The following is a 288,358-nucleotide window of genomic DNA, read 5'->3' as shown; positions in this document are numbered from 1 at the left end:
TATGAGCCGGGCATGGTAGCCCATACTTATTTCAGCACTCAAGGGGCAGAAGCAAGTGGATCTTTATGAGTTCGAGGTCAACTTGGGTCAGCATAGTGAGTTCCAGAGTTCAAGGCTAATCATATAATGGGACTGTCTAAACTGGAACAAAACGTAAGAGGAAAGACAGAAAGACAGAGTAGGGATATGAGATATATGATACCCGTTTGTGCCATTTGTGAAAATTAATCCAAATAGCACGCGTTTGAGCAGTGCCGTCACCATTTACTAGATAACCAAGGAAAAGCAACATCCACGTGTGACATTGATGGTGTTAAGCAGCGTGAATCCTGTCTCTCTGTGAGGCCCTCTTTGCTAGACTCTTCTGCTCACTGACATACTGGCCTGGATGATGATGCTAAAAGGCCGGTCTCCCCTGCCCTTTCAGAAAGAACCCTTTGAACCGTTTCCATTTCCTTTCACGGTAATTTCCCACACTGGATGGCTGAAGTCACATCTTGGGTTCTTCCTAACAGTTTTCAATTCTTCACATACTTTTGTCCCTTTCATTTCCCCCACCCCCACCCCCATGTTCCTAACTTCCACTTTCAAAGGAGTCAGTGCCTTTTATATCTTCCCAAATAGTTCTTTCCTGTTAGCACCCCATCCCCCGGAACCCCGCACCCCACCCCGCTCTGAATCCTTCTTTATCGGCTTACCATGTTCTTGTGTATATATAACACAGGCACTAAAACTCTTTTTATTCCAGATTTTTACTGCAGCTTTTACTTTTAAGATTAAGGCTCTAAACCCAATGAATATTTCATGCGGAACACGTCTCAGATCTCTGAGGTAGATGTAATAACCAAGAGGAAAGCTGTAATAAAATAAATTCAGTAAACATAACCAGGCAGTACATATTAAGAGGGCCGAATTTATGACGGCTTGGTGAGTCAGAATGTTCCTAAAGAAGCATTGCAGCTTCCCTTTGTCTTACCTTTCTTAATCTCTGTTTTGCTGTCCTGTTCAGTGCTACCCTTGGCTGCTAACCTCGGCAGGCTTCTCTTCTGAACCTGTGAGCATCTCTTTGTCCATTTATCTTTATTAACTTGAGTAGTTCTTATTTACTTTGACTGTTATTCCCCTTCCCGGTTTCCAGGCCAACATCCCCCTAACCCCTCCTCCTCCCCTTCTTTACGGGCTTCCCCTCCCCATCCTCCCCCCATTGCCACCCTCCCCCCAACAATCACGTTCACTGGGGGTTCAGTCTTAGCAGGACCCAGGGCTTCCCCTTCCACTGGTGCTCTTACTAGGATATTCATTGCTACCTATGAGGTTGGAGCCCAGGGTCAGTCCATGTATAGTCTTTGGTCCATTTTTAATACTTTTCTCTTACTTTATCACTTACAGACTAGAGTTTAAGTAGTGCTCCGCCCTGTTTCTCTCCGATATGTCCTTTTTTTTTTAAACAGCTTCTAGCCTCATGGCAGCTAGAAATCCCCCTAAAATATGGCTTCCTTTCCGTCCTCGTAGCAGAGCCTTCTGTGGGAAGTGTGACTAAATTTCCTACGCTTCCCTTTTCACCAACACAAAGTAGACTAAAAGGATTCCAGGCATGGACTTGTGGGGCTTCCATGAGTGACTGGCACTTTCATAGCAAGAAGCTCCCAGTCACCATTTTAAAGAAAGTTTGGTCATTCACCTGTCTGGCGCCTTTCAGCTCGTACATCTTGTCGTGTCTAACTTAACCATCTTTTCCTATTCTCTCTCTCTCTCTCTCTCTCTCTCTCTCTCTCTCTCTCTCTCTCTCTCTCTCTCTCTCTGTTTCGTTGTTATTGCCCTTGTTGTTGCTTTGATTTCTGTAGGTTTTCATTTTTTTATTATTTTCTTTTATGTGTATGGGCGTTTTGTCTACATGTGTGCCTGGGGACCATGAAAGTCAGAAAGGAGGTCAAATCCCCCCTGGAGCTGGAGTTACAGATGGTTGTGAGCACCATGTGAGTTCTGGGAATCCAACCTAGGTCTTTCATGGAAAACAAAACAAAAAAACAAAAAACAAACAAACAAACAAACAAACAAAAAAACCACTGGGCCATCTTTCCAGCTCCTGGTTTTATAGATTTTTAAGACAGTATCTCACTATCTCACTATCTAATCCAGGGCTGCTTAAACTACCACAATGCAGTCCAAGCTGACTGATACTCATAATCTTCTTGACTCCCTCCTCCAGCTGCTTCAATTTTAGGCATACCGTTTCCTTGAAATATAGACCACCAAGGAGCTGAATCCAATGCAATCCCATTAGGGTCTCTTTATTCATGGTTGAGCTTGGGTTCCGGGACAACTCTGACACAGCAGGAAGGTGGAGACCTGAACTTAGTTTTAGACAAGCATTTATAGACGCAAGAAGTGGGTATCTAGCTTACTAAACATCGGATTGGGCAGCCATTGTGACCTTTAACACAATTGGCTGGTGCTGGCAGTCAAACCATAAATGTAACTTCCACTTTCCTTCTGATTGGTGGTTGTTAGGAAGTGAAGTGTCAAGGGCAGGCTTGTAACCAGGGGGCACAGATTTGTTGCAGGAATAACCTGGAGACAGGTCCTAGACACTGGTCTTGTTGGAGGGTAACTCAGAAACTGGTGCTAGGTAACAGCTTGTTAGTTTACTTGAGTTCAAACTCGTCAGTTTCTTAAAGATGGTGGTCTGAACCCAAAAAAAATTTCTTCTCTCAATGGTTTGCCACCTTCTTCTAAATGTTTGTAACTGCATCTTCACTAAGGTTGCTGTTGCTATGGAAACAAAACAACAAAACAAAACAAAACAACCGAACAAAAAGCACCATGACCAAGCAAAAAGAGTGGTGGCAGAAAGGGTTTATTTTACTTTGTAGATTACCGTCATGAAAAGAAGTCAGAATAGAAAATCAAGGCAGAAGCCTGGATACAGAAACTGAAGTAAGCCCATAGAGGAAAGGCTCGCACTCCATGGACTGACCAGCTGTTTTATACCATCCAGGACCATGTGCCTAGGAGCACAGTTCCTACAGAGGTCTGGACACTACAGTATCAATCATTAATCAAGAAAATGCCTCTACAGACTTGCACGAAGTGTAAGCTGATGGGGCCATTTTCACAATTGGGGTTTCCTCTTCCCAAATGGCTCTAGCTTGTGTCAAGATGGCCAACACTACCAAGCACTCTCTGTGTTCCTTACTAAGAGTTACTTCTTCAGTGTCGGTTTTCATCATTGGTTGGGAGATAACATCTGGAATTCTGCTTGTCATACCGAAAGTCTAGAAAGGTTTGACCTTGTAAAGAATTGCCTTTTCCCCCCTACTATGCCCTTTACTCATTAGTTACTTGGTTATTTAATCATTTATTTATTTTTAATTAATTAATTAATTAATTTATATTGTGGTGCTAAGGCAGAACTCAAGGCTTTTTGAGAGCTTGGCAATCACACAACCTTTGAGCTACATCCCTAGCCCTTATATCATTTGTTTCTTTGTTTACTGAGACAGGTTCTCACTAACTTTAGGACACTATGTAGCCATGCTGGTCTTGAACTAGAGATCCTCCTAAAATGAATCTGCTAATATTGTTCTCCACAGGAACTCTACAAAATCCACAGCTCCCAATACACACCTAAATTATTACCCATAACTGCATATTTGATACTCCAGAGCTGCTGTTCTAGAGTGCCACGTAGGCAATTATTTATTTGATATCCTACTACCTAAAATCACTGCCTTTTATATCCCATTTTGAATTAGTATGGTATGGCCTGAAATATTATGTGGGAGTAGATTATAAACTCTGTAACATTTATATTTGTCCATATATATCCCCTTATATAATTTTTTCAAATAGAAAATTTTTCATAAAAGTTTAAAATGTTTTTGCAAAAAGAAATTCTTAAGAATTGAATTTATCAATACTAATAAAAAGTCCATTCAATGGTAAAGATACATTTTGCTTGGAAGCAATCAAATACTTAATTTAAAACAGGAGAGCATTCTGCCATTTCAATGACTGTTCTGTGCGCACATGCATCAGTTTGAATTAAGTTAACGTTAAAGAAATGAATGGGAAACAGTATATTAACATGCCCAATATTCAGGAACTGTAGCTGTGCAGACAGTTCAGCTCCTTTGAGAATAGCCTGTCTATTTTTAATGTATTTGCTTCCTTTTCTCACAGATTACTCATGCTGAAATAATGTAAATGAAAAAAATGCATCATCACAAGTGCTGTATTGAGCTGATTTGTGAATTTTTTAAGTGATTTTTCAAGTTATTTTGCTAGATTTTTACTTCTATTATACTGAAATTGTACTTTGCATGACATTAACAAAGTGCCTTGTACGTATACACTAAACACATGCATGTCACTGACATGTCGCACTTTTGATTCCACTATGCCTGCCTCCCAAACAGGCCTGTTCACACGGTTCTAGACAAGAAGCCTTATGTGGCTCTGTGTCTTGCATGGTCCTTTTCTCCCAAGCTGAAGTTTCCGTGACTAGTAAGATACTGCGTGTCACATTCATTCATTCCCCTAATTCTATAGAGAGAATTCACCCTCTTGACCAAGGTGAAATGGGGAAGTTCTAAACAAAATTCTATGTATACAAAAATTCCTAGTTACATAGGAAAAAGGAGAGTGTATCTAAAATGAGTAACATAGGACAAAAAATGCACACAGAATAAATACAAAGTTAATTTCATTTATAAATTTTCTTTAATAAATTAAAAGGTTACTATATAAATAGTACTTTCCTTTCCTTAGTGTTATTCAACATTTTTCTATTTCCTTTATTTTACAACACCAACTTAATATATTAAAGTGTGTAAAAATGAGGTTTTTTTATTTCCCTAGTTATAAAAACATGGAACCCCTACAGTTATTCTATTCTGTTACTCTATTCCTCATGTCATATGTCAAGTGTGGGTTGAAGAGAACCTTTCTGTGTTGTGGCTGGGTTACATTCCAAGTAGTTTAGGATTAGCTAATGGATTTTAGTAGGTTGGATACTGTAGGCTCCTACAGTTAATTATTGCAATAATAAGCAGGAGTCTTTACATTACACTGCTAGATGGTCAGTTCAACCTAAGAGATCCCTGTCCTAGGGACTCTGCTAGTTCCTCAAAACTTTCTATAGTAGAATAAGCTAATATTAGCATATTACTCCACTCTCCCACTCTTCAGTATGATCGTCTGGACAATAAAGTGTCTAGGACAAAAATATAATTCCATATCTAATGACAAAAATAATAGAAAACAGCAAACATCGGTCCTTAGTAACTCTCAACATCAACGGACTCAATTCCCTCAATAAAAAGACACAGAGTAACAGACCAGATATGTAAACCCAACCCAGCTCTTTGCTGCATATGGGAAACACCTCAGTGACAAAGACAGACACTTCCTCAGAGTAAAAGGCAAGGGGAAATTTTTTCCAAGCAAATGGCCTCAAGAAACAAGCTGGAGTAGCCATTCTACTATCAAATAAAATAGACTTTCAAACAAAAGTTATCAAAAAAAGATAAGGAAGGACTCTTCATACTCATCAAAGGAAAAATCTTCCTAGATGAACTCTCAGTTCTGAGTATCTATGGGCCAAATGCAAGAACCCAGATGTCTTTTAACAGACAAATAAATACAGAAAATGTGGTACATCTACACAATGGAGTACTACTCAGCTATCAAAAACAATGACTTCATGAAATTCATAGGCAAATGGATGGAAGTAGAAAATATCATCCTGAGTGACATAACTCGGTCACAAAAGAACCCATATGGTCTGCACTCACTGATAAGTGGATATTAGCCCAAAAGTTCAGAATACCCAAGAAACAATTCACAGACCATATGAAACTCAAGAAGACAGAAGACCAAAATATGGATGCTTCAGTTCTTCTTAGAAGTGGAAACAAAACACTCACAGGAGGAAATAAAGACACAAAGTGTAGAACAGGTACCTGGGGATTCATCCCATATGCAACCTCCAAACCCAGTCACTATTCTTGATGCCAAGAAGTGTTTGCTGACAGAAGCCTGATGTGGATTTCTCCTGAGAGGCTTTGCCAGAGCCTTACAGATACAGATGAGGATGGTTACAGCTAACCATAGGGACCCCAATAGAGGAGTCAAAGAAAGGACTGAAGGAGCTGAAGGGGTTTCCAACCCTATAGGAAGAACAATATCAACCAACCAAACCCCCCCACCCCCAGAGCTCCCAGGGAGTAAACCACCAACCAATGTGTACACTTGGAGGGACCCATGGCTCCAGCCACATATGTAGCAGAGGACAGAATTGTCTTGCATCAATAGGAGAAGCCCTTGGTCCTGTGAAGGCTTGTTTCTGCACTGCAGTGTAATGCCAGGTCATTGTAGTAGGAGTAGGTGGGTGGGAGTGGGAGCATCTTTATGGAAGAAGGGGAAGGGGGAATGGATGAGGGGGGAAATGGGATAATATTTGAAATGTAAATACATAAAATCCAATTTTTAAAAAGTACAAAGAAAATTGCCTAGGACCCCAGATCCAATATCTAGTACTCCAGATCATTCTCAAACAAACCATAGGATATTCACTCCACAATACTGGTTTTCTCCCCACTCCCTCCTACCCCCCAACAATATTTTGACTAAGCAGGCTAAATTCATTCAACAGTTTGTTTCCTCATTTCTGGTGGTTATAATAGCAATCTGAAGACAATCCAGACTATCTTCATTCTGGACAAAAAATATTTAAGTGTTGTTTTTTTCCATTTTAGGAGAAATGTGTGTGTATGATTTAACAATGCTTTCTTGTAGCTTTAGCCCAAAGTATGTGTGCTATGGAAAGTACGTAAATATATTCTGAAATTATTATCGTGTCATATCTCACATTACCTAATGACAAGGATTAATGCCCCCAAAACTAATTTTTGAAACAAAGAATTAAAAGTAGCCTTCCTTCTAGCCAATCCTTACCAAAGTGTGTCCAGAGGAACCTCCAGATATGTAACAGTGTGAAAGAGGAGGAATCCTGCCAGCGCATTGAGGGCTTAATTTGTCAAAACTTCTTAAATTATCTTCACATAGTGTGCTTTCCAAGGAAACTTAAGAACATGGAGTGGGAAGGGAAATTCAAAGCAGGTTTCTTGCTACTATATAAATTTAGTCACATATAAAGATGTAGTCTTGGACGCAAATGAGATTTATATGTGCACGTTCCTTCTTGTTACTCTGTCGCCTTGATGGATGTCAGAAAGCTGCATTTTTTCAGGTAGGTTGCAATTTCTTCATAACGTGAGCACACACTGTGATTATGTGCAGCAGGGTCAACAGTTAAAGTGCTGAATGGCCATTTTGAATGCTGCCAGCAACTCTATTGTCCTTTTCTGCCTGGGATTCAGGTGCCGGTAGTCTGCTGTAATTATTCCTTGACATTTGGAATGGGCTGGGTTTTAGGTTCTTTATTTTTAACGGCTGATCATCCAAAGACCACACCAGTGATAATTTCAAACATCTTAGGAGCCCTGTTTCTATCTACACGTTTGATCTCCTATAATTATAGGTTAATACTCTATTTAGGCCTTGGCAACTGTAGTTGGAGGCCTTCACAGATATACGTGACACATTTTACCCAACAGCTCAGCTCTAGAAATGCAAGGTTAATAATGATAAATGGTGAGCTACAAGACAGTTTAAGGGATAACAAGGTGCTGAGTAAAATTAAGGTGGAAAGAGAGGCACCAACTAAAACCAATGGGACTTTTCTGAATTAAGCACCACTGAATAAACAAAAATGAATTTTCTATTGGCTATTTTATTTATATTTCAAATGTTATCTCCCTTCCCAGTTTCCCCTCCCCCCACCCACCCACTCCTACCTCACTGCCCCGGCATTCCTCTATGCTGGGGCATTGAGCTTTCACTGGACCATTGATGCCAGATAAGGCCATCCTTTGCTACAAATGCAGCATGAGCCCTGGCTCACTCCATGTCCTCTTTGGCTGGTGGTTTAGTCCTTAGGAGCTCTAAAATGAATGTTTAAGAAGCATATTGAAAATCACAAAAGTAAGTGTTATTGACATAACTTCCTTCAGCTCCTCTTCCCCCAAAGGCATTTGATTTTTTTTCTGAGTTTGCAAATGACTCCTTTCTGCTAAGAATAAAGGAAGGAAAGGATCTTTCTCCCACATAAATACCACCAATGTTGTTTTATGTAAGCAACGGTCCCAGAGGATATTTTTGAGGATGATTTGGCTGATTTTCTTTCATAACTGGTTAGAGGAGATGATCTTCCAGTTAAGTGTTAATATGGAAATCCTGAAAGGGTCTGTGCTTCTTGTGTCTCCTCTTGGGCTTTTTCCTTCTATTTTGTCAGTTCTAATGTGTTAGGGTTTTTTTATCCTGTTACATTTTATTTTATTTTTTATCTTATCTTATTATTATCCTTTAGAAGCGTTTTCGTTTTCTAATGAGAGGCAAGAAAGGGATGGATCTGCTCTGGAGGGGAAGTGAGAGGAACTGTGAGGAATGAAGGGAGAGAAACTGTAGCCAGTATATATTTTGTGAAAATAAGTATATAAATCTATTTTCGATGAAAGGAAAAGCAATACAGAAGCAGTGTGGGAAGACAGATATTTGGTTTTTGATATAAAGATTTCTCAGAGACAAAGGCATCTGATGAATAAGAGCCATGTGCTCTTCTGCTCTCTGCTGTCTGGATGAAGTCACCACACATACCACTTTAGTCCGTAGTGCAAAGTTCGTCTAGATTCCAATGGCCCCAGCCTTAATAGCGTAAGTTTTATTCTGGTGATTCTGACAGCACAATTAAAAGAGGTGCCCTTCATAGAACTCTCTGTAGGACAAAAATTTAGATGACAGGAAAATGCCTAGAAAGAGAAAGGATGGTTCTAACAGGGACAACTCATTGTATCAGGTACCTTTCATGGCTATGAATAGTTTTTATACAAGCTCACAGATATAGATTAAGAGCACATGCACTTTGCCATCAACTCAGTAGTATGCTTTGGTCAATAGAAGCTGATTTGGTCAATAGAAGTTTCCATTTCTAATTACAGAGCCATATGGGAATTCAGCTATAGGCATAGTACTCCTCATTGGTGCATAAGATCTGTCAGTCTTGTACAGACTAGGATCTGGACAAGGACTAAATGTCATAGCCAGAAATCCATCTGTTTAGATTCATACGTTAGACCTGCAATAATGTTGGAACTTGGTGACACATGTAGGCTCCTCTGACTTGGACTTTTGTAAATCAACTTGCCAGCGTCCTGTAGATCTATCAATATCACACAGTTAACATTCCTATAAAAAAAATTGCCAGTATTTAGGAAAGCCTGAAGAGAGACAGCTGGGAATGAGGGTGGGGAAGGGAGAAAGTCAAGGGGCAGGAAAGGGGGACAGAGAAGGACATGGGAGCAGAGAATCAGTAAGATTGAAATATTTGTGAGAACATTGTTATAAAACTTTGCTTTATATGCCTTTTTAAAATTCTTTTTCATACAAAGATTGAAGCAAGCTTGGCTAAACCCCATCTCCATGTTCATACACTACTAGTGCCAACTAAAGTAAGCTAAGTTTCCATATATTAGTGCCAAGAAACAGGAGTCTAAACAGGAAGTGCTTAGTGAAACAAAATTCAAGTATGAATGAGAGTCACAGCAGCTCATGGTCATTGTGGAAAAGAGATTTTTCTCACACCTCTGCACTTCCAATTATCTTCACAGCTGAGCATGGAAATGCTCAAACCCCAGAGACATGATTCTTTCTTGTTATTTATGGCCCAGCCAGAGTAGGAAGTATCTGAAACCCCATGAGGATTCCCTCCCTCCAGTTATTTCTGTCTCACGCTTGTGTTTGTAGAGGTCTGAATTGTTCACAAGCCTCTCTCAAAAGGCAAAGAAGCCTGATTTCCTTTTCAAAAATAAAACCAAGCCCTAAGAGGTTGCGCTTTCTAGTAGTAATATTTTCAAAGTGCTGTAAGAAGCTAATAGGATTGTGTCCCAGAACACGAACAGTTTGTTCTCTCTAAAGCTGGGTGCAATAAGGAGTTTCACTGAGAATAAAAAAGTTCTAATCTACAGGTTATTCAAACTAACCACATAGTATGTCTATGAAGGAGTCCAGGGGCACATTTGTAGTTGCAACCCAACACATAAGTATATGCATTCATTCTCATGCTTGACTGAGCACATATTTCAGCTGTGTCCATGCAAAAAGAAAGCCACTTTTATCATCCACAGTCACAAAACTTAGTGGAATTATAGGAAGGGATAGCCATTTCTGGTCAAGGTTGCTATTGGCATACTGCCTAGCTTTGGAGAAAGGAGCTATCTGGGAAGACATGTTAGAGAAGAGATGGACTTTCAGGCAAAAGCACTGGCAGCTGAGGACATATAGAATCACAACACTGTGAAACTGTATCTTGCCCTCACCCCACAGCAATGCTTTTGCGCCCAACAGCGCACCATTCAACAATCTAGGATGTTATGAATAGCTCAGATTATTGTATATCTGAATCCAACATACGTAGGCAGGTACTGGTTTTAAATATTGTCCTCATTTTATACCTCCCATATTACATTCACTAGAGAAGTGGAACATACACATGTCTTTTTCTGTTGAAAAAAATCTGCATTTCTTTTCTTTCAGCCAACATAGAATGGAATACAAATAATACAATAGAAAAATATGCAACACATTTCACAGAACCAGTTAGCACCATGACATTTTTGAGCAAATATACCTATCTCACATTTAGATTTCACCACAAATTCATAAGCCTTAAGAAAGTTTAATATAAAACTTCTCATCAGAAAGTCTGGCATTTTGCCGATATTTATGCTAGAGAACATTTCAGAACATAACATATAAAAGCATTTTTTTTCACATACATTTCAGTGGCAGAATCATACTACATTTGTGTCAAGGGTTTCTTGTAACCCAGCAAGTGTCGCCACACATTTCCTTCTCTTCTCTGTGCTCACTTGGACTGTTAAGTGGTAGTTCACCACTAAATGCTCAGAGTCATGTAAGCAACCCACCAAATCAAGTGTCTCAGATAACAAGATGGCGGACAGAGGGTTTCTCTTCAACCGCAATGTGAATTGAGCAGACTTAAAACAACTGTTCTCTTCCTTAGTGTAAGGAGGCAGTACCTCCGGCAGTTGGGGAAGACTGCATTAACCTGGCTGCAATCGTTTTCTTTCCCTCACACACTGTGCTTTAACAACATGGTTGCCATCAAATGATAGAAAAAAAAAAGTGAAGAACGCAAGGACTCCAGCCAGCCTGAGCATTCCCCTTGCCTTGCTTTCAACTTGCTTAAAAATTGAATCCAGTTTTTAAATTGTTAGATTACATTCTTTTTAAAAATAGTATTCATTTTATTTCATACATTATATACACAAATATATAGGCAAAATACACAAAAGCTGGAGAAAGGATCTCCCATTGGCTTACTTCTTGAAGTGAAATCAGTTTTGGATTTTTTTGTTGTTATTGCTGTTCTTGCTTGCTTTTTGTTTTGTTTTGTTCTGTTCTGTTTTGTTTTGTTTTGAGGTTTTGTCTTTTACTATTGTAAAAACCTGGAATCTGCTCCTAGTCCCTGGGACCCTGCCCCCAAGTTAATTCTTTTTTTTTTTTTTTGATTTTTTTATTTACATTTCAAATGTTATTCGCTTTCCCAGTTTCCAGGACATAAGTCCCTTATCCCATCCCCCTCTCCTTCTATAAGGGTGTTCCCCTCCCAACCCACCACTCCTTCCCTCTCTCTCCCCATACTCCCCTACACTAGGTGTCCAGCCTTGGCAGGACCAAGGGCTTCTCCTCCCATTGGTGCCTGACAAGGCCATCCTCTGCTACATATGCAACTGGAGCCATGGATCTGTCAGTGTGTACTCCTTGGGTTGTGGTTCAGTCCCTGGGAACTCTGGTTGGTTGGCATTGTTGTTCTTATGAGGTTGCAAGCCCCTTCAGCTCTTTCAATTCTTTCTCTAACTCCTTCAAAAGGAACCCCATTCTCAGTTCAATGGTTTGCTGCCAACATTCGCCCCTGTATTTGATCTGCTCTGGCTGAGCCTCTCAGGGGACAGCTATATCAGGCTCCTGTCAGCATGCACTTCTTAGCTTCATCAATCTTATCTAGTTTTGGTGGCTGTACATATACATGGGCTATATACCCATGTGGGGCAGGCTCTGAATGGCTGTTCCTTCAGTCTTAATGCTAACCACCAAGATCTATTCCCTTATTTGGACATTGCCTCCTCCTAAGGCAGACTACCAAGGTCTAACTATCAAAGTATTGAAATCCACCAGTCAAAAGCCCCTTTGGCTCACTTAATTAACATGCCCAATTAAAATCACTCACCTCTTGTTGGGGAATCTACATAAAGAGCAAGCTGCACCTCTGCTACATATGTGTGGAGTACTTAGGTCCAGCCCATGCATGTTCTTTGGTTGGCGATTCAGTCTCAGTGAGACCCCACCGGCACAGGTTAGTTGGTTCTGTAGTTCTTCTCTTGTCACCCTTGACCCCTCTGGCTCCTTCAATCCTTCCCCCAGCTCTTCCACAAGATTCCCTGAGCTCCCCATGATGTTTGTCTGAGAGTCTCTGTATGTTTCCATCAGCTGCTGGAGGAAGCCTCTCAGAGGACAGCTGTGCCAGGCTCCTATTTGCAAGCACAGTAACCGGGGGCTATCTCTGAGTCACACTCTGTTGTCTGCCTTTGGATCCGTCTCCCCTAGCTGGGCTAGAAAAGATGCGCACAAAGCATTTAGGAAAGCCGCAGATGTACTGAGACACGAGGCCCTCTAACTTCAGAACTCTAGAGGTATCTGGGGACACAGAGAAATTCGAAAGGGGAAAGAAAGGGCAAAAGGGGACGGCTGTGTAGTATTCTCATATGAGATTCTCCAGTGAAATAAATTAAAAAGTAATAAGATGGAGCATTACATGGTGTGAGAAGAACAGCTTTCCCTCCTTGTTTATATAGTTTAGAGTTTTTCCATCTAAACGCTTATTTAACGTTGAAAGAAATAGAAGTACTGCAGTCTATTACCTTCCTACCCCAACTGTAAGTCTGGAAGTGAATGAGACATTTAGAGAAGACAGAGGAGCTGGGAGTGGATATTTATGAAGAGAGGGGGTGGGTGGTATTATAAGCTAATCCACAGTAATAACTAAGATATTTGGTCTTTTGAAGGCAAAAGAAAATGCCATTTACTGAATGTCAATTTTTTCCCAAAACATTGATGGTTTTTTTATGAAGCTCTGGTGAATGGCAGCCAGACTCTAATTAAGACTCCAAATTCACCCAGAGGAGCATTGGCTGAGCGTTTCAGTGGGACTCCTATGCAAGGAATATTTTTCTTGTCAACTTTAAAAGCCACAGCTCTCACCCCAAAGGATAATCCATAGTTTATTCTGGAGTCAAATCTGAGTGACCGTGTCCTGGGAACACGGATTTCGGTTACCTCAAATTCCATGTCCCACTGTGCTAACAGTTATATTATGTTTTTATAGTAAAAAAAATACAGCCACAAATCAAACCAATTTTAAAATGATGTGGTGATTACATCAGGTAGGAAGGTTACAGCAAGGTAGGAAAGCTGTGATATGGGCCTCAGGTGCCATTTGACAACTTTTTTTAGCTATCGGATCGGTGGGAGCTAGAGGTCTGTTTATACATTCCAAAAGATTTGTCTAAAAGTCACAGAATGTCAGTTAACACTCAGAGGTGGGTAATCTATTTAAGGAGTCTAAGATAGCCCAAAATAATTTGTCTCTGAACCTGTAACATCCCAACACCCCACAATTAACAGCATTCTAAACAGTTAATTAGACTTTATAGAATTCAATATAGGTTCAGCTTCTTTCTGTGATCTTTGGTTCTTGTCATCTAAGTGTGTTACAGAGACAAATCTTCTGTCATTGAGTAAAAAAAATAAGATTTATTGGAAGTTTCGGGTGAATAAGGAAATACAATAACTGCTCTTTAATTTTATGTTTCATCTCTTAAAGAGCAAAACACAAGGGAGCCTTGTGTTTCTCTTCCCCACCATCCATAAGCTTTTGCACATTAAGGAAAAAAATCTGCAAACCATGAAGGCAAATGGTTTATTGAACGTGCCGAACAAAAATCGCCTATTCACCAAGTCCACTGCTGGAGCTATGTGAAGTGGGGATTTCTGGTTATGTCATGGGGTGCAGACTCAGCATGTTTTGCTGAAGCAGACTCCAGTGATGTTTTACTGAAGCAAGACCTGTGAGAGGACGCGTGATGTCTAGAGAGGATAAAAAGGCTTCCCCAGCTATTTTACAGGCATGACTGGTAGAAAGTTCAAATTCGTTCATATCAAAGGGCAGACCGTCTCTCAAAGGAAGTTTCCCCAGTGTTTCCTTCCAGCATTGTATTATGTTTCATTTCTTTTATAGTATTTATTACTTCATAATATATTATAATGTTGTTGTCTTTGTTTATTAACTATTTCTCCCCAACTAGAATGTAAGTGGGAAATGGATTTCTATTGGGTTTGTACATTATGAAATACCTAGCAAGATGGGTTTCTGGTCTGTGACAGTGCTTAATAAATATTCATTAATATTTCTTAAATAATCCTATAACAAAAATCATTGTGTCTGTTTCAACTGGTCCATAAGCCTGATGACACATAATACTACAGACTCGTTGGTGACAATGTTTATTTAACTGCGTGACTATGAATGCAGACAGAGGACGAAGTCTTATTCTCTGCAGGTTTCCATGACATCTGCACAGTTCTGCTTCCTTGACATGGTCTGAGCACCCCTCCTTAGGAGTGTTGGAAAACTTCCATGAACCATACACTATAGATATTACAGTATCATTCCTTCTATTTAATTCCACCAAACACAATGTCACAGTGTGACCTTGTCATTTTTAACAAAATCTCAAGCATCCAACTTTACAAATAGACTCAGGAGCTATGTGATGCCGGGATGAAAACCTGCTAGCTCAGAGAAGCAGAGAAAGCACACAGTTGACTTCCCAAAAGAAGATTCTCCTTCTCAATGTTGCCTCAAAAACCCTTCAGACTCAATGTTCCTCCCTCCTACTTCCAGTGTGTCTCTCTATCCATCCTCCTGACTCCTCTTACTCTCTCTGACTTTTTTCCTGTTTACCCCATCAACTGGTTGACTTTATTCAATCCTGTTTATAATGAATAGAAAGCTCTGGGATTAAAGCTGCATGCTAGGGCTGAGCTACACCACAACTAGAAACAGGTTTTTCTAGTAAATAATGCAATCTCGAGGTTCACAGTGTGGTATCAAGAGGAAACCCATTTAAGAAAATCTGAAGGGACTGAACTGAAAGGTTGGACAATTTGTAAATACATGTGCATAATTCCCTAGTGATTTCTTTTCAAATTCAAACATGTGGGAGTATAAAATTAAATGTTTTATGCCCACTGTTTCCTACCCTTTGGTCCATATGCACTTTACACTATCTATAGTCATGCTCAAAGGTGTGCAGAACACCATAAGATTCTGAGCCACACTGCTGCTCTAATTGAAGGCTACATATCTTTTATAAGTGGGAAGAAGGAAATAAAGAAATGATCCTGTAATGTCTGCAATTTAATAGTTTTTAAAGTGTTGTTCTACAGTTGAGATGTTTGGTTTTTGTGGTTTGAAAGTTTTATTCTCATGTTGGTTGAGGTCTCAAGTCAATGTGTTTCATCATGAGTCTCCTCTTCCAGTTCCCACTGTGAAGACCTTTATTCTGTCTCCCTGCATTACCACCACCAACAAGAATGGTAATTTCATTACAAAAGGAAATTAAATTATACATCATTTCTACCTAAACACCATAATGTACATTAGGGTTTACCCTAATGAGTTTGTGAGTTTGGAATATATAGAATTAATTATATGTAGCCATCTCTATAGGATCACACAGTACTGTTTCGATGCCCTAAAAGTCTTGTGTGCTTAAATTCTGCACAGTTTTAGATTTTCCTAAGTAATCATGTGGTGGGACTCAAAATATGCACAGCCTTTATGGTTGGCTTCTTTTACTCAGCCATTGTCATTAAATTTCTTCCAAATCTTTTCATAGGTTGATAGCTCATTTCTCAGTACTGATAGGTGACATTAATAAGCTACCATCTCAATACACCATCAATCATGTATCCACGAACTAAAGGGAATCTTGACTCCTAACAGTTTCCTTGTTCTTGAAAATGGAGAAGATGCTATTTTCATACACAGTTGTTTATGAAGATGTTAAATTTCCAACTTCAGTAATTACCAGATCATTCAATTACAAAATCATATGCTTCAGTACATTTAATTGCATATAAGTTACCACTGTCTTCCAAGGCAATTGATGGTTTAATTTTCCTATCAACAGAACTTGAGACTTCCTGTGATGCCACACCCTCCTCAACATTGACCATTCTCTGGTTTTATTTTGTCCATTCAAATAGCTGTGCACAAAATCACATAGGCCACCAGCCCACAGAACTCCCTTGGTTCGATTCCAACAAACCCAATCCACCACCATCCTTTCCCTCCTTAGCTGCCACCCCTTTCCAGTATACCACTCCAACCCATAGCAGCTAGGCCCTGCTCAAGTGCAGGCTACTCCAGCCAGAAGAACAAGTAAACTGCCCATCCACAAAACTCTCTCACTGGCTTGGCTTGGACTCCACAAATAGGTGTGCACTATTGTCTTAATTTACAATTTCTTATGAAATAAGAAGTAGAAAATATGCTTATACTTTCCCATCTGTGTATCTTCTCTGTTGAGATATGTTTAAGGTCTTGGCTCACCTTTTCAATGTGTTACAGTAACTTCTTTATTCAATTTTAAGACATATTCTTCATACAGTAATTGAACAGTAATCCTCATTAAATATATATCTTGCAAACAATACCTTTTAGCTTATGACTTGTCTTTCATTATCTTGACACTGTCTTAGACTAAACAGAAATGTTTAATTTGTGTGTAGAGTTATACACACAACTCATGGACCATAGCGCACATGTGGAGACAATTTTGTGGAGCCAGTTCTCTCTTCCTACCTTAACATGAGTTTGGAGACCAAAGCCAAGTTGTCAGACTTGTGCTCCAAGTGCGATCACCTGCTTTTCTGTATCAACTGTGGTGAATTTTTAATTTTAGTGAATTCCATGAGTGATTCTGTGGCTTGTGTCTTCACGACCAAATCTAAAAAGTCATCACCAGGGCCAAAACTGTGCAGATCTTTCTCTGACGTTCTTGTCTAAGAGTGTTATAGTTTTGTATTTTATATGTAAGCTTTTATTCCATGATCCAGTTGACTTTTCTTTTCAGTGAAAGTTCTAGAAAAGACTCTTTTCCACATTCTCTTGCATTGTCAAGTTTGTCCCAATCACTCAACTGAATTGTTAGAGGTCTGTTTCGGAGCTCTCTATTCTGTTCCATTGATCTAGCTCTCTTCTATTAGCAGGACGCCATCTTAATTGCTGTATTTTTCTGGTAAACTTTGAACCAGCTTTTACTTGTTTCCCAACTTTGTTCTTCAATTATGGTGACTACTCATAGTTTTATTGGACATTCATGTAAACTTTAGAGTCATTTTGTAGATATTTAGGAAATTTTCTGAATTTTGACTGGAAGGGCACCAGTTATATATTAACTTGAGGAAAAGCTACTCTCCTCATCATAATGAGTCTTATATTAAATTATGTTTGTGTCTCTTTCCAATTCTTTAATTTTTCTTAGATTTTTTTACTAGATCTTTATAGATCTTCAACATATGTTGTCAGATTTAAGCCTACGTTTTTAATTCTAGAGGAGAACCTTGTACATACTATTATGTTTATAATTCCAAGCAGTATTTACTCATGACCAGGTGAAGTGTTTGGCTTTTATCTATACATCCTATAGTTTTGCTTCAGTCCCTATTACTTCTAAGCACTTGGTTTGGGGTTGACCTTCCGGATTTTCTACATGTGTCATCACAGTGCCATGTGAGAGCTGGCAAGTTTTCTGTCTCTCACCATCCATATCTCTTTCTCTCTTTGCTTGATTGACTGCATCATCTAGGGATTTCAGTTTAGTTTTCAAAAGGATCTGTGAATGTGGATCTCTTTGACCAATCCCTGAGCTTAGTGGAGTGTGTCTTGCATCTCCCCAACAAATTTTTTGTTACCTTTTATATGTGTGTGTATGTGTGTGTGTGTTTTATACATACATATATATAATTTTATATATATATACATATATATAAAGACTTCCTTGATGCCACACCCTCTTCAATATTCACTGGTGTTTGGTTTTATATAGTCCATTCAAATAGTTGTACACAAGAACAGGTAGACCAGCAGGCCACAGATTTTAAATATTTTATATAATATACATAAAATTATATATATTCCATAAAAATAAATTTATATATAATATACAATTATATGCAATATATAATTAAAACTATATTCTTTATAGATATTCTCTATCAAGATGAGAATGACTGCCTGTACCCCAAGTTAACTGGGGGTTGTCATTATGAATAAGTGTCCATCTTCTTTTGCCCAGTGTTATGTTGATATCACCTCTTGTTTCTATTCGTGTAGCTTGTCTATGTAAAGAGCTTAATGAACTGATTTTAAAATGCATTTATTTATTTATTTATTTATTTATTTATTCATTCTATGGGAAAGTGCAAATGTCATGGCACTTGCATAAGATCAGATGTTCACTTTTAGGACTTTGTTCTTACATCACTTGTGTCTAAAGAATCAAAGTCAGGTTATCAGGCTGAGCAACAGGTGCCTTTACTGACAGCTTTTGCTGGTCCAAACTATTGCTTTTGAAAAGTGAACCAGTCATACATACCTAGAGTGAATCACTTTCACTGTGGTGTCTGAATTTTTATTTTTATTTGGTTCTTCTAATATTTCAAAAGGGATTCTTCCTCTGTATCCTAAGAAATGAGAGTCTCCACTTCTTTTCTTGTAATGCCTTTTGCTGGTTTTAGAATTAAGGTGATGCTGGTATTACAGTATCAGCTAGGGAGAATCCATTGCTCCTGACACCTGGAACCAATTGTATAGAGTTGGAGTAAATTTTCCCTTAATCTCTTGGAGCAGTTTTACTCACATGCATACATTCACATATAAACACAAACATGCACAAGCTCATACACACACTTGCACATACTCACTTGGAGAGAAGCACACACATACACGTACTCACACACAGCAGCAACACATATGAACATACACTCAGAAACACATATGTACATACTCACACATAAACCCACACAAGCACATATTTATATATAGAAGCAGAAACACATGCATGCACATAATTTTAAAATAATCTTTTATAATTTATTAACTGGATGGTCCTCATCATCAACCTATATAAAATATTAAAAGGAAATTTTTATTTTTAGTAAATAAAAATTTTCCAACTTGTTGTTTCTTTGAGATGGAAGTGTAAGTGACCTGGCTGGTAAATACATGTGATGTTTGGGGCACAGGGCTTATGCTTTAGTTAGGGTTTTACTGTTGTGAACAGGCACCATGACCAAGGCAACTCTTATAAAAACAACATCTAATTGGGGCTGGCTTACAGGTTCAGAAGTTCAATCCATTTTCATCAAGGCAGGAGCATGGCAGCATCCGGGCGGCATGGTGCAGGAGAAGCTGAGAGTTCTACATCTTCATCTGAAGGCTGCTAGTGAAAGACTCTCACCCCAGGCAGCCAGGATGAGGGTATTAAAGCCCACGCTCACAAGGCTACACCTCTCAACAGTGCTACTCTCTGGCCCAAGAATACACAGCAGGCTTGCAAGGAAATAAATGGAGGAGCTAGAGGGAAAAATACGACTGTGGGCGCTAGAGAGATATCTCGGCAGTTAAGAGCACTGACTGCTCTTCCAGAGGCCCTGAGTTCAATTCCCAGCAACCACGTGGTGGCTCACAACCATCTGTCATGAGATCTGATGCCCACTTCTGGTGTGTCTGAAGACAGCTACAGTGCACTCACATGCATAAAATAAATAAATAAATCTTTAAAAAAATTGTGAGTAACACAATCATTTTTGTAAGGCTGAAGGAGGGGGATGAAGACTGGACTGTAAAAAAGGATTAAAGAATTTTAAAAAATTTTATCCCTTTTTAAAATGTCCTGTCAGTCAGCTAAGTAGTGATGACCCGAGGTACCCATGATGTGTAATGAATCAAGTTACCTTCTCTGTACCACACGGTACCACCTCCACTCAATTTCCTAGAATGAATTGTGAAAACAGTCTGTCCCATCCCTTTCTGCACAATGTACTCCCCTTATGGAGGCTGTTGAGAAAAGCTACCTTAGAGACCATGGTACGGTTTCATCTAACTGCTCTAGGTGACAATATAGTGTTCACGGTCTCGAGAGACTGGCGCATTGCCAAGCGTTCAGTAAGGAGTGCTTGCATTGATGAATAAATTGGCTTAGGATTGGTTGTTCCATTGAGATCAACCTACACCTGAAAACACCGCATGAAGGAAAGAAGCAACAAAGAGCAACTGAACAAGGCTCACTTGGTCTTCAACCTGTACCCAGAGATATGTCGATGTGCTCGCACCACGCAGTGACAGCATGGTGCCCCACTGTTACCTCTGTTCAGAGAAAAACAGGGCAAAACTGAAAGCGAAGGCTTTGCTTCCCAAAGGCAACCGTCCTAGCATTTCTCTGGACCCAAAGACTCAAGGGAATGGCCAGGCTCAGGGCTTTCTTTTATAACATTTGCAGGTCGCTGCTTGCTGGGTAGCCCCAGCCAACTGAACCGTCCAGCAAAGCTTCCTGTTGTTTTATTTTTCAGATTCGGTCTGATAAAGGCAAGGTGGGAAGTCACAGAAGCCCATGTCCGGTTTCTCACATCTCTGCTAAAGGGAAGTCTGTCTTCATACAGGATGCCGTGGCATAAAACCCAAACCATCAGAGATGTGCAGCCAGTTTTTAGTTTCCTGAACTCTGCAGCATTTGCTGACTGTGTTTTCAAGTCAATAAACATTCCTCTTTCTTCCCTGTGTCAGCTGTTCCTGTTCACAGGTCCGTGATCTTCCTGAGAGATGAGGCACACTTGAGCTCTTAATCAGGTTCAACTGCCTCCATAATTGCAGACCAGACTGTTATGTTAAAGAACAAACTATAAACAATGGTGTCCTGGGAGGCAGCCAGAGCTCCAGTCAGGGTTTGCTACACTGTAAAGCTTTTAAACCCAGGAGGAGACAAAAGGGCCAAGTTGGTTCCCCCAGCAGCTGCCATCCTATATGTCCAAATAAGATGATGTGTTCAGACTTCTTGGAAAGGTCCATTCTTGGTTGGCAAAGAAAAAGAACATGAGGTAGACTGCAACGTAATAAATAGGTTCCGGTTGTTTAAAACTATGCTGCTTAAGAAAATGAATGAAAAAGAGTCCTTCTGAAAGTATTCTCCATGTCCTGGGACTATTGCATTTTAGATAAACTTAAACCTACATGACTTGCTCATTTTAAGCAAGTCTTGCTCATTGTAGCAGTCTCTCCAAAATAAGGCCGAGAGAGAGCACACCTGTTGATAGTCACACTGCGGGGAGGGGGGCAGTGATGCTGTCTCCAATACGTTAATTACCTCCTTCACTTAGTTTGGAAGCTGTGTTTTTTAAAAAAAACAAAACACTTGACTTACCACCCAGAAGACACTGACCACACTGAAACCATATGACTCATGGGACAGCAACACAGAGTGAATTGGGACATGATAAAGGAAACCTAGTAACCATGCTACCATCTGTCAGTCACGTGAACTTGGGCACCTCTCTTCAGGTCTCTTGTCTCGCTTTTATATGGACATGTGTGTTCCATGATGTTCAATCAAGTTTATGCTGTTTCTGGCATGGATTGTGTTTCTAATATATCTTAAAATGAACCAGAAACATATAACTAGGTCTCCTAAGTTGGTGGTGCTTTCCCAGGACATACTCTGTGTTTCTTCCCATGCCTTTCCCATGCCTCTTTACTGTAACAGGGTGGGAAGGGCCTTGCTGGGTTTTGTTGCTTGGGTCTTGGAGTCTGATTTTATTGTGATTGGTTCCTTCTAATTACACAACTTCCTGATCCTAAGGTTTTTTTTATTTCTTTGATTTATCAATTCAAATTATGATAATTAATCTAAATTCAGAGGGAAATTTGAAATACATCTAATATTTATAGGCTTGATGTGTTAGATATTATCAAATGTTAAATGGTGAATACTAGTTGTTTGGTATTCAGCAAACAAAAATGTCATAAAATATTTACAGTGTACAAACCTCTTACCACCAAGTAGACTGGTAATATTTATTCTTTTAAAATACCTACTTTAAATAACATGAGATTCCCATATCCTAGCAAACCAGGAGACCCACAAATGACTCTGTGTTGATCTTTTTGCCTCTGCATATTGTTTTAAAAAAAGAAAATCCTACCATCTAACTCTTTGTTTCTTAAAAATACATACATACACACATGCACGTATGCATGCACATGCACAGGCACACAGGCACACACGCACACACACACAAACACACACACACAGCAAACAGAGTTGTCTGAGTTGGGTTTTCTGGTGCATGTCTTTAATTGCAGCACCCTCAAAACAGAGACAGAAAGATCACTGAGTTCAAGGCTAGCCTGGTCTTATAGAGTGAATTCCAGGACGGCCAAAGCTACACAGAGAAACCGTCTTGAAAAAAAAGAGGAGGAGGTGGAGGAGGAGGAGAAAGAGAAGGAGAAGGAAGGAGAAGTAGACAGTTAATACGTCTGACATATTTTCCTGAAGAATTATTCTAAGATTTTAACAGAGAAGAAGGTTGTGATTCTCTAAAATAAGAGCATATAAAATACTTCTCGACTTTCCTACATAAATCATCACTTCGTTTGGAATGTGTTAACTTGCCACATCTGGAGGGCTCTCGTTACCTTTATCCTTCAGGCTTGAGCATACTAGCTCACCCTTTGAATCTCTCCCCAATGTAATACTGTAACAATGTAACACCGGTCATGCACAGGCTTAACAAGATGCTACAGGTTTCTTACCCAATGTTTTTCTCCTTTGCTAAATCATTATTTTATGTAAACTGCTACCCATATTACTTCAGGAACTATCGGCAATATGAACACTTTATGAAACATGTTTGTAAGACATGATTTAATGTTTTGAAATTTAACAAAAAGTTTGAAAACCTTTCCTAAAGGTAATGATAAAATACAGAGTTATGGATCTTTATACAAGCACACAGTTCTATGTGCAAAATAATTCTTAGGGAAAACAAAAAGAGCCAAGTTATTCTAAAATAATAAGACAGTTGCCAAAAGCTGTGGGGTAAGAAGGTAAATGCCCCTTGGGGAATGCAGCTCCTTTCCTTCTGTCATACAGAATTTCTTTCCTACAAATGGCATTCAAGCTTTTTTTAAAACACACTCTGTCTGCAGATCGCCAGAGAGGTCTCGCTCATGTCTCTTGTCTCAGTAAAGCACAGAGCTGTCATCTTTATTCCACAGGAAGTAGGTGGTTGAGTCTTTTTGACACCAGAGGTCAGTTAGGATCCCTTTTGGCCACATAAAACACCAGCCTGCCAAAGACTAGGAGTATATTTCAAAGGGATAGAGAAGGCAAATTTCCAAGAAGTCAATCCACATATTTTTTTACAGTGAAAATAAACCCTTGATATTTTTTTATTTCATAGAAAAGCTGCCACATGTTGATTATTCAGAATTCAGATGTGCAGAAAGCCTCAAGTTGTATAACCACAGGTTGGTACCCAGACAGCTAGACTCTGAAGTGCAGCCTCTACATTCTACAGTAAAAAATCACCACTACCACTGACATCTTCCTCAAATTTAATATTCCCGATAGTCACTATGTCAATCGCAAGTCATTTAAAAAATGAGTGTAATGGCTTGAGTAGGCATGGCCCCCATAGGCTCATATATTTGAATCCTTGGTCACTAGGAAGTGGCACTATTAGGATGTGTGGCCTTGTTGGAGGAAGGGTATCTCTGGGGATGGGCATTGAGATTTCAAATGCATAGACCAGACCCAGTGTCTCTCTTTCTTCCTGCTGCCTCCAGATTAAGATGTAGAACTCTCAGCTATTTCTCCAGCACCATGCCTGCCTGCATGCCACCATGCTCCCTGACACAATGACAATGGATAAACCTCAAGTCTCAATTAAATGCTTTCCTTTGTAAGAGTTGCCTTGGTCACAATGTCTCTCTGAAGCAGTAGCAACCCTAAGAGAGGAAGTGAGTGCTAGAAACTGAGGAAATGGCATAAAAAAGAGGTATAGAGACTATAAAATAAATAGCAACGTTAAGAGTTAACATGTATGTAGTAAGATATATTATATCAAATAATATTTTTGTGAACACACATAGTAGTGCTTCGTTCTCAAAATACCCTAATTAGTTTCACCTTAATCTTATTATTCTACAAATCTAGTGACAGAATCACAGCTTTCCTTACTAGTGACATTTTTTGAGTGGATTCCCAGTTCTTGGTATGAACCTTTTGAGTCCCAAGGTAGGTGAAATACTATGAAAACCAGAATAAATAGAAAACAGGAAAGAAAAGATCATCTCTTTCAGTGCGGTCAGTACGTACTGGACACCAAGAATATCTAAACACTGATCCTGCCTCAGCTATAAAGCGCTCCAGGGGATGAGCAGATCCCCCTGGGACTGTACTTTAGTTTCTCTATCTATCAAGTCAGCAGGATGTCGAAAGTTGTTGATTCCACCTAGTAAGAAGAAACAACTTTCAAGAAAATGTGCTTGTGAGAATAAGACACAAAACAGTTTTCTATTTGGTAGTAGCAAATAGTATATTATATTAAATTAAATAGTGTATTACATTAAAAGGATTTCCTATTGAAGAGACTTTTGTCTGCATTCTCAGTTGCTAAAACAGTAGTTGGCATGTCATAAGTTCTCCAAAAGCCATCAGTTAAGTTCCTAAATTGATGAGATGTCCTCTTCTTTTTGAAGTCACGTCACATTTATCCTGGCTTATGAATACCCAGGTCTATTTATTTCCACTGTCCTTTTTGCATTGAGCTCAATGCAAAGGCCAAATGCCGCCATCATACCAACCTGAGTTCTATGACACAGTGTGTGCAATTTAAAATTTACCAACTTGTCTAACAGTGAGTACACGCACATGTGCTAAAACACAGCGTGCTAATCTTCTAGTATTAATGCTGCTTATCTTTGACAGCTGTTACTTACCTCGAGTTTACCAACATGACAAAACCCAGGCAAGCAGATAAATGCACAGTATTTCCTGCTTCTTGTAAATTGCCTATGAACGCAAACAGAGCCCGTTTCTGTTTAAGGCACAGCTCAGTTGTATTTCTCCTCAAATTACAGGATTCAAAATTTATCAGGGCTTACATAATTCCAAATGCTTCTTTAATGATGTAGCAACGAAACAGGTTAAGGCCAAATTTAATATAAATGAGTCAGACTTCCCAAATAATTGCTAAAACAAGAAAGCACTGTGCTCAAACAGAAGCAAAAGCCCTTTAAAATGCATGCCAAGTTTAAACTTTGGGTTGGTCAAACTATTAGAACAGTTGTTCCATTGTGAGACTTCTGCGTTTTATCATAAAACACCATGGTTAGCAGTTATTCTGCATTCTAGGTATCCTATGACATCTCATATCCATTATTTAAGCATTGAATGATGAATGCCTATGAGTCTCTAGAGTGATCTACTAAACAAGACCCTAGGTATTAGAAAATGTAAATCATTGAAATGAGGAGAAATCACTTTTGTAAGTTAACTTGATGAAGTAAAACTATTTCAGTCTCAAAAAAAATACTCTTTGGAACCTATTTCCTAATTCTTACCTATTGCTTGAACATGAACTTTAATTGTAGGGCTTGGGGGAAACAATTGACCATGGACAGCGGGTTCCCATGCTGAGAATACCCTAGCCCCTCCACCGCTCCAACTGAATGTGGTATTTCAAGAGACCTCTGCCAGACTCCAGCTAAGCTGCACTATTTATTCTCTTTTTTAAATGTTTTATTGATTGTTTTATTTATTTACATTTCAAATGTTATCCCCCTTCCCGGTTTGCCCTCCACAAACCCCATATCCCACCCCCTTCCCCCAGCTTCTATGAGGGTGTTCCCCTACCCATCCACCCACTGAATGGAGTGGAGACTGTAAAATTTGTACTTACCCAAGTAGAATATATATTACAAAGTCAAGGTTTGGAAAACCAGTGGTTTAGGATCCCTTCCCAACAACCACTACACCTACCTCTCCCTGTTGGACATTCTGAAAGAACACAGAAAAATTCTGCTCTTTTTGAGGATATTAGTTGTTAACAATCAGGCACATCCATGGGCAGCTAAAAGTGACTCTACAGCTATCAGGCATCTTTACAGCCAGCTTTTGAGGGACCCAGCAACTCATCTCTAGTTGTCCAAGAATGACATCGTGATGCATTGAAAGCCCCTTTTGCGCATGTGCCACAGCCCCAATAAAAGAGGGGATATTCTGTTTCTTGCTGTTTGTTGTTGGGATTCAGTCCACTTTGGGGAGTTTCCACAGCAGCCCTCACCATGTGGGTCCCAAGCGCACTCATGAAGCAGCCACACATGAGGTCTACATCCGAGGTCATCCCAGTTCGCAATTAGAAAGGTGAGATTTCAGTGGAAAAAGTGAAACATTATGTGTGCGGAAAGAGACAAGATTATGCCCCTATGGAGTCCTCAGATGAAGAGGATGAAGAATTTCAGTTCATTTAAAAAGCTAAGGAACAAGAAGCAGACCCTGAGGAACAGGAAGAGGATTCATCCAGTGACCCACCCCAACCCCCACCCCGGCTTTGGCGTTTATAGAACCGCATTAGTGAAGATGTGGAAGAGAGAGTGGTTCGACACAGAAAAATTGTGGGACCTGAAGTAGTAGGAGAAAGTGACTCATAAGTGGCCTGTGGAACGAGAAGATTGCAATGAGGAAGAGGAGGAAGAAATTGACGATGAAGAAATAGAGCGGCGCCATGGCATGATGCGGCAGCAAGCACAGGAGAGGAAAAATGAAGAGATGGAGGTCATGGAGGCGGAAGATGAAGGGTGCGCTGGGGAGGAGTCCGAGTCAGAGTCTGAGTCTGAGAAGTACACAGACAGTGAAGACGAAATGGTGCCTCGACTTAAGCCTGTCTTCATTCGAAAGGAGATTCGGGTGACAGTTCAAGAACGAGAAGCTGAACCATTGAAACAAAGAACTAGAACAGGAAGCAAAACTCATGGCTGAGGAGAGGCACAAGTACACACTCAAGGTTGTAGAAGAAGAGACCAAGAAAGAGCTAGAGGAGAACCCTTGCTGCCCTGGATGCACTCAATACCGATGATAAAAATTATGATGCATGGAAAGTCCGAGAGCTCAAAAGAATCAAGCAGAACAGAGAACACTGAGGAGCGCTTGAAAAGGAGAAAGCAGAAATTGACTGAAACCTGACTGAGGAAGAAAGGCGGGCTGAAGTTCAAGCAAATGGCAAAGTCATTATCAACAAAGCTGTTAATGACAAGTACAAGTTTTCACAAAAGTATTACCACCGAGGTGCCTTCTTCACGGATGAGGATGAAGAAGTCTACAAGAGAGATTTTAGTCCACCTGCTCTTGAGGACCATTTCAACAAAACCATTCTTCCAAAAGTCATGCAGATCAGGAATTTTGGATGATCTGGTCGCACCAAGTACACCCACCTTGTAGATCAAGAGACCACTTCCTTTGACTCTGCTTGGAGCCAAGACAGTGTCCAGAACACAAAATTCTTTAAACAAAAGGCAGCAGGGGTGGGAGATGTATTTGAGAGACCATCTGCCAAGAAGAGGAAAACCAACTAGGCTTCAACTACTTTTTCCAACTGTGGGACACAGGGGATCTGGCCTCAGTTCTCTTGAGCCATTATTTACATAGTTCTTGTATAGAGCTTTCCAGATTTGCAGCCATAACTTGTGTTTGAAGGTGCTGTAGTGGCTATTCCTGGTTGTCAACATGACTATATCTGGAATGAGCTACAATCCAGAATTGGAAGGCTCACCTGTGATCCTGATCTTGAGGCTAGGAGATACAAGTTTCTGACCTGGATCTTGGCATGGTGATCTTGAGGCAAAGTGGCTATGAATCCCAGGAGTCTAGGCAAGGAGATCTCTGAGTTCAAGGTCATCTGGGACAAAGCAAGAGATCCAGGCATGGTTGTACACAACTTTACTCTGAGCCACACCTTCTGCTGGAGACCTATGCAAGGACGTTGGAAGAAGGAAGACACTCTCTTGCCTGCCTTTCTTGTGGGACTGAGCCACTGCTAGATCCTTGGACTTCCTTTCACAGCTGCTGCTGACCATCATTGGGGAGTTGGGCTACAGACAGCAAGTCATCACCAAATTCTCTCTTTTTTTTTTTTTATTAACTTGAGTATTTCTTATATACATTTCGAGTGTTATTCCCTTTCCCAGTTTCCGGGCAAACATCCCCCTCCCCCCTCCCCTTCCTTATGGGTGTTCCCCTCCCAACCCTCCCCCCATTGCCGCCCTCCCCCCACCAGTCTAGTTCACTGGGGGTTCAGTCTTAGCAGGACCCAGGGCTTCCCCTTCCACTGGTGCTCTTACTAGGATATTCATTGCTACCTATGAGGTCAGAGTCCAGGGTCAGTCCATGTTTAGTCTTTAGGTAGTGGCTTAGTCCCTGGAAGCTCTAGTTGCTTGGCATTGTTGTTCATAAGGGGTCTCGAGCCCCTTCAAGCTCTTCCAGTTCTTTCTCTGATTCCTTCAACGGGGGTCCTATTCTCAGTTCAGTGCTTCACTGCTGGCATTCGACTCTGTATTTGCTGTATTCTGGCTGTGTCTCTCAGGAGAGATCTACATCAGGTTCCTGTCGGTTCTTTGCTTCATCCATCTTGTCTAATTGGGTGGCTGTATATGTATGGGCCACATGTGGGGCAGGCTCTGAATGGGTGTTCCTTCAGTCTCTGTTTTAATCTTTGCCTCTCTCTTCCCTGCCAAGGGTATTCTTGTTCCCCTTTTAAAGAAGGAGTGAAGCATTCACGTTTTGATCATCCGTCTTGAGTTTCATTTGTTCTAGGCATCTAGGGTAATTCAAGCATTTGGGCTAATAGCCACTTATCAATGAGTGCATACCATGTATGTCTTTCTGTGATTGGGTTAGCTCACTCAGGATGATGTTTTCCAGTTCCAACCATTTGCCTACGAATTTCATAAACTCGTTGTTTTTGATAGCTGAGTAATATTCCATTGTGTAGATGTACCACATTTTCTGTATCCATTCCTCTGTTGAAGGGCATCTGGGTTCTTTCCAGCTTCTGGCTATTATAAATAAGGCTGCAATGAACATAGTGGAGCACGTGTCTTTTTTATATGTTGGGGCATCTTTTGGGTATATGCCCAAGAGAGGTATAGCTGGATCCTCAGGTAGTTCAATGTCCAATTTTCTGAGGATCCTCCAGACTGATTTCCAGAATGGTTGTACCAGTTTGCAATCCCACCAACAATGGAGGAGTGTTCCTCTTTCTCCACATCCTCGCCAGCATCTGCTGTCCCCTGAGTTTTTGATCTTAGCCATTCTCACTGGTGTGAGGTGAAATCTCAGGGTTGTTTTGATTTGCATTTCCCTTATGACTAAAGATGTTGAACATTTCTTTAGGTGTTTCTCAGCCATTCGGCATTCCTCAGCTGTGAATTCTTTGTTTAGCTCTGAACCCCATTTTTTAATAGGGTTATTTGTTTCCCTGCGGTCTAACTTCTTGAGTTCTTTGTATATTTTGGATATAAGGCCTCTATCTGTTGCAGGATTGGTAAAGATCTTTTCCCAATATGTTGGTTGCTGTTTTGTCCTAACCACAGTGTCCTTTGCCTTACAGAAGCTTTGCAGTTTTATGAGATCCCATTTGTCGATTCTTGATCTTAGAGCGTAAGCCATTGGTGTTTTGTTCAGGAATTTTTTTCCAGTGCCCATGTGTTCCAGATGCTTCCCTAGTTTTTCTTCTATTAGTTTGAGTGTGTCTGGTTTGATGTGGAGGTCCTTGATCCACTTGGACTTAAGCTTTGTACAGGGTGATAAGCATGGATCAATCTGCATTCTTCTACATGTTAACCTCCAGTTGGACCAGCACCATTTGCTGAAAATGCTATCTTTTTTCCATTGGATGGTTTTGGCTCCTTTGTCAAAAATCAAGTGACCATAGGTGTGTGGGTTCATTTCTGGGTCTTCAATTCTATTCCATTGGTCTATCTGTCTGTCTCTGTACCAATACCATGCAGTTTTTATCACTATTGCTCTGTAATACTGCTTGAGTTCAGGGATAGTGATTCCCCCTGAAGTCCTTTTATTGTTGAGGATAGCTTTAGCTATCCTGGGTTTTTTGTTATTCCAGATGAATTTGCAAATTGTTCTGTCTAACTCTTTGATGAATTGGATTGGTATTTTAATGGGGATTGCGTTGAATCTGTAGATCGCTTTTGGTAAAATGGCCATTTTTACTATATTAATCCTGCCAATCCATGAGCATGGGAGATCTTTCCATCTTCTGAGGTCTTCTTCAATTTCCTTCTTCAGTGTCTTGAAGTTCTTATTGTACAGATCTTTTACTTGCTTGGTTAAAGTCACACCGAGGTACTTTATATTATTTGGGTCTATTATGAAGGGTGTCGTTTCCCTAATTTCTTTCTCGGCTTGTTTCTCTTTTGTATAGAGGAAGGCAACTGATTTATTTGAGTTAATTTTATACCCAGCCACTTTGCTGAAGTTGTTTATCAGCTTTAGTAGTTCTCTGGTGGAACTTTTGGGATCACTCAAATATACTATCATATCATCTGCAAATAGTGATATTTTGACTTCTTCTTTTCCGATCTGTATCCCCTTGACCTCCTTTTGTTGTCTGATTGCTCTGGCTAGAACTTCAAGAAGTATATTGAATAAGTAGGGAGAGAGTGGGCAGCCTTGTCTAGTCCCTGATTTTAGTGGGATTGCTTCAAGTTTCTCTCCATTTAGTTTAATGTTAGCAACTGGTTTGCTATATATGGCTTTTACTATGTTCAGGTATGGGCCTTGAATTCCTATTCTTTCCAGGACTTTTACCATGAAGGGGTGTTGAATTTTGTCAAATGCTTTCTCAGCGTCTAATGAAATGATCATGTGGTTTTGTTCTTTCAGTTTGTTTATATAATGGATCACGTTGATTGTTTTCCGTATATTAAACCATCCCTGCATGCCTGGGATGAAGCATACTTGGTCATGGTGGATGATTGTTTTGATGTGCTCTTGGATTCGGTTTGCCAGAATTTTGTTGAGTATTTTTGCGTCGATATTCATAAGGGAAATTGGTCTGAAGTTCTCTTTCTTTGTTGTGTCTTTGTGTGGTTTAGGTATAAGAGTAATTGTGGCTTCGTAAAAGGTATTCGGTAGTGATCCATCTGTTTCAATTTTGTGGAATAGTTTGGATAATATTGGTATGAGGTCTTCTATGAAGGTTTGATAGAATTCTGCACTAAACCCGTCTGGACCTGGGCTCTTTTTGGTTGGGAGACCTTTAATGACTGCTTCTATTTCCTTAGGAGTTATGGGGTTGTTTAACTGGTTTATCTGTTCCTGATTTAACTTTGGTACCTGGTATCTGTCTAGGAAACTGTCCATTTCCTGAAGATTTTCAAGTTTTGTTGAATATAGGTTTTTATAGTAAGATCTGATGATTTTTTGAATTTCCTCTGAATCTGTTGTTATGTCTCCCTTTTCATTTCTGATTTTGTTAATTTGGACGCACTCTCTGTGTCCTCTCGTTAGTCTGGCTAAGGGTTTATCTATCTTGTTGATTTTCTCAAAGAACCAACTTTTGGTTCTGTTGATTCTTTCTATGGTCCTTTTTGTTTCTACTTGGTTGATTTCAGCTCTGAGTTTGATTATTTCCTGCCTTCTACTCCTCCTGGGTGTATTTGCTTCTTTTTGTTCTAGAGCTTTTAGGTGTGCTGTCAAGCTGCTGACATATGCTCTTTCCTGTTTCTTTCTGCAGGCACTCAGCGCTATGAGTTTTCCTCTTAGCACAGCTTTCATTGTGTCCCATAAGTTTGGGTATGTTGTATCTTCATTTTCATTAAATTCTAAAAAGTTTTTAATTTCTTTCTTTATTTCTTCCTTGACCAGGTTATCATTGAGTAGAGCATTGTTCAATTTCCAAGTATATGTGAGCATTCTTCCTTGATTGTTATTGAAGACCAGTTTTAGGCTGTGGTGGTCCGATAGCACGCATGGGATTATTTCTATCTTTCTGTACCTGTTGAGGCCCGTTTTTTGACCAATTATATGGTCAATTTTGGAGAAAGTACCATGAGGAGCTGAGAAGAAGGTATATCCTTTTGCTTTAGGATAGAATGTTCTATAAATATCCGTTAAGTCCATTTGGCTCATGACTTCTCTTAGTCTGTCTACATCTCTGTTTAATTTCTGTTTCCATGATCTGTCCATTGATGAGAGTGGGGTGTTGAAATCTCCCACTATTATTGTGTGAGGTGCAATGTGTGTTTTGAGCTTTAGTAAGGTTTCTTTTACATATGTAGGTGCCCTTGTATTTGGGGCATAGATATTTAGGATTGAGAGTTCATCTTGGTGGATTTTTCCTTTGATGAATATGAAGTGTCCTTCCTTATCTTTTTTGATGACTTTTAGTTGAAAATTGATTTTATTTGATATTAGAATGGCTACTCCAGCTTGCTTCTTCTGACCATTTGCTTGGAAAATTGTTTTCCAGCCTTTCACTCTGAGGTAATGTCTGTCTTTGTCTCTGAGGTGTGTTTCCTGTAGGCAGCAGAATGCAGGGTCCTCGTTGCGTATCCAGATTGTTAATCTATGTCTTTTTATTGGGGAGTTGAGGCCATTGATGTTGAGAGATATTAAGGAATAGTGATTATTGCTTCCCGTTATATTCATATTTGGATGTGAGGTTATGTTTGTGTGCTTTCATTCTCTTTGTTTTGTTGCCAAGACGATTAGTTTCTTGCTTCTTCTAGGGTATAGCTTGCCTCCTTATGTTGGGTTTACCATTTATTATCCTTTGTAGTGCTGGATTTGTAGAAAGATATTGTGTAAATTTGGTTTTGTCATGGAATATCTTGGTTTCTCCATCTATGTTAATTGAGAGTTTTGCAGGATACAGTAACCTGGGCTGGCATTTGTGTTCTCTTAGGGTCTGTATGACATCAGTCCAGGATCTTCTGGCCTTCATAGTTTCTGGCGAGAAGTCTGGTGTGATTCTGATAGGTCTGCCTTTATATGTTACTTGACCTTTTTCCCTTACTGCTTTTAATATTCTTTCTTTATTTTGTGCGTTTGGTGTTTTGACTATTATGTGACGGGAGGTGTTTCTTTTCTATTTGGAGTCCAATCTATTTGGAGTTCTGTAGGCTTCTTGTATGCCTATGGGTATCTCTTTTTTTAGGTTAGGGAAGTTTTCTTCTATGACTTTGTTGAAGATATTTACTCGTCCTTTGAGCTGGGTGTCTTCACTCTCTTCTATACCTATTATCCTTAGGTTTGATCTTCCCATTGAGTCCTGGATTTCCTGTATGTTTTGGACCAGTAGCTTTTTCCACTTTACATTATCTTTGACAGTTGAGTCAATGATTTCTATGGAATCTTCTGCTCCTGAGATTCTCTCTTCCATCTCTTGTATTCTGTTGGTGAAGCTTGTATCTACAGCTCCTTGTCTCTTCTTTTGGTTTTCTATATCCAGGGTTTTTTCCATGTGTTCTTTCTTGATTGCTTCTATTTCCATTTTTAGTTCCTTCAACTGTTTGATTGTGTTTTCCTGGAATTCTTTCAGGGATTTTTGCGATTCCTCTCTGTAGGCTTCTACTTGTTTATTAATGTTTTCCTGTGTTTCCCTAAGGGAGTTCTTCATGTCTTTCTTGAAGTCCTCCAGCATCATGATCAAATATGATTTTGAAACTAGATCTTGCTTTTCTGGTGTGTTTGGATATTCCATGTTTGTTTTGATGGGAGAATTGGGCTCCGATGGTGCCATGTAGTCTTGGTTTCTGTTGCTTGGGTTCCTGCGCTTGCCTCTCGCCATCAGATTATCTCTAGTGTTACTTTGTTCTGCTATTTCTGACAGTGGCTAGACTGTCCTATAAGCCTGTGTGTCAGGAGTGCTGTAGACCTGTTTTCCTCTCTTTCAGTCAGTTATGGGGACAGAGTGTTCTGCTTTCGGGCGTGTAGTTTTTCCTCTCTACAGGTCTTCAGTTGTTCCTGTGGGCCTGTGTCTTGAGTTCACCAGGCAGCTTTCTTGCAGCAGACAAGTTGGTCTTACCTGTGGTCCCGAGGCTCAAGTTTGCTCGCGGGGTGCTGCCCACGGGCTCTCTGCGGGCGGCAGCAACCAGGAAGCACCAAATTCTCTTAGTATACAGAGACTACCCATAAGTTCTATGACTCTAGAGAACCCTGACTAATACAGGTGCTTTGTAAGAGGTTTGGACTCATGCTGAGAAACTCACAGAAAAGCACAAACCAGGTAGGATTAAAGGTTTCCCACTTAAAACTATTTCTGAGAAACCTTAGGTTTCTCTACCATGGCTTCCCACATTGACTTGGGACTATTCTGAGTTTGTTTTCCCAGCCTAGATCAGATACCTGGGCATGTGAGTGGATGGTACCTTACTTCTTCCTTAGAGTTAGGAGTAGGCTATCAGGAAATCCAAACTCAGTCCGACTTGTTTTTGCATTTGGGGTGTTGAATCTACTTTTCTAAATAACTATACTTTTTGATCTATTTTTTTTTTTTAAAGTCATGGTCTCCCTTCCCTACTTTCTCCTCCTCTCTCCCAGAGGCTGCCTCTGTATCTCCATCCCCAGTAAAGCTAACATGAGACCTGTTGCGAAGTGTGTTTTTTGTTGGGACCCACCACCACCCAGCCCTATCATTAGTATTAAAACCATGGAAGATGGATTAAAAAGAGATGGAAAACAAAAGGAAGAAATCAGAAAAGGCAGACCCAAGTAGTTATGCTTTTCAAGGTCATGTGTGCACCACAAGAGGAAATATGAGCAAACCCAGTAACTGCAGAGACCAAAGCCAGCACCAGATCGTCAGGGACAATGACATCCCTCATGTCACCTTATCTCCTAGCATGAAAAGAAACAGAAGCAAAGGCCAGGGTCTCTCCACAATTAGCAACCAGAAAGCCAGCTCTGAAAGAAAAAAGACACACTGCTTGTAGGAACTTGTTTAGAATGATGGCAATTCAGATAGGAAAGTCACTGAAAAATGAACTCTTAATAGATACTTTAAAAATAGAGGCTGAGGAGAAAGAGGGACATGGGAGAGCGAGGTAATCGTATTTCAATTAAAATGTGTAAAAACATAATAATAATTACATTTAATCCCCATAGATAAATAGAGAAAAGGGGAGCAGGTCTAGAATCCAAAGCAACAGCAAACAGTAATATTCATCCATCAGATGAACAAAGACTTGAAATTATTGGTATGAAGTAATGCTTAACAAAAAAGAAGAGTGGAAACTCTATCTCTCACTGTAAAGTGATATAAACTGCCAGCAGGAAAACCGTGTCTCCAGACAATGAGCCATAATTAATCTTAACCCGGAATCTCAGACTCCCACCAACAGGAGCCAAGAGGCAGCTTCCTGTGGAAGGACACTTGCCTTAGTTACTCTTGTGGTGAAACAGAGAACAAAAGCAGTGAGGGCAGAAACAGGGCAGACTCCTGGAAGCAGGAGCTGAAGCAGAGGCTATGGAGGGGCTGCTTATTGGCTTGCTCAGCCTGCTTTCTTATGGAACCCAGAACACCAGTCCAGGGGTGGCCCCACCCACAATAAGCTGGCCCCTCCCACATCAATCGCCAATTTTTAAAATGTCCTACAAGCTTGTCTGCAGCCTAATCTTATGGAGGCATTTTCTCAAGTGAGGATCCCTCATCTCCAATGACCCTAGCTTGTGTCTATTAGACAACAACAACAGCAGCAGCAGCAGCAGCAGCAACAATAATAATAATAGTCAGCACATATACCTCCACAGGAAGACTGTCATTTTTCCAGCTCATAGTTCCTTATAGAGTTACAGACGTTCACTTGACGGCTCCCCTCCACCATCAAGATAATCAAGGTCACACAGTTTCTCTGAATCTCTGTTGAAAGAATGAGCTGGGAGTACCACTCATTGCAGCCCTCTAACTCAGGAAGTGTCAGCTGAGGCACTTACTGGGTGGTCTAATTTCAGGATCCCTCACAAGGAGAACCATCTGAGAAGAGACGAAATGAAGCATGTCTTTGATTATAGAACAGCCAGCCTCTGGGACACCTCATGAGACACCTCGTTTGAAGCTGCTCTAGCCGCCATAGGCAGGCGTTTCTCTTCCTTAAACGGGAGCTATTCCACCTTAAGCAAGAACAATTCCACCTGGGCAGGTTATTCCCCAAATTAGACAAGTACTATTCGGCTTGATCACAGTGACCGCCACACATTTTCCTCTGTTCCCTATAGGTCAGAGTAAGCCCGAGCCAACCTACTACCACATTCGGGTAAAAGAGACTGTTTAAAGGATTTTCAACTTTGCTAAACCCTGAAATGTTCATCAGTTCAGCAGAGTGCTAACCACCTCGGTTCAAAGGAACACTGCTTTGAAAGCTATTTCCTTTTATTTTTGAGTCTATGAACACAGTCCAGGCAAGTCCGTGTTTATGCATGATGTTTTCACTGAGAAATACATGCTGCTTGTCTCAGTCGCCAGACGGGTTGGAGGTGCATTGAGTGGCTTGTCTGAATGGCATTTTCAGAGATAGCTTCTAAAAATTATCCAAATAACTGAGCGCAAATGTTAAAACTGAGTGAACCAAATGACACTCCCCTTTCTACATTGCCTTACTGTTCTGCACTCCAGACTTGCTAGTAAACCCTCCTAGAGGGAGGGGGATCTTTGCCCAGAAACCGGGAAAGGGAATAACACTCGAAATGTATATAAGAAATACTCAAGTTAATAAAAAAAAAAAAACCCTCCTAGAACACAGGGGATTCTTCGCAAGGGCTATCCTATGTGGAAACCTCATTCCACTCTTGGCTGCTGATCAAACTGCACCTTACAGAAGTCTTGCTCTATTAGGTTAATGAAACTTGAAACTCAAAGGTCTTTTTCAAAATACAACTCTGGAAGTTGCTTGGCACCACTGATAAACCATGATGTTTGGTCTCAGATTAACCTACCATTTTAGGGATCAAAAATAAATCTATGGGGGTTGATGAGACAGTTCAATGGGTATGATGCTTTCCTATAGTTAAAAAAAAAACCCTACATGTTGTTGAAAGGAATAGTGAAAAGTGACTTCTTTACTAGTCCAATCTTCAAACCCTTCAGAGACCTGAGAAGGATATATGATAATCTAAACAGAATATGTATCAATTAAAATGACAGACTTACACATTACCTAGAGAGTCACCCTACTAGGTTCCTACATACGCACCTCAGCTGTTTGTTCTAGGGTCTGACACCCAACATTTGTACCATGCACTGCAATCCCAGCACTGGAGAGGCAGAGACGGATGGACTCTTAGGGATCCCATGGTCAGGGAGTCAAACTTACTTAGCAAGATCCTTGCCAGCGGAAGAACCTGTCCCAAAAAAGTGGAATACAGCACCTGAAGGTGTCATATGGCCTCTGCTCATACCTGCACACACATACTCTCTCTCTCTCTCTCTCTCTCTCTCTCTCTCTCTCTCTCTCTCTCTCTCTCATACACACACACACACACACACACACACACACACACACAACACAACACATACACACACACATGCAATGACTTTATTCTCACTCTTCTATGTTTTCAATAGCAGGATCTTAGCCCTTCTTATTTTAATCCTCAATATTCCAATGATAGACATGTTCTATAAAATAAGACAGTTGTCCTACTTGAATGACGCTTTTGTTTTTATGGCCATGATGACTCAAGCAAGTCTGTCCCAATTTAATATATGTTAAAAAATGTATTATATTGTTGTTGGAGCCATGGATCACCTTAATCACTTCTGGGGGAGTCTGGAATTAATATTTGTAAGATAGATATTCATGTTTCGTAAAGGAAAAAAATCACTCTTCGCATTTGTCCAGTTCATAGCTGTAGTGGTTGTTTAACTTGGAATCTTTGAGATGGAACTAATACTTAACATTTATTTTATGGATCAGACCCCATGCCTTAATATTAAGTTGACCTCTAACTCCTTCTCCTTTGGAATATGTAACATTATGCCTTGGAAATGACTGACTGGATTTGAGTGTCAATGACAATCCTCTGCCCACTCTTCTGCTCTAAAGAGACTGGTTAGGATGGTGAGATTGATATTAGCTCTCCAGGCCTTCCGTGGGAAGCTATTCTACAAAACACATAGTCTGTTTCCGGCTTCAGCCTGAAATCTCATTTGCAGCTGCGTGGCCTGCTCCTGTGTTCATGGCTTTCTTATCTCTTCAACTCCCATCTGCAGCTGCACTCCGGGTAATTCTGTAAAGGCAACCTGATGTCCGCCTCTGGATTTCACCTGTTTTATTGTTCCTCTGACTCAACTATCATCTCCCATCTTTTGTCATCTAATCTTTTTATATCCTTCTTCTGCTATCTCTGCTGGTTGGAGTTTTTAGCCTCAAATAACAGCTGCACCCTCTGTGAGTCAGCCCAACCCCCTCCCCTGCTTTTGGATTCCCTCCAAATGACCCCACTCAACCTCCTTCTTGTGCTCCAGCTTAACACCTTCATCCTTTCTACACCCTCCTGGGGTTTACTGACTAACCTATCTAGCCAAATTGATTTGCTGCAGGTTCAGTGAGGAAGCTTGTCTTAAAAAGTAAGATAGAGGAGCGATTAAGGAAGATACCCTAGGAGGACTTCTGGGCTCCACATGCATGCATGTATAGACACACATGAACACATATACATGCACACACACAGAGAGAGAGAGAAAGGGGGGACAGAGACAGAGAGACAGAGAGGGAGGAGGAAATATCAAGCTGACAGTACAGGTCATTGACTAGAACACAGGCCCTGGGTGTGATATCCAGCACTGAATAAAGAATACTTGGGCTGGAGAGATGGCTCAGTGGTTAAAAGCACTGGCTTCTCTTCCAGAGGTCCTCAGTTCAGTTTTCAGCAACCACATGGTAGCTCACAGCCATCTGTAATGAAATCTGAAGCCCTATTTTGGTTTGTCAGCAACAGTGTACTCATACATCAAAAATAAACAAAATTTTAAAAATATATTTGTTTCATTTGAATATTGTTTTCATTAGAAATCTCTCTTAAGAATTGGAATATATAAAAGTTAGACAATACTAATGTATAAGGGGTAGCTGAAGCCCTGTGTCACATAGTATTTACAAGAGACACTCACTATACCTCATTAAAGGTAAAGGTCCTTATTAGGGGGGCAAGACAAGTGTGGCTTTTCATGGGCTTCTTAAAAATAACTGTTTTCTAATCAAGTCGATTGTTGAAGTTAAAGGTCTTTTTGTAGAACACACGACAAGGGTTGGGGGAGGAGATAGATAGATAGATAGATAGATAGATAGATAGATAGATAGATAGATAGAGAAAGAGATGGAGATATATAGAGCTATATCCGAAATGTATTACAAATGTGTACAAGAGTATTGAGGAGAGAAGGCAAGCCTCATAAATATGGACTGCATTAAGTGGAAGCTTTTGTTATTCCTCAAGGGATGATAGAATTTTTAAGTGTAAGAATAAAAAAATACTCTTGAATTTTATGCATCTTACCAAGCATTCTGTGCAACACACATGACTATAATAGTATTCTTAGCTGAACATCAATGTTTAATGTCTTCAACTCTTACTAAAATGGCAATATAAGTAAATAGTGTCCTGGCACTTTAAACATATGGATGGGGAAAAAGCACAGGAACCACACAATCTAAATGTTAATTTTATAGATGGAAAAACTAAAACTGAATAAAGTGAATCAATATCTCATATCTCAAACAGACAGTTGCTTATCAATGCCTTGGGCATTGTCTTTTTAATGGGAGGAAGCAGTTATGTTTTTGTGATTTGCTTCTACAGTGTGGAGGCCATGTCTGTGTGTGATTTCCATGTGTTCCTCTAGCCTGCGGTGCTGGATAAATTTATATTGTTTCCAGAATGGCAAAGTGCCAAGACTTTACATTTTCCTGATGGATTTCACAGCATCTGCCATTTATTCAGCCACTGAGTGTGACAAACCTTGTGCTGTGTACTTCACTCATACCTTTTCACCTTGTCTTTGCAGTGACTTTCTGTTGTTGTAAAAATATAAAAATAAAAAGAGTATTGTGGTTCTTTACTCTGCTAGGTCTGGCACCTCAGTGCCCCAAGATATCTAGTTGATATCTTGGTGGAAACACATCCCAACTCTGCGGTGGCACAGTGTCTCTTGTTGCCACACACTTTCTTACACTCAAACCCTCACATAAAATAACACACAACACAATGAACTTTGGCCCAATTGATAAGATGTAATTGCCCACTTAAACATACAAAGCCCAGTACCATCCATCCCTTAGGAACATTGATAACAACCTGTAAATACACAGAACAGAATCTTAACATCACCTGCCATGGCTTCTCACCCTCCCCTCATCTTGTCTCTGTCCTGTCTCTTCCTCTCTGTCCTAGTCTCCTCCTTTTCCTTCAAACTTCTCTCCTGCCCATCCTTCCTTCTCCTCCAATGATAGGCCTCCTTCTATCCTGTACCTACCCCTCACCTGTACTTTACAAATTCAATGGGGAAAAGGTTCTGGTGAAGTCACCTGGGTCCTGAGTACATGACTAGGCAGCTATCCTTGGGGCCTTGGAATTAGCATCAAAATACAGATAACTTCAGGGCAAACCACAACAACTTTCTATGCACACTTCCATCCCCATTGTGCAAAGGAGGAGAATGACATTCATGAAATGTATGTTATAGCTGGATAGCTCACTCTTTTTCACTCTCCAGTCCCATAACAACAATGGTGTGTGTGTGTGTGTGTGTGTGTGTGTGTGTTGTGTGTTGTGTGTTGTGTGTGTTGTGTGTGTGTGCATGCATGCGTGCTCTTCCTTTGTTTGTTTTGCTTTGCTTTTTTATAGCAAGTTCTGAAACCACAAAAGGTTGGGTGAACAGTACCTGCAAATTGTGGGGGCCCTTAAATGTGATACTATTTTAAGCTTAAGAATTTCCTTTGACATGGCCCAATTTCCTAAAGTTTCAAAGAATGGATTCCACTTTAATAACTACTGAGTCTCTACTTTTCACACAATCTAGGATGTAGTGAACAGACAGGATAATATCCAAGCAGTCATTTAGGGTTGGGTAGTAATAATGAATTTCAATTTACTGGTACTCAAGCTGAACCCAATAGTATACCCAAGAAAGAAGTTGATGTTTGCCCATCAGCTTTCACACTGCTCCTCAGGATCCAAGTAGCCATGGGAAATAATGCCATCGGAAGGCTGGTTCCATCATTCCTGGCCCTGAAACTCTTCAGAAGTGCCCAATTAATCTTCACATTTTTACAATTTATTTCTTTTTTCTCTTTTCTTTCTAAAGTTCATGGCAACTACTGGCATTTGACTATTATGGGAATCCCACTGCCCTTTCTCTCTATGAATGTATGTGAGGCAGGGAGATTCCTCAACAGTGGGATTGTGTTTCACTGGGAGGGGAAGTCAGACTGCTTAGAAGCTCTCAATTAGACAAAACCTTCTGCCTGGGCTAAATTAAATAATGCCAACTGTCAATTTTTAGTGAGTCTTTCAATTCTATATGTCAATCGCTAGAGAGACAGACAGACAGACACACACACACACACACACACACACACAGAGAGAGAGAGAGAGAGAGAGAGAGAGAGAGAGAGAGAGAGAGAGAGATGCTTCAAGATACTCAAACATAAACACTGATAGTCCCATTTTGGTTTTGGTTTTGTTGGTTTCTTTGAGACGAAGTCTCACATTATAACCCTGTCTTAGAACTTGATTTGTAAACCAGACTAGACTAGAACTCACCGAGGTCTACCTGCCTCTACTTCTCAAACGCTGAGATTAATAGTGTGTATCATCATGCCCAGCTAAGCTAATACTGGTGATTTTAATGGTACTTCTTTTGGTTTTATCAAGACAGTAAAACTATCTCTGTAGACCAGGTTGGCCTCAAATTCAGAGACCTGCCTGCCTCTGCCTCCCAAATACTGGGATTAAAGTTGTGTATTACCATCACCTGGCCCTTAATGCTGCTCTTATTCTGTAAACAGAAACAGGTTTTGCCAGTAATTGGCAGTAATTTGTCGCTAGAGTCCTCTCCTGTATACTAGCAGTACTCCTGATACAACACATATGTCAAGCAAGAAATTAGAAATATGGTAGTCTAGGGATGTCAACCGCAAGATGCTGAAATTTCTTCCTAACGGTTTAAATTGTGCTGAGTAGTCATTCTGAGTAACCATCTCTCTGACAGAACAGCATCTTTCTAAAGTGAACACTTCATTTAATTAACCAGATATAGTAGCGTGCAAATCCAGGCTGTTAGTGACTATGACATGAAGATGGGTGAATCCCTCAGAGTCTGCAATATGAATGCCTCATCTCTTTCTGGCATAGTCTGTGCTGTTTTGCCAGTTCTGAAATCCTCATTCTTATGAATGAACTGGGGTTAAAGGAAGTTGCTGGCATGTGGGTGATTTCTTCTTATGCAAAAATGTGTATATATGGATATATGTAATACATATACATATATGTAATATATGCAAGAATTTATATATGTAACAACTTTTACTCTGTCAACATATAACATTTTTTTGACTCTTTTTTTTTTTTATTAACTTGAGTATTTCTTATATACATTTCGAGTGTTATTCCCTTTCCCGGTTTCCGGGCAAACATCCCCCTCCCCCCTCCCCTTCCTTATGGGTGTTCCCCTCCCAACCCTCCCCCAATTGCCGCCCTCCCCCCATAGACTAGTTCACTGGGGGTTCAGTCTTAGCAGGACCCAGGGCTTCCCCTTCCACTGGTGCTCTTACTAGGATATTCATTGCTACCTATGGGGTCAGAGTCCAGGGTCAGTCCATGTATAGTCTTTAGGTAGTGGCTTAGTCCCTGGAAGCTCTGGTTGCTTGGCATTGTTGTACTTTTGGGGTCTCGAGCCCCTTCAAGCTCTTCCAGTTCTTTCTCTGATTCCTTCAATAGGGGACCTATTCTCAGTTCAGTGGTTTGCTGCTGGCATTCGCCTCTGTATTTGCTGTATTCTGGCTGTGTCTCTCAGGAGCGATCTACATCCGGCTCCTGTAGGTCTGCACTTCTTTGCTTCATCCATCTTGTCTAATTGGGTGGCTGTATATGTATGGGCCACATGTGGGGCAGGCTCTGAATGGGTGTTCCTTCAGTCTCTGTTTTAATCTTTGCCTCTCCCTTCCCTGCCAAGGGTATTCTTTTTCCTCATTTAAAGAAGGAGTGAAGCATTCACATTTTGATCATCCGTCTTGAGTTTCGTTTGTTCTAGGGATCTAGGGTAATTCAAGCATTTGGGCTAATAGCCACTTATCAATGAGTGCATACCATGTATCTCTTTCTGTGATTGGGTTAGCTCACTCAGGATGATATTTTCCAGTTCCAACCATTTGCCTACGAATTTCATAAACTCGTTGTTTTTGATAGCTGAGTAATATTCCATTGTGTAGATGTACCACATTTTCTGTATCCATTCCTCTGTTGAAGGGCATCTGGGTTCTTTCCATTTTCTGGCTATTATAAATAAGGCTGTGATGAACATAGTGGAGCACGTGTCTCTTTTATATGTTGAGGCATCTTTTGGGTATATGCCCAAGAGAGGTATAGCTGGATCCTCAGGCAGTTCAATGTCCAATTTTCTGAGGAACCTCCAGACTGATTTCCAGAATGGTTTTACCAGTCTGCAATCCCACCAACAATGGAGGAGTGTTCCTCTTTCTCCACATCCTCGCCAGCATCTGCTGTCACCTGAGTTTTTGATCTTAGCCAATCGCACTGGTGTGAGGTGAAATCTCAGGGTTGTTTTGATTTGCATTTCCCTTATGACTAAAGATGTTGAACATTTCTTTAGGTGTTTCTCAGCCATTCGGCATTCCTCAGCTGTGAATTCTTTGTTTAGCTCTGAACCCCATTTTTTAATAGGGTTATTTGTTTCCCTGCGGTCTAACTTCTTGAGTTCTTTGTATATTTTGGATATAAGGCCTCTATCTGTTGTAGGATTGGTAAAGATCTTTTCCCAATCTGTTGGTTGCCGTTTTGTCCTAACCACAGTGTCCTTTGCCTTACAGAAGCTTTGCAGTTTTATGAGATCCCATTTGTCGATTCTTGATCTTAGAGCATAAGCCATTGGTGTTTTGTTCAGGAAATTTTTTCCAGTGCCCATGTGTTCCAGATGCTTCCCTAGTTTTTCTTCTATTAGTTTGAGTGTGTCTGGTTTGATGTGGAGGTCCTTGATCCACTTGGACTTAAGCTTTGTACAGGGTGATAAGCATGGATCGATCTGCATTCTTCTACATGTTGCCCTCCAGTTGAACCAGCACCATTTGCTGAAAATGCTATCTTTTTTCCATAGGATGGTTTTGGCTCCTTTGTCAAAAATCAAGTGACCATAGGTGTGTGGGTTCATTTCTGGGTCTTCAATTCTATTTCATTGGTCTATCTGTCTGTCTCTGTACCAATACCATGCAGTTTTTATCACTATTGCTCTGTAATACTGCTTGAGTTCAGGGATAGTGATTCCCCCTGAAGTCCTTTTATTGTTGAGGATAGCTTTAGCTATCCTGGGTTTTTTGTTATTCCAGATGAATTTGCAAATTGTTCTGTCTAACTCTTTGAAGAATTGGATTGGTATTTTGATGGGGATTGCATTGAATCTGTAGATTGCTTTTGGTAGAATGGCCATTTTTACTATATTAATCCTGCCAATCCATGAGCATGGGAGATCTTTCCATCTTCTGAGGTCTTCTTCAATTTCTTTCCTCAGTGTCTTGAAGTTCTAATTGTACAGATCTTTTACTTGCTTTGTTAAAGTCACACCGAGGTACTTTATATTATTTGGGACTATTATGAAGGGTGTCGTTTCCCTAATTTCTTTCTCGGCTTGTTTCTCTTTTGTATAGAGGAAGGCAACTGATTTATTTGAGTTAATTTTATACCCAGCCACTTTGCTGAAGTTGTTTATCAGCTTTAGTAGTTCTCTGGTGGAACTTTTGGGATCACTTAAATATACTATCATGTCATCTGCAAATAGTGATATTTTGACCTCTTCTTTTCCGATCTGTATCCCTTTGATCTCCTTTTGTTGTCTGATTGCTCTGGCTAGAACTTCAAGAACTATATTGAATAAGTAGGGAGAGAGTGGACAGCCTTGTCTAGTCCCTGATTTTAGTGGGATTGCTTCAAGTTTCTCTCCATTTAGTTTAATGTTAGCAACTGGTTTGCTGTATATGGCTTTTACTATGTTTAGGTATGGGCCTTGAATTCCTATTCTTTCCAGGACTTTTATCATGAAGGAGTGTTGAATTTTGTCAAATGCTTTCTCAGCATCTAATGAAATGATCATGTGGTTCTGTTCTTTCAGTTTGTTTATATAATGGATCACGTTGATGGTTTTCCGTATATTAAACCATCCCTGCATGCCTGGGATGAAGCCTACTTGATCATGGTGGATGATTGTTTTGATGTGCTCTTGAATTCGGTTTGCCAGAATTTTATTGAGTATTTTTGCGTCGATATTCATAAGGGAAATTGGTCTGAAGTTCTCTTTCTTTGTTGTGTCTTTGTGTGGTTTAGGTATAAGAGTAATTGTGGCTTCGTAGAAGGAATTCGGTAGGGCTCCATCTGTTTCAATTTTGTGGAATAGTTTGGATAATATTGGTATGAGGTCTTCTATGAAGGTTTGGTAGACCTGTTTTCCTCTCTTTCAGTCAGTTATGGGGACAGAGTGTTCTGCTTTCGGGCGTGTAGTTTTTCCTCTCTACAGGTCTTCAGCTGTTCCTGTGGGCCTGTGTCTTGAGTTCACCAGGCAGCTTTCTTGCAGCAGAAAATTTGGTCTTACCTGTGGTCCCGAGGCTCAAGTTCGCTCGTGGGGTGCTGCCCACAGGCTCTCTGCAGCGGCAGCAACCAGGAAGACCTGTGCCGCCCCTTCCGGGAGCCTCAGTGCACCAGGGTTCCAGATGGTCTTTGGCTTTTTCCTCTGGCGTCCGAGATGTGTGTGCAGAGAGCAGTCTCTTCTGGTTTCCCAGGCTTGTCTGCCTCTCTGAAGGTTTAGCTCTCCCTCCCACGGGATTTGGGTGCAGAGAACTGTTTATCCGGTCTGTTTCCTTCAGGGTCCAGCGGTGTCTCTGGCAGGGGTCCTGCCGCTCCTGGGCCCTCCCCCACGGGAGCCCAGAGGCCTTATACAGTTTCCTCTTGGGCCAGGGATGTGGGCAGGGGTGAACAGTGTTGGTGGTCTCTTCTGCTCTGCAGCCTCAGGAGTGCCCACCTGACCAGGCGGTTGGGTCTCTCTCTCACCGGGTCTGGGAGCAGAGAGCTGCTGCGGGCCGGGATCCGCGGGTGTGGGACTTCCCAACATATAACATTTAATACCTTTCCCTCAACTTTAGATCTTTAGAAAGGGAGACACAGACAGAAAGAATATGAACAAAGAAAATAATAGCATATTCTACTCTATGCTTGAGATGACACATGAACAAGCCTGTATCAGGGATAAGTTGGTAAGATCTATCTATCTTGACTATATAAAATTGAACTATATAGTTTTCCTAACAGGAATTTTATGTAGAAGAAGAGATAGCTCCATGGTTAAAAGCACGTGCTGCTCTTGCAGAGGACCTGGGTTCAGACCCCAGTACTGACAAGGTGACTCACACTGTCTTTAACTACAGTCTCATGGGACCCAATGCCTTATTCTGGTCTCTTTGGCTGTGAGATACACAAATTCATAGACATACATGTAGGCAAACACTCATAACATATAATTCAAATCACATATAGTTGTGAGGTGCCATGTGAGTGCTGGACACTAAACTCAGGTCCTCCAGAAGAGCAACATGTGTTCTTAACCACTGAGCCATCTCTCCAACCCCATACATGGTTCTTTTTATATAGAAAATATTTGGACTGATGAGCATACCTGTTACTGTTCTTGTTCCTAAGTATCTTTAAAATTACACTACAGAAAGTAGATGTAGAAGTATTCACTGACTGAACAGAGCAAAGGAAGTAACAACCTGCCTCCCAGTAAAGGAAAGGCACCAAAGACAGTGGCTCATCAACTGCACATAGCCCATGAGGGGTGTGGGGATTCTGCCTTCCATGCACCAAGACAGGCAGAACTATGTAAAGGCACCCACATAAAAACAGGATTACCCAAACACTACACACTAAATGGGGTCTAAGTGGGTAGTTATTAATTATACAGAAGCTAAATGTTGTCTATGAATTTAGGACATAAATGGTCATTATTTACAAGAGCATAGTCATGTTAACATGCCTGTGTGACAGAAATACACAGAGAGAAAAAAGAGAAGGCATCTGGGCATGGTGATGGCAGGGGAAACCAGAGAGCATAAAATTTTAGTTACTACAAAAAGGTGCTAAAACTTCATAATATTGGCCTGCTAGCAATATACAAATGGATCAAATGCGTTAATGTAATACAAGAAACTATGACCTGAACAATGAACCTATAGGAAAACCACTTCAATATGATGAAATCCAATACCCAAGAAATAAAACAAACAAAAAAAAAGGTACATTAGCAAAAAGCTCCTGTGCTAATTGATCTAGTGAAGATGATTGGATTAGCATACTAATAAGGCACGTGTCTAGGTATGTCTGTGTATTTTAGAAAAAGTTTGGGGAGCTGGAGAAATGGCTTAGTGATTAAGAACACTGATTGCTCTTCCAGAGGTCCTGAGTTCAATTCCCAGCAACCACATGGTGGCTCACAGCCATCTGTCATGGGATCTGATGCCCTCTTCTGGTGTGTCTGAAGACAGTAATATTATACTCATAAAAGAATAAATAAATTTTAAAAAAAGAAAATTTGATCATAAGGGCTCTGATCCAGTCGATGGTTCAACCCACTGATGGATTGGGGTTGAATAGGCTATTGGGAGATGGTAGAGTGGGAAAGGTCGAACCTTCTTGGAAGAAGCTGATATCTGGCCAGTGTCCTTGGTGGGTATTCCTTGTCCTAGCCACTTCTCTCTTTGCTGCCTGGCTACAATGAAGTAAACAGCCTTTTCCCCCCATATCTGTCTGACACAAGCATAAATACAGTAGAATCAACTGACTATGGAGTGAAATAATGAACCAAAGTAACTCTTTCCTATTTGAAATTTTTATGTGGTTTTTTTTGTTTTTTTAACTTCAAAAACCTCTTTTATTATCACTAAAAGAAATAAAAGACTCTTTCATTACCAAGAAAAAAAAAAGAAATGGTTTTCTCTGATACTGGTTATAACAACAAAAATGCCAACCTCTAGAATATGGGAATACATTTGCCAAAATTCATCTGACAAAAGGCTATTATCAAGGGAAAAAAAAATATGTGTGTGTGTGTGTGTGTGTGTGTGTGTGTGTGTGTGTGTGTAAAATACACTTAGCAAGAAAACAGTGGTAATGGTCTGAGCAGATAGTTCTCAAAAGAGGAAATACAAGTTGCCAGCTATATGGTGAAAGAGCTAATTATTAGCAATAGGGGAAATGCAAATTGGAACTACAGGAAGATGCTGGGCCATGGTATCATAGAATGGCAATTGTAGAAAAATAGAAGTCGAAGAACTGGAGAAAAGAGAACTGTTGGCAGTGATGTGAATTGTGAAGAAAGTAATGGAGGGTCCTCAAAATACTAAATGTGAACCTACTATGTGGCCCATTTCTGGGCATATCTCCAAAAAATTGAGATAAGAATATCAATGAGCTATTTTGGTGCTACTCAAATATCTAATCAAGATAATTATCAGCTTAGTTGATCGCTAACAGATGAACAAGTAAAGATATAGATAAAGATTAGATACAGACATAGACATAGACAAAAATACACATAGATATTGACAGACATAGACATATATATATTTATATACATACATATATACATAGACATAGACATAGACATAGGCATAGACATAGACATAGACAGACATAGACATAGACATAGACATAGGTGTAGACGTAGACATAGACATAGACAGACATAGACATAGGCATAGGCATAGACATAGACATAGACATAGACATAGATAGACATAGGCATAGACATAGACATAGACATAGACATAGACATAGGTGTAGACGTAGACATAGACATAGACAGACATAGGCATAGGCATAGACATAGACATAGACATAGACATAGATAGACATAGGCATAGACATAGACATAGACATAGGCATAGACATAGACATAGACATAGACATAGACAGACATAGACATAGACATAGACATAGGTGTAGACGTAGACATAGACATAGACAGACATAGACATAGGCATAGGCATAGACATAGACATAGATAGACATAGGCATAGACATAGACATAGACATAGACATAGACATAGACATAGACATAGACATAGACATAGACATAGACATAGACATAGGAATAGACCTAGACCTAGGCACAGGCAAGACACAGGCACAGGCACAGGCACATGCACAGACACAGACATAGATACAGATAATGAAATCCTGCAATGTGGCAAAACAGGTGGAACTGTAAAATAGTACATTAAATAAAATAAGCTAGAGTTCAAGGTCAAACACCATTTGTTTGCTCTCATGTGTAGAAGCTTAAAAAAAATGTTGAACTGAAAGTAGGCTAGTGATGTCTGGAGGTTGAGAACCAGACGAAAGTTGACAGTAAGGATTTGGCTGGATTCTGTCAGTGTGCATTGTATGTCTGTATGATAATATCACACTGAATTCCCTACATGTGTACAATTTACATGTTAATAATAAACAGTAACACAAGCAAAATACCACTTTAAAATGCTATTTATAAATACTAAAGGAATGATGGGAAAAGTTGCACAAGTTGAACACCACACACTTGGACATGAAACTGGAACTGGACTAGATAGGAAAGAAGAAAATGTGGGTGTTTAACAAGAAACTTTCAGTATTTCTAACTTTTAATTGTCCCACTTGATTAAAAACAAGAGAAATTCTGGAGAGACTTCACTTGGTAGCTAGAAGTACTTGTCACAGAAGCCTGACATCCTGAGTTCAAATTCCTAGAACCCCTAAAACAGCAGAACATCTAAAATCCCAGTGCCACACACCAAGATGTGGTAGGTTGCTTCAGACAATGCAATGGAAATTGTTAGTCCAGTTAGCTTGACCTAAGCAGCCTCAAAGAGAGCTGAGAGCTAACACTGGAAGTTTGTCCTCTGACCTTCTCAAGCATATGCACATGCACACACAGAACATGTATACATACTCTAACACATATATGTCTCATACACATATACATGTCAACAACAACAACAAAAATGAAATATAAGAAGGGAAGTACACATTGAACTACCTGAGGTCCCAGTTATACCACTCCTGGGCATACACCCAAAAGATGCCCCAACATATAACAAAGACACGTGCTCCACTATGTTCATCGCAGCCTTATTTATAATAGCCAGAAGCTGGAAAGAACCCAGCTGCCCTTCAACAGAGGAATGGATACAGAAAATGTGGTACATCTACACAATGGAATATTACTCAGCTATCAAATACAATGACTTTATGAAATTCATAGGCAAATGGTTGGAACTGGAAAATATCATCCTGAGTGAGCTAACCCAATCACAGAAAGACATACATGGTATGCACTCATTGATAAGTGGCTATTAGCCCAAATGCTTGAATTACCCTAGATGCCTAGAACAAATGAAACTCAAGACGGATGATCAAAATGTGAATGCTTCACTCCTTCTTTAAAAGGGGAACAAGAATACTCTTGGGAGGGAATAGAGAGGCAAAGTTTAGAACAGAGACTGAAGGAACACCCATTCAGAGCCTGCCCCACATGTGGCCCACACATATATAGCCACCCAATTAGATAAGATGGATGAAGCAAAGAAGTGCAGGCCGACAGGAACCTGATGTAGATCTCTCCTGAGAGACACAGCCAGAATACAGCAAATACATAGGCGAATGCCATCATTAAACTACTGAACTGAGAACGGAACCCCCGTTGAAGGAATCAGAGAAAGATCTGGAAGAGCTTGAAGGGGCTCCAGACCCCTTATGAACAACAATGCCAAGCAAACAGAGCTTCCAGGGACTAAGTCACTACCTAAAGACTATACATGGACTGACCCTGGACTCTGACCTCATAGGAAGCAATGAATAGCCTAGTAAGATCACCAGTGGAAGGGGAAGCCCTGGGTCCTGCTAAGACTGAACCCCCAGTGTACTAGACTGTTGTAAGGAGGGCAGCAATGGGGGTAGGATGGGGAGGGGAACACCCATAAAGAAGGGGAGGGGGAGGGATTAGGGGGATGTTGGCTCAGAAACCAAACCGGGAAGGGGAACAACAATCAAAATGTAAATAAGAAATACTCAAGTCAATAAAGATAGAAAAAAAAAGAAGGGAAGTACATATCTCAGATTGCTGAAATAGTTGAGATATTGTTGTAGAAGCAAGAGATATTTAAGTCAGCCAACGGAGGTTGAGTTTTACCTTTATAGACCTCACAAGTCACCAGAAGGTTGTTTTTTTTTTTAAGATTTCTTTATTTGTTTTTATGAGTATGGTAGCTGCCCTCAGACACACCATAACAAGGCATCAGATCTCATTACAAATGTTTGTAAGCCACCATGTGTTTGCTGGAAATTGAACTCAAGAACTCTGGGAAAACAGTCAGTGCTCTTAACCATCTCTCCAACCTCAGAATGTTCATTAAAGGAAATACTATCTTGTTCACTTCTGTAATTTCTAGGGAACAGAATGGTGCCTGGCTATCATAGATGCCTTAAAAGTAGCTGTCTGACAAAACATAGGAGACTACAGACTATTACTTAGCAAATTACTTGCTGGATTAATTGGCCATGCGTGGAGAGGAAGGAAATTCTAAGGAACACTCAACTTGCAAAAGGCCAAATGCAACTGGGAGCTGTGTCAAATATTCAGATGTTTAGGAAGTCAAAACCAGAGCAAACCTATGTCAAACTACTAATAAAGACAAATAGAATAAAATATATTCACAGTGATATTTTTTTCATTCAGTTAGTATGCCCAGAGAGGAGCTTGTGAACTGAGAATCGTTAAACCAGTTGCTAATTTCATGTTTTAACATAGATAAAAGTCAGTGGTTGATATATGGATAGGTCTGATTCTTATTATTAGGCTGGGTTCAACCTGGAAAATAATATGAGCCCTTGAGTGTCCGTGTGTATCGGTGAGTATAACATATATGTGCATATCCATGTGTGTGAGCATGTGTATATGAAGGCGCATGTGATCATGTGAGTTATGTGTCTGTGTACATCCAGTGTTGATGCTTGGTGCCTTTTCAATCACTCTGGGCCTTATGTTTTGTTTGTCTTTTTAAATAGAGCATCTCATAAGACATGGAACTCACTGACTCAGCCACACTGGCAAGCCAGTATGTACTGGCTGGTTTTCTGTGTCATCTTGACACAAGCTGGAGTTATCACAGAGAAAGAAGCCTCCCTTGAGGAAATGCCTCCATGAGATCCAGCAGTAAGGCCTTTTCTCAATCAGTGATCAAAGTGGGAGGGCCCATTGTGGGTGGGGCTATCCCTGGGCTGGTGGTCTTGGGTTCTATAAGAGAGCAAGCTGAGCAAGCCAGGGGAAACAAGCCAGTAAGTAACATCCCTCCATGGCCTCTGCATCAGCTCCTGCTTCCTGACCTGCTTGAGTTCTAGTCCTGACTTCCTTTGGTGATGAACAGCAATGTGGAAATGTAAGCTGAATAATTCTTTTCCTCCCTAACTTGCTTCTTGGTCATGATGTTTATGCAGGAATAGAAACCCTGACTAAGACACAGTGACTTCTGAGAATATACCTGTCTCTACCTCCCTGGTTTACAGGTATACCCCCACTGTACTTGGCATTTATGTGGGTGTCAATGATCTGAACATCATAACATGTTCTAGTGAGAACTGTTATTTTAAATGCTAAATAACCAAAAATTTAAAAAGTCAAATGAGGAAATATACTAGTAGTATATTTAGTGATTGTGTTCTTAATATCCCCCATAAACTGATGTTTTGATCATATAGTCTCAAGCTGGAAATGGGCCCTCAATTGAAGCTTGACAAAGGAAGGGTCACTGGGGTGGGGCATTTCCTGGTTTAGCCCCACTTTCCTCCACACTCTTTGATTCCTAACTGTGAGTTCAATGTTATCAGACACTCATATTCTGGCCACCATGCCGCTCCTACCTTAACAGATTCTATCCTTTCCTAGATTGTAAGACAAAGCAAGCCCTTACCCCCTTAGGTTGCTTCTTGTCTAGTATTTGATTATAGCAATCAAAATGAACATAGTACTATCTGAGGACCCAGCCATACCACTCCTGGGCATATACCCAAAAGATGCTCCAACATACAACGAGGACACATGCTCCGCTATGCTCATTGCAGCCTTATTTATATTAGTCAGAAGCTGGAAAGAGCCCAGATGTCCCTCAACAGGGGACTAGATATGGAAAATGTGGTATATTAAAACAATGGAGTACTACTCACCCATTACAAACAATGACTCCATGAAATTCACATGCAAATGGATGGAACTAGAACAGGGTCTAAAATGGAGATCTTTGACAAAGGAGCTAAAACCATCCAATCGGAAAAAGACAGCATTTTCAGCAAATGGTGCTGGTTCAACTGCAAGTCAGCATGTAGAAGAATGCAGATTGATCCATTTTTATCGCCCTGTACAAAGCTTAAGACCAAGTGGATCAAGGACCTCCACATCAAACCGATACACTCAAACTAATAGAATAAAAAGTGGCAAAGAGTCTTGAACACGTGAGTACTGGGGAAATTTTCCTAAACAAACACCAATGGCTTATAATCTAAGATCAAGAATCGATGAATGGGACCTCATAAAACTGCAAAGCTTCTATAAGGCAATGGACACTGTCATTAGGACAAAACAGCAACCAAAAGATTGGGAAAAGAGCTTTACCAATCCTACAACAGATAGAGGGCTAATATCCAAAATATACAAAAAACTCAAGAAGTTGGACTCCAGAGAATCAAATAACCCTATTAAAAAATGGGGTACATAGCTAAACAAAGAATTCTCAGCTGAGGAATTTTGAATGGCTGAAAAATATCAAAGAAATCCTCAACAGCCTTAGTCATCAGGGAAATGCAAATCAAAACAACCCTGAGATTTCACCTCACACCAGTCAGAATGGCTAAGATCAAAAACTCAGGTGACAGCAGATGCTGGCGAGGATGTGGAGAAAGAGGAACACTCCTCCATTGTTGGTTGGATTGCAAACTGGTACAACCATTCTGGAAATCAGTCTGGAGGTTCCTCAGAAAATTGGATATGCACTACCTGAGGATCCAGCTATACCACTCCTGGGCATATACCCAAAAGATGCCCCATCATATAACAAAGACACATGCTCCACTATGTTCATCGCAGCCTTATTTATAATAGCCAGAAGCTGGAAAGATCCCAAATGCCCTTCAACAGAGGAATGGGTACAGAAAATGTGGTACATCTACACAATGGAATATTACTCAGCTATCAAAAACAATGACTTTATGAAATCCATAGGCAAATGGTTGGAACTGGAAAATATCATCCTGAGTGAGGTAACCCAATCACAGAAAAACACACATGGTATGCACTCATTGATAAGTGGATATTAGCCCAAAAGCTCAAATTACCCAAGATACAATCCACAGACCACATGAAGCTCAAGAAGGACGACCAAAGTGTGGATGCTTCACTCCTTCTTAAAAGGGGGAACAAGAATATTCATAGGAGGAGATATGGAGGCGAAGTTTGGAGCAGAGACTGAAGGAATGGCCATTCAGAGCCTGCGGGAAAGGGAGGGTTGGGTGGGGAGGGGCACACCCTTATAGAAGAAGGGGAGGAGGATGGGACAGGGGGCTTATGCCCAGGAAACCAGGAAAGGGAATAACATTTGAAATGTAAATTTAAAAATATCCAATAAAAATAATGTAAAAAAGAAAGAAAGAAAGGAAGGAAGGAAGGGAGGAAGGAAGGAAGGAAGGAAGGAAGGAAGGAAAAGGATTTCTTAAACACGTGTGAAGCATTTTACAGTTAACACTGTAACATCTGACGGTCCCTGTGTGGATGCTGTACATTTGCCTCTGCAGGTGTAAAATATGTCCTGGAAGTACAAATGATGATGTGCAACTGAGAGCTGTTAGGCCATCTTAGTTCTAGGGCTTTCTTTTTATCTACTAGATCCTTTCCATTACCTAACTGGGTTTCAGCCTTGGTTATATATCAGAATCATCTTGGAAAGTTTGCAAACGCAAGAAAACAACAACAAAGAAAACAAAAACCACGATCAAGTAGGCCTGATCCCAAGGATGCAGGGATGGTTCAATATACGGAACTCCATCAATGTAGTATAAACAAACTCAAAGGAAGAAAACCACATGATCATCTCGGTTTACTTTCTTATGCACTGCAGGAAAGGCAGTGCCCACAGTGGACTGGGCTCTTACAAATCAATCATTAGTTAAGAAAATGCTCCACAGACCCGCTCACAGGGCAATGTGTTTGGGACATTTTCTCAATTGATGTTCATTCTTCGATAACTCTAGCTTATGTCAAGTTCATAAAAATCTAAACAACAGACTTGATTCTTGAATATAAATTTCTGAGCATTCTTTTGACACTTGTTTGCCACATGCCCAGGTAGTATTTACATATGCTCATGTAGATTTCTTGTTCAAGGTTCTTAAGAGGAAAAGTAGTTTTCACTTTTTATGCTTTCATTTTTTGAGTGATTTAAGCCAGGTCAATTAAGTTATTCATCATTTATGTTCTTGTGTATTTTTTTGCTTCTGTAGTAATGTGTTCTAGAAAATATGTAATTTGAAAAGGCATACTGAACCATGAGAACACCAGTATTGACCCTTTCCCACTAGACGCTGGTTTGTGCAACTGGAGACGTCTGTCTTCTTATCCCAGCTAGGATAAGCAGATCTTAGAGAGAAGGCAGGCTGCTTCCCACATACTGTGCTAAGCAGGCCTGTCCAACAGAAGTTTGAGGATGTCACTTAGAGATAACTGATGTTTATATTTGGATGCATTTCCTTTTCTGAGTTTTCTGCTTCATCAAAATTTTGCATAATGCCTGTTTTGTGAAGACAAAATTCCATGTACTTATTTTAATAAATCGCTATTTTTTCTTTGTAAAAAAAAAAGAACTCAAAAAGAAAGTAGTCAAGAAATGATCTGTGTTATGTTCTGGCAAGGAATATAGGTGTATTCTTCCCAGAACCTGAGTACTTGAGTGAAGGTGCCTTCAAATCAATGGACTAACTTCTTTGTTGGAGGAAATCTAAGACATCTGAGCTGTGTCATGGTTTGTGTACACTGTTGTCATCTGAGTCTGCAATGAGAAACAGAAACAAGCCAAGTAGAAAAAAAAAAACAAAAACAAAAACAAAGAGTGCCAAGTAGGGACAACTTTCGATATCAGAACACCTTCAATAGTTACAGAGAGTAACCCTATTAAAACAAACCTGGGTTCTTCACTGAATTATAGGGAAAGTGCATGGAGGGCAAGACCTATCAAATGATCCTTCAAGTGTGGTTGAAAAGGACGGTGCCAACTATCTTAGAAGGGTGCACCTAGAATTGTCTGTTCAAATAAACAGCAACAAAAGCCAAGGAACTCACACAGAACCGATTGCAACTGTAATCTAAAGCACTAGGTTCTTCCTCCAGATAACAATAGAATTTGGTAGCACCAAACACATGTATGGGTTTTAGAAGCACAAACGTCCAGGGGGAAAATAGACCCTAGAACATCAAGTCTTGCACAAAGATTACAGAGAGCCTTGAAGCCTGATAATATATGATAAAGATAACATCATCTTACCAGGAAGCCTTGGGATACTACAGTGCAAAGGTGTAAGGGTGAAGCCTAAGTTATGATGCAGACCCCCATATTGTACAGCTATTTTATCTGGATTGAGAAATTCCATTGCAGGGGAGAAGTATGACTGTTATGACTCAGGAACTAAACATTTATAAGGCTAGAAAAATAAACTTCACAATTGTCAGGGAACTCCTGAAACTTACTGCCCACATTTTCAGAAAAGTGAACTCTCCAGCCAGCTATGTTGCAGCCAATGGCTAATGCAGGGCACCTGAAGGATACATTTTCCCAAGTCTTCATCCATACCAAAGGGGGACTGTCAATGAGATAACTGATTCTGAGTCATCTGCAGTGTTGTATAGCAATTTCCTCTGGATTGAACCATTCCCTCTTTGAGGACACTTATTAAGAGTCATGACATAAGGAAACTTAGAGGATTCTGGAAGTAAACAAAACTGAGAAGTCTTAGGAAGCTCCTGAAGTTAACAAGCCCTAAACAGACTCTGCCCAAGGTTATATAAACAGTAACAATTGCAGCGGTGAGAAAACTTTCTGATTGGCTGAGCTTAAAGTCACATAAGAAACTCCAGGGATGCAGCTTATGTAATAAACTCCTATTAAGAGTAGATTTTTGGTGATGCAGCTGTCATGGAGTCATCTGGAGAGATCTAATGTTTAAGTATGCCCCACTCCTTAATAATAAAACTGATATCTGAACAAAGAGTGATTGGACCAAAGAAGAGTTAGAAAGGAGTGGCTGTATGGTTCCTTCAAAGGGTTTTTAGGCATGTAAACCAGACTAATCTATGTGAAAGGATCCATGGATACAAACTCTGTGGTTACCTTTCCATGTGAAATGGTTCCTACTAAGTCGTCTATTTCTTAACACTCATGTGCATACAATTCTCTTTGGCCTTGTGACCGAATCATCAGTCATCACCTTATCACCTCACTCATACCCACTGACCTCAACAGTGCATATCCTTCCTCCAGTGCCCTCCAGTCCCTGACATTCATGGGAACTTATCTGGAATAACAATGTGCTCTTAATGACTTATGTGAACAAACCCATCAGAGGCTGATTTCCATTTTAGTTGTCTTCTCTTCATCCAAGGATTTGTGTAGATGGCCTGAATTAAGAAAAGCCAACTCAACTCAAGCAAAATAATAATAATAATAATAATAATAATAATAATAATTCCATCTATTAGCTTAAAATTTAGGGTAAGAACAACAGTAGGATTCTGTCTTTCTACCAATTATCAAAAACATACAAAATAGAGCTGGCTTGTTGACCAACCAGCCATGGGTAAATTTGGGCAGTGTTATGGAGGCTTTTGAAACAAAAGCTTTTGTGTCCTGGTTTGCAAAATGCTGACTTTCTCCATTTTTCAGTTATCTCTTCCTTTCCTGTTTGTTCATAAAATTTGAGTAAAATTTGAGGTCATCTTTGGCATGGTTCTCAGCCACACTGTGAAATGAATATTTGTAGGAAGTGTATCGATAAATGTCCCTGTAGTGACCTCTCTGAAGGAGGAGGGAGAGACCTAGACATTAGCTAAAATGCTGCTTAACCTAGATCTCAAGAAACCCCATGTCTGGGTTGCCTAGAGGCAAGAGGCAAGAGTGTCTACACCAGCCTGTAATTATTCATAAGATGGGGAGTAGAGGTTCGAGGACAACTCGGTTAAGGCATTGCAATTAAAATTATCAGTAGGAGGACAGGAGATTAGAATGTTTCCATTCTCCGTAAAACCCTCAGAGCTGGAAAACTAAAGTGATGGCTAGCTGAATGATGCCCAAAACTCTTAAAGAAGCCATTTGGGAGAGAGGGGATGTGGGAAGAAAGAGGGAGGGAAGGAGGGAGGGAGGGAGGGAGGAGCTGGTAGAAGGTGAGGGCAGCAGCAACAGAGTACAAGGAAAGATGCCTACACAGTGCCACGTTGTCAGTGCTCTACCCCGCATCCTTCAGAACTGCATTATTCTCTCCTCTTGCTATGCTCACCAGCAGAAGCCTGTGGTTCTTTAAGTCAGAAGAAAAGAATGGAAAGAAGATACAGAAATGATTGACGTGAATAGTAAACTACAATGGAATTTCCCTGAATATTTACCCATGAGCAGCATGACTTCATTTCAAGCACAGTTAGTGAAAAGATACTGGATCGGGCTGTTTCCACACTCAGATAAATTTAGCTTTCTCATTGGCACGTAAGAACAAGGAATTTTCCCAATAAGAACACAAGTGTGTGTGTGTGTGTGTGTGTGTGTGTGTGTGTGTGTGTGTGTGTGTGTGTGTACACCTGGGTCCTACGTTAGGACTTTATATCTATTGTATGTGTGTTATGTCTGAGTTAAGTATACAGTGACCAATAGAATCCTTATACATTATTTTAAATTTTTCTCATAACTTTTAATCTGTTCAGAAAGATGCATAAAGATTTTATAAAACTTGTCATATGCCAAAATTTCATTTGAGTGGCAATGCTATGGTTCAAACCTAACCTGAGTTCAGTTTACTTCAACTATTTAATATGCTCTTTGGTAGCCTGTTAGGATCATACCCTGGCCAGGTGTCTTATCCTTGCTATGAAAAACTTAGAAATTGTGGAATCCATTTCCCACAACTCTGAAAGTTGCAAAGTCCAAAGCAAAGGTGCCAGCAGGTCTAATGTCTGGTGGAGACTTCTCTCTCTACTTTCAAGGTGTCTGTTGCTGATTTCTCATATAAAGCAAGGCAGAAAGGCAAAGAGAGATAAATACTCCCATCAAACAAATGTATAAAAACACCTAATACAATCCATGAGTGCAAAGGCCTTAACACTTGGTGACCTCCTCAGGCTACACCCATTCATGATATTTTATTGACGATTGAGCTTTCGCATGAATTCAGAAAGAGGCGCCATCCTTCAAGCCATAATACCAAGTAAGAATGTGTTCAAGGATCCCTGATCCATTTTTCGCTTATGGAGACTGTTTTATAAAGCCCAAATCAGAAATTTGTGTCCAGGCGTAAAATGTAAGTCAAGCTTTGTTAGTTCTCCATAGCTGCTGGAGGTCCTAGGTCTGAGCTATGCAGGGTGTGAAGCTGCTGCCTGGAGAATCACTCCACAGATCTCAAAGAAGGGATCCTGTCTCCAAACCCAGAGTGCTATTTCTAACTCTGACCTACTTAGAAAAGGAAGAGGGTGGGGTGGAAATGAATGGAAATAAATTTTGGTTCTTCATGAGCTGTGTCTAATTTACCTAGTTTCGTGTAAAGATGTTACTAGCCTCTAGCTGGGGCTCATTCTCTCACTAGCCAACATTGAAAAGATCACAACATTCAAAAGATATTATCTGAAGTCACTCATTTATTAAACATTGCCTAAGTATTCCTGTGCTAATTTTAGGAATGTTTACCACAGTCGTTTGGCTATTTTTGCTTTCCTCATTACAATATTGTTTTCATCAAATAGACATTCATTTGCTTTCCAGTCTCTGAGAGCCCCTTGTCCAGTGTGAGTTCTTGTGCAGTGACCTTTGAAGTGATTCATAATTAAACTACTGAGTGCCATTCCCTTATTTTCCAACCTCAGAGTTAACCAGTAACTGCTAGAATAGTCTGTGACCTATAAGAAATGCTAAAAAACTTTATAATCATTAGAGAACAGTGTTCTTTTCTGTAAACATACTAAACATTAAATGCCCTATTCTCAGAGAAATCAAATAGCAAGGATAACATTTTCCCTGTATATGACTGTATAATCTGAGTCTTAAATTATGTGTAAAAGCTAATGCCTTGTTGACTGCACTTCATGTGTGTCCACCAAGCACAGACATTCTTCTGGGGACAGAGATACACTCAGGTAACTGAGTTGGCACTGGAGGAAGACTGGGAATTTTCTAGAACAAGGCAACAGGAGAACATTTGAGGAAAGGGATAGAAGTCATAAATGCAAAAAGAAATATCTCTGCTTGGTGTTGGGTTCTAAAAGCAGCATATGTGCATTGGGAAGACCATGCTGAAAACAGAAGGGAAAGAAAACACAAACCACATGACCACGTGTGATGTCTTTTCAATCAATTTAAGCCTTTATCCCAGAGTCACATGATAGAAGTCACTAGGATTTTTAGATTGCAAGGAACAGAGAAGCTGACTTGAGTGGCTTAAGATTGTTATATTCCAATAATAAATGAAAACATAGAAAGTAAAGTCAATAACCAATAACATAACATGAAGACTCCTTAGATGTCACCTATGACTTTGGCAAGAACACTTTGATTAACTCGATAACAGAAATCTGACAATTAGTAGAAATACAATTATTTGCTGGAGATGGGACAGAACCACTGATAGTGAGCTGTGTTTTCCAAAAAACCAGGAAAAGAAGCATCCACGACAATAAGATGCTCAGGCTCTAGGCTCCAAGATGTGAACCAAATAAATAACACTTATGAGTAGACTATTACACATACATATGCTACATCTGATCTCAAATATAAAAATGGGTATCTGTTGTCCTTTTGGATGAGAAATAAAAGAGAAACAGAGTGGTGAATGACAGCCCAGTTTTCATGGGTGTCTGTCTTAGTCAGGGTTTCTATTCCTGCACAAAACATCATGACCAAGAAGTAAGTTGGGGAGGAAAGAGTTTATTCAACTTACACTTCCACATTGCTGTTCATCACCAAAGGAAATCAGGGCTGGAATTCAAGCAGGTCAGGAAGCAGGAACTGATGCAGAGGCCATGGAGGGATGTTGCTTACTGAATCCAAGACTCCCAGCCCAGGGATGGCCCCACCCACAATGAGCCCTCCCACCTTTGATCACTGATTGAGAAAAGGTCTTACAGCTGGATCTCATGGAGGCATTTCCTCAAGGGAGGCTCTTTTCTCTGTGATAGCTCCAACTTGTGTCAAGATGACACACAAAAACCAGCCAGTACACATAGGTTTGCAGTTGTCACAAAGCATTTAGTAACTGTGAAAGAGAAGCTAGTCAAATCAGTCCTCCCATAGTGAGGACCTAAGTTCACTTACTGCATGTAACTATGGATTTGGTGAGCCTCTTTCACATGGGAAAGGAACTGGGAGAGCATAGCAGTTGACTTGCTACATAGTGCTAGGGAGACATAGCTCTCATGTTCCATCAAATCATGTCCTGTCCCCAACCTGGAACGCACATGTTCACAAACATTCCACAAGTGCAGTAACGTCAAATTGTCATTACAAAGCCTAGACCCATCTTGGAAACCAAGTTATGTGCATAGTCAACATTGAATTCCCTAGACATGGAGAGGTATTTTTATTGAAAAGCAATGGAAAATAGGTTAAGCAAAGACAAACACAAACATGCCAACACCATGCATGATAGGTAGGTAAAAGATCAATAGACAGACAATGATAGGCAAACAATTCATAGGTAAGTAATGACAGATAGGTATATGATCAATAGATAGGTAATGATTGCTAGGTAGATGACAAATATCCAGACATACAGGAATAGTAGAAATGTGGAAATTTATTTTAAAATTCAAAATTTAGAAGCATAAAAGATGCAATTCTTTCTAAATAAAAGCATAGTGTAAGAACAAATTAAGATCTTGAAGGATAGAGCTAGAGAATTCCAGCATAAAGAAAATTGCCTTTAAATCTTCAAAACTGAGTGGGTTTTTTTTTTTGTTTTTTTGTTTGTTTTTTGGTTTTGTTTTGTTTTGTTTTGTTTTTTTATCATTGTCTTCCCTGGGATTTTTAGTTTGCAAGGAACGGAAGCTCAGTAGAGTTATTTCAGAGAGTTATATGGAAAGGCGGGTAGAAAATGAGACAGTCTCCACCATTCCAAAGTTCTTAAAGGAAAGAAAAAGCATAGGGATCTAACATTCAGCGTGTTAGATACTGCACTGTTCTCATTCCGGATTGTATGTGATGCCAAATATTTCTGTAGGTTTATCCAATCGTCTGCTGGCTATAAAACGGCTACGATTATTTCAATGTTCTTATTAGTTAGTTTGCCTACCAAAAAATTTACCGATAAACCTGATTAAGAAAGCAGGTTTGACCAGGCCTTCTATTTCTGCAAAGCCGTAGCATGCTACAGATGGCATCGTAAGTTCAAACGCCAATGGTTTTATCCTCAAATGAACTGCAATAACTTTCCTGAAACCACTCCCTGGAATCTGCAATTGTCAAGAAATGGAATTTTAATTAAAGGAAGACTCTAGTACTGTGTGCTATACTAGAATGGAAATCACAAAATTTCAACTTAGGGTTAGGTTTAAATGAATACCGAAAAGGGGGGAAAAAAGAAGTAAAGAAAACTAACATTTTTGAGAGCTCACAGTGTGTATTAGACAGGTTTACTTTAAGGTGGAAGTTAGGAATCAGAATAGCCCAGGAAAGAAGAGTTGATAAATTGACAGATGTAAGGGCTTTGAAGCAATTTTCCCAGTGAATGAGTTTCCTAAAGGGGTTTATAGTAATACAGAGCAGCATGCCCTTCTAACATCCTGGTAGCCCAACATGGGAAGCAAGTTCAGCTCCAAGTGCACGGTCTAGGTTTAGGTCTAGGTCTAGGTTTAAAAACATTTTAAAGTGTTTTTATAATAATTGCTACAAGGAGAGTTCATAATGTATACTAGCAACTATTTTTATTACAAGTTTTATGCCTATTCTGCTTTTGTTTGTGTGTGTGTGTGTGTGTGTGTGTGTGTGTGTGTGTGTGTATACATGTGTGTACATGTGCCTGTGGAGGTCACAAGACTATCTTGGAGTCTTTGCTTCCCCAGTGCTGAGATTGCCAGTGTGATTGACCATACCTGGTTGTTTTTAAACATCTGGGGATTGAACGTAATAAGCTTTACTGATTACAAACCAAGCGAGTGGTCTTCTGCAATGCTTTATTACAATTTTTTGACCTAATATTCTTGGCTAAATATATGAGGTGGGTGCTAAGGTTTTGAATGCCATAGATTACTGGACAAACTCTGGGCCAACATAGGCCCTATAGAGATTACCAGACTATGCAGGCCATGGATACACTCTTCAGGAAATGGCTGTCCGTTGTGTTTCCTAAGAGTGCTAGGAGGCTTTCATTCCTTTTTACTCATCTATGCATTTATTTATGTGATGTGCATGGGTGGGCTTGCTGGTTTCTGCAGAGAGAAGACCAGTGAGACTAGAGTTACAGATGTCTGTGAGCCACCACGTGGGTGTTGGAAATTGAACCTGGGGCCTCTGGAAGAGCATCCAGTGCTCTTAACTGCTGAGCCATCTCTTTCTAGTGTTCTTAGATGTGTCCCCAAAGTTGTCCTATACAACTGGACCACCTGCTCACTTCATCACTGTCAATGAAACAAATGATGGTAGATTTAACAAGCTCCAGGTATACTTTTTGAAAGAAACTCCCTAGTTTGCATGTAATCTGTAGCTTGAAATATGACATTTTTATAAATGTAATAATTTATAATCAAAAATTTAACATTTTATTATACACCAGGCAACACTGTCCTTTGTCCATAGAAAACGAAAATAAAATATCTTAGTGGGTTGAACCTCATGAATCAAAGACTATCTCTTGCCAAATTTGACACCCACTCTAAACAAATCCAAGCTTTGATGGCAAGATAAAAACATTTGGTGATTTGTGATCACTTACCCATAAGCAGACTTATCTTCCTCTTCAGGAGGGTAAAACTAACACTAAACCTCATTTGAAAATCCCCAAAGATTTTATTCAGACACCACCCATCTTCTTCAAATGAAAAGCTGGAAGAATCAGAATAAATATATCAAAACATCTGGTTTTCATTTCCTTGAAAATGTACATTAACTCTTTTTAAGTTCAGGCAAAGGTCTTTTGTAAAAGGCTAAAAAATGATACAAAGCCAAAAATGTGTATCTCATGGGATTGGGCTATGAGGTTCTGGTTTCCCATGTGCACTTACGTACACAATATTGTGTAGTGCCTTATTTCCTAGAAGTGATCTATTAAGAAACAAAAGAATCTGCAAGCCCTGAGAGAGTTAGGGTATAGTGACCAGTAGTTTTTAAATTCTCCAGTATCTATGAGTAATGTAGGTAGGACAGCTCCCCTAAGGTGCGAAATCACTGTGTAACAATTGTACTGTGAAGTCTCAGCCTCAGCTTCTTCTGCAGACAGGACCAGAAGCCTTCAGCAGGCACCATAGTTTTCCCTACTCTGCAGTGTTGAATCCAGTAGCCCCTAGTCACATAGAACTTCTTGGATGAACGTGCTTGATGGCATGGATGGGTGCCCATGGAGCAGCGTGTAGCAAACTATCTTGTGGATTTGATGGGGACAGTGGGATCCCAAGGATCCAAAGACTTTTGTACAACCTCAGGTTGTAGGGACCTTCCTTGATGGGCTCTCATACATGACACATGAGCTTGGTGAGTCTTCCAAAGTAGAACAAAGAATTCAAATTGAATAAGCTGTTTGCTAAGTGAAGAAGTGTTTGGTTTTTTTTGTGTGTGTGTGTGTGTGTGTGTGTGTGTGTGTGTTGTTGTTGTTGTTATTGTTACTTTATTTATTTATTTATTTATTTATTTATTTATTTTACACTCCAGATTCTATTTCCCTCCCGGTCCACCCTCCGACTGTTCCACATCCCATACCTCCTCCCTGCCCTTCAGTCTCCGTGAGGATGTCCCCACCCCACCTACCTCACCAGACCTCCCTACTCCCTGGGGCCTCCAGTCTCTTGAGTGCATCTTCTCTGACTAAACCCAGACCCAGGAGTCCTCTGCTGTATATATGTTGGGGGCCTCATATCAGCTGGTGTATGCTGCCTGGTTGGTGATCCAGTGTATGAGTGATCTCAGGGGTCCAGGTTGAGACTGCTGGTCCTTCTACAGGGTCACCCTCCTCCTCAACTTCTTCCAGCTTTTCCTTAATTCAACCAGAGGGGTCAGCAGCTTCTGTTAACTGGTAGGGTGCACATATCTGCATCTGACTCTTTCAGCTGCTTGTTGGGTCTTTCGGAGGGCAGTCATGATAGGTCCCTTTTTGTAAGCACACCATAGCCTCAGTAATGGTGTCAGGTCTTTCGGCCTCCCCTTGAGCTGGATCCTACTTTGGGCCTGTCACTGGACCTTCTTTTCCTCGAGCTGAGCTCTTCTCCATTTCCATCACTGCAGTTCTTTCAGAAAGGAAGAATTATGGGTCAAGTTTTCACTGTGGGAGAGCAGCCCCATTCCTCACTTGATGCCCTGTCTTTATGCTGGAGGTGGGCTCAACAAATTCCCTCTCCCTAATGAAGGGCATTTTATCTAGGGTTCCCCCAAAACACTTTGAGTCCTGAGAGTCTCTTACCTCCCAGGTCTCTGGTACATTCTGGAAAGTCCTCTCAACCTCCTTCCCGAGGTCACCTGTTTTTATTCTTTCTACTGGCCCTTAGGGCTTCAGTCCTTTCCCCCCACCCAATACCAGATTATGTTCCCCTCTCCCCCACCCCCATCCCTTTTTCCTCCCCTGTTTCTCCCTCCCCTCCCACCTTGTGGTTGCTTTGTTCTCCCTGGCAAGTGGAACTGAGGCATCCTCACTTGGGCCCTTTAGCTTGTTGACGTTTTTTAGTTCCATGAACTATATGTTGGGTATTCTGTACTTTTTTTTTTGGCTAATATCCATTTATTAGTGAGAGGTACTATGCATGTCCTTTTGGGTCTGTGTTACCTCACTCAGGATGATATTTTCTAGTTCCATCCATTTGCCTGCAAAACTCAGGATGTCCTTGTTCTCAATAGCTGAGTGGAATTGCATTGTGTAAATGAATCACGTTTTCTGTATCCATTCTTCTATTGTGAGACATCTGGGTTGTTCCCAGTTTCCAGCTATCACAAATAAGGTCTCTATGAACATAATGGAACACGTGCCCCTGTGGCATGGTAGGGCATCCTTTGGGTATATTCCCAAGAATGGTATTTCTGGGTCTTTAGGTAGATCTATTTCCAATTTTCTGAGCAACCCCAAAATTGATTTTCAGAGTGGTTGTACCATTTTGAAATCCCACTAGCAATAGAGAAATGTTCCTCTTTCTCCACATCTTCACCAACATGTGTTTTGATCAACCTGAGGTTTTGATCTTAGCCATTCCGATTGGTGTGAGGTAGAATCTCAGGGTTGTTTTAATTGATTTTGAATTCACACTTGACAATTCTAGTTCTATTTTCTCACAACCAAAAATGCTGAGTTGTACCTGAAAGATACAACCAAAACCTATCAACCCTCACTTCAAATCAATCCAAACTACTGTCATGCCACACAGGGAGTCTCAAAATTGTCATCTCATTAGTTGTTTTGTCTCTGTCCTTGCCATGTGGTAGTCTGTTTTGAAAGACCACAGAATGATTCCTTAAAGCTCAGCCACACAATTTTATGCCTTTGCTAAAAATCCTCCACTGGCCTTCATCTCAGAATTAAAGACAAGTCTTATATATGAACTACAAGTGTCTTCAAAATCTGATCACATCTCCTGCCACGCTCTGCTACCATCAGCTCAGTTCGCACAGGTCAGTTTTCTAACCACGCCAGGGATGCTTCGTTCTTCTGCTACAACCACCTTACACTCTTTGCTTCCTAGAACACGGGGATGTCATAGACCATGCCTCTCCAGGGAAGCCTTATGTTGAATGTACAACTTCTAACATTCCGGCAATTGGAAGTTGGGTTGGGGAAATACAGCTGGTATTTTAATCACTCACAAGGGTGGGTTTCTCATAACATGATAAACACTCAGATAAAGAGGTAGAAAAAGGACCCTCTCTCCCTAGCACTATGGTAAAGGAGGATAAAACAAAGACGTTATTTGCAAACCAGAAAAAGAAAATCTGTCAGAAACTGGATCTGGTAGTTCCGTTTTACTGGCATTCTCAATGGCCAAAACTATAAGAAATATTGTGTAATGGCTTGGCCTGGTGCTGCTTGTATTCTAACACTAATACTAGTTCCTCAGAACCTTAATGCTCCAGTGATAAGAGAGAGTCTACAGATAGACCCAAGTGACACTATGTGACCTTACCCCCAAATTATTTATGATTGGTGAATAAAGATGCTAACAGTCAATAGCTGGGCAGAAGAGACCAGAAGAGACATAGGCAGGAGTTAGGGTTCCCAGGCTTGGGGGTCAGGGAAGAATTATGAGTTGAGAAGGAAAAGGAGGAGAGAGAGAGAGAGAGAGAGAGAGAGAGAGAGAGAGAGAGAGAGAGAGAGAAGAGACCATGGGTTAGGAATCAAGAAAACATGGCCCCAGGGATGCCCAATTGGAGATAAGAGCAGCCCAGATGAGACATAGAAAATAATAATTTGGGGTTATCAGTAGAAAAGTAGATTCTAATAGTATAGAGGGTAGGTGTCTGCCCAGGTCTTGGGCTGTTTATTTAAGTCTTATTATAAACAATAAAAGTTGTGTGTCTTTTATCTAGGAACTGCATGGTCAAAGGGAGGGTAGAAATTCCAGATTGGGATTAAGTAAGTTCTACAACACATTGTTTTTGAAATAACATTTGTTACAGAAACCTAGGCTGTCAAAGACAGAGTGTCCATGTTATTTTCCACATTTTATTAATTTCCTATTTCTCTCCACCAAAACAGAAGGTTCATTTTTTTAAAAAAAAATGAATTTTCTTTGTCTTGTTCCTTACTGTGTCCCCAGGACATATGCACTAATATTTAATAGAGACTGACATAGATTCATAGGGCAGAATGTGAAGCATTCCTTCATGGTTAATAGGAAGCTGGGTAAGCCTTCAAAGCTCTGTTGTAGGGAGAATGATTTTTACATTTAAGTTATTTCACTTGCCCTCCAATGTTTATTTCCTGTGATTTGAATGAAGCGAAAGTGGTCCAGTGCAGTTTTTGGTTTTGGTTTTAACAGAATTTCTTTCCATCTAGTAATACACATTTTGCTTAGCCGCATTTTAAAAATGAAGATGCCTAGAATGTCATATCTGGGAAAGGACTTTAGAAAGCACCTCTTCTAGCATCCTGAAGACTCTTCTGATATTGTAAATGGAGGAACACAGTTAGCTCATAATGTGGTTCATTGTAGGGTCAGTCTCCCACTATAAAACTGAGTTGTATGATTTTTGTTTTGTTTTTGCAATTCTCTAAACGTATAAAGCCAGTAGAAAAAAAGTTTTATCAGTTAAATTCTTTCCTCTAATTTTTTCTCCTACACTTTTGACATTATAACCATGTATCCAACTCATACGCAGTAAGGAATATCTAAGCAAAACTCAAAAAGATGGAAACCGAGAAACCCAGAAATGTTTACTGTGGTGATGAATTAGTCATAGACATGTGAGAAAGGTTATGATTACATTTTGTCAATATCCAAGTTTATTTTCTACTAATACAGTTTTTCTACTTTATTTGATGTGACATCCACATTATATTTTATGAAGACATTGTCTTTAATGTGTGATGTCTGGAGAATAAAATTCTATTTGCTGCTTCTCTGATCCTTTTTTACACTCCAGACAGGGCAACATATGCTCAATAACTTATACCGAAGAGAAACACACATTTTAAAAAAAACATTAATTTAATTTAATTTGTTTTTACTTATTCACTTTACATCCCACTCACTGCCCCCTCTCAGTCCCCCCTTCCATAACCCATCCCCCATCCCTTCCTCCCTTCTCCTCTGAGCAGGTAAGTTGGTGCCCTCTGGGTATCCCCCATCCTGGCACATAAACTCTCTGTGAGGCTAGGCACATTCTCTCCCACTGAGGCCAGACAAGACATCTCAGCTAAACAAACCTATACTAGTATAGGCAACAACATTTGGCATAGCTCCCACTCCACTTGTTCAGCTCCCACATGAAGACCAAGCTGCACATCTGCCACATATGTTGAGGGAGGCCTAGCTCCAGCCTGTGTATGATCTTTGGTTGGTGGTTCAGTCTCTGAGAGCCCCAAGGGTCCAGGTTAGTTGACTGTTAGCCTTCCTTTGGAATTCCCATCCCCTTTGGGGCCCACAGTCCTTACTCCTATTCTTCCATGAGTCCCCAAGCTCCATCCACTGTTTGGATGTGTCTCCATCTGTCTGAATCAGCTACTAGGTGGAGTTTCTGAGAGGACAGCGATGCTAGACTCCTATGTGCAAGTATTAGACTATTATTAATAGTGTCAGAGATTGGTGCTTGCCCATGGGAAGGATCTCAAGTTGGGTTGGTCATTAGCCATCTCCTCAGTTTCTGCTCCATCCCTGTGCTCCATGAGAAACACACTTTCCAACGTCACGTTGCTGATTATAAATATGGGTAAGTTAAAGTGCCTTTCTGTTTACCTACTTGTTTATTTCAAATATCCAGGGTTCAGATTACTTTATTTTCAAGTTCTAGTTATATGTTTTAGAATGGAAAGAATACTTCCTGAAAATCAATTTGTTGAGGAGTACAGCTTCTCTGGTACCCAATTCTTTCTATTGCCTCAAACAGGCTCATTTTTCAGATCTCTATGTAAAATCCCAGAATTATTTAGAGCAGCATGTTCTCAACTTACATGTTGTGACTTCTTTGGGGGCTGAAGGACCCATTCACAGAGGTTGCATATCAAATATCCTGTATATCAGATATTTAAACTAAAGTTCATAACTAGCAAAATTACACTATGAAGTAGCAATGAAATAATTTTATAACTAGGAGTCACCCCAACATGAGGAACTGTACTAAAGGGTCGTGGCATTAGGAAGGTTGAGAAGCACAGATTTAGAGAAATGGAGCTAAAGGGAGAGAGATGACAGGTTAGATTAGAATAGGCATGTGGAAGATGATAGGAACTCACATTCATACATGCTGTGATCTGAGGATTCAAAGAACATGAAACTGCAAAGGGAGAATGGGGGACCCACAAGTCACATAAAAGGAAAACCCATCAGAATAACAGCTGATTATAATAATAGGGTAGAAAAACTACCCTGATACAAACAGGTTAAAGTAAGTTATGTCACCAAACCAACCCTTCAGAGAATTCAGGCAGCAATAACTTCAGACTGGCAAGAGGAGTAAACATAAGCAAGAGACCAGAGAGAGAACATGAGGCTATAATTACTGAAACATGAAATAGACCAAAAAAACCTCAAACAGGAAAAAAAATCCCATAATCAACACAGAAATCAATATATATCTTTCATTAATTATTTTAAATATCAATGAATTAAAATCCCCAAACAAAAGATATTCGTTAGACAAATATATTAAGAAACACAATACATCTGAGTGCTTCTGATAAAAAAGAAAATCCCTCATCCTCCTTTCAAGGACTTGTACCACTTTAATGTGGAAATAATGGGGGAAAATGTGTTGCAAGCAAATGGGGTCAGACACAAGCTGGTGTCCTGCCACTATCTTATAGCCGATAAAACAGATTTTCATGTTTCTTGCAAAGACAAAATGTTATGGGGTGCTAGGGAGATAGCTCTGTCATTAAAGTACATACATGTGTTTGAATTCTCAGTACCCACGAGAAAGCTGGTGGGGGCAGCGTGCCTATCATACCAGCATTGGAGAGCAGACAAGACAATCCCTGATGCTTACTGCCAAGCCAATCTAACCAATCAATGAGTTCCAGGGGCAGAGACTCTCAACACCGATTGGTTAACCAATACTAAGTGGTCAGCCCTGAAAACATACATACAAATAACACTATACAGATTGATCAGGTTATATTTAGGAGTGTGCATGTGTGTATGTGTGTGAGTGTGTGTGTGTGTGTGTGTTTATGTGTGTGTATGTGTGTGTGTATGTGTGTGTGTATGTGTGTGTGTATATGTGTGTGTGTGTGTGTGTGTTTGTGGGAGGGTTTAGAGAGAAGAACAGGAAGTGGGAAATTTAATTATATTCTCAAAAAATAAAAAATTAATAAAATAAAAAAAACTGAGATGATCATCTTTTGTAAATAGTCATAGATGATCAGCACTTGTGCTGAATAAAATCTTCATACATAAAATACTACATTAATATCACCTGGGTGATAAATTATGGGGCTTTAAAAATTCCTAGGTAAACCTTACAAAAAATACAAGATGGCCTTATACAATATATGGAGTCTCTACCATGCTATTGGCTTTAAATGGGTGTATATAGAGCACACAAAGAAACAACGAGCACATAGCAAAATATCACCAAGTTGATGATGTAATAACCAGGAAAAAAACTCAATAGAGAAATTATTGTTAAAATTACTAAACAGGTATCCCCTTCCCTATTGCAGCTTCTTATTCCAAGATAGGACAGAAAATGAGTCAATATCCTAATGAGTTTGAAGAATGTTAAGAAATAAAAGGTATTTGTAAATAAATAAACAAACAGAAAACCAAATGTCTCTTCTTTCAGATACCATAAAACTTGTGTTTAGAACAAGAAACTCAAACTTTTTTTTATCACCTCCCACCTTGTAAGATTTTTATGTAAATGTTTTAACACACACACACACACACACACACACACACACAAGAGAAGGAGAGCATGCGCACAGTAAGTGTAAGACCTTTATTTGCATTCCAGTAATTCGATGGCCTGGAGCAGTGCCGGTTTCCCTTTGGAACAGTGACTCCTTTGCCCTTCAGCCTTCATTTCCTGTTCTGCAAGTATTCAAGATTGGCCAACTGAATGAGATCTGACTCCAGGCAACGGGGAAAAGACATCATCAACAACTGAGAATAAAATCCAATCAGACTTCTGTCTCTATGTTCACTCTTCTGAATGAACCCTCTTGACCAAAAGCCAACATTAAAAAATGCCTTCTCCAACATTAAAAAATGAGAGAGATGGGGAGGGAAGGTGGGAAAGGTGGAAGAAACAGAGGGGAAGAGAAAGAGGGAGAGGGGTAGATGAATGTTTGACAAAAACACCTGACAAAATCTTTTCACTTCTCTATGAACACACACACACACACACACACACACACATTTGCATAACCTATACATGCACACACATGGACATGCACCACAAAAAGGGAAAACTTTTATAAGCTACTAAAAATATAAGTGGGTGATTTCTCTGCCATCTTCGAGATGTGACTACTATAGGCCTGTGTGCTGCTTCAAACCCTCTAGAGCTTGTTTGGGAATTTCCTCTGAATCTTTTTGGTTAGGAGAGAATAACCATGAATTAGATGGATTCCAAATATTATAAAGTTCTCATTTATCTGTAATACACTGGGAAATGTTGCAACACTTACCCTATATCCTGAAAAGGAATGAGTAGGTGAGTTCAGCCTGAGCTGTTCACCCTTAGGAAGCATACTATTCTGTCCTACAAGTTTTCTTCCTCCTTTCCGTGCACAAATGTTAGGTGTTAATTAGCACCCAATTTTATATGTATTTATATGTTTCTCCACTAAAACATTTCTCCCTCCTGGTGTTACTATCAAAAGTACTGGGGTTGAGAGGGAGACAAACATAAAGACAGAAGTGAATTGAAACCAAATGGGAAAATGTATATTTTTAAACTAGAAAAATATCTATGTGCATTTGATCTTGCAGATTATATTTATCTGGATGGAAATGATGCGGAAGGGTTTTCAGCCTTGAGTTCTCTATCTAGGCACAATGACTATCCCTCTTACAGATAGCAACGGAAAGACACTGACTTCCTGTTCCTCCTACCATCTGAAAGATATGTGTCACTAAGGCACCTACCCTACAACATGAATACATCTGAGCCTACAGAAACCCCAGAACCCATGTGTTTAGTTAGTCAGCATTAAGTTCTTCCTAGCTGATAACTTAACCCACAGGTACTGAAGCTCAGGGACTGTAAGGCAGAGAGTGGCCCAATTTTCCTTATATTTTCCAACAGTAATTATGAGACCAGATATCCACAAGTGTAGGCACCATGAGTATTCACTTATAAAGTTCTTAAAACTGAACCCAATAAAGGTACAAAACATGGGCTGAAGAGATGGCTCAGTGGTTAAGAGCACTGACTGCTCTTCCAGAGGTTCTGAGATCAAATTCCAGCAACCACATGGTGGCTCACAACCATCTGTAATGAGATCTGATGACCTCTTCTGGTGTGTCTGAAGACAGCTATAGTGTACTTATATATCATAAATAAGTAAATCTTTAAAAAAAGATACAAAACGTGTCAAATTAATGGAGCATTATTTAATCAATATTTATTCATTCATTCATTCACGTTACATCCTGATCTCTACGCCCCTTCCCCCCAGTTCTCTCCTCACACAGTTCCCATCGACATCCTTCCTTCTCTGAGAGAGTGGAGGCTCCCCCTGGGTGTCCCCCCAACCCTGGTACATCAAGTCTCTGAAGGGCTAGGCACATCCTTTCCCACTGAGGTCAGACAAAGCAGCTCAGTTAGGGGACTGGGATCCACAGTGAGGCGACAGATTTAGGGACAGCCTTTGGTCCAGTTGTTACGTTCCCACATGAAGATCCTGCTGCACATCTGCCACATATGTGTGAGGGCCTAGGTTCAGCCCATGCTCTTAAATATGACAGTATTTCAACTGGCCTTATTCTAAGAGACATTTCGATCACAAAGGAGAAGCCAGTGTTGGTATTCAAATGAAGACTGCAGATGTTTTTCAAATTTTCAACCCAATTCTAAGTCTTAGATAACAAGAGCAGATATAAGATTTGGTTTTATTGTGTTAGATCTTCTAGGCTTATGCAGGGGTGTTTCATTCATTGCGGAATAATATAGAGCTCCAACAGTCCAGTATAACTACATTCCAGATGTACCACATTCTTCTGTTTATCTAAAACGATCCTGAGGTTTGTTTCCTACCAAAAACTTAAAAGAAACTTCACATTTCTTGCTGCTTGAGAACATCTTCAACTGGACCTTACTCTACAGCAGTCTGGCAGGTGCATGCATCCTCTGCAGTCTTGGTCACAAATGAGAATTGAGTATGCAGATGCAATGCACAAGTCCTATGTAAGTCTGAGAATCTTAGTTCCTTAAAGGAAGTAGAGCTGTCCTTATCTAGTTTTATTTCCAGAATTTTAAATTTAATCTACACCCAATATCTTACTGCATTCCCCAACCTTCTTGTGGAAACTCTATGACCCTCTATTGTTCTTAAAATATTGCTAAACTGAGTTGAGCATGGTGGTGCAGGTCTTCTGGGACAGTGCTCAGAAGGCAGAGGCAGCTAGATCTCTCTGAGTTCCAGGCCAGTCAGGGTTACAGTCTGATCCTATGTTAAAATGAAAAAATTCTATAGGAGTCACATGGCCAGAAGTGATTTTCTTCCAGCTTCTAGCTATTGCTTACTGATCCTTCCTTCCATTAATTTTCAGGATCCTGCATGCTGTAGTTCATGCTTGCCACAAGACAATGGTACCCAACCACCTCACCCAAAGTAGAAGCAACACACAAGAGTAGTAAACATGTGTGTCACTAGTTCCCTAAGACCAGCCCTTGAAATTCTCATCAACCAGAGAAGCAAGAAGGCAAAGCAGGTCAAAATGATTGTTGTACAGCCCTGACTATCTAAGTTCTTCTCTAGACTTCATAGTTGAGGAAGAGAATGGACTCCTGAAAGTCATCCTCTGACTTTCCCATATGTTTCTAGCATGTAAATACCCACACTTATTCACTTATACACACGGTAATAAATAATTAATGATAATATAATAAATAAATAAAAAGTAAATGGAAAAGAGAAATCTAAATGAATACATAATAAATATTACTGTACCTTTATCCACAATCCCCACTTGATTCTTGACTCAAATAAAGGTTGGTAAAACCACCCTTTTAAAGAGAGCATATCCTCATACTGTTGTGTGATACCTGGGAATCACATCTTTCACTTGTATTATCTGTTGTCCTGTCTATAACCATGTTCCAGTGTGTGAACTTGGTTTTCTTATTTAATCTTTACTTTCTCTTTATTTCCTTTGTGTCTGCAGCTAAATCTGTGATATATAATTCTATTCTGTTGTTTTGTATATTTGTTATTTTTCTCTTATCTTTAAAGTTCCCTATCTTTAAAGTTCTAACTACATTCAATATAGTACTCAAAGTCCTAGTCAGAACAAATAAACAATAGAAAGAGGTCAAAGGAATACAAATTGGAAAGAAAGAACTCAAATATCACTATTTGCAGATAGTATGATAGTATACTTAAGAGACCCCAAAAATTCCACCAGAGATCTCCTACACCTGATAAACAACTTCAGCAAAGTGACTGCATATAAAATTAACTAAAAAAAATCAGTGGCCTTCCTCTACTCAAAGGATAAGCAGGCTGAGAAAGAAAATAGGGAAACAAAACCCTTCATAATAGTCACAAACAATAAAAAATATCTTGATGTGACCCTATCCAAGCAAGTGGAAGATCTGTATGAGAAGAACTTTAAGTCTTTGAAGAAAGAAATTGAAGATCTCAGAAGATGGAAAGATCTTCCATGCTCATGGATTGGCAGGATTAATATTATAAAAATGGCCATCTTACCAAAAGCAATCTACAAATTCAATGCAATCCCCATTAAAATTCCAACTCAATTCTTTACAGAGATAAAAAGAGCAATTCTCAAATTCATTTGGAACCGCAAAAATCCAGGATAGCAAAAACTATCCTCAAAAATAAAAGAAATTCTGGGGTAATCACCATCCCTGACCTCAAGCTGTATTACAGAGCAATAGTGATAAAAAAACTATACAGTATTAGTACACAGATAGGCAGGTAGATCAATGAAAAAGAATTGAAGACCCAGAAATGACTCCACAAACCATCCAGTGGAAAAAGGTAGCATTTTCAACAAATGGTGCTGCTTCAACTGGAGGTCAACATGTAGAAGAATGCAAATCGATCTCCTTGTAAAAAGCTCAAGAACAAGTGGATCAAAAACCTCCACAGAAAACCAAATACACTCAAACTAATAGAAGAAAAAGTGGGGAAGAGCCTCGAACACATGGACACTGGGAAAAATTTCCTGAACAGAACACCAATGGCTTATGCTCTAAGTTCAACAATTGACAAATGGGACCTCATAAAATTGCAAAGCTTCTGTAAGGCAAAGGATACTGTCAATAGGACAAAACGGCAACCAAAAGATTGGGAAAAGATCTTTACCAATCCTCCATCCGATAGAGGGCTAATATCCAATATATACAAAAAACTTAGGAAGTTAGACTCCAAAGAATCAAATAACCTTATTTGAAAATGGGGTACAGAGCTAAACAAAGAATTCTCAGCTGAAGAATATTGAATGACTGAGAAGCACAATAAAGAAATGTTCAACATCCTTAGTCATCAGGGAAATGCAAATCAAAACAACCCTGAGATTCCACCTCACACCAGTCAGAATGACTAAGATCAAAAACTCAGGTGACAGCAGATGCTGGCAAGGATTGGAGAAAGAGGAACACTCCTCCATTGTTGGTAGGGTTGCAAGCTGGTACAACTACTCTGGAAATCAGTCTGGAGGTTCCTCAGTAAATTGGACATAGGAGTACCTGAGGACCCAGATATACTCCTCCTCCCAAAAGATGCCCCAACATACAACAAGGACACATGCTCCACTATGTTCATAGCAGCCTTATTTATAATAGTCAGAAGTTGGAAAGAACCCAGATGTCCCTCAACAGAGGAATGGATACAGAAAATGTGGTACATTTATATACAAGGGAAACTACTCCTCTATTAAAAACAATGACTCCGTGAAATTCACAAGCAAATGGATGGAACTAGAAATTATCCTGAGCGAAGTAACCCAGTCACAAAAGAACATACATGGTATGTACTCATTGATAAGTGGATATTAGGCAAAAAGCTCAGAATACCCAAGATACAATTCACCGACCACATGAAGCTAAAGAAGACCAAAGTGTGGATGTTTCAGTCCTTCTTAAAAGAGGGAACAAAATACTCACAGAAGGTAAAGGGTGGAAGGGACTTGAGAGGAAGAAAGGAGGGGGAAAGAAAAATGGGAGGCAGGATCAGTTATGGGAGGAGACAGGGATGATATACAGAGGGTCAGGACATTGAACAGATGTATATAGCACTCGGGGATGGAGGTAGCTACCAGAAAGTTCCAGATGCCAGGAATGCAAGATGCTCCTAGGACCTAATGGGCATGAGATTAGCTGAAATACTCCACAATGAGAAGGGAGATCCTGTGGAGGCTACATCCAGGGATTAGGCAAGGCCCCTGGTTGAAGGATGGGACCACCCACTCATCTCCAAATTTTTAACCCAGAATTGCTCCTCTCTAAATAAAACACAGGGACAAAAAGTGAAGCAGAGACTGAAGGAAAGGCCATCCACAGACTGCCCCACCTGGGGATCCATCCCATATACAGACACCAAACTCAGACACTATTGATGATGCCAAGAAGTGCTTTGCTGACAGGAGCCTGATATAGGTGTCTCAGGAGAAGCTTTGCCAGAGTCTGACAAATACAGATGCTCACAGCATGGACTGAGCACAGGGTCCCCAATAGAGGAATTAGGAGAAGGACTGAGGTAGCTGAAGGGATTTGCAACCCCATAGGAAGAACAACAATGTCAGTCAATCAGACCCCCGAGAGCTCCCAGGGACTAAACCACCAACCAACGAGTACACATGGAGTGATCCACTGCTCAAGTCTCATATGTAGCAGAGGATAACACTGTCTGGCATCCATAGTAGGAGAAGCCCTTGGTCCTGTGAAAGCTCGATGCCCCAGTGTAGGGAAATGCCAGGGTGGGGATTTGGGAGTGGGTAGATGGGTGGGTGGGTGGGGGAGCACCCTTATAAAAGGAGGGGTAGGGGGATAGGATAGGGGGTTTTGGAGGGGAAACCAGGAAAGGGGATAACATTTGAAATGTAAATAAGTAAAATATCCAATTCAAAAAATTTCTAACTACAGGCTCATGCTTAAGGACCACAGTTTATACTTCTTGTGCTTTATTATTACTTCTTGAGTTGCTATGGAGATGACTTTGGAAATGTGCTTTAATGGATAGTTACCATTTTGCCGAGAAAAGATGAAGCAATGAAGATAGACTTTCATTCTTCAAAACTCAGCAAACATGCAGGAAGGACTGCCACGAGTGACATCATTTATCATTTGTAGACTTAGTGAACACAGAGCACATATTTGACCAGTTTCCAATAGGACTTTGTAATCATCTCTTCTACTCACAAAAGATAACATTTGTATGTTAATGGTCAACTCTTTGGAGCTGATTAAATCAAACTATTATCAAATATTTTACTATAATTTAGTTGCTTAATCATTGTTTGAAACGGGGTAGACATTTGATTGTGCTCATACAAATGACAATTTTATTAGCAAGAGAGAAAGAGCAAAAGGGGGGAAAGAAGAGTCAAATTAAATTTTGAGCATCACTGAGAACAAGCAAACATCTCAAAATGTTCCCTTCGATTAATGATCGTGGAGAGGTTGAGAATAAAGACAGATGCCATTCAGCTCAGGTCTGCTCATCCTTCTCATTATTTTAAGATGACTTGAGGTATTGCCATACCTCAGCTTTTAAGGCTCAAGTTTGAGGTTTTAGCTTGATTACCCAGAGTGAACTGACTGTCCATATCACATGCATTTATTACACTCTGGTTACCCCCAACACATAAACATGCCATTGTTCATTATAACAAAGACTGAAAGGTCTGCAGTGACCAGCAGAAGATGGCATGAGAAGCACCTGCAGGGAAATATAGTAATCAAAAGTTACAGTGCGAATGTAGGTTAATATATGAATGACTAGGTATTGTGATTCAAGTCTGTGCTCCCTGTACTTGGTCAGTTGGATCAGAAATTCAAGGTCATTCTCAGCTAAATTATAAGTTCTAGGCCAGCCTAGGATAAGTGAAAACTTGTGTTTAAAAATATATTATAGTAGTAAACTTTTATATTGAAAAAATAGATTAAAAAATATAGCAAGTACAGTATGACCACATTTTCATAAATATACACATTGTACTAAATAAGAATAGGGATTATAATTGGTACTCATACATGTTTTCACATAATGTTAAGACTACATGTTAGCTTTATTAGATATTTTTTATATTTATACTGAACATAAATTTCTTGTCTCAGAAGAGGAAGAACAAATGTTATTGAAGCAAACATTTTCTTAGATAATCGGTGAATTAGCCAATACATTCTGATTCAATAAGATGACTCAGAAATACTGCACTACTTATCTTTCTAGACTATCCAACTATCTCAAGATGTATGATATTCTGCTTCGGATAATGTCTTTCTTTTCATTTTTCTTACGGGAAAGACTAGTTTGAAAAGGATTCTTTTTAAATTAACTAACAAATTAACTTTACATCCCAAACAGAGTTTGTCCCTCTTGCCTCTCTTCCCTCTCTAACCCCTGCCTTTCTCTTCAGTGAAGAGCCCACCTGCCTGGGCTTATCTTGCAATAGGACTAGGTGCATCTTCTATTGAGGCTAGACAAGGCCATCCAGTTAGGGCAAAGGGATCCAAAGGCAGGCAACAGAGTCAGAGAGAGCCCCTGCTCCTGCTGGTAGAGGTCCCCCATGAGGACCAGGCTGTCCATTTGTTACATATGTGTGGGAGAACTAGGTCCATTTCGTGCATGCTTTCTGGCTGGTGGTTCCTTCTCTATGGGTTCCTATGTGCCCAGGTCAGTTCATTTTCTAGCTTTTCTTGTGGTGTCCTTGATCTCTCTGGCTTTTTCAATCCTTCATCCCCTTCTTCCACAAGATTCCCTGAGCTCTGCCTAATGTTTGACTGGGTTTTGCATCTGTTTTCATCAGCTGCTGTGTGAGCCACTCAGATGACTGTTATGCTAGCCTGCTCTATTTGCAAGTACAGCAGCAGGGGATCATCATTGACAGTGTCAGGGGTGGGTTGATTGGTTAGCCATTCCCTCACTTTCTGCTCCTTTTTAATTCCTGCATTTCTTATAGGCAGGAAAAATTATGGGCTGAAGGTTTTGTGACTGGGTCGATATCCTCATCTCTCCATTGAAAGTCTTGCCAGGTTATAGGAGGTGAAGGATTCTTATAAAAAGGAACTTAAAATTAAACCCAGTGGTTCTCAAAATGCTAATGAATTCTGCATGCCATTCCTAAATGCCAAGTGTAAGCTATCTGGCTATTCTGGCATGGTGCCCCTGAATGCACACCAGACTCACCTGCTTGCTTGTTTAGTTACTTCGGTTTGTTACAGCACAAGTTGTAAATTAGAAAACAGTGGGCTCATACCTTTCCTTGCTAGAGTTAATTAGATTTGTTGCTGAAAGTTTTTTGTCCAATTAGGAAGAGCTATTTACTAATGACTCTGAGAGGGAGAATGTCTCCTGACAGGTCTTAATGTTATGAAGTCTCCACACTTAGATTTAGTCAAAAGATAGAGAAACCACAGCTTGAAAGTGGAGTTAGCATCATCATGCCAGTCTACTAATTAGGAAGTAGAGAAAGGAGGGAGAAAGAAAGAAAATGGGGGGAAGAAGAGGGGGAGGAAAGCCGTAGTGGAGGAAAGTCTAGATGCATGTACCTGGACTATTACTAACCTGCTCATGATAGTCGACAAAGAATGAACCTTACAAACAATCAATCTAATCTCTTCTTTAGGGGAGAGTACTATCATGAACAAAGTGATCTGAGGTCTTATCAATCTTGCTTTTCCAACTCAAAATGTGTTGCTGTTGCTTTGAGTCCTGCCTTTGATAACACTTAACTTTCACAGTCCAGTAGACAGAAACCTAAGAACTAGAAAGGGATGGCAGTTTAGTGTCCATGTTCTCCTTTCTCATACAACTTCTACAGACTTACATCCAGATGTGGTTTTACTTTATATTTGCCTCTACAAATAGCTGCCCTTCAATGCGTGATTTATTTCTTTTTTAAGTTTTTTTTTAAGTTTTATATATGTATGTCTGTGTGTGCCACATGTATGTAGATAGCTGCAAAGGCCAGGGGGGGGGAAGTTTCAGATTCCCCTTGAGATAAAGTTATAGGTGGTTTTGAGCTGCTCCACATAGATGCTGGGAATTGAACCTGGATCCTTTCTAAGAACAGTTATCTCTCCAATCTCAATTAGTAATCTTTTCTCATGACCCTTTCATTTCTTATCTATGTATGTCTACCAGACTTCCTAAGCAAGTTGTACAGAGTCTCCCTGGATGAATGATGGGAAATATGTGAACCAAGGAGATTGTCACCTACTTTCCTTTGTACTTTTCATATACACGTGACTGACCCTTATGATGGTCACAGAGCTTGTCATTCAAACAGCACATTCAGTGTCATTTGTCAAGGAGGCTCTTCTTTCAGTATCTGAATGGTGGCCACTGGCACTCCATTTTAATAATGTATGTTACATGTATTCATGTGGGACATGTTTTTTTTTTAATTCACTTATCTTCCCCCAACTTCATTCACCAAAAGGAAAACAAATTGGTTTCACGAGAACAGGAACTTCTTTAGTTCATTTACATTGCTGGAAATTATTTGGGCTACACTGCAAATGCTGAAGAATAAATATGTGTGCCAAATCTCCTATCTGAAAGCAACAGTCACTAGACTATCTGGATAGACTTCAAGAATCAATGTTAATGGTCTTTCTTTCTACCCAACCCTGCTATTTCTTTCTAGACCACTGGTTCTCAACCTTCCTCCTGTTGTACCCATTTAAAACAGTTCTTCATGCTATGATAACCTACAATCATAAAATTATTTCATTGCTACCTCATAACTTTATTTTAGCTACTGTTATGAACCATAATGTAAATAAGTAATATGCATCTCCCAGTGGGGTTTCAACCCACAAGTGGAGAACCACCATTGTGGACATAGGGACATAGTAGATGTCAACAGGAAATTAGACATGATGGATTGGTTTTATTAACCAACAGTACAAAATCCGTAACTCCATTACACTATGTATAAGTAGGTGAACTCATGAACAGGATGCTAAAAACTCATCTTAAACAAATATTCTGAAAAAGACAATATAACTTCATAAATTACTGAGCTTAAGTGTTTAATTTCATGCCCATGAAGTTAGCAACATTGCTAAAATGTTACATTGCTCCTTTAAGGTTTAAATCTAGCAAATATTATGTTAGAAGGCAAAAAGTAAATGAAGAAAGTTCATAAATCTTACTAAAAATGTGCCCAAATAAACTGTGAGTATGAATATTTAAGAGCAAAGCTTTTCTGGGCATATATAAAACTTGAGCTCTATGCCTGAAAAATATCATAACAAAGTCTTAAACTGTCCTTTTTATTTGGCATCAGAAATTTTATCTGAAAGGTCATTTGATTTCCTGTAAATGCAGCTCTAGGAGTGATCCCAATAATAAGCAACACATTCAGTGGTCGCCAGCTATTTAGTCTCTGTCACGTTGTATTTCAACAAAAGCCAATACATCCTGTGTGACAGGAAAATGGGTGGAGGACCTTGTATATCGAACTTCCGGAAACTCTTGTTTGTAAGGCTGAGTTTTTGTGTTACAGTGTGACCATCCAAAAATTTTTGAGCAGGTCATGGCTTTTTTTTTCTAGGAATGTTATCTTCATAGAGCACATTAAAGTTTCTTTCCTTTTAAAAGTATGTAATCAAGTAGCGGGTAGTCACACCAACACAAAAGAATATTAAATAAAAGAAGATATATTGAATAATATTTATAACATCTATATGTAGTAAAACTGCATATAGTCACTACTCCATAAATATTATCATTATAAAATTATATATACATACATACATATATATATAATTCAGTATGCATTATTCCAGTGGAAGAGGACATTGACACACAAGGGTTGTTTTTCTATCTCTTTTCTGAAGAGTTTTGATGTCCCTAAATAGCAGAAGAGGCAGATCTTAATGATAAACAGATATAAGGGGTTTGTTGAATATTAATATCAACAGATCACATGTTTGGTAGTTCTAAGTCAGAAACAATAGTAAGACAAGGACATTCTTTCCCTTACATCCTCTCTCTATCATGACAAGGCCTGTGTCCCTGGCCCTCTGCCCTGCTGTCACTTGTCCCTGTCCTTGTAGTCCTTTTATCAGCTCACCCAAAAGAAATGAAAGTACTGATTTATATTCTCCTTGACCCAAGATGCTTCAGAAAACTGAAACAAAAACCAAGAGTTTCAGATCCTACTATGGTGTATGAACATTTCAGCTCCCTTCTGGTTCAGTTACACTGAAAACTCCCAAACACTCTTTTCCTTGCATTGTCTTAGCAGAATACGATCCTTCTAAGTGAGGCAAATCCGTATCTGCCTCAATGACTTGTCTCACAAAAACATCAGCGCTTTGTCTCTGTTCACATGCTAGCATACTCTTGGTCTTTGTGCAACTCTCTACGCCTGTCCCAGCAATTGAAAGGAGGCTTTGAAGTATGTGCTAATTAAAGAACCAGGAGAATCCCTAAGTCAAGGGTATTCTAGTTGAGAACTTGTGATCCTATATAGTTCTTGAGAAATAGGGTGACTGTGCCACGAGGCAGCAGAACCTCAGCCATCGACTGCCCTTTCTATAGCAGGATGCTCTCGTGCCTCTGTTTCCTGTCCCTAAGTTTCAAATTTTTTAAAGCATCATTTTGTGATTTTTCTCTTTTTCTTCAACTTTATTGATATTTCAACAAAGGAAATAAAAGTTAACTACAGAGGGACATAGCATAGAAATAATAATTGTTCACTGGTTCCCCATTTTCTAAAAGCATTCTGAAAACTGTTCAGTGAAGTAACATTCAATCAACAGTGTCACTGGGTGGAATATGGTAGCTACTTCCCTACGTGGGGTACGATGTGTCCCTTGAACTTCAAGAAAGGTGAATTTTTATGCAACTTTAAAATAGAGGAAAATCAGATTCACAGGGGCTTAGAAATAGTAAACTATTTTCATGCCATCCAACGTTCATATGCTGCCAAAATAAAATGTGTTTTTGAGGACAGTGTCAGTTCCTTTGGACAAGATGGTTTCTTTCTTAATATGAGAACAAGAGCTTCCCACAAATGTAACTTAGAAAAGCTTATTTTAAGGGCATCTTGGGGAGAATGGGGTGAATTCATCAAGTATTCATCAAGACTGGAAACTGAATTTGATTTCAAAACATGTTCACTTTATAGATCATTTTTATTGAAGCACTGTCAAGAGTTCTGGACAAGTGAACTTCCACTCAAATCAATTCTTGTCTAGCTGGTCAATGAGACTTGCAGCCAAACCTCTGCAGCTATCTATCTCAGGATGTGGGCCAACATGGCAACCAAATCTTGACCTCACTGAAATTCACTGAGAAGACTCTGGCTCATCAGAGTTGATGGGTTGTGTTGGGGGACCACGTGGTTTTGGAGATTTGAATTCATTGCTGTTCCATATAGGCACCTTCAGGAAATCTTTCCTCTAACATGACTTCTGTCCTAAATTTGACTTATCCCCCTCAATGAACTCTGGGTTATCAAGATCTGAAGTTTAGAGGGAACTATTACAGGCACAATTGCCAATACTTGGACGTATAGTAGACAAAAAATATTGCCAATAGACAGCCTTGGCCAATTCAGTCTTATGACCCATGGGCAGTTGTCCCAGCCTTATAGGAAGAAATCCTTACATATGTAAACAATTATCAAAACCACCACAGAAAAATTAACCCCCATGAGAGGGGCTGCTTATCCTCCATATGCTGTCCTGTCCTGTCTATCAATCCTCTCCCCTATTGTGTGCTATAGGGGAAACTGAGTCCTATGAATGGTATCATCAATGCTCCTTTGGCCTCTAATGTTAAGACAATAAGAACCACTGGTAGAATATTGGAGACTAGAAAGGAAAGGAGACAGATTTTCTTCTGCCCTTGCTGAGTGAGTCTCGTTTTGTGAACCTTTATCCCAGTCTAACATCAGAGGCTGCCTGGGACCATAAAGACAGGGTCAGCTGAACAGAATTGCTCATCCAAAGCTTCAACTCTCACTGCTCTTACTAGGTAAAAATGAATTAGGCACTAGCAGACCCAAAGGATGTTAGGGCTGAACCTCTCCCATGTAGATTATAAAACCAATGATTAAACTATAAAATGCTAGTTATTGGTTACAGGAATAGGAAATGAGTCCTCTCTGGTCCCAATAAGAAACACGACATCCTGAACTTCTCAGAAGCTCATTAATTGATACTTATCTAAACCTGGTTATAGCCACCCTTAACCTTATTATACCTATCTATCTTTACAAACCAGTGGCCCCTTCTTAACAGCCATTTCAAATGATTCTGCAACTCACCTAGACAGGCAAATTCTCCTTAGGAACACTATCTGTTCTAGGGGAGTTAGTAAAGGCCTGTCTGAAATGTGAACTGGCCTGATCCTTGTCTCTCTCACCATTTTAGGGTGTCATGCTTGTCTCTCTCACCATTTTGGGGTGTCTTGCTTTATTCTGTAGTAAGTTCTTCCTGTTTTCTATACTAAACTGTGTCTCAGCTGAATTCTTTCAGAAGAGATAACAAGGGATGAAAGGGGCCAAAGGGAGATGCTGTGAGATCCCAAAGAAGATCTCATTATAGAGGAAAATGTCCTTGGACATTCCAAGGGAAGCCACATGATCAAAGAGACTCTGACTCATCCTAGTAGATGACACTAGTAAGAGAAAAATCTGAAGGAGTGTAGAGACTCCTTAGGAAGAAGTCTCCAAAAATAAGTCACAAGGAGTCTCACTGACCTAAACATTTAAAAAGGAAAGGAGCCATCTATGTGGCCATAAGTACTCGGCAGGAAAATATATGAAAACGGTTAAGTGACTGACAATAACACAAAACAAAACAAAACAAAACAACAACAACAAAGAGCTAGGAGAGATCGTGACAGGAATGTCATGCTAGCTGTTGCACAATGTACTTAAATTGACACCAGTAGGTTGAACGTTAAAAATAAAAAGTAGTGCACACTAACAGGCTTAACCAACAGCCACAAGAATTCTATAGTCCCCATTCTACTAGCTTCCTCATATATATTTAAAGGGAACTTCACTGAGTCTGGCTATTTTCTTCCCTGGTTGTCAAATTCTAGGAATTCACTACCTGGCTTAACCTGTCCAAGCCAAGGCCTTGTTTTCCATAACACAGAAGGAAAGTGTAAGAGGTTCCCTTTCGAAGCAGCTGAGGGCTTGGTAGTTCTCTTTAGCGTTGGCCCTAAATGCCAAGTCTCAGAATCCAAGCAATCTACTCTCACAGGATTACACACCAGGGTTTCCAGTGTCTCCCACCAGCACAGCAGATGTCAAGCCATCTGGATCTATTACTGATGGCTCCTTACTACCCTGCTTCAGTGTCCATTCTCCTCAGAGAACAAGGAATGATGGATCTCATGCGTCCACAGGCAAGACTGATGCCACTGATAGGCAACAAGTAGCTACAGAATGAATTGTTACTCATCCTCCCCTGTATGATAAGAAAGACCTACATCTATGGGGTGCTGGTGGGAAGGAAAGGACTTTTCGAAGCTGCCTTCTTCCCAAGCACCATTTGAGACATGATTCTCACTATTATGTCTGCTTCCTCTAGTAAGAATAGCATGATTCATCTCTAGCCCTTTCTGATGCAGACAGATGCCACCCATGTGTGAGACATTTGAGTACCACGACAAGCCTGACTAATGGTTTACTCAGTAGTTGTTAATAACTTTTGATATAGAGAAGAGTAGCTTCTTTTGCCTAGACAAGAATAGAACCTCCTGTGATAATGCCTTGTTTTACAAGCTCAACAGGAAAGTTTGAAGGCAAAGGAGGAAAAGAAGCCTGATGCCCCTGAAGAAGTAATAAGATGAAGGAAATAAGTATTCCTCAAAGCAGTTACTTACAGGCCCTCACTGTAGCATCTGCTGTTCCTATTTTTCCATCTGCCTTTTCCAGACACAGAACAAAAACTTACGCCTACTTGCCCTGACCCCACTTGGATGTTCTCTCTCTCTCTCTCTCTCTCTCTCTCTCTCTCTCTCTCTCTCTCTCTCTCCATCCCACCCCATGCAGTTGCTTCCAAACTTCCATTGCTAAGCCTGTCCCCCTTTCAACCTCAAACTCAGAAAGGATAACGGTCGCTCCTTTTTCTTCCTTTATCTCTTCCCAGCAGCTATCCAGCTATCCTGTTGTGTTTGGTCTTTGAGGTTCCTTCTGAACCCATTTTTTTTGGAAAAAAAATTATTTTATAAATGAAACTAAGAGCCTACAAATGGACTGTGTATCAGAGTTCCTGAGGCTTAGGAAGGGGAACAGTTCTTGGCCCAACATTCCTATCCAATTGCTCTCCGCTCCCACCTACCTCTGTATTGAATAAACATCTATATTGAAGAATATGCCAACTCCCCACTGTCTACAGCGTCTCACATCTGTCTGTAACTGCAATTCCAGGTGATCTGGAGCCATCTTCTGACTTCTGTGGGTACCAGACACACATACGTGGTACACATACATTCATGCAGACAAAACAATCATGTGCATTGAATGAATGAATGAATGAATGAATGAATAAGTAAATAAATAATATAGAAAAATTTAGGATTCTAACTTAGAGCAGGCTCAGCCAGAGATACATAAAATGACTCCTGCCCCGAAAAGAAAACAAGCAAATGAAAATACAAGAAGAAGGGGAAACTCTTATTTTGACAACTTTATATCAAAAGACAGATTTGATTCCAGATAAAAAGTTTAGCGGCCTGCCTATAACATGCTACAATTTAAAAACGTGTTCACCTGCTTAGAGTTGTGTCCAGTGCTTCAACTGTGCTCCCCAAAAGGAAGAGTAATATGTATTTCCATGACTGAGTTATAAGTGAAAACAGGGAAACCAACAGCGTTCCTTCCTGAAGTTCCGACTCAGTACTATTAGAAGGTTGGTGGTTTCAAAGTTTACTTTCTAAAAAGATACCCTGAAGCTGGCTCCATTTCCTAAGGGCTTTTGAGATCATCTGTTCCTGCATCAGCCCTGAGCGACACAAAACATTGCCACAACTGCTATTGTCATTCCTTGAGGTTTCCAAATGCCACTTTTCATTCCAAAAGCTTCCAGGGGGTTGTACACAATGAGCAGGAAACAGATGCGTCCTAGCGATTTATTTAAATATTTTATGTGTATTTACCCCAAATAGAGAATTAAAAAACCAGCTCCACGGAATACACATTCTGTACAAGAAATTCTCTTAAAAATGTTCCCACCTTGTGGGTTCACAGACTGAAAAACAAAACATAAAATCTCTAAAGCCAAGTTCTACCCACAATTCCATTGATTGTTTATGTGTCACTTGGTGTCTTAAGGCTATATATAAAAAAAAAAACAGAAATCTTTATTTCTAATGAGGAACTTGGGAAATAAAAACAAAATTTGATAGAATAAATTCTGTTAATTATGAAATATCATGCAGTAATAGTACAGTTTTTTTTTTCCTGTGAGGCCTTATGAAGTTCCATAATTGCTCTTTAATTTGGAAATAATCTTAAATCTTCGCAGAGTGGTAAAAGACAAAAGTCACTTAAAAGTCCATGATGAGGTAAGAGGAAAGAGCTACAACACTGCAAATTGTCACATAACTGAGTAAGTAGTCATTCTCAAATGACCACGGCTGTGCTCCTCTGTGGACCCCTGCTTTACTGTGGATATGTGATAAGGTAGGTAGGTAGGACCACTGCTTTACTGTGGAGTGTGTGATAGGGTAGGTAGGTGTGTGTGTGTGTGTGTGTGTGTGTGTGTGTGTGTGTGTGTGTGTGTTACACACGAGCCTGTGTTACACAGTATAGTAGATATAGACTGAATACCAACATCCAGTGTCTTCCTTACTTGCTCTCATCCCCGATTGTTTTTCTGTTTAGTCTGGTGCTTTGTTTGTTTGGTTGTTTGGTGGTGGTGGTGGTGGTGGTGGTGGTGGTGGTGGTGGTGGTCATGGTGGTCATGGTGGTGGGTGGTGGTGGGTGATGGTGGTGGTGGTGATGATGGTGCTAGTGGTGGTGATGGTGGTGGTGGTGGTGGTGGTGGTGCTGGTGGTGGTGGTCATGGTGGTCATGGTGGTGGGTGGTGGTGGGTGATGGTGGTGGTGGTGATGATGGTGCTAGTGGTGGTGATGGTGGTGGTGGTGGTGGTGGTGGTGCTGGTGGTGGTGGTGGTGGTGGTGGTCATGGTGGTCATGGTGGTGGGTGGTGGTGGGTGATGGTGGTGGTGGTGATGATGGTGCTAGTGGTGGTGATGGTGGTGGTGGTGGTGGTGGTGGTGCTGGTGGTGCTGGTGGTGCTGGTGCTGGTGGTGGACTTTTCACTTTTGCTTTTGTTTTTGTTTTAATGTATTCACTTTACATCCAGCTCACTGGCCCCCTCCTGGTAACATCTTGCCACAGTCCTTTCCTCCTTCCCCCTCCCCCTTTCCCATCTCCTCTGAGGAGGTGGGGGCCCCTCTGAATACCCCCCAAGCCTGGCACTTGAAGTCTCTGCAGGGCTACTGTGCATCCTCTCCCACTGAGGCCAGACGATGCAGCCCAACCAGAGCACAGCCCACATACAGCCCAACCAGAGCACAGCCCACATACAGCCCAACCAGAGCACAGCCCACATACAGCCCAACCAGAGCACAGCCCACATACAGCCCAACCAGAACACAGCCCACATACAGCCCAACCAGAGCACAGCCCACATACAGCCCAACCAGAGCACAGCCCACATACAGCCCAACCAGAACACAGCCCACATACAGCCCAACCAGAGCACAGCCCACATACAGGCAACAGCTTTTAAGATAGTGACCTCTCCAGTTGTTGTGAAGCCACTTGAGGATAGAGCTACACGTCTGTTACATATGTGTGGAGAGGCCTAGGTCCAGTATGCGTTTGTTCTTTGGTTAGTGGTTCAGTCTCTGAGAGCCTCTAGGGTTCAGGTTAGTTGACTCTGTTGGTCTTCTTGTGGAGCTCCTATCCCCTTAGAGGCTGCAATCCTTCCTCCCGTTCTTCCACAAAAGTCCCCGAGTTCCATCCACTGTTTGACTGTGGGAATCTGCATCTGCCAGAATCAGCTGCTGGGTGGAGCCTCTCTGAGGACAGCCATACTAGACTCCTGCCTGCAAGAATAACACAGTATCATTAGTAGTGTCAGGGATTGATATTTGCCCATAAGATGGGTCTCAAGATGGGCTGGTTATTGACTGACCTTTCCCTCAGTCTCTGTGCTATTCCTTATTCCTGCATTTCTTATAGACAGGCTAAATTTGGGGATGAGAGTTTTGTGGGTGAGTTGGTGCCCTTATCACACCATTGGGGTTCCTGTCTGGCTGCAGGAGACAGCCCCTTCAGGTTCTATATCACTAGTGCTGAGTCACAGCTAAGGATACGCCTGTTGACTCTTGGATGCTCCCCACTTATCGCAGGTGTCTTAGTTAGGGTTTTATTGCTGTAAACAGACACCATGAGCAAGGCAATTCTTATAAGGACAACATTTAACTGGGACTGGCTTACAAGTTCAGAACACACCATTATCACCAAGGTGGGAGCATGGCAGCATCTAGGCAGACATGGGGCTGGAGGAGCTGAGAGTCCCACTCTTGTTCCAAAGGCAGCTAGAAGACTAACTTCCAGACAGCTAGAGTGAGGGTCTGAAAGCCCATACCCACAATGATGCAATTCTTCCAACAAAGCCACACCTACTCCAACAAGGCCACACCTCCTAACAGTGCCACTTCCTAGGCCAAGAATATACAAGCCATTACACCAGGTCTCTGTGTATTCCTGGAGATAACCCCAGTTCCCTTCTTCCATCTGCCTCTTATGGCTATTCCATTCCCCTTCTAACTGAGATTCAAGCATCCTCACTTGTGATTTCTATCTTGTTTAGCTTCTTTGGATCTATGGAGCATAGCATGAGTATCCTGTATTTTATAGCTAATATCCACTTATGAGAACATACCATGCATGTCCTTTTGGGTCATGGATGCTATTCCCTTTTGGATGCTATTCTCAAGTTCTATCCCTTTGCCTGCAAAATTCATGATGGCTTTGTTTTTAATAGTATGAATAGTAATGAATAGAATTCCATTGAGTAGATTATCTCCTTTTCTGTATCAATTCTTCAGTTGAGGGACATCTAGGTTGTTTCCAATTTCTGGTTTTTAACAAAAAAAAAAGCTGCAATGAACATAAGAGCAAGTGTCTTTGAAGAATGGTAGAACATCTTTTGGGTATATGCCCAGGAATGGTAGAACTGGGTCTTGAGGTAGAACTACTCCAAACTCCAACTACTCCAAGTTGTCTGAGAAACCACCAAACTGGTTTCCAAAGTGGTTGCACAAGTTTACACTCCCACCATCAATGGAGGAGTGTTCCTTCTGCTACCCATCCTCACCACCATGTGCTGTCATTTGAGTTTATTTTTTTAATGCTTCGTGAGTTCGCATGTCATTCTTGCACAGGGGCCATACTATTCTTCTTTGTCCCATTCCAATTTGAATATATGTGCGCCAAATTGAGCACTGACTTGAGGTTTTGATCATAGCCAGTATGAAAGGTGTAAGATGGGTTCTCATAGTTGCTTTCCTTTTTCCATTTCTCTGAAGACTAAGGACTCTGAAAATTAAGTGTTTCTTGGCCATTCTAGATTCCTCTGCTGAGAATTATCTGTTTATCTCTGTGTCCCATGTTTAAGTTGGGATACATGGGCTGTTGGTGTCTAACTTCTTGAGTTCTGTATAAAGTTTGGATATTAGCCCTCTGTCAGACATAGGGTTGTTGAAGATCCTTTCCCAGTCTGTAGGCTACCATTTTGGCATATGGACAATGGCCTTTGTCTTACAGAAGCTTTGCAGTTTCATGAGGTCCCAATTGTCAATTATTCTTAGAGCCTGGGCCATTGGTGTTCTGTTCAGGAACTTGTCTCCTGGACCAATGCATTCAAGACTATTTCCCATTCTCTTTTCTATGAGATTTAGTGTATTTGGTTTTATTTTGAGGTCCTGGACCCACTTGGACTTGAGTTGTGTACAGAGTGATATGTATGTATCTATTTGCATAGTACATGTAGACATCCAGTTAGACCAGCACCACTTGTTGAAGATGCTTTCTTTTATCCATTGTATGGTTTTGGCTTCTTTATCAAAGAGCAAGTGTCCATAGGTATGTGGGTTTATTTCTGGGTCTTTGATTCAATTTCATTGATCAACATATCTTTTTTTGCAGTTTTTATCACTATTGCTCTATAGTCCAGCTTGAGGCCAGGGATGGTGATTCTTCCTGAAGTTCTTTTATTGGTCAGGATTGTTTTGGTTATCTGGGTTTTTTATTTTTCCTTATGAAGTTGAGAATTATGTTGAATGTGGATGGCATTGAATCCGTAGATTACTTTTAGTAAGATGATTATTTTCAGTATGCTAATCCTCCTGCCTATCCATGAGCATGGGAGATCTTTCCATCTTCTAATATCTTCTTCAACTGCTTCTTTTGGGGTCTTGAAGTTCTTGTCATATAGATCTTTCACTTGTTTGGTTAGATCTATACCACAATATTTTATATTATCACGGCTGTTATAAAGGGTGTTTTTCTCTAATTTCTTTCTCTGCTAGGTTATCATTTGTATAAAGGAGATCTACTGATTTCTATGAGTTAATTTTGTATCCAGCCACTTCGTTGAAGGTGTTTAGCAGTCGTAGGAGTTCTCTGAAAAAACTTTTGGGTGGCTTATGTATACTATCATATCATTCACAAACAATGATACTTTGACTTCTTTTTTTCTGATCTGTATCCAGTTGATTTTTTTAGTTGCCTTATTTTGCTGGTTACAACTTCAAGTAATATATATATATAGATATAGATATAGATATAGATATAGATATAGATATAGATATAGATATAGATATAGATATAGATATAGATATAGATATAGATACAGCTATATACACAGATATATATACAGATATATACACACAGATATATATATATATACATATATATATATATATATACAGAGAGAGAGAGAGAGAGAGAGAGAGAGAGAGAGAGAGAGTAGGTAGCATTGTTTTGTTCCTGATTTTAGTAAAATTGCTTTAAGGAGTTTCTCTCCATTTAGCTTGATGTTGTCTATTGGTTTTCTGTATATTGTTTTGATTGTGTTTAGGTGTGAGTCTAGTATCCCTGATCTCTATAACACTGTTAACATGACAGAGTGTTGGATTTTGTCAAAGGCTTTTTCAGATCTAATGAGATGATCCTGTGATTTCTTTCTTTTAATATATTTATATGGTGGACTATAATTGATAGATTTTCATATATTAAACCATCCATACATCTGTAGAATGAAGCCAAATTGATCATGATGGGTGATACTTTTGATGTGTTCCTGAACTTGCTTTGAGAGAATTTTATTGAGTATCTTTGCATCAACGTTCATAAGGGAAATTGGTGTGAAGTCCTCTTTCTTTGTTGAGTCTTTGTGTGGTTTAAAGTATGAAGGTGACTGTGGCTTCATAGACTGTGTTTGTCCCTTCTATTTCTATTTTGTGGAATTGTTTAAGGAGTATTGGTGTTAGCTCTTTGAAAGTCTGGTAGAATTCTACACTAAAACCATCCAGTCCTAGGCTTGTTTTTTAATGATTGCTTCTATTTCTTTATGGGTTATAGGGTTGTTTAAATATTTACCTGATCTTAATTTATCCTCAGTAAGTGATATCTGTCTAGAAAATCATCCATTTTGTTAAGATTTTCTAATTTTATGAGTATGGGCCACTGAAATAAGACCTAATGATTCTTTGAGTTTCCTCATTTACTGTTGTTACGTCTCCCTTTTCATTCCTGACTCTTTAGCCATTTACTGATATAGTCTCCCACTGAACCTGTGGCTGGCACTGATTTATCTAGACAAGGACCTTCCTGTTTCCACATCTCAGTGCTGGGGTTTTAGATATGTACCGCTGCACTTGGCTTTTCAAAGGGAGGCCTGGCATCCAGATTCAGATCCTTACGCTTGAGCAGCAGGCACTCCACCCTCTGAGCTATGTGCCAAGCCCCACTTTCTTTCTTTTTATAGTTCTCCAGTTATGTACGTGGAATGAAAAAGTCTATGGTCTGTTCTGTGTGTGCACTTTTTCACTCTTCGTGTTTCTAGAGTTCTTGCATGCTGAACTATAAGTTTGAATGTTATTTCTTTTCATGGTTGAATATCACTATATTATATTTTCAATATGCCATTTTCCCATTCATCTACTGAATATTGGCATTGTTTGCAGTATTCCATCCTGTTGAATACTGCTGATGTTTATACATGTAACTTTGTGTCGCAAAATATCTTCAGTTCTTCTGAGTATATACTAAGAGTGAAGTTAATTGGTTGTCTGAAAATGCAATGAGAGCTTTGTATAGAACTTTGAGAAGCTAAGAGACTTTTCTAAACTTGTTTGTACTATTTAGAATCTTTGGGGCTATAGATTATTCTTGAGTTTAATACCCAGCATTCACATGGCAGGTCACAACTGTCTGATGCTGTTTTCTGACATAAATCTGCAGATGTGCATGCAAAATTCCAATACACATAAAGACATACATTAAAAAATCTAAAAAACCATGTATGTGTGCTAATTTTTCTACATCCTTGCTTATTCCTGTTACTGTTTCATATGGATGCTTGATGGGCATGAAGTGGTAGTTATTCACAATAGATACGCTTTTTAGTAATTGTTATCATTTTCTCTTTGTAAAAATTCACATTTAGAGCTTTAATATTTGAATGGTACTTTTAAACTTATAGAACTATAAATTAAGCATTATTACTAGACACCTCCAGATTAGTGATTTGCAAACATTTTCTCCATTAGTGTAGCATGCATTTGCTTCGTTGTTTGCCTAACATTTTGGGCGATAGATTTTGAAGTATAACTTTTCAAATTGCCCTGGAGAGCATTTTGTAAATTCCTTATCACTTGTGTTATTGTCATGGCATCTAAGAAACTATTAACTAATCCAAAGCCGTGGGGATTTACTACTGTTTCTAGTGAGCATCTTCTCGTGTTGTTCTTATATTTATGTTTATGATTCATTTGAGTTAATATTTGTGAATGGTTTAAGAAAACATCCTCTATTCCTACATCATTGCCTCGTGTTCTGTTGAGTAGATAGTTTAAAATGTACTATACTGTTTGCTTTATGCTGACTTTTACATGCTTTTAAATCTATTCTCTTCATATTCATCGTGAGAATTGGGCGAACTTTAGTATTATATAACACCTTTGCTCAAGGACAAGCTCACTGGTCTTCCATTTCACTATTTCCGCCCCCTCTTTCATATCATTACTGTCATATAAATTGTATTAATTTATGCGCATTGACAGTTTATAATTACCGTTCTGTATAATTGCTTTTTTTCTCTTTGGTCTTTGTATGCTTCCTTTTTGACATGTCCTCCGTAAATGGCTCAGAACTTGCTCTGTAGAACATTCTGGTCTCCATTATGTAATTCTTTTTCTGTGTCATAAATTCCAGGATTACAGATGTCTCCATTGCCCCTATGGCATCTGTTGTCTCTTGAATCTGATAAGAGTTGTAAATAAAAACAGGCTTTATTATTTTTTACATGTATGAATGTGGATCTCTTTATTGCTGTTCTTTATTCTTTAATGCAAATTTGAGTTCCTGCCAAGTGTCTTTTCAGAATAAAGGGTGTCTTTAGCATTCCTGATAGAACAGGACTATAGTAATAGTTTCTTTCAGAATTTACTAAGACCTAAGAACAACTGAATTTCTCAGCCCCACTCCTGGCTAGTCTTGTTGCATTTGATTAGAAGTCCTTCTTTTGCAGAAGGTGGATATCTGTTTTATTCTGACCATCATGATGTCTCATGAGAAATCTTTTCTTAATCTTAGGAGCTTCTTACATTGTAGGAGTGTGATTGCTACCATATTATGCCCCCTTTTTGACCTTTGACAGTTGACTGTAAGTCTAGATGTGGATCCCTTTGGTTTCCATATAGAATAAGAATTTTGACACTATTCATCCTAATTAGAAAGTTTTCAGATAGTATTTCTTTTTTTTCTCTCTTTTTTTTATTAACTTGAGTATTTCTTATATACATTTCGAGTGTTCAGATAGTATTTCTTCAAGCATACTTTCCTGTTTTAATTTTCTCTCCTCTCTTCTGTGATTCTCATCACATATATATTAATACTGTCACTGTCTCTCTCTTCCTTGATTCCTCTATTTCTTGCTTGCTTCTTCTCTCTTTTCCACACAAGGAACAATCTCTGCTGGTCTATTTACATCTAATTCTTTCCTCTGAAAATTGAAATATTCTTCAATTTCCCTTGTAATTTTTTTGACTTTCGATACTATACCTTTCAACTTCTTGATTTTGAAAACTTATCTTCATTACTTTTAATCATGTGTAGCTATGATATCTACACACACACATCCAGGTGCTCTATGAGCCAAAGGTCACATGGAGCTGGAGTTACAGAAGACAATGAGCTGTCTGAAATGAGTACTGAGTACAGAATTCATTCTCTGGAGGAGTCTCTTAACCACTGAGCCATGTCTCAAGTCCCAGCCTTCCGACTTCTTCATTTCAATGATTACACTTCTTTTTTGATATTCTATCTTTAGTGAGGCATCACGTACCTGTGTTTATTCATTGCATTTGTGTTAGAATGTTAAAACTTTAAAAACATTTTTTCCTTGTTGTGTGTGGCGGCATCTAACTTTAATCCCCGCACTAGGGAGATAGAGGCAGGTAAATCTTGGTGAGTTGAAGTCCAACTCTGTTTACCTAGAAAGGTCCAGACCAGTCAGGGATACATTGTGAGACTTGTCTCAAAACAAACAAAAACAAAGTTTCTTTGTAAATAATTTCTACTATTCATGAAACCTGTTTTAAAAGTTTTTTTTAAAGTCCAGATTTCCTGATTGTTGATCCAAAGAATGGAGTCTGAGCTGTATCTCAGGCCTGTGGAGATATAACTTTCTGAATGGCCAGGAAGATTGTAAGATTATTATCTAGCAGGAGCCTTCCAGATAAAAACCAAACATACCATCTTTTCCTCCCTTAAGAGAAAATCCAAATAGGCCTGTCAATTACCTGGACAGGAAAGCAGCCTTCAGGAAGGCATATCTTCCAGATATTTTCTAGAAAACAGTATAAGGTCTCTGGAAATGGTATCAAACAACTGCAGGCCCCAGCGTATAGGAGGCAGAGCAGGGGTAGAGAAATCTCACACCTACATGAAAGTTTGGCTGCAAATTAGAAGTCTATCTAAACATACAGATCCACATTTGGGAGTGTTTCTTGTTACCTTGTAATAAATCTTACCCACTGTCTACACTACACTCTGTAGTTCTCACCTGAATTTCTTCAAGAATGATCCCAAGGACCAGGGAGCCTGGCAATGTGAAGCCAGCAGGAGATGCTGTTAACCTCTCGACTAATCTAAGGAGAGGATAATAAAAACGAGTTAGAAGATTTTATGAAATAGTCACATAAATATCCAGTTCTTGAAGGAGGGATTAGACACTGGCCCAACTAACTCCATTGTTCCTTTTACTTTCCCTTCTGCTCTGAGTCAACTCTTTTTCCGTAAGTAACTTGAATTCTAGATGTGGGGCTCTGATGTCCATTAGCACACTAAAGTGTTTCTTCCTGTCTTTTTTCTTCTCAGCTCTTCTAACACTAAACTTCTCCACCTCCTGGAATTCCTGGCCCAGCTTCTCTTTCCCATAAAACCCTGACATTTCTGAAGTACACCAACCCCTCAACCCCCACCCCATCTCTGTCTCCTTCTCCATCTCTTCCTTTTGTCTTCCTTTCTTGCTCACCCTTATACACACACACACACACACACACACACACACACACACACACACACACACAGGTCCAGTCTGCTAACCTAGCCAGGTTCAATTTACTTTTTCTTCCTGCTCTGGACTCTTTCAGATGCCTCTGGCTGTACTCTTCTTCATATCTGTAATAAAAGCCCTTCCTGTCAATCACACCTTGGTCACATCCTCAAGTTTATACACTAGGAATTGTAGGTTTGGTTGATAAATATGTTTATAACAAGGGACTGAACATAGCCCTAAGGGGGAAAAAAAACCCAGTGATGAGATCAGGCAGAACAGATCAATTACCCCAGGAGAACTAAAGGACCCTAAAGCAGTAGAGGATCTCTCTTTCCTGGAATTTTGCAGAACCAGTCCTGAGATAATGATCAACCAGGTCAAGCCTGACTAAGATTGCCGTCAGTGTCAGCTGTGAAAATTCCCCAGTTAATAGAAATCTCCAGTTCATGCCTTTGTCTTTGCTCTATAGAGCATGAAAGTAGTCACGTCAGGTCTGGGTAGCTGAGTCTCTTCACCTATTTCTGCTATGGCCACACTGATTAAAACCTCCTTCTGTACTCCACCACTACTGTTTCTTTGATTGACATATTGGATAGAAGCTCCCACCAGTGTGTTGAGCTCCCTGGGCTTTTACTCTGAAGTTCCGGTAACAGGACAATGAAGCCAAGGGCCAAACACATATTGCTTCTAGCTCTGCAAGCGTTGTTTCTAAGCACTTCAGTGTCCATTGTTGTGAGAATCCGAATGATCATTTCCAGGCTAGTTACATATAATTTTGCTTTTAGTAAATATATCATGGCTGCTTTTGCTCAGTTGTGACTCAGGTGAGGACCTTAGTAGGGCTTGTTAGTCAGATAAAAACTAAGTGGGCAGAAGAAAATAAATGTGTTCCTCTTGACTTATTCATATATGCAGACCTTTCAGTTGCGTCGGGCAGCCTACAGTATTTAACGTTGTGCTGTAGTCATTGGTATAACTGAGGTCATAGATTGGCTAACATAAACGCTAACTATACTGTCTGAGCCCTGCTTCAAAGGATGTCTTCTGTTTATCCACATAGCAAAGGATAGAATCATGAATAGCAGGTTGAAGAAGATTCTTTGAGCCACTGTTCTGGTCTTGTTCATACAGCCATTTCTAGGAGAGGCTGTTTCACAGCAGACTTCCTGGTGTGCTGGCTTTTACACTTTTCTCTCCTCTTCTTTCTGAGATGTTCCCTGAGTCGTATATGAAGGAGCTATGATGCAGACATAGCCTTTGGGGCTGAACTCCTGATGATCTGTTGATCTCTGCAATGTGACAGTTGTGGTTTCCTTTGATGGTCTTCATTTTCTGTAATGAGAAGGTTCTTTGATCAAGGTGGGTATCTACATATACACATGGGTATAAAAATACAATTTAGAATGTAACAAGAAATGATGACGTGGGAAAGACATTGGCAAAGAGGGGGTTTTAACTGAGGAGGAGGAAAGGGAGTCAATACTAAAGGAGGAGAGAAAATCCAATGCTGCTTAAGTTTTCTTTTCCTTTTTTTCCCCTTTATTTTGATTGACAGGGATTGACACCTTTATGTATCTCTTATTACAAGAACTTACTATTTTAGTCACATACTGTTCCTTTGTTTATTTATGGCTCCCTTTCACATCCCAGTGGAGTTTTCATGAAAGGAAAAGTCAAAGCAGGGATCAGGAGAGGACAACACTAAAGTAAGTATATTGTGAGACTGGAGCCTGTGATGGCTTATATTGATTGGCAACTTGACATTGTCTTCTTGGAGTTCAATGTACAAGTCTGGACAGATTTTATAAATCAGATTGATTGCAAGTGGTGCCATTCCATGGGCAGGGCTCCCTGAGTCTATTGAAAGGAGAAAGTGAGCTGAGAATTACCATCCAAAGCTCTCTGCTCTTCCATTTTGGCTACGGTGTGACCAACTGACCTCCAACTCCTGCCACCACGTTGTCCCTACCACTACATGTTGTCCCCTCCAACCCCAATCAGATCATTGTTCCTTTAAGTTGCCAGGAATTTTGTCATAACAATGGAAAAAATTGGTCTTGAGAAATGGGGCCATTCATGTTATAAACAAGATGACATGGTTCTTAAGCCCTTGGAACTGGATTGTCTGGAGACTGTGGAAGACTTTGAAACTTTAAGGCCAGGAATGCTGTGAGCAGAGCTTAGTGGGCCAAGTTTGGTGCAAGTTTGATCAACAAGAATGTTGAGAGAAATGTGGGCGGTAGAAACCCAGTCCATAGAGATGGAGATGAGGACTCTCACAAGAACTGGGCAGGGGGCAAATTTAATGGTATTCTAGCAAAGAATGAAGTCTGCCTGTGCTCTGAAAACCTGAATGAGAATGATTTAAAAACTATAGATAGATTAGTTCAGCAGAGGAAATTCCAAGATAGGATGTCATTCAGTTGATGTCCCAGTTACTGCTCATTGCTATTACCCAAGTCTTCGGTAGGAGAGAGCAAAGAGTAGACGTGAGGGTTAGAAAGAACACTGTGACGTTTGTCAAGGAAAGGCACACATTTTAGAGTTTATGACATGGAAGTCTAGAGTAGTCACAGATTAGTAGGAAGGAAAATGAGTCACTACACAGTGAGACAATAAGAGGGAAGGTTCCTTGAGGGCAAGACCTCATCAACTGACGTCTCCATCATGTGAGAAGCCAGTCCTTTGAGAGGAATTCCATTTGCAGGGATTCCCTAATCAGGAACAAGTGTCCTGGGAAGTGTTTCCTCAGCCTCATCCTGGAGAACACACATAGACCAATGCAACTGTGTCCCCAGGGGTGCCAGGCTCCATCTTTAGCTGGCAGCAGATCTGCCGCCATCATTCCTGTAGTACTGGTTTGACGGCACGAAAGATGCAGGAGTGAGGGGGATTGTGGAGTCCTTCTCTAAAGTGTCCTATGCGTTTTGTCCTGTAAAAGTCCCCACCTACTTCCCCCAGTTCTAGACTTCTGTGTTTATTATCTGTTCCTATTGATTTTTAATTACCCTATGCTCTCAGGTCTGATAGAATCAGAGCATTGATCCCACACATATATTTCTGGGTGGCTTCTGAACTGACTTGGTAGGGCCCAAGACTTCAACTTCTCTGAATCCTTCAGGCAGAAAAGGCCACCGGATGTATTAAAGTAACTTGGTGAATGTTGGAATGGATTATTTGCGGTCAAGTTCTGGAGGGTAAATGTCAGTGGTTGACCATCTTGGTATAGACTTTAGAATAGTACAACAGATCATGACTTGTAAAACAAACTATTTAGCTGTCATTTCAGGATCAAACAATAAACCTCTCTTCCCTTGACCTATTATTTTCTTAAAAATTAGACACAAAAGTATTTCCCCACAGATGTATTTAATGACCCAGTCCTGCCATAAGGAATACCAATGCTTTATTTTCTTGATATCAGAGCATTACTTTTTTTAATGTACTTTATTTAACTTTTTAGATGTTTGTAAAAAGGGAAACAGCTAAACCAACCTGGTCAGACCATCCTGGAACTGCCTAATGCACAGTGTAATAAAATAACACAGACTTGTATTTCAAATTAAAGGACTCAATAGTGCAGCTCAACGGTTTCTGGCCATCACTGCTTTTTATTCTGAGTCAGAGAGTGCCACGAGTGGAATGTTCCTGCCAGGATACCACCCTGGCACCACCTCTCTTCAGTGGCATAGTGAGCGCTTCACTCATGGTGAAGCCAGCCAGCCAGGCAAGGGAAGCTTTATCCAGTGTCAAGAGCTAAACTACCCTCATCATGATTCTAAAGCCAATTTCTTTTTGTTTTGTACCAGTGGCTCAAATGCCTTTGGACACGATTTCTGGCACAGACGTGTTCAGGAAATGGGGAGGGAGGAACACCTATTTAAGTGAAAAAACACTCACGCAAGAACATTACGCAATGACAGAAAACAAATGGCCGGCTAGAGGTGAACTCCGAGCTCTCTATCGCTGGGAATTGGTTTGGTCATAGAGGGAACAATCTGGAATTTTCAGGGTATAATGACATTAATGAATCTAGACCAAGCAACTCAATAGGCTTAAAACGAAACACGCCAATGTTAGAACTGAGGGCAAGCCACATATTGTCTGTTTCCAGTTATAAGTGAAGGCTGTTAATGGACCCCAGATTTGCAGCAGCAGGATACAACTGTGCTGCTTGGTTTCACCTCAGAGGAAAAGAGTGCTGGAGCACACTCCACAGCAGAACCTTAAAAAAATGAGTCAGTTACACCCTTTACCTGTGTGGCATCTCCCTAGTAGCAAATACCTCTTCCCTGATTGCTTACAGATGGAAATGATAAAATCTATAAATTGTTACCGACTCTGGGACTGGGTATGTATCTCAGTGCTAGAGCACCATCCTAAGAAAGACAAGGCCCTGAGTTCAGTCCCTAGCACTGCAACAAAACAAACAAAATTTACAAATTAGTCAGATGGCGATGGTGCATCCCTTTAATCCCAGTGCCTGGGAGACAGAGGTAGGCAGATCTCTGAGTTTGAGGCCAGCCTGGTCTACAGAGCAAGTTCAAGGACAGCCAGGGCTATGAAGAGAAACCCTGACTCAAATATATACATATATATTGTGTGTGCGTGCGTGTGTATGTGTATCATGTGTGTATACATGCATGTGTGAAAAATAAATATATACAGTGTGTACATATATGTATATATTTGTACATATTAAACAAATGAAATTTTATGGATTCATTGTAAAAAGAGAAGCAGATCTAGACATTTTATCTACCACTAAATCTTCAGAGTGGGCAAGGAGTAAGATGATGAAATATTTTGACGAAACCTTGAAAATGTTGTAGTTAATAGTAATGGAGGAAGTGGTGTGATTCCCCCCCCCCCAGTGCTATAGCTGTTGATAAGCTGCCATTTTTCCAGTAACAACCGTCCCCACCCACGTTCATGCTGCAACCATAATTAAACTCAGGATGTCGCAACAACAACAACAACATATGAATATGGGCAGGAAGACTACATGGGTTCAAGGATTTCAGTGGGGCTGGAGGGGATGAGAGAATAAGAGGGGGCGAAAGGTGACCAGAATTCATTATTTACATGTACAGAATTTTCAGAGAATTATTTTAAAGCAAAAAATATCATGAAGCCAAAAGAAGTATTTGAAGGCTCAGCTTAAACTTTTCTCTGAAAAAACACTGCTTACAATTTTTTTCTTAGGTTTTATTTTCAGTGTGGAGCAAACTTTAAATTACTTATTACTGAGCAAATCTTGCAACACCTTCTAGGTGAGAGCACCTTGGTAGGCTTTGTCGTTTGTCAAGGAAGACCCCTACTCCCCAAATCTTCATGATACTTGCTATTTTATTATTAATTAATTAATTAATTAATTTATTTTTGGAGCCGAGGACTGAAGCCAGGGCCTTGCGCTTGCTCAGCAAGCTCTCTACCACTGAGCTAAATCCCCAACCCCTATTTTATTTTTTTTTAAATCCCTTTGATAGCTAGCGAATTTGAAAAGCAAAATGTGTCAGTGTTATAACGGTTTGGTACCTTGATCTACACCCATTTTGTAAGCATATCTAATGGGTAGCTCCATAATTTCTAGTAAATATGACAAAGATCATTTAAGAAATAATAGGAGGTGATGGAGAGGTTTGGGTAAAATTCCCACTATTGCCCTCCCGATGGCCATCACAGTGTTTCTTTCTATAGGGTCTATCATATAGAGACAGCTTAAGTTTCTACTGTTGACCTAATAACAATTCTTCTACCATGAGGAAGGAGAATAGTTAATAGCACATGACCTACTGTGTTGAATGCTTGGAAGTTGTCTCATCTCATCCTCACATGAGTCTTCAGGGTGAGGAGCTATTTTCATCATTAGAAAACCTACCCTATTTTCCCATGTCCTACAGCTGTGGTGCTGTGGTTCCAGAGCTCAGGTCCATGCAACCTAACTCCAGAACTTCAGTGATTTTATAGTATATTAGATGACACCCAACAGTGCAATGTATGTGTTTTTAAGACTATGCCCCAGTAGTACCAACTGTCTTAGTTATATTTCTATTGTTGTGGTAAGACACCTGGACTTACAGAAGAAAGGGTTGTCTGGGGCTTACAGTTTCAGTGGGTTAGAGCTCTTGACTCATGGTAGCAGGCAGGCAGGAATAATACTAGAACGGTCGCCAAGAGCTTTCAACTGCCCCAAACATAAGGCAGAGAGAGCTAAATGGGAACGGCTTTTAAAACCTCAAAAGGCCACCACCGAAGACATATTTCACCCAACAAGGCAACACCTCCAAATCCTTCCCAAACAGTTCCAACAACTGGGGACCACGTAGTCAAATATATTAGTTTAAAGAAGTCATTCTCATTCAAACCAACTATCTGGCCTCACTTCATAGACTCAATTTTCTAAAATTCTTAATCACTTTGGTCCTCAAATTCTTAGTGTGCTCTTCATTTGTACTCTTTTCCAAACAACAGAGGGAGTCTGGTCAGGTCATGTCAGGTCTCATTTAAAATAGTGAAGTATAAATATTAAGATTTTCTGCCTAGTATTTTCATTTAGATACTATCTTGTGAGACTGGGGATTTCTGACAGTTTACTCAATGGCATTTCTTCTTTCTAGTCAGAATAGACAAAGGACAGTAGTGTGTTTGAGAGAGATTAAGTTTATGGTTCAGAAACTGAGCAGAGATTCTAATGCAATTGTCTGGCAATGGCTATATTTTAACCTCTACACTTACATTGATTTGACAGAAGAACAATTAAAAACAAAACCCTCATAACACACCTAGCAATACTACCAGTGTGGGTCTTTTCACCATTACGTTTTTAACTCCTAGAAGAAATACAAATATTTAAACTAGAAGTGCAAGTTATCCCCCGGCAAAGAAAGAAAAATTTCTTGCTACTTATGAACTTGATCACTTACAAATTTGGTTTTTCTAATAGCACACAATGTTATACCCTTGTGGCTGTATTTACATACATATGTGCACATACAACCACATACAAACATAGACAAATTCTATTTTGGAAGCTAAGTATTTGGGGGGAATAATATTGAGAAATTATTTATTATAAGTTTTAAATGCCTGAGTACTAATCGATATGTATTGATCATTTTGAAAAGTCCAGTGGATCATACTGAGAGGCAGAAGAAGTAGTTGAGACTAAGTGGGGACATGAATCTATACCAGAAAGGCATTCTTTGGAAAGATTTTTGAATGTAGGTAAGGAAGTCCAACATATACGAAGTAGGGATGAACAGCAACCCTCCATAATCTGTTTTTCTAGAGATTTAAATAATTTTGAAATTGGAACTGAGAGACAATATGAAAACCCAAAACAATTGGCCTGGTAATATTTAATTTTTGTTACCAAATCATTTGGAATATATTAGCTAGGCAGTGGTGGTACTTACCTTTAATCCCAGCACTGGGGAGGCAGAGGCAGGCTAATCTCATTCTGGTCTACAGAGTGAGTTCCAGAACAGTAAGGGCTACACAGAGAAACACTGTCTCGATAAAATAGGAAAGAAAAAATGAGAGAGAGAGAGAGAGTGTGTCTTAATTAGGGTTTCATCGATGTGAAAAGACACCATGACCAAGGCAACTTTAATAGAAGGCAACATTTAATTGCCTGGCAATAGCTATTTTTCAACCTCTACACTTACATTGATTTGACGGAAGAACAATTAAAAACCCTCATAACATACCTAGCAATACTACCAGTGTGGGTCTTATCACCATTATGTTTTTAACTCCTAGAAGAAATACAAATATTTAAACTAGAAGTGCAAGTTATCCCCGGGGAAAGAAAGAAAAATTTCTGGTTTACAGGTTTAGAAGCTCAGCCCATTATCATCCTGGTGGGAAGCATGGCCATGAACAGGTAGTCGTGGTGCTACAGAGGAGCCGAGAGTTCTACATCTTGAACAGAAAGCCAGCAGAAGGAAACTGTTGCCAGCAGGCTGCTGGAAGGAGGCTGTCTTCTGTACTGCGCATAGCTTGAGCATAGGAGACCTCAAAACCTGCCTACACACTTGACACACTTCCTCTAAGACCACAACTTTACCAACAAGGCCACACCTCCTAAGAGTGCCACTTCCCATGGGCTAAGCATGTTCAAACCACCACAGAAAGGTAATTCCTTGCTAAGGAACTAATGGTCATGGTAACGTGGTACCCTGCTCACTGGTTTTCATCTGTTTTTGACATAGGGACTCACACTGGTGCCCAAGCTGCCTCTTGAATCTGAAGCCTTCCTTCCTCAGGCTGTCCAGTAGTGGGATAACAGGCATACACCACCATGCCTGACTAGTTCACCCTATTCTTGACTATCAGACTTCTTTGACATTTGTCCTTTCCCTCGTAGCTGCTGTTGTTTCTCTATTTGGCAGTTTACCTAGTGATGCCTGTGGGCTTCTCCAGCCCTCCCCACCCCCAGCCCCTATGCTACTTGCCTTGTAGTCTAGAGAGTGGGACCTCCTTTCGGTGGCACCTTTCTACATTGTCCTACTCTGGACACGGATGTTCCAGCATTTGCTCACTTGGACTGATTTCTGCCCAGGGCTCTAACCACAAATCCACTCATCCATTGGTTCCTCTCCTTTGAAATTCTCAAAAGTGCTAAGCCACTTTTAAGATGGTATGTATTTATTGAAGCTAATATAGATCATAAGTGACCAGGCACGGGAAGCCGAACAACTCCTGCCCACCTCTCTTTAGACAGAAGTAACATGAACTGACTTAATATGCACTCATACAAGAAGGAAAAGCCGAAAACGGTGCCTTGAGCCAGTCCTCAATGTTCAAACATCTTAATTTAGCTTAGACAAAATAGCCCACATTCCATTTCTAAAGAGACTGCCTTCCTCCCTACCCCACCCCCACCCCGTTTCCCTAACTCTTCCTTGCCTTCCCCCAGTTTAGTTTCTCCTTTTTTCCAGGCTGTCTTGCTGTGTTTTCCCCCATCAAACCCCTTATCTACAACGTTCTTTAATCGGGAGTCTTCTTAAAAGAGGCGAGCTCTCTGCAACTCAAAAGAAAGCTCTCAGAGAAGCTTGCCTGTGGCAATGACGCCATGGGGCGAGAAGGCTCCAAGGCCAAGATCCCAAGTTCGCTGGCAAAAGGGGCTAACTTCTGTGCAGGTCTAAACCCTTCTGCGCAACTGGGAAAGCAACCTCCCTTCAAGAGTAAAAGCCAGGGAACTTTCAAAGTGCCCTCCCTTTCCACCCAGATCGGCGAGAAGTCTAGGGTGCGAAGGCGGGGCCACTAGTCTGGCGACTCCCTCCTGAATGTTTAGCCCCGCCTTCCCACTACCTTTGGGATTTAGTTCGTGAAGCAAGATCGCCCTCTCAGTGAAAGGCAGATGTCCCTTTAAGGTTTGCTTTGCTGCTGCCCGTGGACTTTAGCCTAAACAGGGTCCCGCGAAGTTGGCTTTATTTGTCCATGTCTCGGACACAGCCTGGGTAGCTGCCAGTGAGATTTCAGGGACGGAGCGCGCAAAGGGGGGGGAAATGTGGCAATCCATCTGGGATGTGAGACGCGTGGAGAGGGCTTAGCAGCATTTGACCAAAACACAGGAAATCACTCCTTCACAGCTCCTGGGCGCAGCAGCGGCTGGGGCCACTGCCGGACACCCTCGGAGACCACACGAGTGACCCAGAGCGCAAGTCGCCAGCGTCCCGGTTCTGCCTGTTCCTGCCAGCTCCTGCCCACGAACCGGCACGTAGCTGGTTCCAGCAGCCGCTCCAGCAATGGTCCCCAGGCGTCCTGCCAGCCTAGAGGTCACTGTAGCCTGCATATGGCTTCTCACGGGTGAGCGACCCTGCTTTCCTGAGTATATTTAGTGGGGTTTGGGACTCGGGTGAAGGGTGACACATAGCAGAAGGGCAGACCAGAGGGACCCTCAGGTAGACACAGTTCAAAGGACTGAAGGGAGCGCCTGCTTGCGGGAGGCAGTGCTGAGAACTTTCCAAGTACAAGTGGTATTTCAAATTAAAGTTGTTTTTTACATTGTGCATTGGGTTTTAGGCATTTGAATTATTGCAAGGGAGAGTAACCGGAGGGCGTCTGATTAATGTGCAAAGTTCCTGCCCTAGGGCTGCTCAGAAGTGGACTTGATAGCATTTTCTTCCTGTTTAATATTTAGGATCTTTTTCTGCCAAAGAACAAGGAAAGACAAGCATGGTAGACAAAATTACTGCTTGTCCCAATATGACGTTTCTACGTTAGCTCCTAAAAGGCGGAACATTTTGAAATCAAATGTTTAGCACTCAAACATCACAGTGCTGTCTTTCAAATACAAATGCATTTTCAAAAAGGCACAGTACCCTAGAAATGCAGTGTTCTATTCAACTGAGAGAAATGTGGGGGCATTTCAGATTTTCCTAACAGTAGCTAGGGTCACAACCTTTATTGTAGTTAGTAGTTGGGGAGGGAAAACTGAGCCGGGAGCTCAGTGAAAGGGTTTAAGGTTTAAGCACAGATTATCACCTCATTAGTCCTTCAGTTAGTGGCTGTCTTTAACAGGACATGATATTCAATTGCCTGATGTTTTCACGTCGGTATCCTTGAGCAGTTAATTTCACATTTGACTATTAAATAGGGCCAGTTAACCCAGCAGTGTGTGGCTAAACACTGAGAACTCTTACATTCACTTACGAATGGATTTTTAGCAAGCCCATTTTCTTTCACAGTGAAGTGGTGTGGGCAGTTAAGGAGCTGCAGGCTTTTCATCCAGACATTTCCTCGGGAAATGTCCACGAATCCAAACAGGGGTGACTTCTGAACAACACTATAGACCAGGGAGTGGTTTTAACCTACCAGCTCTTGCGCCTGCCCTTGATTCAAGCTTGGCTTGTGATTCCCTTCCAACCCCGACTTTCAGAGATTGTATCTCGATGTTTTGCAAAATCTGAATTGCTTACTAATTACTCAAGCTGTATCTCGTTTTTCTCATTTTAACAAACATTAATCAGCACAGAAATGAAGCTTCCATGTTCTCTAAAAGTATAGGTGGGGGTGAAAAAGTTACAGTTTCATGTATAGATTGGTATAATATGCCTTGCTGATTCCCAGATGAGAGTTAAAGGAGGCAGACTGGTAGGTATTTCTAATGTATGCTCCATTTTTTGTGTATAATATTTAGAGTACTATTGACCCAGGGAGGACAGGTTCTTGGTATTTAGTGTGTTTATGTCCATTCCACAAAACACAAGACATTAAGAATCCTGGGTCTGACTTTTTCCTTATGAGTTGTTCAAACTTGGAAACCTCTTACCAATTCGTGGACTCAGCAGTTAAGTTAATCTGGAGTCTTACAGACATATCCATTTACGCATGACACTGTGGAGTTTAGATTGTCCCTCTGACCTACCTACCAAACACGACATTTTTCTTGTATCTATTTGAAGTACATCGTCTGTGGTAGTTCATGATTGCCTCTCAGATAAAAGATCCAAAGTCTAAACAGATTGCCCAAATCCAGGACCCTGTGTCCATTTCTTATTGTTGTCATTGATTTATTGGCTTAAAACAAGGCATTTACTGTTTTCCAGTTCTATAGGTTTTAAGTCACGCTGTGATAAAACTCAAGCGACCCCCCCCCCAACCAGGCTACTTTCTGTGGTCACTTTCAAAGCTAGACATGCAAGTTTTCAGTCTTCCTCTCTGGTTCTGCTTTGCACCTTCTCCACAGACTTCTACCTGCCCTGGGTTGCTGCCTTCCTCTGGTACCTCTGTCCAAATCCCCGTTCAAGTCTCTCTGCCCAGTCTGCTTTCTCATCTAAGGAAATGTGCTTTGTTTTCATAGACTAGGTCAAGGGCATCTTCAGTGGTCCCACACTTTTATTCCGCCTACCACAGCCATTAAACAGAACACCCATCACACCCAGTTTCCTTTCCTTGCATTCCTCATAATCCTCTTGCTCTTCTTGCCACTGTGGATATGATCTTGTTGTTTGATGCGTCTACAAAAGAACCCCACCCTTCCTTCCCACTACCCTCTGCCTTCTAAACAAACTCTGTCCAGCTTTCAATGCTGTGCATATATCATAACAAACCACTAGCATTCCAATAAACTAACCAAGGATTTACAACATCTTGGGTTAGTTTCTGCCAACATATATTAAATAATTTGCCAAGAAAAAAGATTCCTCCCTTCAGCATTCAAATAAAGTCTTTACCATTGTTTTAGATAGGTCAACGTCCTCGTGTAATATATGATACACACAGAGGCTTGGACTGAAAGTAGTTTCGTAAACAGACAGCCTGGAGGAAGCCTTAGGGGAGAAAATAATGGTAGAGTACATGAAGAGAAATGGTAGATAGAAATCATACCAAGCCTCGGTGGGAGAAGAGGCCATGATTGTTCATAGACCTTGAGGAAACTGATTACTGGAAGAAGGCTGTCGTATCTACCTATGGGGACAGGTAGACTGCAGCTGAATCAGTACTGATGTTCATCCAAGAAGGAACAGAGGGAATAAACACCCTCTCTCTATCCCCTGTAATACCGTGCTCATTGCTCTCATTGGAAATGTTAGATTCAGCCTTCCACATAGATGATTATTATAAGTAGTATATATTAATGCTGGAACTTGTTGTATGACAGGCTCTGGGCCAAGAACTTTGTAATATTTTATCTCTAATTTTAAAAAAGTGAGAAAGCATACACATCTCTCATAATTTGAAGAAGAAAAAATGAAAAATCTAAAGTATGAAGACTTTTTTTCCATTTGTCCAAAGTCTCACAGCTAGCAAATGACAAATTACTTCGATTCGCACCTCTGACCTCAAGTTTCCTGCTGCGAAATAACCCTAATTTGTACAAGTTCATTTCCCTCTATTGCTCAACCTTGTGGGTAAAATGTAAGCACAGATGGTGAGCTTACCTAGATAAGGATGTATATACAGTTAATAAAGCCAGTGTTATTTCCATGGTTGTTAGGTATATAGTAAAACTATATATGATAGCTCACTCTACCTTACGCAGACTCTAAGCAAGGATACTTGTATCTCAGTTCATTAATAACAGGATCTACATTGGCCCCGGTTAGCTGTATGTTGTTGTGTAGGATCTTGCCTAGAAGCATGCGTCATCTTTAAAGCCTTCTTTTCCTATATAAAGTGAAGTCCAGTGAGGAGATAACTGCGAATGGGGAGACAATCATTGGCCCAATAGAATAAATGAAATCCAATGGCAGTCATATATTAGGAGTTATGATGGGGGGATGCCTTACTCATTATGATGTCTCTAAATACAGCAATGAATCCATTGGGAGTTGCTTATTTGCTTAGGTAGAAGTCAACAAGAGTAACACACACACACACACACACACACACACACACACACACACACACACACCAAACTAGTTTAGCTGTCTTGTTCTATGTGGTCTTGAAACTAATACTGATGGTTTATATTAAAAATAAAACCTCTCTACTGTGCCTAAGGGCTACATTTTCAAGAGATGATTAGGCTATGTAGGCTCTAATGTAGTGGTTTAATCTACTGATGGATATAAAATTTGGACAGATTATTGAGAGGTGGTGGTGTGGGTTTAGACACCTAGAGAGGTGTCCTTGGGAATTGTATCATGCCATTAAACAGAACACCTCTGCTTTGTGTCCACCATGATATGAAGTGCTGTTCTACCATGGCCTACTGGCTGTGGACTGAATGACACGTCTGTAACTTGGAGCCAAGATAAACAATTCCTTCTTTAAGTTGACTCCCTTAGGTGTTCCTTCACAGGAAGCAGAGAGGCAAACAATGTAGTAATCATCTAGTTATACAATGTCTGAGCTCTGGAGTCATGTCTGATTGCTGCTGACTTATTGACATACGTAGATACCGGTGCACTTCTGCCTTTCTTCCTCTACTCCCAACCCCTGAAACTTACCACTGAGATTCCTAACTGGATGAATTTTCATATTTCCCTTAAAATATTTTAATAGAATAAATAAGTTGTTTGTTGCATTTCCTGAGAGTTGGGATCCAAACACTGTTCTCTACAAGTGCTCTTCCGACACAGGAGACACAAAGTAGTGTGTTTACGTTTATGTTAAGCAGCTGGGGTGAGAGCTATTGTGGAACTGTTGCCATAGTGCTAAAGTCAGAATAGATTGCCTATTTAGGGCTCTCCCTGACTGGAGAATTGTATCCATTCTCAAAAGTCGTACAGCACAGCAGAATGTCAAGAGATGCAAATGAGATGAATATATTCCTTTCCTCAAGATTTCTGAACTTCCTTCAGACTGTTCTACTGTGTCAACCCTTCTGAAGTTGCCTCTGGGCCTTGATGTAAGCAGTTACTCCCGGCACTATAGATCCTTAACTCCCACACAAATGTGATTCCTAAGTGAGTCAATGAGTTGGACTAGCTGTCCTTCCCCAAATACCAGAATGTCCCTAGTACCCTTCTTTCTATAAAACAGCACACCATATGAGGTAATGATGAAATATGTAACTGTCTGCCTTCCAGCATACTGTGTGCTCTGTGAGGACTGTGTACAACTTTAATTAACCTTGGTACTTCAGAATAATTGACCCCTTTTAATTGAATAAACTGAAATAATGGACTATAGACAAACATAAACTATTTAAAAGATTAGCCTGTCCTGTGAGTATATTTGTGCCTATATTTGTATCTGATTGAATAGATGATTCCATGTTGGGTCTTCTATTTTGGGGAAAGGTGGCTAACAGGTGTCTATTTAACATATCAAAGTGGACCTGGACCCAGCATGCCTCAGTTCTCTACCTGTCACAGGATATGACTACCGTACCTCACTCCCTACCCTAAACCCAGGAGCTGGCCTGCCCTTTCCCCAAATACCTTCCCCTATATAATCTAGCCATTTTGGCTCCCTGGTCCTTTCATCTATCCTTTACCCTTCTGGCCTCCTCAGTCTCCTGATCTCCTGGCCTCTCCTCACCATTCCTGCTCTCCTTACATGGCCTGGCTCAGGGTCATGTTCATTCTGAACCCTTCCCAGATTTCTCTGTGTCTGCCTAAGCCTTTTATCTACAATACCCTTTTCTCCACCATACCTAGGGTCAACCATATCCTTCCTTTTTTATTTGTATTTTCATTCACCCACAAGTTGGAAAATGCAACCTTTTATGTAGCACTAGACAATATGAGCACTGAACTGAAGGCAGTTTACAGTTTTCTACGGTATGAGCGGCATCCTATTAGATAAGTATTAAAGTGGAAGAGAAACATCAGAATGTTGCCATCAACTACAGATTGCTGTGTCACAGGGCATATTTCTTTGTACGTTTGCAAACTCCGTCTTGTTGGACATGTGACTCATGCCTTTCATTCTGTCACTTGGACGGCAGGGGCAGCTTGATTTCTACAAATTTGAGGCCGGGCTGATCTATAGAGTGAGTTAGTTCCATCCAGCGCTACAGAGTGAGACCCTCTCTCAAATAAAACAAATTGTCCCAAATCAAAAAGAAATGAAAAGAAAAATTGAAAAAGAAAAACAAAGAAAAGTTAAACCTGAACTCTGTATTCTAGGATTTCAAAGAGACTAATACAGCGGCCCTTCTAGACACAGATATGGGCCCTGCCCCTCTTCTCAGCTGTTTTCTATGCCATGACTGTATCTGACTGAAGGAATAATGGCTTCTCTGCTCTCACCAGCTTCATCACTTTTCCTCTGTCAGAGCTTCTTGGGAACAGCTATGTTTGGGAGAAAGCAGAGAAAAGTGAAATGTGCATGTTTTTGTGGGATATGTGTGTGTGTGTCTGAGTGAGTGTGTATGTGTCTGATTAATTATGTGAGTGAGTGTGTGTGAGTGTGAGAAAGTATGTGTGAGAGTGTGAGTGTGTGAGAGTATTGTGTCTGAGTGAGTGTGAGTGTGTCTGAGTGAGTGTGTGTGTGTATATGTATGAGTATGAGTGTATCAGTATGAGTATGTGTGAGAGAGTTGTGTGAGTGTGTGAGTGTGTGTGTCTGAGTGAGTGTGTCTGTGTGTATGAGTGAGTGTGTGTGTATGTGAGTATGAGTATGAGTGTGTGAATGTGTGAGAGAGTGTGTGTGTCTGAATCTGTGTGTCTAGTGTGTGTATGTGTGTGAGTGTATGTGTGTTTATGTGTGTGTATGTGTGTGTATGTGTGTGTCTGAATCCAAATGTCTAGTGTGTGTATATGTGAGTGTGTGTGTGTGAGTGTGTGTGTGTATGTGTGTGTATGTGTGTGAGTGTGTGTGTCTGAATCCAAATGTCTAGTGTGTGTATATGTGAGTGTGTGTGTGAGAGTGTGTGTGAGAGTGTGTGTGTGTGAACGTGTGTGTGTCTAGTGTGTGTATGTGTGTGTATGTGTGTGAGTGTGTGTGTGAGTGTGTGAGTGTGTGTGTGAGTGTGTGTGTGTGTGAGTGTGTGTGTGTGTGAGTGTGTGTGTGTGTGTGTGTGTGTGTGTGTGTGTGTGTCTCCAGTGGTGGCAGACTGAATTTTCTGGCATGCTCCTGAGTGTTAGCACTTGGCGTGTATAATGGGCCTATTTGTAATCTGATCTTTTCTATGACTTAAAAGGAAATTTTGAAAAGTTGGCTATGTTTTATTGAATTTTTTTGTCAGTTACATTTTAAGAGCAATAGGAATATGTGCATGGTTATGTCCAAAGCCTGCTTTCTCCAAGTGTCTGCCTTCTATAGTTATGACACCCAGGTTAATAGAAAACTCATAATTTAAAAACCAGGAAGGAAACCACACAATGCCTATGGGCATTATGAGAGATCTGCTGAAATAAGTGCCAATCCTTAATTTTTAATAGAGCATCTAAATTGCACTAGGTCAAATGACTGATGTGGCTTTTATATTTTACTATAAATTACATCATGTGTATACAAGATCTCATGTAGACCAGATTAATCTCAAACTTACAACATAGCTGAGGATGGGTGAACTCCCAACTCTCTTGCTTCTACCTCAGAGTACTCACATTGCCTGATGCAAATTAAATGGGCTTTGACCAACTAGACTTTTAGTCTTAAAGTAATTTGTTAAACATTTTATTGTACTGCTTGACAGAATCTTCCTATACTACATACATAAATACAGACACACACATGTGTATGGCACTTGCACACACGAACACACATAGGGGCAGTGGTAGGGTGAAGGGTGGTGGGAAATAGACTGCTGACTTTGCCTCATTAGCATTTGTAGTCAAAAGGAAACTCGGAGAATGAGTAAAGAAGTTTCTTTGAAAAAAAATTCTTTCCCCCCTTCTCCTATAATTAGCTAAATAACCCTCCCCTTTGCACACTTAACTTTGCTTGTAGAGGTCACCCAGCAGCCTTTGTACAGCCTAAGATTGGCATATATTCTTTTTAATATTAGTATCTGTCCCCAGATATTCATAATAAGAGTGCTCGCTGCTCACATGTGCTGCAATGACCACATTTCAAACCATGTACAATAAATGTAACTGACATCTATTATTTTAAAAGATTATAATACTTTCTGTTAGGGATAACAGAAAATCCCTATTTTTCCTGTCTAAGTTCTGGTATCTCTAAAACTGAACAGGTTTATAGGTGTTTACCTTCAGCGCGATCTTGCATATGTTTTTGGTAACAGTATAAAATGCAATACAATTTCTTCTGTTTAGGGTTTCAGTGATAGTCAACTTAGAAACTATAAAGTAAAGGAGAATGGATGTTCTGTCTTTCATATGTGCCACACAAGTGCATATCACTTGTGCTGGGGAATAAAGAAGGTAGGCTGAGCCCTTCAGGGGCTTGTGGTCTGGAAGACACAATAAACACACAGAGAAGTCTTGTTATACTCCCAGAGAGGCTTTAAGAAAAGATGACAAACTCAGATTGTGGTCACAGTAAAGTAAATCTTGCCAGAGAGTAAAACAGAGCCACAAACAATGGCCCCAAATCTGATGAACAACAAGAACAAGATGGAGTGATAAGTGAATTCAAACATGATATTCATACTTCACGAGCCCGTCACCCTTGTTGCTGTCACATGAACATGAAGCATTTCATTCCCTAGTACGTTTAGGAAGAGATACACTGCAGTAAATAATTGCCCGCAGCCTGCTTTCTTCCAGTGAACGAGCCCAAGCCAGTTATTTCCAATCTGAGCCTGTTCAAATTAGTGTGTGCACTTAGAGCGTGGGGTTCTGATTTCGGACTTCAAGCCAGGCATTCTTAAGAGATTTACCGAAGTGCCTTGTTTACATGACTCTACAGATTTAACTCCTGTTTCAACTTCATAAAGACTGTCCATGTGGGAAGAGAAGGAACCATCTATTTGTAACATAAGGAGAAACAAACAAACAAACAAACAAACAAGCAAACACCAGGAATGCGTAGAACTCAACACTGACAGATTTAAGCTAAGTAAGGCCACACAATTTTGCCTCTCTCTCTCTCTCTCTCTCTCTCTCTCTCTCCCCCCTCCCCCCCTGTGTGTGTGTGTGTGTGTGTGTGTGTGTGTGTGCGTGTATGGCTAGGGGCTCAAGTGTGCCACAGAGTGAGTATGGAGGCTAGAAAACAATTCACTATAATCATTTCTCTCCTTCTACCTGGGGACTGAACTCAGGTTTGGTATCAGGGACTTTTATACCCACTTAGCATTCTCTTGGGGGCCCAATTTATATCTTTTTGTTGTGGTTGTTGTTGGTGGTGGTGTCTTGTTTTTGGTTTTGTTTTGATACACAAGCATTCAACCCCAAATCACTAAAATGAGTTTTAGAAAGTCAGGTTTAAATTGTGCAAATTTTAAAACAAATGTCATAGGTGTTAGTTTCTTTAAATTGATGCTGCGTAGTTTCACAGCTGTAATCTATGGGACTGATTCCAATTCCCTCAACTGTCAAGTAGAAGAAAAGGGTTTCAAATAGACTGAGTGTGCCAAAAGTCACAGTGAAAACACGGTGGGTGAGAGCCGCAGTTCTCTCGACTTCTAACCCAGTTCTCCACTTGCAGTGTCCCCAAGACAACAGATTTGAGCTGTTGGAGGGCAACAGCACTGATGCTTTTCTTCCTTTGGAAAGATTAATCTAAGTATGATAGGAAAAAGAGGCACCATTGGAGAAATTCCTGCGAAGGGAAGGACGAGTGGCAATCTCGGGCAATAGAACTAAACCGTGATCTTTTTTATTGTTAGTTTTGTAGTTCCTTCTTAGTTTTTACATTCAGCTATTTGAGAAAAGAATCAAAAATATCACCATCTAAGACTATAGTTGTTAATGGCCATCATTACGTGAAATGAACTACAGTTTGATAACAAAGTCAGACTCTTAAGAAGCTTCTGTAAAGTTAATATGGCTGTCACTTTACCCTGACTAGCTTGGAATTGCATATGATATTACAGGCAAAGGACCTGGCAGGGACTATGGAGAGACACAGGGACAAAACACCCAGAGTTCAAAAAGGCCAGATAAAGCATTCAAATTGGCCGGAGGTGTGGTTTTTGGCAGAGCCATCTCGGCTGGCCCTCCTGACAGACACAAGAGGCAAAGCGAACTATTAAGGACTGATTACAGGATGAGCCGAGGTACCATATAAAATTTCCTAGGATGTACTCGGAGCAAAGGTCATTCCGGTGAAATAAAACGTGCCCCAGAATGTGAGTGCAGCATTTAAAAACAGAGTGCTTTGGCTTGGATGCAAGGACTTGGGGGTTAAATTAGGAACTACAATCCCCAATAACTTAAGAGTCGGTATTGATTTAGAAATTTACCAAAGGTAACACGAGGAGAAGGCGAATGCCTGCTTATCTGATACAGCAACACTAAGCCTAGTTAGGAAAGGTGTTTCAGACAAACCAACTCTGAGAAATATTGTAGTACGTTCAATCACTGAGAACAATGTCATCTAAACGGTAGCCTAGGGCAGGGGGTGTAGCTCACTAGGAAAAGTGCTTATAAAACTCCAAGTTTGAGCCTCTTAAAAGCCTTGGGGTGAAGTGGTACATGCCTCTAATCCCAACAGTCATGGGGTGAAGGCAGGAGAATAAGAAGTTCAGGTTCATCCTTTGCTAGATATTCAGTTGGAGAGTTGGAGGCCATCTTGGGCTACATGGGACCCCATACCCCCCCCCAAAAAAAATCAGTTCAAAGACGTTTGCCTTACAACTTAAGAAAGTCATGAACATTTTGAGTCCTTTGCATAGCAAATGTAGAAATAAATGCACTAATCTTTTTAAAGTAAAATCTTTTTCAAATGAATAATGATTAGCTAGGTTTGGTAGAAACAAAACTGTGAGCAAAAGAATGTAAAGGCTTTAAGGTGTAACCCGTGTGGGGGAGGGGGGTCAGTGCATTCCAAACCTTCTAGATTGATTCCAGTGAACTGGCAAAGCTGTCAGTCAAGGGAAACAGCAGGGGATAACAGCACACAGCTCTTATTGGCAGGGACGGTTGTATGGAGGACAGATTGTCCCTGGTGGAAGTGGGTATGGTTAATCAGACCTGGGTCTGAATGCCAGTTATGCGATTTTGAACACATTTGTTAACTTCCTCCTAACTTCATTTTATTTATTTATATTTACAAATTAGGGTAGCGTTTGAGGGAAATGCTTGAGAATCTTTCAAACGTTGATAGTGCTCCGGGGAAAAGCTTGCATTCATTAAGAGCCTATGAAGCTACCTTCTTGCTTTAGTGAGACCTGTGTCTGGTTTGGTGAAAGGCCTTGAGGGAACAAACCAAAGTGAGTTCCAGGTCTCTGGGATAGGAAGATGGTGAATTAGATGGGGGTTGGGAGAGGGGGGGCGAGAGGGGAGGATAAAAAGCATGTAAAGTTGCACACACCCCACACACACACACTCACACACCAACCTCTAAAAAAGATGCCTGACATCAGTTAACATGATTAATCCCTCCTTTAGCCCTCCCTCTCATCAATTAAGGCTAAAGAGCTCTGCTTTAAGATCCGTATACAAAATGTAGTGAGAGTGTGTGTTCAGGACTTCTCTGACTCCCCTTTAGAAAGAGGCTTCTTATTTCAATCGCCACTGTACCAAAGGGGGTTGGGGGAACGGAATGGATTTTTTTGTTTGTTTTTCTTTTCTTTTCTTTTTTTCTTTTCCTTTACAACCAATTCTGTGGCTCTTCTTTGGAGATGGTCATATTAGATCGGTTTATCTTTACTTCCCACATCCTCAGCTTTTGGCCAATCAGTGGCAGGGAAGATCCAACGCTAATCTATTGCAATGCGGCTCCCACACTAAGCGCCCCAGAGACTACTGCGCTGAGTCTGCCAACTTTGGATTCTGGGATTCCCAGGACATCAACCAGGTCAAACTACACAGAGGTCCACCAGGGATACATTCCACGCATAGTTTCTGCTCTCTCTGGTCTCTGTCCTTTAACATCTGGGTTAACTGGATGGTGCAAACAGGGTAACGAGGCGCAGAAAACAGCTGGACATATTGCTGAGCCCAGGCTGAACGGGACTAATTCTTAGAAACTACTTCTGGATATCTCCGAGCCAACAAGCTTGTCATTCAGTCCGAGTGCGGGTAGGAAAAGAGCAAGCAAGGCTAAGCCGTGTTTTTTGACTTCGGAGGCAAGTCTGCACTTTTGGGCGGGCGTTTTTCACTTTCATATAAGTTTTGAAGCTGGCTTCACACCCAGGGTGGAAAAATCACAAACTCAGCTCAAATACACATGTTCGCACGCATGTCCTCCGTATGTCCTCTCACACAGGGATGTGTGAGAAAAAGCTCAGCTTTTTAAGAGCGGCGGCCAGAGGCGCTTACTTTGACATTTACCTAGGGTTCGCCTTTCCGTTTACTGCGCCTGCGTGAGCGCGCGCGCGCGCAAGCCCACAGGCCCCGCCTCTCTGGTAGGGTCGGTGACAGACGTGCGCCGGGAGGCGTGCTGCGCCTGCGCGATCGTCGCGTCAGCCTCTTGCGCGGGGCCCGCGACTGGAAGTCCTGAGTTGTCTGTGCTGAGCGTGAGGTCTGCCGCGCCGCGTGGGCCGGCGCGCGAAAACGGAGAAAAGGCGTGGGGGAAGCGCCGTCCCGGGCTACAGGAGTCAGAGGTAGTGTTTCCTTCCGGTCTGAACTCACCGCCCCTTCCCTGCCCCGCCCCCTCCCGCCTGGGGGCTTCCAAGCGCCTCCTATTCTGAAGTGAGCCCCTGCCGCGGTCATGAAGCTTGTGAGGAAAGATATCGAGAAGGACAATGCGGGCCAGGTCACCCTCGTCCCGGAGGAGCCCGAGGACATGTGGCACACCTACAATCTAGTGCAGGTGGGCGACAGCCTGCGCGCCTCCACCATCCGTAAGGTCCAGACCGAGTCCTCCACAGGCAGCGTGGGGAGCAACCGTGTCCGCACCACCCTCACTCTTTGCGTGGAGGCCATCGACTTCGACTCCCAGGCCTGCCAGCTGCGGGTTAAGGGCACCAATATTCAAGAGAATGAGTATGTCAAGATGGGGGCTTACCACACCATCGAACTGGAGCCCAACCGCCAGTTCACCCTGGCCAAGAAACAGTGGGACAGTGTGGTTCTGGAACGCATCGAGCAGGCATGTGACCCGGCCTGGAGCGCTGATGTGGCAGCTGTGGTCATGCAGGAGGGCCTCGCCCATGTCTGCTTAGTCACGCCCAGCATGACCCTTACCCGTGCCAAGGTGGAGGTGAACATCCCCAGGAAACGGAAAGGCAACTGTTCCCAGCATGACCGGGCCTTGGAGCGGTTCTATGAACAAGTGGTCCAGGCCATCCAGCGCCACATAAACTTTGAGGTTGTAAAGTGCATTCTGGTGGCCAGCCCTGGATTTGTGCGAGAGCAGTTCTGCGATTACATGTTTCAACAAGCTGTGAAGACCGACAACAAGGTGCTCCTGGAAAACCGCTCCAAATTCCTTCAGGTAAAACTCCTATGGAGAGAGTTAAGAGTGGGCAGAGGGGTTGCTGTAAACGGTTCTGGTTCTAATGTTTTATTTAGAATGGTGAGGAATAGAAGGCTTAGCTGGGAATATAAATGAGATTGTAACGAGAACGGAACTGTGCAGTACCTAGCACTTTCATAAGGCAACCTTTGCCTAAGTCCTTAAACAGGGTAGGCTGTATTCATGCGTTTCCCTTACGTCATCGGGGGGGGGGGCTGATAAATGGATACTTTCAGAGATTCTTTGTCTTTTATAATTGTGATTTCTAGGTACACGCCTCCTCTGGACACAAGTACTCCCTGAAAGAGGTCCTATGTGATCCTACTGTAGCGAGCCGCCTTTCAGACACGAAAGCTGCCGGGGAAGTAAAAGCCTTGGATGACTTCTACAAAATGTTACAGCACGAACCTGACCGAGCATTCTATGGACTCAAGCAGGTGGAGAGGGCCAATGAAGCCTTGGCGATTGACACCTTGCTCATCAGTGATGAGCTCTTCCGGCATCAGGATGTGGCCACCCGGAGCCGGTATGTCAGGCTGGTGGACAGTGTGAAAGAGAATGCGGGCACCGTAAGGATATTCTCCAGTCTCCACGTGTCTGGGGAACAGCTTGGTCAGCTGACTGGAGTAGCTGCCATTCTCCGCTTCCCTGTGCCGGAACTTTCTGACCAAGAGGATGATTCAAGTTCTGAAGAGGATTAAGACGGAAACTCAATAGTTTCTTCTTCTACAGCATCCTTGACAAGTGCAAGGCCGCACTTGTTGGTCCTGCTGGGGTTTCATGTGTGATGGGTTCCCATGAAGTGTTTTATGGTTTGGTTGGCAGGACATGTATTCCAATTAAATAAACCACAACGATGTCCAAGCATTATGTCTTCTAGTTCCAGTTACTGTTCTGTCAATACCTGGAAACAACAATTTGTGGATCTAAGAAAGAAAAGCTGTTTGGGGGTTTGATTACGAAACCCCATATACCTGCTTGACTTGGTTTTCCTCTGAAAACGATTTAAATCTCTCTTGATGTCTATTTCCATTCAATGTGGTATTTCTGCCTTTCATTTCATGATCCTTTCTCTCACCTCTTTCTAGGTTTTTTTCCCCAAGATTTTAACTACATTCACTACTTGAAGTGGTAGCCAAACGGTCAACAAAAGCCAGTCTAAATGTTATTTTCTTTTAGAGATTTGTTAAACATCATTTTAAATATGTGCTTCTTGCTCTTTGTTGTTCTAATCTATTTTCTGTAGAGAAATTTTTTTTTCAAACAGTAGAGGTTTGATCTACTAGGATTCTCAGCATAGTCTCAGGCCTTTACAGATGAGGTGAAAGTGTGTGGTTTGCTTACTGTGTGGCCGATGAGTGGCAAAGCTGGACGTTTCTTGACATGGAATGGTGCCAAACCTTTGGCTTGCTGTGTTTTATTCACTGTGGCTTGTCAGTGTTACATGTGCACAAGGTGCCTGTGGCGTTAGTCTGTTCTCACGTTCTTACTGGGCTGTGCTATGTTTGAAGAAAGCATGTTGAGGGAATTGAGTAATTCATGAGGTTGTAGTCTAGTACTCATTGTAGATCAGGAATTTCTACACATTACCATTTAGAATATTTTTAACTATATAATTTGGATGTGTATTTCTTAGAGAGAGGGAACCTTGGAAATATGGAATTACAACATGATCTTATATAAGCCTCAGATTATCCCATGATTAGGGATTCTGTCTGAAGTCTGGATCGGAGATGCCTTTACTGTGCATACTTAAGGTTTTGTTAGTCTGATGGCTTTCTTGTGGAATATAACAGGTGTAGATTTATTTTTGACAAGCTTCTTGTTTAGATATTTTCCTGTGGTGCTGGGAACTGACACATTCATGATCTATCTATGTCTACCTCCTAAATATAACTCAGGTTGTCCTTTCATTTTAATATTTAGCTTTAAAGCAATATTAAAAGTATTTTCTTAAAGAACCTAATAAGAATACAGAGAGAACACCATTTTAGCTATTAAATTTAGGACCTGGTTGGTAATGAATCCTACTCTCAGGACATACACTGCTGCTGTAGTATTGTAGCACTAAAATGAAGTCTAATAACTGGTGAATACATTTTAGAGCAAGGGTTCACTGTCGAGCCCTCATAGCAGCTGCAGCCCAGACTAATCGAACAGCCTTTCTCCCCAGAAGTGCTAGTGGTTTCTATCTGTCAATTACTGGGATAAACCGGACCTGATAGCCTGATCCTTTTATTCTCAGCACTGGGGTGGCAGAGGCAGGTGGATCTCTGTGAGTTCAAGGAAAGCTGGGGCATGACAGTGAGATCCAGTCTTAAAGATAAACTACAGCGGCAGGTTACCTTAGATGACAGGGCTGAGAACTGAGTTCAGAACCTGCCATGTGCAGGTGGGCTGGTGAGGACAGCAGCCCCTGTGCAACTGTGTTAGCACCTTGAATCCAATGCTCTGCTCTGAGTGAGAAGCTGCTTGTTCCAGAGTCTTCGGGTGATAGTTGTGTGCAGTCAAAGCCAATGCAAATGTAGGTGCTAGCCTTCCAAACAGGACATCGGGCTGGTGTCAACATTAAGATCAACTGACTCTACTAATGTAGCTGTATGACCTCTTAAGAAAATGCAGGTTTTTATGTATATAAAGAATGTGGGAAATCAACTTTTTTTAAGTCATATTTGACATTGCTATCCAAAGAATAATTCATACTATATCATAGGGACAAATACAAAAGTAACGATGAAAGACAATTCAATTTAAAACTCTAGCCATTATTGTCGGTCAGAGTGAACCTTAAGTGTTAGAAACTCAGTGAGTTCATCTGTTCTTCGGGAAAAACAGCAGCATCTTAACCCTCAATTTGAGATGTGGGAGAGTGGGGGAGCAGGTGTGCTCAGGGCAGACGTGTCACAGGAAGACTTTGGGTTTGCCATAATGGGAATGAGGCAGAGGGATGGAGAGCAACTGTTTTATAAATAATCACTGTTAGCCACATCTGCGATGGACAGGAAGCGACAAGAGTGTAAACAGGAAGAATGCTTAAAAGGGTGCATATTGGAAGCAACTGAGAGGAGTAACAGCCGTAAGGAGGCAATACACAAAGGACGCCATTAGAAAGTGTTAGGAGAAGGTCAGCGGCTTGGCTGTGCAGTTTTCAGAGTTAGAGAAGTAGAATCTAAAGACAAATCTCAGGATTTTTTTTTTTTTTTGAGTGTTAGAATAAAGCAACAATTTAAGTAGGAAGTCCAAGACACTGACTTGGAAGTAGAAATAGTTTACTGCAGTTTGAAGCATCTGGACACCTGGAATGCTCTCCTATTCTGTGGAGGTTGGGGCCTTCAGTGAGGTTGTCCCACATCAGCCTCAGAAGCTATAACTTAAAAGAAAATTTTTGATTTAATTGACTAAAAGTTGGTTTCATTGTTTATTCCAAGCAAGGAAGCCTTTCTCAGCTTGTGGGTTGAGACCTCTAGGGAGTCCAGTAACCCTTTAACAGAGTTGGCAATGGAAATAGCCTGCATGTCAGCTACTTACAATTGACGACAGCAAAACTGTAGCATGAAATGGCAGCAAAAATATTTTTATGGTGGGGGGGGGGTGGTCACCACAACATGAGGCACGGTATTAAAGGCTGTAGCATTGGAAAGGTTGAGAACCACGTCTATAACCTATAATGTAGGCCAACAGATTATTTGCTGCCCAAGGCCCTCAGGCTGCCTGACAAGATAGGCATCTAGATTTCTCTCAGAATATTCACCTCTTTGGGGAATTTTCATGCCTATTTTTACCGTAAGAATAGAAAATACTTGTTTTGATATTTTATTTGAGTAGACCTACAGTTATGTTGACATATATGTCACTTAATGAGTTCAACAATGAAAAACACCCTAAAGCGAACAGCTAAAAATAACTAAAACAAATCACTAATACAAGATCTTGTCTCAAAAATAAGTTGTATTTCAGATTAGATTTAAAAGGAATCTCGATAAAATAGTTTACATGGTATGGATTCACTTCTTTAACCCTTGTTCTATGATTTGGTTTATGTGCCCTGAAACAGATTCCCAAATTGCTTCCTAAGTAAGTTTTTATCCATTAGGATAAATTAGGAAATTAGGATATAAGTCAAACACTTACTAATTTTATTTTTAAACAACTTTTGTTGTATGTATTATTTAAATATAAAAGCAAGTTTACTGATGAATGAAGTACACAAGTTTAATTTTCCATAGGAGACTAAAGCTTTGCTGAAGAGGTGATACCGCACGCAGCGTGTCCATCTTGCACGTTTTGGAGGGGATCGTACCTTTGTTACTTACTCATTGCTGAGGCTGCCACATGTCACGACTGCATTGTAGAAATGACAGCGGGAGGTTTAGGAACACTTCATAAATTCTTGGAAATTCTTGCCCTGATCACCTGTCGTGCCAACTTGAGTGAGCCCTCCCTAAAATACCTCTCCCAAGATTGGAGATTTGTATGTTAATAATTACTATTTTTTGTTCTTAGAGAAACAGTGACTTGGTTATGAAACAACGAATATAACCATAATGTCATTCTAAGCATGAAAATATTGAATTATCATATCTTTAGATTATTAGAATATTTACCTTAAAGTTTTGTGAGTTGTTTACGTGCTTTCTCATTATCCACTGCCCAGGTTCAAACCCTACTTTTAGGATGCTAATTTAATGAAGCTGCCTGTTTTCTGTAATATCAGAGAATAAGGTGACTTGTGCATATTTTGATTTGGATGATATACTTGGTTTTAGAACTGCTAGTACTGAGGCAGGGGCAACATCTAGCAAGTAGCAAATACAACATAAGCTTGAGCCAGAGGCCCCAGGCCTGGGTGTATACAAATCAGTAACACAGCCTCCATTCCAGGAAGGAAGTAACATAGTCTTTAAATGACAGGTCCTGTGATGAAGGTTTTTATATGCATTAGTTCTTCCAAGAGCCTGTAAAGGAAGATTTTATCATCTTCATATGAGAAAAATAACTAAATTAAATTATAAATATAATAATAAATTAAATATAGAAGAAATATGAATTAAAAGAAGATAACTAAATTAACCTAAATCACAGCTACTCAATGCAATAAAGTGCCCTACGGAGAAAGTACACAAGATTGCCAATTCTGTTTCCCAGTTGTCTTTTGGTATTTGGTATTAGCATCATGTTTGTGCCTAGAATAAAACTAAGTTAATACCCATAGGGCATCATGAGCTTAAGTTTAATCATTTTACATTTTTTGTTTTCCACTCTTCAATCTACTAGAAAGTCAGTGGCTTAATCCTATGATTTTCTGCTTATAACATACCCTGAGCATTACAGAGCGGGAAGCAATTGTGTAAGGAAGCCATCCCATCCACTCTAACCGTAAGTTATGAATTTCATCCTTGGGTCTAGCAAGTTCGTTCCAGTTTTTAAATCTACTCTCTCTGCATACCTGTGTGTACATGGAAGTGCATATGTGGGCCTCTTTGCCTGTGACGGCCAGATGACAACCTTTCCTGTAGATTCTCAGGCACCATCGCCCTCCTCCCCTTTTTACTAAATATTAGAAAAGGTCTCTTTTGACCTGGAGCTTGCCAAAGAGACAACACTTGGCTGGCCAAGCAACCCCAGGAATTTATCTGTCTTCACCTCCCCAGTTCTTAGATACAAGGCGTCACCACACTAGGCTTTGATGACTTGAAATCTTGGGGCCAACTCAGTTTCTCCTGCTGTCAAAGCAACCATTTCACCTACTGAGCTATCCCTTCAGCCCCTAAGCCTTTCATCATAAAATGTCATTACTTCAACACGTAATTATTCACTAGGCGTCTTTGTAGCTACATTTGTGACACAGGAATATGCAAATAGATACTGGAGAATAAGAAGCACAGATGGTCAGTCTTAGGGAATAGTAGCTGTCGGAAGTGACCACTACAGCCTGGGTGAATCCTGAGGCACCAGCAAAAGAGAGGTGCATAGAGTCAATTAGTCTCTCTCTGGGGCCTGCAGATACTACTGAGAAATAGCAGTTAGTGTTCACAATGAGGAAAAGATTGAGATACATTAACATACTCTGTTAAAGAACTCAAGGAAATATTGTGTCTTTCAAAATGATTTGTCTACAAGTGATGATGATGATAATGACCATGATGATGATTGTAGTGCCATAGAGTAAACCCAGAGCCTCCTTATTAGTCAAGTACTCCATTGCTGAGCTAGATGCCCTACCTTTATTCCTCTATCTAAAATAATTAAATAATACTGGTTAATCCTTAACTGCTTGTCATGTTTAGGATTGTGGTCTCAGATAGCTAGTGTGTGGTTTGTTGTTGTTTTCAATAAGTCTCAGTAAGAAAACTCATGCATATTGGTATCTGGCCTGCCTGCCATTAAGGAGAGCAGTTACAGTTGGGTTCTAGTTGTGAAATGTGTTCAGAGGTAGGAGGTCCTTCTGAGTTCAAATCTTGGTTGCAGACATTTTGTGTCTGGAAATTTTCATCAGGGCTCCGTGTAAACACTGACCAGAACTTTTTGGCCTGACACCGTTGTGAAAGATTGCTCTGTGGATATAAAACATTTTAATCTTGTGTTTCAGCTCATTTGATCTTGTCATCATAATTTACAGCTTATTTTTCCTCTACAAGTATGTGTGAGCCTGTTTTTACTGAGGTCAAGGAGAGAAAGGATAGGGTATGCTTCAGTAGAAGGCACTCAGCCTTTTAGCATCATAACAGGTTAAATTGGAAAGGGACTCTATAGAGCAAGAATAATCTGAAGGCCATCAGGGTCAAAGTCACACAAAAAGGTTTTCATTCTCTACGTTCCTGTTTGATTTATCCCATTCCAACCTCAAAGACATTTTTCTGTCACCAGTACATATGGGGAATTTACTGGATGGGGTAAGAAAACAGGACATGATTCAGGATTTTAGTGGGCCTTTAACCCTCCTCCTATTTGACAACTACTCTTCTTATGGGAGGATAATTTCTCACTGACACTCAAAAACAGCTCTTCCATTCCATTTCCCTAGCTGCCTATTTGCTAAGCCACTTACCAAGTGCCAACAGTGTGTCAGTACGCTGTTAGCTCCCAAGGTTCTAAAGTGAAGAGAGACCACAGTCGCTTCCAGAGCACAATGGAAATATGTCAGTCACAAAACCCAGAGTGGGGCTCCTAACCTGGCCTTGGCTTCATAAGAACCTGATGCCAGACCAGAAACCACAAAGTTCCCAGAGCCCACAACCATCCCACATTGCTCTCTAGTGATGAGGCCAAGGAGACTTGGGAGAACTCTCCTTTTAAAGCCCCTGGATATTTCTGGTGATTTGTTTAAGTTGTGGTTCATTTAGTCTTTAGTTTCTCTGGCTATTAAATTTCTGCAGTGTAACTAACAAACTGGGAAGAGGGGACATGGAAAACTAAGTGTCACAACAAGTCCCACCCTCAAAGATGGGGGAAGTTGTTAAAGTCAGGTAAGAGGTGAGCACCAGAGCTCATTGCTGAGAGGATCTCTGCGGAACCTTTTGTGACATGCACGAAGCTACTACGATAGTTGTCGTTACCCGTTTGTGACTCACAGACAAACCCTAAACTAGAAGAGTGAGTTTGGCTTACTTCTCTGTAGCACAGCAGAGACCAGATGAGTCATCACCAAGTCTTAAGATAGTCTGGAGCTTTGTGCTTTTTCAGAGGACTAAAGGTTCCCAGCCTCCACATCAGGAAGCTCCCAACCACTGTAACTCCAGCTTGAGGAGACCTGACTCCCTCTGCTAAGTGTCTGGGGAGAGTTGTATGTAAGTGTGTGCATACACACACACACAAACACACACACACACACACACACACATAAATATACACACACAACACACACACACATACACATACACACAATACACACACATATACATACACACACATACACACACAAATACACATACACACACATATACACACATACATATACACACACATACACATACACACATACACATACATATACACACACATACACATACATATACACACATACATATACACACACACACACACACACACACACACACACACAAATAAGTCTTTTAAAAAATAAGTAGGGACTGGCAATGTGGCAACTGTGGTAACCTCCTCTTGGTTGATGGCTCTTCCCCAGAGCTGAACAGGATTTCAGAGTCCAAGTGTCACAGAACAGGGAGAGGGTCATACACCAGCCAGGTCTATGATGACAAGGACAACAGGAAGATTTGGATTGTAGGCTGTCAGAAAGAACTGAATGAGACCATTGCCACAGGTTTAATAGTAGAGCAGCCTGTGAGTAAGGTAGCCCATCGGATTACAACCTGTGACAGAGGATGTGGTGCCCTGGGACACCCCAAGACTGTAAATGCGCTTAGACAAAGAAACAGAGGCGGGAATATTTGGCTACTGGGCCCTCAAACCAAGCAGAACCATCACTAGTGCTATGCCCAGTCCTTTGACACCTGCTGAACATCACCTTGGGTGTGTTGGTGAGGGGCTCTATGACTGGTACCCATTATTATGAATAAAGGGTGCCTACCACCATGGAGGGGGTGTATGCATACAGAAGAGTGGCCCTTGGTTTCATAGCCTTGTAGGCCTCACTGACTATGCTAGGAACAGTAACAGTAATTGTTGGTTATTTTTATAAACTGTGTAAAATAAAATTTTACTGACTTCGGCTTAAAAAATGATGTTTTGTACCATATTTCAAAAGCTGCCAAACTTTGGGTTTGGCTAGCTGCAAAGGACCAGAGCCTGTTAGGAGCAAATTCCAGGGCTGGGGGTCACTGACTTGGAATGTTTTCCAAACACTCCCACATTTCCAAAGTTGTTGGGGGACATTTGAACTTGAATATGATGGGGAAAGTTGTTTAAACCAGTTGTCAGTTGGCACGCAAGAATCTTGAGGTTTGCAGCTATTTTTTTGAGTAGTTTGTCACATTCCAGTGACTTGCCAAGCTGCAGGGTCCTGCCACTGTGCTTCTTCTCTTTCTTCCCTCTCACCTCTGCACGCTCTCGCACAGAAGCTGGCAATGGGGAAACACAGGGCTTTGTTTTGATTGCGGCGTTCTTTGCAGTTGACCTGTGATTTCTCAAAGTAGACAGTACCGGGTACCTACAGAGTTTTCCAACCATTCTGATGCCTAAAACTTACCCTCAAGCAAAGTAGAATTTTTGGAAAAAGGAGCCCAAACCTACACGTTTTGAAAGCTCTGCAGCTGCTGCTTATCTGTGTCCAAGTTGAAGCTGGGAGGTGTCATCCCCAACAAACCAGTCAGCTTTAATGTGTTCTCTAGGGCCTCAGTGTGAATTAGATTTCTGGCTAGGAAAGTAAAGGGGACATAGTCATTGCAGAAAAGGCTGCATCGGGCAGGCGGCAACAAGAACATTCCTTATGGGACTTGGCCGCTTCTATTTTTTTTTTTTTTTTGAATTTGCTATAATGTCTTCACAAGAGTATGCCGAGAAGTTTGTAAATAATAATTAGTTTTACTATCTATGTGAGTTACAGTAGGGGGTTACAAAACTAGAAAAACAAGTTTCTATTCTTCAAAAAACAGAACATAGTATTTTGAAGATGGAAGAATTTCGCCCCACAGAACAAGAATATAATACTCTTTTGTTGCATAGAATGGACACCAGTCTTGATGGGAAGAGGGAGATGTCAGAAATGTTTGGAACCATGGGAAAAGATGGTTATTGGCACCAGTCCAGCTTTTGAATATTTCTCTACTAAGTTGGTGTGGTGAGAACATTGGCTAAGGGCTCTAATGTGTTTGGCAAGTCACGCTGCCTTCACAGTCCTCAAGTTTAGTGTCTTGAGCTTTAGTTTATTGAGGGGAATCACAATAAAACTTCCCTCAGATTTGCAAAGAATTTGTAGAAATATTTACAAAAAAATACCTGGGAACTAGTAAGAGCTCAATTAACGGAGTTTTCGTCCTTCTAATATTTTTCTCTTTCTTAAACCATATATGCAATGGAGAGATCACGGTAGCCACAGGAATGTGACAAAAAGTGCTTCGTCTCTCTTCTGCCCAAAATTCTTACCAAAGTCTCCATCAAAGGCATTGTTCCGAGCAGAACAGTGAGACTTATGGTGAGACAGCGATGGGCCACCACCATGTTCTTTATAGCTGGATACAGAAGTACACCTCACCTCACAGTACAAAGGACTAAAGGAAGGAAACTGCTCACTTTGGTGACAACATGGAGGAACATGGCAGACCTCTGACTTATGATGTTCATGTTAGGTATAATAATAGCTGTCAGAGGCCACTGAGCACAAGAGAGTGTGATCGCCACCTTCCTTTAGACCCCAGTAATGACCAAAACGAACAACAGAAGTCAGTGAAGTATCGTGGTATAGAGGCAGATTCTTTATCAGCCTCGCCCCATTATTAAGTTCAGTCAAGTGATATTAATGTTAATCCTTACATTAGAAGGCACATTATTTTTCTCTCCATGTAAATGAAATCAATTCTTTTTTCCCATCTTTATTAAGTTGGGTATTTCTTATTTACGTTTCAATTGTTATTCCCTTTCCCGGTTTCCTGGCGAACATCCCCCTCACCACACCCCTCCCCTTCTACATGGGTGTTTCCCTCCCCATCCTCCCCCCATTACCACCCTCCCCCCAACAATCACGTTCACTGGGGGTTCAGTCTTGGCCGGACCAAGGGCTTCCCCTTCCACTGGTGCTCTTACTAGGATATTCATTGCTACCTATGAGGTCAGAGTCCAGGGTCAGTCCATGTATAGTCTTTAGGTAGTGGCTTAGTCCCTGGAAGCTCTGGTTGCTTGGCATTGTTGTACATATGGGGTCTCGAGTCCCTTCAAGCTCTTCCAGTCCTTTCTCTGATTCCTTCAACAGGAGTCCCATTCTCAGTTCAGTGGTTTGCTGCTGGCATTCGCATATGTATTTGCTATATTCTGGCTGTGTCTCTCAGGAAAGATCTACATCTGGTTCCAATGAATCATTTCTTATGGTTTGTTTATTATTTGGATTTTGTCCTACTGCTCTGTATCTTTACTCGTATATTTTAGGCATTCATATGTCAGAAACAAACCACCATTTCCCTCCCCACTCCCTCTTTTTAGTCATGTGTAGAAATCTACCCTGGTAATATAAATATCAAAGGAATATTTAAAAGAAGAGGAAGCCTAAATTGGAAGGAAGGGAAAACTTAGAACTCTGCTACTGAGATCATCTATGTGAGAACCGCCACCTTCATTGACCGACCCCATCACCTATCTTCTGGACTTAGGCCTACACCAGAGCATCTGCGAGCAATCTCTAATGATTGCAATGGTCAGACTGGCCTTCCAGACGTCACTCACTCTCTTTGGTCCAGGAGGGAGGATGAAAGCTGGCTCCATACTCATAGCCTGTATTTTGTCTCCATCCCTCACAAGGAAAGCTGTAGAAGCTCAGGAAACAAACCCCAAGAAAACAGCCACTTACATCCTTAAAGCAGTCAACCTAGAGAACTACCATTTCCGAGGTGCCTTGCCAAAGCCAGGCATTGTCCTCTGTTGGGGCATTCATCATACACGGTACTGATGTCAGAACCCTGTGGCCAGACAAGGGTGCTCAGGTCCAGCTCAGGCTCCTGCTAGAGAAAGTAGTACTGGTGCTGAGTCATCTATGACTCCTAAGCTGAGGTCAGTCTGAATGCACTTTTCATGCCTGCAGAGAAAATAGAAATTACCCAACCGTGTGAATTAATCAAATAATCAATATAACATTACTTCTCCTTTTATATGATTTTTCTGAATACTTACGTTAAATTTGCCTTGTCTGACCACAAGATGCTCATATTAGAACAATTGCCTGGTCCACCGACAATACCTGTCCTATCAGTAGATTGTAAATGGAGGCTCATTTCAAAGACTCAGAGTCAGTTGCTCTCTTCTATTTTCAGCATGAGGACAGCAGGGCAAGGAATTTGACATTAGTCTGAAGCATCAGGAAGGAAGTGCAGTAAGCGTAGGAAATGCCTTGCCCCACAGTCTCAGCTTGTTTTGGGGTTAGCCAAGGCCACTTTGCATCTCTCAACTCTGCTTCTGTCCTTTGGGCCCAAAGGAAACAGAAGCCAGAGAAAAGGAAGATGGTTTTGAACTCCTGACACCCCCCCTCCCCACATACATAACATGTTCTGAGCCTAAATCTTATCTTTCAATCCCTCTGTCTAAGTTTAAATACAATTTGGAGAAGAATCAGCCAGCAAACATGTCCACATTTCCTGTTGGATATCAAATGTTAATCAGGGTTGTATACAAGTATTTATCCCAAAAGAACAAGGTTTACTGACATTTTTACTCCCCTAAAATAAGATATAACATTAGAGTGCCAGTATTATGGTTCTGAGAGTGAGGTGAAGGTGTTTGACACCAAGGCTGACCACCTGAGTTTCGTTCTTGGAATGCTTGAAGAAAGAGTTGACTCTCAAAAACTGTGCCCCTGCATTGCAGCTATGGTGAACATTCATGTACACACACACACACACACACACACACACACACACACACACACACACTAGAAAACAACCCAACTTAACAATATAAAGCCTGTTCTCTCCCACCTTCCTGTAATTGCTAGTTTATAGCCAGCACTGGAGAAACAGTGACTAAGACCTATAATTCTAGAAAATCATTTATTTATCTGAAATTAAAATCTATCTGGATAGATTTTTACCTGGGTAGCACCCCTCCATTCACTGACTCAGTTGACCATGATTGGCATAGGCAGGAGAGACTTTTGCCTAGGACAAAGTTGGAGGGAACACTGCACTGTTAGATGTAGTCCTGGATTACACTTGTCTCTAGTTTCAGTTTCTTTCTTGAATGAAAAGAGAAGGGACACTCTTCCCCCCCATGCTTAGAACACTTTCAGTAATAGCTGTGAATGTAAATGACTCTCTGTTTAGCAATCGCCGATTCTTAAAATAATGTTACTCAAAGGACATCACAGCTCTCAGGAGGCCGAGGCAGGCAGATCTCTGTGAGTTTGAGCATAGCATAATCTACATTATAAATTCCAGGCCAGGCAGACCTATATAGTGACATATAATGGGACCCTGTCTTTACAAAACAAAAAGGTACTCCAAGGAGGTACCTAAGTCCAACACTTCTCTTCTAGCATTAGTTTTTGTGTTTATGATACTACTGAATAATATGAAGTTTTCTTAAATAATAAAATTAGTAACTCCAACTGGTTCATTATCTCAACAAACTGGGTTTGCTTAATTGAAAATGCATCATTAACAAAAACTTAAACCCCAAACTTTCTAAGTAGGGGGACAACTCCTAAGAAAATGGCGGCTAAGGATGAAGGAAGGCTCTGAAATGAGAGCTGCTAATGGTCTCTGCTGACTTACTTCAGTTTCTCTGTCCAGATATTAGCACCACTGGTTTCTGTGTGTGAAAGCTGTGACCACTGTTGTTAATTTTCAGAGTTAGTGACACCAGTTATAACCTCATTCAATAAGATCCAAGTCACAGTTCTGTGACTCATCTCATCTACCTTCCCATCCTCTGGATAGCAGTGTTGTCCATTTCGTAGGGCATCTGGGAGAGAGAGCCCATAGAAATTCAGATGAGAAGCAAAAACCAATTCCTGGTCTCTCAAGACAGGGGCAATGGGAAGGAATAAGAAAGAATAGGAGGAGAAAGGGAAATCTCAGTGAGCTACTATGGAAGAGAAAAATCCCCAATGAAGCCCACAGGGCCCTGGAGTCTTCTGTGAGCTCCTTCTCTCTTAGTGGAGACAGACAGGATCCTTCTCCTTAACAAGACCAAGCAGACACATTGAGAACCTTCTCAGAGCTAAAATGGTTGTTGAGCATCATCTGGAACCAAACAGATTTTATAGTAAGAATACCTACTGAGGAGAGAGTGGAGAATACAGCAGAAGGAAAATGGCTGCAGGAAAAGCCAGGTGAGCGGTGGATAGATCAGGGTGACCTGGTGCCAGCACTGTCAATGAGGCCAGGTGGCTGAGGAGGAGGAGGGTGGGAGTCATGAGAGTAAGGGCAGAAGTCCTACAAGAGGAGTATAAATTGCTCAGGGTTAGCCTCAGGTGAGGTTGGTGTTTGCGGAAAAGTGTTACAAAGCAAGGGTTGAGAGGAGAATGGGAGAGCAGCGTAGTCTCTGAGTTTCTTTCATCTCAGCCCTAACACTTGCTGTGTTCCAGGTGTGCTCAGGAGGGCCTGAGGTGTGTTGTGCCTGCCACACCTTGCAAAGGCACAAAGGCCCCTTTTGATCCACCTTAACCTTACACAGTACAAAGGATGAGGGTGCTGAGTAGAAATGGGCCTGTCACCCTAGGCTTGACCGTCTACACAAGGCAGTTGTGATTTTCCTTCCTCTCTCAGGACTGCCTGTGAGGAGTTGGGTCTCTGGTGGGCTCTGACTCCTTGAAGTGTTGTGACACTGCCAGAAGTTCATGAAGGGTCAGCCTTGCATCTTCAGGAAGGATCGAGGAAACACTCCTATGTATTGATAGCCCTGTCAATCCCCCAGACTTATTCCCACGAAAGCTCTCAGGGTGCTTACTAGAGGTTGCTGGGGCAACTGAGTAAGGAAGAACACAGCACCAAGATAGAGGCAGCTTCCAGGCCAGAATTCATGGCCAACACCAGCTTCCTCTCTTACACTGGAGTTCTTCATCAGTGAAGTGAGAAGACAATCCAGCTTCTCAGAGTTATTGCTTATAAAATACTTTGTGTGTGCTGTCTTTTAAAAAATGAGATAGGCACGGTGAGTCATGACTGTAATCATAGTGCTCAGGAATCTGAGGCAGGAAGGCCGTTAGTCTGGGGCCAGACTGGACTGGACTGGACTGTGAATTCTAGCCCGCTTGAGTTACGAAGTGAGCCCTTGTCTTAAACAAACAAGTTGCCCCAGAGTCACCTTTCAAAGTGAGATAAATGTTGTTTGGGCATTTTTTTGCTTACTGGTCTTTTGCTTATGAATTATGGTTTTTAATTTTGTATTTCATAGTTTTGGGGATTTGGTTTGGTTTTTTGTTCTGTGTGTGTGTTTGTGTTTCTATTGTGATTATTTATTATTATTGCTGTGTCTGGTTTCTGTTTGTTTTCTCAAGAGAGGGAGAAGAAACGACAGCATTGGTTGGTGATGGGAGGATCTAGTAGGACCTGGGGAAAAAGAAACTATGATCAGAATGTACTGTATGAAAAATTATTTTCTGTTATAAAAAACCTGGCCCAGAATAAGTGCTCAAAATACTTTTACTGGATTTATATGTTATATTTAAAATCTCCCTAGATCTCAGTAAGTATCATTTAAGGTTGAGTTATCAACTCTCAAAGAAAACTATTATGCCAACAAAACAAAGCTAATATCTGTGCTTTTAAAAAAGACAAATTTTCTTTGAAAGGATGATTATTAACAATATCATATGAACACTAATAGTTAAGTGCTCTATTCGTGAAGTGTGTGTTTAACCATAGCATATGGCTCTCATGTTGCCTTCTTAAGACTAGGTAGATGCACCAGAAACTTTCATTCTTCTGAAGGGATGAGTTAGTTACTCTTAAACTGGTGGCTTGTTACTCAGTTAAGAGCTCACTCCTGTAGAAGGAGTATCAATAAAACTCATTATCAGCCACCATAACCATTGTTATGTTACAGACTAAGGTCTTGAAGACCAACCAAGGGCCAAATGATCATATCCTCTGGGTAGAGAGAGTCGCTAAGCCAGGGGTTCTCAACCTGTTGCCCGTGACCCCTTTGGTAATATTTTCCCCTAGGGATAGCATATCAGATATATATCTTAAATTACAATCAATTATATTACAATTCATAATAGTAGCAAATATTGCACTTATGAAGAAGTCACAAAATAATTTTATGGTTGAGCTCACCACAACATGAGGACCTGTATTAAAGGGTCCAGGAAGGGTGAGAAGCACTGCTCTAAGCTCATCGTAGTTCCCATTTTCCTCCAGAGTTCCTCAGATATTTTGCCCAAGGCATAAGAAAGTTCTTTTCCAGTTGAGTTTCTGGGAAGCAATGTGCCTATTTGCTCCATGTCATTTCACTGTGCTCAAACTCAAGTGGAAAAAAAATCACATAAAAGTTTGTGTTATGACTGGTTACAGCAGGTGGGGGTTTTCTTTTCAGCGACTTTTCCAAATGGTGTCAACCAACAGCTGGATCCCTTTGCTTTGACGGAATTGGCGCCCTCATAGAAAGGGGAAAGAAGCACTCGGGGCGATAAACTTGCATCAATTTGGACTAAGTTTAGAGCTATTTAAAACCTAATTCTACTCACTAAGAAAGCATATCTAAGGAATTTTTATTCTGTTAAACATTTAGTCTCTTTTAAACCCACTAAGATGTTAATCTTTCTAAAACTTGTTTCCCATTTTTGGTTTCCTTAGTTTTCATAAAAGCCACTTGGAGTTTAGTGGACCAGAATGGCTGGATACAATGAAGGAGTGAGGGAGAACGTACCCTGGGTTTGGTTTTGGGACAGCCAGGACCAAAGCTGGATTTTGCCACTACCTCAGCCCTCACTAAACCATTATATAATCCTCTTATATAAAAAGTAACATCACCTGGAAATATGGAGAAGGTTACAAAATATATACTCAGTAAATGCTAAATATGTTGTCATGGAGACAGCTGTCACAGTTTTATGGGGACTCCTTGTGTAAGGAGAGGATACATGAGTATTATTTCTAAAAGTTTATATCCCGGCCATAGAGAGATTATCCTCCTCCCAAAGAAACTAAAATATTTTTGAAAAGGCAAAATTGTATAAATCTACAGATTTATATAATTGTGTTTTGTCTGTGCCAAAGGTGAACAATCATGTCTAAAAGAGCGTTTATATAGTGGCTTGCTGAGTTAAAAATAAAACGTATAGCTCTCTAAACATACTCCATGGAGGTGTGAGTATAGAACGCATATGGTAAAGTGGATTGCACCTCACTCGGACTTTTTCTAATATAGATCCATGCTCATTTGCACCAGTAGGCTTTAATCTAATTATTGTTTATCGTGTGTGTGTGTGTGTGTGTGTGTGTGTGTGTGTGTGTGTGTGTGTGTGTGGTGTGTGTGTGTGGTGTGGTGTGTGATGTGTGGTGTGTGTGTGTGTGTGTGTGTGTGTGTGTGTGTGTGTGTGTGTGTAGTGTGCATGATAAAACGATTTCCAAATTGACTCAGATTCATTACAAGAAGATCCAGAACAGGATTTCCTCCGGCTGTCCAAGAATATTTTGCAAGTTTCCTGGGAAGTGTATGTACTAAGGCAGAGTTTAACCAGAAGCTCCTGAGCCACTGTGTTATAAAGGACTTTCTGCAAGAACCAAACTACTGGGGCATGAGTGTAGCTCTTATTACTGTGTTCCCTCACTCCGTGTACATAATGCTCTTTAAAACCATTTTTGTTTTTAAATGAAATGCCTCGATCCTGAGAGGATTATGAGAACAAGGGGGCTGGTGTACACCCTGCCCTTTTGGGTCATAATAGCCTAATGAACCAATTCAGTCTTTACCACCTCATGAAGCATTCAGTACTAACACGTACATCAGAAGGCTTTCCAATTTCTTACTGTTTCAAGATTTTAATGTCGTACTTTTTATATTCTTCTATTTTGAGAGTATCTAAAAGTCAGACACCTGTCCCCAGGTTAACAACAGGCTCAAAGCTATTAGCTATCCCAAAAGATTCCAGAATTTGGCTTAACACAGCAGTGGGCTATTTTGCTTATCTTTCTTGTTTTTCAGTGTGGGTTGAATGACTTCACTCTCTGCTATGTTTTTGCTAACACACAGCCCAAGGTCACAGGCCAAGGGCAGAGGGAGTGTAAAGACTTCGCCCAAGTGTTTCAGCCCAAGGTGGAGAAGATGCAGTCTAAGGTCTGATCTTCATTCCTTCGAGGCAAAATAGCCTGCTTAGCCCCACCAATGTGCAAGAGAGACCGGGAACTATGAGGGAACACATAGGGTTTAAGACACAGCAGCTCAGCACTGAAAGGCCAGAAAATATTGGAAGCATTTACCTGTTGCACTAATGATGGACCTAAATATCCATCAAATGAAGAGTAAAATGAAATAACATATCTTAGTTTCCATTGACTTGGTTTTTCTGAGACTGTACAATGGTCGAATGCCTGATGCATTCTTCTTTCCCATCTTAATGTTGTCTGTTGTTGTTTAAAACTATCTGATCCTCAGTGAGCAGATGAAATACAGGTCTAACTATATAATTCTTAGCATTTCTTTTCTTTTGGGAAATTGACATGCATCATACATTCATTTGCATCGATATGCTGCTGTGTTTATATAGTGTTTTTTTATTCGTTTCCACTAAGTGGAAATAATTATGTACACTTTCAACACCCAGTCAGCCCCAGTTTGCACAGTTAGCATATGCTGGCTGGTCTGTAAGTGATGGCGAGCTTATATACAATAGCAGCTATGCAGGCCTGGAGTCATAAACCCGAGTGATACCCAATAGTATGAGAAGGAGGTGTGGCTGCCTGTAACTTGCATTTCTACACTGCTTAGGGATTTCAGTTTAGGTCAGTGCTTTTCATAGCCTGTGCAGTGGACTCAGCTGGAAACTCTGCTTTGACGATACACACTTATATTCCTCAAATATTACAATTTCAGTCCTCCAGGCACCATTCTACATAAAAATTCTACATGTTTCTACTGAAACAGACTCTTTTCCCTTCTAGTTCATCTATCTAGAGGTAAATTATAATTTGAATCATAGTTGGTAAGTGAAGTGGTATCACTGTAATACATGTTACTATGATGCAGGATCCCCCAACATCTCAATGTTTATGTTACCAAGGACACTGATTGATGGGCACAAGCACAGACTAACGTGGTGGTGTGCACAATGCCCATTTTCCTTGTGTTAAGCTTGCATTCTTTCATAATTTGTACAATTATTGGAAGAGCTTATTACATGGTTGGCTCCACGAGGAGTTCATTTTGCTGCTGTCCCCATAATTCTGCAGCCTTGATTGTCCTTACCTCTCTCCCCGGAACTCCTATGTTTAGTATAGAATTTATTTGGTAAAAACTTAACATGCCTTTAAAATAAGGCTAGTCTTTTGATTTGGACTGTTATTGTCTTTATTTGTACCTCAGCTAAAAAGTTGTATCATTGAATTGCTTGCCTTGGATCTACTTTCATTATAAACTCTAGATTTTTTTTAACGTGACTTTCTAGAAAAGGTAAGATGGCTACTAGGGCTGAGTTTGTCACACTGTCTTAAGAGTGCCTGTGTACTCATAATTTGAGCTACATGAACTTTGGAGACTAGAAGAATGTATCAATAGGACTAGTGAGGGGCCTGCTTAAGCAGTGACCATTTGGAAAGAGTTCTCTTTCATCCCCTAAATGTTAGACAAAGCATCTTTGTGTGTCAGATTCCTCAAATGCTGTTCACATACAGCATCTTAGCGAAGGCCAACACTACAGGAATTACTACTAGTGTTTCTACTTGACAGGACTGGACATCAAAGGTCAGTGGATCAGTGTCTCCTAAGGTTTATCAGTGGCAAATATCTGGCCACAACTAGTTATCCTCTGTTCAAAAGAACAGTTTGAGGAGCCCGTTTATTTAAGCTACAGAGACAACTAAAATGAAATGGAAATATCCTCCCCCCCAGCTCCCTTTCTTCTTCCTAGAACTGATATAGGGCCTCCTTCCAGCCTGGTTGCAGGCAGAGTTAAATCATCTCAAACCTGGAGAGCTCCAACCTTGGTATCTTCCTAGAACGGGCAGAAGTGGGGTGTCCTGACAGTTTCTCACAGAAGCATGGGGCTTTTAGCTGACTCCTGGCCAAGCCATCTAGCCTGATGTTGACTGAAGTCTGTCACTTGTCTCGACTTTCTCTACTCCTCAATTGGGTTTCTACTTGAACACCGTCTTGCCCAGTAGAAGCACGGTTGCAAGAACAGTAGAAGACCTGGCACTACCAATCTTTCTTATATAAGCTGCCCTTCCATCCCAGGATGTATTGTCATGATGTCTCATCACTGTTCCTCAAGTTTCACGTGTAGGAGAGCAGACAAAGAATACGGGCAAAGAAACATCATTCTGTCCTTGCATGGTCAATAACCTCACCATGTCATGTTGCATAGATTAGCACAGTGGCCTAGACATTTTGTGTTTCCTGTCATTTGAGTGTACTGACTAATTATGTAGCTTAATATAGACTTATGCAGCCAACTTCTCAGAGCTCTTCCATGGACACACTTGAGTTTGTTTAACATGTACTTACAGAAAGATCCCAGAGAATCAGAATCACCGAGTTCAGTGGTGACTGAGAAGGTGGATAGAGAATTCCAAGATGGTACCTAAGGTCTGGGTGAACTATTTAAGCATTCTGCAAGAGGCTGATTAATAGGAAAACCTATTGCTGAAACCACAAAGATATTTAAGATGTAAAGCCAGTAATAGAGAAGATAGCTGTGTTTGGGACGAATTCAAAATTTCACTTCTATGTGAGAAAACAAGCACCTTCAACTGCCCCATGAAAATCTGCATAATCCTCAGCTTACAATCATGCCATGACTTGAGTACGGACAGTTAAGTCGCAGTCATTTAGAAGCACACACCTACAGTGGACATCGGTGCCTTCTGACATACTAGCCTTTTGCCACCTCAGAAAATGGAGGCTACTGACTCTTAGGATCTCTGGTAGTCTGGGTTTTCATTCCCATGGTCTTGAAAAAGGCAAATCCCATAAACAATAAAATGTTTCTTTAGTTGGTCAGGGTTTAGCCTGTGGTTGGGATTTCAACTCTCCCAGCGGAGACAGAAAGAATGGTGAAATAAAAGGCAGAAGAGAGGTCACCGAGAACTCTATGGAAACACAAAAAGAAAATGCAAAGGTGCTTTTAGAATTCCCTTTTAATTTTTCCTACCTGCTTACCCAGTAAATAAGGTTGCTTTTGTGTGTGGCAACAGAAAAATGGAAATTACACTCATTATCATACTTGCTGACTTATTTCATGAGCACAAATGGTATCATTAGCATGTGCTGTCCAGAGATGGTTGGTCTCTCAGCCATGTGTGTGTAGAACTTTAACTTGACTAAAATGCACACGGACTTAAGAATTCTATGTGTTTTATGTCCTCCTACTTAATGGTCTGCGAACTAATTGCTTTGAGCTGTAGCTGTGCTTAGTTCCATGGGTTAAAGTAAACATGGATATGGTAATCATTAAACCAAGTGGTCATTCGACATATTACAAATAAATTAAATGTGGAAAGTGCATTTTGATATGTACTCAAGTCATTCAGGTTTGAATTCCCACCCTTATCTGTGTTTCCTTCCATTGTCTCCCATTAATAGTAAAATAACTAAGAAGGTGGCTCCCTCTTAGCGGGCTGACAAGTAACCAAGTGAAACAGTGTGTATTTTACCCCAGTGTGAGCGGCAGGAAGGCTAAGTTACAGAATAGCCTATTACATAGTCTTATATTAGCCGCCAAAGGGAAAGAATTCTACACTCTTACCATGTTAGGGGTGAAAAGTATAAAAGATTCTTACAAAGAGAACATAGAGGGCATAAAGACCAAGGTATTATTAGTCATAAATGCACGTGTACTTGTATGACCTCAAAATAAGTTTAATTTTAAAGAAAACCCATCTTACAAACTTTAGGAGACTAACTGAACGTGTGTTTTCTATGGCATAGTATTCATAAAGAGTGTCATTTTAACAATGGCGACTCGGTAGCCTTGTGAAGTGCGCTGTGCCACCAACTACTTCATTACCCCTCACAGAAGCCCCATACCCCTTAAGGAACCGCCCCCATCCCCTCTTCTCTTATCACATGGTACTCTCAAATCTGCTTCCTGTCCTTATGAATATATCTTGTTTAAATAGGGTTGCATTACTGTATTGATTTTTGCTTCTAGAATTTTACTGTAGAATTCCAAGTTTATACATTTTATAGTATGTATCAAGACTTCATTCTTTCATATATGTGAATGGTATTCTGACTTCTCTCTTTAAGACAGACATAGATAATTTTATTATCCATTCATTAGCTGATAGGTATTTGGGTTTTTCCAGTTCTTGGCTATTATAAAACTGTGCTGTTACCAATAATCATTACTAGTTTTTCTGTGAACAGGTTTTCTTTTCTTTGGAGTAAATGCCTAGAATTAGAATGGTTTCATCTTATTTCTTTCTATGCTTAACTTTTGAGAGATGACTAGACTGGATTCCACAATGAGGGAGCCATTTTATATCCCCACGAGCCATGGATGAGATTTCTAATTACTTCCTATAGTTTCAAAATGTATATTCTGATACACTTCTTGTGTGTGTGTGTGTGTGTGTGTGTGTGTGTGTGTGTGTTCCTTTGACTGTGGGTAAAGCAGCATCTCATTTTGGCTCTGATGTGCATCATTCTGATGACTAGAAATGGTAGGCATTTGTTTCAAGAGCTTTTGGCTACTTGAGTTAACTTACTAGAGAAATGCCTCTTCAAATCCCTTCTCTGTTTGGTTTAACTCTTGGTTGTTTGGTCCCTAGGCTAAAGGGAAATGAACCCAAGAGACCTTCAAGTGTTACTCTTTTGGGGTTTTTGTTGTTGTTGCTGCTGCTGCTGCTACTGCTGCTGCTGTTGCTGTTTGTAGGTCTCAGGGCACGGTTGTGTTTATATTGTGATATTTGTATCCTTTTGTATATTTCTGAATGTGTTCACTCCCTAGGCTTATTACATTAAATCACCAAAACCACAATGGCTTAAAAAACAGAAATTTATTCTGTTACTATGCTGAGAACTGGATGTCCCAAATCAAGTTGTGGCAGGAGCTTGTTAGTTTGAACGCTCTGAAGGATAAGTATAAGTCACTGCCTTTGTGTTTTGTGCTAGGCTCTGAGATTCCCTGATGCTCTGAGGATTGTAGATACAGCACACTAATCTTGACCCCCAGCTTCCATGACTTTCTTCATAGTGCTCCTATGTCTAGACACCTCAAATCTTCCTTTTCTTTCTCCTATGAAAAGGCCACTCATTAAATTTGGGGCTTAACATAATCTTTCCTGAGAAACCAAAGGTTGACTGAATTACAGACACAGAGAATCTGTTTCCAAATAAAGCCAAATTTACAGATATGGGGTGAGTGGTTGGACATATTTGGGGATAACAAAATCCAACCCACTGTACTGTATATAATGAAAGATTTTAATAAAAATAATGGGAAAACAATTTAAGAAAAAAGTAATATATCTGTTGGGATTCACATACAGGACAAGTGGCTGAGGTGCAAACCAAAGTGGTACTGGCCTCCAGTTTCTCCCAGCATCCTTCAGTCTCTACCTGTTACAGGGCATGGCTGGTATTCCCAGCCCTCTGACCTGAAATTTTCAGCCTAGTGGCTGGCTTCCCCTTCCATAGAAGTTCTTCCTGATATAATGGACACATGTTGGTCTCTTTCTCTTCTCTCTCTGTACCTTAGGTCAGGGTAGTGGGTGTGGAACACCAGCCATGCCCTGCAGTAAGTAGGGACTGAGGGATGCTGGGAGAACCTGGATGCCAGATCTACCTTAGATTGTTAAATATACACTTTAGCTGTTTGTCCTGGATCTGAACCCCAACATCCCAGCCTTTTGTTGATAATGAATGAATAAGGGGCAATGCATGATGACTTCCTGCTGACATTGGGGTGTCGTTATCGGAGAGAAGGTCCAAAAAGCTGGACTGTTGGCCAGGAAGCGCAGGCTGCTGTTCAAGCCCTGCACAACCATCTGGGCTAGGGACATGAAGGCCCAATTGAATCAGTTTATGAGGCGTCCACGGGAGCACCTGTGGGTAGGTAGCCGCTTTGGAGCTGTCCTGGTTACAGTTACAGTTGGACTTGGCATTATGCTGGAGCAGACACATACATGTTAGGGGCAGAAAAAGTTAGAGTTTAGAGAGAAAACCTTTTTCTTGAGTGTCCATTGGAAACTTTTAGGTCCATGGTCTTCATAGTTAAGAGGGTAGTCTCCAGTACCAGGGAAAGGGGGAATAGATCTTATGCTCAGGAATAGGCCAACAGGGAGGGAAAGAGCTCGTTCATTGGCAGTACTTATCTGGAGTTCATTTGACCTGTGAGAATGGATTCAAGTGGACTCCCTGGAGCTTATATGAATCTTTTTAAGTTTACAGTACATTCAAATCAAAATATCAATAGGCCAGAGACCTGTAAAAGAGCAGAAACCTAATTGGTTTTTGAAAATGTTTTTACTAAGTATGATTCTGAAAAAAATTTTTAAAATAAGATTATCAATGAGTGTTTCTGTGCTTTTTTTTGAGGAAAAAATGAGTAACAGTAGATTCATACATACACACACACACACACACACACACATATATATATACATATATATATATATTAAAGAATGTGGTTTCTAATACCATTAAATATAGATTGCTTTATTTTCTTTTTCTTTTAAGGATTTTAATTCTGTATTTGTGGAGGACATTTATAAATAATTTTTCATTTTATATCTTAATCACTTTTTTCCAAATACATTTCTTTTTCTTCCTTCCTTCCTTCTTTTCTTTCTTTCCTACTGTTTTTTACATCCTGACTACAGTTCCCCTCCCATCCCAGTCCCTTCTCCCATCTTCCCTCTGGCCCCCTCTGATCTGCAACCCCCTGTCCCCATCCACTTTTTTTTTTAGAAAAGGAGAGTCCTCCCATGCATATCAACCAAACATGGCATATCAAGTTGCAGTAAGACTGGGCACAAGACTAGGCACCTTCCCTTGTATTGAGGCTGAACCAGCCAACCCTGTAGGAGAGAATGTAACAGAGTCAGTGCCAGCTCCTATTTCCACTGTTAGGAGTCCTACAGGACGACCAAGCTCTGCAGCCACAAACTAAGTGCACAAGGCCTAGGCCAGTCCCATGCAGGCTCCCTGGTTGCTGTTCAGTCTCTGAGAGACCCATCAGCCCAGGTTGGTTAAATCTTTTGTTTTTCTCGTGGTGTCCTTGAAGTCTCTGGCTTTTACAATGCTTCCTCTCCATCTTTCTGCAGAATTTGTCAAGCTCCACCTAATATTGATTAGGTGTAGGTCTCTGTGTCTGTTTCCATCACCAGGTGGCTTTATTTAAATACCTCAAGGGTTTATGTAAATTCTCTGTCATGCAATTATCATCAGTGTTTTGTGCTTTCTGTATTTGTCCTTAAGTCAATAATATTGGAGTTTGAGGATTTTTACCACTGTAAGCCCCAACTTTGGTCCTGTTTTCAACTGACTAAGGATTCATGTCCTTAACAGATTATTTTCCCCAACATTTTCTCCAGCATTATTATATTTTAATATCACATATGGCTTATATCCAATCACGTTAAGGTCTCATTTCATATAATATAAATGAACCCTTATAATATAAGGATTATGATTCAGTGTCTTAAGAATTGAGTTAGTTAGTAAGTTGTGAAATCCCCAATAGGATGTGGAAACTGAAAATCAGTTCAATTTGCAAACATAGAAATTCAAGAACATGTCCAACAGCTTATTCAGAAGATGGAAATCATGGAAGTTCCTAGAGCTAGTGTGGAATCTTTTTTTTTTTCTCGGAAAGTGCTGTTAAGAAATAGATGATAGTCAGATAGAGAGCTAATAGCCAATATATACAAAGAACTCAAGAAAATAGATTCCAGAGAATCATATAACCCTATTTAAAAATTGGGTACAAAGCTAAACAAAGAATTCTTAACTGAGGAATATCGAATAGCTGAGAAGCACCTAAAGACATGTTCAACATCCTTAGTCATCAGGTAAATGTAAATTTAAAAAGACTCTGAGATTCCACCCCACACCAGTCAGAATGGCTAAGATTAAAAAAAACTCAGCTAACAGAAGATGCTGGTGAGGATGTGGAGAAAGAGAAACACTCCTCCATTTTTGGTGAGATTGCAAACTGGTACAACCACTCTGGAAATCAGTTTGGAGGTTCCTTAGAAAATTAGACATAGTACTACCTGAGGACCCAGCTATACCACTCCTGGGCATATACCCAAAAGATGCCCCAACATACAACATATAACAAGGACACATGCTCTACTATGTTCATAGCAGTTAGAAGCTGGAAACAACCCAGATGTCCCTCAACAGAGGAATGGATACAGAAAATGTGGTACGTTTACACAATGGCATACTTCTCAGTTATTAAAAACTATGACGTCATGAAATTAATAGGCAAATGGATGGAACTAGAAAATATCATCCTGAGTGAGGTAACCCAGTCACAAAGAAACAATCCACAGACCACATGAAGCTCAAGAAGAACAACCAAAGTGCAGATGCTTCAGTCCTTCTTAGAAGGGGGAACAAAAATATTCACACAAGGAAATATGGAGACAAAGTTTGGAGCAGAGACTGAAAGGCCATCCAGAGACTGCCCCACCTGGGGATCCAGCCCATATTCAGCCACCAAACCCAGGCAATATTGCTGATGCCAAGAAGTACATGCTGACAGCAGCCTGATATAGCTGTCTCCTGAGAGGCTCTGCCAGAGCATGACAAATACAGAGGCGGATGCCTGCAACCAACCGTTGAACTGAGAATGGGGTCCCCATTGGAGGAGTTAGAGAAAGGACTGAGGTAACTGTGGGGGTTTGCAACCCCATAGGAAGAACAACAATATCAACCAACCAGACAGCCCAGAGCTCCCAGGGACTAAACTACCAACCAGAGAGTACACATGGAGCAACCCATGTCTTCAGCAGCATATGTAGCAGAGGAAGGCCTTGTCAGGCATCAGTGGGAGGAAAGGCCCTTGGTCCTGTGAAGGCTTGATGCCCGAGTGTAGGAGAATATCAGCGTGGGGAGGAGTGAGTGGGGAGCACCCTCATAGAAGCAGGGGGAGGAGGGATGCAATAGGGGATTTATGGATGGGAAACAGGGAAAAGGGATAACATTTGAAATGTAAATAAAAGAAATCCAATAAAAAAAAAGAAATAGATGATAGGATTTGTCTTACCGCATTCTCAGAATGTGACTTCCTAGTAAAGGATTTCAAAGACAATGTTAGAGGCTTTCATAAATGTCAGCGTGTAGAGAGAAAGTCTGAATTATTTCACCAGGGAGAATGGCGCTCTCTCTCTCTCTCTCTCTCTCTCTCTCTCTCTCTCTCTCTCTCCTTTAAAGCCTCTTGCTTCGAAAACCACTTGACAAGTGGTTTTTAAAAATAACATTTTTTTTCTAAGCTAATCAGGATTTATCTAGAAAGTCATTACTTGTTGGTTAATGATGAAAAGTTAAGGGAGTTCAATTTTTTTCAGTTTTCACAAAGCCCCTTTATACCATTAAATGAGCAGAGAGCTGAGGATTTACGAAGTGCCCATCCGAGTTGTGTTGCTGATCTTTGATCATGACAGGGAGTAGTAGTGACATTCAAGAATGGAGGGCAATGTGCTTCCTCTCTGAAATAACCAAAGCTGAAACACACACTCTGGTCCTTCTCTTTCTAAAGGGCAAGCCAGGCTGCTAGTTTGTGTGGCTGGTTTAATGGGCACCTCATTTAGCTGTGCCTTAATAAGAAAGTCTTCACACCAAGCCAAGATTATTCTTTGGTAACATCACCTCTTGCTCATTTGCATTAGTTAAAAAATTATCCTTATGTGCACAGTGGAAAGAATTCCATGTTAATCAAACCTAGTGCTGAAAGCCGGTGCACCTCTCAGTTTCCTTATGCTTTGATTTTACTCTTTGGTGGGGTTTTCAACAAAGACATAACGTTCTGAATTTGCAGCCTTCAATGTAAAGCCCTCGGAGAAATTTTAACCCGCTGCCTGATATTCTACAGTAGGCCACTCCCCTCCCCCCCAAAGCTCAGGGAACAATGCTGAGTAAGGCTTAAGATCCTAGTCCTAATTCTGCATTAGGTAGCACTGGACTTTCTTTTTTTAAGTTTTATTTATTATATATAAGTACACTATAGCTGTCTTCAGAAAAGGGCATCAGATCTCATGACAGATGGTTGTGAGCCACCATGTGGTTGCTGGGATTTGAACTCAGGAACTCTAGAAAAGCAGTCAGCATTCTTAACCACTGAGCCATCTCTCCAGCCTCAGACTTTTTAATGATTTAAAACAAAAGTAAAAATCAGAAATGATGAGGCTTATAAACCTTACCTTGGCAGTAGTCACAATTACAGTAATCAAGTGTGACCGCTGTGTAATACTCCTTTGTTCTCAGTCTTGTCTTAAATCTCGAAGGGACAATACATTCTCTGTGGACAGGGCTGGTGTTTGTGCCAACCTTTGGTTTGCTCTCTCTCCTTCTCTTCTCTGCCTACGGCAGGAAGGTTTTTTTTTTTTAAATGCTTGGTGAATGAATATAACATTTTTAAAGTAAAAATATTTATTTTCAAATCTAGTCCCCTCTCTTGCTTTCTCTCTCTCTGTTTCCCTCCTTTCCTCTTTCCCTCCTCTCCCTCCCTCTCTTAATTTTTGTAAGTAGTTCTTAGGCAGAAAGGATATTTTGTTTGTTGTTTTCTTTGTTTAGATTCTACTGAGACAAGTTGTAGCGTCCTAATTTCCTCACCCTATTTACTCTGTACTTCCCCATCTTTCCCTTAGCCATGGCAGAAGGATAATGCTATCTGGGTATAGCCTTGGGACAAGCCTGCCCTCAGGTTCCCTGTGTGTTGGGTTAAAGAATGAATACTATCTGTAGACCTGGACATAATCTCACTGCGGACAGATACTCCAGCCTGAGCAGAGGCTGATAGAAACTGCTTGGTCCGTCTATATTTGCTTCTCATATTCTTTCTTAAGAGTTTACTTTCTTTCTTTGTTGGTAATTGTATTCTTTGCTTATTTGGATAAACTGTGACTACGTGTGTATGATATCAAAAGACAACCAAGATTGTCTTTGAAAGGAGGGTAAATGGCTGTCACTAGAGTGAGCTGCTATGGAAACACCTCCATGTCCTTAGGGGACAGAGAGGGAATGGAGAAAAAAAGAATGAGCAGGAGCTCTTTCCTCCTCCTCTTATAGGGACGCCACTCCTATTGGATTAGAGAATTCCATTGACTGTAATTTCCTCTGCAAGAGCGTTGTTTACCATTGCAGACACACTGGAAATTAGGGCTTCAGTGCTATTTTGATGGGATACAGTAGAGTCCCAACAGAACTCTGATTATGAAAAAGAAGCTCACACTTGAGGAAGGTGGCGAGTAGACGAACAAAAGAACAAGCTGCAGGAAAGGACACGAGTCTCTCAGTGGAGTCAGGTCTGCAAGGAGCTTCCAAGATGTCTCATGCCTCTCTGCTTTTTACTGGGTCATATACAGTAGAGTTAAATATATCTATAGGTGTCATCTAGACACGTGCTTTGCTGCTGCATGAGAAGAATTTTCTCACTAACAAAAAGGAGAAATAGACACCAGTGGTTAGCAGTCTGTTTGCCCAGAATTTAGCATAACATTAAATACTTTTTAGGAGAACAATGAACTTGTCCACCTAAGCAAGTGATTTGCAATTTAAAGCAATAATTTTGGGATAGACATATAAGCGCTTAATTGGAATGCAGAGAAAGTATATCAGTGGAGGGAATGGAGGATGGTGACTTTGAAATAACCTTCAAAAGATGGATGAGCATGTGTGAGGTTTAGAAAGGGAGACAGAAATTAAAGGAGAGAACTTTTGCAAACAAGAACTCAGGGTGTTTCAGGGAACTTCAAATACTAAAGGATGCCATAACTTGATATGCCCAGTCAGGGGAGAATGGGACTGGCAATGTGGGATGAGGCCTCTTTTAAATGGGTCTAAAGGACTGCTATGAGAGTAAGAAGACACATGATAGAGTTTGAAAAGTGCTTACAGAATAAGGTATGATATAGTCAGATGACATGTTTCTAAAAATACCCCTCTGGTGACAGAAAAATCAACTGATGATCATAGACTCTGTGTGTGTGTGTGTGTGTGTGTGTGTGTGTGTGTGTGTGTGTGTGCGTGTGTGTGTGTGAATGTTTTAACATAAACACCCCTTTGAAGGGAAAGTATCAGTTTCCTCTGACATGACAAAGGTTCTTGTTCCTTGACTGTGATATTTTCTGCCTGGTTAAAGATACAAATAATAAATTAACATCAGACAATTGCTAACCTACATAAAAGTGATTGAGGTCAGTCAGAAGGCTTAGAAAAATGTACATTTTGAGGGAAATTACCCAACACATTCACATTTTTCTACATTAATCTTGTTGCAACCTGGTGAATCTTGCTCATTGTTGTAGAAACTCCTTGATATTCCTTCACACCATTTTTCGGCATAATGTTTTGGAAATAAATGTTCGAGCCACTTCTAGCACAGTGGAGAGTCCTAAGTTGAGTGATGATGTATTTCTTTTGCTTGGTTCCTGTACGTTTAGTATTCCTAAAACAGAGCTGTCCAGAGAGGGTCAGGAAGCATCAGTAAGTGTTGAACTACTGCCTGATGGTTGTTAAACTTCCTCCTGGGTAAGAAATTATAAATCCAAGTGTCTTTCTTATTGCAGCTCACAGTTCCTTATCTGAAGAAACAGTATTTCATCTACACTAAGTTGCACAAAGCTAAGGTATAAAATAAGAAAACAGACTATATACAAGTTTTGATGGAAAATTCCAATAGTCATTCTCCTTTAGGGAAGGTGCATTTCTTTAAAGGAATAATGAAAGCCTGTCATAGTATCAGTTTCATTCCTCAAATCTTGCTTTGTTCACCTTGTTGGTTGACCTTGAGTGATACACATATGACCATGTGAAGTGACAGAGGCCATGATACTCACTCTTGGCCAGATTTCTACTAGGTAGCTGTTCTCTTTCTTTGCCTCTGAAGTAACCTCATGATGCCCCTTTCTTGGTCATGCTTCCTTATGTTTTTGTTTAGCCCCTTTGTCTTGCTCCCAATGGGCTAAAAGCACTGAGACTATAGAATCTAGGTTATGCATAAAATGATAGCAACCACACATTCAGTTTATTTCATTTTTTTGTCCTTGTATAAAGAGCAAAGGGTCTATGTTGGTTTTGAAAAACATGACCATTTTCCTCCTCATAATTTCTTTTACTAAAATTTCATCAGGATTTTTGAGAAGCCCAATAATGAGAATATCTCTTCTTCATATATGGTTAAAACCATCTGGGAAATGATTTCAGATGGGTCTTAACAAGTAAGTGAAATTTCTACTGAAGAGAAGACCAGGCTGTCTCATCTTGTAGCACCAGCTGCAAAGCCGACTCAGAGGAGCATGGCAAAGTGTGTTCTTTCTGCAGCAAGTTTCACTTCTGAATAAAAGGACAAGCATAGCCTACCCACACAATTTCTCCTTCTCGATCAACTGTAAAAGAAGATGGTGTAGAAATGAATCAATGTGCAGCTAATAAAACACTCTCCACAAGGGAAGACACATCAGGAATGGGAACAAACATATTCCCCTAAAGTGAGAGAGAAAGAGAGAAAGAGAGAGAGAGAGAGAGAGAGAGAGAGAGAGAGAGAGAGAGAGAGAGAGAGTTACTGGGATTTGAACCCAGGCCCTCACACATGCTAGACAAAAACTATTACCACTGGGCTATGGCCCCAGCCCTAAAATATAAATTTAAAGCCACATTTTTAATCTTGGTTTCAACACTATTCGCATCCTCTCCTCACAGTTCAGAGGAAAGCCCCCACCTCCGAGTTAAGCTTCTTGTAAATAACAAGTACTTAGAAACCGCTGTAGAGATCCAAACATCAGAATGCTTCCATTTAAGGGAAATATCAACTGTGGGTCTCGGAGACATTGGCTATCACATCTGTGCTCCCTTGCGTTTGGAGATACTCTAGAGGGCTAATGGAAAGAATGTAAAAGATGATGCGAGGAGATAGGAATACAGTTTGGATCCAAGGAGTTTCTCTGTTCATCTAATGTCTTCAATGCTAAGACATCTCAGTAGTCTTAGCAACAATTATAGCAAAAAAAAAAAAAAATGAAAGAAAGAAAATTAAAAAAAACCCAAGAATCGAAAAGTTATCTCTTTCCTGAGAAAAGGAAACGAAACAAGCATTCCACTGTTGACCCCTGTCTTCTGAACTATGTCGGAATTCCAGCCTACTGAGACTGCGTTTCCCAGAAACCCCAATGTCCTTTAACACAGTTTCTGATTTACTTTCCCAATGTTCTCAGGTGGATAACAGATTATATTCAGTTGACTTACATGATTTCGTCTTGATACTCTGGGTTTGTTCGGAGTTGAGTGGAGACACCAAGCATCTTTTAAATGAACAGAATGTTTGGTGGTAGATGATATCATGGAAATGTGCTGTAACGACTAGCTAGGAAGGGAGGACAAATACGCAGGCATATTAGTTTAAATGTCAGTGGAGATTATTAAAAGCAATACTAGTCATGCAGACAATAAAATAAAATAGCCTGCTGTGGTATAGGGAGAGCCCTAATGGCGGCTGTTACTCGGAGAGCATAGACGTGCTGGTTATGACTGCTCGTCTTAAGATGAGCAATGTTTCCCTGAAGTTGTTGGTTTTGCTATGAGCTGTGCTTTCAGAGTTTGCACAAAATTTCAAATGTTAGTTCTAGAAAGTACTGTGGAGCTTAGTAAGTGCCCCTGTGCCTTAGAGCAGACAGTAGGGAAACTATATTTTATGAAAAAATGACAGAGTCAATCTGTATCCTCAGCCTCCTGCGTCTAAGTAATATGGCGAATCAACAACCACAATAACAACTACAAAAACAGAGAAAGGAGGGTAGGGGAAGTAAACTACCTTTGAGGTGCAAAAGTTAGTATCCCTTTGGTGTCCAAGGCATAGTAAACGTAAGTAGAGTTCATTTTATGTCTTCGTCGCTTCTTTAAAACTTTGCACACAACTTAAAACTTTTTTTTGTCTTTTGGCTTATTTATTTATTTATGATACCGTCGTCTTTTATAGCTCCAGGAGGCCTAAACCTCACCATCTAGCCCAGGCTGGCCTTGAACTTGTGATCCTCCTACTCAGCGTCCTAAGTCAGTACTCAAGATTACAGGTGTGTGTCCCAAGTCCATTTCTAAATAAAACTTTTTTTTAAAAGTCTAGGCTTATTCCTGATTTGGAAAAATGTTGTAGCTAACTCAGGACATCTGTAATGATTTTCTAATCTAAACAATAACAAGCTAGTTTAGTAGAGTTTCCACATGCTGGGATTTTTCTAAGGAACAAAGTGTTATATTTTAAAAATGATATGATATAGCAATGAGAAGAATCACATTGAAAGAAAAAAAGTAGCTTTGATACTCAAGTTTTAACAATCTAAGCAAATGCTTTAAGATACTATGCATTTCAAAACACCCACATTGTTCTTTTCCATCATTTATTCTTTATTTTTTGTTAGTAAAAAGTATACTTTTGCTCAGTTTTAGCTCTAATATTGAAACTGGAGAAAGAGAAAGCCGCCTTTGAAGCTTCACGTGCTTTTTTTGCAACAGGGGACAGAATCATACCCCAACCTAGATTTTGGGTCAAATCTTTGCCACCTACCACTTGCATTCTGTCAACTGACAGACTCCCTACGTGAAAGAGCTTAAACAAAACTCCGTAGTCCCCTTACTAAGAGGTTCTTTAAAATGGATTTTATGGTTTACATAGTATTCCTTCTCAACGAGATATATAACTCCCAAATAAATGACCAGTCCTAAGCTAGTTTTTATTAATATACACAAGTAGATTCACGGGTAAGGAAGGCATGGAAGGTCATACACAAATGCTCTTGCAGGTTTAAAACTGCTATTGAGTTCATTTAAAGTTAAAAACAAAGAGAAATTCTTTACCCCTACACCACTCACATCAAAATTCTAATTAATAGGTTAGGAAAACAGTAATGGGATCTCTTAATGTCTGGGATTTTAAATTGCCAATTAAAGCTATTAGGTAAGTCGGAGAAGTTATGTACCATACTTTGACTTTCTGACTCTCAGAAGTTCCTGTTGCCCACACCGCCTCCAATAACCTTTAGGGATCAGGACGTGGTTGAGTTAGGATCTTACCATCCAGGTAAAAAGCCATTTTTATCTGCGAGGGCCTGTCAACCTCAGCACAGAAGGGGCAAATGGTGACAGATACGGGACCATGCAGCTTGTGGGCCACCAGCTTCACCGAAAAGCTTTGAATTCCAGGTACAATGAGAAAGGTACACAAAGAATCAAGAGGACATTCAGTATTCTATAGTATATACTATATTTATATGATGGCACACACATCTTCATACACATGTACACATACACATTCACACACTCAAAGGAGTAGGGAGAGAGGCTGGTGTTAAATTAATAAAAATCCATTGCAAAGATTCCACCAACAAAGTTAGAAGTCTCTTTTCAGGTTCTTACATATCTGAAGGCTATTCTATTTCTGCACAGTACTTAGTTAGCTACACTGATTTGTTTTGAAGTGTAATGCGCCTTTCCGTAAGCAGTGCTCAACTGGGCCATCTTGGAAATAATGAGTTCAACTCTTAGAATGTCCGGGCAGCTGGACAACAGCCCTATGCTCATGTTGCTTGCACAAACACATGGGTTGTGTTCCCACAGTGGGATCTGGGACTCCTAAGGTCTTGCAGCCTTTTAATCCTGTAAAGCACATGATGCTGACCAACGAGGAGGTCGGGTTCTGAGAGTAAGAATTTCCAAGACATGAGTAGACACAGTCTGAAAGGAGCCGGTGAAGCAAGCGATTATTTGCTGTGGGAGGATATGGGCAGTGAACAGATGTCTGTAGATACTACAAAGGGAAATAAACACTGCCGCAGAGCTGACCTACGTAGAACAACTTTAAAGGGGGATTATTTTTTAACAGTGATGTTTGGGAACACCCTGGTGAAACTGAGCATTCTGGGTAGCGCTAGCACTTCTAAAAGGGAACACATTCTCGTAGTCAGCATGGCCTCTCTGCTCAGAATCCTTAATTTTTTTTATTTATTTTGACCTTTAAAGAAGTAGAAAACACTTATGTGTTAAGCATTATGCTTCCTTGAGTCCTGCCCCTGCCCCCCCTGCCCCCCCCATACACAGCACTTTGAAGATCAAATGGCATTTGTTAACAACTAGAGGTCATGACTTAGAAGCAAAGACAAAACAATTCACTTACTATAGCAAACTGAATTCACAAAGCAGCCTCCCAGGGTGAAGCTGAAAAACACATGAATATCAGGGTGTTTGAGTTGGCCTTTCTGGCCATGCGGATGGAAGGCAATATCTTGCTGACATATTCCATCATTCCTGGTGAAAGGAAGAGGAACGGCATTTTATTCATTATATGGAGTCATTTTGCTTGTTTGAAAGAAGCATGAATTAGACATTTTTTATGGCACGTATGGACTTTCTGTGTTGGAGGAGATGATGTCATAACCACACCCTTTCTTTCTGGACTCTCTGACCAAGGCTCCATTCTGGTCCTGTTTGCATCACTGATTTCCCATATCTTTGCTAGCAGAGGGTTTTGGATCATTTTCATAACCAAAAAGCTATAAAAAGTAATCTTTTCAACTTTCAGACCAACTACAAAGGTGTAAACCAATATTTGTTTAGGCCAGATCTTCTTACAATCTCAGTCTTTTTTTTTTCCATTTTTTATGGTAACCATGTACCTCAAAATTAAGATCCAATTCCTTAATCCGTGAAGGGTAAGTTAATTAAGATTTCAGAGACGGCAGCAGCTCTCTGCTCCCAGACCCGGTGAGAGAGAGACCCAACCGCCTGGTCAGGTGGGCACTCCTGAGGCTGCAGAGCGGAAGAGACCACCAACACTGCTCACCCCTGCCCACATCCCTGGCCCAAGAGGAAACTGTATAAGGCCTCTGGGCTCCCGTGGGGGAGGGCCCAGGAGCGGCAGGACCCCTGCCACAGACACCGCCGGACCCTGAAGGAAACAGACCGGATAAACAGTTCTCTGCACCCAAATCCCGTGGGAGGGAGAGCTAAACCTTCAGAGAGGCAGACAGGCCTGGGAAACCAGAAGAGACTGCTCCCTGCACACACATCTCGGACGCCAGAGGAAAAAGCCAAAGACCATCTGGAACCCTGGTGCACTGAAGCTCGCGGAAGGGGCGGCACAGGTCTTCCTGGTTGCTGCCGCTGCAGAGAGCCCCTGGACAGCACCCCACGAGCAAACCTGAGCCTCGGGACCACAGGTAAGACCAAATTTTCTGCTGCAAGAAAGCTGCCTGGTGAACTCAAGACACAGGCCCACAGGAACAGCTGAAGACCTGTAGAGAGGAAAAACTACACGCCCGAAAGCAGAACACTCTGTCCCCATAACTGACTGAAAGAGAGGAAAACAGGTCTACAGCACTCCTGACACACAGGCTTATAGGACAGTCTAGCCACTGTCAGAAATAGCAGAACAAAGTAACACTAGAGATAATCTGATGGCGAGAGGCAAGCGCAGGAACCCAAGCAACAGAAACCAAGACTACATGCCATCATCGGAGCCCAATTCTCCCACCAAAACAAACATGGAATATCCAAACACACCAGAAAAGCAAGATCTAGTTTCAAAATCATATTTGATCATGATGCTGGAGGACTTCAGGAAAGACCTGAACACACTTAGGGAAGCACAGGAAAACATTAATAAACAAGTAAAAGCCTACAGAGAGGAATCGCAAAAATCCCTGAAAGAATTCCAGGAAAACACAATCAAACAGTTGAAGGAATTAAAAATGGAAATAGAAGCAATCAAGAAAGAACACATGGAAACAACCCTGGATATAGAAAACCAAAAGAAGAGACAAGGAGCTGTAGATACAAGCTTCACCAACAGAATACAAGAGATGGAAGAGAGAATCTCAGGAGCAGAAGATTCCATAGAAATCATTGACTCAACTGTCAAAGATAATGTAAAGCGGAAAAAGCTACTGGTCCAAAACATACAGGAAATCCAGGACTCAATGAGAAGATCAAACCTAAGGATAATAGGTATAGAAGAGAGTGAAGACTCCCAGCTCAAAGGACCAGTAAATATCTTCAACAAAATCATAGAAGAAAACTTCCCTAACCTAAAAAAAGAGATACCCATAGACATACAGGAAGCCTACAGAACTCCAAATAGATTGGACCAGAAAAGAAACACCTCCCGTCACATAATTGTCAAAACACCAAACGCACAAAATAAAGAAAGAATATTAAAAGCAGTAAGGGAAAAAGGTCAAGTAACATATAAAGGGAGACCTATCAGAATCACACCAGACTTCTCGCCAGAAACTATGAAGGCCAGAAGATCCTGGACTGATGTTATACAGACCCTAAGAGAACACAAATGCCAGCCCAGATTACTGTATCCAGCAAAACTCTCAATTAACATTGATGGAGAAACCAAGATATTCCATGACAAAACCAAATTTACACAATATCTTTCTACAAATCCAGCACTACAAAGGATAATAAATGGTAAAGCCCAACATAAGGAGGCAAGCTATACCCTAGAAGAAGCAAGAAACTAATCGTCTTGGCAACAAAACAAAGAGAATGAAAGCACACAAACATAACCTCACATCAAATATGAATATAACGGGAAGCAATAATCACTATTCCTTAATATCTCTCAATATCAATGGCCTCAACTCCCCAATAAAAAGACATAGATTAACAAACTGGATACGCAACGAGGACCCTGCATTCTGCTGCCTACAGGAAACACACCTCAGAGACAAAGACAGACACTACCTCAGAGTGAAAGGCTGGAAAACAACTTTCCAAGCAAATGGTCAGAAGAAGCAAGCTAGAGTAGCCATTCTAATATCAAATAAAATCAATTTCCAACTAAAAGTCATCAAAAAAGATAAGGAAGGACACTTCATATTCATCAAAGGAAAAATCAACCAAGATGAACTCTCAATCCTAAATATCTATGCCCCAAATACAAGGGCACCTACATATGTAAAAGAAACCTTACTAAAGCTCAAAACACACATTGCACCTCACACAATAATAGTGGGAGATTTCAACACCCCACTCTCATCAATGGACAGATCATGGAAACAGAAATTAAACAGTGATGTAGACAGACTAAGAGAAGTCATGAGCCAAATGGACTTAACGGATATTTATAGAACATTCTATCCTAAAGCAAAAGGATATACCTTCTTCTCAGCTCCTCATGGTACTTTCTCCAAAATTGACCATATAATTGGTCAAAAAACGGGCCTCAACAGGTACAGAAAGATAGAAATAATCCCATGCGTGCTATCGGACCACCACGGCCTAAAACTGGTCTTCAATAACAATAAGGGAAGAATGCCCACATATACGTGGAAATTGAACAATGCTCTACTCAATGATAACCTGGTCAAGGAAGAAATAAAGAAAGAAATTAAAAACTTTTTAGAATTTAATGAAAATGAAGATACAACATACTCAAACTTATGGGACACAATGAAAGCTGTGCTAAGAGGAAAACTCATAGCGCTGAGTGCCTGCAGAAAGAAACAGGAAAGAGCATATGTCAGCAGCTTGACAGCACACCTAAAAGCTCTAGAACAAAAAGAAGCAAATACACCCAGGAGGAGTAGAAGGCAGGAAATAATCAAACTCAGAGCTGAAATCAACCAAGTAGAAACAAAAAGGACCATAGAAAGAATCAACAGAACCAAAAGTTGGTTCTTTGAGAAAATCAACAAGATAGATAAACCCTTAGCCAGACTAACGAGAGGACACAGAGAGTGTGTCCAAATTAACAAAATCAGAAATGAAAAGGGAGACATAACTACAGATTCGGAGGAAATTCAAAAAATCATCAGATCTTACTATAAAAACCTATATTCAACAAAATTTGAAAATCTTCAGGAAATGGACAATTTCCTAGACAGATACCAGGTATCGAAGTTAAATCAGGAACAGATAAACCAGTTAAACAACCCCATAACTCCTAAGGAAATAGAAGCAGTCATTAAAGGTCTCCCAACCAAAAAGAGCCCAGGTCCAGACGGGTTTAGTGCAGAATTCTATCAAACCTTCATAGAAGACCTCATACCAATATTATCCAAACTATTCCACAAAATTGAAACAGATGGAGCCCTACCGAATTCCTTCTACGAAGCCACAATAACTCTTATACCTAAACCACACAAAGACACAACAAAGAAAGAGAACTTCAGACCAATTTCCCTTATGAATATCGACGCAAAAATACTCAATAAAATTCTGGCAAACCGAATTCAAGAGCACATCAAAACAATCATCCACCATGATCAAGTAGGCTTCATCCCAGGCATGCAGGGATGGTTTAATATACGGAAAACCATCAACGTGATCCATTATATAAACAAACTGAAAGAACAGAACCACATGATCATTTCATTAGATGCTGAGAAAGCATTTGACAAAATTCAACACCCCTTCATGATAAAAGTCCTGGAAAGAATAGGAATTCAAGGCCCATACCTAAACATAGTAAAAGCCATATACAGCAAACCAGTTGCTAACATTAAACTAAATGGAGAGAAACTTGAAGCAATCCCACTAAAATCAGGGACTAGACAAGGCTGCCCACTCTCTCCCTACTTATTCAATATAGTTCTTGAAGTTCTAGCCATAGCAATCAGACAACAAAAGGAGATCAAAGGGATACAGATCGGAAAAGAAGAGGTCAAAATATCACTATTTGCAGATGACATGATAGTATATTTAAGTGATCCCAAAAGTTCCACCAGAGAACTACTAAAGCTGATAAACAACTTCAGCAAAGTGGCTGGGTATAAAATTAACTCAAATAAATCAGTTGCCTTCCTCTATACAAAAGAGAAACAAGCCGAGAAAGAAATTAGGGAAACGACACCCTTCATAATAGACCCAAATAATATAAAGTACCTTGGTGTGACTTTAACCAAGCAAGTAAAAGATCTGTACAATAAGAACTTCAAGACACTGAGGAAAGAAATTGAAGAAGACCTCAGAAGATGGAAAGATCTCCCATGCTCATGGATTGGCAGGATTAATATGGTAAAAATGGCCATTTTACCAAAAGCAATCTACAGATTCAATGCAATCCCCATCAAAATACCAATCCAATTCTTCAAAGAGTTAGACAGAACAATTTGCAAATTCATCTGGAATAACAAAAAACCCAGGATAGCTAAAGCTATCCTCAACAATAAAAGGACTTCAGGGGGAATCACTATCCCTGAACTCAAGCAGTATTACAGAGCAATAGTGATAAAAACTGCATGGTATTGGTACAGAGACAGACAGATAGACCAATGGAATAGAATTGAAGACCCAGAAATGAACCCACACACCTATGGTCACTTGATTTTTGACAAAGGAGCCAAAACCATCCAATGGAAAAAAGATAGTATTTTCAGCAAATGGTGCTGGTTCAACTGGAGGGCAACATGTAGAAGAATGCAGATCGATCCATCCTTATCACCCTGTACAAAGCTTAAGTCCAAGTGGATCAAGGACCTCCACATCAAACCAGACACACTCAAACTAATAGAAGAAAAACTAGGGAAGCATCTGGAACACATGGGCACTGGAAAAAATTTCCTGAACAAAACACCAATGGCTTATGCTCTAAGATCAAGAATCGACAAATGGGATCTCATAAAACTGCAAAGCTTCTGTAAGGCAAAGGACACTGTGGTTAGGACAAAACGGCAACCAACAGATTGGGAAAAGATCTTTACCAATCCTACAACAGATAGAGGCCTTATTTCCAAAATATACAAAGAACTCAAGAAGTTAGACCGCAGGGAAACAAATAACCCTATTAAAAAATGGGGTTCAGAGCTAAACAAAGAATTCACAGCTGAGGAATGCCGAATGGCTGAGAAACACCTAAAGAAATGTTCAACATCTTTAGTCATAAGGGAAATGCAAATCAAAACAACCCTGAGATTTCACCTCACACCAGTGCGATTGGCTAAGATCAAAAACTCAGGTGACAGCAGATGCTGGCGAGGATGTGGAGAAAGAGGAACACTCCTCCATTGTTGGTGGGATTGCAGACTGGTAAAACCATTCTGGAAATCAGTCTGGAGGTTCCTCAGAAAATTGGACATTGAACTGCCTGATGATCCAGCTATACCTCTCTTGGGCATATACCCAAAAGATGCCTCAACATATAAAAGAGACACGTGCTCCACTATGTTCATCGCAGCCTTATTTATAATAGCCAGAAGCTGGAAAGAACCCAGATGCCCTTCAACAGAGGAATGGATACAGAAAATGTGGTACATCTACACAATGGAATATTACTCAGCTATCAAAAACAACGAGTTTATGAAATTCGTAGGCAAATGGTTGGAACTGGAAAATATCATCCTGAGTGAGCTAACCCAATCACAGAAAGACATACATGGTATGCACTCATTGATAAGTGGCTATTAGCCCAAATGCTTGAATTACCCTAGATCCCTAGAACAAACGAAACTCAAGACGGATGATCAAAATGTGAATGCTTCACTCCTTCTTTAAATGAGGAAAAAGAATACCCTTGGCAGGGAAGGGAGAGGCAAAGATTAAAACAGAGACTGAAGGAACACCCATTCAGAGCCTGCCCCACATGTGGCCCATACATATACAGCCACCCAATTAGACAAGATGGATGAAGCAAAGAAGTGCAGACCGACAGGAGCCGGATGTAGATCGCTCCTGAGAGACACAGCCAGAATACAGCAAATATAGAGGCGAATGCCAGCAGCAAACCACTGAACTGAGAATAGGTCCCCTATTGAAGGAATCAGAGAAAGAACTGGAAGAGCTTGAAGGGGCTCGAGACCCCAAAAGTACAACAATGCCAAGCAACCAGAGCTTCCAGGGACTAAGCCACTACCTAAAGACTATACATGGACTGACCCTGGACTCTGACCTCATAGGTAGCAATGAATATCCTAGTAAGAGCATCAGTTGAAGGGGAAGCCCTGGGTCCTGCTAAGACTGAACCCACAGTGAACTAGTCTATGGGGGGAGGGCGGCAATGGGGGGAGGGTTGGGAGGGGAACACCCATAAGGAAGGGGAGGGGGGAGGGGGATGTTTGCCCGGAAACCGGGAAAGGGAATAACACTCGAAATGTATATAAGAAATACTCAAGTTAATAAAAAAAAAAAAAGATTTCAGAGACAAAGCATGGATATTGTGACGTTGTTGTATATGACAAGACAGGACAGAACTTATTCTGGAAGTTCTCAATTCACCACACAACATTAACTATTATTACCTTTCATTTTATATGTCATCATTTCCGTCTTTGGATTGAAGCTAATGTTAATTATGAGTTCCCCTGTTGCTAGGTTGGAGAAACTTCCATGAGAAGTTATTTTTTTCCCCATCTTTATTTTTTTTTTATTAACTTAAGTATTTCTTATATACATTTCGAGTGTTATTCCCTTTCCCGGTTTCCGGGCAAACATTCCCCTCCCCCCTCCCCTTCCTTATGGGTGTTCCCCTCCCAACCCTCCCCATTGCCGCCCTCCCCCCACCAGTCTAGTTCACTGGGGTTCAGTCTTAGCAGGACCCAGGGCTTCCCCTTCCACTGGTGCTCTTACTAGGATATTCATTGCTACCTATGAGGGCAGAGTCCAGGGTCAATCCATGTATAGTCTTTAGGTAGTGGCTTAGTCCCTGGAAGCTCTGGTTGCTTGGCATTGTTGTACATATGGGGTCTCGAGCCCCTTCAAGCTCTTCCAGTTCTTTCTCTGATTCCTTCAACGGGGGTCCTATTCTCAGTTCAGTGGTTTGCTGCTGGCATTTGCCTCTGTATTTGCTGTATTCTGGCTGTGTCTCTCAGGAGCGATCTACATCCGGCTCCTGTTGGCCTGCACTTCTTTGCTTCATCCATCTTGTCTAATTGGGTGGCTGTATATAAAGGAAAGTAATGGCATTAGAATACAGTTTCTTTGCTACCATTTATTTGAGATTCACTTGCCTTGGGCTCAGAATTTGCAAGGTAGAAAATTCCATTATCAATTACGTATTCCCATCTGGAGGACACTAGTGAGCATTGCTGGGCCAGATGTGCGGCCCAGACGTTCTTGTTTAAAGAGCAAGCACACAGACCACAGTGACTCTTCTTGGAACTGGGAATGTGAGGAGCATGGAGTGCGACTTCCAACCCAGTCCACGGTATCTGAAAATACCCATCATCATCTACCTTCATTGGCTTTCTTTTTCTTTTCCAGTTCACCCCAAAGCTCTACAGAGTTAAAAACTTACATGGCGCCAGTTGAACATCCTTCTTAGATGGGTCATATTTTCATCTTTGTTAATCTGGCCAACTCAATAGCTACTTACATAAAGTCCATGATTTGACCTCAGGAGACCCGTATTGATATCTTAGGTCTGCTGTTAATACACTTGGCTTAGACGACCTTTCCGAGGTTCAGTTTCCTAACATACAAATAGAAAGTAACAACTGCCACCCCATCTAACCTATTACTTAATATGTTATTTCTATGGAAAAAATATTTTAGTGCAAATAAACCCAGACCTGGAAGCTATGTATCTGTTTCTCTCATTTATTACCTTGTACGGTAAATTCCATTCTGGAGCAAAAAGTAAAAGACAGAGAGGCAGAGAGGCAGAGAGACAGAGAGAGACAGAGAAGAAAAAGAAATACATAAATATAATTCAATTTGCAAACGAAAAATTTCAACACCAACAACCTCATCTTCCTCCTCCTCTTTTAAGTGCTATACACATAACATATGGCCGTACTTGAAAAGGAGCAGACGCCTTCATTTCTTTTCTCTATAAGTATGTATTTCCATGACATCATCCAAGAAGTTTGGTCCAAGCTCTGTTGCCATGACTATTTTCCCATAGCAGCCTCTTCAGCATCCTTCCCAGCCAGTTGCCACCAAAGAAGAGTTTCTTCCTCCAACCACTCTGAGGAGACAGGACTACTTGAACTAATTCTTGTTAAGGAGAAGACACTTCCTTCTGAAGTTGTCCCTGGGTTACCTGGCGCCAAGTTTTTTCTAGTTTTAGGGAGAAAAAAAAATGAATGGTGATGGATGCTTTCCACAGGATTATGAAATCCTGAAAAAAGATGGGGAAGCTTCTTGGCTATTGAAGCTCACCCTTGTGATACTGGTGAGACTGGTATCCATAGGACTGTTGGCAAACTTAGTAGACTAGAGCAGGAGAAATAAGATGTGGCATCCAGTATAAGCAAGTTCTCAGGTGTACTTGTGAGTGAGGTCAGCGTTCCTTTCAGACATCTGAGTTTAGTCCGTGCTGCTTCGTTTCCAGTTACTTTCAATATTTTCCCTGTCTGAACTCTCAAGCCTTTCAGCCTGCTTTGTTTTATGTTTTTGTGTTTGTCAGGTTTATTTTTTTCCTTTCGTCAAGAATAAGTGCCATTTTGTCTCGCTTCTAGAACATAAAGTTCCAAGAATATATACTATAATAAAAGGAACATTAAGCTAAGTTAGAAGATGCCGCTTTTATTCTTTACCCACTCTTCTAAATCAAAAGGACAAGTTGTAAACTACTTTTCTTTTTTAATGTTATCTCCTGTGCTACAGGCTCCTTGGTGCCTCAGAAAACATAAAAGGGACAGATTTACAATCGCTTTGAGCAAATCGCCTGTAGAATTCTAAGAACAGGAAATGGGAGGGGGTGCAGCACCCACCCGTAGACATTCCATGCAACAAGTAGAATAAACAGACCCAAGAACACCAAACACTCTTGGTCTTAGGTTGAGGAGTAGCAAAGTCACCTTTAGGAGAGAATTTCAAAAAGAAAAAAGAAAAAAATAGATAATGTGATGAAATTACGAATCCATCAAAGGAGTCCAACTGACCTTAACAACAACAACAAAATGATGCTTTCCTGATTTTGACTAAAACTTGTTGATTCCTTTGAATTCAGTCAATTCTGCTACCTGAGTTGACATAGTGAAAAAGAAGCATCGTCACCTAGGTATACTTCTTATACCTTAAGAGGAATATGATCCCATGGAGATGTGATTCATGAAATCTGGGGGGGAAGCTGAAAGTCACAAGCCCCTGGGTGATGGCCGTAGCTGGTGTACAGTCCTCAATGGCAGTGTTCTGGTCCTTATAGCTCTTGAATGATTGCTTTCAGCTATGGACAATTTTGACTCCACAAGATTTTGGCAGTTTCTAGAAATCATTTTGACAGTCATAACTTCCAGAACGCCACTAACTAGCATATCATGTGCATTGGGGCTATGAGTATAACTAAGCAGCTTTCAACAGAGCCCCTTATGACAAATTTGCATGTAGTGCTAAGGGTGAGAAACCACACTGTGGAGGCAACAGTTTGAGTGTTTTTTATGTGAAAGAAATAATCTGTTGAACCTGTTCAAAGCATTAAAACCTGACTATAACAGGTAAGCTCGGGTACTAGGGGCTCTGAGCAGAGGGTGATCACTGTTGAAAATACCTTTCTAAATGAGGAGGATGTAGGGAATGGTACCCAGCTGTGCTCCATCACCCTTGAGGGGATGAAGGGGAAATGTACATTCTTGGCCATCCACTCCCTGTCTACTTTCTTCGTGCCAGCCAGGAAGACTGCTTCATGTCTCACACCCATATTTGTCCTGTGCGTCTCACTATTCACAGAGACTCTCCCAAATCCTGGGTAGAAAGTTTCTTCTCACTGCCAAGTCCCATCCGTCTCCCCCTTGCTTTAGAACTTTAAAACGCACTAGGGTGACTGGCTGCCAGCGCCTCTCCAGCCACAGCCGGCACCCTTCCCTCTACAGCACGTTATCTTTCAAACTTCAAATGTGTTCCTGCCCATCTGTGCATGAGGAATTGTGCCAGAGTTTTATAAAGGATAAAAAGATGAGGAAGATGGTCCCCAGTTTAAGACTTTCATGCTCTAGGGGAAAATCTCCAATAGATAATAATAACATAAATAACATTTACTAGTGATCTTGGTAAGAAGTTTCGTTAAGAATCTAAGGAGAGGTTTTTAGGAACCCAAAGATCAAGAAAGACCATATAAATAAATCTACACATGAAAAGTATGGTTGCTTTCCTCTGCAAATATTTTCTCAAAATTAAGTTAGAATCCCGTGCATCCATAAACAATTATTGCTGATACTGAAATTGGAAGGCTATGAGTTAAATACCCTGGATTTAGAATAGATTTATGAAAAAGTTTAGCATGAATAAGAGTCAGGAGAATAGATACGTTAAATCTACCAAATCCATAGGAATAGGACAGAGAAGTTTCCGGAATCTGTGTGATTGAATCTAATTTTGAGAAGCTGGGCTTAATCACTTCTGAATATATCTTAGACTGTGCTGTCATTGTATAAGGTGGGGGGGGGGAATCATTGAGAAGAATTGTTAGTTACATTTAGAAGATGGATATTGAAACTTGTAAGTATCAAAACTAGGACCAAAAGAGGAATTTGGTACCGTCCATCTGAGCTTGTGATTACAGAACTTTTGTATATGGTCACCCTTCTTGTAAAATTAAAAAGTACTCCTGGATCACAGGGAAATTAAAGAGATTTTATATATCTATATATCTAGATATCTAGATATATAGGTATATAGGTATATAGATATATTGTGAGGTTATCATAGTCCACACTGTTGCATGGTGGCATTTTTGTGTTACTACAAGCTTCCATCCTCTGCTTGGTTCAGTAGGAGAAGTAGAATTTATTTCAGGCCTGTGTAGAACCCCAGGCCATCCCCAACTAGAAGCAACCCGCTAAAGACCATCAAGAGAAAAGACAATTTCCTTTCAGAAACAGTATGGAGAACGCCATCTCAGTGAGACGAAGCTGCACCTGCCTGCACCTTCAGAACTTGCAGTGGGGAAAGGATGCTTTTTATGATTACAGCTGCTCACATTTTACTGTAGGAATCACTTCTGGGAGAGTATATGCAAACGCATTAGTCATCTTTAGTTTCTGCAACTCCCACTCAATCCTGGAATTTTACTTCTGGGAATGGTACAGATGTTTATTTCTAAACATCTTTAAAGCCAGCTTGTTGATGCTCAATGAGCCACATCCTATCAGATCCTTCCTAGAGCTCTCATACTCTTGATTTCAATGTTCTTTTCCATAAGAGTGTAGCATTCTTTGGTAACCTTAAGAATGCCTTCCACAATCCAAAACATAGTGTCAACCTTATGTAACAGGACTTTCTTTCCCCCTCTCAGTCATCCTAGGCTTCTGCGTCTCCTTCAATGTTGATGTGAAAAACTCAATGAGTTTCAGTGGCCCAGTAGAGGACATGTTTGGATACACTGTTCAACAATATGAAAACGAAGAAGGCAAATGGTAAGCAAACAGACTCTGTTGTTGTCCAGCTCTTTGACACAGAAATGGAAAATATCTTCAGCGTGTTTTATGAATGGGACATTAACTGAATGACTCATTTGTGCTAGAAAATGTGTTCTAGTGGGTCGGTGATGGAGGTTGATGTGAAGTCAAAGACGCAGCATTCCTTAGAACGTTAGAGGAAGTGGTTACAGACTTCCGAGCTTAACTCTCAGAATGACCTCAAGGAAGAGTCTTATCCCAGTATTCAGTAACTGGGTTGCTTTGCCAAGTCTTCCTGGGTTAATTCGTATTCTACAGTTACTTGAATACTTGACTAAGTTCCTTAAGAAGGAGGAGATGGGAGGTCAAATGCCCAGAAGGGATGACTATTACGGTAGTTGCTGGGTGTTTAGGTTTATGCTTTGTCTTGTTGGTTTTTTGTTTTGTTTTGTTTTGTTTTGAGTTTTTGTTTTGTTTGTTTGGTTGGTTGGTTTTGTGCTTTGGTAGTATACTAAGTGTTGTGTATGGATGACAGTGAACCATACTAAATTTCTAATATATAGTTTTAATACTATGAAGGTTTAGTTAACGTCATTGTAAATTAGAGTATATTTAACTTTTAACAATTTCACAAAATAAATAGTAGAGATCTTTTACTTTTCATCCCATCTAATTGTATTCAATACAGATATATTAAATAATATATATTAGAAACTAAGTATGAGTTAGTTAAGTGTCTGTTTCTTAATTTTAAAAGCCCTTTTTTTCCTAGCAAAAGAGACTTGTATTGTCTAGGACAACAGTAATGTGTCAGTTCACAATTATTATTTCACAGAGAAGATGTATGTTTTTATTTCTCCTCTAGACATTTTAAGTTTGATTATAATTCCCTAAAGACAATCAAAAGTAATAATTTAAATTCTCACATTTTCTAAGTACAGATGTTGTATTCTATGTGTGCATTACCATTTGTGAGAATTTTACTAACATTTCTGGGAAGTTTTACATTCTCTGTCCATTTTTCCTACATTCCCCATACCTGACCCCATGCTGTTTTTAAAGTCGAACAAAGTCATCCTTTTAGAGACCAGACACCCCTTACAAAAATTGTGCCAGCACTTCAAAAGGCTCAACCTAGGTGGAAAAATGGTGAGTGGGCCAATTCATCAGGTTTCTTTTTGCTATGTAATGAACACATCTAAAAAGTTGATTTTTATCCAGCATTGATAGATACATTCGTGTATGTATTAAAGCAAGCTATAGTGAACACCAAGACTTCGAAGACTGAAAATGCCTACTTAAAGGACAGCCAAATATTGACAAAATGATTTATAAAATTTCTTTTTAATGTATCTTTTCTTTGTGGGGCCAAAATGATTAAGAATCTAAGTCAGTCTTAAATGGACCTTGCTGCTATGACAAGTCTCATTCCCACCGTCATCATGTCTCCTCAGAGGCGAAGATCTAGATGAAAAGGGAGACAGAACAAATGAGGGCAGAGATTAGCAATAAAAATCAGAGTAGCGAAGCAAATGTTGCTAACGAAATGTTTGGATGGACTTACACTGAACTGGACTTGAAGCGCACGGTGAATTCTAGAGACATCTGTGAAACACTAGTAAGGGCTCAAGCTTCTTTTAGATCTGAGACCAGGCCTCACAGATCTTCCTTCACGCATTAAATGTAAATGGGTTCTCTTTACAACTAGTTTTTAAAAGATGAAGACTTTTTCTTTAGCCATCGCTAAGTTTGGATCAGTTAAGCAACAAATGTGTCCTACATAGTCATCATTGTGCTAACTCTGTGGGAAATGCAAGATTAAAGAAATAGAAGCTGGGGCTGGGGATTTAGCTCAGTGGTAGAGCGCTTACCTAGGAAGCGCAAGGCCCTGGGTTCGGTCCCCAGCTCCGAAAAAAAGAACCAAAAAAAAAAAAAAAAAAAAAAAAGAAAAAAAAAAGAAATAGAAGCTTATAATCCAGAAGGCATAGTGGAAGCAATTAAGAATCAACAGTGGTACCAAGCAGCGTGGGACACACTGTGAGCTCCTTGAGAGTTTGGGAAGAAGCACTTGTTTTCGATCTAAGTCTTGAAAAGTGACTTATCCGTGGATAAGAGGAAACAGAAATGTCACTCTCGGCTGGGGAACCACATGAGTAAAGGTAGACCCTCAAAAACAAGTAACAGATCTTGGAACCAAAAAGGAACATGGAGAAACCTCTGCAGACTGTTGCGTTAAGTGTCATTTTGGAAATTAGTGTGGATCTGAGCGGATTGCCTATGAATTAGGAAACCTATCTTCAAGCAAGAATCCAATTAAGTACTTAAGAGATAAGACTGTAGGGCTTGGTGAGTCAGCCTGAAATCCTAGTACTTGAGACACCAAGATGGGAAGGTCACTTAGTTCAGGGTCATTCTCCATTGTCTGTGGAATTAAGGCCCACATGGGTTACTAGAAATATGGTGCCAAACAAACAAACAAAAATGTAACAAAATAAAAAGAGAGATAAGGTCAAGGTGATTGGAACCAAATAAATGTCTATGCAGCATCAACTTGGATAAATCATTAAGTTTTGATGGAACTTTAGAAGGGAAAAGTTAAGATATCAAAGTGATAAGATATATTCCAAAATTTCGGTATTGGATTCTTGGAAAACGGAGAATCATTGACAGAGACATATTTGTGTACATATTTACAGAAATGTAAAAATCAATCTTCTTAGAAAGCTGGGTTTATTTTTAAATGGCTTGGTGTCTAGATAATTAGAAACTTTAAACCAGAATAGAGATGGGTGGAAAAGCAAACAGAGTAGAACAGGCTGAATAAAGTGTCTGGCTTTAGTGCCCAGCCTGTACCTGTGCCCTGCTCTGTATCTGACACACAGACAAACATATGCACACGGTGACTATGAATTGACTAGCCAGCTGCGTCTTGTTTAACATGCTGTTACTGTCCCTCAAGCACAACTACTTAAAAATAAAAAGAATAGTTCTCCTAGAGAAAGGGAACTGCTTAAAGCAGTACTAGAAATGGATCTCAAGGCTTCCTAGGCTTTCCCTTTATTAGAAATACATTCAAAAGTAAATTTTGATAATTGCTATTTTCATGGCTAGCACCAGATTTTACTTATCAATATTCCATGTGAGACTATGAGCATTTGGGAAGTATATGGATATGAGCTACCTGTTTTTGTTTTAACATCTCCCATGTCACAACTGAATTGGTATGAATGAATGAATTTAAAAGCAAGAAGACTTCCATCCCAGAATGCCCAAATTGTAACAGGTAGCATGGTAGCCAACAGTGGCTCTAAAGAGAGCCAGGCATTGGTGATGGAGAAACATGTTTGGATATTCTGCAAATGTTTATGCAATCAGACAGAATGCAGGCTTACTCTGGGAACTACATTACAGAGTAGCTGGCGGACTTTGGGCAAGGTGGATTCCGTTGTTTTAATTTCTTCAGGGATGAACAGCTTTATAAGTCATATTTACAGCCCTCATTAGAAACTCGTCCAACTTAGGTTAATAAAAAAAAAGCAAAACATAAACAAAAGCATTTTGACTCAGCCTACCTCTTGACTGCATCATGCCTAAAGAAGGAATTATTTTGGGTCATTACACATGTTTAAAAAAACATTGTTTGAATTCTGTTGAAAGAATTAAAACAACAGGGGCATAGCTTTATGTCTCCCTTACCTCTTAAGAGTTTATCACCAAGACTAATTTACTTTATGACGTCTGCCCAGAAACCACGTGTTTTCTTGGTAATGGAACTCATCATGCATACCTCTGGTTAAGATCAGGGTTCCTCATCATGGTGAGCATAAGCTACAGCATCCAAGTGATTGCTATGTGGTTCAGAAGGACCCAGAAAAGCAAAACTGGTTTAATAGTTTCACTATGAGGAAAAGTGATTAAAATATTCATGGCCCTACATAAGCTTTCCAGATGCACAGACTTGATGGTAGCCACCAGAAAAGCAATGTCCCAGGCACGAGGGGAAAATCAGGAAAATATAAGCTGTCATCTTGGGATTTCCACTGTTCTCTCCCAGTCCTTTTAGTCTACACTGGAAACCACCCCCCTTTTTGATCATAAATCAAACAAATTTTAATGAAAATTTAAAATATCAAAGGTAAAAGTCTGTTAAGTCTATAAATGAAGTCTGTTTCACCCATAATTCCTCAAGAATGAAGAGTGTGGATGGACTTTTTTTTTTTTAGACTTTTTATTTTTATTTACATTTCAAATGTTATCCCCTTTCCCAGTTTCCCGTCCATAAGCCCCCTATGCCATCCCCTCTCCCCCTGCTTCACCCACCCACTCACTCCTTCCCATCTCCCCACCCTGACATTCCCCTACACTTGGGGTCCAGCCTTGGCAGGACCAAAAGCTTCTCCTCCCATTGGTGCCCAACAAGTACATCCTTTGCTACATATGCAGTTGGAGCCAGGGTTCAGTCCATATGTACTCTTTGGGTAGTGGTTTAGTCCCTGGGAGCTCTGATTGGTTGATATTATTGTTCTTATGGGGTTGCAAATCCCTTCACCTCCTGTAGTTCTTTCTCTAACACCTCCATTGGGGTCCCCAATATCAGTTCAATGGTTGGCTGCGAGCATCTGCCTCTGTATTTGTCAGACTCTAGCAGAGCCTCTCAGGAGAAATCCATATCAGGCTCCTGTCAGCATGCGCTTCTTGGCATCAGCAATATTGTCTGGGTTTGGTGGCTGCATATGGGATGGATCCCCAGGTGGGGCAGTCTCTGGATGGCCTTTCCTTCAGTCTCTGTTCCAGTGGATGGACCTTTTAACTGATGTCCAGGCTACCTCTCTTGGAGACTTCTGTGACTTTAGCGGGCATGTTCTCCCTTACTAGATGTCAGGTTGCAGGTAAATAGACCCCTCCAAATCCAATCCTCAGCACAATGTGTATCAAAACCCTGCTAGCCCTTTGATTTTTCCCTGGATGACTCTAGATTGTGCTGGGAAAGGGCTCCATGGCTTGTGTGACTGATATTCGACATCCAATGTGCATGTTTTATTCATGCTGAGAGGGAAAAGGCTTCCTTAAGTTCTTCTCTTATAGAGTTTAGCAGAATATTTACTTTGCACTGTTTGTGATGAGTTTTAAAACTGATATTTTCTCCCTGCAAAAACCGCCTCCCCCCCCCTTTTTTTGCCTAATTCATTTCCAACCTTCTACCTTCTTAAAAATCAAGATCAGTCTACCTAATAGGGTTGCTGCACAAGTTTCTTTCATTCATTTTTTTTGAGATCACAAAACAGTTATTCCATTTATGAAAGCAAAAAGAGGCTTCTGACAGTCTGAGAGTGACTTTGGTGGTCTCGGTGCCACATCAATAAAGAGTTAGGCTTTAAAAAGTTCTATGGAATAACAGAAATTTGGAGAAACTCTCTTCATGAATGTTCCCTGTAGAATGACATCAGAGGTCACCCACTCTTCAAATAAATATGGCCATGGTTCTAAGAACAAGAATGACTAATATGAATAGCACATTTTCCCTCAGCTCACTAAACTTTGATTATAACTGGAACTTTTACATGGAGAGAATATAATTTCTCTAGCCTTCCTGATTCTCGAATTTATTAGCTGTTTCTGTAAAGATCAGCAGTGACATCCAAAACCGTTTTACCTCTTTCCCTACAAACAATTCATTTCAAAATGTTGTATAGAAAACCAAAATTTAGGTGGGGCATGATAGTGTGCTGTTTTAATTCCTGGTACTCAGGAGACAGAGGCCTGATAATCTTGGTGAATTTAGACTAGCCTGGTCTTCAGGACAGCCAGGACTTGAGAATGAGAATGTGTCTCGAATGAAAGACGAAAGCAAAAAAATAAATTAGTAGAAATAAAAGTGTGATAAGATGACTTGAGTCAAGAGTTCTGAGGAGCTGTGACTCAGGTATTTGTCCTGACCCCAGGATATAGTCACTGCAGTGATAGTCATCTCATTGACAGGAAACTGAGACAGTGAATGCGGCCACAGGGCTTATACAGCAAGCATGTGACAAGGCCAGGATGTGACACAACACCCTCGGACTTCCAGCCTGTTTTCTCCCTCTAAGAAGTAATCTCCAGAACCTTGAGTTGATGAAATGCCTTCTGTGACCCAAAGTCCTGTATGAACATTCTAGAAGCAAAATACCTTCTAAAACAGGAAACAGAGCAAAAAAGACTTCACAATCCAAGATTCTCAGTTGTTCATAAAACACAAAATCAGATCCACTTATTTGACAGTCATCCATTTATTCAGCTAAAAATGTTGACTAATATTTTAATTAAATAATCAATTCAATATATTTGTATTAACTAACAATTTAATGTGATGAATTGTTGATTTGTTGATTTATTAATTTCATTATAAATTAAGTAACATTTATTTTATTCAGCTAAAAATATTTATTAAATTCCCATTTTTTTTATAAATAAAATTGTCACCCGCACTGAGTGAACCAAAATTGCTGATATTGGGGGAGCTAGAGAGGGAGGCACACCAAACAGATGATAAATTTTAAAAAAAAAAAGGAAAAGTATACTTTATGTCAGAATGGTGGTCAGCCCCGTGAGACAAAAGAACAATGTTATCCAGACTGGGATTGCTGGAATTCCCCGAACCCTCCACTGATACTTTTCTTGGATCATGTTATTTTTAGGCATTTTTGGGGAAACCAGGCTTACTTAGGCTTCGAGTGGTAAGCTATGTGTGATTCAAGAAGAACTTGCTGGGGCTGCCACAGGAAACAGGCTCCCAAGAAAGTAAACAACCATTTCATGTGCTATATCCTGCTGGTGCAGTCTCTACCACTGGTGCAACCCCCAGACTTCCTGTCTGGATCTTCTGCTGCTGGGTTCTACCATTTCCTACACTCACGCTTTGGTCTCTATTTTTTTCCCCTCAGATTTCATAGCAAGCCTTGGCTATAACTGCTGTGTCACTTCAGATTCCAGTGTCTTCTATTTGCTAGTTTGTCTCTCTGGTGCTAGAGGTCAAACATCGTCTTGGCCTACCTGCCCCTGTGTGTACTGGGAGCTTCATCCGGATGTGTTCCAACACCCAATCCTCCCGTGATTTGTCCTTTTGGTCTTCATTCTCCTGCTTCCACACATTCCCTGGTCCGTCCACAATCTCCATCTCCTTCCGTCTTGTCATTCACAACCTCTGTGTTAACAGCAGGCTTCTCAGGACTCCATTTTCACTCCTTACGCAGGTTTACCAGGCTAATACTATATTTCCCAGCTGGTGGGTTCACCTATACACTGCATCTGTTCCGCTGACATGGTGGAATTTGGGGAATGGAAGATGTTGACTTGACTGGGCCTTATCAGCTTTTTCCTGAGTGGATTCTGTCACTTTAAGTCACTCTACAAATTCACTGCTCTATTCCCTGTCCCTTAATTATTGCCAAATGACTATAGATAGTTTGCAAAATAGGAAGAGAGTGAGAGAGATGGTGGGCTATGAGGCCCAAATTTACGTTTCTTCCTGTTTCTATTATGTAACTTTTCAGAGATTATAATATAGTTACATTACTCCCCCTTTCTTTTTCCTCCCTCTTACCCTCCCCATGTGCCAACCCTGACACTGCTTTCTTTCAAATTCGTATCCTCTTTTTTTGTCTTCTTTTCTTTTTCTTTTATTTTTTTCTAGACTGAGTCTCACCCTGTAGCTGTCCTGGAACTCATTTTGTAGATCAGTCTGACCTCAAAGTCACAGCGATCTTCTGTCTGCCTCTGCTTCCTGAAGGCAGGAAAAGGCATGCACTGCTATGTTCAGCTCCTCTTTCTTTGATTATTATTACACACACTCATATGTAGAAATATATTCATATTCACATATATATATTCTTAAATATATAAGTATAACTTGTTCACTTCAAATATATATATATAATATTTATATAGTGTGTGTGTGTGTGTGTGTGTGTGTGTGTGTGTGTGTGTGCGCGCGCGCGCATAATTTCCCCCTCCCAGTGCTAACTAACTGGGATTGGATAGCCATTTGATGTGCTCTTCCCTGGGTAACACTTTCTCTCATGCCCTCAGCATTCCTTTATTGCCTGTAGTTCTTTTGGTGGGGTTAAGGCCTCCTGAGCTTTCCCTTTCCACCTTAGCATGTCTACTATTGTTGTCTTTGTCCAGCTCGTGTTTAGGCAGCCAGATCCAAATTCACAGCAAGCTTCCCATCCCTTCAGGGGTCTTACCCACAGATGGAATTCTTACGTTCTATCAAGGAAACATTTCTTTGCAACAAAGACAATTACAGAACTCCACACCTGCTCAAAACACCAAGTTCTGGGCCCAGTCCCAACTGATACGTCTACGACACAACTCTTACAGCGAAGCCTTAGGGATCACTCTGCAAGAGGATGAAGCAAGATTGTAAGAGCTCTTCCCTGTTTTTTCCAATTGTTGCTGCATTACCAATCACCTCAATACTTACTGACTTACAGAGTCACTGATTTTTATACTTCCTGAAGATTATGAGGATTATGGTTTCCTCCTGCCCATTGGGTTTATTCATTTGGCTTTATTATTTTGTCATCTCAATCAAATCCACATGGTCCAGGATGGCTTAACTCATGTAAGTCATGTCATGTAAACAATGTCAGTGAACCTATGGTGTCAAAGATATTAGAGAAGGAAATAGGTTCAGGATGTCAGGTGAGATTGGAAGCTAAATCTACAGCCAATTTATTTCAGGTAGCTCGGCTAAAATCAAGGGGATGAGGCTTTGCTAATAACTTTGGACTTATCTTTTCAACAAAGTATGAAGCATTTAAAGCAATGTACTATGGAGTCAACCTCCTTATGTGTAATGATTGGGAGACAGAATGCAGAGAAGCTGGTACAGAAGAGACAGTAGAGTACCTGGCTACGTGGGCAGTGCAAAAAAACCAAAACAAAACAAAAAACACAAATTTGTCTTAAGAATGAGGAAGGCTACAATTCACAACTCCAGCTAGCCCAGGAAGGAGAGATTCACAGATGGTTGGAGTCCTGCGCTTCTCTCTGATGGAGTTCTGACCTTCATTGCTTCAAGAAAATGATCTATGTGCACCTATTGAACTTAGGGTTTAAGTTGTGAAATGAATCTGGTAGAAATGAAACTGGTTATCTTGCAGATAACATATGTCACTTTTGGGAAATCGGAGGCAGTTATGCTGTGAAGAAGCCCATTCTACCTTAATAAGGACAAGACACCACACGCTAGCACCGAGCTTCTATGCTCTCCTGCCACTCTGGGCCCTCCCTGGTTCCGCATTCTCTCTCTCTCTCTCTCTCTCTCTCTCTCTCTCTCTCTCTCTCTCTCTCTCTCTCATCACTCTTACCTAATTTTCCTCTTCCACATACATGCCAGTTTTCAGCCCCTCACCATTTGTACTCTTTTTTTTAATGTCTTCTTTTATATGGATTTTTATTTACATTTTGAATGGTATCCCCTTTCCCTATTTCTCCACCAGAAACCCCCACTATCCCATCTCCCACCTGCTTCTATGAGGGTGCTCCCTCACCCATCTACCCAACCTTCCTGCCTCCCCATCCTGACATTCCCCTACACTGGGGCATTGAGCCTCGACAGGACCAAGGGCCTCTCCTCCCATTGATGCCTGATAAGGCCATCCTCTGCTATCTATGCAGATGGAGCCATAGGTTCATCCCTGTGTTCTCTTGGGATTGTGGTTTAGTCCCTGGGAGCTCTGGGGGAGGAGTCTGGTTGGTTGATATTGATATCGTTGGTTGTTCTTATGGGGTTGCAAACCCCTTCAGCTCCTTCAGTCCTTTCTCTATTTCTTCCACTGGGGACTCTGTTCTTAGTCCAATGGTTGGCTGCAAGCATCTGCCTCTGTATTTGTCAGACTCTGGCAGAGATTCTCAGGAGTCAGCTTTATCAGGCTCCTGTCAGCATGCACTTAGTGGCATCCACAATATTATCTGGGTTTGGTGGCTGCAAATGGGATGTATCCCCAGGTGGGGCAGTCTCTGAATGGCCTTTCCTTCAGTCTCTGCTCCACACTTTGTCTCCAAATTTCCTCCTGTGAGTATTTTTGTTCCCCCTTCTATGAAGGACTGAAGCATCCACACTTTGGTCTTCCTTCTTCTTGAGCTTCATGTGGTCTGTGAACTCTACTCTTTCCAGGAGATAACATTTACCTGTAGGCTTCTCTAGGCTCGGAATGTGTTTCATGTGGTTTTGTTAGGGTCCAGGATCATTGAAGGCAGAAACCCAATTCAAATAGTATACAAAGGCAAAAAGAGTTTATTCTGCAAAAATCACCAGCATGATGACCACTGGAGGGTTTTATGCAGGGCTAAGGGAATTTTCCAGAAGGGTTTGGTAATCTCTAATGTGATTGATAGGGAGCAAAGCAGTGACATTAGTACAGTTTTGATTGGTTACTATGTTAGTTTCATTATATTTGGTAAGACCTTGAAGAGTTCTAAGATATCTCTGATGAAACTGATCACACCTGCCTATGAAAGAAACCAGTTTCTTAATTATTTTATTTCTATACACAAAATTACTTTTATACCCTTTATTTTTTTTCTTCTCCTAACTCCATTCTTATGTGTGCTTAGAAATACTTGATAGAATCTCTTTGAACCATTTATTTTTTGCTCTTTTTTGGGAGGGATCCAAACTAAGCAGCTTATAAGCATAAATATTTATGTATAAGATTGGTGCTTTTTCCTCTCTATTTCCTTGTTTCAGATCTCATCTGAACTTTCATCTTGTCCCCTAACTTTACATCCCTTTAATTTATCCATAACAATGTAAGCAACATGTTCGACATGACACGCATCTGTAAATGGAAGTCAAGTATGGTGACACACACCTATAGGCCAGCACTTGGGTTATGGAGACAGTGTGACCACATATTGTAGGCTAGCCTGGGCTACCTAGTAAGATCCTATCTCAGAAATGAGTGGATGTATGAATACATGCATGCATGCATACATACATACATATATACATATATACATTCATACATTCATACATACATACATACATACAAGTTTGATATTTAATTTAAATTAATTTTTAATGTGAACCATAATAACATTCATCATTTGAACTTCATCTAATTCTGCAGCCTCAACTTCTCTCCAGCTACACTGAACTCCATGCACTTAGCATGAGAGTGATGCTTTCTTTCCCTAAGACTTTACTGACTTTGTACTAAGTTCAGACTCATGCACTCTTGTGGTCCACACAATTCACTTCATGCTTCAGTTTTAAGACACTTGAAATACTGTCTTTTATCTCTTTTGTACCCTCATCCCATGGCTGGGGTTAAATGTCAGATAGATAGCTTTTGTTTTGTTTGTTTGTTTTTGTTTTTGTTTTTCCCAATCAGGTCTCAAATAGCTCAAGGAGACTTCAAACTCACTCTGTAACTGGAAGTGGACTTGAACTTGTGATCTCCTGCTCTCCCTACTGATGCCTCCAAAATGCCAGGACATGCATCCCCTAGCTAGACTCTTCTTCTCTTTACTTCTGAGCATGAGCGCATGTCAGTGTGAGTGCCAGTGTCTGTAGAACACAGAAGATGGTGTGGGACCTCCAAGAGCCTGAGTTTCTGGCAGTTGAGAGCCACAAGATGTAGGTACTCAGGACTGAACTCTAGTCTCCTTGAAGAACAGCAAGTGCTCTTAACTACTCCGCCATCTCTCCAGCCCCATTTTAAATAAGCACTAACTTATCAAATCTCGTTCTCAACAGTTTCAATAAGAGTATACTAATTTCTCTAAACTGTTTTAAACCATAAAATAAATCTATGGGGACATACTGCACAAAACAAAATACTATAAAAATCTAATCTTGAGATGCTATGTCGTGCTTTTACCCACTCTGTTTTAAATCTGTGTGTTCTGCAGTTCTTACTTGCTTACTATTCTGAAATAAAGTCAGAACATCAATAGAAAGAATGGACACTTAGGTAGCCCATAACATGAACTCGATGATTTCCTAAATCTTCTGTGCATCTTTACTGTGCTAACTTCTGTGATGGTCATGTGAGATGACGACCTGCCCTCATTTCATTCATGAATAAAACCAAAATCTAAGACACAAACAGACTTACCTTAAACCAGATACCGAGTAAACACGAAAGCCACGCTTGAATTCGCCAAGCTTAGCACTCAATGCTATCTTTCATAGAGAGAATTTAATTATTTAATATATGGAAGGCACTTAGGACAGTGCCTGGCACATGGTATAAACTCAATAAATGGGGGACGTTATCAGTTACTACTGTGATGAGTTTAATAATTTGGTTTCATCTCCTTTAAATTAGACCATTGTTTCACTTAAATAGCTAGGGTTCTCTTTGAATTAGTTCACAGATAAATTTTCATTCTGGTATGTCCGCTCCTTAGCTTCTGCTTTGTGTGTAACACAGGGTTTTACAGAGTGTCCCTGCAATAAACAACTCCTCTCGCTATCATCCTTATTTCTTAAATTTCCCTTAGCATTGCCTTTATGTATCAAATTTTTCTCCCTTATTTCAGAATACTTTTAATGATGGCTTTCTAGAAATAAGAACTATGCCCTGAAAGATTGAAATATTCTTTTTGTTCTTTGTCTACATCAGAAATTGTTTAGCAGATAAACACATGATGTGCTTATGTGTTTAATTCTGTTTAATTCCTTGGTATTTATAATTTTTATATGTTTATATTAATACAAACTCTTACAGAGAATTTAGAGAAAATAAACCCCATCATGTGTCAGCATGACAAATTTTCAAGTATTTGAGTTATTTAAGTGTTTGTGCCCCTATATAAGCTCTCAGTCCTTTTTTGAGCCCTTTCCCACTTACTAAATGTCCCAATTTTCCCCCTGAGCCTCTCTTCCCTGACAAAATTGCCTGCTTCTGCACCGTCTGAGTCTATTCAATGCATTCCATTGTGCCTATGTCCCACTTGATGTGATGATTCCAGACACGACCAGGGCAGAGCACAGAGGGACTATCGCTTCCCTTGACCAGAGCATCTATTTCCAGCAATGCAGCCTAAGGTCACATTAGCATTTTTGGCACCAAAATACACCATTGGCTCATGCTTTTGTGCTGTCAACCAAATCCTCCATGACTTTTTCACATGAACTCCCATTAAATAAGGCTTCCCACATCCTCTATGAATATAGACAGTAATGTGCAGTCTGGTGAAGTTATTTACATAAGTCCCTATTAAACTTTAGTTAATTTATAGTTGTTATTTTAGAGTATTGAGGCATACTTCTATTCCCAACTATATATAGATATGGTTTTAGAATAGCTTGATATTTTGTGTGTGTGTGTGTTTGTGTGTGTGTGTGTGTGTGTGTGTGTGTGTGTGTGTTCTCTGAACTCATAAGAACATAGTCTCAGACAATCTTTAAGTTCAGAGTTTTACAGTCTGTGATAGAGTCCTCGAGGCTGGCTGTATTTCTTTAGCCATCAATACATTGTCAATTGGGGATCAACCCAAGGGCCTTCCAAATCATGTATACTGAAATACATTTTCCTGACCATATTCTGGGAGAATATGGCACAGGTCTGAACGCTGCCTGCAGCAGGGACGACCTGAAGCATGGGTCTGTTTTCTTCGTCAGTGATACAGTGTTTCATCATGCTGTCTGAAAAGACACATGCTTTTATCCTGGATCTCACAACTATCTTGGTTTCCCAAGTGATTATAAGCTAAGACCTTCTCATACTGAATCCCGGGATTAGGTTGTGTTTATGTTTCCTGCTTTCTCTGAAATTGGCAGTTTCTCATGGGAAAAACAAAAACTCATTTATATGTGTGGGTTTCATAAAGCAACACAGTAGCGGCTTAGCTCTGATTAGTACAACAGTGGGAGAGAAAAACAATAAAACAAAATCTGATATCTCATACATCGTTTTAATTATTTAAATTACTTTTGTTAGTATACAAAATGATTCTTTATGCCCTGTTTACATATGTGTATCCTCTAACTTTCCTCACAGGGCTTCACATATACCCTTTTTCTCCTCTCCCAAACGAGCTCCGGTAGTTTTAACGTCACGCATGCAGCGTTTAACTCGAGATTTTACCTGTTCGATAAAACGAACGTGATCTTTATCTTTCTCCCCATTGCCCTCCTTTTGTTTTATTTCTCCTCCACCCCTACGTGGATCCCCCCTCAACTTTCATGCCATACCATATGTCTGTATGTGTATCAATATAGAGCTATTTTAATCTAGCTTTTATCTACAAAAGAGAATATAAAATGCTTATCTTTCTGAATCTGTCTTCTTATTTTGTTTCACACAATATATGGATCTATTTTCCAGCAAATTGTATGGTCTCATTCTTCTTTACATTTGAAGAAAACTTTGTGTGTGTGTGTGTGTGTGTGTGTGTGTGTGTGTGTGTGTGTGCGCGCGCGCGCATTATGTATATTTACTCTGTCTGCTGATGAGCATCAAGGCCATATCTTGGCTATTGTAAATAGTGCAGCAAGAAACATGAAAGTATGATTATCTCTGTTGCACGCTGGCTCATAATCTTTTAAGTGTTTACCCCAGAGTGGGATAGCTAAATTATATGGCAACGCAATTTTTAGTTATTTTTTAACGTGTACTTCTTTTTTTAATGTTTAAAGATACTTATTATTTTTAATTGTATGTATATGGGTGTTTCATCTGTGTGTGTGTCTGTATGCAGTGGGCACGTACTGGTCTCGCATTCCCTAGAACTGGAATTAGAGATGTTGGGGAGTCACTATGTGCATCCCGGAATTCAAACCCACGTCTTCTTCAAGAGCAGCAAGTGCTTGTAACCACTGAGCTACCTCTCCAGCCTCATTGCTGTTCCGGGGGGAGGGGAGCTTTACTGATTTGTAGTGGCTGTAGGCAATGTGATCTACGCAGGTTTCATTTTCTCCACATCTTTCTAGCCGCTCTTGTTTGTTTTCTTAATGGTAGCCGTACTGACTGCTAAGACCTACAGCAGCACTAGCAATCTAGAACTCGAGGGTGATGCTTTGCTTAGTTTAGATGACATCACATTGCAAACTGGGTCATGATCTAGTAATGCCTGTGGGAACAAATGTCTACTGTCTTAGAATTTACCATAAACTTGTTAAGACAAACGTGTTCTTCTGTCTAAGATATGCAATTGCTTCTTTTCAAATTCTAGGGTTCTTATTGGTTCTCCTTTAGTTGGCCAACCCAAAGCAAGAACTGGAGATGTCTATAAGTGTCCGGTTGGGAGAGAGAGAGCAATGCCTTGCGTGAAGTTGGACTTGCCAGGTGTGTAAAATTAAGCAGGCCTTCCTGACTTGTGCCCATATTCTCACTGCCAACAACTTTCAGTGACCCAAGAAAATACTAAAAGTAAAACTAATAAAAAACACTAAAAGTAATAAATGACATCTGGAATTCATACAGAATGACATCATAGCTCCCTTGGTCCTTAATTTATTTCAGTAACTCATCAGGAAACGGCCATAGAATTTGAATAGCTTATTCTGTTTGTAATGTTACCTCTTTCCACTGTTCAGTATCCTCTGAAAACAAGTGGTTTGCCAAACAGACAAATCTACCACAATCCTCAAACAAAATGCAAATTAGTATTCAAGTGTATAAAGGAAACTGAGTGAGGAAAACTATAGTAATTAAGAATATGATAGTTTTTTAAAAAATATGAGACACAGGTATATCAAAAGAGATATGTTTTGATAAAAATATCACTTTGATTGTAGCATGACTAGAAAATTACTCCTGAAGTTAGAGAAGGTTTAGAGCCCTTTCAGTATCCATAAATTGTTTAAAAATGATTAAATGATTTTATGTCTATAAGTTCACTGCAGACAGTGCATTTTTCTATCCTCCTGTTTTCAACTTCTAATTTCCTTGTTCAGTCTGAGTATTTTCCTTTGCATTCGTGAACACAGCTACCCTAGATATTTGAATACGCTTGTGCCTAGTCATTGTAGTACCAAGGATGCTCAACATCATGTCTGTCTGCTACCTCTCCTTGAGGTTAGAACACACACACCCACACACCCACACACACCCACCCCCCCACACGCATACTCACACACTCACACACACACTCACACACCTCCTTAGTTATTCATATTTTTGAAACACTAACTGGATTTTTAATTATAAGTATAGACATTCTTATCTGTTACATTCCTCTGAATACTCTTTTTTTTTTTTTATCCTAGCAGGCACTGTATTTAGCAGAGCACATTTTCCAGATTCTGATTTTTTTTTTCAGTTAGAAGTTGTTAAAGTTGTATTTGGTTCTTTCTGTGGCCACCAGGCTGTGGGGACGTGACTGTTCACATTTGCCTATTCAGGCTATTTGGGAAAATAGAATACATAAGCATAGATTGTCATTGTCCTTATATGGTTTCTTTTCCAAGGTCCTCCTTGCTCCCGTTTTAAGATGCTGTCATTGACCCTAAATTTCTATCTTCTTTTTCTTCAAGGTAGTAAACCGAGAACTCCTGTTTGAATTTTATTACCTAATAGGGTATTTCTTTAAGGAGGAAAGAAAAATAAAACCAAAATGAGGCAGTAAACCATTCTCTTCCCCCAGTGCCAGCCTCTCCTTTCTAAGTGTGGACTCTATGTAGCATCTGCGTGTCTGAGGTCACTTTGCAGTGCCTGCAGATGGTTCCTTTAAGCCTCTTTCCCCCTCTCTTTTAGAATTTATACTGTTATTCACAAAATAATTCTTTTTGATAGGAGCTAGTCCTCCCATTCCTGGAAACTAGAATAGTTTTCAAACTAGCCCAGAGGTTTTTAACTACATCAGGGACAGTAGGAAGCATCTTCTTTCTTCTTTTTAAAAAATAATTATTTTATTTATTAATGTCCCAAATGTTGTCCCCCACAACCTGGTCTCCCCTTGCAGAGTTCTTCTCATCACCCCTCCCCCATGTTCTCCCACTCTAGGGCATCAAGTCTCTACAGGATTAGGCATATCCTCTCCACTAAGGCCAGACAAGGCAGCACTCTGCGACATATGATCCAGGGGCCTCAGATCAGCCAGTGTTTGCTCTTTGGTTGGTGGCTCAGTCTTTGGGAGCTCACAGGAGTATGGGTTAGTTGATATGGTTGCTCTTCCTGTGGAGTTGACATCCCCTTCGGCCACTTCAGTCCTTCCCCTAACTCTTCCATAGGTCCCAACATCAGCCCAATGCTTGGCTTTTAGTATCTATATCTGTCTCAGTCAACTGCTGGTAGAGCCTCTCAGAGGACAGCCATGCTAGGCTCCTGTCTGCAAGCACAGCATTGTTGTGGTAAATAGTTGACCCTATGCTCCCAGCCTGTGCTTTCACATCTTCTACACCTGCCCAAGTGTTTTGAATTCACAAATGAAACACACACACACACACACACACACACACACACACACACACACATACAAAGCCAGCTTATTTTTAATATTCCTTAAATAGCTCAATGACTAAGCGACTCCTGAACCTCCACGTGGCTAACACACTCTCCTCTGATAGTCCTTAGTTAATACTTACTATTAATATTTTATTTTTGTTGCCCCAGACCAGGCTGAACAACCCCCGTGGGGTTGCTTTCCCCTTGCATTTACATTTCCTCTGTCTCACCCTCCTGTACCTTCCCTAAGCCCTTGACATGATGGAATCCTCTCTTTCCTGTCTCCTGCATTTTTTTTTTAAAGATTTATTATATATAAGTACACTGTAGCTGTCTTCAGATACACCAGAAGAGGGCACCAGACCTGATTATAGATGGTTGTGAGCCACCATGTGGTTGCTGGGAATTGAACTCAGGACCTCTGGAAGAGCAGTGGGGAGCTCTTAACCGCTGAGCCATCTCTCCAGCCCTCTCCTGCATTTTTTTACCTAGGAATCCTAACAGTTCCACCTCTGTCTCCCTGCCAACCTATTGGCCACTGGCATCTTTATTTTCCAATCAGACCCTACTGGGGACAGGGACCCTCAGTGCAGATGATTGGGTTCCCATGTGATTTCAGGAGTCATAACACAAACATTAGAACCTATCTACAACACAACGTGACAGAGATTGGTGCCTACCCATGGGATGGTTCCTAAGTTAAGCCAGCCATTGCTCTGGTTTTGCCCTGCGTTTCTCATAGATAAGACCAATTTTGGGTTGTAAGTGTTGTAGATGGGTTGGTGTCACCATCCCTTCCCTGGGGGTCCTATCTGACTACTGGAGATGATCTCTTCAGGTTAGTAGGAAACATTTTCAATAACCTCTCATTGTCATAGCAATGCTGATTCTGGGCAACCCTCATTAAAAGTTTCCAATCCAGATTTTTTGATACCAACGTACACAGTAGCCCAGTTCAAGATCCTTTGACTCATAACGCTTTGTCAGGGCTTGTTTTAATATTACAATCCCTTTGCACACATGTCATGTTTTTCTGGTTTTGTGTTTTTATGGATTTCTCTGTCTGTGAATGTGTGTGTCTCTGAACCTATGTGTTTCTTGGATCTTCTCTTTGGCTTGACTTGATTGTTTTTGTTTTATCTTATCTTATTTTATTTTTATTATCATTCTTTAGATGCCTATTTGTTTTCTAATGAGAGAAAGAAAAGGTGTGGATTTGCAAGGGAGAAGAAACAGGGAGCAGCTGGGAGGGGCTGGGCAGGGTGAAACCACAAACAGAACACATTGTTTGAAAAAAATCTATTTTCAATAGAAAAAAAATAGAAAAAAAATGGTTCCAAGCAAGGCTGACCAAATCCTTAATCAGAACCCAGTTCTCAGATCAGGAAGTGAAACAGATCATCCAGACATCTGTTCCAACCCTGACTGTAAATCTGTGGGCGAGCACACATGTAGTCATGGACAGTGCTCAGAGTCTTTCTTGAACTCAGTTGTGCCCCTTTCAAATATTTATGCATTCCACTGTAAGCAGAATTTAAAATTTTTCTTGTCAAATCTTTCCTTTTGAACGTGAATGATTAAGCAGTGCTCTCTGCCAGTTTGGTCAGGTCGGAATGTTAAGGCCCCACCGTTCCTGTTTGGACTGTCTCATGGTCTCCATTCCCTGTATTCCCTTTGTCCAAACTTCCTGGACACTTCTCTCATCCTGATCCAGCTTCCTTTGCAGCTCTCCTGACGTCCCTACGATTTTCAAAGTCAAGATAAAAACATTTTCATTTGCCTTTTCTGTTCTATGCATAGTTCGTTTTCCTTCCAGAAGTTCAAGTTTGCCTTTGGTTGTTTATAACAAAGAACACCAATTATCGCTATACTCTTATGAAACTAAATATTGCATTTGTTTTAATTAACCAAAACGTGTGAAAACCAATCCCTCATCCTCGTTGCCCAGCTAGCTCTGCATTCTTTCAAAGTGCAGCCAAACTATTTGAAACAGTGATACAGACAAAGTCTCTGGGACATCGGCCAGCATTTCAGCCATAACTTGTTCATTACATTTCTCAGTACCGGGAAGTCTATTTAGTCGAACCAGAACAAGAATGTGCTGAGATGAGCCAAGCAAATAGAATGTTTTAATGAGGAGACACTTAACTTCATATTATGAAACGTATTTTCACACTCATGAAATCTCGTTCTACTTTTGTAGTTAACACATCGATCCCCAATGTCACAGAAATAAAGGAAAACATGACATTTGGATCAACTTTAGTCACCAACCCGAATGGAGGATTTCTGGTGAGAAAAAAAAAAAACAACAACAACAGTAATAAAGGTCATAAAAATGGGATGTGGTCATTTATGTCTTGAACCCTGCTGTATAATGTTCAGGTTTAAAGATTTGCACTTTTTAATTTTAAAGGCATGTGGGCCCTTGTATGCCTATAGATGTGGACATTTGCATTATACAACTGGAATATGTTCTGATGTCAGTCCTACATTTCAAGTTGTGAACTCCTTTGCCCCTGTACAAGGTACGTATTTTATACAATGTCTGTGCATGGTAAGCTACATGTATATACAGCTGCATGTATACACAGGAGAACAGCTTTCCTGATTTGTCATCCACCAGCATTACCCACTTAGGCAAACATTTGTTTTGTCAGTATACAACCTACTTTTGGAATTGATATTAGTGTAAATGACCTTGAGGATTAGGTTTAAACTGCATAGCTAATCCTATCGTGCCGGCTGTGTTTAAACATGGAATCTCTTTGAGGAGAATAACTTCCTTTGAGATGTACAGAATGAAAACAGTATGTCAAACCCATGATGAGAAAATTCCCAAATGGTGTGTGTGTGTGTGTGTGTGTGTGTGTGTGTAAAATTAAAGTAGAAGCCAGGCTGTGGTGGTGCACACCTTTAATTGCAGTAGTTGGGAGGCAGAGGCAAGCCAGTCACTGAGTTCAAGGCCAGCCTGGCCACAGAGGGAGTTCCAGGACAGTCAGGGCTGCACAGAGAACCCCTGTCTCAGGGAGTGAGAAAAGGGGGGAGAAAAGAAAGGAGAGAGAGAAAGGGAGTGGGGAGCTAGGTAGGTAGGTTTTTCTGTGGCACAAACTCCAACTGACTATAACCAAATACAAATTTTCTTCACTTAAGTTTTTCTAAACCGTAATATAAAACAGTGGGTGCACAGAGTGAGTCTTTTAAGGTGGGTTTCTTGGAGCCAGGAAGATGCTTCCCCCGCACCTAAGACGGTAGATGTCCGACTTGCACACTTCTTTCTTCTGTTGCAGAATGCAGCACCCAGCTGGACATAGTCATCGTCCTGGATGGCTCCAACAGCATCTACCCCTGGGAAAGTGTCATCGCCTTTTTAAACGACCTTCTTAAGAGGATGGATATTGGCCCTAAGCAGACACAGGTGTGTGACTTCGGGTTCTCATTCCCATTTTCTAAAGAATATATAATGCATATGACTGGGCAAGCGTTTGAATAGCTCCCTTAAGCTAGATGTATGTGCTGTTTTTACTTATGATTTAATTGGAATAAAATGATTTTTTTTTAGCTGGGGGTCCTGGCATATGCCTTTCTTCAGACACAGTACTTGGGAGGTAGAGGCTGGTTTATCTCTGTGAGTTCAAGGCCAACTTAGTCTGCATTGCCAGTTCCAGGACAGCCGGAACTACACAGTACACTCAGTATAAAAAAAAAAACCTAAGTGATCTTATTATTTTAAAAAGACAAAGATGCTCACATTTTAGATAAAATGATATGAAAACTCCATATCGAGACCTACTAGAGAGGTGAGGTTATAAATATCTCACTGGGATGGCTTGAAATCAGTAAAAGAAAACAGGTTTTTACCTAGTACAAAATGTATAATTTCCTAAATGCAACTTTTAGCATGTAATTAATCTTCTCAAGTCTTGTGACTAGGAGAGGATATATATATATATATATATATATATATATATATATATATATATGTGTGTGTGTGTGTGTGTGTGTGTATATATATGAACAAATTTGTATTATATTACTGTATTATTATATTACTATTACATGTGTATGCTATATATCATGTATGTGTTTAAGTTATAAATTATAGCTGGTATATATACTAAACAGTATATATATGATATATACACTACGTACTATGTATATTATATTCTCTAGTATATATACTACATATATTATAAATACAGTACATATAATATATAACTATATGCACTATTTTATATATACATAAAATTAGATTCGGGGATAGATAGCAATTATATGCTTTTGCATTCAATGTAAACGGTTACAGTTTTTTATGGTTTTCCCTGTTAGAACTGTCATTTATTTGTCTTAGCATTCCCAGCAGAACTAGCCTGCTTGTACACCACAGGAAATTCAGCTTGCCAGGATGGGCTTAATGGAGCTGTGAGTCTTTCTTGGATGGAACAATGGCACTATTTAGCAGAAAGGACTAGATACTACAAGTTAATGGGAAATGAACTCTCTGTGAAGCCAAGAATAGAGTCAAACCCACTTAGTTCCATGCCACAGATATTTCCTTCTACAACATTGTAACCATTGTCACTTGTAGTGTCTGCTAGCTTTACCCAATACAACCTGTTTCCCAAAGAGAGAAACTGAGGAGGGTGTGGTACTGTGTGACTAGACTCAGGGGGCTGAGACAGAAAACTCACTGTGACTTGGTGAGAACCTGGCTACGCACATCAAGTTCCTGTCTAATCTGTGCTACACAGAGAGTCGTCGTCTCAAAGAAGTAATCTAGCTTGCAAAAGTAAGATAGAGAAACTGACTATATTTCTAAATCTGCACATCACATTTCACTTATACCATGCCTGGGGCAGCACAGCCACACTCACTCAGTATTTATTCAGAGTCACTGGTGAATGTGTGCTCTGTGGCAGCTCGGGGTGAGGACTTGGTTCATAGTGAGAATTGAACTGTGCCTGTTGCTTCAGTGGACTTCTCTCTGGTACAGCGTTCCTTCACATACACCTTGTGGAGCTCCTGCTTCGGAATGCCTGAGGTGCTTGGACTATATCCAAAACCCGCAGAATCAAACTTTCAGAAGGTGTTAAGGGAGCACTGAATCTCCTATGATTCTTAAGCATATTAAAGTTTGGGAACCCCCAATGCTCTGTGTGCATACTGATGTGCACATGTCCATACTTGACACTTTTTCTGGGTAACAGTCAACTCCAGAGCAAGCGGTGGTTCAACCTACCATCACCAGTCTACAATTAGCTGAAATAATGAACCTTCGTCAATGTTATGAACAAATGTGTACACCATAATTTTTGCTGTATTTTTCTCTGGTGGTGGATATTCAATGGGATTCCTTTGCAAGTGGCATTTTTAATGTTCTCCAAAGCATTTTAATTTAGTCTTGGTTGTTTCTACTGTCTTCTAAGGCTGATTTAAGATCTATCAATGACTAGTTTCATAAATACCTTTCTAAAAGTAAAGGGGTTTTGAAGGTCACATTCAGCCAACATTTGCTAAACATCTGATAACACATTAAGTATGACATGTTTAAACTCTTAAAAATTGGACTTCCCTTCAGTGGATTCAGAAAATAGTTCATTCACATAAGACTCAGAAAATGTTTCCTCTTCAAAGATAGGAACTGAAAAGCATGATAAAATCTCACATGGTCTCAAGCAAATCTTTTTAAACACAGAAATTTGTTTTGACAACCATTCATTTTCTGACTGATTACAAAGGGGATTTAAAGAAATTTGATTTGGGGGTTGCTTTGCTTTTGTTGTGACTAAAGCATTCAATTCTTAGTGACTTGCAGAATTAACTTCTACAATTCCTCCTTTGTTTTCTTATCCTTTTTTTTACCTCCATTCCTGAGAAAAACAAAAATAAAATAGGTTGTGTAAGAGATTTCCAGAAGTTGGAAATTTGTGTAGCTCAGAGCAAGCAACTAAGAATCCTTAGACATCTTACATTTATCAAAGATATAACTGGATTAAGAATGGACTGAAGGAACTAAGGAGATCGCCCAATGGGTAAAGTGCCTGTCCCTCAGGCCTGACTATTCAAATTCAGATCCACATCACCTGTGCAAACACTGTGTGTTGTGGCACATGCCTGTAATCTCAATCGTCAGATTGGATGGATGAAGACAAGAACATTCCTTAGAGTTCATTCATTAGCCAACCTAGCCAGTGTTGATGTTTCATATTGAATGTGTGTGTGGGTCCATATCTATGATGAGCACCCTGCATATAACTGCATAAATATGTGCATATGCCACATGCAATGCACATACACAAAATAAAATAACGTAATATGAAAATAATGGAGTTTACAGAATCTGTGAAGATTTTCCTATAGCTTCACCTGAGCTCTACAGTGACCTTAACATATGTTCCACCAAGCCCTACAGTGTTTGTGATGTCTGAAAGAGTTGGAACACACAGTGAACTAATCCCTCTATAGAAGGATCTATAGAGATAATAACTGTGATTGTTCTACTGCCAGTAAAGCCAAAGCAGAGGTGTCTGTACTGGATCTGCCTTTTTTTCTGTGATTTTGTTAGAGTGGAGAATGTATGTGTTTTCCACTGTGATCAATGTTGGTCACCCACAAAGATCCAGCATAAGTTCATGTATCTGCTGAGACAAGCACAAGGCATCTGTCATCGATAGGAATGGAAGTTATGGAACGTAGTTATCTCAGTGTGAAGATGTAGGAAGACAGCTCTTTAAAGGGAATTCTCCAAGGGGCCCACAAAAGCGTAGTAGACAGCTATAAGAACCCAGCTCATGTCCAAGAATAATAGCAGTCAAGTAGGAACTTATCTTCTCAACCCAGTGTCTGTTTACCAGAAATGATGTAAACAACCTAAGTAAAACAAGTGGAAAGCCCATTAAGGAGCAGCACTCCACGCCCCTTACTTAACTACAGGCTTTCTTATGTCCACTAGTAGAGGCAGGAGAAAGGTCAACCTATGAGTTAAGTTTGGTGTTTTGTCTTAATTTTATTTGACTGTGACAGAACAAAGTCAAAAGTTGCAGCTACTCGATTTGTTTCACCTTTGAACCTGCAAATACAAATACAGTGACTTCGTGCAAAATCTAAATTAAAATATAGCGACTTTGCAAGAAAAAAAAAAGCGGACATTTTTAAATGAGGAATTAGAAAAGTCCTGAGACATCTTTGTTCATTCAGGGACAACAGAAGAACTTCAGCCTAAGTAAGTTTTAAAGGGGTGATAAGCCATAGAAAGGAAGGTTGCACGATGTTTAGTCTTCTTGGGGCTTTGTTTCTGTAGTGAGTGCAATTGAATTTAGTTCAATAAAGAGGTTAGTGATACCTTTTTCCTGCAGTTACAGATTCAACATTTAGTAATTTCAAATGACGAAAGAGTCTCAAAATATGAGACATTCCTCAAAATCAACTTATTCCAAAATGAACAAACAAACAAACAAACAAGCAAAAAACAAAGGAAATTGGGGGAAGGAAAAGAGGAAAGAAAACAGACAAAAATGCTTGTGCGAATAGTGTAACAATTTGTATACATTAGGGGCATGCATCAAAAATGATGGAAACATCACTTTAACTAGTTCCAATTTCTGCCATGCTTCTGTGTGGCCCCATTAAGACCTTGAAAACATAGTCAAGGGATTTTTGCCAACCAATCATTTACCTAAGGCAGAGTAAAGGCCATAAAATTGCCTTTTCAAAAACCACCCATAAAAACAAACCTGAAATACTTGGAGCTTGCCATAAAAGATATGACAGTATAAACATTATGGAGGCCCTATTGATCCTCAATACCTAAGCATAGCATTGTTTTGAATAATAAATGGGAAGGCTGTAAATATGTCAAATACAAGTCCATTACCCTAAATAAAACCAGTAAATTGTGATATAAAAGTGAAATATACTAATGGAACAAAGTCTAGATGGTTCCCATCAGGAGCCCAGCGTGGCACTAAAGTAGAAAAAATGAAAGAGAGAGATTAATTAAATTTTAGGAATATTATTTATCTTTCTTTTTACTGCACATTTTATGGCCATTTTCCTAGAAGCCTTAAATGTGGCATCTGATTCATCGGTTTTATGTCCCAAATGAAGCCCAAGTGAACCCTGCAGCCACTGCTTTGTCGATCAGTAGAGTTTGTGACTTGGGTATACAGCAGGAGAGGCATCAACCTTGGCTTGTCTACTGGTCTCCGTTCTTCCCGTCTTCTTCCAATATGCACTCAAACAATGTACAATTCAGACAATTTCCTTACATAAAAGTCTACTTCTTTGCCCTTTAAATAATATACAAGCTCTCCAGGGCATTTAAAGCAATCGACACCCTGGCCACAGTCATTCCCAACACATCTTGCCTCCTTAGCAATGGCCACCTCATTCACTCGTTGGCCCCGCTCTGCCCGTATGTCAGACCCTTGACATTCAACTGTCCGGAACATCCTTTTCCACCTAAGCCCTGTATGCTAGGTAGACTTCTTAGGTGTCTCCAAATGTCTCTTCTGTGTGCTTTCCTGGGATGGTCTTGCCCACATGTTGCCCCTTTCTCATTCCTATAGCATTGCATACCCTTACCCATTGTTTTCATTCGTCCGTAGCATTTCTGTTTGTTTGATGGGTCTGTCTCCTGGCTGTCTGAGAATTCTTTAATGACAGATTGTGGTTTTGTTCTTTTATCTCTGGGGAGCTGTTCAGAGTTTTATATATCAGCAAGCCATTCATGTTTTTTTTTTTTAAATTAGAATTCTGGCGGTTTCTTCCATAGTAAAAACAAACCAAACCAAAACCCAAAACATTACTGTAATAACTTTTTTTTATGCTGCTTTATGAAGTCGGACTAGACCCTGAGCTAGAAGACACTTGTATGAGAAACCCTGCTGGGTTTACAGTGTTTCCGTCTTGCCTAGCAGGTCTTCACATATCTCCACAGTCTTTGTCCCTTGACCACAAATACAGTACTTGTTGCCATAACTCTGGTCTGCAGTTTCCTGCTCGGATTGACTTCATAACAACCCCTTCCATCAAGCAACAAGCCAGTTAAAGATGCCCCTTCGCTGGGATCTCCATCTTTATCAGTCACCTAATGTTTCTAAGGACTCCTTTTCTTAGGAAATGAGCACATCTGTCTTTGACTCGGTGTTATTTGTGTCCATATCGACAAAAGTTTAAGCCTGGGTGAGCAGTTCCAGAAAGGTTTCTGGTGACAGGCAGACCCAAGTGCAGCCTGTTTATCATCCCATCTCTAGCCCAACCTAATTGTGTAAGAAGCACATTGCAGGGCGGGGCATTGGTGGTGTCACTTGATAACAGAGAGGAAACCTTGAACTGTTGTGATATTAAGCAGTTATGCAGCTCACTGTAGCAAGGGGGAGTTCAAGGCTTTTCTTTATCATGGAATGATAGTCTTCAAAATTAGTGAATGGTGCCTTTAACTCCTTTGACGTCAGGCTAGAGAGATGACTCAGTAGGTAAGAGCGTGTATTGCTGTTCTGGAAACCCAGCTTTGACTCCCAGTATCCACAGTGGCTCACAACCACTTGTTGCTCCCACTCTAGGGGATCTGATGACAATGTCCTCCAAAGGTACAACACACACACACACACACACACACACATACATATGATTGTTTTGCAAAAGAAAATTCTATTAAATTTAATTGAACTAGCATACTTGGTAACCACTTTCAAGTGTTTTCCTTTCCTCAATTCCCTTGTCATTTTGGAAACACAGACTCTTACATGAGCCTTTATTTCAGGACAGAATAATCAGAGCAACTCTTCTCTCTGTTGCTATAGTGGTATCTTTTCATTCACCTTTCTCTTTCCCTCTAGCTCCAAAGGAATGAAACCATCGGATAATCCATCCATTCTAGGTCAATAGGTATTTAGGAAGTACTAGCTGATCAAACATTACATTAGGTGTCATAAGCACTAAAGAAGATACGGAAATTGTGCTTCTACTCTGAGACAAACAAGCAAAACCAACTAGCAAGTTAGCAATACGGGAAAACATTGGTTTTTATAGCTACATACAAATAGATGAAAAATAAAAACCTATTATTACACAGCAGTGTTTTCCAGACTATGCCTTATAGCATATTGTGTGTATCTCTCATGAAATTATTCCAGTAAGTAAAATCAAAATCCATCATGACACGTTTCTTCTGGTTTGTGATTAACCATACACTTTTTCATATCGAAGACAGAATGTTCCAAAATAATCTGCTTATGAATCTGAAGTGCAACTGAGGACAGAGTTAGGAGATAATTCTCTCTCTCTTTCTCTCTCTCTCCCCATCCCTCCTTCCTGTCCTCTCCCTTTCTCACTCTCTCAATTTCTTATAACCATGTGCCTGTTCAAACAAGCTTCGCTCTTGTTTACAACTTAAGCATTTTGTATGCATAAAAGAGACAAGCAGAGATGGTGGGGTCCTGCTGTAAAGAAACAGATTTCACTTTTTAACTCTGCGTTTTCCAAGATTATTTTTAACCATGAAAATTATTTTTTAATTGTACCTATTAACATAGGCCAGGATGCTAGAACTTCCTGGGGAGGAGGAACATAAGAGACTATTAATTTTGAAGGATCTACCTTAGAAAGTGTTATACATCTTGTAGTTTAGTAGAAAACCACAGCAAATATCATGTGGAAGAAGCACCCATGGCGTTAGACTGCTTTATTGTTTTGTTTTACTTGCTTGGTTTTTTTTTTTCTCTTGTTTTTGTGCATCTGTTTGGTTTGGGGGACAGGAGTTAATGTAGGCCAGTGTGGCCTTGAACTCACTGCACAGAGTTAGAGTGACCTTGAACTCCTAATCCTTGCTCTCCCCCACCCCTTGAATGTGGAGATTACAAGGCTATCAAGGTTGTCACTAAGTCTTTTGTTGTACTGAATCAAGAGGGTCAAGCACAGGTCCCCCAGTGTGACCCATGACTCTCCCAGTGATCTCTGAGTAAGTCTGTCCCCTGTGACTGTTTATCAGCCCTCTGTTGTTCCTATTGTTACCACATTCATCTGCTCTTGCTGATACCGCATGCTCTTGCCTTTCTCCATTAAAGAATGTCACATTGAACCCACTTGTTTCTTCCAGCTGTGAATCATCCTTACTTACTCCCCCTCCCAACTTAACAAAAATACCTAGGATATTCCCATGTGAACTCTTTCTTACGGTTCTGTATGTAAATTCTACTCCTGAGCTTCTGTACGTCCGTCCTAATACAGCTTGAGGGCTTCAGGTTAAGTGTAACCATTGGTTAATTTTTCCTATCTTCAGTTGCCCACGTAGCTTAGATGCCTTTCATTATCCCCTGACTAACACCTCAGGATCTAGGCTATTTTATTCCTTTCCATAGCATTTCCTGACCTGCTTTGTAGTTTTAACCTGGCCAGATGCCCCTCCATGAGGCTTTTCATTGTGAAATGGTGAATATGAAGCTTCTTTTTCCTCTCCAGCCCCAGGACCTGTCTTTGTCGCTTAGCTCACTTTATATCTTTAATTTTCATATTCACTTACTTCATGTACATTTTCATATACATCATGCTAGTATGGACTTGTTTCATCTGCCCTAAATTAGGAGCTAGTTTTGATCTGAAATCATCTGGATTGAATTGGGTTTCACCAGCACTCAGCGCAGTATTACATGTGTGTATTGTTACTTGAGTCTTTTGATAAAAATTAACAAACGTCCCCTTCCCAGTGAAGACCCACAGTAGGCTTTATCCTGTCTAGTTTCTAAGGAAATACGCATCTAGCTTAAGCCATCGGTCAACACTGACAGTGACCTCCCGCAGGATCTGAGTTTCTCCTAGCTTCTCCTCTCGTTTCCCACACTCGGTGAATCACTCTTGCTCTGCTTGTCATTATTTCTTGGCTATCTCAGTTTTCCACAAGCTGCTGTGCACTGTTGCAGTCATCTGTTAGGAATGTATGGGGGACAACCGTGAGCAAAACAAAGAGGCAGGAAGGGATAAAGGACCGTGAGAAGCTGTGACATCATCCATGCTCTATACCCTGCCGGCCTCTGGGAACTTCAATGCACTTGTAAAGATAAGACACCCACACAGCACCATTCACAAGAATGAAGTGTAGACAAGTTCATCTCTGAGTTCTCAGAAGGGGAAGGTCAATGGTCACATGACAGATTATGTTGACAGCCAGGTGAGAAGTGATTTGCAAGGAAGGTAGAGTAGAGTCTTATAGAGTGAACAGAGAAACAGAGGGGAGAGACAGACAGACATACAGACAGATGTATATGTGCTATTGACTTTAAGGCATTCATAAAGAAGGCCAGACCACTGGTGGATGGGAGAGAAACATTTTATTTTATTTTTTATATTTATTATTTATTTATTTATATTTATGCCTTGGTGTTTTGAGACAGGGTTTCTTTTTTTTTTTTTGTTTGTTTGGTTTTTTTTTGGTTCTTTTTTTCGGAGCTGGGGACCGAACCCAGGGCCTTGCGCTTCCTAGGCAAGCGCTCTACCACTGAGCTAAATCCCCAACCCCAAGACAGGGTTTCTTTATGTAGCCCTTACTGTCCTGGAACTCCTTCTGCAAACAAGACTGACCTCAAACCCGTAGAGATCTGCCTGCCTATGCCTCCAGAGTGCTGGGATTAAAGGCGTGTGTCACACTGTCTAGTATTAACTCTCTTTTTAAAAAAAGGAACCTGGCATTTCAATGAGTGACATTATATTTTATCTCTTTTCTTTTGAAAATGAGGGTTTTTCTATGTCAAACCCCATTTTTCAGCTGTGGAGAGCAATTGGGGATTTTGCATGGGGAACGGGTACAATGGCCGAAGTGTTTCAGGTATCATCTCATTCTTCTCTGGCAGGACTTGAGAGTGAGCACTCTGAGGACATCCACTGCTGTGGCTGATGTTAAAGGCTCTGATGTCTGGGCTGGGCTTAGGTAGGATTGAGGAAGCACAGACAAGGCCTGAAGTCCAGTTCCCAAGAGATTATGGGAGGAGGATTCCGTGGTATTGATTATTAGGGAAGTTCTTCCAGTAGAAAACAAGGAAGGATCTGGGGGAGCAAAGTAGAGTAGTGAGGTCCAGGCCTCAGTCTCATCTGAAAGGGATGTGGAGCTTGAGCTCAGACACTGGTCTGCTGCTCTCTGCACTTAGATTCTACCTAAAGGAGGGAAAGATGGGTTGAGAGGAAGAAACATCCGTAGAGGTTCCTGTTCTTTACATTTTTAAGGCAAAACAGTTTGGGACCCTAAAGATAGTCAACTGAAAACAGCCTCAGGTAGGGTAGTTAGAAGTCAGGCACCTAGAAAAGGTGAGGGAACTGAATACTCTTAATTTCACTTGTATCTTAACATTTACAATGAAAAAGTGTTCAGAAGTGACACATGTGTTATGAGATTAACAATAGAAGATAGACAGATGATGAATATATATATATATATATGTATGTATATATGTATATAGTCATCTATGTATTACATATTACATGGAGATACATATACACATAGAGAGATATATGATACATAGATACAAAGATAGATATAGGTAGACAGACACAGAAAAACATGATAGATACATATATACAGGATAGAGAGAAAATACCTATTTGACAGACAGATTAGGTAGGTAGGTAGGTAGGTAGATAGATAGATAGATAGATAGATAGATAGATAGATAGATAGATAGACGATAGATAAATAGATAAAATAGATGATAAATAGAAGATAGAAACACAGAGAGAGAGAGAGAGAGAGAGAGAGAGAGAGAGAGAGAAATGGTGGACAGACAGATAAACGATGAACAAATAAATAAGGATAAAAAATAAAGAACTTACCTCTGATTACTGTGTATACTACCTTTTCTATTGCTGTGATAAAACACCATAAACAAGGAAGTGTATAGAAGAAGAGTGTAATTGACTTAAGATTCCAAGGGACTTGGAACCCAAACATGACAGCAAGCACAGGTGTGGCAGTCAGAGCAGAAGCTGAACCACGAGTGTGAAAACCAGAGAATGAACTAGAAAGGGTGCGAGTCTTTAGCTCTCCAAGCCCGCATCCAGTGACACATTACTTCCAGAAAGGTCACAACTCCTAAATCTTCCCAGCCAATGCCTCCAATTGGGGACTAAGTACTCAAACATCATAGTCTATGGGAGACATTCTCATTCAAACCACCACACCAAGATTTTGAGTTTCCTTAGTTTTTAGTGTGAAGATAATTTGTTCAGATAACCCAACATTCACAGCAGGTTTTTTGAGACACGTAAGCCATGTTGCAAAAGCGAAGCACTAACACTCACCTAGCATCCGGCAGCCTTGAATAGTTGCCATGATTTCTGTCCCTTTCCTGTGACTTCTTTTTTAAGCACAGTTGGCAATAAACGCTTTCCCCTGGGAGAGTTAACAGCCCTTGACAAAAATCTGTTGAAATCAATAAATGGGAACAGATTACATCCATTATAAGCAAGTTGTATGACTGTTTGGGTGGGGCTCAAGTGTGAGGCACCATGTGAGAGTCATAGACATAACTGTAGAGGGAGCCCAATGTACAAGCCTGTTCACTTTTGTGTAGAAAAATCTAACACTGTAGAATCACACACAGAGAAGATATATGAATGTAGCTAGAGTTGGAAGTTAGTCAGGTGGGTTAGTGAAAGGGGAAAGAGGTTAAATAAATTAGATTTTTGTAAGTAAATGATTACAGTGGTCGTGCCATGGAATCTAACCTTAAAATATTAGGTTTATGAAGATACTGCAGTTGTGAGGTCTTGGTGTTGTCAGTCACTGGTAACTTAGATGGAGTACAAAAGCGAGCAGATGTTGATGGCCAGAGGGGAGGACCCTTAGGATTGAGACTCGGGAGCTATTACTGCTCTTGCAGATACTAAAATCTAAGATAGGCCCTTGAGGAGAGGTGTCAACCATGAGCTAGAGAGAGTCTCAAGGCTCACGAGGTCAAAGGCAGAAGAGAAGGGAATATTCCAGACTGTCCCAAGAATGATGGGAGTGGGAGTTTTTACTGTTTTAGATTCCTGACTAATTACCTAAAACTGTGAGAATAAAAGTGAGGTGAGATGTCTTACATTCCCGAACAAATGACGTCATGGAAGTGTGTGTGAGACCAGGTACTTAGGATTATGTATAATCAATATCTTACTGACAAAAATGTTTCATTTCCATTTATGTCACATATTTACAAAGGCAAAAAGTGAAAAGGGTTTATGGATTCTTCTTTCTAAGGTCAATATCCCTCAGAATTGATAATCTGAATCTCTATTGTTATTAGAGAAAGTAATTTTAAATCTAAAAAGTATAATAAAAACATCTATCATATTTAATAATAAGTCAAAAAAATAACCCAAATTGGAGCCATGGTTTTGTTCTCATTCATTTTTCATCTTTCATGTAACTAGTTGGCTACGTCCTACCCTTTATTCCCATAAAAAATAAAATTCCAATTTAATAACCCATGGTCTTTGGATGTATAGCAGAGAGATTGGGGGAAAATTCTATCCATGGGGGAACAAGGTTATTCTAGACTGGGATAAGCAAAGTTCATGTTCATTCAGATTATAATACATGCCTTACCTCATAATTATATAGATTCTCCACTTCCTTTTTTTACCTCATGACTGAGGTAAGGGAGAATTAATATATTCTATTTTTTTTCAAAATATTGTCAGTTATTTTGTCTGTCTATTCACACCTCCTTTAAATTACTAGAAGCTAGCAGCTCATGGTAACTGAAGAATGGGGGGATCCTAAGAAGGGAGCGTTTTGACATTTCTGAGGCTAGACCTCTTTCTACCTCTTCACTGGAGCGTGAGCTTGATTTTGCTTTGTTTTGTTTCCTTCCCTACTGAGATTGAACCCAGGGCCCCAGGGACATGAAAAAAGCTCTTTACCATTGAGCTATACCCCCAGCCATTAAATTAGTTTTTAAGACTGTTTCCCATTTATTAAATGTGATAATTTGTTACTATACTGTGAATCAGTCATATAAAGAAAAGAAAACAAAAGAATGTTAAAATATGGCGGTGTACGCTTTGAGCCTACTGGAATCACTGGGTAACATTTTTTGACAGGACAGAAAGTAGCAGCAGTTCTGTTGGGACTGTTCATATTCTCGGAGTGGCCACGGTAGAAGGTGGCCTTTACATAGTGATCACTTCTGACACTTAACCTGAAAAGCTAAAAGGTATTCTACTGGCCCTATATGCTTAAACTCAAGAAAAATGAGCAGGGAATCTTGCTAAGATGTGTACTCAACAGTGGCTTGCTGTTTCAGGTCGGGATTGTACAGTATGGAGAGAATGTAACCCATGAGTTCAACCTCAATAAGTATTCATCCACAGAAGAGGTCCTTGTCGCAGCAAACAAAATAGGCCGACAGGGAGGCCTCCAAACGATGACAGCCCTTGGAATAGACACAGCCAGGTACGGACTAAAAATCCTATTGGGAAGACTTTAGAGGTGACAGTCCTGAAGGACAGACTCTCATGGCAAATTCCTGATCTTTTGCCTCTTGTAACCTTTCTATCTCCTCTTCTGGAATATTCCTGAGCCTTGGGTACAGGAGGTGTTTTATAGCTTTATCCATTGGTCAGCCCTGAAAACATACATATGAGTAACATTATGCTGAGTGAGCAGGGTTTTTTTTTAAGTGTGGGGTGGGGGATGGGAATAACAGGAATTAATGAAAAAAATGGTCATGAATTTGAAAGAGCGTTAAGGGATATATGGGAGGACTTGGAAGGGAAGGGAGAAGTAAGTGGTGGATTTATATAATAATCTCAAAAAGAAAAGAGAAAGTAAAAATAAATAATACAAAAGACTGTGCAATATAACAGCCAGCTAGCTTTGCCTTTTGAGGTTTAACTCAATGTTCACCTTGACAATACTCAATATCATATTACTTTTCAAATTCTGTTAAAAAGGCTTGCTACTGGACAATCACTGTGGACAGTAATAGAGTCTCATGGCCCTGCTTGTCTTTCTCTTTCGTTTCAAAGATCTAACTGATAGTGAATCAATTAGAAACCTAACAAAAGTCTCTTCTGTTATGTTGCTACTGACTGATGCTTAATATTCGTTCTTGTGTCCATTTGGTTTTTATTTTTAATTTCTAGGCCTTTCAATAAATGGATCAAAATATAGTCCATTGTCTACTCAGTTTATATTTTCGACCATGGTCTTGTATCTCTAGCACTTGGTATAGGATTTTTGTAGCTTTCATATAGTTGTGTGTGTGTGTGTGTGTGTGTGTGTGTGTGTGTGTAAATGCTTGCGTATTCCAGATGACTGGGCTATTGCCCTGGCCCCCATATAAGATTGTTTTGCTTTCTTTTATTTTATGAAACAGGGTGCCCCTGTGTAGCCCTGGCTGTCCTTGAACTCACTCTCTCTGTTTCCAGTCTCCTTTAGTTTTTATCTCTGGTGCTTCCTTCTGCCATTCTCAAACCCAGGAAAGCTCTCAGCAAACCCTAACTCACAAGCTTCCTAAGGGATCTGACTCCTATTACAAATTCTTCTGTCGAGTAGTTTCGACCTCCGGACTCTCGGCTGATTTTGAAAAGCTAATTTGTCAAGTTTACACTCCACCCGCCTGTGAGTCAATGCCATTTGGAAGCCATTAATGCTAGGAAAGCCCACGGTTCAAATTTTATGGGAAAACACACACACACACACACACACACACACACACACACACACAACACACACTCGCGCTCACGCTCGCAGACATCCACACGCACACTCGCACATGCAGACACACACACACTCACACACTGGCACGCGCGCGCGCGCGCACACGCACACAGCACAAACACCCGGAGTAATTGTGCAGTGATCCTCTTGTAGGATTACAGATTAGCATGCACATCGAGCACGTTTGTGTCGGTACCCTGAAAGTGCTCTCGGTAACTGACTGAGCGTGAACAGACACTCAGAGTGAGTGAGAGTATGCTTTGAAAGCACCGAGCCTATAAAGAGTCCTGCATTTTCCAAAGACCGCTGCCTACGAATGAATATTTATCTTCGTAAGTAATGGAAGATTCATCATAGCTGCTTCCACTCCTGTATAAATGCCACATGAAATACCATGGCCTTATATGGGGTCTGCCCACACGGCTAGCAGGGCCTCCCCGAGTTTGGGGTTGCACGAAGAGTCTGCAACGATGCCGCAGCACTGTTTGTCTCACACACTAATTTTTCACGAGTAAGCTCAGTGTTGACTGTGTTTTATTCCCTTTAGGAGGGGCCAATTACAAAAAAATATTTTGAATATTTCGGAATCTGTTATCTCCATTTTCAGTGAATTCAGACACTTCGGGTCATAATAGTTTTGAATGTTCCCTTCTTTTTTATTCCTGTAACTAGGCTTGCATTATGTAATTACTTATAAACTCTAGATTCTCCTGTCCCAAAGTAAGTGACCCTCCCGAGACTTAAAATTTTAAAGGCCCATGGGGAGGAGGATGCTTCATTCCAAGAAAGGACATCGGATGCTGGTGTTCCAGACAGGCCAACTCCTTCAGGGACGTACTTGGAATGGAAAGGGTGGAGTCTGCAGTCCTGCGGTTGGCTGCTCTTCTGTTCTAGAAAGTCAGCTCTGGTTTCAGGGCAACCAGACTTTCTCTTTAATAGGAGCGCTCATTGTCTCCTTCAGCTGATACTCATTAAGTTCAGTTATGACTTAGGTCTTTCAGAGAATTAGAAAGTCTGGGTGATCTGCTAAGGAAGTAGAATTGTCTAAATCGCATAGCTACTCCAGTCCAAACTTCTTTTAAAGCTTAGCCTTTGCTGGTTGGTGGTCCATGCACCAGCACTCTGCAGGCAGAACAGATCGATCTCTATGAGTTCCAGGACAGCCGGCCTACAGAGTGAGGGGGTTTATGCTAGACCAACTTGACTTGGTTCTTGCTGAAGGTAAATGAAATAAAAAAAATTCCTCTTTCTACTGGCTTCACAATCCAAGCTTCACTTCTGATACTAGACATGAGCGTTGTCCACACTGACACCAGTCACAACGTCCCTTTAAAGTTCCCAAAGAAGGAAACTCTAGAGTGATTTAGGAGTAGGGACATATGCGGTAAGTTTTAAATTGGCGAGCTGCCATCTTGTGCAAAACCTATGGAACTATTGCAGGCAAGATCACAGTGCCTCTCACTTCCGTCGGTGAAGGTCATGGTCATCCCAAAGGGATGCATTAAGCTGTGCAGAATGGCTATAGTTTTGTTGGGTTTCTTCATTTTGCCTAACTTTGGGCTGAGTTTGATCAACCTCCCTTTGGTCTGTGTTACCTTCAGGAAAGAGGCATTCACTGAAGCTCGGGGTGCCAGGAGGGGAGTTAAAAAAGTCATGGTTATTGTGACCGACGGAGAATCGCATGACAACTATCGCCTGAAACAGGTCATCCAAGACTGCGAGGACGAAAACATTCAGCGATTTTCCATAGCTGTAAGTACCTTGCTAGCTTGGAAACTCATGAGACAGACATCGTAGACTAAGCAATAAACATTACTTCTTAGGAATACTTGGTGAAATTTGAGAAGCCAGGTTCAGAAGATGTCTTTTATAATCATCCACTAGCAAGCCAATCGCGGTATTTCTGTGGCCCTTCTATCTGTCTCTTTATGCTGTCCCAGGTCATCACATTTCCCAGATGCAAGAACTAGAAGGGAGGGGAAGGCAGAGCGTGGGAAGGGGCAGAGCACACTGTTGCAGGGTCACACACACACACACACACACACACACACACACACACACACTCACACACAAACATACCTACCTTTGTACACATTCTTCGCTGCATATTGTTCCTGGGACAAGAGAGCAGGTCCTTAACATTCTGAGCTTCGTCCTCTGTCAGATTTCCAGTCAGTTTTTCTGTCTGTCTGTCTGCCTGCCTGTCTCACCACATGAAGAGTCAGTGACACCAGTGGCCACAATAAACATCATCTCTGCCTCTCATCCTTTCAAGGAGTTCACAACCATGAGTTCTTAAGAGCCTCGTGTTTAAAAGATAAAGGGGATCTGGGTCTCCTTGCTCAGAAACCTTCAGAGAACTCCCCCGTAGAGTACATCCAGCTCTTCCTTTCAGCTGCCAATTCATATCCCTGTAGTGCCTTCAGTCTAGGGGTAGGCTTCTCTTATTTCTGAAATCAAGCATTCTTTCATTCACTAAAATTGATTTGTCTTGTTTTGTTTTGTTTTGTTTTTAAGCAAGGAGAAAGGATTTGAAATCCTAAGAGCTCACCCTGAACTCTTTACAAACAATAATTATGTATTATCTGTATTAGTTTTCAAACATCCAATCAATGAATTTACCTTTTTCCTTCAAAAGCATGAATGATGTTAGGAAGTGGGAGGTGGGATTCACACACAGAAAAAAGTTCCAGGATATGATTCCCAGCTTCCTTAGGGGCAAGGCACTCCATTTTATAAACAAGACAATTTGTATATAAAGTGATAATATCTGTCTGAAGCATTTTCTTATTTTATTTGGATATATATATATATATATATATATATATATATATACTATCATTCTCCTTATTACTATTTTTACTTGCCAGTTATTATCAAACGCTTTATTACTTCTTTGCTGCTACAATGTAACTATGTTTGAATTCATGGTTGAGAATAATTTGAAATGCCCTTGCCTTTCCCTCCACATAATGAGTGACATTTAGTCTGTTGCTGGTCTCTTTCTTCAGTGTATAAGGCCAGAGCTTGCTCACTGGGTCCAGACGTCTGAGTATCACAGATAACCTCACTTTTCTGCTTCCCCCCAGAGGAACTAGTTGGCATTCCAAGTACCATGGATGCAGGCCATAAACAGTATTAGCCATCATCAGAATTAATAGCATTGGTGTTGAGGACGTAGTTCAGCCTAGATTGCTTGCCTCCCTCGTGGGAGCACTTAATATTCAGCAAAGGCACACAAAACCAACATTAGGGACGCTTCCCCAGAATGACAATGGCAGTGCACAACTTTTTAGTGAATCCACCATTCTGCATCATGTCTGGTGACATGGTTAGTGTTTCCTTGCTTTGCTTATTGGGAATTTTATTTGATAGTCATACATCGCTTCCCATCTAGTCAAAAGGAGATTTCAAAATCTTGTTGATCTTCATGAAGAACCGTATATCGATGTGTCTCGCATTAAACCGTTAGTGAGTTATTTTCAAACTGTTCTTGAAAGCTGTATTAAACAAAAATAATTCTCATTTAACAATAATTATTTATTATTTTTTCTAATTCGTGTCTCTTTTCCCCAGTATACCATGTTCATTATTTGAGATCAAACTAAAATACAAGACACGAATGCTACTTTCACTCGTTTATGCAACAACATAGAAAGTCTTCAGGAACCTCAGAGTCCATTCACACTGAATGCATCCACACAAACATAAACTCGACCTCAGTTGTTGTCTGGACTATTCTATCTCAGGTGTCTGGACCATTCCCTTGTGTCAGTTGCTGTCTGGACTAATCCTTCTACTCTGTCTGTTCCCAGTATTTGATCCTGAACAACACAGAAATGTGTTTTGACAGGAAATGGCTCCCTCAGAGAATTAAATATTGGTAATAGAAATTCCCTATTTTAAAGATTCAAATATGTCCTGTTAAATTTTCATATTCGGAGAGGTCGTGAGTTGGCTTTTAGTCATCCATTTCTGTCAATGGAGAGTATTAGATCGGTCCGTCGGGCATTACTAGATACTCAGGAACTCCTCTTAGGTGATAATGGCTGCAAGGTATAAACCACTTATGCACTCAGATGTAGATTAGACATCCGTAAGGATCTCACCATTCCATTTATGTTTTCAAATGAAGGACATGATGCCACACATGAATGCTCTGCACACTTTACTTTGACGTCTCTGCCTCAAGGAGATTTCAGTTGCGAAATCTTCTTTCGGATAGATATTAGCAGAGTTAAAATGCTTTGAGGCGTATGAAGCAGTAAGAAACATTAGCTGTATTATTTAAGTTTCTTATTTGTTTTCGTAGAAAACAGGTTTATAAACTCCCAGGCCCTTGGGTGAAAGATCCCAGTAGTTTTCTGTCCTTGTTATCATCTGTGACATAAGATGGTTCAAGGTCATATGAGGTCACAGTAATTCCCGCACCTTAGCATATTCTCTGACATCGTACTTAGCTGTTTTATTTTTATTCTTTAAATATACCCAAGTGGGAACTGATGTGTCAATCCAATAGTTAGACTCGAACACCGTAGGTAAGAAGCAAACAGGATCAATGTTGGTTTATTTTCCCAGGATGTTACAAAAATGTATCGAACAGGTAAACAGTAGGAACGCAGAGGGATCCACATAGTTCATCCACTGTAAGTACATCAAGCCTGTGAAAGAGCTAAGATGGACTGGGTCCCTGGGGTCTGAAAAGTGAAGAGGAGGGAGTTGGCTCGGAGTCCTCTGGTGTTGAAATGTGACATTTCCTCTGTGCTGGTCACTGATGTTCCCCAGGGAAAGGGGCAAGCACATCATGCAAAGCCTCCATGCACTTGCTGACTGGAGCAGACTCAACTCATAATTCTCACATTAACACTTAGTGTGCATCAGAGTGATTCTGCCGTTGCTTTCAACCCCTGTTCATAGTGGGAGGCAAGTAAGCCCGTTGTGGGTCATAGGTCGTAGGAAGAACTATGTAAATACTTCTTGGGTTTTCCTCCATTTTTTGTAAGTATATATCTATATGTCTTATCGAAATATCAATCTGTAACCTACCATCTCAAACCTCACTTTAAAACCACGTTTTAAACCCTGCATAGCCATACCCAAATTGTGCACTTGTAATCCCTTCATCTTCTTCTGAAATAATTTTGTAGCACCAATGTCCATATATCTGAAAACTGAAATTCAATAATGGCTTAGTTTTTAACTTTATAGAATATAATGGCTGCTGTGTTGTGTACAGTAGTTCGAACTTTTAAAACATTTACATTGATGTATGTTCATCCAGTTCAGTTCTTTTTTAGAGTCGGGCTAGCATTTACATGCAGTGAAAAATGTATCCATGCAAGGAGCGACTTCAAAGTGCACACTGTAAAGATACCTGTTAAAATCCTGTTCTTCCACTTCCAGAAAGTTCCCTGTGCTTTCTTCTAATACGAACCTCCTATTGCAACGACTTTTATAACTTATTTCAGTTACTGATTCTGGTCTCCATGGAAACAGTCACATAGTGTGGATTTGTTTGTGTTTTGCATGTCATGCAAGATTACCTGTGTGTTTTTTATACTGGTGCTCCTTACATTTACTATGCTGTCCATTTTAGGAATCAACCATCACCCGTGGAGCCTTATTTACAAGCATTTAAGTTGTCCTCAGTTTGTGATAGTATATTAAGGGAGGCATGGATATTTAAAAGTGAAAACTAATAATCTTCAAGTCGTTTGTAATGAAATAAACACTAAACATGCTTTATTACAAAAGGAACATTTTCATTATGAAAAAAAGAAAATCTTTAAATATATGCAGGTAGTAGTCCTGCAGTGACTTGGTATGCCAGGGTGGATTGGTACCCAGCAGGGGTCTCCTCCTTCTCAAAGAAGGGGGGAGGGGCTGAGTGAGGGAGAAAGGGAAGGGAGGGAAGGGGACAGCAATCAAGATGTAAAGTAAATAAAAAAATAAATGGAAAAATATGGGCAGGCATCTTATAAGAGTACACTTAGTTCTACATCTTATAAGCAGAAATAAAAAAGAATAACTGTGGTACTAACTTATTTGATTATCTTTCCTGATACTGACATTGTTAAATTTACTGACAATTTTATACTGACAATTTTAAAGTATAAAATTAGGACATATCTTTGTACTGGGGATTTTTAGTTTAAAAATGTACATATTATTGCAAACATGGGCATTTTTACACAGGCAAAATTGTACACAAATGCCTTAAAGAAGAAACATGGTTAATGGTGACTTCTCATAGAAATGAAATGAACATAAAAGACTTCATGTCAGAACACACAAAGAACTTTCACGAGTCTTTAAGAAAAATGCATGCGCATGCATGTGTACATGCACACTTGTGTAACAAATATGTACATAAACAACTGCCTGTAACTCCAGCTTCAGGTGGCTTGATCTCTCTGGCCTCCAAAGGAATCTGCACTCAGGTACACACACCCACCAGACACTCAGAGATAAACAGGCATAATGAAAAATAAGATAAATATTTGCAGGAGTCAATATTATGAAAACCATGTACTCAAAAAAACTTCCACAAATATTCCCATAAGATATCATGCATGAGTACGTTCTCACCATTTTTGTTGTGCCCTAGATCCTTGGCCACTATAACAGGGGGAACTTAAGCACTGAAAAATTTGTGGAGGAAATAAAATCGATCGCAAGCGAGCCCACGGAAAAGCACTTCTTCAATGTCTCGGATGAGTTGGCCCTGGTCACTATTGTTAAAGCTCTTGGAGAAAGGATATTCGCTTTGGAAGGTATGACTGTCTCTCCTAATCCGCGTGTCCTTTGTAAGATTCAAACTTAATGTGATGGGTTTGGGATATTACTCTCAGCACATTACTACCTCATTTTTACTGTGTGCAACAGCCACCGGAGAATAATTCTCTTTCGTATGACTGGAGCTACTTTTCAGAAACCCACGTTGGCTAGAAGCTGACCTTGTTAGGCTGTGATGGTGCACAGGAAGGCTGGGCAGCACAGCGGTCAGCATAGACGTGTGCAAGAACGCAAACGCCCCAGCACGCCTTCTTCCTTTTCAGTGTCACAGGTCTAGAATGTGAGCCACTAGCTCAACTCTTATTTTTCCCACTGTGTTTTTGTTCCTTGAGTGTTCTGAGGCAAGTGCTTCTTTTCTGTTGTTTCCTCTGTAATTGCTCTTTGTGAATTTCTAAAGCTCTTCCCGGAGTTTTGCTTCAAGCCCTTTGGCTGCAACTCTTCATCCGCTAGGGTCCTCCAACCGTGCCACGCCCCTAAAGAGTTTTCTTTTGACTTTTTCTGTGCTAACTGGCTGCAGAGGCTACAGAGAATGCTAGTCCCTTAGGTGGGAGTGTCATCGAGTAACAAATGACTGATCTCTGACTGGTAACTATTTTTCACATTTTTTGAAGGCTGGGGACTCTCAGAAGTCACACCCCAGATCCCCACTTGGAGAAATCACAGAAATCTTTTGCCCTTCTGAGGCATCTTTGTTCCACTGACTGTCTTCAGGAAGTCACTGTCAAAGTGTCACTTCTGTGGCTGTTAAAAGCTCTCTCCCGAATTTCCCAGCAGAACCTGTTAATAACAAATGAAAGAGAACGTGGGGATGAGACATGGATTTTAAAAGGGTAGACTATTTTGAATGAGTATCCGAGTTTCAGTGAGCAAGAAAAATGTAGGAAAAAAAATACTTGTGTGTGTGTGTGCGTGTGTGTGTGTGTGTGTGTGTGTGTGTGTGTGTGTGTGTGTGTGTTATGGTGGGAACTGAACCCAGGGCCTTATATATGCCAGACAACTGCTCTCCAACTTCATTATATCTCCAGTTCAAGAAAGCGATGGAAAGCAATAGTTTTCAGTATTTCTTGAGTAGCCCACGCTAACTAACGCTTTGCTTTGCAACCGAGCGCATACATACATGTACGTGCACATAAAAAAGCCTTCTCATGACTCATGATAGCGCTGTTGTCTGCTGTGCACTGTGTAGCTCTCATCTCTTCCTGCTTGTGCGATTCTCTTTCAGTGAGAATGATACTGGCTTTACTGACCCTTTCAAGTCTGAGTCAGTGCTCAGGAGCCTGGTTTGTTTGGGGGATGATGAGGACTGAGAGCCCAGGCAGAAGGAATTTCTCTGTCCCCCACCCCCTTTTATGCTATGCCTCCAGAGACAGAGCACTTGAATCCTTAGTAGTCTAAAGTCACAGCAGTGTCTGAACGGCTCAGTTGTCCTGCGTCCTGAGCACGTCTCTGTCACACGGCTTTGGTCTTTCAGTAGCCACTAGGATGTTATTTAGCAAGAGGCCAGGTCATGGCCAGTCTTCCAAATGAGCGTGCCCTTTTAACGTTTAATAACACAGGCCAAGACAGAATCTGTAAATGGGTGCATCTTTCATTTTACTTTATTTTTGAGACTATAATTACAGCACTCCTCCTTTTCTTTCTGCCTTCAAGTCCCTCCTGGGTAACCCTCCCTGCCATCCTTCAAATTCATGCTCCTTTTACCTGAATTGTTATTACGTGTGTGTGTGTGTGTGTGTGTGTGTGTGTGTGTGTGTGTGTGTGTGTGTGTGTGTAACAATCGTAGTTTAAAACATATCAGTAATAGATTTTTAAATATAACCTGTTTGGTCTGTATAATGCTACTTGTAGCATATCCAACTTGAGCTGGATTTTCTGTACTATTACACTAGTCATTTAAATATCATAAGTAGCATTTCTTAATATTCTTTAAGTAAGAAAGCAAATACAACCTAGAACTGGCCAAATGCAGCTACACTGTCGGGGACATGACTTATTTTGCCTGAAATGGCATTTTAAGATTTTTTTTCCCTAACCTAACCAACCCCCAGTTAAAGCTCCTTTCTAAAACATCCAAATGCTTCAAGAAATGTCCAAACGCTGCATTACCAAGGCTCAAAGCCATCTGGGTTGTCTGCTGTTTCTGTTTTTCTTTTCTAGGCAAGGTTCTGCTGCCTCCACTTCTGCCTCCCTGGGATTGGCACCAAACAGCAGTCCGTTCAGAACATTAGTGTCTACTATTTTCATAATGAGATTAGACAAGGCCTTTCCCCCAGTTGCTTGGGAAATCTCCACTTCCTGTCCCGATTTATGTAAATGGCTGCAGTTAGGAGAGTCTGCCTTGCACAACGACATCTAGTGAATCAAGCCAGCTCAGACGTTGAATAAATAGGTCAGGGAATGGTATGGAGTTCCCTTTTTATTCAACTTTGGGGAAAAGGCTCACACTCCTAACTGGAAACAGGGTCAGAGTGGGCGGTTTACTCTCAGTGAGCCTGTCTATTGGGGAAGGGCTAAAAGTAAACTCGCATATGATTGTGGACTGTGGAGAAGGCTACGTAGTTCCTTTCTCTGTCCTCAACTGAAAACACAGCCATCAGCAAAAGGGTGTGTGTGTTGGTGGGAGGGGGGTGCTGAGACATACGACTCTGTTGTTCGCTGTCCATCCTGTAAAAAAACCATGGAAATAGCTTAACTCAGTATGTATCAAAAACACATTGTAATTCAAGGTAAGATGCATCTTAGTCATTTAAAGGTAAATTCATATGGAGCTTTAAATGATACGTTCAGATTCCTGATTGATTGCCACATTTATTCTAGCCCTATAAAAAACTCACTGACAGATGTGTCTTTTGTACCTCGATGCCAGTAAATAAATAGTAAACCTGTTTAATTTCACAAATCTAATGGTTCTCATGCTTCAGCTGACAGACAGGCTGACTTGGCCAAAAATTATGTTATTTTAAACTTATTTTTAAGACCAAATAAGCTAGTCACTCCCTGGAAGCAAGTAGACCAACATTCGCTCAGTTCCCCCAGGAAACTGTGGCTTCTGCTCTATAAATATTTTGAGAAGGGTACAGTTCCAATCAATGCTCTATGTTGTCTGCATTTCAGCCACGAGCTTCAAACACTGAGTGACTGGTGTTTTTTTTTAATATAACCTTCCTTTAAAAATATAGATTTAGATGGGACACAACCTGGAGCTATGTGAGAAAGCCACCTCCTAAGCTGAATGAGCCCCACATGCAGCATCAGAACCAACGTGAGCTCGTATCCTTGATACTATCACACCGTGGTACCTAGAAAGGATCCCCGCTGGGGTGTATGTAGGTGGCGATATTGAGTTGGGAATCTCTTTAAATGAGTGAAGGGCTTTTCAGCCTTTAAGGTATCAAGTTCAGCTCTGTGGGGTTCCCAGGTCAAGTAGACAAAACAGTTCATTTCTACTGTAGTAATTCTGTTTCGCAAAGTACCATGGAGTCATAGGCAAGTACAGCATAGAACTGATAGGATGACTTGCTAAAATTATGTTACTTTAAACTTATTTTTATGACCAAAAAAAATGCTCTACAAGCCAGTAGACCAACATTCCTTTAGCAAGGACAGAAGGCCAATGTGTCAGAATAGGAGAAAAGAGGTCCATTCATTGACCGCTGTTGTCTTCTACACAACCCTGCCTAGGGGTTTTGCTTGAGAAGTACATGGCTGAGAGTTTCCCAATATGTCCCATAGTTCTTCTAGGCAATCTGCGGGTTCCAGCAGGTCAATAGCAGCCTAAAAGACATTGTTAGGCACTTACTATGACATCTTCCCTATACTTCCAGCGACAGCTGACCAGTCAGCAGCTTCATTTGAGATGGAAATGTCTCAGACTGGCTTCAGTGCTCACTACTCCCAGGTATGTTGACCATATGCTAGAAAGAAATACCTTTGTACAAGTTTAGCTCTCCCAAGCAATGCCCAGGCATCAGTTGTATACGATGGCCTTGAAGTTTATGGTGGGAGCAGCTCTGCAGACCCTGTGTCAATGTCTAAGCCAAACGGGAAAATGGATTCTCACAGTCTTCTCAGTAGGAGCATTCTCCACACACTCCTCCATTTTACCAATTGATAGACGTGAACAAGACTGTCTGAGCTCTGCTGAATGTATCTGTGTAGCTAAGGAAATGAAAGGCTTAAGATATTTGTTTAAAATGCAGGAGGCTAAGGCTGTGTTATGCTAAAAGTCCTTAAAAGACTAAAATGTAGGATATTTTGTTTTGTAATTTCATTATTTTTTTTCTGTTTTGTACTCAGAAAAGTGTAGGAAGGCAAGAAGAGTAGACTCGTGGTCATGGACATCTCAGTGTGACAGTGACATAGTGTGCCTCAGCTTCCTCTTTCAATAAAATGGGCATTGTAATATTGGGTTGGTATAGAGTTATTGTGAGGACTAAGTGAATTAATTTATATAAAACACTCTGAACTATTTCATATACATATGACTTAGAATCATATTACTAATGCTACATAAGTGTTGCCCATACCATTTTATTGCCCTCTGTACTCACGCATTAGGACTGGGTCATGCTTGGAGCGGTGGGAGCCTATGACTGGAACGGAACTGTGGTCATGCAGAAGGCTAACCAGATGGTCATCCCTCATAACACCACCTTTCAAACTGAGCCCGCCAAGATGAACGAGCCTCTGGCTTCTTATTTAGGTAAGTCTTGGGTGCAACCTTGGTGCTTACACTAGTCTTCTTTTCGCTGCACCAAAACACCTGACTCTGGGACACTTGGGAAAGCACCCGCAAACACTGAGTGCCTATGCTGTGCCAAATATATTAAACAAATTAAAAAATAGCAAAATGCATGAGGCAGAACAATGGGCATTGTTTTGGATGAGAAACAATGAAGAAATGAGCAGTCTCTCCTGGAGGGCTAAAGGCTAAAATTGAGAAATGACAGAGAGGGGCGTGGGGGTGAACTCAGCTTCCTCATACACTAAGATTCTGTGAGATCGTTATATGTAAAATACCTTGGGATCAAGAACGAGTTTTACCTTCTCTCTATCCTAGAACAATTATAGGATATTTACCTTCATATATAATAAATGACGTTGTATAATTTCTATGAAAGGTAGGTGATCGCGTGTTTAAAGAGCCATAGGAAGGATCACAGTATGTTCAGAAATTCACCTTAGCCTGAAAAAAAAAATGTCCATGCCCTAACTCCTAGACCTATTTATGTTACCTTATAAGGCAAAAAGGACTTTTCAACTGGAAATACGTGAAGGATCCTGAGGTAGATCATGCTTGGATATGTTGCCATAGTCCAATATAGTGAAGTGATGTAAGCAGAAAAGTCTTTCCAAGATGGGTTTAGAGGGACATAGGACCGTATGTAGCTAGTCAGAGAGATACAGTGCTGAAATGAAGAAGGCGGGCGTGGGAACATAGGTCATCCCTGTTACAAAGGACAAAGAAGTGTGAGCTCTCCACAGCCTGTGGACAGGAGCATAGCCCTTCCTGCTTCTCACTATAGTCTAGGGTGAGCTATGGAGGCCTTCTAGCTTCCACAATTATACATAAGGCATTTGGAATGGACATTATAAGCCATCAAATTTATAATGCTGTGTTATAGCATCAGTAGAAAGCCTATAGAGTTATGTTAAATATTATTTCTGTCGCTGACATTGACCCTATTGCTAGTAGGTGTTTATGAAGACAGAACAAAGAGCACAAATGTGTTTGACATGATCACTACTCTCTCCATAGTCACTTATTCTAGTTATTAATTTAACAAGGCAGTATTTTGGGTATTCTGGATTAGGATTCTATGATCAAATTCTTTAAACAAACCAAGTCCTACATTTGTTATTCCTTAAAGTTTGAGTTGATTGTTGATTAAAGCATACTTAAATAATTTAAAATTTAAAGACTGCACTTTACGTGAGAAAACATTAAAATGGCCTTACTTCTTTATATGACCCCTCTTATCATTTACAATTCAATGAAACTGGAAAAAATACTAGTTGACAACGTATATACACAAATATATGTAAATAGATGTGCATATTTATGGCTCCTCTATGCTTAGGAAAGGAAGAAATTCGCATATGCACTCTATAGTATACTAATGTATTTTCTGTTCATTTCATTACCTTAGTCAAAAGTTAAGATGTTAAGATATTTGCCAACAGACATCTAGCATGTGTAAGATGTCTTTCACATGCTTCCCCTAACCTACCCTCAAATATTATTTCTTATCTGAAACAAGGCTTTCAAATATGTCATTGTGGTGATTATAAACTTACAAAGAGACGGAGCTGGCTGTTCTGAAATCCGGTGGAAGGTAACTAGTGAGGCCGTGAAAGTCTTTGAAGTCTTTGAAGGGGGCAAAGTAAGAGACCAGCACTATGAAAATGCAAGTGCTAATCAATGGGTGGGAGGAAGTGTGAACCGAAGCAGGGGCTCAGGATAGAGTCACCCACCCATTTCCTTATCACTCATAACCTGCCTCCATACCTGCTTAGCTAGCGGGTTTGGTGGTGAAAACCCAGGTGAGCCTGCACTCCCTGTCTCCTCATCCATGCTGTGCTGTGTTCTAATCATGCCTGACAAACTGAAGGAAACAAGAAGTGAGGTAAAGTCACCCAATGCAGCTCAGTCATACACTTCCTTCTCCGTCCATCACCTGAGCTCATGCTTCTTCCAGGACATTGAGAGTGCACAACACTCTTTCTTTTTAAAGATGAAGTTGGTCCAAAAACAGCTGGTCCAAAAACAGCATTCATAAAAGGACAACATGCCTCACAAATCTTCTTATATAAACATGCTATCTGTGTAAAAGTAGAATTATTACCTTACAGCAGAATATGGCTTAAGTTAACAGTATGGTCTCTTCCAGTTAGCCCTCTGTGATGTCCTGGATTACTATGTCTTCTACACCAGTAACAAGCTGCTTCTAGCTCTTAGAGCATAGCTTCCTTCTGCAGAGACCAAGCCCGTGTGTACTGAGCACTACCCATTGATTCAGCTCCATTTGCTACAGATACAAAATACAGACTTTTTCCCTCAATGATGATGATGATGATATAATAATAATAATAATAATCTGACTTAAAGCCAGATACAAGCTCTTTTCTTAAGTGGCATAACTGATGTCTAGAGACGGTTGGCTGTGCATTTGAGCTAGAATTCCCCACAAAATCATGAATATCAAGATACTCAAAACATTTAATAACATCTGAGAAACTTCCGAAGCCCTCAAGTTATGAGTATCTGAAAACCCTTCCCGAATGTGCCTGGTGATTTCTATCTGCAGTGGATTCTCCTATCTCTGCAGTGATGGACTTATAGGTGTGTCCAAGGCCTTAGAAACAGGGTGGATCCCAACAAGGGTGCAGAAATTTAGTTGCACATATGTAAAAATGTATACAGTAATGCCAGACTTGGGAGTTGTCTACGTATTCCTCGGTGAGTGAGCTGAATCAACAGAGGCACCTGCAGTGAGTGTGTGAGCACACATGTCTCATGATCAAAACCCACCCATGCATGAGCGCCTGTCACATCCACATGATTCTGACCAATGTAGGACAAAGTGTGCTCTTAAACCTTAAGTGGGGGTGACGTGGAAGAAAAAGGAAAATAGAAAGAACATCTCCAAGTTCATGAGCAAAGTCAACATAAAATACACGTAAATGAAAGTAAAGTAGGCAAAAAGAAAACAAGATTTCACAGAGCATTAAAAATGGGGTGATAGAGGTGAAAAAAACCCCTCAGCTTTAAATAAAAAAAAAAAAAAACGACAAAATCACAGAGATCCACTGTTGTCAGATAACTTAACAACCATCAAAGCATCCATAGATATAAATCACAGTTCTCACATTCAACACTTGTGAAAGTTTAATGGGACCAAATGTCTCTCAAAGAGCTGTTCACAGAATAACCCTAGAATGAATATTCTGGAAGCCACTCTACCTGACAATGCAGCTAACAAGGAGGAAAACATTGACCCAGTAATCCTTCGCTTGACATTTATTGTCAAAAATACTCAAAGGAAGGAAAAAACGCCTTCAAAATGGCTTTTGTCATCTCAAACGGTGTATCCAAAAAAAATGCTCAAACAAACAAAACAGTAATGGAACCTACCCAAACCCCGTCAATACGTAGCTAGGAAGTAAATGCGATCCCTTTATAACACAGCTCAGACCTTCAACCACTTAAAACTGCAGTTTCAAACCTTGGGAAGAAAATGCAAGAAGAGATTAAGTTTTCTGTCACCCAGAAATAAGTATTAGTGCTAGCCAGGCGTGGTGGTGCACACCTTTTATCCCAGCACTAAAGAGGCAGAGGCAGGCAGATCTCTTGAGTTTGAGGCCAGTCTGATCTACGCATCGAGTTCCAGGATAGCCAGGCTACCCACAGAGAAACCCTGTCTTGAAAAAAAGCCATCCAACCAAACAAATAAAAACCTATTGAGGTGGACAGTACAGACCCTTGTATCTAAATGAAATAGAATTAGTTTGCTCCACAGTGGTGACTGGAGGGCTTTCGAGTAGTCATGAGTGTGCAAGACTGCACATAAGTGCATGTAGGGTCCTTCTCCCCCTTCTGTCATCACTGTTCTACCATTTGCATCTCTAAACATGAGTGTGCAAGACTGCACATAAATGCATGTAGGGTCCTTCTCCCCCTTCTGTCATCACTGTTCTACCATTTGCATCTCTAAACATGAGTGTGCAAGACTGCACATAAGTGCATGTAGGGTCCTTCTTCCCCCTTCTGTCATCACTGTTCTACCATTTGCATCTCTAAACAATGAAAAACTGTGCTTGGGGGAAACATCATTTCAGAGTTGTTCAGTTGCAGTGGAAACGGGAGCGCAGTAAAGACGTTTCACCAATACAGTACAAGAAAATACAAAAATGATTAGCATGACCATTTAAAGCAATTTGATATATGACATAGGCCCCGATGGGTCCAGGTACGCATGTTGGATTTCTCTTTGGTTAGGTTACACAGTGAACTCGGCCACCATCCCTGGAGATGTGCTCTACATCGCTGGGCAGCCTCGGTACAATCATACGGGCCAGGTCGTCATCTACAAGATGGAGGATGGGAACATCAACATTCTGCAGACACTCGGCGGAGAGCAGGTAAACCTGAAATAAATCGTCCTGTGTCATCTCTGCATACTCTGGGTAACTTTTGACTAATGTTCTCTAAGCCAAAACATTCAAAATCCATTGTGAAGAGGCTTTCATGGGATCCTCTGGAGGGGTGTGAAGTAGCAGACGTCGTAAGCGTTTCACATGGAAGGAAGTAGAGGTAGATAAGTTCAGTCCATAGATGTTTGAAGCAGTTGTATTCAGGGTATATAAGAAATATTAAGAGCTAAATCATCAAGAAGCATAGAAGTGCCGATTGTGTTGTGCATTCAGAAGGTAGAAAGGTAGCTTTAAGTTATGATTGGTACAGGAAGCTCATATGGGATAAACATGGCTGACTTCAAAAGGAGAGACAAGATACAGACAAGAACTTCTTCAGTCTTTGGAAGACTAAATTTGTCGAATTTTAACTAGCCAACTCAAAACATCAGATCATGCTGGAGGTAAAGAGAAACTGTATGCCACAGGTGAAATTGGAAAATTCTTTAAAATATCCTTAAATATTAGAAATTGTTTGGGAAACTATACATGCAAAAGGCAAATGACAATATTTATAGTGCTTTAGATTAAAAAAAATATGTCTATGCTATTCAGTGGTTGGGATTGAATAGTACCTTGAGTGACTTTTGTCTTTTTTCTTTTTCATAGTTGCATGGGTTTTCTAAGCCTTTCACAGTGAAAGGATTCACAAACATCATCCCACCATTTGCTAGGATGTGGTGGGCAGGATTTGCTCAGGTTTCAATAGGCATGGTTGAGAGACACCTTCCTCCTCTGTGGGAGTCCTGGCTGCAGCCATTCTAAGCTGCAGCCCAGGTATCAGGAGAGTCACCTTGAGTGGACCTACAAGCATCCCTAGAGCTACAGCCCTATGACCCAGAGGACCAGTGTCCTTTATGATAGCATAGCCATAATTCACAGGGGGTCTGCAAAGAGCCGCCACAGTCAGAGAAGTCCCATTAAGTACACAGAGTTCACTTCCCATTCCACTCAGCCTGAATGTCACATCCTAACCAAAGTTTTCACCTGCATCAACATCGCTCCACAATGCAGGGAGACTGTCATCAGCAGACTCCGGAGGAATCTCAGAGTGATCAGAGGTAGTCTCGTATTCAGGCTAAAGCATTTTTATTAACTTGGCCATTTGTACTAACTAGTACTGACTAAATTCGCTAGACCTCATAAGCTCATCAACAATAAAGTAGGCTACTATTGTAGCTCAAAGGTGACACACAAAAAACCTAAAATGGTTAATTAATTAATATCATGAAATTGAATGGGAAGAGGTAAAAGAGATGGAAATCAGTGAGTATAAGAGAAGCTGAATAGGAAAAATTGATATTTTGTTGTCGACAACTCAAGTCTGTTAGCATTCTGAAGATGTCATGCAAGGACAGGGGAATGTAAAGAAATGTAGATATGCAAGTACGAGAGAACGCCAGGTGATTTTTTTTTAAAGCAATAGTTTTCTGTTTTGAGCCTGAGATACTGAAAAACAAAACAACAAAATGTTGCTCCATGATTAGAAGATCATGAAGTTATGGTGATTTAAGAACATTATTATACTTAGACATGTTCCCTGGGACAACACAAGTTCTAATGACAAAAGCTGGGGCTGAGAGTGAAGAAGTGGGAATCCGTGGACTTGAGCAGCTCCTGAGCTCACACTCAGCTCCAGAAGACACTGACGCTAGAAATGAATATCCAACAGAGGGAGGCCTTACAGTCATTTATTGTTATCATTGTTATTGTTATTTATAATTAGTTAAAATTTTTTAAAAGTTGTAAATCTCTCAAATATCTGTGAAATGGTGGTACCTTAACAAGTCACTGAAAGAACATTGGAAAAATGCCTCCTCATATTCATGCCCAGCAATTTCTAGAAGCAGCCTGGAGCCTGATCCTGGAGACAGTCAGTGTGCAGCAGCAAAGTAGCAAAAGCATTGCCCAAGTGTCTTCATCAAGCCCACGAGAATCCAGACACAGCACAGGTCTGCCCTTCAGGACAGGACAGAGTTTAGGGGGTGAGAGGAGAGAAAGGAGCTTGCAGGGATGGAGAAGTGCCATCTATGGTGAGCATGGTAACTTACACCTATAATCTTAGTGGTCTGAGGTTGAGACAGGAGACTTGCCACAAGTCCAAGGACAGCCTGGGCTACAGAAAAAGACCTTGTCTCAATCCCTCACACACCACCAAGAAAAAAAAGTTATATATATGGCACAGAGGCAGAATTATAAGCACAGAGATAAAAATACACTTACACAGGAATATTCGTAAGAGAAACACCAAGAATGTGAAGTAGTAAATGCAGGCCAATACGTGAAAAGTGCTTTAAGCATTTAGATTGCACAATACCAGTTCTTTGCTAAAAGAGGTCTTTTTCATAAAAATGCTGTTCAAGAGGAGAGAGTCCCTACAATCTTCTATTTTGCTGTTCCTTGTAGCGGCAGGGCCACAGCTTAGCCACTGAGGAGTAAGCACTCTTTAGAGGTCAAGATACAGCGTACTCTGCACTGTTGCAGGAGGACTCAGCTGCTTCCACACATTTAGCATTTATTGTACCTTCCCACGTTACCATATTTCCACATTGATGAAACCAGAATACGTCTGGTAATCTCTCTGTCTCTGTCTCTCTGTCTCCCTCCCTCCCTCTCTCTCTCTCTCTCTCTCTCTCTCTCACACACACACACACACACACACACACACACACACACACACACACAAACCTCACTGAGGTAGTGCTGGTCTGATGTGTGGGGAAAACCAGGACAGTTGACAATCACAAAAGAAATAAAAGTAGTCACATCTCCACCTCCTAGACTGAAATCTTTTGCCCCTTGTCATTCTCAAAGTCAGGACCACTTCATCCTCCAGTCTAGAGAAGACTTGGTTTGTACAATTTTCTGTCTTTCATTGCCTTTGACACCAGCTCTCACCAGGTCTCTCCTAGACCAGGATGATTTATAGATCGCAGACTTCCGCTTCCGGGGGGAGAGCTTCTGAGATCTCATCCCTGCGTGCTGTTTTGTTTTGTGTTCTAGATTGGTTCCTACTTTGGTAGTGTCTTAACAACAATTGACATCGACAAAGATTCTTATACTGATCTGCTTCTCGTCGGGGCCCCCATGTACATGGGGACAGAGAAAGAGGAACAGGGCAAGGTGTACGTGTACGCTGTGAATCAGGTAATGACATCTGAGGTCGGTGAATCCAGAAAATGCCTTCCTTCCCCTCAGTTCCCACTAATGCAGCTCCAATAGTTTTCACTCATAGAAAAAAAAAAAAAAAGATCTAAGAAGTTTACTAGCCCCATTCAATTTCACAGTTTCAAAAGAAACATTTAGAATCCAAGTTAATGACTTTCAGACCTTAATTATGTTTTGCTTAAACATATGGAATATGGGTTTTGTTTCTGTTGTTACTATAGGGTTTTGTTTTGTTCCTTTTATTTTACCAGATTATGAAGGCTAAGTAACACAAGTGCAAATATCATTCATGTGGTAAAAATCCTACTCACAACCTATGTATAAGCTCCAGGCTGCACAGGCTGAGGGGCCTCCATAGTTACCATGGCAACAGCCAGAAGCAACTTCATAGCAGTGACACCAGGCCCTTCCTGGGAGACACAGTGGGGTTCGGAGCTTCTAGCCAGGTGGAGAGAGATAAATATTTCAGTTCTAATTTTAGACATCATTTGTCGTGTGAAGTAATGTTTACCTTATTTATTAAAAGGATATTTGCTATTTACAAACTGGCCAGTGGCTAGGTTTTTGTTCTTGTGTTTTGATTTGCTTGTTTGTTTTGGTTTAAGTTTTTCTTGCATACTGATTATTTTAAATCCTAGATGGCATACCTTTCACCCTATCTTTTTCTTGGCTTTCTCCTGTGTGTTTGTTTGGGGAAAGAAATTGTTCTCTCTCTCCTCCCTCTCTCCTTCTCTCCCTCTCTCCCTCTCTCCCTCTCTCCCTCTCTCCCTCTCTCCCTCTCTCCCTCTCTCCCTCTCTCCCTCTTTCCCTCTCTCTCTCATTTTTTCCCCCAAGAAAATATGTTCTCTACTAGCAGTGTCTATGTTTCCCTCCACTCCGGGCAGCTTTCAAAACTTTGCTTTTTGAACAGAGTAAATTTGGTCCTTGCCTTAGGTGGAGAATGAACAAAGAGTCTTAGCCAAGAAACACACTGGCGAAGCGGGGCTGAGGCACACAGTGGAGGATTTAATTTTCCCTTCTTTAGGAAGTCCACAACGTGCGACTAATTACACCCTTAGCTTCATCAAGAAGAGCCTGTTGGAATTCTCAGCATGTCTACTTACCCAGGTTCCTTTGGCGTTCCCACCTTTTCATGTATTTCACAGGTCTGCTGTTGGTATGCAAATGTTACTTCGTAAGGTTGCCGTGGCGCGCATGTACTTAAGAAACCAACCCACTCCCGTCCCTGGTAGCAGTGTGAGAAACTTTTAAGTATTCTGTTTATCTTCTCTCTAGACAAGGTTTGAATATCAAATGAGCCTGGAACCAATTAGGCAGACCTGCTGCTCATCCCTGAAGGATAATTCATGCACGAAAGAAAACAAGAATGAGCCCTGCGGGGCCCGCTTCGGAACAGCAATTGCTGCTGTAAAAGACCTCAACGTGGATGGATTTAATGACGTCGTGATTGGAGCTCCGCTGGAAGATGACCACGCAGGAGCTGTGTACATTTATCATGGCAGTGGCAAGACCATAAGGGAGGCGTATGCACAAGTGAGGCCCCAAGGTTTCTCTAGGGTCTTCTTAGCCCTCCGCGCCAAGTGGGCTCACCTGTCTTACCCTATAACTTATAATTTACTGTTTTAATCTATTCTGACTCGTGGGAAACTACTTATGATTTTTTCTCTTGTATCCTTTCTTAGAAGAATTAGCTAGTAGCTTATACTCTTACCTAGCTTGTTTTCTGTATCAATTTGTCTGCCTTCTTGGACGATATCACTTGAAGTCATAAAATAATAGTAAACAAATAATGCCTGGTTATAAGGTTCTTAATCTTTAAGAGTAAGAGGGCGATAATAGTGTGGTTTAGTCTATAAAGGAGATGGTGGGTTTTTGTAGTCAGTGCCCATATTGCTATTAAGCAAAATTATATTAAATTCATAATTATGAATTAATATTTATATTTTCATCAAATAAATATGGGTTTCTGAGGTTTATAATGTTTCTCTCAAGTAATACTTCTTGAAAAATGTGAATGGTTAGTTTGATCTGCGCAGGATTTCTTTGGTTCTTGTTTCAAATTTATGGGCAGTTAGCAGTTTCGCATTCATTGACCTAATCTATAAATTTAATTTCTTAGTACACAAGAAAAATATTCATTAAATATTCATAAATATTTAATGCACCATAAACACAAGAGAAGTAATAATGGGGAGTTTTATATAATCATAAGCAATGAGCTATTATGGATAAATATCTTACATTTCAACATATGCCCCAACTCTCTCTAGCATCTAAACCACAAAGAGAATGCAGACATTAACTTTTCCTTTTGATATTTCCATGGTCTTTTTTATTTCTGCAGTCAACGGAACTCTTAAAACCTATTGATGTAAAATTTTGTAATGACATTAATAAGGAACACAATAAGTTACACTCCTGTCCATTTGACAAACGCTCTGTTTCTGTTAAAAAGTCTTTGTAGGATTACGAACTTAACTAATGGCAGGCAGAATTAACCACTGGAGCATCCGTGAACCAGAAAGAACACACAGAGAGGGTCCTTGTACCTCGTTGCTTTTGTTCTTTCAGTATGAATCCTGCACATTTAGTGAATAGCATTTGAAGCAAAGAAAGATGTGTATAATTGTTTGACGGAATAAATTGCCATAAGTGATGCATTTGTTTTTAGTCAGTGGTAAATTGGGATGCAGTTCTAAAGAAAATGAGCCAGACAGAGTTGGCATTAGATTGTTTTCTCAGTGGAATATGCTTTGCCGGGAGCAAACGAAGATGCAATCAGCCATTTCCAGAAATTCAGTGTCAGCTCCGTGGGGGCTAACCAGGCTCATATCTCCTGATTTGTCTGCTGAAATATGATGGAAATATTAGTCAAGGGGACATATAATTCCGCGTGTCACTTTTCCGTTCTTTGACTTTTTCCTCTGTGTCACTTAAAAGGAGTTGAGGAAGTTAAAGAATCCCCAGAGCTTAGGAAGGGCCTGTTGGCCCTGTCTTCTTGCCAGCAGGTTCTATTAAGATATTATCTGCTCGGACAAGCAGGAAGCTATGAATATAGGAAGATCACTTTCCATGTAAGGCGAGGTGTATAGGTGAGCTGTCAAGAACTCCATGTTTACTGTGCCCTGCTTACACTGAGGCCATGTTCAATGTCAGTGGGGATGGACCTTTTAGGACAATTGTTTGAATTGACCTAAGCAATCATTCGTTCTTCTTGCATCTATGGGATGTTTTCAAAGTTTCCAGTGTGCTCTCTCTCTCTCTCTCTCTCTCTCTCTATATATATATATATATATATATATATATATATATATGCTTATTGGAATTAAAAAAGGAAACAGAAATAGAACCTGTTATTCAGGCATTATATATCAACTTCCCTCTCTTGGAGTCAGTAACCCTGACCTGATTAGTCTGTGCTGTAGGAAGAACCATCTCCCTAGGGAACAGTGTGATATTTCCTCTCACTTTCATCGAGGGCCCTCTAAGTTTCCAGATCTTCTCTTTACACTTTATTCACTTATCCAAATTCTCCGATCAATTCTGAACTATTCTGAAGGATTCTTCTGACATCCAACCTGTCTGTTGGGATTTCCACAGCGCATTCCATCAGGTGGGGATGGCAAGACCCTGAAATTTTTCGGCCAGTCTATCCACGGAGAGATGGATTTAAATGGTGACGGTCTGACTGACGTGACCATTGGAGGCCTTGGTGGAGCAGCCCTCTTCTGGTATGTATGCTATGGCACCTGGTTAAAATGGTACTCTTTCCCATATAATTCCAGACCACACAATAGGAGTAGAACTCTTAACATATTAAATATCTATTTCCTCTCAGGCTGTTCTGTCAAGTTGCAAATGATTCAATCGATCGAGGCATCAGTGAATCGTAAGATCAAAGAAGCTGAGTAGGACTGGGTAGAATGAAGCCTTACTTTGGTTCTCAATTATGTACTTGCAACTAAAACAGGTGTTTTCTTTTGCATGCGTTGTGTCTTTAGAAGATATGTATACATAAGAAAATATTCCCCCACGTTGTGTTTAACATTTTAGAGATAATTTACTTCGTTAATAATTTACCTGAAACACAGAAATGAATATATACCCTTTCATGGCCAAGGTCATAAAGACCAAGGCTTTGGCATTGCTGGAGGAGGAATTGCAACAGGATACAGAAGGCAGAGGGATGAGCAGATGCAGTCAGTGAGCAGATAGGAAGAGCCCAGTGATGTGGACCAGACATCCATCTATTCATAAAGATACAGTTGGCAAAGACAGAATGAGTAGGGTAGACATTAGTCAAGCCACTCTTGACTCATACCTCGAGAATCCATATTGCCCAAAAGGAAGCTAGACATGCCCCTTCCTTGCTGGTGAGGAGGAAGCCATCTAAAACTCACCAAGTGTTTGTCAAAAAGGATTTCAAAATCATAGGATGACCTTGCTTATTAAAGGATTTTGCTTTCTAAAATAATTCAAAGGTATAACGCAGAAATAAATACCTTAAAAAGCATGATTTTAGAGCCACCAGAGCACTATATGCAATAACCATTTTCTAATATAACATGAGGAGCTAGGGAGATGGCTCAGTTGGAAAGTCTTGTGGCACAAGCATGAGAGCCTGGGTGGGAAATTCCTTCCACTGTCATTAAAAGAAACAGCTCTCACCTCATAGGAGTTTAAGGCATGGTTTGTTTTGAAGCAAATGTGAGTCTTGGGAATTCAAGTCATTTAACTCCCCTCTAATAGGTTCCAGTGTGGAAGCAGTTTTGTGGGATTTTTACAGAAACAGAACAAAGTCATAAATCAAATATTTCAGACTGGCAGTTATAACAAAATGAAGAATCTCCCCTGTAGGCCTTAGATATTATCTGATGACATTCTTAGCTTGAAGCTACTGGTCTTCTTAGTTAATAGATTCCTAAAGGGTTTTACCTTTTAGTTACAGAATGTGAGCTGTGTAACAGAGTTGAGCAAGGAATGGCTATTCGGGGGCTAAAACTGGGCCAAGATAAGGTAATTGGGCTGCAGACTTGTGGCATGGCAGCTTTTCCACACCACAGCAGCTCTAGTCAGTCAGACAGTCTCTGCAGACACAGCGTCTTTACAGGAATTCTCATTCATACCGCCCACACGCACCTGCTACCCTGGGGCAGGAGAGGTGGGCAAACAAGAATCCCTCGGGTTCACAGGCCAAGCAGCCTAGCTGAATCAGCGAACTCTACATCCAAAGAAAGACTGATTGAGGCCAAGAGCAGCTGAGATTGATGCAGGAAGATCCTAACATTACACTCTGCTCTCCACATGCACATACATGGACAAAGGGGTGGGGATGGGGGGACCAAACCAAAACGAGAAACAGCAATCTAGTGAAAGGCAAATAAATACAATATGGCATGCGTGTTTGCTGATAGAGTAGACCACCATTGATCTGTAAAGGTGGATGCTCGGGACAGCGGATGATGCACACCCAAGGCAGACAGGGGGAAAACGAAAGGTTTTATCGTGCTGCTTGAGACAGTGCATAATTTAAAACATGATTGTTTTCTTCCTGGAGTTTTCTGTTTAATACTTTTGCAGCCAGGCTACCCAGGAATACCTGAAACTGTGGGAAGCAAGGCCAAGGGTAAGGACTGGGAGCTACGGTGTTTCTGGTGGTTGAAGTAACTTGGAAGTTCCTACACTCTGTGTTTCAAACCTAATTCTTCTCCCAGAAAACGAAAGCAAAGCTACCTAGTCAAGAACGGAGAAGTGTTGTAGTTTTAGTGAAAGCCGGGGGGCAGGAGGGACAACTAGTTTTCTAGACGCCTCTGAACTATTTCCAAATCGGAAACTAACTCACAGATCCCCGAATTCCGAGCTTGCACCTGGCCACTTGGTGTAAGTCTCCTGTCTTTGGAGTAAACATCTAAGATGGTTCTAAACAACAAGGGTCTCCTAGGACAGGAGATAAAATCTTTTCCGTATCAAATAGTCACTACAGAACAACAGTGCCGAAAGCACATATAATACACAAAGGGGCGTGTCCTCTGATGCACTCCCATCACCCTAGCAAGTTCAATGTAACAATGTGCGAGTAATCCCGTTGTTTATGTGTTTGCAGGGCCAGAGATGTGGCTGTAGTTAAAGTGACCATGAATTTTGAACCCAATAAAGTGAATATTCAAAAGAAAAACTGCCGTGTGGAGGGCAAAGAAACAGTGTGCATAAATGCTACAATGTGTTTTCATGTGAAATTAAAGTCTAAAGAGGACTCAATTTACGAGGCTGGTAAGCATTATGGTCATAGTGTGCACTTTCGGGCAGCAGAGAATGCACTGGCTCTAGGATCATGGCCTCTCCCAAGCATAATAAACTGTTCATGGCATTCGCCCAGTGAGTGTGCACACCCTTGAAACCACTCCTGCTCTGGGAGGAACAGTGATGGATCCTAGTCCACTCTGTAGCAGAAATTACATATCGGAACACAATGACCTCGGAATTTCATGTTCTCCTGGGCTTCCCAGTACGTTCATATAATACTCTCACAGGTAGCATTTAAAGATGTTCTATAAACGAGGTATTTCAAATCGTCTCCCTTCTACTGCCCCCCTCCTGGGAAAAGGCCAGCATTGCAAACGACCTGCAGATTGCAAATAACAAACACCCTGCCTTCCCACCTCCCCACCCCCACCCCTGATCCCAATATTCTTTTCCCATTGAGATGAGGCTTCTACTTTTAGCCAGACATGTTCTGGAGCGGGGGGTGGGGGGTGGTCAACCCGTGTGTCCCTCTCCTTATGTTCTGAGCTTTCTAAGGCAGTCTTCATTGATGTTGAAATATGTTGGGGTCAAACTCTGAGAGCCGTTGGCTACAGAAGTGTGATTTATTCTGCAAACAAAATACAAGGGCGATATGAAAACTCAGTAATCTTTAAGGTTAAATTGTCTCAAATTTCTCTGGTTGTGCCTCTGATAGTCTTTTGACTGAAGGCAAATGAAATGCAGAGGTGAGTCCTAAAGACTGAGGCTTTTGTATGCAAAACTATTTTATAGATTTTAATGAAATACTTAAAGGAGATTTATTGTCCTCTTGTAAAGAAAATGGACTCACTCACGTTCTTTACTGTAGCCTATTTTCACAGAATTTCCCAGTGTTTGGGGCATCATCTAAGTTGACATGGTTCTTTGTTTATTTTTGTTTCTGTTGAAATTAATTTGAAGTCAATCAGTATTTCAGGCAGCTTTCCAGTATTTCTAAATTACAAAAACTATTTAAAACAAAAATTTAGTAAATGCAGACTTAGTTAATAAATCAGAGCTCATATGTATGTCTATGTGAGTATGTGTGTATATAAATACATTACACATAACTATAACTTAAATGTTCAATGCATGGTCAAGCCAGACAGCCATTCTATAGACTCGTTCAAGGTTATGCCCATGAGGGCTTCTGTCTCTGTATTGTAGCAATACAGGTATTGTCAATGTAGGATCTCCTACTGATTCATTTGCTCAAGCATTTTTCTTGCTAATTCCAAGCATTGGATCAGGTGAGTGTTTGTCGATTTTTCTTTCATTTTTATAGATCTGCAGTACCGTGTCACCCTTGATTCACTGAGGCAGATATCACGGAGCTTTTTTTCTGGAACTCAGGAAAGGAAGATTCAAAGAAATATCACCGTTCGAGAATCAGAATGCATCAGGCACTCCTTCTACATGTTGGCAAGTAAATCGTGTGTTACAGCTGCCTTACTCCAAAGTGCGAGTGCAGTGTGCACGTGTGGGCAGCCGTCCCTCCTCTTTAGTTATTCAGAACCAAGAACTGATGACTTAGGACTTGTATAAAATTTGATGAGCATCAGACAGAGCTGACAAAGAACCAGTGACAAAAGGAACTGCCTAGTTTCAAATGTTACAAAAATCTTTTTGCATTATATTGGCTACTTTAACATTTTGTCTGGAGCTGAATGGGATGCAGTTTGTATCCCAGCATCCCAGAGGTCTGAGTGACTGGTGGTGGGGTTGGGGTGGGCTGGGGATTCATTTAGCCTCAGAGGCTCAGAATAAAATAAAAATCATCATAGCTACCCATCTTCGATGGTCCCTGAGACCATTCACAGCAGTGTGTATAAAGATCATTGGTTTTACAATGTTTCTACATTGTTTTTACTATTTGTTACTAAAATAATGGTTCTCACTAAAATGGAAAATATTAATCACGTTCCCATCGTTTTCCTATTAGTACGCACTGCAAAAATCCATAGTTCAGATGCGTGTGAGTGAAATATGACTGCATTTGGAGAGTTTGCCCTTCTTAAAGTGAGCCACTTTCCCCAAAGTATTGGAAACTGATTTGGGGAATGAGGTCTCAAGAGCAACAATGTTTGTGACATAGCTCAGTCGGTCTATCCAGGCAGGGGAGATAGTAGCTCCCTCTTTGGAGCTCTAGGGGAATAACCTGTCAGAGGCTGGAGCCTGTACTTTCCTTATGACCCTTGTCAAACAGGAAAGCTGTTGTACCACTTCAGTGAAGCAAGGCCAGGCTGAAATGTGATGTCAAGTTCGGGTCATGACGAGAATGTTCCAGGATGCCACAGCGGCGGAATCATAGCAGCCAGTGACTGTGACAGCAATGACAAGTGTTGTTTTCTCTCACAGGACAAACATGACTTTCAGGACTCTGTGAGAGTGACTCTGGATTTTAATCTCACTGATCCAGAAAATGGTCCTGTACTTGATGACGCTCTGCCAAACTCAGTCCACGAACACGTAAGATTAATTTACAGCGTCTCTTTGTGAATGGGTCAGGGGAACCAAAAGCACACAGACACACAGTTTAAACCAATTGTGTGAGAGATAGAGAGAAAGAGGAGAGAGACAGAAAGACAGACAGAGAATCAGACCACTCTAGACTTCTTGCGGCCCGTCTGACTTCCTCTCGTTTGGGTTTAAGGAAACCAGAAATAAACAACTGAAAAGGTGTTTATCCTAACAAGCACTAAGTTATGAGTCACAGTTTAGGGAGAATGGATGGGCTTATACTAGACCACATACCTGGACATAGCGAACCACTAGTCAGCAGTTCTTGTGCTGTAAAGGAGGCCTGTGGTGTAAAGCTTGTGTCTCGGTTACCGTCCTATTGCTATGAAGAGACATCATGGCCAAGACGACTCTTATAAAAAAAAGCATTTAATTGAGGGCTCTCTTACGGTGTTAGAGGGTTAGTCTATGATCATCATAGTAGGAAACAGACAGGCTTGGCACTAGAGTGGTAGCTAAGTGCTTTCCATCTTGATGTGCAGGGGTCAGGCAGAGAGAGAGAGAGAGAGAGAGAGAGAGAGAGAGAGAGAGAGAGACAGAGAGAGAGACAGAGAGAGAGACAGAGACAGAGACAGAGACAGAGAGACAGAGAGAGACAGAGAGAGACAAGAGAGAGGGAGAGGGAGAGGGAAGACAGTCAGTCAGTCACTGGACTGAGCTTGGGCTTTTAGAACCTTAAAGCCCATCGCCAAGTGACAAATAACCTCCTCCAGCAAGGCCACACCCACTTCAACAAGACCACGCCTCCTGACCTATCACAAGCAGTTCCTCTAACTGAGGAGCAGACTCTGAATTATGGGAGCCTGTGGGAACCATTCTCACCCAGACCAGCACAGCTTACACCATGAAGGAGCAGTGCGGCACATGTGCCTCCCGTGGGCACAATATTTTCCCATGAATGAAAGAGCTAGGAAGGGACTAAGCTGGGCTACCTCTGTTCTCAAACTCAAAGTTCACCGACACATATCGGAGAGTGAATGAGGGGGCGGAGCGGGGAAAGGGCACCGCAACAACACCCACAATGGAGGAAAGCTGTAGGGGCAGAGAGCTCATTGTCCTCATCTGTCCATCTTCCAATATCCCGCAACCTTCCAAGTACATTTATCATCTTACATGAACCAGACACGGAGCTCAGCCTCACCCAGGAATCGGGCTTTCAGCAGTAATTAAACGTCGTACGCCGTGCTGTGAAGGATTTCAGAGTTGCCCATCCTTCCATCTAGTCTGGGAAGACAGGGAAAACTGCATATGGTTGTGACTCTTAAGTGGAGCCCTGCAAGACTGGATGACTGTGCACCCTGTGTACAGTGCGGGTGGGTGAGGGTGCCTGTGAAGGTGCTTAAGCCATTGAAGACTCACACAGTCTCAGCACTGCAGTCCAAACCACAGCAAAGAGGTGAGACTGACAGAGCATGTGGCTAGATCAGGCCACAGTGGAATCCTCGGGGATTGGTGCCACTACCCAGACTGTAGACATGTTAAAGGACAATGCGGTGCTGTTGACTTAATGTAGCTCGGTGGGTAGCAGACAGATGCTGTTTAAAGACTACCTCTGCCACCATGTGATAAATAACTGAGGGAAAAACGTGCTGGGCGCCAGGACAAGGGGCTTTGTTAATGTAGAGGGGGGTGGAGAGGTGGCAGGGGATGTGGAAGCCATGGAGAAGAGGCTAGGAAGGACGCGCGTGACGATAGACTGGATGAGCAGGAGGATGGGACTTAAAAAGAAGAATCAAATGGAGCTTCCAGACACATGGCTGGATTGTTTCCGACCTCTTGATTGACTTCTTCAGTGCTTCATTCTTTACTAGGAGACCATGGAAAGGAAGCTGTGTAGGTCTAGAGCTTAGAGGGTTTTTGTTTTGTTTTGTTTTGTTTTTGTTTGTTTGTTTGTTTTTGTTTTTGTTTTTGTTTTGTTTTGTTTTGTTTTGTTTTTTTTTGCTGTAATCACATGAGGTTTATCGATAGGAACCAGTGCACTGGGGTCGAGACTCATATCCCACGCAGGGGCAGTGGAGTTCGACCCTGAGAGGCTGGGAGAAAGGGTATTTAAAGGAAGAAGACACAACCCAAGGGAGCAGGGATGGCACCATTGGAAAATCACAAGGAGAAGCTTCTTGTCTCAAGATTGCTTAACTTTATGGTCCGATAGTTCCTAGAAACTTCCTCCTTCTCAAGGTTGTTCTCTAAGATTTTAATCTAACTTTATGGGCAGCTAGTTCCTGGGAGAAACTTTCTGTTATCTTTACTAGGTCTGGAATCGCATATCTAAGGACCGTATCTTAAGTCCTTTTATCTAGTTCCTGGGACAGCAGGCTCAAGAAATGTGACCTTTTACTTACAGGTAGAGGGCAGGGTCTGGAATTTGAGGTATTTAGGGCTTTTTGAAACTTCTGACTTCTTAGCTGCATTTTTATTCTTTCATTCCCCACTTCTTCTACTGGCTAGTTCTAATCATAGAACTAAATTTTAGTATCTTTATACTATTGGCTTTCTTGTCCTCCTAAAGCATGATACTGTTGGCATAAAATCAAAATCTGAACAGTACTCACTCTTTCTCTAATGAAGGTAACTAGTTTCTTTAACACACATGGACCTATAATCAGAAGCAGAAGCAAAACTAATAAGGGTCCCAAAAGGGAAGATATCAGAGTAGTCATCCAAGGATATCTACTAAACCAGCTCTCGAACCATTCCTGATGTGCTTCTCTGTCTCTCTGTCTTTTGTCTAACCTTTCTCTAAGTTTATTCATGGAGAATATTATTATTCATTACTCCTGAATGGTCTACATAGAAGCAACATTCTTTCTTTTAGTGTAGCACACAGACCTCCTTCTTTAAGGAATATCAGGTCTAATCTTCTCCTATTCTGAAGGACTACCTCTGAGAGGGAGGTTAGGGATTCTTGGAGGTAAGTCAATGGCAGTTCTGAATTTTCTATAAGCCTTGTGTTGCAGGGCAACAGCAAATGTCCTTGTAGCTGCCCTAGACTCAGCCTTAGGATAGCCCTAAGTATTTCTCAACTCTCTTTTGTGTCTTACTAAGTCGTTAGCATCAGGATTCCAATCTGGACACTATCTAAACCTACACACCAAGGTCATGACAGTCTTTTAGAACTTCTAAACTGATACAGGTTGTGATCCCTGAGGCACAGTCCCAAGAAGTGTTAGGAGTACTAACATATGCAATATTACATCATTTGCAATAGAAATCAAGCCTATCCCCACACCTATCCAGATGGAACTCAGGGCAAATATGAAATTCTTGTTTCTAAAGCACACTCCTCAAGTGAGCATTATAGCAAACTCCCAGTCACATCTCTGATGTATCCACTTATCTGATGTGCAAGTCTAGGGAGCTTTTGCAAGATCTGAGTGTCCTTCTAGGTTCCAGCTCTCAGCCCCAACTTCTAGTACGTGGCTGGTGAGGGCTGAGACTTGACGGCTGTCAGGGTGGTCAGCAGCACCAGGTACGGTCCTTTCCACTGAGGCACGAGTGTCTGGGCTCGGTGTTGTTGTATGTAATTGAGTCTCCGACCTGGGTCTGATGAGATGTCTCAGGGGGTCCTTGGGGTATAGGCTGCTGCCAGCTGTGACCAGATTTCTTTCTGTATCACCTGTAGGTCTTTTATCCTGGCATACAAATCATTATTACTATGACATGTTGGTTCAGTAACATCATCTAATACAGTTAGAGGAGCCGAGGCCCCATATAAGATCTCAAAGTAGGTAAGGCTGAATCTGGAAGGGGTATTTCTTGCTCTGAAGAGAGCAAGAGGGAAGGAGTGCCACCCAGTCAGCTCCAGTCTCCATGGTCAATTTGGTCAGGGGCTCTTTTAGAGTTTTATTTATTTACTCTCCCTGTCCGGAACTTTGAGGTCTGTAAATACAACATAATTTCTAATCGACTTCTAAATATTTGGCCACACCCTGGCTTACCTTGGCAACGAAAGTAGGGCCATTGTCTGACAAGATTACCTTGGGCACTTCAGACCGGGGAGAAGATTTCTTCCAGTATCTTCTTGATGACTACCAAGGCCCTCTCTTGCTTGGTGAGGAAAGCTTCTATCTATTCCTGAAAAGGTATCTACAAGCACTAGGAGATACTTGTGACCATATTTTCCTGGTTTTATCTCAGTGAAGTTCACTTCGACTTTTCACTAAACTCTCTAGGTCTCTTTGCCCTGTTTGCTTGCTAAGCAATCACTTACTGACATACCTTATATTTTTTACTGCCTCTCTGGCTAGAATCTTAAAGTCTATTACATACACCTTAACTACTTGGACAAGCTTCTTATCTCCTAAATGAGTCCATTTGTGTATTTGGCAAAGTGAGTCTTTTGTTTGTTCTCTGGGGAATATAGTTTTCCCTCAAGTGTGCCATTGCCATCCCTCAATTTGGGCCTTTTCTTCTGTTGTACATTCTAAGTGAGGCCATCCCTTAGTCCGTTCCTAGTTCCCAGTGGCTGTCTCTTGCAGGCCTGTAACCAGGATAAGCTCCTGCATAGCCATTTCTCAAGCCACTTGATCTGCTTTGTTATTGCCCCATGCCACTGAATCTCTTCCCTCCTGATGTCCTGGGCAATGAATAACACTCACAGTTGCTGGCTTCATCAGGGCATCCAAGAGATGGCAAAGGCATCTGTGGCACTGATGTGCTGGGGGTTAGAGGTTCAGCCACCCCAGATGACATTGTGTTGTCCACCATGGCAGCACCCACTTATCTCTGACCTTCATGAAGAGAACTGTTCCTGTCTGTGGACAAGGTAGCCTCGGCTTTCAGCAGGGGTCGATTGGTCAGTCACAGAGGTCTTCCCTCCACCCATGGGCTTCTGCCAGTACTTGACACTCTTGCTGTGGTGGCTCCAGGTCAGGATTGGGCAGCAAGGTGACCAGATTGCCCCCAACAGGTGGAGAATCTAGTCCATGTCAGCTGACCAGTGGTCCCACCCTCTGGGACATTTCATTTAAAGGCAGAACATCAGACACTCTACCACAGTTTAAGTCCTGGATTGAGTGATAATTGTTAGTGCCCGGCTGGCAGGAGCGATGTGTTCCAGGCAGAATTGCACTAAGCCACACATCTCCCAGCATCAGGTACTGGTGCACTGAGACAAGTCTTAAGCTCCACATACACAGTCTGCAGATATGCATACACATGGCCTTACCCAGCCATTTCAGCCCACACAAGCCATTTTGGAGAGCAAATTTCTCATGAGCAAGGGATAGGGGCAGTCAGGGATGACCATGAACTAGTGGGTTACCCGGCCCACGCTGAGGTCCACTGTTCTTCGGGCAGTCCATAAGTATTGCTTGTTGCAGGTAGCCCCCTGTCCCCAAGGTCTTTGATGGACACTGGCCCACTGGGGCATAGGAGCACCAAGCGTTGGGTCCCTGTATCCACAAAACACTGATTGGGCTTCCCCTCTATCCTGGGGCAGTCCCTGACCCAGTGTTGTTTTTCTTACAATAGGCACTCTGATCTTTAGCCAGGAATTCTCTTCTGTTGCCAAGTACTGTCTTCCTAGTCTCTCTAACTACTGTGGCCAGTATAAGTTTTTCTCCTGTCTTTTATCTCTCCTTAGTTCTTTAGCTTCCTCTTCTTTCTGTCTCTTTTCTTACCTAGCTTTCTGCTCTTTTTGTCTTCTTTCTTTCTTTTTTCAGTCTCTCTGTCTGCATCTTACAGCTATTAGGTGCTGTCCACTTTTGGGCACAGACCCTGAACCACACACATTAACCTTATTTTCTCTGCAACTTACACTAACTCTCTCAGTGACTTAGCTTAACTCTTCAAGTTTCTACAACTTTTTTTTCATATCTTTTCCTTACTTTAGCCAAATTGGTGGGGCGTTTTCTAGCCCCTCAGAGACCCACCATTGGAGTCTGACAGTAGACCTGGTGCTCCCTACCTTCAGGCATATTGAAGTCAACAGGCAGAAGTGAGGGTCTTCCATCCGTGTCTGGAACATTTTTTCTGGCCTCTAGTAGGATTCTGTATTTCCTGTAACAGCTACTAACAAGCATCTCAAGTGGGATGGTGAGAAAACAAGAGTCCAGAAAATAGAGGTCCGCCGAAAAGGACAAATAGCATTCAGTCACACAGAAAGACAATCAAACAAAAGATTAACAAACAGAAGTGCGCACAAAAACAAAAAACAAGTGGCCGCCGTGGAATCGCCACAAAACTGAACTGATTTAGAAGGGAGCTTCCGTGAGCTCACCAACGACAGATGAAGGAGAGCAGATTCTACATCACTCTTCCTTCTCAACCACAGACAGATGAAGGGGAGTGGATTCCATTTCACTCCTCCTTCCCAAGAGGACACCAAAGACAGTTGATGGAGAGCAGATCAAAAATAATGGTTAAGTCAAAGGTGCCTTCTGGAGGCCAGTCAATATCAAACACTGGCCACTCCAAGGAGCAAAAAGTCTGCCACGGTACAAATTGTGTGCTCTAGCAGTCCAGTGGTCTAAAGTCAAACTCAGAGGAGTTCCATCGTCAAAGTCACAAGTAACACAAAACAAAGACCTAAGACACACAGACAAAGACCACTCTGGAAATACAGACGGCTGGGAGGACGGGTCTCTTTTCCAATCCAGGAGAATCACCGAATCCTCACCAGCACCCAGATGGGAATCTCCCAGGCATCCCTGGGGTTCCCCCAGATCTCCTGGGACGTCTCCCAGGGCAGCATAATCGGTGAGCCCCTGGCACGTCTACCGCTCACACTCGCGTCTCTCCTGAGACATGAGCCTCCCTCTCAGCCTGAGATGGGAGCAACTGCAAAACCAGAACTCCACAACTCACGAGCAAATACAGACCCAGAGTAGCAAATACAGACCCAGATTTAGCTGGCACAAAACGGACACAGACAAAGACACAGATGCTATCTCACCTCCAAGTGGGTCTTTGGAGATGAGGGTAGTCGCTGATCCCAGACGAGGCCCCAATGAAAGATCCCCGGAGCGGGGAGACCCTCACTCAAGTCTCGGGATGGCACGACCCCCCAAGAACTCACACAAGACCATTCTTGCTGTAATCACATGAGGTTTATCAATAGGAACCAGTGCACTGGGGTTGAGACTCATATCCCACGCAGGGGCAGTGGAGTTCAACCGAGCTTAGAGTTCTTGACTTGAGCTTTACAGACTGTCCTTCATTGGAAAACAGACACTAGTATAAAATATCTATGAGAACTACCTCCTTTAAAGGATTGGGAATTAATACCACAAGACGACATTTATTCTTTTCCCCATAAAGCCAGCAGTAAATGTAACATCCCTTAAGATCTCAGCCATGCAATCAATTTTCTCACAGAGCTGTCTCTCTTACTTGGGCGCCATACCATTTCTCTTACACAAATTAATAGGTAGTCCGGTGATGTTTACCTACACTGTGAAAAACATGTTCCTGTGAACTGTTTCAGATTCCCTTTGCCAAAGACTGTGGAAACAAGGAAAGATGCATTTCAGACCTCACTCTGAATGTGTCCACCACAGAAAAGAGCCTGCTGATCGTCAAGTCCCAGCATGACAAGTTCAACGTTAGCCTCACCGTCAAAAACAAAGGAGACAGTGCGTACAACACCAGGACAGTGGTGCAGCATTCGCCAAATCTGATTTTTTCGGGAATTGAGGTGAACAGACTGTTTATCATTCATGCTCTTAATGACTATTTATTGAACCTGTATTTCATGTTACTGAGCTAATTAATTTCATAACGTTGATTTGACAAGAGTAGAGAGCTGTTTTGTTAGTCTTAGATCATAAGATAGTGGTCACAGTCGCAAGCTTTTAAGATGTTTAAAAACTTGCGTTATTTTATTTTATGCATAGCAGTATTATACCTAAAGGCCAAAGGAGACATTGGATTCATGAACTACAGTTACAGACCATTGTGAGCAGCCACATGGGTGCTTGGACTTGAGCTAGGTTCTTCTGGAAGAACAATCTAGAGTGGCCAGTGCTCTTAGCCACTGAGCAATCTCTCCAGCCCCCAGCCCCCGCACCGAGCTTTGGTTTTGTTTTTTTTGTTTTTTTTTTTTATTAACTTGAGTATTTCTTATATACATTTCGAGTGTTATTCCCTTTCCCAGTTTCCGGGCAAACATCCCCCTCCCCATTCCCCTTTCTTATCGGTGTTCCCCTCCCCACCCTCCCCCCATTGTCCCCCTCCCCCCAACAGTCTAGTTCACTGGGGGTTCAGTCTTAGCAGGACCCAGGGCTTCCCCTTCCACTGGTGCTCTTACTAGGATATTCATTGCTACCTATGAGGTCAGAGTCCAGGGTCAGTCCATGTATAGTCTTTAGGTAGTGGCTTAGTCCCTGGAAGCTCTGGTTGCTTGGCATTGTTGTACATATGGGGTCTCGAGCCCCTTCAAGCTCTTCCAGTTCTTTCTCTGATTCCTTCAACGGGGGTCCTATTCTCAGTTCAGTGGTTTGCTTCTGGTATTCGCCTCTGTATTTGCTGTATTCTGGCTGTGTCTCTCAGGAGCGATCTACATCCGGCTCCTGTCGGTCTGCACTTCTTTGCTTCATCCATCTTGTCTAATTGGATGGCTGTATATGCATGGGCCACATGTGGGGCAGACTCTGAATGGGTGTTCCTTCAGTCTCTGTTTTAATCTTTGCCTCTCTCTTCCCTGCCAAGGGTATTCTTGTTCCCCTTTTAAAGAAGGAGTGAACCATTCACATTTTGATCATCTGTCTTGAGTTTCATTTGTTCTAGGCATTTAGGGTAATTCAAGCATTTGGGCTAATAGCCACTTATCAGTGAGTGCATACCATGTATGTCTTTCTGTGTTTGGGTTAGCTCACTCAGGATGATATTTTCCAGTTCCAGCCATTTGCCTACGAATTTCATAAAGTCGTTGTTTTTGATAGCTGAGTAATATTCCATTGTGTAGATGTACCACATTTTCTGTATCCATTCCTCTGTTGAAGGGCATCTGGGTTCTTTCCAGCTTCTGGCTATTATAAATAAGGCTAAAATGAACATAGTGGAGCACGTGTCTTTTTTATATGTTGGGGCATCTTTTGGGTATATGCCCAAGAGAGGTATAGCTGGATCCTCAGGCAGTTCAATGTCCAATTTTCTGAGGATCCTCCACACTGATTTCCAGAATGGTTGTACCAGTTTGCAATCCCACCAACAATGGAGGAGTGTTCCTCTTTCTCCACATCCTCGCCAGCATCTGTTGTCACCTGAGTTTTTGATCTTAGCCATTCTCACTGGTGTGAGGTGAAATCTCAGGGTTGTTTTGATTTGCATTTCCCTTATGACTAAAGATGTTGAACATTTCTTTAGGTGTTTCTCCGCCATTCGGCATTCCTCAGCTGGGAATTCTTTGTTTAGCTCTGAGCCCCATTTTTTAATAGGGTTATTTGTTTCCCTGTGGTCTAACTTCTTGAGTTCTTTGTATATTTTGGATATAAGGCCTCTATCTGTTGTAGGATTGGTAAAGATCTTTTCCCAATCTGTTGGTTGCCGTTTTGTCCTAACCACAGTGTCCTTTGCCTTACAGAAACTTTGCAGTTTTATGAGATCCCATTTGTCAATTCTTGATCTTAGAGCGTAAGCCATTGGTGTTTTCTTCAGGAAATTTTTTCCAGTGCCCATGTGTTCCAGATGCTTCCCTAGTTTTTCTTCTATTAGTTTGAGTGTGTCTGGTTTGATGTGGAGGTCCTTGATCCACTTGGACTTAAGCTTTGTACAGGGTGATAAGCATGGATCGATCTGCATTCTTCTACATGTTGCCCTCCAGTTGAACCAGCACCATTTGCTGAAAATGCTATCTTTTTTCCATTGGATGGTTTTGGCTCCTTTGTCAAAAATCAAGTGACCATATGTGTGTGGGTTCATTTCTGGGTCTTCAATTCTATTCCATTGGTCTATCTGTCTGTCTCTGTACCAATACCATGCAGTTTTTATCACTATTGCTCTGTAATACTGCTTGAGTTCAGGGATAGTGATTCCCCCTGAAGTCCTTTCATTGTTGAGGATAGCTTTAGCTATCCTGGGTTTTTTGTTATTCCAGATGAATTTGCAAATTGTTCTGTCTAACTCTTTGAAGAATTGGATTGGTATTTTGATGGGGATTGCATTGAATCTGTAGATTGCTTTTGGTAAAATGGCCATTTTTACTATATTAATCCTGCCAATCCATGAGCATGGGAGATCTTTCCATCTTCTGAGGTCTTCTTCAATTTCTTTCCTCAGTGTCTTGAAGTTCTTATTGTACAGATCTTTTACTTGCTTTGTTAAAGTCACTCCGAGGTACTTTATATTATTTGGGTCTATTATGAAGGGTGTCGTTTCCCTAATTTCTTTCTTGGCTTGTTTCTCTTTTGTATAGAGGAAGGCAACTGATTTATTTGAGTTAATTTTATACCCAGCCACTTTGCTGAAGTTGTTTATCAGCTTTAGTAGTTCTCTGGTGGAACTTTTGGGATCACTTAAATATACTATCATATCATCTGCAAATAGTGATATTTTGACTTCTTCTTTTCCGATCTGTATCCCCTTGACATCCTTTTGTTGTCTGATTGCTCTGGCTAGAACTTCAAGAACTATATTGAATAAGTAGGGAGCGAGTGGGCAGCCTTGTCTAGTCCCTGATTTTAGTGGGATTGCTTCAAGTTTCTCTCCATTTAGTTTAATGTTAGCAACTGGTTTGCTGTATATGGCTTTTACCATGTTCAGGTATGGGCCTTGAATTCCTATTCTTTCCAGGACTTTTATCATGAAGGGGTGTTGAATTTTGTCAAATGCTTTCTCAGCATCTAATGAAATGATCATGTGGTTTTGTTCTTTCAGTTTGTTTATATAATGGATCACGTTGATGGTTTTCCCTATATTAAACCATCCCTGCATGCCTGGGATGAAGCCTACTTGATCATGGTGGATGATTGTTTTGATGTGCTCTTGGATTCGGTTTGCCAGAATTTTGTTGAGTATTTTTGCGTCGATATTCATAAGGGAAATTGGTCTGAAGTTCTCTTTCTTTGTTGTGTCTTTGTGTGGTTTAGGTATAAGAGTAATTGTGGCTTCGTAGAAGGTATTTGGTAGTGATCCATCTGTTTCAATTTTGTGGAATAGTTTGGATAATATTGGTATGAGGTCTTCTATGAAGGTTTGATAGAATTCTGCACTAAACCCGTCTGGACCTGGGCTCTTTTTGGTTGGGAGACCTTTAATGACTGCTTCTATGAAAAACTACACGCCCGAAAGCAGAACACTCTGTCCCCATAACTGACTGAAAGAGAGGAAAACAGGTCTACAGCACTCCTGACACACAGGCTTATAGGACAGTCTAGCCACTGTCAGAAATAGCAGAACAAAGTAACACTAGAGATAATCTGATGGCGAGAGGCAAGCGCAGGAACCCAAGCAACAGAAACCAAGACTACATGCCATCATCGGAGCCCAATTCTCCCACCAAAACAAACATGGAATATCCAAACACACCAGAAAAGCAAGATCTAGTTTCAAAATCATATTTGATCATGATGCTGGAGGACTTCAAGAAAGACATGAACACACTTAGGGAAACACAGGAAAACACTAGTAAACAAGTAGAAGCCTACAGAGAGGAATCGCAAAAATCCCTGAAAGAATTCCAGGAAAACACAATCAAACAGTTGAAGGAATTAAAAATGGAAATAGAAGCAATCAAGAAAGAACACATGGAAACAACCCTGGATATAGAAAACCAAAAGAAGAGACAAGGAGCTGTAGATACAAGCCTCACCAACAGAATTCAAGAGATGGAAGAGAGAATCTCAGGAGCAGAAGATTCCATAGAAATCATTGACTCAACTGTCAAAGATAATGTAAAGCGGAAAAAGCTACTGGTCCAAAACATACAGGAAATCCAGGACTCAATGAGAAGATCAAACCTAAGGATAATAGGTATAGAAGAGAGTGAAGACTCCCAGCTCAAAGGACCAGTAAATATCTTCAACAAAATCATAGAAGAAAACTTCCCTAACATAAAAAAAGAGATACCCATAGGCATACAAGATGCCTACAGAACTCCAAATAGATTGGACCAGAAAAGAAACACCTCCCGTCACATAATTGTCAAAACACCAAATGCACAAAATAAAGAAAGAATATTAAAAGCAGTAAGGGAAAAAGGTCAAGTAACATATAAAGGCAGACCTATCAGAATCACACCAGACTTCTCGCCAGAAACTATGAAGGCCAGAAGATCCTGGACTGATGTCATACAGACCCTAAGAGAACACAAATGCCAGCCCAGGTTACTGTATCCTGCAAAACTCTCAATTAACATAGATGGAGAAACCAAGATATTCCATGACAAAACCAAATTTACACAATATCTTTCTACAAATCCAGCACTACAAAGGATAATAAATGGTAAAGCCCAACATAAGGAGGCAAGCTATACCCTAGAAGAAGCAAGAAACTAATCGTCTTGGCAACAAAACAAAGAGAATGAAAGCACACAAACATAACCTCACATCCAAATATGAATATAACGGGAAGCAATAACCACTATTCCTTAATATCTCTCAACATCAATGGCCTCAACTCCCCAATAAAAAGAAATAGATTAACAAACTGGATACGCAACGAGGACCCTGCATTCTGCTGCCTACAGGAAACATACCTCAGAGACAAAGACAGACACTACCTCAGAGTGAAAGGCTGGAAAACAACTTTCCAAGCAAATGGTCAGAAGAAGCAAGCTGGAGTAGCCATTCTAATATCAAATAAAATCAATTTTCAACTAAAAGTCATCAAAAAAGATAAGGAAGAACACTTCATATTCATCAAAGGAAAAATCCACCAAGATGAACTCTCAATCCTAAATATCTATGCCCCAAATACAAGGGCACCTACATATGTAAAAGAAACCTTACTAAAGCTCAAAACACACATTGGACCTCACACAATAATAGTGGGAGATTTCAACACCCCACTCTCATCAATGGACAGATCATGGAAACAGAAATTAAACAGAGATATAGACAGACTAAGAGAAGTCATGAGCCAAATGGACCTAACGGATATTTATAGAACATTCTATCCTAAAGCAAAAGGATATACCTTCTTCTCAGCTCTTCATGGTACTTTCTCCAAAATTGACCATATAATTGGTCAAAAAACGGGCCTCAACAGGTACAGAAAGATAGAAATAATCCCATGCGTGCTATCAGACCACCACGGCCTAAAACTGGTCTTCAATAACAATCAAGGAAGAATGTCCACATATACTTGGAAATTGAACAATGCTCTACTCAATGATAACCTGGTCAAGGAAGAAATAAAGAAAGAAATTAAAAACTTTTTAGAATTTAATGAAAATGAAGGTACAACATACCCAAACTTATGGGACACAATGAAAGCTGTGCTAAGAGGAAAACTCATAGCGCTGAGTGCCTGCATAAAGAAACAGGAAAGAGCATATGTCAGCAGCTTGACAGCACACCTAAAAGATCTAGAACAAAAAGAAGCAAATACACCCAGGAGGAGTAGAAGGCAGGAAATAATCAAACTCAGAGCTGAAATCAACCAAGTAGAAACAAAAAGGACCATAGAAAGAATCAACAGAACCAAAAGTTGGTTCTTTGAGAAAATCAACAAGATAGATAAACCCTTAGCCAGACTAACGAGAGGACACAGAGAGTGCGTCCAATTTAACAAAATCAGAAATGAAAAGGGAGACATAACAACAGATTCAGAGGAAATTCAAAAAATCATCAGATCTTACTACAAAAACCTATATTCAACAAAACTTGAAAATCTTCAGGAAATGGACAATTTCCTAGACAGATACCAGGTACCGAAGTTAAATCAGGAACAGATAAACCAGTTAAACAGCCCCAGAACTCCGAGCTTTGGTTTTTAAAGCTTTCAGTTTTTTGTCTTTAGAGGGACATGTCTCTTCTTAGACTTTGTATCTTAACAAAGATAGCTGATAGTTCCAAATTCTGTACTTCACAGAGTCATCAGGCCACCAAAATTAAGATTCAGCCAAGAAAAAACTTATAATAATCAAAGCTAAAAACATTAACGGAGACAAAGAGGCGTTCATATGTTGAAAGGAAAGTCTCCATTGAGAAAAATCATGATAGTGTTTCTTTCTTCCTATGAAATATCCTTACTTTAGCCAAAGATTTCTGTTAGAAAATATGTATTATTTATTTATAATGAATGATTCTATTTGGCAATAACATATCTGTATGTCAGACATTTTATTAATTTGACAATAATCCCCTTCATAGGGTGATGGATCATTTGTCAGTATTTCCATATTTCACCTTAGCTTTTGATTCTGATTCCCAAATATATGCACCAGGTTAAAATCCTGAATATATTTATATGAATAAATTTGAAGTATTTTGATTCATATTAAAATGAGTAATGCTAATATGAATATTTTATTTACATTAAAAACTAATACCTTTAGTGTGCGAATGTAGTTAAATTATGAAAAACAGCTTAGCATGTGTGAGACCCTGAATCAAATAGTGCACACACATTAATACATAGTATTAAAGCATTGTTGTCTAGTTTCCATGAATTTAAATTGTTATTGTTAATTCACTCCATTTGTTCCGGTGTCATTTGGACACATGGTAACTAAGATAGATTCATGTAAGGATCATTTGTTACTATAACATTTTATTTTGAGAACATTATGAATATGAAATAATTGTAGAAATGTAAGCGTAACATGGAGAACCATTAATTATCACCCGATTGTCTCTGGAAAGCAAAGTGTGTTAAAAGGCATTGCCTGTATCTCTCCTGCTGGCTTTCTGGCTGTTGCCATAACTCACTGCCGATGATTCAAGGAGGTCCTTGTCCTCGTATTAAGGCCTCTCCTGTATTATGTGCTGGGTAGAGTCAGACGTGCCCTAGTGGTTGCAGGTTAGAGCTTCGAACTCCAGGCTCTGACAGTGCAGACATGAGGGTCAGCATCCACCATTGCTACTTCCTGTACATGATGCTGTCAGTGCTCCTTCCCTGACTACTCCTGCAGGACAAACGTGCTTTGTCCCAAGAGCGCCCTCAAGTGTTGGTTTCAGATCTCCATGAATTATAAAATAGGAAGTCCCCAGGTGCTGTGACTCTCCCCAAGAGTCAATCTTGGCAAGGTAGCTCCTAGAGCATAGCTGAGAAAATTCTAAAAAGATGAATGCAAATCTTTCCCCTGCATTTCTTTTCTGAATCATCTTATTTTTTTTTTCATTTCAGGAGATCCAAAAAGATAGCTGTGAATCTAATCAAAATATCACTTGCAGAGTTGGATATCCTTTCCTAAGAGCAGGAGAAACGGTGAGGAGACTGGGTAAAACATAAGTAGCCGTCGCCAGCGAGAAGTGACATGCTCAAAGCCAAATGTGTAAATCCAAATGCAATGGTTCCCAACCTTCCTAATGTTGTGACTCTTGAATACAGTTCTTCGTGTTGTGATGACCTCCAACCATAAAAGTCTTTCTGTTGCTACTTCATAACTATAATTTCACTACTGTTATTTGGAATGCAAACATCTGATATTCAGGATATCTGATATGCAACCCCTGTGAAAGGGTCATTTGACCCCCAAAGGGGTTGCCACCCAAGGGTTGAGAAATGCTGCTGTAAGGGGTAATTTGTGATGATAAGCATTGAATGCAAAGTACTTGCAGCCTGTATGTGCTATTTCTGCCTCTCTCAGGCATCTGAAGGTTGAAATTTAATCCCCAAGATGATAGCATTAGGAAGCAGTGCCTTTGCAACTTGTGGCTTTGCAAAAGAGGCTCAAGAGGGTTTCTTTACCCCATCATGACATGATGCACACTGTCTCCAGAGAGCAGGAGACCATAGCACTCCGATCTTCTGGTGCTTTCATCTTGGGGTTCCCGGACCCCAGAGCTGTGAGAAGGAACCCTCCACTGTTTCTGAATCACATGAACTCCGAGATGAAAGTTCTGAACAGAGCCCAACTTACACTTGCATCTGAACACGCCATTGCTCTGTACCATTGAGGAAGGAGCTGGAGTTAAACATTCCCTTCTCTTCCAGCAGTTCCTTTTGCTTGGGATAAAAGTTTACATTGGAATATCTCTTAGTTTATACAAAGGGTGAAGGGAAGAATTTGCAAGCAATCTCAATTTGGGTTTTACATTTGGAATATTCTTGGGTTTCAGATCTAGACCCCAGGTTTTAGTATTTCAGGAATATACAGTAAGCAGCTCCCTCAGGTCTGCTTCTCTGCCAGCATCTTCTTGTAGACTCAGAGGCCTGGAGGATACCAAGACTCAAGTGTCTAGGCTAGAAGTAGAAGTCAAGGAGAGATAGGGAAACTCCATCCAATAAAAGTCCTTTACTGAAGTAGTTCTCAACCTATGTGCCGCGACCCCTTTGGTGGTTGAATAACCCTTTCATAGGGGATACATATCAGATCTCCTGTCTACCATATATTTAGGTTACAATTCAAAACAGTCACAAAGAAGCAATTCAAATAATTTTTGTTGGTGTCATCACAGTATGAGAAACTGTATTAAAGGGTCACAGCATTAGGAAGGCTGAGAACCGTTGCTTTACTAGACTGGAGATCAGAACTCCAATGCAAGAGGAAAAAAAACATCTTTCTTAAAAAGAACTTTATTTTGTTTTTAAGTCTAAACTAAGATTGTGCGTGGGAGAGAAGAAAACAAAAGGTATTGTCCGTATGCACTATGGTATAGCCGTGCTAACCGTGTGAGCCTTCAGGTTCTTGCTACCCCACCTGTGAACAGCACCAGTCCTTCACAAGCTGTAAATGTCACAACGTTTCTATTAAACATTTAACATCAAGATATTATTTTAGGTTGTTTCCATTAGGTATTTCCGGAAAGCTTTCCTGGCTCAAATTTTAGATATTTCAATTAGAACAAAATAAAATTAGTTTTGAGACTGAGAAATACAATTTCATAAGCATTACGATGAGATCACTGGACAAGAACATGCAGACTGTCTCTGATTAAAAAATACACTTTGGTATAATTGTTGGCATTCATATACAGTCTATGTAAAGGTAGAGCTTCTCAAAAGAGAGCTGTCTGTGTGGGACACTTGTACAAAGACACTTTCTGTTGTTTCTTAAATATTGTTTTACATATGCAAGCTCTTACAAACAAAACTCATTCAAAAGAGCTAAGCCACTCTGTATCATCTTCTTTTTTTTAATTTTTTTATCTTTATTAACTTGAGTATTTCTTATTTACATTTCAAATGTTATTCCCTTTCCCAGGTTCTGGGCCAACATTCCCCCTAACCCCTCCCCCTCCCCTTCTATATGGGTGTTCCCCTCCCCATCCTTCCCCCATTACTGCCCTCCCCCCAACAATCACGTTCACTGACGGTTCTGTCTTGGCAGGGCCAAGGGCTTCCCCTTCCGTTGGTGCTCTTACTAGGCTATTCATTGCTACCTATGAGGTTGGAGCCCAGGGTCAGTCCATGTATAGTCTTTGGGTAGTGGCTTAGTCCCTGGAAGCTCTGGTTGCTTGGCATTGTTGTTCATATGGGGTCTCGAGCCCCTTCAAGCTCTTCCAGTCCTTTCTCCGATTCCTTCCTGTATCATCTTCTTAAATTATCCTGTGGTGATCCAAAAACAATTATACTACCAAATTAACAAGTCAAATATGTTTTCCTTGTTTTATTATGGTGGACTTTCTGAATTAAGGCGACTCTAGTTATTAACATGCCACAATTATGTTCATAAATCTTATCTGGAAAGTTGTGGTAATTAAATAGAATGGTTCTTCTTGATTTGCGGTTTGCATAAATGTTTTTTGTTACTATGACTTAAACAAGGCATTTAAGTTCAATGTCGCATGTGTCTTGGTACATTCAGACTGCTATAAAAATAGCCAGAATAAAACAGCACATGGATGAGAAATTTACTTCTCACAGATGTGGAAGCTGAAAAATCCATGATTAAGTCAATGTCAGACCCAGTGTCTGAGAAAGAAACACTTTTTGGTTCAAAGATGTCTTCTTCCAGCACCCTCTGGGAGCCAAAAAGACAGGTTTCTGGTACCTCTTGTACAAGGGCATTAATCCCACTCATGTGGACGCTCAAGATCTGTTTTCTACCAAAAGGACTGACCCTCTCATATTATTAGTAGCTAAACTTGGACATCTAAGCTTTGAATGCAAAGCATATTACATATTCACATGTGCATATGCATATCAGATTTTATTGTATGCATTTATGATGAGGTTGTACTTCGTAAGATAATGTTTCTTAAGTAATTTTATAATTTCTGTTAGATAGTGAACTTATATGAACTATTTTACTGAAAGTTGTTTCCCTCATCTGTAACTTACTTAAGATGTCCATTTTAATTTCATAGGTTACCTTCAAAATAATATTCCAGTTTAACACATCCCATCTCTCGGAAAATGCAATCATTCACTTAAGTGCAACAAGGTTGGTCTATATGCGTGTGAATATGTCCGCATTTCTGCATATCGTGTCTTTCATGCGATTTGGTTATTTTACCTGTAGAACCACTGGCACCTTCTTGAAGCTTGTATACAGTCAGCAGAAGTTAACAGTCTGTGAAACTCTTTGCTTCATAAAACATACCATGGGGGGTAATTAGCAAAAGTAGAAGAATTCTTACTCAGAACAAATACAATCACTGATAATACTAGCTGTAGACTGTCTTGTACTTGCCCGCCACTCATAGCTGCCAAACTTTATTTATGGTTAACAGAATCTCCCAATTTTAATCATTTACTAGCTGTCTATCAAGGTCAACTGAATAATCATATGGTCTTCAGATTTTTGTGGTACCCTTTTATACTTCAGTAAATTTTACTCAAATCATTCAGAACTTTTCAACATCATCACAGAGCACCAAAATAGGTCCCTAAGTCAACACGAGCAAAGCTCACATGATGTGTTCATCTTTATTTTATTTTATTATTATCCCCTACAAAACTCTTCTTCTAGTGAGAGACAGAAAGAGAGTGGATCCAGACAAGAGGGAGTTGGGGGTGGGGAGGAACTGAGAGGAATAGAGGGAGAAACCACAATCACGAAAAATATGAGAAAAAAATTTAAATTCATACTTCTCCCATACAATGCATCTATTTTCAATGAACGGGAAAATAAATTAAAAAAAAAAGAAAAGTAGGTTTTGCGAACAAAAGTATTTATTCATTTGTGTATTAGCTAAATTTAATCCATCCTGGTTAAATAAAGACTATACTGCATATATCTTTTTAAAGTAGTGAAAGATTAATACAGAACTTGAAGGGGAGTTTAGCTTCCTGATTGGTATAGTTCTCCACCAGGACATATGCTGTGAGGTCATGTGGCTTTGCCTATAGCACCCAGCATTCTTCCTGTGTGTAATCACTACTATAGAGATGGAAAATGAATTAAAAATAATAAAATGAATTAACAGATAAATTAATTCAATCTATTCGATTCAGTTTAGCTTGGCACCTATTTATTTGACATCTGCTGTTCTACCGTAGAAAATTTAGTGATAAAATATTCATTTTATAGATGGAAAAACCAAAGCAGAGAGAGATTAAATAACTCAAAGTAAAGATACTAGTGTTGAAGAACAACTGCATTCCCCACTATCTGGCCATATAAATTATATCTCTCCTCCATGCTTTCTCCATGAATATATGGGGTATATTTGTGAAGTATGGATATGTGTGCATAGATATAATTAAAATTTCAAATATTATGACAATTACACCCAAATCGAGGAATATATAAAAACTTAAAGAACAGGCATATAGAGTATTCAGTTGGGGAAGAGTATTGAAGGCAACAGAAGAAGATGTTAGATTCCCAGATAGCTGTGTGAGCCTACTTGAGTCTCTGTACAAGGGTTTCATATGAACTAAGGTGATTTGTGTCCAAATCTTTATGCCACAAAATTCCGGCACTCTCGTCATTTTAGTGATTAAGCCTGTGGATTCTCATTATTTCAGACAATTTAGATAAATGTAGGCTAAATGAGTGTGGTTTTCAATTCTAATTCAGCAGCTTGGAAACATTACCAATGCTCCTCTCCAGTCTCCCTTCACCTCTTGGTAAAAAGGAACCAAGAATTCTGTGATTTCTGTATTTTAGTAAGTTGCCAACACAGTTTCTTTCCAGTGCATAGCGATGGTGCGTGAATAAGCAAACTTAACGGCTAGTGTGAATGTGCTCTTTTCCAGTGACAGTGAGGAGCCCCTGGAATCTCTTAATGATAATGAAGTAAATATTTCCATCCCAGTAAAATATGAAGTTGGACTGCAGTTTTACAGGTAGGCTGAGGCCACCTTTATTCACTGTCAGCTTCCTGATCTCCAAATGGTTCTGCTACTTTGGTCCCTGGCTGACAGCATCACCTGTTGGATGCTTTAAGGGGCAGGCACTCCAGAGTGCCAAGTGTGAAATTCTGGTGTGGTACCCAGCATCCATATTAAATGTCACCCATATAATCCACCTACATGCTAAGGTTTGAGTGCCTGTGTGCACTAAATACTGAATTACAACGTGCAAATGACAGGACTTAGCTCCTAGTTAGTAGCAAACCAAAATCCTTGACAAAACATCATGTTTTCTGAGAGGTCAGCAGTGTATTTCTGGTCACTGTTCTTCCTCATGCTGTGGGGATGGGATCCACCCGCCCATTCTGTCACACACAGCTAAAGCTTTTCCTATTGGCCAGCCATTGATTTCTTCCACTATCTAGAAACCCTTCTTTCCATTCAGACTTTATTTTCCATTCAAATACCAGTCATTTTTGTAAACTTCCACTCCAGAGTCCCTTGCGTATGAATTCCCTTACTGAGGCAGAACTCCAAGCTCTTCTGTATAAATTTGTACAGTGTATATAAAAATATGAGAGTCAACGCCAAGGCAGGTCTACTCTAATAGTCTAAGAGTTTCTTATGGTACTTTCTCTTTGGTGACCAGTGATCAGAAAGCAAGGGTTAAAGGCTAGGCACTCAGACTCACTTATATTTCTTTGCCTTTGAAGTCTGTTGTCTGTTGACTGACTTGCCACATCCGCTTCTGTCGGCACAAAGATTCTGTCTCAACAATTTTCCACTTAATTCAAATCAATTTTTGGCACACATTTATAAATATCTTTTATTTTTCTTCTCTCGGCTGAAGTGCTGCTTTGAGAGATGGTCTTGAGTTCTACCAGGGTCATCCAAGGACTGTGACCTTTGTAGGACAATTGAGCTTTCCATCTACCAGTAACAGTGTTTTTTAAATTGCGTAAATGTAAATTAAAAAGAAACTAGTTTCATTTCAATTCACCACTATTAAATATATCAAATTTTTGTCTGACTTTTCTCTAGATTTAAATGCTAGTGGGTTCCTAGAAACTGTTCACTTGAAATGAACTTGTATCTTGAAAGTTACATAGAGTTTCCCATATTGACATCAAATAAGCAGCAGTCACTACTGAATTAAATGATTCATTCCATCCTCAAATATTTAACTGAGGTTTAGGGGGTAAAAGAATCACTCTCTGTTTTGAACTCTGCAAATACTTTTTGTGGAATCGTATGATGTAGGGAAAGAAAAGTATGAAGTCAAATAAAATTTCAACTTCACTGTTTTATTTCTATTTTTCCAATCAACTCTTCTAAGTTCTGCGAGTGAACATCACATTTCAGTCGCTGCCAATGAGACGATCCCTGAGTTTATTAACTCCACTGAGGACATTGGGAATGAAATTAATGTCTTCTATACGGTAAGAAACCACCCCTAAGTCAATAGTCTACACAAGTTATTGGTACTAAGAAAACAAGAACGTGTTTCAACATTTGCTCTCTATACCCCAGAGTATTCGTCTATGTCATTTAACTGGGTTAGAACATTTTGTCAAATCAATACTCACTTCCTGACCTTTAGGCTGAGTCAATTATAAAAGCCAAAGTCTCTAATTTCCTTGTAGTAAGGCTTATTAACTTAGAATAACTTCCTAGGGAAAAAAATCACTCTGGTCTCAAATAGATATTACAAATGCAAGGTATAGATACTTTATATTAGCTTTAGTATAGGCAAGAAAAGCATGTTTCACAGAATCATGACAATTTCAGAAATGAATTATTTCAAAATTTTTTGGGGACTATTTTCCTTTCGTCAGTGAATCGCTATTTCTTTTCTGTCTATTGCTTTCCTATGAATGATGCAGTAAATTACCAATGTTAGCACCACAACCTCCTTAAGTGATATTTTCTATTACATTATTTTTTTTTATTTTAAGTTCTTTACTGCAAGTGTTACCTCAGCTCTCCAGCAGGCTGTCTAAGTACCTCAGTCCGGGTAGCCCTTATAGACTCAGTAATGCTGAAGAAGAAAAGAACACCAATTCAAATGAATGATTTATGGATACATGCCACCAAGTGACACAACGCCGTTATAAATGAAGGCAGCCTTAACCTTTTGGGGAGTTGTCAGCAGTGAAGGATGAAGTTCTCTTAGAAAACGGGAACAAATGCACACTCTTGAGAAGAATTTGTGTTCTCTGCTGAAATTACTGCGATAAGCTTAGCTACATTCTGGGAATTGGCACAAATGCAGTCTACCTGATCAATCCTGGAATATGATTTTGTAATTCAGACTCTTTGGTTTTCATTCTTCAAGCAAGAAGAATGAAAAGGAAAAAAAAACACTTGAATGTTGTAGTTCTTCATACATTGTAACTTATTAGGCTCCAGCTTCTAGATAGGAACATTATTACAAATTATGTTACCATAAATAATAACACAGTGTATCTCTGGTAGTTTTGCTGTATTAAATTAACTGGAGACCTACTAATTGGACAAAATAGACCCCCCCCCCACTGTTGAAATCAACTCTAGAATAAATTTACTGGATAAAAATAACACAACGTACTTAGGTGAGACCTAGTGACTTACTATCAATAATTTTCCCTAAGAAATTACTAATGATTAAAAAAAGTTAGTAACACTCTTCTAAAGTGCTTAAATTTTTAACTCTTAACATATGAAATTGCTTAACTAAACTAATTCATTTGGTGAAGACAATGTTACATACTCAATGTAAAAACAATATATTATAATATTTTAGCGACATTTATCAGTTTTCCAAGCTTATTCAGTGTTCTATTGTTTTCCTATTGCTGCTCATGCATAAAACAGAGATCAGAGAACCTAAGTCCTAGAGTTAAAAGCTAAGGCACCACTGCAGACCAGACGTTTAGTACAGGAAGTTCCACACGGGTGACAAGCCCTGAGAGATAAACTCTGTACTTGTTATTTAGCTGCTGGAGGCCATATTCTCAACTAACCAGTGTGTCTTTGGGAAACAGCCTAATAGGTTTAATGAGCAGGCGAAATTTGGTTATTTGTGTATACAATATATAAATGGTATGAGCTAATACATATTAAAGACAGCTAGTTTACTCAGTAAAACACTAGTAAGGTAGGTGGATTGTAGGAGACTGGTTTTCTGCTTATTTTCAGCATTTTCTGATGTTTTTAGAAAGATTTCTTCTTAGTAAGAAAAAGATGATGAATCAGAATTTATGATCCTGACTGAATGTCAGAGAAAGAGAGCATGTAACTGAATAGCTGTGCCAGGCAATATCACTAGCTCGTGATTACCATTGTAAAAGGAAGACAGTGGATGTCTATCTTACCCAAACGGTGATGGTGGGTCCTATGTAGCTGAAGCTAGAGATGACTTAGGGCGTTGCAATTAACTAGGTTAAAGCAACCAAAAAAAGTGCTAAGTTTTTCTTGTGTGGATCAAGTAAATGATCTTCCTGGATAGAGGCTTAGGAGAGTCCTTGATGGGCAAGAGCTCTCGCTGTGCAGACACTTAAATAAAAGAAAGAAACAGAGGAGGGAGGGAGAAAGAGAGGGAGAGAGGAGGACACACACACACACACACACACACACACAGAGAGAGAGAGAGAGAGAGAGAGAGAGAGAGAGAGAGAGAGAGAGAGAGATCTAGACACGGCTGTATGTGCCTATTACCCTAGGACTGGGGAGCAGAGACACATGGATACTGGGAACATGCTGGTTAGCCAGCCTAGCCTAAATGGTGAAATTCTGGATCAGTGAGAGATGATGTATAAAAGAAATAAGGCAGAGAGTGACAGAAGAGGACATCTGACCTCTCCTGACCTGCACATGCACGCACAGGGACAAGCAGATTTACACATGCATGGTGCTTGCAACACACACACAAGGATAGAAGACGTGGCAAGAATATAATAGTAGTGTTAATTTTCGATACTGATTTTCCACTAATATTTTCACCGGCCTGCTCAGCCCGGGTTGATAATACACTTTGAAGTGCATTCTCCTACTGTGTACTCAGCCTGCTTGTTTAACCTGCTTATAAGAGAACAATGTAATAACCAACCTTAAATGCCTTCGGTTTTCCGTACAAACAACTTAATTAATATGTAGCTATAGTGTTATTATTTTTCATGCCCCTGACTTAGAGCAATGTATAGTCTATGCACTCGCTATGATAATCATTTGCTAGAAACAGCAAATAGGCTGAAAGGACCTATAAAATGACTGTCTCAAATAGCCCTATTAAAAAATGGGGTTCAGAGCTAAACAAAGAATTCACAGCTGAGGAATGCCAAATGGTTGAGAAACACCTAAAGAAATGTTCAACATCTTTAGTCATAAGGGAAATGCAAATCAAAACAACCCTGAGATTTCACCTCACACCAGTGAGAATGGCTAAGATCAAAAACTCAGGTGACACCAAATGCTGGCGAGGATGTAGAGAAAGAGGAACACTCCTCCATTGTTGGTGGGGTTGCAGACTGGTAAAACCATTCTAGAAATCAGTCTAGAGGTTCCTCAGAAAATTGGACATTGAACTACCTGAGGATCCAGCTATACCTCTCTTGGGCATATACCCAAAAGATGCCCCAACATATAAAAAAGACACGTGCTCCACTATGTTCATAGCAGCCTTATTTATAATAGCCAGAAGCTGGAAAGAACCCAAATGTCCTTCAACAGAGGAATGGATACAGAAAATGTGGTACATCTACACAATGGAATATTACTCAGCTATCAAAAACAATGCCTTAATGAAATTCATAGGCAAATGGTTGGAACTGGAAAATATCATCCTGAGTGAGCTAACCCAATCACAGAAAAACACATATGGTATGCACTCATTGATAAGTGTCTATTAGCCCAAATGCTTGAATTACCCTAGATGCATAGAACACATGAAACTCAAGACGGATGATCAAAATGTGAATGCTTCACTCCTTCTTTAAAAGGGGAACAAGAATACCCTTGGCAGGGAATAGAGAGGCAAAGATTAAAACAGAGACAGAAGGAACACCCATTCAGAGCCTGCTCCACATGTGGCCCATACATATACAGCCATCCAATTAGACAAGATGGATGAAGCAAAGAAGTGCAGGCAGACAGGAGTCGGATGTAGATCTCTCCTGAGAGACAAGCCAGAATACAGAAAATACAGAGGCGAATGCCAGCAGCAAACCACTGAACTGAGAATAGGGCCCCCGTTGAAGGAATCAGAGAAAGAACTGGAAGAGTTTGAAGGGGCTCGAGACCCCATATGTACAACAATGCCAAGCAACCAGAGCTTCCAGGGACTAAGCCACTACCTAAAGACTATACATGGACTGACCCTGGACTCTGACCTCATAGGTAGCAATGAATATCCTAGTAAGAGCACCAGTGGAAGGGGAAGCCCTGGGTCCTGCTAAGACTGAACCCCCAGTGAACTAGACTGTTGGGGGAGGGCAGCAATGGGGGGAGGGTGGGGAGGGGAACACCCATAAGGAAGGGGAGGGGGGAGGGGATGTTTGCCCGGAAACCGGGAAAGGGAATAACACTCGAAATGTAAATAAATACTTAAGTTAATTTAAAAAAAAGTAATAAAAAAAATGACTGTCTCCCAGCGTCCATCCTGAAAGCACCATTCAGATATTATGTGATGGTCTTTGCTGTTTGTTTGTTATCTGTGTCATTTGGAGTCCGTTGGAAATAGTGACTTGTAAAATTTCATTAAAGATTTCCATGTGTATTTATGTATGCATATGAACATACACACAAAAATACAAACATACCACATGCACAAAAACAGGCAAAGAAAAAAAGAACCCAAGTTCTATGTAAAATGGAAGGGACGCTTTTGAAAGAGCCCAAAATGATTACATGTGTGTTTTTTCCTATAGATTAGAAAGAGGGGGCATTTCCCAATGCCAGAACTTCAGCTGTCAATTTCATTCCCCAATTTGACGGCAGATGGTTATCCTGTACTGTACCCAATTGGATGGTCATCTTCAGATGTAAGTATTGGATGGTTTTCAATTATTGGATGTTTGTCATTACTGTTCCTTTTCAAAATTTCTTTAAAAAAATTCCACTTACATCTGCTTATTTATTTTGTATGGGGGGTTGGTTTGCATGTGCCCTGGTGCACAGAGGAGGTCAGAGAACAACTTGTAGTAGTCAGTTCTCCCACCATCTGGGTGGGCCCTGCAGTTTGGTGATGAGCATCAGACTTGGCAGCAAGTGCTTTTCGCAAGAGGTCCTGGGGCAGAACTCAAGTCATTGGGATATCAGTGAGCACAGTTTAACTGCTAAGCCATCTCTTTAGCCCACTGCAACATTCTCATTCTGATATGTAAACCTTGTGTTGCATATGACATTTGTGATAAGTATGGTCTTTAAGAAAAACATGGAAAAGCAATTAAAAATGAATAACTACTCCCATCAGTTACCTAGAATGTGTAAGTTCAATATCCAGGGCTCTAATAGCAAGCTACAGAAGGCGGGGAGCTAAACACGACAGTTTATTATTTAATAATGCTGGGGGACCACAGTCCAGTATCAAGGTGCTAATACTGGAGATTCCCTCTCAGCCATGCTTGCCCTCCCAGCATCTAGTGTTTGCAGGTAACTCTGTGTATTCCTTGACTCCATCCCTCCTGTGATGTTGTGCTCATTTCTGCTCCGAGGTTTTTGTGCACCCCTACTTGCGTTTTCGGAAATGCCTGGAGAACTTCTATGCAATCACATCCACAAAGACTGATTTTGTAAGTTAGGTTACAGTTACAGGCTAGGATGCTAGAACTCATGCATGCCCTTTTGGAATCATGGTGCAGTCCAGTAGGTTTTAGGTAATTCATTGTTGATGGATGCTTGAAATGATTGTTGCACTTTTAATTTATTTGAGGGAGTCAATTCAATAAAGACTCCTCATGGTTTTTGTCTAAAACTATATGGTTATACACAAAAAAGCAGATTACTATTTACTTAACCCCAACTGTCCCAGCGTTGTGGCCTCGTTGTACTTGCAACACTGCATTGAGTATGTTCTGCTTATTACCATTATTATGTATTTATTATTATTTTTATTGTTATTCTCTGTTCAGTGTCTAAACCACAGAAAGCCACTCAGTGCTAAGTGAGTGGATGCATGAATTCAACATTTAACATTATGCCTTCTTTTCACCCACTTTTTAAAAACTAAAACATCCTCAGAATTAAAAAATGAAAACATAGCAACAGGAGTATTGACCGTGTAATCATTTAATTACTTTGCTAAGGGCAAGAAGAAAAGAAACCTCTGGAATTTCTAAGAAAACAAGCATCATATTAAGCAAATGTATGCTAACGCTTTCTTTCTCCTCAATAGAATATATATGTGTGTATTCTATTATTGTTTCTATAATTTATAATTTATGTTTTTGTGTATTTATATCTATATAAATTATATAATTTAATATCTATCATATATTGTGGAAATTTATCAGCTTTTCTTTGAAAAACTATAAAATTGATAAGAGTGAGCTCTGTTGCTATTGCAAGGGTCGTGAAGACAGGGATAGTAAATCCTGGGGTAGGAAATACATCACAGATGCCTTACAGCTTCTCTTGTGCTGCACACTGACAAAGAAACCTTCACACACATACACACACACACACACACACACACACAGACACACACTCAGAGACAGACAGACACACACACACAGACACACACTCAGAGACAGACAGACAGACACACACAGACACACACTCAGAGACAGACAGACAGACAGACACACACAGACACACACTCAGAGACACACAGACAGACACACACACAGACACACACTCAGAGACAGACAGACAGACAGACACACACACACACACACACACACAATATCAATGGTTGTCACTCACAGATTCTTCATATTACTGGGCCAAGTCACCTTGTTCTCTTGACCGGCAGTGTCTAATGAGGAAATATTTCCTTTCTTAGAATGTGAACTGTAGACCCCGGAGCCTTGAGGACCCCTTTGGCATCAACTCTGGGAAGAAAATGACAATATCGAAGTCTGAGGTTCTCAAAAGAGGCACAATCCAGGTAAACTAAGTTCTGATTTTTTTTTTCCTTTATGCTTCCCAAGTGTGGCACATCTGATGTCAACTTAGAAATAAAGGTCTGAAGCATTCTGACGTAGAGCCTATGATCCGACTGCAAGCGATGTAATGTGTGTCTCTCACCATCCGACAGGACTGCAGTAGTACGTGTGGAGTTGCCACCATCACGTGTAGCCTCCTTCCTTCCGACCTGAGTCAAGTGAATGTCTCGCTCCTCCTGTGGAAACCGACTTTCATAAGAGTAAGTGGTTGCCTCAAATGCCAGGGCAGGGAGGTAGGAGTGGGTGGGTGACCACCCTCATAGAAACAGGGGATGGAGGCTGGGATTCTGGAGGCAAAACCAGGAAAGGGGATAACATTTGAAATGTAAATAAATAAAATATCCAATAAAAAATTGAAATTAAAAAAAAGAAACATATCTCCTTTACTGGAGTTTGTGCTTATCTTAATAGTTTGGGACCTAGTTAGGGATCAGAGGATGATAGAATGATATTCCTTGGTGTTATTAACAAAGTAGAGGGCTTGAATACATTGGTTTATTGGTTTATTTTTGGATATTCCATACAAATATCTCCTTTATCCCTTACAAAGCATCCGTCCAAATGGAGGCCCTTTAAAAACAGAATTTGTTATACTTTGTAATTTTTTGTTCATTTCTTTAAAGAAATATTTAGTTGATCCTATGGAACTGAGAATTTTAAGTTTGTCCCTATTAAGATTATAAGTCATGAAGGTTTAATACTGATTTATGCACAATCCTTAATCAGTGCCTATGCATAGTCCTCATTGTTAGGGTGTCCCTACCTAGATGTACGAGGGGTAAGTCCGAAGTTCTTTTTTTCTAGAGAGAAATCTGTGTAGAAATTATTTTGGAGTTTTCATTCTCGTTCTATAAAAAGGATTCAAGAGACGGTTTAGTAGGGGCAGAAAGAAATGAAGAGAGAGGTGTCCTCAGTCGCCACTGTTTTAATCTCACAGAACAATGTTTTCTTCCACTTTCTTCTCAAACATTTCACACATGTACACAATGTATCTTCATCTACACCTCACTCCCCCTTCCAGCTCCTGCTAGAGCTACCCTGACATCATGTTTTCCTCTTATAACTTTTTTATTTATTTTTATTTATTAACCCACCAAATCCAATTAGTGGCACCCATCTGCATGACGTGAGATCATCTGCTGAGACACGGGGCGCCCACCAGGCACGCCTAGCCACACTACACAGACTCAGTAGACTGTGTTTTATATTTATTCAACTGTAACAGTAACAAAGAATAAGAGATAATGAATTTGAAAGGGAATGGGTGCTTATGGGAAGGGCTGGAAAGGGGACCGGGGAATGATGCAACTATATTTTTATTTAAGAATATATTTTAAAAAAAAAAAGGAGGAAAGAAAAGTGACGTTCCCTCCCCCAGCAGCGGCCAAAAGTTCCTTAGCTAGAGGTGACCTCGGTAGCCTCTCCCCAGTCTGTACTGAAATTTTTACCTGGGTTGATCTTGCCAGACCTTACACAGGTGACTGCAGAAGTTCTGATAACTTCACTGCTCAGACATGACCATACCCGTCATCTTGATTAGCACAGTACATTAATAACGGATCCTACCTGCCTTTCAGGCACATTTTTCCAGCTTAAACCTTACTCTAAGAGGAGAACTTAAGAGTGAAAATTCATCGCTGACTTTAAGTAGCAGCAACCGGAAGCGAGAGGTAAGTGCAGTGCGGCTGCGCGGCTGGAAACATTACGCGAACTTGTCCGTGGTGTTCTGGCGCCTGGAAACGAGGGGCAAGTGCGGCTGTGCACATGAAAACAATATACTTTTCCATGCAAACTTGTCCATAGTGTTTTATGATTTTATACAGGAGTGTGCGCAGTAATTGAACTGATGCTCGTATCAGACATTGATTTGATTTCCATTGGCTTCTAATGTCATCTTCTGGCTTAGTCTTATTCCTTAGAAGTTAGGAAAACCATGATGTTTACACCTCTCAGGCCATTGTTTACTTTACCGTTCTGCCTTAGGAGCTATTACAAAATCTATTTACGGAAATCCCTGTATACTCTGTGTGAGTATTTCTCTCTCTCTCTCTCTCTCTCTCTCTCTCTCTCTCTCTCTCTCTCTCTCTGTGTATTTAAATATATATATTTAGAACTATACATGTGTACACACACACAGACACACATACACACACACACACACACTCCTCTTTAAAACTCTTTCACTTAGTCATTGGGAAACCCAAAACAAAGCTGAGTCCTTGGTAAAAGTACAAGTATTTTATCCTTGACTTTTTAGAAAATTAAGACAAAGGACTTATTTTAGACAAAAGCATGATTTTCTTCTCCTCATATCCTGGGAACATTTAGAAATCCCATCTGGGTGAGCAAGTTATAAAACTCTGTCTCAAAGTGCTCCACTTTTTCGTCATAATAAATTTGAAATTATTGGACATTTTGAGTAAATGAAAGGCATTCTCAAATGTAACCCAAATGTTTTCTCTGTATACAGCAATGAGATTAATTACACTGTTTGATAGAAAAATAAAGCCCTCCCGAACCCGGCATTCCGGGGGTTCTGATGGGTGTTTCTCAGTGCTAACGACCATGATTAATCATTTGCAGCTGGCTATTCAGATATCCAAAGACGGGCTCCCAGGCAGAGTGCCGCTGTGGGTTATCCTCCTGAGCGCCTTCGCGGGGCTACTGCTGCTAATGCTCCTTATATTGGCTCTGTGGAAGGTAAGTGCCACGGTTACTGCTAACGTTTATCCAATCACCAAGAGGCAATGGGCAAAATAGGTTATGAGTTACCAATGCTTTAGTATATAACAGAGTGCAAGCTTTCATGTGAGAAGAGGGATTTTTTTTTTAATGATTTCTCATACATTGAGTACTACATGTCTCGTTTTTACGAAGGGGGGAAAAAAGTATGCCTCAACTGGGGATACTACATCCAAAACCCCTAGGAGTCCTTTATACAGGTGAGGATTATTGAGGGCCATTTAACATCTATCTAAAATGTTATAAGGATATTTAGTATTTTTTAATGTAAGGAAAACTAAAACCTTGCTTTATGGCAGACGCAAATTGAAGTCCTGTATCAAGGAAGGACAGGCAAGGAATAGATTTAGAGTTAAGATGAACCTTGTTTTAGCCACTCTATGTGTCTTAGATAAAATGCTTCTTCGGCATACAAACAGGAAGAAAAAAAACACATTTTCTTCAATAATTGTGTGGCTGTACAAGGAACGAGTAATATAATAGCTAACGGGTATAATGAAGACCCTGAAGTTCTGAGACCCCCCATGCCAAATCCTTTGGGAACACCAGGTGGTAATCTGTTTTCTCTCAAGTTAATTTAGATATTTACTGAGATGGTCGAAGGTGCGAGATGTAAGAACATATATTTTCAAACAGGCTACGATGATAGCTTTTATGATGAATTTACCAGAAAATAAAATAACAAAGAAAAGTAGAATTCAATAATTTTTCAATCAAATGTGGAATTAGGAGTCTTTCTTGCATTAACATATTCCTATATTTTACCCACTGCTTCATTAAATAAAGCATGCAAAAATAAAAACGTGATTACATATTCATTCTAATAATGTATGGATAGTAGAATTACATTTATATAGCAAGATTTTTTTCTTACTGAACTACGCTTATCCTCCTTTCTGACTTTTCTGTAATGACAAACTTCCTTTTTTTCAAATAGAAAGTGCATTAGTAGCTTTGAGCTCCATAAATAGAACCTATGATCCTTCCCCAGCAAAGTTCCAAGTTCGCACTCAGCTCCTTTCTTCCTCTCAAGTTCCTAGGCGCCAGTGCTCTCTGCAGTACCAGGCTTTACCACACTGTGGTACCCAAGGCCTGTTTTATATGCTGTGCTTGGCTGTGGTTTCCCAGCCTAGAAGCACCTCTCATTCACCCTGTGCCTGATGATGCCCCTTAATCCTTCTAGTTAGTGGGAGCTCACACCGAGCTCCTGTGGTGTTAGGAAAGAGTCAAGGATACCCAGACCCGAAATTAGGATGGGTTCTGCTAACTTCATACCTCTGTTTAAAGAAAACGAACAAAAGGGAATTTTTATCCACCTGATTTTAATTCCTTAGTCTAAAAGAGCCCAAATAAAAACATTTCCAGAAAGTGTTGTGTTGATAACATATTTACAGCTTCTAAGACCATCTTTGCCACCCACAGAAGGTCAGTTAGCAAACTTTGGGCTGTCTTGAGTGTGTTTAGTTAGTTCAAATGCCTTCCTGAAAGGCTGCACAATCACAACTCTGACTCTAAGATAGACAGAAGGAGCTAGCTCTTAGTAGGTGCTTACTGTGTCCCAGGAACTCTGTTAAGCACCCTGCTTTCAAACATCCTTGCTATTATCATCCTCAGTGTAGAAGTTAGGTCTGGTTCTTCCTCCTGGCCCCATGCTCCCAGAAATAAGACTCAGACTCAAAATATATTTATAATATCTGACTAGATCATAACTTAAATTAACCCATTGATTTTAACTTACGCTTTGCCAGGTGGCTGGTTACCTGTGCTCAGATATCGTGCCTCTGTCTCCTCACATCCTCCTGCGGAAATCTCCCTCCTAGCACTACATCCCAGAATTCCGTCTGCCCCCGAGTCGTTCCACCTTCTATTCTACCCTTTCCTATAGGCCACAGTTTTTTTTTTAATTGACAGGTGCCACATCCATACATACACAAGCTCTTCTGTCTACACCCCAGTCTCTAAAACAGACACGTTTAGCAATGTTCCCAATACGATTTTGAATAGATATTAACTGATTCCATTCAGTGGTCCTTAAAACTTTTGTAACAATACATTGCAACTGCAGCTTACAACTGTAAATGTTAAAACAGAGATAAGGTGGTTCAGTGAATTCCCCTAGATTATCAACTAGCAAACAAGGAGATGCAACTAACATTGTCTCTAAAGCCTCTGTATTTTTTAGAAATAGATCCCCCCCCACCCCCAGCCTTGCTCCACAGTCCAGGGTGGAAGGTCATAACTTCTTTGAAACCTATAAAATACTTGGTTTAGAATAAAAGTCCCTGGTTCAATCAGCATAAAACAGAATGCCATAGTCGGAAGAAAAATCATGAGAAACAAGAACATGCCTTTTCTTACCTGAATCACACTGATGTTGAAGTCCCACCCCTGATGAATCTTTTTCTTACAGCTTTGTCGCTCATATAGGATAATTTATCGAAGGGGAATATGGTAGTTTCCCATGGTCAGTTTCTCTTTGGATAGCTCCAGGATCCAGTAAACTGTACGTCAAAATATAACACAGCATATATAAAAGATGCCTTGAGAACTTTTTAAAAACTCACTTGCCTAACTTTCATCATAATGAGATGTTATAGTCGTCCTATTTTATTAGCCATTATTGTTAATTTCTTGCTGTGGCTAATTTCCATCACTTTTATCATCAAAATGTACAAATAGGATAAAACGAAACAGATAAATCTGACACTCGTTACCGCCGTGTTCCAGGCACCCAGGCGTGTGTAGCATGGACTGGTGTAGCATTATGTTTTAATTTTTTATTAATACATATTCATTTATTTATTCAGTATTTATACCACCTTATGCATTGACCACTTACTTCTTGCCACGGGGTACTGAACTAGATTAATTCTATAAAGGAGAATTTATAACACAGAAATCAAAACAGAAAAGCAAAACCCCAGAGAAGGTCTAGGGGTCACAAACTTACTTTTTGTTTGCAAACATTGGCTAAGATTGTCTGAGTTTACTTCCCAGGAGCCGCCGATTACGTTCTTCTAGTCTCTAAGTATCCAGCTTCCCTTAATAAAATGAATGTTTAAAGAATTTGAGTGGAAAAGTTGAGATCACAGTAGTTTCATCTGGAAGATCGACTTTTAGAAACAGTTAAAAACAGAGGAGGCTGGAAAGGGGCAGGTTTTGAGAGGAAGGTGAGCGTGTTGACAGACAGCTGGGAAGAACCGGAAGAAGGCGGATCTTAAATACTTAGCCCCCACTCTGGGGAAGCATCCCTGATTTACTCTCACCTCAGGGCAGATGTGGAGTTGCCAACCAGGAAATGACTGGTATTCAGGAAAACACAGAGTCATGGCAGTTTTCACACTCACTTGTTCATACCACCTTTACCTCATCTTCCCGGCTGACCACAGCCCTGACTAACTTCCTCACTTGGAAGTGCAGAGTTTTCATCACCCTCCTCTAAGCCCTCCAGAGCCCAAACATTGTGTAGACCCCTGCTGCGGTGATCATTAGGTTAGTACCGGTGCTTGCCTAGCAGTGCTTGCCTCGCAGGCATGGAGACCCAAGTTCCCGCCCAGAACACACAAAAACCAGTTTGACTGGTAAAATGGAGAAAGATGGCTGACTATCTGCTTTCTATGTCCCTGGTTCAGTTTCCAGTACCTATACTTTGGTCTTCTGAGCGCACCAGCTCTCACATAGACGTTCCCCCACACAGATACACACACACACACACACACACACACACACACACACACACACACACGCACGCACACAAATAAAATCTTTTTAAAAGTTGTGCATGCTAGCATGTGGCTATCGTGTGTTTATAGTCCCAGCACTGAAATATTTAACTGAGTGTAGTGAAATAGCCCAAAGTGACGGATGTCATCTACATTACATTCAGTATTAATTGGTCAGTTTAAACTATACATCAGTTCTCTGAATTAAGTGTATGCCTAGATTTCCTAATTCATGATTAAATTAGATTATATCCAAATAGATTAGCATCTATTGCCTAAATCGAAGTAATTGATTGTGTTATGATTTGTATTTTCTCAACAGATTGGATTCTTCAAAAGGCCACTGAAGAAGAAAATGGAGAAATGAAAGGTTTCATAGAAAGAAAAAAAAAACAATGACAACTATTCGACAATCTAACCTCAGGTTTGCCTCAATCTTGTGAGAAGAAATACAGAAATATGGCCAAAGACATGGTCACATAACTCTTTGTAATCCATGATCCATCTGGGATTGCTCACTTGGAAAGAGACAGATCAAGTGTGACCCGAAAAGGCTACCCAAAGATACAGTGTAGAAAGCAATGGGAAATCTTTTCAATAATTACTCATTTTTGCTGAGTAAGTGAAATGACAAAATGTTTTAAAGAAGAATTGTCAGTATAAGTATGTTTATGTGTTTACATGCCACGCAGAGTATCTTAAGAGATGCACGGGAAGAGCTTCGTGTTCAGTGAAGCAGTTACTCTCAGCCCAATATAGATAAAGCGTTTCCCCCGGTTACACCTTCAGAGTGGACACTCGGCATTGGTAAATGCCAACAAAGGAATGGGGAGAAAAAGCTCTCCCCATTCAAATGAGAAAAACTTGGCTCAGCAGAGCCCGTGTACATTATGGACTAAAAACAGAATTAAATCACGGGTGACACTCAGCGACTTGGGTTCTGTAGTTGGAAAGAATATTTTCCAGTGTGATTGGAAAATTGTTCAATTGAGCTTAAATTCTGTGTAGAAGAGTCAGAATGGAGTTGTTATTTAAAAAGGACTGCACTGAATCTATTAATTTAAACTTTTACAGAAAGTAAAACTGCTTAATTTATATTGAGCTGGGAAACACACAACTCTTTTATAATATATAAATATATATATAAAGTTGAAGCAGTTTGTGTGGTGTAACAGCAAGAAGTTGTAAAAAGCCACACCATGAGTGTGAGGCCCAGAGAGTGTCCTAATGAAACACGAGCACGAGTAGACGACCCAGTAAAGCTGATGTCACCTCTGCTGAGTAGTTATTTAATGCTCGTGTTTCCAGGATGTTTCCATAAGTAGGGGGCTTCTCAACTCTTTGGTATAGGGGTCATGTAAAACCCTCAAATATGAGTGTTTATTTTTAATTTTTTTTAAATTTTCTAATCACGTTTTATGTTATTATTGAAAAAGCAATCTCCCAGGCTAATGTTATATTTTACCAAGAGCACACTGCTTTTGAAAATGATATATTTTCAATATTTAAATAGAAAATCAGGTAACTTAAAGAATTTATATCTTGAAAACCTACACTAACAGAGGCATACAACTCATCCGTATGTACTTCTGTGGTCCTGAAGTGATCCCTAAGGCCCTTGGTCTCTGCTGTAACATAGGCTTCCAGATTGCCCCATTTCCAAGGTAAATAACAATGAGTGAATGTACGCTATCATCATGTGTGAACTACTGCTGTAAAATGTGCTGACCCTCCTGCCACCTCTCCACTTGATTGCTCACTGTAAGACCTGCCAATATCCAGAAAGAACCAGGACTCCACTCTTCTCAAAGCTCAGCAAGCCAACAGAGAAATTAAGTGCTATAGGGTTGATTTAAAAAAAATATTTCTGAGAGATTGTCTTAGGGCGCAGACTGAGCCAACCACTTGGCTCTCCACCCCTACATGTCAGATCCTAAGTGCTAAGGGATGGATGGTCATCCCTACAGTCATCCCTGGCTGGAAGAAAGGTGGACAGGAAGCTCAAAGAAGGATGTGTTCTCCATTCTCACTGTCTCCCGCCAGCTTTGGAAGTCATACTTTCCTCCTGCTCTTCTTTTCCCAACAGAACTCAGATGTTTCTTGCTCTGTTACCATGGTGCCCAACTCCATCACGTACCCGCCCAGCAGCCCTACTCCTAGCTCCATGCCTTTAGGAATGACTCCATTGGATACATGTAGATTCACCTCTAATGTAAGGGACTACAAGGCACTGAACTTTGCACACTGAGCTATAAATGGGCATATTTAAGCTAAATACGTTGTTGAGCCAAAGTGGGGAAGCAGAAAAGAAGACATTTTGAACTTTTAAGAAAGGAGAGGAAGAGTTGCTTGCCCAGATAAAAAGATGTTAAAGCCATGTTTTAGGATAAACCATTCCTAGTTAGTAGTAAATGAGGAACCAGACCTCTCGTTTCTCTAGTATCATAATTGAGTCTGCGTGTATGTGTATGGAATTGAATGCACACACATAAACATACCATTTAAATACAGAGCAACTGAGGAGTACCAAAAGGTGGAATTTATAAAAAAGAAAGAAAGAAAGCACACCAAAGCTTCCCCAGGGAGGAACGTTTATCTCCTTTGCTTTCCATACAGTACTCACTTCTATTAATATTTAAGTTTAGTTGTTATTCCATAAACTAAAAAATACAAACACAGAGGCTTTGATCTTAAGAATGATAGCAGACGCCCCAGATTAACTTTATGGGAATCTTCTAGAACATAAAAACAATTAAGAAAAGTATTAAACTCTACAATCTTATTTCAAGACAATAAGAAAATTGGCTGATACTTTAGACTGTATGAGCTCATGAAAAAATTGCCAAATTTTTCTAACTTTTTTTAAAGCACTGTTATTTCCACTATGAACTGAACCAGGCATGCATTTTCTTTTCTTACGACCCAAACAAATGGAACACAGATAAATTACTCAACAACTTGGAAAAAAAATACCCCCATATCTAACTTTTGTAGCTTCATTATTCTCTGCATAGCTGCTTTCAGAAAACTAACATGACCCTATTCGGCTTGCAGAATTCCTAGCAGCATGTGTCAAACCTCACTAATTAGTTTGAGATACTATAGCATACCCCTGACATAAACTACATTCTACATACTAGAATAATTGATGGATAGACGTGCAGGCGAATGGTCAGAGTCTGTAAACAGGCGAGAACATGCTATAACCAGACTCCGAGTTACGCTGAATGCCGGCTAAGTCGATCCCAGAAGTCAGAATGCCGAAGATGAGTCCATTTTAGCTGTAATTTATAAGACTGATCGTTCTTTAATATGAATAAAGTAATATGAGCTTGAAGGAGGAAGGGATTGAAAGAATGAAAGAGGTTTGCGTTCCTTGAGAGCCAGAGCTACTCAGGAGGCACAAGACACAAACGAACCAACAAAAAATGTCCTACTTCCCCACCGAACTCCAAGGCCTGACAGACAGCGCGAGGAAAGGCCTTCTTTGACAAATATTTCTAACATCTGTGGTCCGATTTAAACGTCAATGATGAAATTAGTTAAATTAGTTCTAGCTTTCTATTTTTTGTTTTCCCTTTTTCTTTTGTAACTTAACAGCCTTTATTGCCCCCAGGATAACAATCGACCAACTTCACAGTCTCCTTTAGGATGCAGGGCCAAAAATGGTGTTCAACTGCAGGCCAGGTCACAAGTGCCCTTCTACACTCGTAGGACGGGAAAGTGCCCTGACTGGGCAGGACAGTGGCAAAATTCCTCTGACTGAGCAAGAATTGGGTCCCTTTTGATATGATGGCAAAATGATGATCTATGCACTGTGGGAGAAAATTGGGGAAGTAGAAGGGAATAAACCCAAATACCAGAGGGACAGGCTGGGCTCCCAGGCACTAAGATTATGGGCAACTTAGACCCTAAATATTTTCTTTGTCATAAATACACTTGAAAAGAGCTTGTAGAAAGAAATTCTTATAAATTTGATGCTTAGGTAGACAGAATAATTTTATCTATAGATATACATATATGGTGTGCATATATTTTCATAGGCAATTATTTCTTTCTTTAGTAAACCAAAGTCTGGGCTCAATTTTGGAAAGCAGAAATATCTGTACCCGAAGGAAAAAACATAGCATAGTTTGTCATGGAGTAGGGCTGCTTTGCACTAGAGGCTGTGTGGAAAACACTGAGTTTACTCAGAGCTCCACAGTTAGCACATTGAATGACAGCCATTGGTTGCCATGGAATGTGTTTTTCCATAGCAACTTCTTTGTTAAACATACCATCAATTTCATATGAAATCCCTATCCTGTTCTGCACAATGCTAAGCAAACTGGAGAAGACCCAGACCCAGAACCCGTTCATGTCCCAGGCCCACAGCTGGTTCTGTGTACCAGGAATATGTTATCATCCCAATAAAGTGGCTTCCGGCAAATAAGATGTTCAAAATGGCATTTTGGGCACTCCTCATTTATTCTCCAGACCTCCCAGGCACCCTTCTCCCTATCGCTCTTCTCAAATAAAGGTTTCAGGAAGACTACATTGGTATCCATCAGTAAGACATGTACTCCTTTGCTGTGAATGCCAACTTCACTGAACAGATCACTCATTCGGGTTTCCCAACCCAGTTTCCCATTAATGACACTCCAAAGGGTTGGCCGTGGCATCGTGCAGTATAATGTTCTTCTGAGATGTAATATCCTTCCTTAAGAGGTTTACAACCACTTGGACCACTGTGCTCCATTATTCTATAAAAGAAACAGGGAGGATTTAGGACTTCAGTTACTGTTCTTAAGTATTTTACAATCCCTATCCTCACCCAGGGGTAAGCTCTAAAAACTGAAGGAAGGGCATTTTCCTCAAGCTGATGCTGCTTTCAAATTGTGACATACAAATTAATTACACATAGAGGACTTTAAACGCAGACACAAATTCAAAATGAGTGCCCTGGGCTTCAACTTCCAGTGATCCCCACAGCTCCGACTACCCAGAATCCAGAATCCACCACTGCCCATTAACTCTGTACTGAAAGGAAAACTGGAGCCCATTGCAAAAGGCCACATGCAAGGCTGGGTGTAACCCAGTGACTGAGCACCCAGCAAGCTCGTGCAAGGTCCCAGGTTTCAGCTCAAGCACCTCATAAGGCCTCAGAGTCTGACCATGCCACCATGTCTCAAACGGAAATACTCTGGTACAACACTCCTAAAAAGTACATAAATTCTCTTTGAAATCTTAGGAGAAAAAGCAATGGCATTAAGCTACAGCCTTGCATCTAGTTTGCCAACGGGCATCTTTCATCCTCAAATTCAAACCGTACCTTGAATGTAGAAGTTCAGAGTAAGAAATTTAACCACAAACCCTGAGGAGACTACAGAGTAGCTTGTGGAGTCAGGCAAGTCCCAGCCCTAGGGCCCTAACACAGCTGGCCTGGGTAGTACAGGACCCGTAACCTACAGAAATAGTTCAACTAACATGACAAAGACCTGAGCTCAAGTTCAGAGCCTACACGGTCCACACAGCCAAGGCTCAGTTCCCCTGCTCAGTCACACTTAAGCATTTCTTGGTGAAATTTCACTGCACTGAAGATGTGGGAGGCTGAGGCTCACCTATCAATGTTGGTTTTGAGAGCAGCTCTGTCTGTTTGCATTGTTGTTTGCATCCTGCAACCCCACCCCCCCACCCCCACTCCATGTAGTAAGTTGGAGACTGGAGACAAGACCTTGCTTTCCTGGGTGCACAGCCTGCAGGATTTGGATGGCAGAAGATGACAGGAGTCTGTTTGCAGCCCTTCTCGACATTCCTATTAGTCTTTTCTCTTCTTCCTGGGCTAGGAGATGCTTGGATCTGGGGCTTCCTCAGCAGGGTTGTCCCATGCCATATGTCCTTTGTGGGGGTTAGGCTAATGTTGTGTTATGGTTTGTGACCAACGACTCAGAAATCCCTTACTTATCCCAGCATGGGAATCATGGCTGTAAAGCAGGGGCCAAGGACACTCAGTACTGTAACTCCCTTTTGGCACTTGTGTTTTAAGGTACATACTTAAAGAAAGAGTGTGGAGTTAAGAGGCTCCTTTACCACAGTTTGAGGCTGCATATCTGGTCTTTCATTTGTTTGATCTATGCATATAAACTGAGAACAAAAATCTTAAAAGAAATCTTCCAAAGGCATCAGAATGAAAAACCCACTGTGTTCACGAATAACCCCTAGCAATACTATCTGTCCCCGTACCTATATTCTAAGAGACAGAGAGAGAGAGAGAGAGAGAGAGAGAGACAGACAGACAGACAGAAAGAGAAAGAGAGACAGAGACAGAGACAGAGACACAGACAGACACAGACAGAGACACAGACACAGAGAATAAGAGAGAGACAGAGACAAGGGGGGGGGAGGAGAAAGAGAGAGGAGAGAGGAGAAGCAAATATTGTTCTTCTTTTCCTCCTTACACAACCACAGTGAGAGAAGCCACTGCATGTAGATTCAATGTAACGTGATAACTTAAATTTTTATAAATACAAAAGAAATGGGGTTAGACAAGGACACGAAACTACCCATCTGATTTCTAATAGCCTAATCCATGAAGATGGCCAAACCTTCCTGAGACGACATGTGTCCCACCCACAGCACTCCACATGTACTTGTCACTGTGAGAGCAAAAGCATACTCTTACTTATAAATTACCCCAGGCTAAGTGTCTGGGCTTAACACACCTCAGCCTTATATGAAAACCATTGTCTGAAACAACAGTTTGGAGTTTCTGCATCCTGGAGCTGTTCCACCAAGGAGATCCGGGTAGTTAGCCTTTCGATCTGAGAAACCTGCTGCTGCCCTCACTCAGGAAGCAGCAGGACTTGGCTGCAGAATTAGGAAACACTGATATGTAGGAATGGTCTGCTGTGTGCTACTACTGTGAAACTGTACTGATTATTACTATGCAGTGTGCACTATGGATCCATGTTATTAAAAAGAAGTATATTGCATTTAGTAACCACTGCCCTGGAGCATCCATGCAGCTTCCAGCACACACTTCTGCATCACCAAAATGAAGGCATCACACTGCTCATTCTGCTAACTTACCTCAGACTCATCCGAGGGACGACAGAAGGGAAAGTGCGCAGACTTAGTTGAAAACGATTAGGCAAAAGCGCTTTGTTGACATTCAAGAGCAAAGAAGCACAACCTCTCCCATAGAAATTCCTAGGATTGGCTGCAAAGTGACAGTCGTTTAAGATGTATAATTAGAATCAGCTGAGTGTGTGAAAGGGTTTTGGGGGTTTGTTTTTTTTAATGCACTGTGTACGCCATATCCTGCACAATGTTCCGAGGTCAAAGGTTTGATATTTTTGTATAATTCCATCTTATCTTGTACATCCATCCGCCGTGTGATTTACGTCAAGGTAAATGAGCATCCTGTTTTATGTCTTAAATAAAAATTAATGACTCAAAGAAAAAAATGTGATCACTGTCTTTTTTTTTAATACAGATTTTTTTTCCAAAATGAATGAGGCTTCTTCCAAACTACCAACTGTTTTTTGTTTTTTGTTTCTCTTTTAAGCTCCATAGCAGCCTTTACTTTGGAGCTCTTCAAGGAAGAAACAAAAGGCAAATTAAGCTCGTCTGTAATGTTTCCTGTACAAGATACAATGTGATTGTCTTGCAAACTTGAGACAAAGCCACAGGATCTATACGACTGCATGATTTCTCCTAATGGGATGTTTTAATGATAAATCTTTTGCTGTATAAAAGATTAGACCACTGAGGATATAGAACGAGTCGCAATGTTTCCAACACAATCTAAACACATACCATCTCTATGACCTTGAAATATAAAGATCTGTCTCCACAAAGAGGCAAGCAATTCTGGGGTAGCCGCAACTGGACATCTTTCAATCCAATGCAGGACCTCCATTATCTACCTAGAGGTAGTGTCAGATCAGCACCCCCCCACAAGACTGTCCCTGAATTAGATGCCAGTCACAACACCAGTTTTTAACCAGTACTTTTAAACAAACAGCTTTGAAATATGATTCCCACAGTCTCCTTGCATTCAAGATATTCACATTATATGAGAAGCATTCATCTTCTCTGGCTTGTTATAAAGGGGCATTACACAAGACACAGATGAAGGCATTCATAGTGCAAGGTGTGGGAGATGATTTACACAGCTTCCAAGCCTCTCTGGGCACTTCAGCCCTCAAGAACCCCCATTTGTCTAGCTTTCTAGACTTTGTTCTTTAGGAAATTACAGAGACTTCTCTGCATAGCATGATTACTAATAGGGTAGACTGGGAAACACAAAAGGACTGTTCAGATTTTTTTTAGCATTATTTCTTCCTCATTATGAAGTATGAAATCTCTGGAGAGGGGATGCATAGAAATAATTTCTAGAGATATGTTTGAATGGTTTAAGAATAAGCATGTTTTAATATTTGATCTCTGGTGTGTGTGTGTGTGTGTGTGTGTGTGTGTGTGTGTGTGTGTGTAGGGGTATGTGGGTATGTCCATGCACAATGTGCATGGGTGAGAGACCAGATGTCAACTTCAGATGTCTTCTATAACTCTATATCTTTTTTGTGTGTGTGACACCACACAGTCTCTTCATGGATCTAGAGTTCACCAGTAGCTCCAAGAATTTTCTTGTTTCTGTCTCCACAACCCAAGGCTAACTGGCTTAAGACCTCTATATGTGGATACTGGGGATCTGTCATGGTTTGAATATGCTTGGCCTGGGGAATGGCACTATTTAGAGGTGTGACCTTGTTAGAGGAAATATGTCACTGTGGGCATGGGTTTGAATACCCTAGTCCTAGTTGCCCTGAAATGAATATTCTGCTAGCAGCCTTCAGATGCAGATGTAGACCTCTCAGCTCCCCCTGCACCATACCTACTCAGATGCTGCCCTGCTCCCACCATGATGATAACGGACTGAACCTCTGAACCTGTAAGCCAGCCCCAGTTAAATGCTGTCCTGTATAAGAGTTGCCTTGGTCACAGTGTCTGTCCACAGTAGTAAAACCCTAATTAAGACAGGGTCCAAACTTGTTGCCTATGCCCTGGGTCGCTCTCTGCCTCACTCTACCTGACTTTGGGGGTTGTCTTTCCTAGTACTCTCCCTCTGTTCTCCCCAGACTGGATCCCTCCTGTTCTCATCCCCACCCTTCCCCATCCCCCTCTTCCCACCCTCCTGATGTTTATTCTATTTCCCTTTCTCTGTGCCATTCATGAGTTCCCCACCTCCCCTGAACCCTCCTTTTTACTTAGCTTCTTTGGGTCCGTGGTTATCCTGTACTTTATGGCTTCTATCCACTTAGAAGTGAGAACATGTTTGTCTTTCTGGGTCTGGGTTACCTCAGGATGACCTTTCCAAGTTCTATCCATTTGCCTGTAAATTTCATGGTGTCATTGTTTTTTGATAGCTGAGTAATACTCCATTGTGAAAATGTACACCATTGTCTTTATTCATTCTTCGGCTGAAGAACATCCAGACTGAGGGGAAGATGGAGTAGAAACTGAGGGAGTGGCCAAGCAATGTCTGGCTAGCCTGAGACCCATGCCATGAGGGGGAGCCCACCTTTGATATAGCTAACCATATCCCATACTTGCAGACAGGAGCCTTAGCATAATTGTCATCAAAAAGGTTTAACCCAGCATCTGATGAAAACAGATGCAGAGACCCACAGCCAAAACAGTAGGCAGAGACAGGAGGAAGGATTGTAGGAGCCAGAGGGGTCAAGGACACTACAAGAAAACCCACAGAAGCAACTAACCTTGATCTGTTGGGACTCATGGAGACTGAACTATCAGCCAGGGATCCTGACTGGAACTGACCTAGGGCTTCCACACAGAGTACAGCTTTGTAGCTTGGTCTTCATGTGGGAGCAGAGACTCTCTGACACTGTTGCCTGCCCTTGGGACACTTTTCTCCTACTGGACAACCTCATCTATCCTCAGTAGTCTAACGGCAACTTCATAAGTCAGGGCTGGTTGGAATCCACGGGAGACCTCCCCTTTTCTAAAGAAAAGCAGAGGACTGGATTGGGGAAGGAAGGACTGGGAGGAGAGGAGGAAGGGGAAACTGCAGTCCAGAGGTGAAAGTAATTAATTTATTAAAATGGGGCTAATGTTTGCCTGAAAAAGCACTGGCTTGAATTTATACGAGGTAAAGGTTTGATCTTACGTATGCATTTTGATCGGCTACCTTTCCTTCTTTGTGGTAGTATCATTCAACCGGGTATGTGTGAAATAAAATCATTTACATACTATAGCGTAGAATCGCATTCTGAAGAGAAGCAGTGCCTTGACCTCATAGATACAGAGTAGCATCAGAGTTGACCATCCTACTGTTAAAAGTAGAGCTAAGGGTGCTATGCCAGGGGCTTCAGCCATCTTAGGCAAAAGCCGCAGGGTTCGTTAGTTACGCTTACGTCTCTCTTGCTGTGTGGGTGTGTCTCAGCTTGAGGCTGGTGGCAGGAGGAAATGCAGCCCTGACGCGTGCGTGCTCAACCCACCTTTTGTGCAGTGGTGACAGCAAGAGTCCAGAAATACCTTACAGGTTAGATGGAGCAGGAAGTGAGAAGAAAAGGCTATGACTCACTGCACGGGGTTCTCCTGTCTGTATAACCTGTGCCACTCTGCTGCTCTCCCTTTCTGAAGTTGGCATTGTCAAAAATGGGAGTGAGAGCCAGATCACCCCAGGAAATACTGATTGACTTGCCTTTGATGGTACTGTCGGCCAGGCATCCTTGGACAGACTTAATGTAGGAAGGGGGTGTGGCTTCAGACCTCCAGAGGTTACTTAGCTCTCCGGGCAGGCATTTGTTTTATGTTTCAATATTGTTTCCCCGGACGATAAAAAGGACCCTTCATTCTCTTTTATCAGTTTCTACTCAAGGCAGGAAAATATGTTTAGATAGATTGAAAATGCCTTTTAAGTAAGTGATTAAATATGAAGAATGAGTCTCTCTTCTTTCCTTTCCTAGATGCTGTGGCATTAAAATATTGGCGTTTTATTTCCTTAAACTGACTCCTAAGGTCCACCACAGCTCCTTACCCAGATGGCTTTGCTGCAGCCCAGACTTACCTTCTTTTCTGAAGATTTATATTTGCTCTTAAAGTTGGATTTCTCAAATTTGGAAGCTGAGATTACATACCAAAATATATTCTTTTCAATTTCAAAGTTCTACGGGTTTGGAAAATGCTCGTCCCTGTGACAGTCTAGCGCCTTTGAAAGTTTGCAGTTTCTCCCTCATCAGCAGCTCAATTAATGCAAGCTCCGTGTCTTCAGCTCTGCCCCTTAAAATATGCCACGCATAGCTTGTGACTTTTGGGGTTCTGCCATTTACATTTAGTATCATGTGTTTGAAACTCATCCTGTGCCTGTATTTTTCAATTGCTCATTAATTTTCCTAGATATATTTTGTTTATTTCCCTATCTTTGATACTTGTGTGTATAATGGATGAAAAGAGACTTGTTCCAGATTTGAAAACTTGTGGACTTTTCACCTTATATTGTCTGTGAAACAATATGGTCCTAGAGAGAGTTGAGCCTAGGACTGAACACTCTTACAGGCCTTTTACTGACCAGGCAGAAGTTCCCTCAGATGCTATTTGCTGCACAAGGGCTTACTGCCTGTCCATGGCTGTTTTTCCAAATAAAGTAGTTTTGAAAGCAATAGTCAGGATTTTCAAACCCCATAGTATAACTTGGCTCCATAATGTAATGGGAAGTGAATGGGACTTGGAGACTTGGCCCTGAGTCCTTGCCCTGCCCTTTATTGGTTGCTCTCATGCTTGGACCTGTTGCTGGAATCCATCTCTCCCACACCGAGCTTCTTTGCTCATACAGTGGAACTTGGAATGCTTGACTCATAAAGTCATTATGAAAAGCCAGAATAAAGTGAGTTTAAAATAGTAACAGACAGATACTTCAGTCTACAAGTCAAGTAGTACCCCATCCTCAAGTCCATTCAGATTAGGTCGCTCAGTATATATAGGGTTTTTTATGTTTTATTTATCTTGTACATGGGGGCATGGGCATTCCACATGTGAGCATCACAGGACAACTAATGAATTTGCCTGTCTCCTTCATTATCTGGGTAGGGATCAAGTTCTGATTAGTAGAGCTGGCGACAGGTATTTTTATCCCTTGAACCAACTTGCTAGAATATGGTTTTCTTTTAATTCTATAATAATTCCAGGCAACTCAAAAGTTATTTTTTTCCTTTGGATTCTGTAACTGGTGTCATGGAAGCAAAATGCAACCAGCTTGCTAAAGCTGTCACTGCAATAAGAGTTAATGAGTATTATTAGTTTTAGTAAAAAAAAAATAGGCACATTTTCTTTTAGTCACAATTTATAGTAAACACAGCTATATTTATAAATGCATAGAAACAACAAGCTGTCATTTAGGTTCAAACTACACCGTGCATTTACACATAGATAGAATCAACTGACCGGACTGCTTGACATTGGTACTAATCACCTATCTTTCCTCCGCCATCTTGTTTGAGTCTGGCAACCAAATATGCCATATTACAGAAGTGCTGTTGCTTTTGATGAAAATGGTAAGAGTTGCGTATCACGAAAGCCTAATTTGGAAAATGATCATGAAAATAGACTCTGAGCAAACGTAAAAGGCAAATGATATGCAACCAAGCGTTGTGGGTCTACATTCGCCCTATTGATGAGCACGGCCCTTGAGGAGGTGAAACACCGGAAGGTCTTGACTACGTCTCCCTGTGCTGCCGCTTTACGGTGCTGGGTTTTAGGGAAGCTCTGAGACACCAGACACCGCTCTGGGTTGGGTAGATGCAGTCTAAGATGTGGGGGTGGGGGTTGGGGTGGGGCTGGAGAATGACAGGACTGGATGCTCCCAAACTCCTGCACATTCGGGCAAGGCTGAATCTCATAGAGTTGGGAGAAGAGTCAAGAGCCTGAGGGCTGAGGACAGCGACTTAGCTCAGGACTGGAGGAAATGAGAACTCCATTTTAGCTTACGGATGAAAGTCCTTAGCTTCGGTTGTCTGGAAGCTCAGAGAGGCCTTCTATATGAGATTTAGGCTGCAACTCAGTAGGCATAGGCCTTCTCAATGCTCCCCATGGTGGTTCTCCATGAGAGAGACAGTCCTTGGTTCCAAAGTGTTTATTGATTCTTCATTGTGGAAAATGGATGCACACCAACTTCTCAGGGTGCACCAGAAATTAAATACCATTTGTGGGAAGGAATGTCTGGGAAAGAAAGCTTATTGGCTAAACCCTCGGGTCCTTTAGGCACCTCATTAGCACGGAGAACTCTGTTTTGGGCTATCTGACTGATGTGGGGAGTACATACAGCTCATGCTCCAGGCCAGTAGGAAACAGGGAGCCGCCTACCACCTAAGGTGCCGAGGACTCAGACCCACTCTATCTTACCAAGTTTCCTGACAAGGTCCACTGCCCTACAGCCAATAGGCTTGGGTATGCAACCATCGGCTTAGGTAAGCCTTGGAGTCTCAGCTATAGCCATACTGAAAGTACAGTGATATTAGAACAAGATTTCTATGGTTCAGCCATTCCCTAAGGGCTAGACAGACCCTTTCGAGTCTCTGCTGCCTGTTAGGATGTGTGCCGCATGCCCAAACTGGCTCCAACAGTGTCCTTGTTTTTGTCTCCAAATCATCAAGCCAGAATTTATGACGTAGTGCTCATATCACTGTTTACTCCTCCTGCCTCCTGATCACTGGCCTATGCTTGTGACCTCTCACTTGGAGTCAGTCCCTCCTCTGACTCACGATCTAGTAATATATGAGATTGAGTGAGGAAAGCACCTACCTCATATGTCATATCCTGATCAAACTGCAGTACTGTTTCTGTCACTGGATGACTACCATTGTAACCAATTTCTTTTCGTTTGCTTGTTTTTCCTTGTGCAATATTTACTCTGTGAGGCGACTCTTTTTTTCTCCGTTATGATTTAGAACTTATATCTTGTTTACTCAAATCAGTCCTGCTTCTTGAAAATTTTTTGTACCTTGACACTTTATTTCACACTTTAGCCCTTCCTGGAGTGATTCACACCTCAGACAGGTATCCTGGTCTCCATAGACATAGCAGACTGTCTGAACCCTCTAGCTACCTTGCTTCCTGTGAATGCCTCCAATATTACACATGCCAATACACCTGAACACACATGCCTCCCACCACAATACTACATGGTTATGTATGAGTTTTTAAAATATTTAATATTATTTACTTTATTCAAGTAATGTAATACCAAAACATGTAATACCAAAATGAGTCAGACCGTGCAACTTAAAGCATGAACAATTTAATAATGTGTTTATTATAGCTCAATGTATGCTAAAGAAAAAAGTAACCTCTATTAAAATTATATACTCAAAACAGGAGTCTGCGTTAGTACCAGAGCTGGCATTTAGTCATATATGAATCATGTAGAATTAGGCAGTTACAAAAGGGGAGGTTAAGAATGGAAAAGAATATGGGTCAAATTGCAAATAAATCTGGCAGAAAAATTCTGAGCTCTTAGACAAAGAGACAAGTATCAAGAGAAAATTGTGCTTCCATTCATAATTTTCTAACAATTTTTAAGTGTTATGTATGTAGATGCCTTCATATGTGTGAACCTGGGGTAGGAAATGTTAAGAGGTGAGTCTCACGGGGATGTGTGCACACATCCAGGTATAGGCAAGCCTTCTGTAAGCCTTCTTAAGATGTTGGTCTGAAAGAAAGCTTAGCTTCATTGTAAGCCAGACTTAAGAGTAGAGCTAGCATTATGAAATCTGGTGCCAGCAGAGACCATGGATCTGGACAGAGCATTCCCACATTTTAATCTTATATGGGCTTCAAGCAACAAAGTCTAATAGAGAAGAATGAGAACTTGAGTTCAGATCTCCAAAACCCACATGAAAATCCATGTGCAATGGCACATGCCCTATTCCCCGTGATAAATGAAAGGAAAGGTGGGAGGCAAAGATAGCTGGATCCCTGGTGGCTACCATGGCTTACATGGAAAAGTTCCAGGTCAGTGAGAGGCCATGTCTCAAATAAAAGTTGGAAGGTGCTTGAAAACTACACTCAAGCTGTCCTCTACCTCCACTACCTACTGCCACACCCAGAACACATGAAAATCCATACATACTGTCTTAGAGTTTCCATTGCTGTGTAGAGACACCATGACCAAGGCAACTCTTGTAAAGGACAACACTTCACTGGGGCTGGCTTACAGGTTCAGAAGCTCAGTCCATTATCATCAAGGCAGGAGCATGGCAGTGTCCAGGCAGGCGTGGTGCAGGAGGAGCTGAGTTCTACATCTTGTTGCAGAGGCAAACAGAAGACTGCGGTCTTTTAGGCAGCTAGGGGAGAGTCACAGAGCCCACTCCCACAGAGACACACTTCTTCTGATAAGACCACATTTACTCCAACAAGGCCACACCTCTTAATGGTGCCAATGCCTGGGCTAAACATATTTAAACCACCACACATACATACACACAAAATAGCAAAGGAAAAAAAAAGACCAAAAATAGAAACAATTCAGCATAGGAAAGCCCTGTACACAGAAGTGGAGACATTCCAAAGGATTTGGGCATTTTATGAATGGAGCTTCATTTACACTCAGAAACAGATTTATCAATTGTGAAAGTCACTACCCCCATCTATACTTCATAAACCATAAGAAATGCACAGTCTTATAGCAGCATTTCATATGAAAATGTATACTTTTAAGGGCCTTAAAATAACCAGGTTTTCTGCAATATAAGCTTTAAATAAAAGCATTTCTACCTTTTAACCTTGGAATATAGCACAGTCATCTACAAATTTCATACTTGATAACTAAGTTACAAAAGAGGAGGTAGGCAGACTCTTATAAAATAAGTTTACAATTTCTTGTTGGGTCACATTCATAGCTATTCTGGCGTGTATGCCTTTCTTATCTATAGATCTAGACTATTAAAACAGTGTAAGCCATTCAGTAGGTAAATCATTTGCAACAAAAGCTTGAGGAGCTGAATTTGAGGCCCCAGAGCCCACATAAGGCCAGGAGCAGATGTGTGCATCTGTAATCCCAGTGCTAATAAGTAAAGATGGGAAGCAAAGAGAAGAGAATCTGTGGCAGTTGCAGACAAAAAGGAGAATCCCCGGAGTTCACAAGGCAAGGGAACCTTGTGTCTAAAGCAGAGGGGCACTAACAAAGAGCCCCTGCCTCAAGCAACTCAAGCAAAGTAGGGGTCACTGGAGGTTGTTCTCTGACCTCCACACTTTCTCTCTCTCTCTCTCTCTCTCTCTCTCTCTCTCTCACACACACACACACACACACACACACACACACACACATACAATAGTACAAGCCACCTTTCATATGATTATTTTTATAAAGATTCATAACAAGTGTAAAGAAACTGTATCTGGATGTTCTTCCATTGCACTGAATAACACAGCGACGGAGCTTCCACATTGCTTCACATGCAGAATAATTTCAGCTACAACAGTTCCCCGAAGGTAGGGTTTGGTAGTGAGGTTCCAAGGGCATTGCCAGCAGCTATTGAATGCAGCCAATTTTGGTTCTGACTACACTACTTAGCCCACCAGTTTGTACGCGGTAGATGCTAAATAAATACGTATGTGAATAATTAATTACCACATTACTCCTTACCTGAATTCGAGTGAATCACTGTGGACACAACGTGTGGGTGAGAAGACAGCCTACAAGAAAATTACAAAGGAGAAACCTGGAGAAAAGGGTAAGTTAGGCGGAGGAGCGGCAACCTTTGCATATGGCACAGCGGGGGACCAGAAGCAAGAAAGATTTAGAAGGTGACTAAGGCTGAGAATGTGGGTCTCTGCCTCGGGCTCCATCCACTGCTAGATGAAGCCTCTCAGGAGACAGTTCTGCTAGGCTCCTGTCTGCAAGCACAGCAGAGTGTCATAATAGTGTCAGGGTCCGCTCTCTCCTATGCAGTGGTCAGGTTGGGGCAGTCATTGGTTGGCCATTCCCTGGAACCCTGCTCCCCGGACATCTTGCAGGCAGGACAAGTGTGGGCTTCTCCTTCTCTGAGGATAAGAGGGGTAAATGAGGAAGAGGTATGTAAGGATAGGACTGGAAGAAGAGGAGGGAGGCTGCAATTGAGATATAAAGTGAATTAATAATAATAATAATAATAATAATAATAATAACCTTTGAAAAAGACTGAGATTATGACTCCCCAGAATTTGAGATTCTCCCAGTATCACAGAGCTCTTTTGATGTGTTAACAAATCTCACTGACCACTCCAATCAGATAAATGTTAGTGGAATTATTGGCTCTGTTTGATTTTTTTTTAATGTTAAACATTTGAAATGTATTTCTATCAAAAAGGACAGACTCCAATCTAAAAGGTAAAATCACAATGACTTCAAACAAAATAGGAGTCAATGTCCCTCATGAAGTGTACTTAAAGTTCAAGGGTAAAATAGCTAAGTGAGAAAGGGTTCTAGAGGCAGTTGATGGGAGGATACAACTAATCCTGTAGAGACTTGAAGCAGGGGTTGGGGGACCCCTCTCAGAGTCAAAGGGGAGGGGCTGAGGGAAGAAGGGAGGGGACAACATTTGGGATGTAAATAAATAAAATAATTAGTTAATTAAAAAGAATAACCCTGTATTTCAACCAACTTAAAATAATTTTTGAAACATCCATATGGATGAGAATTCCTTGAGAGGAGGCTGCATCTGCCAAGATTGACTGACTGGTTAGAACTATAACAATATAGAAATGTTGAACTGTTACAGATCCAAAGCCTAATTATTTTGTCTGGGACTAGCTTTAGCCCCTCAAGTAGCCAATCTTTGTGCACATCTGTTTAGGAGCTAACATCATATAACTAATAAATAACTAATATAATATAATATAATATAATATAATATAATATAATATAATATAATATAACTTTGACAGACCACTAGCTTCCACTAATCCCAAAGCTGAGAATGTCATCATTCAGGTCTTAGGCCTGTAGAAGAGATTTCTCCCTCTTCATGGAGCCACCTCTCTTATGTTCTCACACATATATTTAAAAATTGCCTTGACTGATAACCTTGTTCCCCCATTGCCATGAATCTGCTCCCATGTTGAAACATGGACCAAGCGATGACTAAGACTTATGTTTCTCTGGCACTGGTCAGTCAGATTTGGCTCCAGAATAAACTATCATTTAAACTACCTAGCAGATAAAGATGGTTTATTCTCCAGGCAAGCCTTAAAGGGAAAAAAACATCATCTTAAGTGTTTTTAGGAGAGAGCTAAACTGAAAAAGACACCTTACTGAATTAACATAGATCTTACCAATCTATTTTTTAGAGCTGAGAAAGGCTATGAAAAACCAAAGGCTTTTACAAGTCAAAGTTAGAAGACAGAGAATAGCGAAGGAGGAAGTCATCACACAGAGAAGGGAATGGAGTGCCCAGCGAGACGAAGCTGGGAACTCACGCAGTTCCTAGGAGTTACACAGAAAACGCAGTGTTCATGCTTTTCACCTCCATCGAGCTGTCATAGGCAGCTTTATGTCTGGAGTCTTTTCATATGCTTTCAAGTAGCTATGTTTTGGCTGCTGCTAATTTTAAATATAATGAAATTTTCCCCTCTTGGATAGCAACTGATGTGGCATTGAGATCGAAATTTCCAAAAAGGGCTCTTTATTCTTTTAGACATTAGCTTCTTTTTTTTTAAATTAATCAAAATCGTTAGTCATTAGTTGAGCAAACACATTTGTTCATTAATAAACAAATATTTATGGTCATTAATTCAGTGTTGGGTTCTATCTTAGAGATTATGAATGAGGGAAGTTAATGACATCCATTCACCATATTTAGAGATTTCTCATAGAAGGGTGAAGTTTGTGTCACCAGTAATGTAGCATGATGAATAGAAACCTGTTCAAACCAGCTCATGAGAAAGCTTAAGAGGACACAGGCACATTTTATGGGTCTCCCACATAGCTGAAAAAAAAGGAAATAAAACATAGAACCCAGACTCGATCTCTATCTTTCTCTCAAAAGAACCTAGGAGAGCCAAGAGTCAAGAAAGAGGAACTGGACGATATGGGGGCGGGGACTGATATAAATATAGTACATATATATGGAATTTAAAAATAACTTAATCTTTTAAATTCTTCTATGATGAGGGCTGAAAGCCACAGTTTAGATTTTTTGTTTTCTGTTTTTCTCCAGATCCGTGTTGTTTCTTGCTGACCAGGCTTCAAATCCAACCAGAATGATTGATCATTCCCAAAACATCCATGCCACCAATGTGCTGGTGGGCATATCTCACCAGGCCAGTCACTAGTGTACCTCCCAGTATTCACAGATGAGTAAGACTGTTAATGAACTTCTTCCCCACTCCTGGCAACATGCATAGAACCTTCCAGAACTATGAAAGCTAGCCAGTAGGGATAAAGCTTCAGGTCAATACTAGTTTGATATCTTCATGTCCTGTGATTCAGATATGTGGTGTTTCCAGCAATATGGTATAATCATCAAGTTCTAGAAGATAAGCAAAAGAATAGCAATAGCTGATGATGTTTGGAAGTGGTAGTAAGTTTGGAAGTCCCATTGAACAACTAAATACGGGTATTTACTTGACAGCTTACAGTGTGTGAGAAAGCATTGTACCGTCATTCCAGGTAACTTCCATTTAAGCCTCAGTATATGTACGTGTCTTACTGAGCTTCTACAGTAGCTTTTCATGTGGCATTCCCCACAGGTTTTTAGCATTGATTATCCTTAATGTAGTACTCTCTCCTCTAGCTGTCCTCCTATCTTGGATGTCAGTGAACGCTTCCAGTTTCATTATTCCTCCTTTTCTTTTTATACCACCTATATTCTGTTTCCTTTTCCCTGAAATCCTTCTCCCACAGTTTCCTGCCTTGCATGGGCACTCCAATTGAAGTATAAATATCTAAAGATTCAAAGCAAGCATACACATACGAGAGAGAACATAAATCATTTGTCATTCAGGGTCTAGACTACTTTGCTGAAAATTCAATTCCCAGCTCCTTCCATTTACCTGCTGTGATGGTTTGGATATGCTCAGCCAAGGGAGTGGCACTATTAGAAGGTGTGACCTTGATGCAGTAGATGTGTCCCTGTGGGGGTGGGCCTGAGGATACTCTGTCTGTTCCTGGCTTCCTTTGGATGAAGATGTAGAACTCAGTTCCTCCTGCTCCATGCCTGCCTGGATGCTGCCATGCTCCTACCTTGATGATAATGAACTGAACCTCTGAACCTGTAAGCCAGCCCCAATTAAATGTTGTTGTTTATAAGACTTGCCTTGGTCATGGTATCTGTTCACAGCAGTAAAACCCAAACTAAGATACCTGCAGATTTGTAATTTGATTTTTTTTTCTCCACAGCTGAATAATACTCCATTGTGTAATGAAGTACATCTCATTACTGTTTTACCATTCATGGATATTTAGGTTGTTGGGATTCCCTGGCTATTATGAATAGAGCATCAATGAACATTGGTGATCAAGTATCTCTGTAGTGGGATATAGAATGTTTTGGGACTAGGCCCAGGAGTGGTCTGGATAGACGCCATGATAGATCTAATTATGACTTTTTATAGAGCTTTTATGCTGATTTTCTCTGTGGCTATCCCAGGGTCCTTCCTCACCAGCAATATAAGTACTGATCGTTCTTGTAGCTCTTGGTAATTATCACAAAGACTCCAGGCAGAAAAGGATGCAGAGAGTGGAGAGACTTTGCAGTGAGAGACTTTGGAGAGCTCAGCTCTAAGTGTTATGTCTTTGCTATATGCTCCCTTCAAGGATCTGAGTTCTATGCTGAATAATAGTCAGAATGATTATAAGAGCCCGAGGTCATGGATGATTGTAGGGAAACAATGTCTTGCAGACACAGCAGGGCTGATATACATATGAATTCACAGAAATTGTGACAGTGTTCACAAAACTTGACTGCATTGGTACAAGCCAAACAAGTCCCAGAACACAGAAGTGGAAGTAGGCATAAAGTCCCACTCCTAACCAAGAAGTTATTTGCAACTGATACCTCTGTGGAAAGGGAATAATTCTTTTTCTTCACATAAATGTCTTTAGCCGGTCATAGCAATCACATTCTAGGGAAAGCCCCATGCCTACAAGTAGTTGGTCAACACAAATGAACCTCATATTGCTTTGTGTGTGTGTGTGTGTGTGTGTGTGTGTGTGTGTGTGTGTTGTTTTATTTTGTTTTGTTTTATATTTTTGTCTTATTGGATTTTTGTTTGTTTATTTGTTGAGGGAGATGGGAAGGGTGGAAGAGGGAGGGAGAGAGGAAGTTGGGTAGATAATGAGGTAGAGAGGACCCAAGAGAAGATGGGACAGGGCATAAATATAATTATTTAAAAAAGCGAAATACATTGTTATATGTAGGGGATCTCTGCAAACACCATGGCCAGCAGAGTT

General features: G+C 40.6%; 2 protein-coding genes, 1 non-coding gene and 1 pseudogene across 5 annotated transcripts; 3 read left to right on the top strand and 1 right to left on the bottom strand.

The window, feature by feature from the left end:
- The first annotated feature begins 26,611 nt into the window (after positions 1 to 26,611).
- Mfap1a-ps1 (microfibrillar-associated protein 1A, pseudogene 1) lies at positions 26,612 to 27,898 on the top strand (annotated as a pseudogene).
- A 64,569-nt stretch (positions 27,899 to 92,467) lies between these two features.
- Positions 92,468 to 92,573, bottom strand: Rnu6-985 (RNA, U6 small nuclear 985). The gene has a single exon (XR_005501582.1). It is a non-coding gene; the product is annotated as a U6 spliceosomal RNA (small nuclear RNA).
- A 15,647-nt stretch (positions 92,574 to 108,220) lies between these two features.
- Positions 108,221 to 274,376, top strand: Itga1 (integrin subunit alpha 1). 3 transcript variants are annotated; one of them, NM_030994.2, is given in 29 exon segments: positions 108,274 to 108,729; positions 168,908 to 169,028; positions 184,179 to 184,291; positions 188,595 to 188,683; positions 188,808 to 188,919; positions 189,682 to 189,809; positions 202,666 to 202,814; positions 205,685 to 205,835; positions 210,691 to 210,856; positions 214,703 to 214,776; positions 215,436 to 215,580; positions 219,877 to 220,019; positions 223,074 to 223,217; positions 224,514 to 224,771; positions 226,839 to 226,969; positions 229,342 to 229,508; positions 230,806 to 230,942; positions 231,879 to 231,989; positions 239,467 to 239,676; positions 247,269 to 247,349; positions 250,394 to 250,470; positions 252,231 to 252,320; positions 253,663 to 253,765; positions 258,230 to 258,343; positions 260,305 to 260,409; positions 260,560 to 260,667; positions 262,045 to 262,137; positions 263,051 to 263,167; positions 267,254 to 267,313. In NM_030994.2, coding segments are annotated over 29 exon segments (3,543 nt in total). In that variant the 5' UTR covers positions 108,274 to 108,668; the 3' UTR covers positions 267,299 to 267,313.
- Positions 120,887 to 122,655, top strand: Pelo (pelota mRNA surveillance and ribosome rescue factor). Its single transcript, NM_001007634.1, has 2 exons — positions 120,887 to 121,767; positions 122,058 to 122,655. The coding sequence occupies exons 1-2, from the start codon at positions 121,042 to 121,044 to the stop codon at positions 122,487 to 122,489; spliced, it is 1,158 nt and encodes a 385-aa protein (NP_001007635.1). The 5' UTR covers positions 120,887 to 121,041; the 3' UTR covers positions 122,490 to 122,655.
- Positions 274,377 to 288,358: the final 13,982 nt, after the last annotated feature.

This window comes from Rattus norvegicus, chromosome 2 (assembly GCF_036323735.1).
Source record: "Rattus norvegicus strain BN/NHsdMcwi chromosome 2, GRCr8, whole genome shotgun sequence".
NCBI classification, from domain to species: Eukaryota; Metazoa; Chordata; class Mammalia; order Rodentia; family Muridae; genus Rattus; species Rattus norvegicus.
This window is presented reverse-complemented; position numbering and strand designations above follow the sequence as displayed.

Bases quoted from the DNA above. Each gene is read 5' to 3' on its own strand.
- Pelo (NM_001007634.1), top strand. From the start codon at position 121,042: ATGAAGCTTGTGAGGAAAGATATCGAGAAGGACAATGCGGGCCAGGTC. The intron at 121,768-122,057 runs GTAAAACTCCTA...TGTGATTTCTAG, and splicing joins ACCGCTCCAAATTCCTTCAG to GTACACGCCTCCTCTGGACA.
- Itga1 (XM_039101763.2), top strand. From the start codon at position 108,669: ATGGTCCCCAGGCGTCCTGCCAGCCTAGAGGTCACTGTAGCCTGCATA. The intron at 188,684-188,807 runs GTGAGAAAAAAA...TTAATTTTAAAG, and splicing joins ACCCGAATGGAGGATTTCTG to GCATGTGGGCCCTTGTATGC. The intron at 215,581-219,876 runs GTAAGTCTTGGG...CTCTTTGGTTAG, and splicing joins GCCTCTGGCTTCTTATTTAG to GTTACACAGTGAACTCGGCC.